This window comes from Ranitomeya imitator, chromosome 6, assembly GCF_032444005.1.
Source record: "Ranitomeya imitator isolate aRanImi1 chromosome 6, aRanImi1.pri, whole genome shotgun sequence".
NCBI lineage: Eukaryota > Metazoa > Chordata > Amphibia > Anura > Dendrobatidae > Ranitomeya > Ranitomeya imitator.
The window spans coordinates 190,047,577-190,335,934 of record NC_091287.1 but is presented as its reverse complement, the minus strand read 5'-3'; positions in this window follow the sequence as shown (position 1 = coordinate 190,335,934).

The window sequence follows — 288,358 nt, the reverse complement described above, 5'->3', positions numbered from 1 at the left end:
TGAGGCAACTTTTGCATGTGTTGCAAATTTTGTGCATGTAGCAATTTTTCCGCATGTGCAAGTTTTGCATGTGGCGAGTTTTCCATGAGGTGAGTTCTGCACTTGTGGCGAGTTTTGCGTGAGCCTATTTTTTGCATGTGGCGAGTTTTGCGCGTGGTGAGTTTTGAGCGGCGACTTTTGTGTTTCGACTTTTATGTGGCGAGGTTGGTGTATGTGTGGTGAAATGTGTGCTGAGGGTGGTATATGTGTTCAAGCTCGTGGTAGTGTGTGGCGCATTTTGTGTGTGTGTTCATATCCCCGTGTGTGGTGAGTATCCCATGTCGGGGTCCCCCCTTAGCAACTGTACGGTATATACTCTTTGGCGCCATCGCTCTCATTCTTTAAGTCCCCCTTGTTCACATCTGGCAGCTGTCAATTTGCCTCCAACACTTTTCCTTTCACTTTTCCCCATTATGTAGATAGGGGAAAAATAGTTTGGTGAATTGGAAAGCGCGGGGTTAAAATTTCACCTCACAACATAGCCTATGACGCTCTCAGGGTCCAGACGTGTGACTGTGCAAAATTTTGTTTCTGTACCTGCGACGCCTCCAACACTTTTCCTTTCACTTTTTTCCCCATTATGTAGATAGGGGCAAAATTGTTTGGTGAATTGGAAAGCGCGGGGTTAAAAATTCACCTCACAATATAGCCTATGACGCTCTCGGGGTCCAGACGTGTGACTGTGCAAAATTTTGTGGTTGTAGCTGCGACGGTGCAGATGCCAATCCCATTCATACACACATACACACACAAACACATTCAGCTTTATATAGTAGACTAGCTTAAGAGCCCGGCGTTGCCTGGGCATAGTAAATATCTGTGGTTAGTTATAGCACCTCACTTCTCTTATTTTCCCATCATGCCTCTCATTTTCCCAATCACATCTTTCATTTTCCCCCTCACATCTCTCATTTTCTCCCTCACACCTCTCATTTTCTCCCTCACTCCTCTCATTCCCCCCTAACACTTGTCATTTCAACCTCACATCTGTCATTTTCTGATCACTCCACTATTTTTCCTCACTTCTCTCATTTTGCACTCACACCTTTTCATTTTCACCTCACACTTCTCATTTTCACCTCATCACCTCAGTATATACATGTTTGTCATCTCCCTTATATATAGTATACATCTGTATGTCATCTCCTGTATATAGTATATACCTGTATGTCATCTCCCCTGTATATAGTATATACCTGCTGTGTGTCATCTCCCCTATATATAGTATATACCTGAATGTCATCTCCTTCTATATATAGTATATACCTGTATGTCATCTCCTCCTGTATATAGTATATACCTGTGTGTCATCTCCCCTGTATATAGTATATATCTGAGTGTCATCTCCTCCTGCATATAGTATATACCTACATGTCATCTTCTATATATAGCATATACCTGTATGTCATCTCCTCCTGTATATAGTATATACCTGTGTGTCATCTCCCCAGTATACAGTATATATCTGAGTGTTATCTCCTCCTGCATATAGTATATACCTGCATGTCATCTTCTATATATAGCATATACCTGTATGTCATCTCCTCCTGTATATAGTATATACCTGTATGTCATCTCCTCCTGTATATATATGTACCTATATGTCATCTCCTCCTCTATATAGTATATACCTGTGTGTCATCTCTCCTGTATATAGTATATATCTGTGTGTCATCTCCCCTGTATATAGTATATACCTGTGTGTCATCTCCTCCTGTATTAGACCTCGTTCACACGTTATTTGCTCAGTATTTTTACCTCAGTATTTGTAAGCTAAATTGGCAGCCTGATAAATCCCCAGCCAACAGGAAGCCCTCCCCCTGGCAGTATATATTAGCTTACACATACACATAATAGACAGGTCATGTGACTGACAGCTGCCTTATTTCCTATATGGTGCAATTGTTGTAGTTTGTCTGCTTATTAATCAGATTTTTATTTTTGAAGGATAATACCAGACTTGTGTGTGTTTTAGGGCGAGTTTCGTTTGTCAAGTTGTGTGTGTTGAGTTGCATGTGGCGACATGCATGTAGCGACTTTTGTGAGATGAGTTTTGTGTAGCAACATGCGTGTAGCAACTTTTTGTGTGTCGAGTTACATGTGACAGGTTAGTGTAGCAAGTTGTGTGCAGCAAGTTTTGCGCATGGCGAGTTTTGCACTTTGCGAGTATTATGTGTGGTGCCTTTTGAGTATGTGCAAGTTTTGTGTGAGGCAACTTTTGCATGTGTTGCAACTTTTGTGCATGTGGCAATTTTTCCGCGTGTGCAAGTTTTGCGTTTGGCGAGTTTTTCATGAGGAGAATTTTGCACTTGTGGCGAGTTTTGCAAGAGCCTAGTTTTTGCATGTGGCGAGTTCTGCGTGTGGCGAGTTTTGAGTGGCGACTTTTGTGTTTTGACTTTTATGTGGCGAGGTTGGTGTATTTGTGGTGAAATGTGTGCTGAGGGTAATATGTGTTCAAGCACGTGGTAGTGTGTGGCGCATTTTGTGTGTGTTCATATCCCCGTGTGTGGTGAGTATCCTATATCGAGGCCCCACCTTAGCAACTGTACGGTATATACTCTTTGGCGCCATCGCTCTCATTCTTTAAGTCCCCCTTGTTCACATCTGGCAGCTGTCAATTTGCCTCCTACACTTTTCCTTTCATTTTTCCCCATTATGTAGATTGGGGCAAAATTGTTTGGTGAATTGGAAAGCGCGGGGTTAAAATTTCACCTCACAACATAGCCTATGACGCTCTCGGGGTCCAGACGTGTGACTGTGCAAAATTTTGTTGCTGTAGCTGCGACGCTTCCAACACTTTTCCTTTCACTTTTTCCCCATTCTGTATATAGGGGCAAAATTGTTTGGTGAATTGGAACGCGCGGGTTTAAAATTTCACCTCACAACGAAGCCTATGACGCTCTCAGGGTCCCGACGTGTGACTGTGCAAAATTTTGTTTCTGTAGCTGCGACGCCTCCAACACTTTTCCTTTCACTTTTTTCCCCACTATGTAGATAGGGGCAAAATTGTTTGGTGAATTGGAAAGCGCGGGGTTAATATTTCACCTCACAACATAGCCTATGACGCTCTCGGGGTCCAGACGTGTGACTGTGCAAAATTTTGTTGCTGTAGCTGCGACGCTTCCAACACTTTTCCTTTCACTTTTTTCCCCATTATGTAGATAGGGGCAAAATTGTTTGGTGTACTGGAACGCGCGGGGTTAAAATTTTGCCTCACAATATAGCCTATGACGCTCTCGGGGTCCAGACGTGTGACTGTGCAAAATTTTGTGGCTGTAGCTGCGACTCCTCCAACACTTTTCCTTTCACTTTTTCCCCATTATGTAGATAGGGGCAAAATTGTTTGGCGAATTGGAACGCGCGGGGTTAAAATTTCACCTCACAACGTAGCCTATGACGCTCTCAGGGTCCCGACGTGTGACTGTGCAAAATTTTGTGGCTGTAGCTGCGACGGTGCAGATGCCAATCCCGGACATACACACATACACACACACACACACATTCAGCTTTATATAGTAGACTAGCTGAAGAGCCCGGCGTTGCCTGGGCATAGTAAATATCTGTGGTTAGTTATAGCACGTCACTTCTCTTATTTTCCCATCACGCCTTTCATTTTCCCAATCACATCTTTAATTTTCCCCCTCACATCTCTCATTTTCTCCCTCACATCTCTCATTTTCTCCCTAACTCCTCTCATTCCCCCCTAACACTTGTCATTTCGACCTCACATCTGTCATTTTCCGATCACTCCACTATTTTCCCTCACTCCTCTCATTTTGCACTCACACCTTTTCATTTTCACCTCACACCTCTCATTTTCACCTCAATATATACATGTTTGTCATCTCCCTTATATATAGTATACACCTGTATGTCATCTCCTGTATATACTATATACCTGTATGTCATCTCCCCTGTATATAGTATATACCTGCTGTGTCATCTCCCCTGTATATAGTATATACCTGTATGTCATCTCCTCCTTTATATAGTATATACCTGTATGTCATCTCCTTCTATATATAGTATATACCTGTAAGTCATCTCCTCCTGTATATAGTATATACCTGTGTGTCATCTCCCCTGTATATAGTATATATCTGTGTGTCATCTCCTCCTGTATATAGTATATACCTGTATGTCATCTTCTATATATAGCATATACCTGTATGTCATCTCTTCCTGTATATAGTATATACCTGTAGGTAATCTGCTCCTGTATATAGTATATACCTGTGTCATCTCCTCCTGTATATAGTATATACCTGTGTGTCATCTCCCCTGTATATAGTATATATCTGTGTGTCATCTCCTCCTGTATATAGTATATACCTGTATGTCATCTTCTATATATAGCATATACCTGTATGTCATCTCTTCCTGTATATAGTATATACCTGTAGGTAATCTGCTCCTGTATATAGTATATACCTGTGTCATCTCCTCCTGTATATAGTATATACCTGTATGTCATCTCCTCCTGTATATAGTATGCACCTGTATGTCATCTCCTCCTCTATATAGTATATACCTGTGTCATCTCTCCTGTATATAGTATATATCTGTAAGTCATCTCCCCTGTATATAGTATATACCTGTGTGATCTCCTGTATTAGACCTCGTTAACACGTTATTTGCTCAGTATTTTTACCTCAGTATTTGTAAGATAAATTGGCAGCCTGATAAATCCCCAGCCAACAGGAAGCCCTCCCCCTGGCAGTATATATTAGCTCACACATACACATAATAGACAGGTCATGTGACTGACTGCTGCTGTATTTCCTATATGGTACATTTGTTGCTCTTGTAGTTTGTCTGCTTATTAATCAGAATTTTATTTTTGAAGGCTAATACCAGACTTGTGTGTGTTTTAGGGCGAGTTTCGTTTGTCAAGTTGTGTGTGTTGAGTTGTGTGTGGCGACATGCATGTAGCGACTTTTGTGAGATGAGTTTTGTGTGGCAACATGCGTGTAGCAACTTTTTGTGTGTCGAGTTGCATGTGACAGGTTAGTGTAGCAAGTTGTGTGCAGCAAGTTTTGCGCATGGCGAGTTTTGCGCGTGGTGAGTTTTATGTCTGGTGCCTTTTGAGTATGTGCAAGTTTTGTGTGAGGCAACTTTTGCATGTGTTGCAAATTCTGTGCATGTGGCAATTTTTCCGCGTGTGCAAGTTTTGCGTGTGGCGAGTTTTCCATGAGGTGAGTTTTGCACTTGTGGCGAGTTTTGCGTGAGCCTAGTTTTTGCATGTGGCGAGTTTTGTGCGTGGCGAGTTTTTAGCGGCGACTTTTGTGTTTCGACTTTTTTGTGGCGAGGTTGGTGTGGTGAAATGTGTGCTGAGGGTGGTATATGTGTTCAAGCACGTGGTAGTGTGTGGCGCATTTTGTGTGTGTGTTCATATCTCCGTGTGTGGTGAGTATCCCATGTCGGGGCCCCACCTTAGCAACTGTCTGGTATATACTCTTTTGCGCCATCGCTCTCATTCTTTAAGTCCCCCTTGTTCACATCTGGCAGCTGTCAATTTGCCTCCAACACTTTTCCTTTCACTTTTCCCCATTATGTAGATAGGGGAAAAATAGTTTGGTGAATTGGAAAGCGCGGAGTTAAAATTTCACCTCACAACATAGCCTATGACGCTCTCAGTGTCCAGATGTGTGACTGTGCAAAATTTTGTGGCTGTAGCTGTGACGCCTCCAACACTTTTCCTTTCACTTTTTTCCCCATTATGTAGATAGGGGCAAAATTGTTTGGTGAATTGGAAAGCGCAGGGTTAAAATTTCACCTCACAACGTAGCCTATGACGCTCTCAGGGTCCAGACGTGTGACTGTGCAAAATTTTGTAGCTGTAGCTGCGACGCCTCCAACACTTTTCCTTTCACTTTTTTCCCCATTATGTAGATAGGGGCAAAATTGTTTGGTGAATTGGAAAGCGCGGGGTTAAAATTTCACCTCACAATGTAGCCTATGACGCTCTCAGGGTCCAGACGTGTGACTGTGCAATATTTTGTAGCTGTAGCTGCGACGCTTCCAACACTTTTCCTTTCACTTTTTTCCCCATTATGTAGATAGGGGCAAAATTGTTTGGTGAATTGGAACGCGCGGGGTTAAAATTTCGCCTCACAACATAGCCTATGACGCTCTCGGGGTCCAGACGTGTGACTGTGCAAAATTTTGTGGCTGTAGCTGCGACGGTGCAGATGCCAATCCCGGACATACACACATACACACATACACACATACACACATTCAGCTTTATATAGTAGATTTCACATATACAGATTCTATTTATTATTTTTTATTTTGTAATTTTTATTATTTATTACCTTATTTATTATTTATTATATTTTATTTATTTATTTTTATTATTTTTTAAATTATTTTCTTTATTATTTATTTTTTATCCTGCTTATCAACTTTTTATATCATGTTACCAATTATATGAATTATATAAAATCCATCAGCAGTGATCAAGTGTGTAGATCAATATAGGTATTGTTTTTTATTATCACATGAAATATCATTTATTTAATATTATTTATAATAATTTTATTGTATTTCATTGTGTGAGTATATATTTATTTTCCCCTTTTGTTTCAGCCGTATTATCATCTTTTTATTGATTATCAAGACTTCTTTTATGATTATGTATATTTAATTGATGTTTTATCTTATTTTTTACCAATCAGTCTCTGCGTGCCCTGGCCCGCTCACATACTTGTTGCATTTTTTAGTAATTTTTAAACATTGAGATACTGTTTTGTACAATAATAAAAAAGTGTTATTTGTTGTGTTATGTCCCTTTTTAATAAATAAAATTATTTGATCAAATTTTCATGATTGGTTTGTCAGTAAATATATTTTTTGGGTTATATACCTACCCTACTCTAACCTACTAAACATTTATTAAAATATGCAATACAATTTAGGTATATTTTTATTTATTTTTCAAATGACAAATACCACATACAGGGGACAAATACCACGGCACCATGACCAGATACCATATTACCACCACATTGTGACCAAGTAATAGCACATACAAGGGACAAATATCCCCACACCATGACCAAACCACATATTACCACCACATAGTGTTAGAGAAGGGATTTCCAACCTAATCAGGTGTTCTGTGTTTTAGGTACCTACGCAATGATGCAATAATCGGAGAGACACCCGCTCGTTGTCTGTCCAAATAGTCTCTGGTCTTTATTTTCAGGGCTGGGCTTTTAAAGGCCCAAGATCAAAAGGAAATGTAGAGTTACATAATAAATTGCCACATATACAGTGGGGCAAAAAAGTATTTAGTCAGTCAGCAATAGTGCAAGTTCCACCACTTAAAAATATGAGAGGCGTCTGTAATTTACATCATAGGTAGACCTCAACTATGGGAGACAAACTGAGAAAAAAAATCTAGAAAATCACATTGTCTGTTTTTTTAACATTTTATTTGCATATTATGGTGGAAAATAAGTATTTGGTCAGAAACTAAATTTCATCTCAATACTTTGTAATATATCCTTTGTTGGCAATGACAGAGGTCAAACATTTTCTGTAAGTCTTCACAAGGTAGTCACACACTGTTGTTGGTATGTTGGCCCATTCTTCCATGCAGATCTCCTCTAGAGCAGTGATGTTTTTGGCTTTTCGCTTGGCAACACGGACTTTCAACTCCCTCCAAAGGTTTTCTAAAGGGTTGAGATCTGGAGACTGGCTAGGCCACTCCAGGATCTTGAAATGCTTCTTACGAAGCCACTCCTTCGTTGCCCTGGCGGTGTGCTTTGGATCATTGTCATGTTGAAAGACCCAGCCACGTTTCATCTTCAATGCCCTTGCTGATGGAAGGAGGTTTGCACTCAAAATCTCACGATACATGGCCCCATTCATTCTTTCATGTACCCGGATCAGTCGTCCTGGCCCCTTTGCAGAGAAACAGCCCCAAAGCATGATGTTTCCACCATCATGCTTTACAGTAGGTATGGTGTTTGATGGATGCAACTCAGTATTCTTTTTCCTCCAAACACGACAAGTTGTGTTTCTACCAAACAGTTCCAGTTTGGTTTCATCAGACCATAGGACATTCTCCCAAAACTCCTCTGGATCATCCAAATGCTCTCTAGCAAACTTCAGACGGGCCCGGACATGTACTGGCTTAAGCAGTGGGACACGTCTGGCACTGCAGGATCTGAGTCCATGGTGGCGTAGTGTGTTACTTATGGTAGGCCTTGTTACATTGGTCCCAGCTCTCTGCAGTTCATTCACTAGGTCCCCCCGCGTGGTTCTGGGATTTTTGCTCACCGTTCTTGTGATCATTCTGACCCCACGGGGTGGGATTTTGCGTGGAGCCCCAGATAGAGGGAGATTATCAGTGGTCTTGTATGTCTTCCATTTTCTGATTATTGCTCCTACTGTTGATTTCTTCACTCCAAGCTGGTTGGCTATTGCAGATTCAGTCTTCCCAGCCTGGTGCAGGGCTACAATTTTGTTTCTGGTGTCCTTTGACAGCTCTTTGGTCTTCACCATAGTGGAGTTTGGAGTCAGACTGTTTGAGGGTGTGCACAGGTGTCTTTTTATACTGATAACAAGTTTAAACAGGTGCCATTACTACAGGTAATGAGTGGAGGAAAGAGGAGACTCTTAAAGAAGAAGTTACAGGTCTGTGAGAGCCAGAAATCTTGATTGTTTGTTTCTGATCAAATACTTATTTTCCACCATAATATGCAAAAAATATGATAAAAAAACAGACAATGTGATTTTCTGGATTTTTTTTTCTCAGTTTGTCTCCCATAGTTGAGGTCTACCTATGATGTAAATTACAGACGCCTCTCATCTTTTTAAGTGGTGGAACTTGCACTATTGCTGACTGACTAAATACTTTTTTGCCCCACTGTACATGGGTTACACAATGGGTTGTCATATACATTCTGGGATACAAGATAGATTAGGTGAAAGAATGCGGGGAGTCTTTGCACATGTCTGTGGTTTTATGAGATTCTGGCTGAACATTCAACATTTTTGGGTGTTTTCGGACAAAATAAAATCTGGACAAAAACAACCAGATGCCCTAGACACCTTCTGGGAATTATCGACCACTGCTATGAGACTCAGATGATAACATTGTGCAAGACTTGTTTTTCTGCTATTTTTCTGATATTTAAAAGATGAAGATTAACCATTTCTTTAACAATTCCCCTCTTTTTATCATCTGATCTACCTTGCCCTAGCTGATCCCTTCATGTTACTCAGGTCTGCAAGATAACTCTACTTCATGAAATACATGGCTTATCCGGTGTATATCATGGGATACCGACATGCTGTGTATCCATTCAAATTATACTTGTGGGCCAGACCTTCTGTTCCTTCTAACCCTATTTCTATCGAGGGATTATTATAAGGGGATGATATAGATACATTTTTATGACATAGAAATATAAACATTTATATTAATATATTAAAATATGTGTTAGAAAATAGAATATAGTTTTTGTTTGTTAGTATAATTCATAGAGTCCATATTGTCAATGAGTCTTTGTAAGTTCTCTATGGGCTCTTTGTCTTCTATCAGACCTTTGGTCTTCTGAAATACAATCCGCCAGGTCTACTGAAGTTTGCTTGTTGCAGAATATGCATTCAGGTTGGAGTGCAGTTATTGAGGTAGTCATCACTTGGGTTTACTTTATTATCAAGGTAGTCATCACTTGAGTTTGCCTTATCTCAGAGTCAGTATCGATTTTAGCTTTACGTTTACCTGGAAAACATTTGCAATTAGAACTAAGAATTTTCTTTATTGCATAACAAATAACTTTATCATCACTACAATGATTAGTATTGTCAAGGTAAAAATATACGTTTTTATACCCTTTTGTACTTTTATATATTCTTATGCTGTGAAACAATAAGTTTTTCCCCTTTGCTTGCTAAATGCAAATTTGACTGTATTTAAGATGGCTGCCAGTATTCACTTTTGCCTTAGTTTTTGTACTTGCCAAGAATCTACTTTCGTTTCTGAAGCTAAAGTATCGTTTCTGGAGAAATGGAAACTTAACAAGATGTGGACAAAGGAAGATTCATCAGATGATGTCATAGCCAATCAGAGGGACTGAATACTAGATACATTGCTTAAACCCCGCCTAACCCCGCCCTCTGCACACCTTCCCCCAATGGACTATATAATGTTATCTATATGAAATAAAGAGTTCAGTTGCTGTGACGTTACACACGAGCGTGCAATGAGTTTGAACCAGCATTGTGTCTGACTCATTCTTATCCGGTACCAACATGCTCCTAATCTGATTTGGAATGACTGGTGGATGAAGGGTATTGTCGTGACGACCCCGACAATTTGGCGCAACCAACGTGGGGCGTGGCCCGCGATCCGAGACCCCCTGGACCCATGCCTGGACGTCCGTGGACGACACCCGTAGTGGCTGACCTCGAGGACTGATCACCCTCCAAACACGGTAAGTGGAGATCACATACTATGTATGTGTCACACTTGCTAGTGTTTCAGCTGTTATTGGTTAGTCTGTGGTCTCCTTGGGTCTGGGGAGTGACTGGTCGAGTGGTGAGACCGAGCGCGATCCCATGCCACGCTTCGAACCAGCAACTGAGAGACGTCGCACTCTGCGCGTCCTCGTGTACACCACACCTCCTCCACCGGTCATTGTACTCCATTCAACCACCCTACCCGTGACTGTTGCCTAGTAGTGATAGAGTGAAAGATTGAGAAGTTTGTGGATTGGGATAGGAGACGTAGCCTCTGTGATATTGCACGCACATACATCGGTAATTAAGACGTCCCAAGAGGGGGACCACCAGAAACACTTGCACACACTTGCACATATCGGTAATTAAGACGTCCCAAGAGGGGGACCACCAGAAACACAGTGGAGGGGTCTCACTAGGAGACAGCCTCCCAACGTTTAGAATATCGTGACAGGGTAGACTGTTAATCACGGGTGTTCAGGTTAGGGACAGGATATCAAGCGCGAGGCTCTTTATTCATGACACGTCGAACGAGAAGCTCCGTGTTACGGACACACGTTTTGTTACCGCTGTCAGTGATCCTGGGCTGCAGCAGGGCATAGTATTCTGTGAGTCATGTTACGTCTCTTAAAGAAGAAGTCCGTGCCCCACGAGTTAGATGAGGATGCTGTGGAAGTCAAGACAATAGTAGAGTCATGGGAGGGCAAGAAGGCAGTCAAGTATGTTGAAAGATGAAGGACTGTTAGAACAAGTGCAAGCTCATCTGCGAGTTGCGCGAGGTTTAAAGAACGAGCAAAAAGGTTGATGGAGAGGAAAGATGAAAGGATGCAGAGCCCGTGTTTGGCTATAAAATACCTCAATTATTAGTTTTTCTAGGGTGTTCTGGCAAATGAGTTGTGTGAAGGTTTTGTAGAAATTAATTGAGTCTGAGAATTGCTGTATTCCATCACTGTGGTTTTCCAAAACACCCCATGGGAGGGGGGAGTCAAATAGCTGTGTTATTGTTTTCTTTTGTGTTAAGGAATGCTGTAAATTCTTGTCTGTGTGTCTGTGGCCGATGGGAGGGGTGAACCCCTGCGCGAATTGTTTTTTTTTTTTTTTTTTGACTTCTCCTCTTTGTGCTGCCGGCCAGAGAAAGGGGGGCCAAAGTTTCCAGAAGAACTTAACCCAGTCTGTATCAGCAGCTGCAGCGATCTTTACTCGCTCTCTAGTCCTCCCCCCCGCCGCAGCTTCAAGGACACGCAGCTCGCAGCTCGCTTCCTTATCAGTGGCCCAAGAAGCAGAAGACTTCAGCTCCAGCTCCCCCTCCCTTACACAAATCCAGTCTTACGCTCCAATATCCATTTTAACCCTGTGTCTGGAAATCTCTCTCGCCATGTTAATTCTCAGACCAAGATAGGACAGATGGATTTGTAAATATTGCGGTCAGACAAACCCAGACGGGAGAAATGCTTGTATAATCTGTGCTGCAACCTAAGTGAATTACACTGATTCCTGTCCAGATAAGATCACATGTAGTGATGTAGTGATATAAGAAGCTGACACAGGATTGTGGGTAGTGGGGACATTAATTTTGGGAGTAGGCTGACAGTAATCCTTTTGGGAAGGAGCTGTAGACCAGCATGTCATGTCACCCCCAACCGGTCATCTAGTCACCCCCACCACCAGAGAACCAACCACACCAGGTAGTGTAAGACAGATACAGGAGTATTATCCCTGGAAGCCCTCTGACTAGCTAGCTACGCTAAAATAATTGGCTGACCCTGAGAACAAACCTTTCCCATTATACAGACAAAGAGAATATGATGGACGTATAAGTGCACCTGAGCAGACCTAGAGAGTTGGTGAGCCAAGATGATGGTCAGATGGTATTTATGTTATATAACCCCTATGTAGATGAGTATAATGAGATGTATATCTTACATGCCCTTTCCACGGTTATGATGGCCCTGATAGGCCCAGATCCACCCTCAATAATGCCTGTAGAAAAAAAAAAAAAAAAATAGGGGGGATAGTGTTGTTAACCCTGGCAGTTAGAATATCCTTATGTTATGCTGCTTCAGTATGTGGGTAATTTTTTTGTTTTTTTGTTGTGTGCACAGACAGAGCAGGAAGCCATTGTTGCCACTGTTAGTTTTCGCAAGTATCTGGCAGATCTGAACTGTCGGGCTTCGGCCTCGAAACTTCGGTTCTGCCTTGGTCAAGTGATATTTTTGGGTCACTGTCTCCTTCAGGGTGCCAGACACCTCACAGAAGAAAGAAGAGAAATAGCCGTCAGCTACAAAGGATGAGACTGAACTCCAAAGTTTTCTTGGACTATGTATTTATTGTTGTCAGTGGATACCGGACGCATCCCGCATAATGCAGCCTCTCTACAAGGCCCTGAAAGACTGTTCAAGATATGCTGATGATTTTGGCAGACTCCACACAGGATACGCTGTTACTACGGAAGATACTGTAGTGCACGGAGCTGCACTCACTCCCTCCCTCCCTGTCAGCACAAGAAGCAGAATGTCAGGATCTGTCTACTGCATGTACTTTGGCCAAAGACAGGAGGGCTAATAAATACACGGACTCACAGTATGCATTTGGTATTGCTCATGATTTCGGAGCCTATGAACCAATCGAGGATTTGTTACTACCGCCGGGACTCAGTGAAGAATGCTGAAGCTGTTAAAGCCCTCATGGACTCAATCAAATTACCTACTCAGGTGGCCATTATCAAAGTTAAGGAGCATGGTACTATGGAATAGGCCACAGACTGTTGGTAATGCCTTTGCGGATATGCAAGCAAAAGCCGCTGCTCTTCTACCCGTTGAACAGACCATACCATCTATGGTGACCACACGCTCTCTGCGTAAACAGTTACAAGAAACACTGACTCTACAGGAACCTGATGATCTATGCCAGACTGAGGTTTTCTACCGGACCCCGCAAGACCACTTAATGACGATGCAGAGAATGTCTCCAAAGGAAGAAGTGAAGTAGTGGAAAGCTGATGGAGCACGTATGGACATGGTCGCTGGAAAAAGGACCAACTTGTGTGTCTCCCTAAGCAGATGTACCCTGCTATTGTCACGTGGGCGCATGGGCCCACACATCGAGGTATCTGTCAGACCTGCTAACCCGGTCAACTTCAACGTGTACCCCCGAAGCATCTTGCTAAGCCCGATTATCATTTCCAAAAGCTCCAGGTGGACGACAGGACCTCATCACGTTGCCGAAGTCTGGAAGGTATGAATATTGTCTGGTGGTTGTCGACATGTTCTCCAGTTGGCCAGAAGCATTCCCCGTTACCAACGTGACTGCAAAGATCACAGCAAAGAAACTGGTGATGGAAGTTATATGCAGATATGGTGTTCCAGAAGTTGCTGAAAGTGACCAAGGCCCGGCCTTTTCTTCTCATGTGTATCATGAGGTTCTGACAATGCTTGGATCCACTGTAGCCCTCCATACTCCATACCATCCACAATCTAGTGGGAAAGTTAAGAGGCTGAACGGCACACTGAAGGGACAATTGACCAAAATGATGCAGGAGACTACGGCTCCATGGCCAGGGCTCTTACACATTCGTACTACCCCTATTGCAAAATATGGCCTGTCCCCATGTGAGATATTGTTTGGTGCTAGGTTCTCAGTTGCAAATTTCCAGTCTCAGTAGTTGTCAGAGGAAACTGACCGTGCTGTTCAATATGTTATTCAGCTTAGTAAAAATGTTGCTAACACCCATGTTTTAGTTTCTTTTTCCCTTCCAGATTCAGCAGAAACCGATATTTGTCACAATTTGAAGCCTGGTGGTTTTATGGTCGTGAAAAGCTATGTCAGTAAAACTTGAAGGAAAGAGCACCTGGATCTACGCTTCACACTGCAAAAGAGACCGAACCAGCGTTTAGTCACAGTGGTGATCGAAGGAAAATGTTGCTGTTGTTTTTGGTCCTGAGGCTGGGGGCCATCCTCGCCCCTACCTCCTCGGCCCCTATTGTAAATAAGAATTCCGGTGCCACTATTCTCTGGGTAAACCTAACGGCCCCGGTAAATATCTGGTGATTTGATTTCTGCAATGTAGTCAAGTGCCCCGAGACTCAGCGGGTGGTAGAGGGAATCATTCAATATTATATATGTCTTACCAGAGATAACACTTGTGCTGGGAAGATATTTTCATAATGTGTTTAATAGTGGATACTATGGGAATTTAGGCCATATACAGCTCCAGGATATTAGCTTCAGACCAACCAAGGCCCCCGTTACCAGTACAGCTAAAACAGGCCCAGGTGAACGTTTGCAAAATATAGTTAATGAAGTAATCCCCATTCCAGGTCTTAGTTGGCAAGAAGTTTTCATGAAGCACCTAAATTAAAGGTCCCAGGAGGGATAACCGTATTAGCTGATAATTATACCTGCTATAATTCCCACGACACTACAGGTACACCAGTAGGGGTCTTCGAGACAGGGTTCTGCAAAGAGAACAGTTCTCTGGATACTGATTTGCTAGCTAATCATACACAGTATATGTACGATATTTATTGGTTATGTGGAGATGGTAAGCTCCATCCTAGGTTGCCTAATGCCTGGATAGGTCAATGTACCCTTGTTAAACTAGCTGTGCAGTTTAAGATTTCACTTTGGGATCCGGAGACACCTGATGAATATACCAGAAAGAGGAGAAGTCTCGATCAGCTCCACATGAGTTATGAAGAAGATCCATTGGTATATGTCGATGGCATTGGAGTGCCAAGGGGGGTGCCTGACCAATTTAAAGCCGAGAACCAGATCTATGTTGGCTTTGCTTCTTTAATCCACAGGTGCAGATTAATAAAAATGTTGATGGGATCAATTACACATATTACAGTGAACAAAGGTTTGTCAATTTTACCTGTGATGCTTTCCAGGGTATAGTTGAGGAATTGAGCCCTAACACTAGAATGACCCTCCAGAACCGACTAGCCCTTGATATGATCTTAGCTGAGAAAGGAGGAGTCTGTGGGATGGTGGGAGAGGAATGTTGTACCTATATCCCTCAGAACTCTGGGGTAAATGGAAAGACCATGATAGCCCTTAAAAAGTTAAATGGGTTAGCAGCAGAATTAAAAACTAATGCAGGAGTAGACACATCTTTCTTTTCCGGTTGGTTGGGTGAGCTCAAAGGATTCCTCCAACAAGGTTGTCTAGTACTGATTGCCCTTCTTGTAGTTAGATTGATAATCCTCTGTTGTGTTATTCCCCTGTATAAAAAGGTTATCACTGAGGCAACTCCGACTGGCACCTTCCTCAACCAAGAAGTAGACCCACTAGAGTACAATGGCACTGATCCAGGGGAAATCTCTAAGTACGTCCCCCTCAAGAAGATAGACAATACCCCTTACTCTCAGGTGCTAAGAGATCTAGTTTAGGGACAGCAGGAGAACTCCATGTGAAGCTAGTGAAGGGTTCAGCTGCCTGGAGGCCTCTCACAAGGGGAGAGCTTCTGAGGTGTCTGGATGAAGAAATCCACCTCCCCTTTCCCCATCACATGGACAGTCTCGAAGGATTTTTCTTTTTAGGGAAAAACTTAGTGTTTAGGGGGGATTGTCAAGGTAAAAATATACGTTTTTATACCCTTTTGTACTTTTATATATTCTTATGCTGTGAAACAATAAGTTTTTCCCCTTTGCTTGCTAAATGCAAATTTGACTGTATTTAAGATGGCTGCCAGTATTCACTTTTGCCTTAGTTTTTGTACTTGCCAAGAATCTACTTTCGTTTCTGAAGCTAAAGTATCGTTTCTGGAGAAATGGAAACTTAACAAGATGTGGACAAAGGAAGATTCATCAGATGATGTCATAGCCAATCAGAGGGACTGAATACTAGATACATTGCTTAAACCCCGCCTAACCCCGCCCTCTGCACACCTTCCCCCAATGGACTATATAATGTTATCTATATGAAATAAAGAGTTCAGTTGCTGTGACGTTACACACGAGCGTGCAATGAGTTTGAACCAGCATTGTGTCTGACTCATTCTTATCCGGTACCAACATGCTCCTAATCTGATTTGGAATGACTGGTGGATGAAGGGTATTGTCGTGACGACCCCGACAGTATCACTAAAACTGCTTGAATTAGGACATGAATTACACCCGATATCCATCCACCTATTCCTTTGAACAGATTCACAGGGTTTATCCATAAGAGCCATTCAGGGAGGGGTAAATCATCCAGTGAATTAGCTTTGTGCACCCCTTCCCTTTATCATTTCAAGTTTCTATTCTATATCAGGAGTAACTCTCATTAGTCCGGAAGGATTTATATAGCGGCAACAGGCAGGTCCTACCACCTGACAGAAGCCTCCTTGAGAGGCCGTGAGATAATTATGTACTATAGAATGATGATTAAGGGGACCAACAGTATCATTTTTTAGTTTCTTACTATTTGTGTAGGTAAAGAATATTTTGGGATTATTTTTACTCTCCCTGGCAATTAGTTTCTCTGTCTCAATCTTTGCTGCCTTGATTTGCTTTTTACAGAATTTATTTAATTTTCTGTATTTATTTAATACCTCATCACTACCTACTTGATTTAATTCTCTAAATTCTTAATTTTTGTCACTTATTGTGCCCCTTACGGCTCTATTTAGCCATAGAGGTTTCCTCTTATTTCTAGCATGTTTATTCCCTTAAGTTATAGATTTTGCATAGGTCCTATTCAGGATGCTAATAAACGTCTCCCATTTTCTTTGTGTATTTTTATGTCTCAGAATATTGTCCCAGTAAACTGCACCAAGATCATCTCCCATCTGTTGTAAATTTGCCTTCCTGAAGTTTAGTGTATTGTAACCTCTCTACTACACATAGTAGAACCCCCCCCACAATATTAGATAGTTTAGGTTCTGTCCCGATCAGGGGCACCTTGGCGATGGTGGGATGGCTTTTATGCTATTTTTGATCAAAAACAGTATTACTAAGAACCCTGAATTATTTAAATGCACTTGGGCTGAAAGGTGGCAAGATGAGGTTTAACAATGATAAATGTAAGGTTATACACATGGGAAGAAGGAATCAATATCACCATTACACACTGAACGGGAAACCACTGGGTAAATCTGACAGGGAGAAGGACTTGGGGATCCTAGTTAATGATAAACTTACCTGGAGCAGCCAGTGCCAGGCAGCAGCTGCCAAGGCAAACAGGATCATGGGGTGCATTAAAAGAGGTCTGGATACACATGATGAGAGCATTTTACTGCCTCTGTACAAATCCCTAGTTAGACCGCACATGGAGTACTGTGTCCAGTTTTGGGCACCGGTGCTCAGGAAGGATATAATGGAACTAAAGAGAGTACAAAGGAGGGCAACAAAATTAATAAAGGGGATGGGAGAACTACAATACCTAGATAGATTAGCGAAATTAGGATTATTTAATCTAGAAAAAAAGACGACTGAGGGGCGATCTCATAACCATGTATAAGTATATAAGGGGACAATACAAATATCTCGCTGAGGATTTGTTTATACCAAGGAAGGTGACGGGCACAAGGGGGCATTCTTTGCGTCTGGAGGAGAAAAAGGTTTTTCCACCAACATAGAAGAGGATTCTTTACTGTTAGGGCAGTGAGAATCTGGAATTGCTTGCCTGAGGAGGTGGTGATGGCGAACTCAGTTGAGGGGTTCAAGAGAGGCCTGGATGTCTTCCTGGAGCAGAACAATATTGTATCATACAATTATTAGGTTCTGTAGAAGGACGTAAATCTGGGGATCTATTATGATGGAATATAGGCTGAACTGGATGGACAAATGTCTTTTTTCGGCCTTACTAACTATGTTACTATGTTACTATGTATGTTACTTGCTTTTTATGTATTTAGTTACAGCAGGGTTTTTTGCTCATTTTGTTTCTTGCAGGTTTTGTGTGCTTTATGGCCAATGTGAACATGCGTTTATGTGCTCCATGTATACTAACTTAAGCCAAGCTCAATTTTCGTGTTTTATCTTTACACCCCCAAGTGAATTAATCTAGTGGTGTAGTCATCATTTTGACACCACATGTGCCTCACAGAATTTTATACCACTGAGCAGAGAAGAATGAGTAAATTACATTTTTACCACTAAAATGTTGTTTTAGCCCCAAGTTTTCAACTTTCTAAGGGCCAATAAGAATTTCTTTACATCAAACTGGGGTTCATTTTTTCCCGAGTGTGCTAATACCCTACGTGTAATCGAGAAATATTTTTTGGGCACAGTGCAAAGCTCAGTAGGCAAGGAGTGCCAGATTTTACTGTTCTAGTTTGCAGGTGCCATGACCCACTGGGAGAGCCCATGTGGTGCTAGAACAGCAGAACTTCCCATAAGTGACCCCATTTTACAAACTACACCTCTCATTTAATTCATCTAGGGGTACAGTGATCATATTGACACCAACTGAGTGTCACAGAATTTTATACTGTTGGGCACTGATGAAAAAAAAACCAAGAATTTTACCAGAAAAATTTTGTTTTAGCCCCAGATTTTACATTTTCACACAAGAAGTGGGTACAAATGGCACCAAAATTGATCCCACAATTTCTACTGAATGTGGTAATATCCCATATGTGGCTGTACAGTACTACTTAGCCATACGGAGAGACTCGGGAGGAATGGAGCTCTACTTGCTTCCTGGAGAGCAGATTTTCCTACAACAGTTCTTGGACTTACTGTAATTTACAGAGCCCCTAATTGCTAGAAGAGCAGAATCCCATGTGACCCCATTTTTGAAACTATATCCCTTGGGGAATTTATCTACAGATGTAGTGACGATTTTGACTCCATGGGTGTTAGGGTTGGTGGATCGTGCTAAATATAAATTATGATTAAGTGCAATCGCAACCCGGGGTCCACCGTGCATAGATGATAAACCGCAGCTAGTGAACAATGGCCGAGCGAGATAGCGAGCAAGCACCTTAAACACACTGAGTTAAACATCACTCAATGTGAAAGGTGCTCAAAGTAACTAGCTCTGTTACTTCACAGAGCAGTACTTACCAAACGGCTCTTAAAGCTGAGCTCTGTTACTCTACAGATCGGTACTGTACAAGGGAGCACTTAGAGCCATACCCTGTTAGATGACACAGGAGTAGAGCAACAATGGCGCTAGTTGGGGGCCCTATAATAACCCCCAAGAGATGTCTAGGCTGGTGATTCTGCTTGCTCTGAAACTCAGCTGTGCTAACCGCACACATGACCGGAGTCAGATGCTAAGCCAAGTTCCCACCCTACACTGCCTGCCTAGACACTCAATCACCATGCTAGAAGCGGCACACATGCACACAGAGTGGTAGCATATCCACTCACACATAACACAAATGATCTTAGCATGCCAACATGCGCTCCAGGAAACCTTTTATGCATTCCTATTCAAGTCCAGTCAGACAGGACCTTGCTCGCAGACCAATCTGGAACGGCCACATCACCTTGCCGCTGAAGACCGACACCCCTGTGTTGTGAGTTCTGTTTTTGGGCTCCCTCTGGTGGTTACTGATGGTACTGGGTGACTTGTGTTCTCTGCGGTCTCTGGTGTCCACCTGTTCCATCAGGTTATGGGAGTTTCCTATTTAACCTGGCTTTTTTGTCATTTCCTCGCCAGCTATCAATGTAATCAGCGTGTCTTTTTACCTCTGCTCCCTGCGTCTGTTATCTTCAGGACAAGCTAAGTTTTGATTTTCCTGTTCCATGTTTTGCTTTATTTTTGTCTTAGTCCAGCTTGCAGATATGTGATTCCTTGCTGCTGGTTGCTCTAGTGGGCTGAAATTACTCCTCATGTTCCATGAGTTGGCACATGAGTTCAAGTAATTTCAGGATGGTTTTTTGAAGGGTTTTTCGCTGACCACGCAGTTCACTTTTGTATCCTCTGCTATCTAGCTTTAGCGGGCCTCATTTTTGCTGATTCTATTTTCATAACTACGTATGTGCTTTCCTCTCATTTCACCGTTATTACATGTTGGGGGCTGCTATTTCTGTGGGGTGTTTCTCTGGAGGCAAGTGAGGTCTGTGTTTCTTCTGATAGGGGAAGTTAATCCTTCGGCTGGCGCGAGACGTCTAGGAATCATCGTAGGCACGTTCCCCGGCTACTGCTAGTTGTGTGTTTAGGTTCAGGATCACGGTCAGCTCAGGTTCCATCACCCTAGAGCCTGTTTTGTTTTTGTGCTTGTCCTTTTGTGATCCCCTGCCATTGAGATCATGACAGTATAGCCGGCCAGAAAAAATTGGTCATCGTTTTGGCTGAAGTAGGAGAAAAAGTAGTCTGAGGAAGTTTTTTTTTTTTTTTTTTTTTTTCCCCTCCTCAGTGTTTGCTGCCTAGCCTTAATTGCAGAGCTTGGCTGTTTTTTTCCTCCTCTTAATCCTTGAATGGCTCTGACCTCAGCTGTTTATCATGGACGTCCAGAGTTTGGCTTCCAGCCTGAATAATCTTGCTGCTAAGGTTCAAAATATACAAGATTTTGTTGTACATACGCCTATGTCTGAACCTAGAATTCCTATCCCAGAGTTTTTTTCTGGAGATAGATCTAGTTTTCTGAATTTTAGGAACAATTGCAAGTTGTTTCTTTCCTTGAAATCTCACTCCTCTGGAGACCCTGCTCAGCAGGTCAAGATTGTTATATCTTTCCTGCGGGGTGACCCTCAGAATTGGGCATTTGCATTGGCACCAGGGGATCCTGCGTTGCTCAATGTGGATGCGTTTTTTCTGGCATTGGGTTTGCTCTATGAGGAACCTAACCTAGAGATTCAGGCTGAAAAAGCTTTATTGGCTCTCTCTCAGGGGCAAGATGAAGCAGAAATATATTGTCAGAAATTTCGGAAATGGTCGGTGCTTACTCAGTGGAATGAGTGCGCTCTGGCTGCAAAATTCAGAGATGGCCTTTCTGAGGCCATTAAAGATGTTATGGTGGGGTTCCCGGCGCCTACAGGTCTGAATGAGTCCATGACTATGGCTATTCAGATTGATCGGCGTTTACGGGAGCGCAAACCTGTGCACCATTTGGCGGTGTCTTCTGAACAGGCACCTGAGATAATGCAATGTGATAGAATTCAGTCCAGAAGTGAACGACAAAATTATAGGCGGAAAAATGGATTGTGTTTTTATTGTGGTGATTCAGCTCATGTTATATCAGCATGCTCTAAACGCACAAAAAAGGTTGATAAGTCTGTTGCCATTGGTACTTTACAGTCTAAGTTTATTCTGTCTGTGACTCTGATTTGTTCATTATCATCCATTTCCGTCGATGCCTATGTGGATTCAGGCACTGCCCTGAGTCTTATGGATTGGTCATTTGCCAATCGCTGTGGGTTTAGTCTGGAACCTCTGGAAGTTCCTATTCCTTTGAAAGGAATTGACTCTACACCTTTGGCTATGAATAAACCTCAGTACTGGACACAAGTGACCATGCGTATGACTCCCGTTCATCAGGAGGTGATTCGCTTCCTGGTACTGTATAATTTACATGATGTCTTAGTGCTTGGTCTGCCATGGTTACAAACTCATAACCCAGTCCTGGACTGGAAAACAATGTCTGTGTTAAGCTGGGGATGTCAGGGGGTTCATGATGATGCATCTCCGATTTCTATCGCTTCATCTACTCCTTCTGAGGTTCCGGTATTTTTGTCTGATTATCGGGAGGTTTTTGAGGAGCCTAAGCTCAGTTCGCTTCCTCCTCACAGGGATTGCGATTGTGCTATAGATTTGATTCCTGGCAGTAAATTCCCTAAAGGTCGTTTGTTCAATCTGTCAGTGCCAGAGCATGCTGCTATGCGGAATTATGTTAAGGAGTCTTTGGAATAGGGACATATCCGTCCATCTTCGTCCCCTTTGGGAGCAGGTTTTTTTTTCGTGGCCAAAAAAGATGGTTCCTTGAGGCCTTGCATAGATTATCGTCTTTTGAATAAGATTACAGTCAAATATCAGTATCCTTTGCCATTGTTGACTGATTTGTTCGCTCGCATTAAGGGGGCTAAATGGTTCACTAAGATTGATCTTCGGGGTGCGTATAATCTTGTGCGGATAAGGCAGGGTGATGAGTGGAAAACCGCATTTAATACGCCTGAGGGCCATTTCGAGTATTTGGTGATGCCTTTTGGACTTTCTAATGCTCCTTCTGTCTTCCAGTCTTTTATGCACGATATTTTCCGTGAATATCTGGATAAATTTATTATCGTGTATTTGGATGATGTTTTGGTTTTTTCTGATGACTGGGAGTCTCATGTTCAGCAGGTCAGGAAGGTGTTTCAGGTCCTGCGGGCCAATTCTTTGTTTGTAAAGGGTTCTAAATGTCTCTTTGGAGTCCAGAAGATTTCTTTTTTGGGGTATATTTTTTCCCCTTCTACTATTGAGATGGATCCCGTCAAGGTTCAGGCTATTTGTGACTGGACGCAGCCTACATCTCTTAAGAGTCTACAGAAGTTCTTGGGCTTTGCTAATTTTTATCGTCGCTTCATAACTAATTTTTCTAGTGTTGTTAAGCCTTTGACGGATTTGACTAAGAAGGGTGCTGATGTTACTGATTGGTCTCCTGCGGCTGTGGAGGCCTTTCAGGAACTTAAGCGCCGGTTTTCTTCTGCTCCTGTGTTGCGTCAGCCAGATACATCGCTTCCTTTTCAGGTTGAGGTTGATGCTTCCGAGATCGGAGCGGGGGCGGTTTTGTCACAGAGAAGCTCCGATGGCTCAGTGATGAAGCCATGTGCGTTCTTTTCTAGAAAATTTTCGCCCGCTGAACGGAATTATGATGTTGGTAATCGGGAGCTTTTGGCCATGAAGTGGGCATTTGAGGAGTGGCGTCATTGGCTTGAGGGTGCTAGACATCGTGTGGTGGTCTTGACTGATCACAAAAATCTGATGTACCTTGAGTCTGCCAAGCGTCTGAATCCTAGACAGGCTCGTTGGTCACTGTTTTTCTCCCGTTTCAATTTTGTGGTTTCATACCTGCCAGGTTCAAAGAATGTGAAGGCGGATGCTCTTTCTAGGAGTTTTGTGCCTGACTCCCCTGGAAATTCTGAGCCCACTGGTATCCTTAGGGATGGGGTGATTTTGTCGGCTGTCTCCCCAGACTTGCGACGTGCTTTGCAGGAGTTTCAGGCGGATAAACCTGATCATTGTCCGCCGGAAAGACTGTTTGTTCCGGATAATTGGACCAGTAGTCATCTCCGAGGTCCATTCTTCTGTGTTGGCAGGTCATCCTGGAATATTTGGTACTAGAGACTTGGTGGCCAGGTCTTTTTGGTGGCCTTCCTTGTCGAGGGATGTGCGTTCTTTCGTGCAGTCTTGTGGAGTTTGCGCTCGGGCTAAGCCTTGCTGTTCTCGGGCCAGTGGATTGTTGTCACCTTTGCCTATCCCGAAGAGGCCTTGGACGCACATTTCCATGGACTTTATTTCGAATCTCCCTGTCTCTCAAAAAATGTCCGTCATATGGGTTGTGTGTGACCGCTTTTCTAAGATGGTTCATCTGGTACCCTTGCCTAAGTTACCTTCCTCCTCTGAGTTGGTCCCTCTGTTTTTTCAAAACGTGGTCCGTTTGCATGGCATTCCGGAGAACATCGTTTCTGACAGGGGATCCCAGTTTGTGTCTAGATTTTGACGGACGTTCTGTGCTAAGAACGTCCTTAATCTGGTAGACTGGGACAATATCCTCAGAAATAAGAATACAGATAATAAATGGGAAATGTTTAAGAACATCCTAAATAGGCAGTGTAAGCGGTTTATACCTTGTGGGAATAAAAGGACTAGAAATAGGAAAAACCCAATGTGGCTAAACAAAGAAGTAAGACAGGCAATTAACAGTAAAAAGAAAGCATTTGCACTACTAAGGCAGGATGGCACCATTGAAGCTCTAAAAAACTATAGGGAGAAAAATACTTTATCTAAAAAACTAATTAAAGCTGCCAAAAAGGAAACAGAGAAGCACATTGCTAAGGAGAGTAAAACTAATCCCAAACTGTTCTTCAACTATATCAATAGTAAAAGAATAAAAACTGAAAATGTAGGCCCCTTAAAAAATAGTGAGGAAAGAATGGTTGTAGATGACGAGGAAAAAGCTAACATATTAAACACCTTCTTCTCCACGGTATTCACGGTGGAAAATGAAATGCTAGGTGAAATCCCAAGAAACAATGAAAACCCTATATTAAGGGTCACCAATCTAACCCAAGAAGAGGTGCGAAACCGGCTAAATAAGATTAAAATAGATAAATCTCCGGGTCCGGATGGCATACACCCACGAGTACTAAGAGAACTAAGTAATGTAATAGATAAACCATTATTTCTTATTTTTAGGGACTCTATAGCGACAGGGTCTGTTCCGCAGGATTGGCGCATAGCAAATGTGGTGCCAATATTCAAAAAGGGCTCTAAAAGTGAACCTGGAAATTATAGGCCAGTAAGTCTAACCTCTATTGTTGGTAAAATATTTGAAGGGTTTCTGAGGGATGTTATTCTGGATTATCTCAATGAGAATAACTGTGTAACTCCATATCAGCATGGGTTTATGAGAAATCGCTCCTGTCAAACCAATCTAATCAGTTTTTATGAAGAGGTAAGCTATAGGCTGGACCACGGTGAGTCATTGGACGTGGTATATCTCGATTTTTCCAAAGCGTTTGATACCGTGCCGCACAAGAGGTTGGTACACAAAATGAGAATGCTTGGTCTGGGGGAAATTGTGTGTAAATGGGTTAGTAACTGGCTTAGTGATAGAAAGCAGAGGGTGGTTATAAATGGTATAGTCTCTAACTGGGTCGCTGTGACCAGTGGGGTACCGCAGGGGTCAGTATTGGGACCTGTTCTCTTCAACATATTCATTAATGATCTGGTAGAAGGTTTACACAGTAAAATATCGATATTTGCAGATGATACAAAACTATGTAAAGCAGTTAATACAAGAGAAGATAGTATTCTGCTACAGATGGATCTGGATAAGTTGGAAACTTGGGCTGTTACCTTGGTTTCTCCTTTCTTTTGTAATTCGGGGTTTCATCCTCGTTTTTCCTCTGGTCAGGTGGAGCCTTCTGATTGTCCTGGAGTGGACATGGTGGTGGATAGGTTGCATCAGATTTGGAGTCATGTGGTGGACAATTTGAAGTTGTCCCAGGAGAGGGCTCAGCAGTTTGCTAATCGCCGTCGCCGCGTGGGTCCTCGACTTCTTGTTGGGGACTTGGTGTGGTTGTCTTCTCGTTTTGTTCCTATGAAGGTCTCTTCTCCTAAGTTCAAGCCTCGGTTCATCGGTCCCTATAGGATCTTGGTAATTCTTAACCCTGTGTCGTTTCGTTTGGATCTCCCGGCATAGTTTGCTATTCATAATGTGTTCCATCGGTCGTTGTTGCGGAAGTATGAGGTACCTGTTGTTCCTCCGCTTGAGCCTCCTGCTCCGGTGCTGGTGGAGGGTGAATTGGAGTATGTTGTGGAGAAGATCTTGGATTCTCGTGTTTCCAGACGGAAACTCCAGTATTTGGTCAAGTGGAAGGGTTATGGTCAGGAGGATAATTCTTGGGTTATTGCCTCTGATGTTCATGCTGCCGATTTGGTCCGTGCTTTTCATAGGGCTCATCCTGGTCGCCCTGGTGGTTCTCGTGAGGGTTCGGTGACCCCTCCTCAAGGGGGGGTACTGTTGTGAGTTCTGTTTTTGGGCTCCCTCTGGTGGTTACTGATGGTACTGGGTGACTTGTGTTCTCTGCGGTCTCTGGTGTCCACCTGTTCCATCAGGTTATGGGAGTTTCCTATTTAACCAGGCTTTTTTGTCATTTCCTCGCCGGCTATCAATGTAATCAGCGTGTCTTTTTACCTCTGCTCCCTGCGTCTGTTATCTTCAGGACAAGCTAAGTTTTGATTTTCCTGTTCCATGTTTTGCTTTATTTTTGTCTTAGTCCAGCTTGCAGATATGTGATTCCTTGCTGCTGGTTGCTCTAGTGGGCTGAAATTACTCCTCATGTTCCATGAGTTGGCACATGAGTTCAAGTAATTTCAGGATGGTTTTTTGAAGGGTTTTTCGCTGACCGCGCAGTTCACTTTTGTATCCTCTGCTATCTAGCTTTAGCGGGCCTCATTTTTGCTGATTCTATTTTCATAACTACGTATGTGCTTTCCTCTCATTTCACCGTTATTACATGTGGGGGGCTGCTATTTCTGTGGGGTGTTTCTCTGGAGGCAAGTGAGGTCTGTGTTTCTTCTGATAGGGGAAGTTAATCCTTCGGCTGGCGCGAGACGTCTAGGAATCATCGTAGGCACGTTCCCCAGCTACTGCTAGTTGTGTGTTTAGGTTCAGGATCGCGGTCAGCTCAGGTTCCATCACCCTAGAGCTTGTTTTGTTTTTGTGCTTGTCCTTTTGTGATCCCCTGCCATTGGGATCATGACACCCCTGAGAGGTTGCTACCTCATGAGAATGCTCAGTAGGGTGATTTCTGGACTTAGCCTCTGGAATGCCTGCTCACCGTTGCCTATTGCTAGTTACTACAGCTTTGGCTGGAGAGTCTGCAGTAACCAAGTAAACAGCACGAGTCTGGGCAAGACGCTGGGCCTGACATCTTTGCTGAGCAGCTCTCACTGCGACTGAAACAGAATGGGAGACCACAGAGGCAGACAAGGTGTGAGATCTACCCTGTGCAGTGGGAGAATCCCGGCACCTAACATTACTCCCCCGCTAGGCCCCCCTCCCCGTCAATCTCGAATGCCGGAATGAGCTGAGTGTTAAGGACCGGCGGAACGCACCAAGTATAGATAATATGAAACTAGGTGCGTTCGCAGTCCGAGGTCCACCGTGCAGGTAAAAGACCCTGCTGCTAGTAAGACGGACTATATGGCGGTACTAAGTATACACACATGGGTTAACTTCACCCTGCGTGAAGGAAGCGATCCTGTTGCGTCACAGGACCGCAGTACCGCACATAGAGCACGAGCAAGAAGTCAGCGAACTCAACCCCTACACAGGATTGAAGTCCGATTAGACACTTGCTGGCACAACACCGCAACTGGGTGTGTAAGGAAACTTATAAAATAGAATCTATAGGCATGGGAGTGCGTGTGGTGCCGCACTGACGGACGCCACTAACCACCCAGGCTTGGGTAAGGAAAGCGCAGAGGAAGCGCACGGCGCCGTACTGGCGGGCACAGCAACAGGACGCTGTGATGTGTGTTACATGCAGATGGCTAGTCGGGCGCTAGATAGCTACCATCATCCGCGAGCTGTCAACAACTCTAGGGAGGGATACTTAGGAGCTTTCATCCATCGACATACATCCATCTACACACACACATAATATCAAGACAATACTAGCGCATGGCCGTGCGGTCATGCGCAGTTTATATAGCTGCAGCACAGGAAACAGCTACAGAAGTTTTGCCCTTTCAGGACCTGCCAAAAGGACCACTGGGATGTGCTGCAGTACCTGAGCATGTGACCCTCGATCTCCAACGGGAGATCTTGCCCTGGGCATGCTCAGTGTGTGCAAATAAGGACTTAGTCCCAGAGAAGCCCGCTCGCCGCAGATCAGTGCAGGGTACAACAGGAGAGCCAGAAAAGGCAGCAGTAACCCTTTGCACAGAATCAGTCCCAGCAAGACGCTGGGAGCGACGCCTCCGCTGAGCAGAGCCCACTGCGGCCGAAGCAGAATGGGAGACCGCAGCAGACACGGATCGAGATTCCCCCTGTGCAGCAGAGGAAACTCGACTCCTAACACTGAGGGGCTCAAATGTCCTATACTCTGGCCCATGACCCTTCCAGTCCACCATTTTTTTTGTCATGCACCACCTTGGACCCGACAATGGCATTGACCTCGAAATCATCCGAGGATGTATTTGAGCTCCTGACAGGAGTCCCAGACGATTGGGTCATGTATACGGATTTCAATAGGGAAAAATGGAAGGTGTTGGCGATGTTCAGATGTGGAAGAAGGCTGAGATGATATGCCACTGGGTTTACCTGTTCCAGCACCTTGAAAGGAATTAGATAGAGGGGAGCAAATTTAGTGTACTCTACATGCAGCCTGATGTTACGAGCAGAGAGCCACACTAAATTGCCGAGGGCAAAAACCGGAGTGGGAGGACGATGTGTATAGGCGGAGACCCTCATCCTCACCTTAGAAGCCTTAATGGCATCCTGCATGTGATCCCAGATGTCATGTGCCTCCACTTCCCTTTACACCACCATAGGATCAGAACACGAGATGGGCATGGGCACAGGTACACGTGGATGCTAACCGCAATTAAGGAGGAACGACGTCTGCCCAGTGGAGTCAGAGACGAAGTTATTTAATGCAGACTCTGCCCAGGGCAGCAAAGATGCCCAGTCATCATGCCTGGCAGAAACCAAATGCTGTTGATACATGATGAGTCTGGTTGGCCCTGTCCACTAGCCCATTCATCTCAGGATGGTACGCTGAAGAGAGTTTGAGCTATATGCTTAACAGACAACAAAGGTCCCTCCAGAACCGATATGCTAATTGGGGACACTGATTGCTGACAATCTTGTCAGGCTTTCCATGAAGTAAAAAGAGATTGTCACGCCGTAAGTGGCATTAAAGGGGCAGGATGGCGTACTGGGACCCGCACCTGTCCCTACCACTTTAATGGGGCCCTGGCTTTCCCTTATCTCAGGGGTACCTATGATGGTTAGGAGGCCCGAGCCGCCAGCGTATCCCTGTCTCCTGTGCAGGCCCTATCAGTGGCCCCCTCTCCCCCAAAGGAGGTGGACTGCACCAGTGTAATAATACAACAAATAACTGGGTATACAGACAAGGTAATTAAAAGTCTCAAACTCACCAAATGCTCACACAACCACAGAGGAAACACAGAGAAGGGAAGAGAAGGAATAAACTAGGAAGGAAAACAGGTTAAACATGCAACCAAAACCGCAGACACCAATCTCTGTAAACAAACCTCCAACACCAACACTACGCTCCTTCAACCTCCAAGCCAGGCAGTAGAACTGATCACTGACAATAGCGGAAGTCAGGACTGGGTCTATATAGAGGATCAAATTACAAAATCCACTTCAGCTGAGAGAGACCCAGCTCTCAGCAACTCAGCAATAAGGTTAACTTCTGCACTGCTGGCACAAAGCAGCCAGGTCAGAATATATTATTATTATTATTATTATTTATTATTATAGCGCCATTTATTCCATGGCGCTTTACATGTGAGGAGGGGTATACATAATGCAACAAGTACAATAATCTTGAACAATACAAGTCACAACTGGTACAGGAGGAGAGAGGACCCTGCCCGCGAGGGCTCACAATCTACAAGGGATGGGTGAGGATACAGTGGGTGAGGGTAGAGCTGGTCATGCAGTGGTTTGGTCGATCGGTGATTACTGCAGGTTGTAGGCTTGTTGGAAGAAGTGCGTCTTCAGGTTCTTTTTGAAGGTTTTGATGGTAGGCGAGAGTCTGATATGTTGTGGTAGAGAGTTTCAGGGAGGGGGGATGCACGAGAGAAATCTTGTATGTGATTGTGGGAAGAGGAGATAAGAGGGGAGTAAAGAAGGAGATCTTGTGAGGATCGGAGGTTGCGTGCAGGAAAATACCAGGAGACGAGGTCACAGATGTATGGAGGAGACAGGTTGTGGATGGCTTTGTATGTCATGGTTAGGCTTTTGTACTGGAGTCTCCGGGTGATGGGGAGCCAGTGCAAGGATTGACAGAGGGGAGAGGCCAGGGAATAGCGGGGGGACAGGTGGATTAGTCTTGCAGCAGAGTTTAGAGTAGATTGGAGGGGTGCAAGAGTGTTAGAGGGGAGGCCACAGAGCAGGAGGTTACAGTAGTCGAGGCGGGAGATGATGAGGGCATGGACTAGGGTTTTTGCGAATATAGTGAATATAGGTGAAGAGCTTCTGTTTACTGTGTGTGAATGAGGCCCAGAGTGCTGCGGTTCTCTGGAACCTCTCTGTCGCGGTAGCCCCGTGACAGAGATGTTGTACGAAGAGTACCACCAAGGCCCTTGTTGAAGGCACGCGTGGGAGAGGAACCAGATGGAACATTTTGGAGAAATGGAATGTGACTACCCAAATAACCCTGTTGTTACGAGACTTTGGCAAGTCCACAATAAAATCCATCCCGACCATCTCCCAGGGCCTATCTGCGACTGGCAAAGGATGTAACCAGCCCGCGGGTCTCTGCCAGGAAGACAAATTCCTGGCACATGAGCCACAAGCTTGAACATAATCTCTTATGTTCTGCACCAACCGAGCAGGGCCGGCGTCAGCACCCGGCATACCCGGGCAAGTGCCAGGGCCCTGGTGAAACAGGGGGGCCCATTCAGGGCCAGCCTTAGGGGCAGGCAGCTGCCAGTGCCTAGGGCCCCCGCTCCCCCAGGGGCCCTCAGCTAGCAGCAAATCACACAGCTGCTATGGGGCCCCTGTGAGGCCCCTGCCGCCGCTTTGAATTTTACCGGCGTCTGCTGGTAAAGTTCAAAGCAAATGATGGAGGAGAGAGTCACCTGATGCTCCCTCTCCCATCATTCCCCACTCTGTCACTGCCGCTGCGGGTGCACGATGATGTCATCATGCACTCGCTGTGTGTCAGGCAGTGCAGCCGCAGCTGCCGAGAACAGAGCAGGGAGAGAGCAGCGCGGCGTGGCGCGGGAACGTTGAGAGGTGAGGAGTGTTTTTTTTTCCCTGTAACTAACAGTGAGTACTGGACTATAGGGCCATTCTTGGGGGGTGGGGGACTGTGCTGTATACTACATGTTTGTGCTATATACTACATGGCTGTTCTATATACTACATGGCTGTTCTATATACTACGTGGGCCGTGTTATATACTACGTGGGCTGTTATATGCTACGTGGGCTGTGTTATATACTACATGGCTGTGTTTATATGCGATCATGAATCGTGGTATGTGTTAAAGGGGGGCCCACTGAGACTCTTTCGCCCGGGGCCCTCAAAAACCTGGAGCCAGCCCTGCAACCGAGGCTACCAATAAGTTCTCGCCACCAGCTCAGTGGACATTTTTATACCAAAATGCCCTCCTAACTTAGACGAGTGAGCCCAAGAGAGGACCTCCGGGCGCAGGTTAGGTGGTATATAGGATTTGCCAGGAGGCACCTGCTCCAGAGACACCAGAGCCACCGTTCGAAGACTCTCTGAAGGGACAAGCCATGGCTCGTCTCCTTCCTTGGATGAGACAACGGAATGAGATAGGGCAAATTGTTCTCCCAGAGAGAAAATGAAGAGTAAAGTTAAACCGGGAGAAGAATAAGGACCATCTGGCCTGGCGAGAATTCAGCCGCTGGGCCATCTGCAAGTAAAGCAGACCTGAAAAAGATATCGAGCTCCCTCTAGGACATGTCTCCACTCAGAGAAGGCTAGCTTCATGGTCAATAACCATGCTCCTCTCTGCCGGTGTGAAGGTCTTAGAAAAGAAGAAACATTGATGTTTCTGACCGTGAGCATCCTTCTGGTATAGGACTGCTCCTGCACCTATGGAAGAGGCATCCACCTTTAGAATGAAGGGCTTATCCACATCGGGCTGATGTAGTACAGGACCCCTAGCAAAATTGGATTTCACTGAAGCAAAAGCCTTGGAGACCTCCTCTGACCACTGTTTGGAATTATCTCCCTTTTGGTGAGGGCTACCAACGGAGCTACTAGGGTAGAGAAGTGAGGGATGAACTGGTGATTGTAATTGATAAATTCCAAAAAACCCTACACCCCCTTTAAGGGAATGCGGCTCTTGCCAGTTCATCACAGACTCCAGTTTGGCAGGATCCATAGCCAACCCTTTGGCTGAGATAATATACCCAAGGAAAGGCAAAGATTCCTGCTTAAACACACACTTCTCTAATTTAGCTTAAAGGGAATTAGTGCATAATAACTCAAATACTTTACAAACATCTCTTCGGTGAGTGTCCCTAACTGGAAAGTAAATAAGTATATCAGCCTGATATACTACTACCGAGGAGGATAATAACTCTCGAAAGATGTCATTAACAAAGTTTTGGAAGACGTGGGAGCCTTACAGAGACCGAACAGCATTACCAGATACTCAAAATGACCGTCCTGCGTATTGAACACAGTCTTCCATTCATCCCCTTCACGAATATAAATCAAATTATAGGCACCACGCAGATATAACTTGGAAAATACCCTTGCTCCACACAGTTGGTCAAAGAGCGCCGAGATGAGCCCCAAAGGGTATTTATTCTTGATGGTGATAGCATTCAACCTCCTACAATCAATACACGAACAAAGTTCCCCATTCTTCTTCTGAACAAAGAAGACCCAGCCCCAGCAGGAGACACAGACTTCCTTATGAAACCTCTATCCAAATTCTCCTTGATGTATTAAGACATAGCCTCTCTCTCCAGGAGAGACAAAGGGTAGACACGCCCAGATGGCTCTGAGCCCGGGATGAAGTCTATGGGACAGTCATAGGGTCAGTGGGGAGGAAGAGTCTCCGTGGCTTTTTTAGAAAAGATTTCGTCATATTGACAATATTGTTTAGGAATGGGGGTTAGATTAGTGGTGACTTCAGAGGATCCAACCTGAATTTGGGCCTTCAGACACCATCCCTCACAAGATCTACTACAACCCAGTATGTTCCCAGTGGCCCAGTCAATGTGAGGAGAATGATGATGCAACCAAGGTATACCTAACATTACCTCGTCTATACCCATAGGAATGACCAGCAAAGAAATACGTACAATGAATCTGGAGTGCCCCTTCAATAGCCACTTGAGACGGACGTTCTCCCTGATGACTGGGACACCTGTTGGTGAAATGCCCAGCCTGCCCACAGACAAGACAAGTTGGTGGGAGACATACAGGACAGGATTCAGCCTCTGCCTGATGACCTACCAGAGGCTTCCTTGTACATTAGTCTGAGTCGGAGATCCCAAAGGATTGGTAAAATTTGGTGCCAACCAAATCCTTTGCCTACACGGAGCTCGTTCCAACCTTCGTTTGGCATACTGAAGGCCAATACGAGTGGATGTGGATATTAAATCCTCCAGTGTAATGAGGATCTGCCTCGTGGCCAAAACATCCTTAACATGGTCTGCAAGGCCCCTCCAAAACACCTGCACAAAGACGTTATCTGGCCACTCCAGTTTGGAAGCTAATGTCCGAAACCAAATATCAAACTGGCTGGTCGAAAAAGAGCCCTGCATCAGGGCCAGGAGTTGGAGCGTGGGGTCTTGGGTAACCTGGGTCCTAGAAAGACCTGCTTCAGGGTTCTTAAAAAATGAGAGGCGCTCCGTACCACCAGGTTCTTATGTTCCCATAACAGCATTGCCCTCTCCAATGCCCTGTCCATCAAAAAGGACACCACAAATCTCACTTTGGCCCTTTTAGACGAGACACATGTAGCACTCAGTAGCTCCAGCTGGATCGAGCACTGGTTCACGAATCCCTTGCAAGTCTTGCTATCCCCAGAAAACTTATTGGGGAGCAGGAAGTGTGGAAAAAATGGAAGAGGAGTCACAGCTGAAAACTAGTAGTGGCTTCACGGGTTGCGTGCACCGCTACTGCGGATCGATCTACAGCTGAGGTTGCTCACTCTAACATGGACAATCTGCTCTCCAGCTGCTGGATATTCCGTGGAATCTGCTGCTCGTCCACCATTGCTAGCCAGACCCTGGCACTAATATACTGTTAGGGTTGGTGGATCACAGTAAATATAAATTATGATTATGATTAAGTGTATCGCAAACCGGGGTCCACTGTGGAGAGATGATAAACCGCAGCTAGTGAACAATAGCAGAGCGAGATAGCGAGCAAACACCTTAAAGACAATGAGTTAAACATCACTCAATGTGAACTGTGCGCAAAGTAACTAGCTTTGTTACTCCACAGAGCAGTACTGTACCAAAGGGCTCTTAAAGTTGAGCTCTCTTACTCCACAGAGCGGTACTGTCAAAGGGAGCACTTAGAGCTATACCCTGTTAGACAACACAGGAGTAGAGCAACAATGACTATAGTTGGGGGCCCTACAGTTACCACCCAGAGATGTCTAGGCTGGTGTTTGTGTTTGATCTGAAAATGACCTGTACTAACCACACACATGACCGGAGTCAGATGCTAAGCCAAGCAGGAGTTCCCACCCTATACTGCCTGCCTAGACAGTCAATCATCATGCTAGAAGAGGCACACGTGCACACAGAGTGGTAGTGTGTCCACTCACACACATATCACAAATGATATTAGCGCGCAATGCTCGCTCCAGGAAACCTTTTATACGTTCCTGTTCAAGTCCAGTCAGACAGGACCTTGCTCGTGGACCAATCTGGTACTGCCACGTCACCCGAGCAGCTGATGACTGACCACCAAAGAGAGGTCGCCACTAGGGTTGAGCGACTTTAGTTGTTTAGGGTCGAGTCGGGTTTCGCGAAACCCGACTATCTCAAAAGTCGAGTCGAGTGGAATCGGCCGATTATCGCGAAAAGTCGGGGATCGACCGAAACACGAAACCCAATGCAAGTCAATGGGGGAGCATAGTCGGCAGTGAGTGGAGGCCAGGAAAACACCTACAGTGCCCATTTTAATGGCAAAAACATCCATTCTTGGTACTGAAGCTTGTCAATCTTAATTTACCTTATAATAATAGTAAGGCATTGGAAATTGGGGGGTCATTTGGCTAAAGTTGTGGGGGGTAGGGCTGGTTCAAGTATTTAGTGGGCCCAGGAAATCTGGACCACGTCACGGCAGTGGAGCAGAGAGAGGTAAGTATTTCAACTTTGCAAGTGCTGTGATCCTGAGCAATCAGGGGGGGCCCACTCGTTGGAATTGACACTGGCACAGGACCCCTCAAAGTACGGCGGTGTGTTTGCATGGCGGGGGCGCCTCCCACCAGCAGCGACACTTTTGCATACTATGAGGGGCCCTGTGCCACTGACGTCGCCAACGAGTATTCCTCCCCCCACCTGATGAAGGAACCTGCACTTTCATCTACACCTTCCTCTTTGTCCCCATGTAGGGTGGTATGGTATGCGGGAAGGGGAACATGACTTTCAGCAGGGTCACAATCTTGCTGTGTAGCGTGCACGGGAAATGTTGCGTTATGGGTCAATGTACCAGCAGACTCATCTATCACTGGCTGGGCAATGGGCAGGATGAGGAGGAAACACAGATATAGGCCCAATTAATAAAGTGGGCTAAATGCAGTTCAAAATTGGTAACAGGACTAACCAGGGGGCATTGCTTTGTTCAGTGGAGGACAACTGTAATGAGAGGCTGACACAGTGAGTAGGCCCAAATCAGTAAGTAGGCTAAATGCAGTTCAAAATTGGTAACAGAAGAAACAGGCGGCACTGGTTTGTTCAGTGGAGGAGAACATCAAGGAGCGGCAGACACCGTTAGTAGGGCCAACAAAACAAGTAGGCCAAATGCAGTGTTATATTAAAAACAATTTAACGAGAGCCTGAAGATAGAAGCTAGGGAAAGGCAACCTGGAGAACACCTTGAAGCGGAAGACACCGTTTGTAGAACCCAGACTCAACTTGTAGGCCTAATGCAGTGCTGTTTCAACAACTACTTAACAAGAGCATGAAGATAGAAGCGAGGGAGAGGCACCCTGGAGAACACCTTGGAGCGGCAGACACCGTCTCTACAACCCAGACCCAAGTTGTAGGCCTAATGCAGTGTTGTTTCAACAACTACTTTACGAGAGCCTGAAAATGGAATTTCAGGACAGGAAACCTGGAGAAGAGCACGGAGCGGCATACACCGCTAGTACGCCCCAACCAAACTAGTAGCCCCACTGCAGTTGTTCGATTAAAAAACTATTTAACAAGAGCCTGAAGATTGAAGCTCAGGAAAGGCAACCAGGAGAACACCTTGGAGCGGCAGACACCGTCTCTACAACCCAGACCCAAATGTAGGCCTAATGCAGTGTTGTTTCAACAACTACATAACAAGAGCTTCAAGATAGAAGCGAGGGAGAGGCAACAGAGAGAACACCTTGGAGCGGAACACTCAGTTTGTAGACCACAACTGAAAATCAGCCTTTTTTTTTTTTTTAGAGGAGGACAGCTGTATTAAGTGGCGCAGACAGACACTGCTAGTAGGCCTTACACCACAAAGTAGGCTCACTGCAGGATGACAAAAAGTTACATGGGTTCGCGGTCGGCATTGGTGTGCTCAGCGGAGGACAAATGGAAGGAGGGACCGCAGACAGACTTATTAGGCCTAAAATAAAAAAAAATTAGGCTCAAAGCAGTTTGAATTATCTTGCAGGGGTACACAGGCAGCATTGGTGTGGTCAGCAGAGGATGATTGGAAGGAGTATCTGACACAGTTAGTACTCCCAAAAAATAAATAGATGTTTATGTCTCGCAAAACAACAAAACCAAAAAACAAAACGGTGGCATACTTAGGTACAGGGGTGGGCTCCTCTGCTGAGTTTCAGACCTAGTAATTTGGCGCTAAGTATTTACTGGTGTCAATATAGGACACTGACCCTGACTATTTTAACTAGCATCATACATGTCAACAAATTGGTATTGTCAGTGCCAGGCATTGAAGGATGTCAGCGCATAGGCTAAACATTGGTGGAGCTGTGAGAGATAATTTCGCAAGTGGTAGAACAGTGTTTGAGCTGGGGGGGGGAAACTCTCTTGTGGCGGCGATACAGGCCCAGGGCCCCTCATGTTACAATGGTGTGTCTGACGTTGGTTGCGTGCCACCACCGCCAGAGACACTTTATTGTACTATGAAGGACCCAGTGACAGTGCCGTCGACCAAAAACAGGCACACCTGTTGTGAATTCCGCTCTTGGGCTCCCTCCGGTGGTCGTAAGTGGCACTTTTGTGAGTTCTGCTCTTGGGCTCCCTCCGGTGGTTTTAAGTGGAATGGCTGCTCCTTGGATTTAGCAGTCTGCAGCTGCTTCCACTGATTGTCTTTCGGCTCAGCTTTTATACCTGGCTCTTCCCTTCAGCCAGTGCCACTTGTCTATGGTTCCTGGTTGGATTCACATCTCTGCTTGGATTTCCCTGATATCCTGACCAGTTCAGCAAAGATAAGTCCTTGCTTTGCTCTTTTCTGTCCACATGTTGTGGACTTAATTGTTCTGTGCATTCTATGTTTTGTCCAACTTGTCAGTATGGATTAATTCAGTTAGCTGGAAGCTCTGGGAAGCAGATTTACCCTCCACACCTTTAGTCAGGTGTGGAGATTTTTGTAAACTCTGCGTGGATTTTTTGTAGTTTTTAATACTGACCGCACAGTATCCTGTCCTGTCCTATCTATCTAGCTAGACTGGCCTCCTTTGCTGAATCCTGGTTTCATTCTATGTATGTATTTTTCCCTCTCCACTCACAGTCATTACTTGTGGGGGGCTATCTATCCTTTGGGGATTTTCTCTGAGGCAAGATAGCTTTCCTGTTTCTATCTTTAGGGGTAGTTAGTTCTCAGGCTGTGACGAGGTGTCTAGGGAGTGACAGGAACATCCCACGGCTACTTCTAGTGTTGTGTTGAGCTTAGGAACTGCGGTCAGTAGAGGTACCACCTCCTCCAGAGCTCGTCCCATGTTGCTCCTAAACCACCAGTTCATAGCAGTACAAGTGGCCAAAAATGAATTAAATGCATCTCAAAAGAAGGAAAAAAAAAATTCTGAACCATTTTTTTTCTGTGCTCTGTTTTGTCTTTTTTTCCTCTTGATCTCTGGGTGGTTCAGGATTTATGCTCTGGCATGGATGTTCAGGGTTTGTTTTCTCGTGTGGATCAACTTGCTGCAAGAGTACAGAGTATCCAAGATTATTTTGTCCAGACTCCGGCTTTAGAGCCTAGAATTCCTACTCCTGATTTGTGTTTTGGGGACAGATCCAAGTTTTTGAACTTTAAAAATAACTGTAAATTGTTTTTTGCTTTGAAACCCCGTTCTTCTGGTGATCCCATTCAGCAAGTTAAAATCATCATATCCTTGCTGCGTGGTGACCCTCAGGACTGGGCATTTTTCCTTGAATCAGGGGATCCGGCATTGCTGAATGTAGACGCATTTTTTCAAGCGCTCGGATTATTGTATGACAAACCTAATTCTGTGGATCATGCAGAAAAAACCATGTTGGCCCTGTGTCAAGGTCAGGAAGCGGCAGAATTATACTGCCAGAAATTTAGAAAATGGTCTGTGCTCACTAAATGGAATGAGGATGCTCTAGCTGCAATTTTCAGAAAAGGTCTTTCTGAAGCCCTTAAAGATGTTATGGTGGGCTTCCCTACGCCTGCTGGTTTGAGCGAATGTATGTCTCTAGCCATTCAGATTGATCGGCGTCTGCACGAGTGCAAAGCTGTGCACCATATGGCAGTGTCCTCTGAGCATAGTCCGGAGCCTATGCAATGTGATAGGATTTTGACTAGAGCAGAACGGCAGGAATTCAGACGTCAGAATAGGCTGTGTTTTTACTGTGGTGATTCTGCTCATGTTATTTCTGATTGCCCTAAGCGTACTAAGAGGGTCGCTAGGTCTGTTACCATCAGTACTGTACAGCCTAAATTTCTCTTGTCTGTGACACTGATTTGCTCATTATCGTCCTTTTCTGTCATGGCATTTGTGGATACAGGCGCTGGTAGGGCTAGCGGAACGCACCAAATAATAGGACAGATAGAGTATGGTGCGTTTGCAGCCCGGGGTCCACCGTGCAGAGATGGAACCTGCTGCCAAGTAATGACGGACTATATGGCGGTACTCATAAGTATACACACGTGGGTTAAACTTCACCCAGCGTGAAGGAAGCGATCCTGTTGCGTCACAGGATCACGGTACCGCACATAGAGCGCGAGCAAGTAGTCAGCGAACTCAACCCCAACTAGGATTGAAGTCCGATTAGACCCTTGCTGGCACAACACCGCAACTGGGTGTGTAAGGAAGCTAAATATTAGGGCACAAGAGTGCATGCGGTGCCGCACTGACGAACGCCACTAACCACCCAGGCTTGGGTAAGGAAAGCACAGAGGAAGTGCACGGCGCCGTACTGGCGGTCACAGCAACTGGACGCTGTACTGTGTGATTCGTGCTGTAGGATAAGTCGGGCGCTAGATAGCAACCATACACCTTCCGCGAACAGTCATTCAATAGGGAAGGGGTATCCAAGGACGACTTGCACTCACAACAAACACACGTAAGCAAATGTACACTAGCGCATGGCCGTGCGGTCATGCGCAGTTTATATAGTTGCAGCACAGGAAGTGGCCACAGAAACTTTGCCCTTCCAAGACCTGCCAAGAGGACCAATGGAATGTGCTGCAGGGCCTGAGCACATGACCCTCGATCTCCAACGGGAGATCTTGCCCTGGGCATGCTCAGTGTGTGCAGACAAGGACTTAGTCCCAGAGAAGTCCGCTCACTGCTGACCAGCACTGGCTTTAATGGCAGAAGCTGAAGAAGCAGCAGTAACTCTCTGTACAGAGTGAGACTGAGCAAGACGCTGGGACCGACGTCCCTGCTGAGCAGACTCCACTGCGGCTGGACAAGAATGGGAGACCGCAGCGGAGATGGCTCGAGATTCCCCCTGTGCAGAAGCGGGAACTCGAGACCTAACAGGCGCTGCCCTGAACTTAATGGACTTGGAATTCGCCAGGCACGGTGGTTTTTCCTTGCAGCCTTTGCAGAGCCCTATTCCTTTGAGGGGCATTGATGCTACACCATTGGCCAAGGATAAACCTCAGTACTGGACGCAGCTGACCATGTACATGGCTCCTGCAGATCAGGAAGATTGCCGTTTTCTGGTGTTGCATAACCTGAATGATGTTGTTGTACTGGGTTTTCCATGGTTACAGGAACATAATCCGGTGCTGGATTGGAAAGCTATGTCTGTAACTAGTTGGGGTTGTCAAGGGGAACATAGTGACGTTCCTTTGATGTCAATTTCCTCTTCCCCCTCTTCTGAGGTCCCTGAGTATTTGTCGGATTTCCAGGATGTATTTGATGAGCCCAAGTCCAGTTCCCTTCCACAGCACAGGGACTGTGATTGTGCTATTGACTTGATTCCTGGCTGCAAGTTCCCTAAGGGCCGACTTTTCAATCTGTCAGTGCCAGAGCATGCCGCCATGCGGAGTTATGTTAAGGAGTCTTTGGAGAAGGGGCATATTCAGCCATCTTCGTCACCATTGGGAGCGGGTTTCTTTTTTGTTGCTAAGAAGGATGGCTCCTTGAGACCCTGTATAGATTATCGTCTTCTTAATAAGATCACGGTCAAATTCCAATACCCCTTGCCTTTGCATTCTGATTTGTTTGCTCGGATTAAGGGGGCTAGTTGGTTTACTAAGATTGACCTTCGAGGGGCATATAATCTTGTTCGTATTAAACAGGGTGACGAATGGAAAACTGCATTTAATACGCCCGAAGGCCATTTTTAATACCTTGTGATGCCATTCGGACTCTCTAATGCTCCATCTGTGTTCCAATCTTTCATGCATGATATTTTCCGCAATTATCTTGATAAATTCATGGTTGTATATTTGGATGATATTTTGATTTTTTCCGAGGATTGGGAGCCTCATGTGAAGCAGGTCAGGATGGTATTCCAGATCCTTCGTGATAATGCTTTTTTTGTGAAGGGGTCTAAGTGCCTATTCGGAGTTCAAAAGGTCTCTTTTTTGGGTTTTATTTTTTCTCCCTCGTCTATGGAAATGGATCCTGTTAAGGTCCAAGCCATTCATGACTGGATTCAACCCACATCTGTGAAGAGCCTTCAGAAATTTTTGGGCTTTGCTAATATCTATCGCCGTTTCATTGCCAACTTTTCCAGTGTGGTTAAGCCCCTTACTGATTTGACGAAGAAAGGTGCTGATGTGACGAATTGGTCCTCTGCGGCTGTTGAGGCCTTTTGGGAGCTTAAACGCCGATTTACTTCTGCCCCTGTGTTGCATCAGCCGGATGTTTCTCTTCCTTTTCAGGTTGAGGTTGACGCTTCTGAGATTGGGGCAGGGGCCTTTTTGTCTCAGAGGAATTCTGATGGTTCTTTGATGAAACCGTGTGCTTTTTTTTCCAGAAAGTTTTCGCCTGCGGAGCGCAATTATGACGTCGGCAATCGTGAGTTGTTGGCTATGAAGTGGGCATTTGAGGAGTGGCGACATTGGCTTAAGGGAGCCAAGCACCGCGATGTGGTCTTGACTGATCATAAGAATCTGATTTACCTCGAGTCGGCCAAGCGGCTGAACCCTAGACAGGCTCGATGGTCCCTGTTTTTCTCCCGTTTTGATTTTGTGGTCTCGTATCTTCCGGGATCTAAGAATGTTAAGGCTGATGCCCTCTCTAGGAGTTTTTTGCCTGATTCTCCTGGAGTCCTTGAGCTGGTTGGCATTCTTAAGGAAGGGGTGATTCTTTCTGCCATCTCCCCTGATTTGCGGCGGGTGCTTCAGGAATTTCAGGCTGATAAACCTGACTGCTGTCCGGTGGGGAAGCTGTTTGTTCCTGATAGATGGACAAGTAGGGTAATTTCTGAGGTTCATTGTTCAGTGTTGGCCGGTCATCCTGGGATTTTTGGTACCAGAGATTTGGTTGCTAGGTCCTTTTGGTGGCCTTCCTTGTCGCGGGATGTGCGTGCTTTTGTGCAGTCCTGTGGGACTTGTGCCCGGGCCAAGCCTTGCTGTTCCCGCGCTAGTGGGTTGATTTTGACTTTACCGGTCCCTGAGAGGCCCTGGACGCATATTTCCATGGATTTTATTTCGGATCTTCCTGTTTCCCAGAAGATGTCTGTTATCTGGGTGGTTTGTGACCAGTTCTCTAAAATGGTCCATCTGGTACCTTTGCCTAAGTTGCCTTCCTCCTCAGATTTGGTTCCATTGTTTTTTCAGCATGTGGTTTGTTTGCATGGCATTCCTGAGAATATTGTGTCTGACAGAGGTTCTCAGTTTGTCTCTAGGTTTTGGCAGGCCTTTTGTGCTAGGATGGGCATTGATTTGTCTTTTTCTTCGGCGTTTCATCCTCAGACTAATGGCCAAACTGAGCGAACTAATCAGACCTTGGAAACCTATTTGAGATGCTTTGTGTCTGCTGATCAGGATGATTGGGTGGCTTTGTTGCCGTTGGCCGAGTTTGCCCTTAATAATAGGGCTAGTTCGGCTACTTTGGTTTCACCTTTCTTTTGTAATTTTGGTTTTCATCCTCGTTTTTCTTCGGGGCAGGTTGAGCCTTCTGATTGTCCTGGTGTGAATTCTGTGGTGGACAGGCTGCAGCAGATTTGGACTCATGTGTTGGACAATTTGACGTTGTCTCAGGAAAAGGCTCAACGTTTTGCTAACCGCCGTCAGTGTATTGGTCCCCGGCTTCGTGTCGGGGATTTGGTTTGGTTGTCTTCTCGTCATGTTCCTATGAAGGTTTCTTTCCCTAAGTTTAAGCCTCGGTTTATTGGTCCTTATAAGATTTCTGAAATTATCAATCCGGTGTCTTTTCGTTTGGCTCTTCCAGCCTCTTTTGCCATTCATAAAGTTTTCCATAGATCTTTGTTGCGGAGATATGTGGTGCCCGTTGTTCCCTCGGTTGATCCTCCTGCCCCGGTGTTGGTTGAGGGAGAGTTGGAATATGAGGTTGAGAAAATTTTGGATTCTCGTTTTTCGAGGCGGAGGCTTCAGTATCTTGTCAAGTGGAAGGGTTATGGCCAGGAGGATAATTCTTGGGTTGTTGCCTCCGATGTCCATGCCGCCGATTTGGTTCGTGCTTTTCATTTGGCTCGCCCTGTTCGGCCTGGGAGCTCTGGCGAGGCTTCGGTGACCCCTCCTCAAGGGTAGGTACTGTTGTGAATTCCGCTCTTGGGCTACCTCCGGTGGTCATAAGTGGCACTTTTGTGAGTTCTGCTCTTGGGCTCCCTCCGGTGGTTTTAAGTGGAATGGCTGCTCCTTGGATTTAGCAGTCTGCAGCTGCTTCCACTGATTGTCTTTCGGCTCGGCTTTTATGCCTGGCTCTTCCCTTCAGCCAGTGCCATTTGTCTATGGTTCCTGGTTGGATTCACATCTCTGCTTGGATTTCCCTGATATCCTGACCAGTTCAGCAAAGATAAGTCCTTGCTTTGCTCTTTTCTGTCCACATGTTGTGGACTTAATTGTTCTGTGCATTCTATGTTTTGTCCAGCTTGTCAGTATGGATTAATTCAGTTACCTGGAAGCTCTGGGAAGCAGATTTACCCTCCACACCTTTAGTCAGGTGTGGAGATTTTTGTAAACTCTGTGTGGATTTTTTGTAGTTTTTAATACTGACCGCACAGTATCCTGTCCTGTCCTATCTATCTAGCTAGACTGGCCTCCTTTGCTACATCCTGGTGTCATTCTATGTATGTCTTTTCCCTCTCCACTCACAGTCATTACTTGTGGGGGGCTATCTATCTTTTGGGGATTTTCTCTGAGGCAAGATAGCTTTCCTGTTTCTATCTTTAGGGGTAGTTAGTTCTCAGGCTGTGACGAGGTGTCTAGGGAGTGACAGGAACATCCCACGGCTACTTCTAGTGTTGTGTTGAGCTTAGGAACTGCGGTCAGTACAGGTACCACCTCCTTCAGAGCTCGTCCCATGTTGCTCCTAAACCACCAGTTCATAACACACACCCACCTCTTCAGACAAACGGGTGCTTGCACCAAGTGGCGAGACCACGGCCCCGTGGGGTGAGTTAGCCCCTTTAGGGAGGTGTAAACATGTTGTATGCTGGACAAACAGCTGCTGCAAATTAAGAGATTGGAACAGTCAGTAAGACCAGTCCACAAGCGACACCTTTTTATAGGAGAGCTAGGTGTCAGCCGGGAAAGGTGGGGCAAAATAATTCGAAATCCATGAGTGGTTCATTTTAATGAAGGTTAGATCATCAACATTTTGGGTAGCCAGACGAGTCCTTTTGTCGGTCAATATTGAACCAGCAGCACTGAATACTCTTTCTGATAGCACACTAGCTGCTGGGCAAGCAAGCTCCTGCAATGCATATTCTGCCAATTCTGGCCAGGTGTCTAATTTTGATGCCCAGTAATCAAATGGGAATGACGGTTGAGGGAGAACATCGATAAGGGATGAAAAAGTGTTAGTAACCATACTGGACAAATGTTGTCTCCTGTCACTTTGAATTGATGCTGCAGTACCTGTCCTGTCTGCGGTCATTGCGAAATCACTCCACAACCTGGTCAGAAAACCCCTCTGTCCAATGCCACTTCTGATTTGTGCAACTCTAACACCTCTGTCCTGTTGCCCCCTGCAGCTCGTGTGAGAACCATCACCAGTGCTGTGTGCTGGGAATGCCTGAATCAAACGGTCTACAAGAGTTGCTTGTTTGGTTGCTAATATTTGTTCGAGGTTCTCATGTGGCATGATATTTTGCAATTTGCCTTTATAGCGAGGATCAAGGAGGCAGGCCAACCAGTAATCGTCATCGGTCATCATTTTAATAATGCGTGGGTCCCTTTTGAGGATACGTAAGGCATAATCCGCCATGTGGGCCAAAGTTCCAGTTGTCAAATCTGCGGTTGTGCTGGGTTGAGGGGCAGTTTCAGGCAAATCTACATCACTTGTCTCCCTCAAAAAACCTGAGAGAAGCTTCGGAGAAGCTTCCTCATTCAAAAAATACTCATCCCCATCATCCTCCTCGTCCTCCTATTCTTCGCCCGCTACCTCGTTCTGTAGATTGCCCTGAACAGACAATGGCTGACTGTCATCAAGGCTATCCTCTTCCTCGACTGCAGACGCCTGCTCCTTTATGTGCTTCAAACTTTGCATCAGCAGACGCATTAGGGGAATGCTCTTGCTTATTATGGTGTTGTCTGCACTAACCAGCCGTGTGCATTCCTCAAAACACTGAAGGACTTGACACAGGTCTTGTAGCTTCGACCACTGCACACCTGACAACTCCATGTTTGCCATCCAACTGCCTGCCCGTGTATGTGTATCCTCCCACAAATACATAACAGCACGCCTCTGTTCGCACAGTCTCTGAAGCATGTGCAGTGTGGAGTTCCACCTTGTTGCAACGTCGATGATTAGGCGATGCTGGGGAACGTTCAAAGACCGCTGATGATTCTGCATACGGCTGGAGTGTACGGGCAAACGGCGGATATGCGTGCAATGTCTGCGCACTTTGATGAGCAGGTCGGGTAACCCCGGATAACTTTTCAAGAAGCAATGCACCACCAAGTTTAAGGTGTGAGCCAGGCAAGAAATGTGTTTCAGTTGGAAAAGGGCTATGGCAGCCATAAAATTCCTTCCATTATCACTCACTACCTTGCCTGCCTCAAGATGTACAGTGCCTAGCCATGACTGAGTTTCTTGCTGCAAGAACTCGGACAGAACTTCCGCGGTGTGTCTGTTATCGCCCAAACACCTCATTGCCAATACAGCCTGCTGACGCTTGCCACTAGCTGTCCCATAATGGGACACTTCGTGTGCAACAGTGGCAGCTGCGGATGGAGTGGTCGTGCGACTGCGGTCTGTGGACGAGCTCTCGCTTCTGCAGGAGGACGAGGAGGAGGGGGGGGGGTGAACGCCTACAGCCAACTGTTTCCTAGACCATGGGCTAGGCAGAACTGTCCCAATATTGCTGTCCCCTGTGGACCCTGCATCCACCACATTAACCCAATGTGCCATTCATTATGGACACGTAACGTCCCTGGCCATGCCTACTGGTCCATGCATCTGTTGTCAGGTGCACCTTTGTACTCACAGATTGCCTGAGTGCATGGACGATGCAGTCTTTTACATGCTGGTGGAGGGCTGGAATGGCTTTTCTCAAAAAGAAGTGTCGACTGGGTAGCTCGTAGCGTGGTTCAGCATAGTCCATCAGGGCTTTGAAAGCTTCACTTTCAACTAACCGGTAGGGCATCATCTCTAATGAGATTAGTCTAGCAATGTGGGCGTTCAAACCGAGTGTACGCGGATGCGATGATGAGTACTTCCTTTTCCTAACGAGAGTCTCGTGTAGGGTGAGCTGGACTGGAGAGCTGCAGATCGTGGAACTAGCGGGGGTGCCGGTGGACATGGCAGACTGAGAGAAGGTTGGAGATGGTATTCTTGCTGGTGCCCTACATGCAGTGTTTCCTACTTCGTAACTGGTGATTCCCTGACTGCTTTGGCCTGGCGATGAAACCTGCACATTTACTGCAGGTGGTGCGGGAAATGGTGGCCTTACAGTGAGGGAAGGGATGTAGCGTTGCTGACTAGCTTCATTGGCCGAGGGTGCTACAACCTTAAGGGACGTTTGGTAGTTAGTCCAGGCTTTCAAATGCACGGTGGTTAAATGTCTACGCATGCAACTTGTATTTAGACTTTTAAGATTCTGACCTCTGCTTAAGGTAGTTGAACATTTTTGACAGATGACTTTGCGCTGATCATTTGGATGTTGTTTAAAAAAATGCCAGACTGCACTCTTTCTACTATCGGATACCTTTTCAGGCATTGCAGACTGAGCTTCTTTAACCAGATGTCCACGCTGTCCTACAACTGGTTTTGGTTTTGCCACGCGTTTTTGGCCAGATACGGGCCTGGCAGATGGAACCTGTTGCGATGTTGATGCCTTCTGCGGCTCCTCCTCCTTCGCTTCAGAGCTACTGCCGCCTGCACCCTGTTCCCCCAATGGCTGCCAATCGGGGTCAACAACTGGGTCATCTATGACCTCCTCCTCTATCTCGTGTGCAACTTCGTCTGTGTCACCGTGTAAGCCGGTGGTATAGCGTTCGTGACGGGGCACCATAGTCTCATCAGGGTCTGATTCTGGATCAGTACACTGCGAGGGCAATGTTCTGGTCTGAGTCAAAGGAACAGCATAGTAATCTGGCTGTGGCTGTGCATCTGTGCACTCCATGTCCGATTCAACTTGTAATGAGCATGGCCTGTTAACTGTTTCACTTTCTAACCCAGGAACGGTATGTGTAAAGAGCTCCATGGAGTAACCCGTTGTGTCGCCTGACGCATCTTTCTCTGTTGTTCTTGGTGAAGAAGACAAGGAAGCGACTTGTCCCTGACCGTGAACATCCACTAATGACGCGCTGCTTTTACATTTAGCAGTTTCAGAAGAGGAGGCAAAAGAGCTAGAGGCTGAGTCAGCAAGGAAAGCCAAAACTTGTTCTTGCTGCTCCAGCTTTAAAAGCGGTTTTCCTACTCCCAGAAAAGGGAGCGTTCGAGGCCTTGTGTAGCCAGACGACGAACCTGGCTCAACAACTCGAGACTTAGGTGCTATATTGCTTTTCCCACGGCCACCTGATGCTCCACCACCACTACCATCATTACCACCTGGCAATGACCACGGCCACAACCTCTTCCACCAGACTTCCTCACTGTTTGAAAAACGTAACCAAACTAACGGTATTTGTTACTGTAAAACCAGTTACAAGGTGAACTCAAACTTCTGTTGGATTTATATATCCCTTTATAGGTGGGTGAGACTGCAGGTAAAATCAGGCCCAATGTATAACAGTATACAGCTTCAGTGGCAGACAGATATGCCACTAACAGGACTGACGCTGATGCAGACACTACCAATAAAAATCTCCCCCTTTTTATTTTTTCTGGGAGAATATTGAAGAAATGTGGCCCACTCTTATACAGTATATGTTCTGTGGCATAAAATGAAAGACAGATGCCACACACAGGACTGGCAATGAGGCAGAATTGCCAATCTTAATCTCCCACTATTTTTTTTTCTGAGATAATTTAAAAAAAAACTGGCCCAGTATTACACACTAGGTTTAATGTGGCCCAAAATTTGAGACAGGTGGCACACACAGGAGTGGCACTGAAGCAGAAATGCCAATCTTAACCCCTTAGTGACAGAGCCAATTTGGTACTTAATGACCGAGCCAATTTTTGCAATTCTGACCACTGTCACTTTATGAGGTTATAACTCTGGAACGCTTCAACGGATCCCGCTGATTCTGAGACTGTTTTTTCGTGACATATTGTACTTCATGTTAGTGGTAACATTTCTTCGATATTACTTGAGATTATTTATGAAAAAAACGGAAATATGGCGAAAATTTTTAAAATTTTGCAATTTTCAAACTTTGTATTTTTATGCCCTTAAATCAGAGAGATATGTCACGAAAAATAGTTAATAAATAACATTTCCCACGTGTCTACTTTACATCAGCACAATTTTGGAAACAAAATTTTTTTTTTTAGGGAGTTATAAGGGTTAAAAGTTGACCAGCAATTTCTTATTTTTACAACACCATTTTTTTTTAGGGACCACATCACATTTGAAGTCATTTTGAGGGGTCTATATGATAGAAAATAATGAAGTGTGACACCATTCTAAAAACTACACGCGTCAAGGTTCTCAAAACCACATTCAAGAAGTTTATTAACCCTTTACGTGCTTCACAGGAACTGAAACAATGTGGCAGGAAAAAATGAACATTTAACTTTTTTTTGCAAACATCTTAATTCAGAACAATTTTTTTTATTTTCACAAGTGTAAAAACAGAAATGTAACCATAAATTTTGTTATGCAATTTCTCCTGAGTACGCCAATACCCCATATGTGGGGTAAACCACTTTTTGGGCGCACCGCAGAACTTAGAAGTGAAGGAGCGCCGTTTGACTTTTTCAATGTAGAATTGGCTGGAATTGAGATCGGACGCCATGTCGCGTTTGGAGAGCCCCTGATGTGCCTAAACAGTAGAAACCCCCCACAAGTGACCCCATTTTGGAAACTAGACCCCTTAAGGAACTTATCTAGATGTGTGGTGAGCACTTTGAACCCCCATGTGCTTCACAGAAGTGTATAATGTAGAGCCGTGAAAAAAAAAAATCGCATTTTTTCTACAAAAATGATATTTTTGCCCACAAATTCTTATTTTCACAAGGGTAACAGGAGAAATTAGACCACAAAAGTTGTTGTGCAATTTCTCCTGAGTACGCTGATACCCAATATGTGGGGGTAAACCACTGTTAGGGCGCACCGCAGAGCTTGGAAGAGAAGGAGTGCCGTTTTACTTTTTCAATGTAGAATTGGCTGGAATTGAGATCGGACGCCATGTCGCGTTTGGAGAGCCCCTGATGTGCCTTAACAGTGGAAACCCCCCACAAGTGACACCATTTTGGAAACTAGACCCCCCATGGAACTTATCTAGATGTGTGGTGAGAACTTTGAATGCCCAAGTGCTTCACAGAAGTTTATAATGCAGAGTCGTGAAAATAAAAAATATTTTTTTTTTCCACAAAAAAGATTTTTTAGCCCCCAATTTTTTATTTTCACAAGGGTAACATGAGAAATTGGACCCCAAAAGTTGTTGTCCAATTTGTCCTGAGTATGCTGGTACCCCATATGTGGGGGTAAACCACTGTTTGGGCGCACGGCAGAGCTCGGAAAGAAGGAGCGCCGTTTTGGAATGCAGACTTTGATAGAATGGTCTGCGGGCATTATGTTGCGTTTGTAGAGCCCCTGATGTACCTAACCAGTAGAAACCCTCCACAAGTGACCCCATTTTGGAAAATAGACCCCCCAAGGAACTTATCTAGATGTGTGGTGAGAACTTTGAATGCCCAAGTGCTTCACAGAAGTTTAGAATGCAGAGTCGTGAAAATAAAAAATATTTTTTTTTACACAAAAAAAGATATTGTAGCCCCCAAGTTTTTATTTTCACAAGGGTAACAGGAGAAATTGGACTGCAATAGTTGTTGTCCAATTTATCCCGAGTACGCTGATGCGCCATATGTGGGGGTAAACCACTGTTTGGGTGCACGGCAGAGCTCGGAAGGGAAGGAGCGCCTTTTTGGAATGCAGACTTTGATAGAATGGTCTGTGGGCATTATGTTGCGATTGCAGAGCCCCTGATGTACCTAAACTGTAGTAACCCCCCACAAGTGACCCCATTTTGGAAACTAGACCCACCAAGGAACTTATCTAGATGTGTGGTGAGAACTTTGAATGCCCAAGTGCTTCACAGAAGTTTAGAATGCAGAGTCGTGAAAATAAAAAATATTTTTTTTTTCACAAAAAAGATATTGTAGCCCCCAAGTTTTTATTTTCACAAGGGTAACAGGAGAAATTGGACCACTAAAGTTGTTGTCCAATTTATCCTGAGTATGCTGATGAACCATATGTGGGGGTAAACCACTGTTTGGGCGCACGGTGTTGTGAATTCTGTGGTCAAGCTCCCTCCTGTGGTCATGAGTGGGGCTGTGGCTTCTGAGTTTCCTTCCTCAGGTGACGAGGTTAAGTCATTAGGTGCTGCTCTATTTAACTCCACCTAGTTCTTTGTTCCTGGCCTCCAGTCAATGTTCCAGTATTGGTCTTGCTCTCTCCTGGATTGTTCTTGTGGCCTGTCTGCCCTGCATAAGCTAAGTTTCGCTTGTGTTACTTTTGTTTGCTATATTTTCTGTCCAGCTTGCTATATTGGTTTTTCTTGCTTGCTGGAAGCTCTGAGACGCAGAGGAAGCACCTCCGTACCGTTAGTCGGTGCGGAGGGTCTTTTTGCGCCCTCTGCGTGGTTGTTTGTAGGTTTTTGTGCTGACCGCAAAGCTATCTTTCCTATCCTCGGTCTGTTCAGTAAGTCGGGCCTCACTTTGCTAAAATCTATTTCATCTCTGTGTTTGTATTTTCATCTTTACTCACAGTTATTATATGTGGGGGGCTGCCTTTTCCTTTGGGGAATTTCTCTGAGGCAAGGTAGGCTTATTTTTCTATCTTCAGGGCTAGCTAGTTTCTCAGGCTGTGCCCGAGGCGCCTAGGTCTGGTCAGGAGCGCTCCACGGCTACCTCTAGTGTGGTATGATAGGATTAGGGATTGCGGTCAGCAGAGTTCCCACGTCTCAGAGCTCGTCCTATGTTATTAGTAACTATCAGGTCACTTCGTGTGCTCTTAACCACTAGGTCCATTGTGGTTCTGAATCACCAGTTCATAACAGCACGGCAGAGCTCGGAAGGGAAGGAGCGCCGTTTTGGAATGCAGACTTTGATAGAATGGTCTGTGGGCATTATGTTGCGTTTGCAGAGCCCCTGATGTACCTAAACAGTAGTAACCCCCCACAAGTGACCCCGTTTTGGAAACTAAACCCCCCAAGGAACTTATATAGATGTGTGGTGAGAACTTTGAATGCCCAAGTGCTTCACAGAAGTTTATAATGCAGAGTCATAAAAAAAAATATATATATATTTTTACACAAAAAGGATTTTGTAGCCCCCAAGTTTTTATTTTCACAAGGGTAACAAGAGAAATTGGACCCCAGAAGTTGTTGTCCAATTTATCCCGAGTATGCTGATGCCCCATATGTGGGGGTAACCCACTGTTTGGGCGCACGGCAGAGCTCAGAAGGGAGGGAGCACCATTTGACTTTTTGAGCGCAAAATTGGCTGTCGTGTTTGGAGACCCCCTGATGTACCTAAACAGTGGAAACCCCCCAATTCTAGCTCCAACCATAACCCCAACACACCCCTAACCCTAATCCTAACCTGATCCATAATCCTAATCACTAACCCTAACCATAATCACAACCCTTACCCCAAAACAACCCTAATGCCAACCCTAACCATAACCCTAATCAAAACACTAAATCCAACACACCCCTAATCCTAATGTCAACCCTAACCTCAAACCTAACCCTAATCCCAATACACCCCTAATCACAACCCTAACCTTAACCCTAATCCCAAACCTAACCCTAATCCCAAGCGTAACCCTAATGCCAACCCTAACCCTAATACCAACCCTAATCCAAACGCTAACCCTAATCCCAACTCTAACCCTAACTTTAGCCCCAACCCTAGCCCTAACTTTAGCCCCAACCCTAACCCTAGCCCTAAGGCTACTTTCACACTTGCGTCGTTTGGCATCCGTCGCAATCCGTCGTTTTGGACAAGAAACGGATCCTGCAATTGTGCCCGCAGGATGCGTTTTTTGCCCATAGACTTGTATTGCCGACGGATCGTGACGGATGGCCACACGTCGCGTCCGTCGTGCACTGGATCAGTGTTTTGGCGGACCGTCAGCACAAAAAAAGTTCAATGTAACTTTTTTTGTACGTCGCATCCGCCATTTCTGACCGCGCATGCGTGGCCGTAACTCCGCCCCCTCCTCCCCAGGACATAGATTGGGCAGCGGATGCATTGAAAAACTACATCTGCTGCCCACATTGTGCACAATTTTCACAACGTGCGTCGGTATGTCAGGCCGATGCATTGCGACGGCCCCGTACCGACGTAAGTGTGAAAGAAGCCTAACCCTAAATTTAGCGCCAACCCTAACTCTAAATTTAGCCCCAACCCTAACCCTAAATTTAGCCCCAACCCTAACCCTAAATTTAGCCCTAACCCTAATCCTAGCCCTAACCCTACCCCTAGCCCTAACCCTAGCCCTAACACTAACCCTAGCCCTAACTGCGATCACATCAGAGGACAGAGAATTACACTTAGCTTTTTTTTTTTTGCGGTCGCCGGTAAACAGTTAATTACCGGCGATCGCAAAACAGGGGTTGCTAAAACCGACCCCGATCATGCTCTTTGGGGTCTCGGCTACCCCCGGCAGCTGAGACCCCAAAGATTCTCGCGGGGCCGGCGGGCGCACTGCGCATGCGCCCGCCATTTTGAAGATGGCGGCTCCCACCGGGAGCCACGAGGAGCATCGGGGGAGATAGGTAAGTATTGGGGGGCTACCTGGGACCCCTTTTCTCTGTCCTCCGATGTGCGATCACATCGGAGGACAGAAAAATTAAAAAGAAATCGCGTTTTTTTTTTTTTTTTTTGCGATCGCCGGTGAACGGTTAATTACCGGCGATCGCAAAAGCGGGGTGGGTAAAAAAAACCCAGAATCATGTTCTCTGGGGTCTCGGCTACCCCCGGCAGCCGAGACCCCGGAGAAAATCTGACTCTGGGGGGCGCTATTTACTTTTTCCACAGCGCCGTTAATTAACGGCGCTGTGGTTTAAGTACCCTTAGCTGCCGCCGTTAAAAGGCGTATCGGCAGTCGCTAAGGGGTTAATCTCCCACTATTTTTATTTTTTCAGGGAGAATTTAAAAGAAATCTGGCCCGGTATTACACACTAGGTTTAATGTGGCCCAAAATTTGAGACAGGTGGCACACACAGGAGTGGCACTGAAGCAGAAATGCCAATCTCAATCTCCCACTATTTTTTTTTTTCAGGGAGAATTTAAAAGAAATCTGGCCCAGTATTACACACTAGGTTTAATGTGGCCCAAAATTTGAGACAGGTGGCACACACAGGAGTGGCACTGACACAGAAATGCCAATCTTAACCCCTTCCCGACCTTTGACGCCACTTAGGCGTCATGAAAGTCGGTGCCAATCCGACCCATGACGCCTATGTGGTGTCATGGAAAGATCGCGTCCCTGCAGATCGGGTGAAAGGGTTAACTCCCATTTCACCCGATCTGCAGGGACAGGGGGAGTGCTAGTTTAGCCCAGGGGGGGTGGCTTCACCCCCCCCCCCGTGGCTACGATCGCTCTGATTGGCTGTTGAAAGTGAAACTGCCAATCAGAGCGATTTGTAATATTTCACCTATTATAACTTGTGAAATATTACAATCCAGCCATGGCCGATGCTGCAATATCATCGGCCATGGCTGGAAACACTAATGTGCCCCCACCTCACCGATCGCCCCCCAGCCCTCCGATCTGTCCGTTACACTGCTCCGGCTCCCCTCCGTCCTGTGCTCCGCTCCCCCCATGCTCCAATCACCCTCCCCGTGCTCCAATCACCCCCCCTGCACTCCGATCCACCCCCCCCCCTGGCTCCGTTACACCCACTGTGCTTCGTTCCACCCCCCCGTGCTCCGTTCCACCCCCCCGTGCTCCGTTCCACCCCTCCTGAGCTCCGATCCACCCCCCCATGCTCCGATCCCCCCCGTGCTCTCCCCAACCCCATCATACTTACCGATCCTGCCGGGGTCCGTCCGTCTTCTCCCCGGGCGCCGCCATCTTCCAAAATGGCAGGCGCATGCGCAGTGCGCCCGCCGAATCTGCCGGCCGGCAGATTCGTTCCAAAGTGCATTTTGATCACTGAGATAGATTATATCTCAGTGATCAAAATAAAAAAAAAATAAATGACCCCCCCCTTTGTCACCCCCTTAGGTAGGGACAATAAAAAATAAAGAATTTTTTTTCCACTAATGTTAGAATAGGGTTAGGGGTAGGGTTAGGGTTAGGGTTAGGGCTAGGGTTAGGGTTAGGGGTAGGGTTAGGGTTAGGGGTAGGGTTAGGGCTAGGGGTAGGGGTAGGGTTAGGGTTAGGGCTAGGGTTAGGGGTAGGGTTAGGTTTAGGGCTAGGGGTAGGGTTAGGGCTAGGGTTAGGGTTTCGGTATGTGCACATGTATTCTGGTCCTCTGCGGATTTTTCCGCTGCGGATTTGATAAATCCGCAGTGCTAAACCGCTGCGGATTTATGGCGGATTTACCGCGTTTTTTCTGTGCATTTCACTGCGGTTTTACAACTGCGATTTTCTATTTGAGCAGTTGTAAAACCGCTGCGGAATCCGCACAAAGAAGTGACATGCTGCGGAATGTAAACCGCTGTGTTTCCGTGCAGTTTTTCCGCAGCATGTGTACAGCGATTTTTGTTTCCCATAGGTTTACATTGAACTGTAAACTCATGGGAAACTGCTGCGTATCCGCAGCGTTTTCCGCAGCGTGTGCACATACCTTTAGAATTAGGCTATATGCACACGGTGCGGATTTGGCTGCGGATCCACAGCAGTGTTCCATCAGGTTTACAGTACCATGTAAACATATGGAAACCAAATCTGCTGTGCCCATGGTGCGGAAAATGCCACGCGGAAACGCTGCGTTGTATTTTCCGCAGCATGTCAATTCTTTGTGCGGATTCCGCAGCGTTTTACACCTGTTCCTTAATAGGAATCCGCAGGTGAAATCCGCACAAAAAACACTGGAAATCCGCGGAAAATCCGCAGGTAAAACGCAGTGCATCAAAAATGATGCTGAAAAATCTCACACGAATCCGCAACGTGGGCACATAGCCTTAGGGTTAGGGGTGGAATTAGGGTTGTGGTTAGGGGTGTGATTAGGGTTAGGGTTGTGGTTAGGGGTGTGTTGGGGTTAGGGTTGTGATTAGGGTTATGGCTACAGTTGGGATTAGAGTTAGGGGTGTGTTGGTGTTAGTGTTGGAGGTAGAATTGAGGGGTTACCACTGTTTAGGCACATCAGGGGTCTCCAAACGCAACATGGCGCCACCATTGATTCCAGCCAATCTCGTATTCAAAAAGTCAAATGGTGCTCCCTCACTTCTGAGCCCCGACGTGTGCCCAAACAGTGGTTTACCCCCACATATGGGGTACCAGCATACTCAGGATAAACTGCGCAACAATTACTGGGGTCCATTTCTCCTGTTACCCTTGTGAAAATAAAAAAATGCTTGCTAAAACATCATTTTTGAGGAAAGAAAAATGATTTTTTATTTTCACGGCTCTGCGTTGTAAACGTCTGTGAAGCACTTGGGGGTTCAAAGTGCTCACCACATATCTAGATAAGTTCCTTGGGGGGTCTAGTTTCTAAAATGGGGTCACTTGTGGGGGGTTTCTACTGTTTCGGCACACCAGGGGCTCTGCAAATGCAACGTGATGCCCGCAGACCATTCCATCAAAGTCTGCATTTCAAAAGTCACTACTTCGCTTCTGAGCCCCGACGTGTGCCCAAACAGTGGTTTACCTCCACACATGGGGTATCAGCGTACTCAGGAGAAACTGGACAACAAATATTGGGGTCAAATTTCTCCTGTTACCCTTGGGAAAATTAAAAAATTCTGGGCTAAATAATTATTTTTGAGGAAAGAAAACGTATTTATTATTTTCACTGCTCTGCATTATAAACTTCTGTGAAGCACTTGGGGGTTCAAAGTGCTCACCACACATCTAGATAAGTTCCTTTTGGGGTCTAGTTTCCAAATTGGGGTCACTTGTGGGGGGTTTCTACTGTTAAGCCACATCAGGGGCTCTGCAAACGCAACGTGACGCCCACAGAGCATTCCATCAAAGTCTGCATTTCAAAACGTCACTACTTCACTTCCGAGCCCTGGCATGTGCCCAAACAGTGGTTTACCCCCACATATGGGGTATCAGCGTACTCAGGAGAAAATGGACAACAACTTTTGGGGTCAAATTTCTCCTGTTACCCTTGGGAAAAAAAAAAATTGCAGGCTAAAAGATCATTTTTGAGAAAATAATTTTTTTTTTTTTATTTTCATGGCTCTGCGTTATAAACTTCTGTGAAGCACTTGGGGGTTCAAAGTCCTCACCACACATCTAGATTAGTTCCTTTGGTGGACTAGTTTCCAAAATGGGGTCATTTCTGGGGGATCTCCAATGTTTAGGCACACAGGGGCTCTCCAAACGTGACATGGTGTCCGCTAATGATTGGAGCTAATTTTCCATTTAAAAAGCCAAATGGCGTGCCTTCACTTCCGAGCCCTGCCGTGCGCCCAAACTGTGGTTTACCCCCACATATGGGGTATCAGCGTACTCAGGAGAAAATGGACAACAACTTTTGGGGTCAAATTTCTCCTGTTACCCTTGGGAAAATAAAAAATTGCAGGCTAAAAGATCATTTTTGAGAAAATAATTTTTTATTTTTATTTTCATGGCTCTGCGTTATAAACTTCTGTGAAGCACTTGGGGGTTCAAAGTCCTCACCACACATCTAGATTAGTTCCTTTGGTGGACTAGTTTCCAAAATGGGGTCATTTCTGGGGGATCTCCAATGTTTAGGCACACAGGGGCTCTCCAAACGTGACATGGTGTCCGCTAATGATTGGAGCTAATTTTCCATTTAAAAAGCCAAATGGCGTGCCTTCCCTTCCGAGCCCTGCCGTGCGCCCAAACAGTGGTTTACCCCCACTTATGGGGTATCAGCGTACTCAGGACAAACTGGACAACAACATTTGGGGTCCAATTTCTCCTATTACCCTTGGCAAAATAGGAAATTCCAGGCTAAAAAATCATTTTTGAGGAAAGAAAAATTATTTTTTATCTTCATGGCTCTGCGTTATAAACTTCTGTGAAGCACCTGGGGGTTTAAAGTGCTCAATATGCATCTAGATAAGTTCCTTGTGGGGTCTAGTTTCCAAAATGGGGTCACTTGTAGGGGAGCTCCAATGTTTAGGCACACAGGGGCTCTCCAAACGCGACATGGTGTCCGCTAACAATTGGAGCTAATTTTCCATTCAAAAAGTCAAATGGCACGCCTTCCCTTCCGAGCCCTGCCGAGTGCCCAAACAGTGGTTTACCCCCACATATGAGGTATCGGCGCACTCGGGAGAAATTGCCCAACAAATTTTATGATCCATTTTATCCTATTGCCCATGTGAAAATGAAAAAAAAATTTTTGTGAAAAAAAGTACTTTTTCATTTTTACAGATCAATTTGTGAAGCACCTGAGGGTTTAAAGTGCTCACTAGGCATCTAAATAAGTTCCTTGGGGGGTCTAGTTTCCAAAATGGGGTCACTTGTGGGGGAGCGCCAATGTTTAGGCACACAGGAGCTCTCCAAACGCGACATGGTGTCCGCTAACGATGGAGATACCGTATATACTCGAGTATAAGCCGAGATTTTCAGCCCATTTTTTTGGGCTGAAAGTCCCCCTCTCGGCTTATACTCGAGTCATATACCCGGGTGTCAGCAGGGGAGGGGGAGCGGGGGCTGTGTAATCATACTTACCTGCTCCCAGCGCGGTCCCTGCAGTCCCTGGCTTCTCCGGCGCTGCAGATTCTTCCTGCACTGAGCTGTCACATGGCACCGCTCATTACAGAAATGAATAGGCAGCTCCACCCCCATAGGGGAGGAGCCGCATATTTATTGCTGTAAATGATCGGTGCCATGTGATCGCTCAATTACAGGAAGAAGCTGCAGCGCCGGAGAAGCCAGGGACTGCAGGGACCGCGCCGCAGCAGGTAAGGGGAGCGCAGCGCTATAATTACCTGCTCCTCGCTCCAGCTCCGTCTGCAGCGTCCTCTAGCAATGACGCTCAGGTTAGAGGGCGCTGTGACGTAGTCAGTGCGCGCCCTCTGCTGAGCGTCAGTGCTGGAGACGGAGCCGCAGAGGAGCAGGTAATTATTGAAAGCGCCGGCGTCCTGAGAAGAGAGGTGAGAATGTGATTTTTTTTATTTTTTATGGCAGCACCAGCAGCATTCTAAGGAGCACCTATGGGGCCATAAAGGTGCAGAGCATATATGGGGCACAGCATTATAAGGAGCACCTATGGGGCCATAAAGGTGCAGAGCATATATGGGGCACAGCATTATAAGGAGCACCTATGGGGCCATAAAGGTGCAGAGCATATAAGGGGCACAGCATTATAAGGAGCATCTATGGGGCCATAAAGGTGCAGAGCATACATGGGGCACAGCATTATAAGGAGCACCTATGGGGCCATAAAGGTGCAGAGCATATAAGGGGCACAGCATTATAAGGAGCACCTATGGGGCCATAAAGGTGCAGAGCATATATGGGGCACAGCATTATAAGGAGCATCTATGGGGCCATAAAGGTGCAGAGCATATAAGGGGCACAGCATTATAAGGAGCACCTATGGGGCCATAAAGGTGCAGAGCATATAAGGGGCACAGCATTATAAGGAGCACCTATGGGGCCATAAAGGTGCAGAGCATAAATGGGGCACAGCATTATAAGGAGCACCTATGGGGCCATAAAGGTGCAGAGCATATATGGGGCACAGCATTATAAGGAGCATCTATGGGGCCATAAAGGTGCAGAGCATATATGGGGCACAGCATTATAAGGAGCACCTATGGGGCCATAAAGGTGCAGAGCATATAAGGGGCACAGCATTATAAGGAGCATCTATGGGGCCATAAAGGTGCAGAGCATATATGGGGCACAGCATTATAAGGAGCACCTATGGGGCCATAAAGGTGCAGAGCATATATGGGGCACAGCATTATAAGGAGCACCTACGGGGCCATAAAGGTGCAGAGCATATATGGGGCACAGCATTATAAGGAGCACCTATGGGGCCATAAAGGTGCAGAGCATAAATGGGGCACAGCATTATAAGGAGCACCTATGGGGCCATAAAGGTGCAGAGCATATATGGGGCACAGCATTATAAGGAGCACCTATGGGGCCATAATCAAAGGTGCAGAGCATATATGGCACAGCATTATAAGGAGCATCTATGGGGCCATAATCAACGGTGCAGAGCATTCTATATAGCACAGTTGTATATGGAGCATCTATGGGGCAATAATGAACGGTATGGAGCATCTATTTTTATTTTTGAAATTCACCGGTAAATGCTGCATTTTCTACCCTAGGCTTATACTCGAGTCAATAAGTTTTCCCAGTTTTTTGTGGCAAAATTAGGGGGGTCGGCTTATACTCGGGTCGGCTTATACTCGAGTATATACGGTAATTTTTCATTCAAAAAGTCAAATGGCGCTCCTTCCCTTCCGAGCCTTACCATGTGCCCAAACAGTGGTTTACCCCCACATATGAGGTATCAGTGTACTCAGGAGAAATTGCCCAACAAATTTTAGGATCCATTTTAACCTATTGCCCATGTGAAAATGAAAAAATTGAGGCTAAAAAATTTTTTTTGTGAAAAAAAAGTACTTTTTCATTTTTACGGATCAATTTGTGAAGCACCTGGGGATTCAAAGTGCTCACTATGCATCTAGATAAGTTCTTTGGGGCGTCTAGTTTCCAAAATGGGGTCACTTGTGGGGGAGCTCCAATTTTTAGGCACACGGGGGCTCTCCAAACGTGACATGGTGTCCGCTAAAGAGTGGAGCCAATTTTTGATTCAAAAAGTCAAATGGCGCTCCTTCCCTTCCAAGCCCTGCCGTGCGCCCAAACAGTGGTTTACCCCCACATATAAGGTATCAGCGTACTCAGGACAAATTGGACAACAACTTTCGTGGTTCAGTTTCTCCTTTTACCATTGGGAAAATAAAAAAATTGTTGCTAAAAAATAATTTTTGTGACTAAAAAGTTAAATGTTCATTTTTTCCTTCCATGTTGCTTCTGCTGCTGTGAAGCACCTGAAGGGTTAATAAACTTCTTGAATGTGGTTTTGAGTACCTTGAGGGGTGCAGTTTTTAGAATGGTGTCACTTTTGGGTATTTTCAGCCATATAGACCCCTCAAACTGACTTCAAATGTGAGGTGGTCCCTAAAAAAAATGGTTTTGTAAATGTCGTTGTAAAAATGAGAAATCGCTGGTCAAATTTTAACCCTTATAACTTCCTAGCAAAAAAAAATTTTGTTTCCAAAATTGTGCTGATGTAAAGTAATCATGTGGGTAATGTTATTTATTAACTATTTTGTGTCACATAACTCTCTGGTTTAACAGAATAAAAATTCAAAATGTGAAAATTGCGAAATTTTCAAAATTTTCGCCAAATTTCCGTTTTTATCACAAATAAACGCAGAATTTATTGACCTAAATTTACCACTATCATGAAGCCCAATATGTCACGAAAAAACAATCTCAGAACCGCTAGGATCCGTTGAAGCGTTCCTGAGTTATTACCTCATAAAGGGACACTGGTCAGAATTGCAAAAAACGGCAAGGTCTTTAAGGTCAAAATAGGCTGGGTCATGAAGGGGTTAATCTCCCACTATGTTTTTTTCAGGGAGAATTTAAAAGAAATCTGGCCCAGTATTACACACTAGGTTTAATGTGGCCCAAAATTTGAGACAGGTGGCACACACAGGAGTGGCACTGAAGCAGAAATGCCAATCTTAATCTCCCACTATTTTTATTTTTTCAGGGAGAATTTAAAAGAAATCTGGCCCAGTATTACACACTAGGTTTAATGTGGCCCAAAATTTGAGACAGGTGGCACACACAGGAGTGGCACTGAAGCAGAAATGCCAATCTTAATCTCCCACTATTTTTATTTTTTCAGGGAGAATTTAAAAGAAATCTGGCCCAGTATTACACACTAGGTTTAATGTGGCCCAAAATTTGAGACAGGTGGCACACACAGGAGTGTGTTGTGAAATCTGTTGTCAAGCTCCCTCCTGTGGTCATGAATGGTACTTCGGCTGGTTCTGTCAATGGGCTTCCTCTGTTGGTTGTGAGTGGGGCTGTGGCTTCTGAGTTTCCTTCCACAGGTGACGAGGTTAATTCGTTAGCTGGCTGCTCTATTTAACTCCACTTAGATCATTGCTCCATGCCACCTGTCAATGTTCCAGTATTGGTCTAGTTCTCTCCTGGATCGTTCTTGTGACCTGTCTTCCCAGCAGAAGCTAAGTTCCTGCTTGTTTTTCTTTAGTTTGCTATTTTTCTGTCCAGCTTGCTATTTTGATTTTTGTCTTGCTTGCTGGAAGCTCTGGGACGCAGAGGGAGCGCCTCCGCACCGTGAGTCGGTGCGGAGGGTCTTTTGCGCCCTCTGCGTGGTCTTTTTGTAGTTTTTTGTGCTGACCGCAAAGTTACCTTTCCTATCCTCAGTCTGTTCAGTAAGTCGGGCCTCACTTTGCTAAATCTATTTCATCTCTGTGTTTGTATTTTCATCTTTACTCACAGTCATTATATGTGGGGGGCTGCCTTTTCCTTTGGGGAATTTCTCTGAGGCAAGGTAGGCTTTATTTTTCTATCTTCAGGGCTAGCTAGTTCCTTAGGCTGTGTCGAGTTGCATAGGGAGCATTAGGAGCAATCCATGGCTATTTCTAGTGTGTGTGATAGGATTAGGGATTGCGGTCAGCAGAGTTCCCACGTCTCAGAGCTCATCCTATTTTATTTGTAACTATCAGCTCATTCCTTGTGCTCTTAACCACCAGGTCCATTATTGTCCTTACCACCAGGTCATAACACTACAGGTGGCCCAAAGTATTAATGCATCTCAATAGAGGGATAAGAGAAGTTCTGAGACCATTTTTTTTCTTTGCAGTGTGTTTTGTCTCTCTTTTCCCCTTTACCTCTGGGTGGTTCAGGATACAGGTGTAGATATGGACATTCAAGGTCTGTCCTCTTGTATGAATAATCTCACTGCAAGAGTACAAAACATTCAAGATTTTGTGGTTCAGAATCCGATGTTAGAGCCTATGATTCCAATTCCTGATTTGTTTTTTGGGAATAGATCTAAGTTTCTGAATTTCAAAAATAATTGTAAATTGTTTCTTGCTTTGAAACCTTGCTCCTCAGGTAACCCTGTTCAACAAGTGAAAATCATTATTTCTTTGTTACGTGGCGACCCTCAAGACTGGGCAATTTCCCTTGCGCCAGGAGATCCGGCATTGCGTGATGTTGATGCGTTTTTTCTGGCGCTCGGATTGCTTTATGATGAACCAAATTCAGTTGATCAGGCAGAGAAAATCTTGCTGGCTCTGTGTCAGGGTCAGGATGAAGCGGAGATATATTGTCAGAAGTTTAGAAAGTGGTCTGTGCTCACTCAGTGGAATGAATGTGCCCTGGCAGCAATTTTCAGAAAGGGTCTCTCTGAAGCCCTTAAGGATGTCATGGTGGGATTTCCCATGCCTGCTGGTCTGAATGAGTCTATGTCTTTGGCCATTCAGATCGATCGACGCTTGCGTGAGCGTAAAGCTGTGCACCATTTGGCGGTATTATCTGAGCATAGACCTGAGCCTATGCAATGTGATAGGACTTTGACCAGAGCTGAACGGCAAGAACACAGACGTCGGAATGGGCTGTGTTTTTACTGTGGTGATTCCACTCATGCTATCTCCGATTGTCCTAAGCGCGCTAAGCGTTTCGCTAGGTCTGCCACCATTGGTACGGTGCAGTCGAAATTTCTTTTGTCTGTTACTCTGATTTGCTCTTTGTCATCCTATTCTGTTATGGCATTTGTGGATTCAGGCGCTGCCCTGAATTTGATGGACTTGGAGTTTGCTAGGCGCTGTGGTTTTTTCTTGGAGCCCTTGCAGTATCCTATTCCATTGAGAGGAATTGATGCTACGCCTTTGGCCAAGAATAAGCCTCAGTACTGGACCCAATTGACCATGTGCATGGCTCCTGCACATCAGGAGGATATTCGCTTTTTGGTGTTGCATAATCTGCATGATGTGGTCGTTTTGGGGTTGCCATGGCTACAGGTCCATAATCCGGTATTGGATTGGAAATCAGTGTCTGTGTCCAGCTGGGGTTGTCAGGGGGTACATGGTGATGTTCCATTTTTGTCTATTTCGTCATCCACCCCTTCTGAAGTCCCGGAGTTTTTGTCGGATTACCGGGATGTATTGGATGAGCCCAAATCCAGTGCCCTACCTCCTCATAGGGATTGCGATTGTGCTATCGATTTGATTCCTGGTAGTAAGTTTCCTAAGGGCCGACTGTTCAATTTATCTGTGCCAGAGCACGCCGCTATGTGGAGTTATGTAAAGGAATCCTTGGAGAAGGGTCATATTCGCCCGTCGTCGTCACCATTGGGAGCAGAGTTCTTTTTTGTGGCCAAGAAGGATGGTTCTTTGAGACCTTGTATTGATTAACGCCTTCTTAATAAGATCACAGTCAAATTTCAGTATCCTTTGCAGCTGCTGTCTGATTTGTTTGCTCGGATTAAGGGGGCTTGTTGGTTCACCAAGATAGATCTTCGTGGTGCGTATAATCTTGTACATATTAAACAGGGCGATGAATGGAAAACAGCATTTAATACGCCCGAGGGCCATTTTGAGTACCTGGTTATGCCATTCGGGCTTTCCAATGCTCCATCAGTATTTCAGTCCTTTATGCATGACATCTTCCGAGAGTACCTGGATAAATTCCTGATTGTATATTTGGATGATATTTTGGTCTTTTCGGATGATTGGGAGTCTCACGTGAAGCAGGTCAGAATGGTGTTCCAGGTCCTTCGTGCGAATTCTTTGTTTGTGAAGGGGTCAAAGTGTCTCTTTGGAGTTCAGAAGGTTTCATTTTTGGGTTTCATTTTTTCCCCTTCTACTATCGAGATGGACCCTGTTAAAGTCCAGGCCATTTATGATTGGACTCAGCCGACATCTGTGAAGAGTCTGCAAAAGTTCCTGGGCTTTGCTAATTTTTATCGTCGCTTCATCAGTAATTTTTCTAGTGTTGCTAAACCGTTGACTGATTTGACCAAGAAGGGTGCTGATGTGGTCAATTGGTCTTTTGCGGCTGTGGAAGCTTTTCAGGAGTTAAAGCGTCATTTTTCTTCTGCCCCTGTGTTGTGCCAGCCAGATGTTTCGCTCCCGTTTCAGGTCGAGGTTGATGCTTCTGAGATTGGAGCAGGGGCTGTTATGTCGCAAAGAAGTTCTGATGGCTCGGTGATGAAACCATGTGCCTTCTTTTCTAGAAAGTTTTCGCCTGCTGAGCGCAATTATGATGTTGGCAATCGAGAGTTGTTGGCCATGAAGTGGGCATTCGAGGAGTGGCGTCATTGGCTTGAAGGAGCCAAGCATCGCGTGGTGGTCTTGACGGATCACAAGAATTTGACTTATCTCGAGTCTGCCAAACGGTTGAATCCTAGACAGGCTCGTTGGTCGCTATTTTATTCCCGCTTTGATTTTGTGGTTTCGTACCTTCCAGGCCCTAAGAATGTGAAGGCTGATGCCCTGTCAAGGAGTTTTGTGCCCGACTCTCCGGGTGTTCCTGAGCTGGCGGGTATTCTCAAAGATGGGGTAATTTTGTCTGCCATCTCCCCTGATTTGCGGCGGGTGCTGCAAAAATTTCAGGCTTATAGACCTGACCGTTGCCCAGTGGAGAAACTGTTTGTCCCTGATAAATGGACTAGTAGAGTTATCTCTGAGGTTCATTGTTCAGTGTTGACTGGTCATCCTGGAATCTTTGATACCAGAGATTTGGTGGCTAGATCATTTTGGTGGCCGTCTTTGTCGCGGGATGTGCGTTCTTTTGTGCAGTCCTGTGGGACTTGTGCTCGGGCTAAGCCCTGCTGTTCTCGTGCCAGTGGGTTGCTTTTGCCCTTGCCGGTCCCGAAGAGGCCCTGGACGCATATTTCTATGGATTTTATTTCGGATCTCCCTGTCTCTCATAAGATGTCGGTCATTTGGGTGGTTTGTGATCGCTTCTCTAAGATGGTCCATTTGGTACCCTTGTCTAAATTGCCTTCCTCCTCTGATTTGGTGCCATTGTTTTTCCAGCATGTGGTTCGTTTACATGGCTTTCCGGAGAACATCGTTTCGGACAGAGGTTCCCAGTTTGTTTCGAGGTTTTGGCGAGCCTTTTGTGCTAGGATGGGCATTGATTTGTCTTTTTCCTCGGCTTTCCATCCTCAGACAAATGGCCAAACCGAACGAACTAATCAGACTTTGGAAACATATCTGAGATGCTTTGTTTCTGCTGATCAGGATGATTGGGTGTCCTTTTTGCCTTTGGCTGTGTTCGCCCTTAATAATCGGGCCAGCTCGGCTACTTTGGTTTCGCCGTTTTTCTGCAATTCTGGATTCCATCCTCGTTTCTCTTCAGGGCAGGTTGAGTCTTCGGACTGTCCTGGTGTAGATACTGTGGTGGATAGGTTGCAGCAGATTTGGACTCATGTGGTGGACAATTTAACATTGTCCCAGGAGAAGGCTCAACGTTTTGCTAACCGCCGGCGCTGTGTGGGTCCCCGACTTCGTGTTGGGGATTTGGTTTGGTTGTCGTCTCGTTATGTTCCTATGAAGTTTTCGTTTCCTAAGTTTAAGCCTCGTTTCATTGGTCCGTATAAGATTTCTGAGGTTCTCAATCCTGTGTCGTTTCGTTTGACCCTTCCAGCTTCTTTTGCCATCCATAATGTATTCCATAGGTCGTTGTTGCGGAGATACGTGGCGCCTGTGGTTCCATCCGTTGATCCTCCTGCCCTGATGTTGGTTGAGGGGGAATTGGAGTATGTGGTGGAGAAGATTTTGGATTCTCGTATTTCGAGACGGAAACTCCAGTACCTGGTCAAGTGGAAGGGTTATGGTCAGGAAGATAATTCCTGGGTCTTTGCCTCCGATGTTCATGCTGCCGATCTGGTTCGTGCCTTTCATTTGGCTCGTCCTGGTCGGCCTGGGGGCTCTGGTGAGGGTTCGGTGACCCCTCCTCAAGGGGGGGTACTGTTGTGAATTCTGTTGTCAAGCTCCCTCCTGTGGTCATGAATGGTACTTCGGCTGGTTCTGTCCATGGGCTTCCTCTGTTGGTTGTGAGTGGGGCTGCGACTTCTGAGTTTCCTTCCACAGGTGACGAGGTTAATTCGTTAGCTGGCTGCTCTATTTAACTCCACTTAGATCATTGCTCCATGCCACTTGTCAATGTTCCAGTATTGGTCTAGTTCTCTCCTGGATCGTTCTTGTGACCTGTCTTCCCAGCAGAAGCTAAGTTCCTGCTTGTTTTTCTTTAGTTTGCTATTTTTCTGTCCAGCTTGCTATTTTGATTTTTGTCTTGCTTGCTGGAAGCTCTGGGACTCAGAGGGAGCGCCTCCGCACCGTGAGTTGGTGCGGAGGGTCTTTTGCGCCCTCTGCGTGGTCTTTTTGTAGTTTTTTGTGCTGACCGCAAAGTTACCTTTCCTATCCTCAGTCTGTTCAGTAAGTCGGGCCTCACTTTGCTAAATCTATTTCATCTCTGTGTTTGTATTTTCATCTTTACTCACAGTCATTATATGTGGGGGGCTGCCTTTTCCTTTGGGGAATTTCTCTGAGGCAAGGTAGGCTTTATTTTTCTATCTTCAGGGCTAGCTAGTTCCTTAGGCTGTGTTGAGTTGCATAGAGAGCGTTAGGAGCAATCCACGGCTATTTCTAGTGTGTGTGATAGGATTAGGGATTGCGGTCAGCAGAGTTCCCACGTCTCAGAGCTCGTCCTATATTATTTGTAACTATCAGGTCATTCCGTGTTCTCTTAACCACCAGGTCCATTATTGTCCTTACCACCAGGTCATAACAGGAGTGGCACGGAAGCAGAAATGCCAATCTTAATCTCCCACTATTTTTTTTTTCAGGGAGAATTTAAAAGAAATCTGGCCCAGTATTACACACTAGGTTTAATGTGGCCCAAAATTTGAGACAGGTGGCACTGAAGCAGAAATGCCAATCTTAATCTCCCACTATTTTTATTTTTATTTATGGGAGAATTGGCAAGAAATCAGACCCACTGTGTTAGGGGTCGAGTTCCCGCTTCTGCACAGGGGGAATCTCGGGCCGCTTCTGCTGCGGTCTCCCATTCTTCTCCTGCCGCAGGTAAACCTGCTCAGCGGAGACGTCGGTCCTTGCGTCTGGCTCAGTCTCACTCTGTGCTTAGGCTTGCTGTTGCTTCTCCAGCTTTTGCCATTAAAGCCAGTGCTGGGCAGCAGCGAGCGGACGCTTTTGGGACTAAGTCCTCCTTTTTCCCTTCTGAGCATGCCCAGGGTGAGATCTCCCGTTGGAGATCAAGTGTCACATGCTCAGATGCTGCAGTGGTTCCCATTGGTCCTCCTGGCAGGTCCTGAAAGGGCTAACTTCTGTGGCAGCTGCCCATTGGTCCTTTATTGGAAGGTCCTGAAAGTACTACAGCTATATAAGCTTCGCATGACCGCACGGCCATGCGCTAGTGTACAATTGTATACGTGTGTTTGTTGTGAGTGCAAGTCGTTCATTAAATACCCCTACCCTATTGTATGACTGTTTGCGTATGGAGTATGGCTGCTATCTAGCGCCCGACTAACCACTCAACGTGTCACACACGTATCAGCGTCTATTGCTGTGTCTGCCAGTGCGGCGCCACGCGCCAGTTGTGCGCTTCCTGACCCACGTCTGGGTGCTTAGTGGTATCTGCCAGCACGGCACAGTTCGCACTTCGGTGCTCTAATTATAATAGTTACCTAACACACCCAGTTGCGGTGTTGTGTCAGCAAGTGGTCTAATCGGACTTCAATCCTGAGTTTTGGGGTTGTGTTCGCTGACTCCTTGCTTGCACTCTTTAGTGCGGTATTGCGGACCTGTGGCTTTACCGGGTTCGCTTCCACCGCCATATTACGCTGCCATTTACTAGCAGCAGGTTTTCACCTGCACGGTGGACCCCGGACTGCGAACGCATCTATTACATCTTTCTTGGTGCGTTCCGCCAGTCCTAACACACTGTTAGACTGCATGTTTTCTGTGCCAGAAAATGAGACACAGATGCCACACACAGGACTGCCACTGATACAGATTTGCCAATTTTAATCTGCACCCTTTTTTTTTTCTTCAGGGAGACTAGTGAATAAATCTCGGCCACTGTATCAGAGTATATTTTCTGTGGCAGAAAGTGGCTTGAAGAGATATAACGAAACAAAAAAAAAAAAAAAAGGGACTGTCCTACAATTACTATCTCCCTGCACTAATCTCAGGAAAATATGGCAGGCAGTAATAACAAGGATTGGACTGCTGCACAAAAAAGTCAAAAGTGTGGACAAACAAGATAGCTGTGCAGAAAGGAAGGAGCAACAGGATTTGTGCTTTGAAAAAAGCAGTTGGTTTGCACAGCGTTATACAAACAGCAATGCAGCTATCAGGGAGCCTTCTAGGGCAGCCCAATGAGCTACAGCGCTGAGGAAAAAAAATGTAGCCTCCACTGTCCCTGCAAACAAAAGGTGGTGTTGGACAGTGGAAATCGCTACAGCACAAGCGGTTTGGGGGTTAATGTACCCTGCCTAACGCTATCCCTGCTTCTGATGAAGCGGCAGCAACCTCTCCCTAAGCTCAGATCAGCAGCAGTAAGATGGAGGTCTATGCAGCATCAATAGTAAAAAGCTATAATGTTAAAAATAATTTTAAAAAAATAAAAAATTTTGCTATTCTCACCTTCCGACATCCACTGATGCGCGTGATGCTGCCACCAGCTTCCGTTCCCAGTGATGCATTGCGAAATTACCCTGATGACTTAGCGGTCTTGCAAGATAATTTTGACTAATAATATCAATAATTTCAAAAAGTTTTTTTTGAGGAGGAACTGTGTTATGGAGTTGGTAACGTATCCACTTCAGCTTTTGTGGACTGTGGATCTTCCATGAACTTCATTGACTCTAGTCTGATGTCCAAGTTAAAGTAAGGGACAGTTAGGATAGAGACTCCCATCCATATCATTGCCATTGATGAGACACTCTTGGCTCAAAATGTTATTAAGTTTGAAATAGTAGACCAGGTTTTGAGTCCTGTCTTCCTTTTTCCCGGTCTGATCATGTCAGGGGTAACTTTTCTCAGTCTCAGTCTGGTCTTAGGTTTGCTATCTAGCCCCGCTGTTTCATACACATCTTGTCAGTTTTAGTTTCTGCCCTGTGCTGCTGTAGCTGACTGATTGCTCTGATTTGTCCTGCTGCATTTGCAGTCTGAACCTGTGTCTCTGTATTCCCCTATTCCTGTCTTGACTCAGTGTTTCCCTTTAGCGTGCAGACTCCCTGGTTTGACTTGGCGTGTATCCTGACCTGTTTCTGTCCTTTGTCTTTTGACTTCTCCGATCTTGACCGTTACTGACCCCTTGACTTGTCTCTGACCACGAGTTTGCATATTCCTTTGGTTCTGCGCTACAATCTAGGATTTGACCCGGCTTGTTTTGACTATTCTGCTGCCACCTGTGGTAGCCTCACTGTTGCACTGCAGGCTAGCTCTGTCTAGGTGCAGACCTGCTTCCTCTCTGCTGCCATCTAGTGAAGCCTGCACCTACCTGCATTGCAGCAGCATGACAGGTGTCCTTTTCAGAAGTGCACATAACTGTGGCCAGTGGCATTTTTATGGAAAACAAAAACGACAGACACCATCGGATCACAGTTCAGACGTCATGATAAATGTGCGCAAAGCCTTACTGTGATCTTTGGGATTCAGAATGAAAAAAAATCAATAGCAGGTGAAGAATAGTTTTTATTTATTTTTTATGCCATTCTCGTGCGGTATAAGTGATTAGGTGACTTTATTCTTCAGGTTGGTAATATTAGAGCGATACCAGAAATATATCAGGGTTTTATTTTTGGCTTCTGTCATGCACTAAAAATAGTTTTTGCATCACTATGTTTTGAAAGCTATAATTTCCCATATTTTGGTGCACAGAGTCATGTGAGAGCTTGTTTTTTGTTGGACGAGTTGGCATTTTTATTGTTACCATTTTCAGGCACATGACATTTTTTCATTGCTTTCTATTCTGATTTTTGGTAGGCAAAATTAACAAAAACCAGCAATTCAGGATTTTTTTTTTAGGAGTTTTAACTGTTCTATCTGTGGTAAAATTGATAAGGATGTTTTATTCTTCGGGTCACTACGATTACAGCAACAACTCATTTATATCTTTTTTGATGTTTTGGCAATTTTACACAATACAAACTATTTTATAGAAAAAAATAATTATTTTTTGTATGACTTTACTTTGACAGCTTTAACTCTTTTATTTTTTTGCTGATGGAAATGTGTGGTGGCTTGTTTATTGAGGGACAAGATGACATTTTCAGTGGTGCTATGTTTATTTATATTTGTATTTTTATCACATTTTATTCCACTTATTGCTCATGATATGATGATAAAGAATTGTTTTTTTGCCTTGTTTTTAATTTATTTTTTGTGGTGTTCACTAAAGGGGTTAACTAGTGGGACAGTTTTATAGGACGGGTTTTTGCCTACACTCTGTGTGTGTACTTTTATTGGTTATACTCGGGTGACCTCTGAGTATTTATGACTGCTCGGAGATTTAGTTTTCATTGCAGCAGCTGAATGATTTACAGCTGGTTGCTAGGGAATCCCCACATGTACTAAGCCTGGATAGTAGCTATAAATCATTCAGCTGCCGCAATGAAAACGAAATCTTTGAGCAGTCATAAATACTCGGAGACCCCCCCGAGCGTGCTCTGAAAAACCAGAGCAACAAGTGCACTTGCTCATCACTAATTTGGATACAAAATGATTTCCAAAACTTTAAACATTCCAAGGAGCACTGTGCAAGCGATCATATTGAAATGGATGGAGTATCATACCACTGCAAGTTTACCAAGACCCGGCCGTCCCTCTAAACTTTCATCTCAAACAAGGAGAAGACTGAGCAGAGATGCAGCCAGGAGGCCCATGATCACTCTGGATGAACTAGAGAGATCTAAAGCTGAGGTGGGACAGTCTGTCCATAGGACAACAATCAGTCACACACTGCACAAATCTGGCCTTTATGGAAGAGTGGCAAGAAGAAAGCCATTTTCTCAAAGATATCCATAAAAAGTGTTGTTTAAAGTTTGAAACAAGCCACCTGGGAGACACACCAAACATGTGGAAGAAGGTGCTCTGGTCAGATGAAACCAAAATCGAACTTTTTGGCAACAATGCCAAACGATATGTTTGGCGTAAAGGCAACACAGCTCATCACCCTGAACACACCATCTCCACTGTCAAACATGGTGGTGGCAGCATCATGGTTTGGGCCTGCTATTCTTCAAGCAGGGGCAGGGAAGATGGTAAAAATTTAAGAAGATGGATGGAGCCAAATACAGGACAATTCTTGAAGAAAATTTGTTGGAGTCTGCAAAAGACCTGAGACTGGGGCGAAGATTTGTCTTCCAGCAAGACAATGATCCCAAACATAAAGCAAAATCTACAATGGAATTGTCACGCCGAGTTCGGTGATAAAGGGGCAGGATGGCGTATTTGGAACCCGCACCTGTCCCTGCCACTATCGGAGCCCTGGCTAACCCTTATCTCGGGGGTACCTTTGAAGGTAGGGAGGCCCGAGCTGCCAGCGTATTCCTGTCTCCTATGCAGACCCTATAGTGACCCCCACTCCCACAAGGGTGGACTGCACCAGTGTATAACTATAACAACTAACAGATGAATACACATATATGTAGAACAATAACTGTATAGTGTGCATTTACCAAAATACCAAACCTATAACATAATGCACAACTCATAGAGACATCGTAAACGTAATTTTATTAATCATAAAAAAATCACATAACATAAATAAACGGGAAAAGCAAAACCAGGTGGAAAGAAGGTACGGGATACCACAGAGACCAAAGTAAAATAAAATAATATAACAAGCCACAAATAGTTCCAACATTAGTATCCACAGAATGTAAAAATACCAGTTTTGTCTGTAGCGGGATATCCAACTATCACATAAATAATTGTAGTGCCACAAGGTGTACTGTTCCAGAGAACTTTAAAAGTGCCAGAGTAATAATAAATATAGGAAGGGATATAAATAAGGCACCATATAAAATACATACGCTATGTGCACAAATTAATATAGCAAAATATAAATCATTTATATGACAACATAGCATAGATATTGCACATTAAGTCCGTCTGGCAGTAAAGGGAAACTCCTTGTATAGCAATATAATGCAGATCGTGGCACAATGTAATCGCTAATGCAGCAGCACAATGTGCTCTCAGTTCACCTAGACCCCATAAATCAGACAATAAAGTAGCTGCATAAATCAGTGGAATACTTAACTGTATGGGTGGTCCCGTGATGGCCCGCACCAGCCCGACGCGCGTTTCGCCTGAGCTTTGACGAGCTTTGCACATTGTGCTGCTGCATTAGCGATTACATTGTGCCACGATCTGCATTATATTGCTATACAAGGAGTTTCCCTTTACTGCCAGACGGACTTAATGTGCAATATCTATGCTATGTTGTCATATAAATGATTTATATTTTGCTATATTAATTTGTGCACATAGCGTATGTATTTTATATGGTGCCTTATTTATATCCCTTCCTATATTTATTATTACTCTGGCACTTTTAAAGTTCTCTGGAACAGTACACCTTGTGGCACTACAATTATTTATGTGATAGTTGGATATCCCGCTACAGACAAAACTGGTATTTTTACATTCTGTGGATACTAATGTTGGAACTATTTGTGGCTTGTTATATTATTTTATTTTACTTTGGTCTCTGTGGTATCCCGTACCTTCTTTCCACCTGGTTTTGCTTTTCCCGTTTATTTATGTTATGTGATTTTTTTTATGATTAATAAAATTACGTTTACTATGTCTCTATGAGTTGTGCATTATGTTATAGGTTTGGTATAACAACTAACAGGAAAACAAACAAAGAAAAGGAAACCCAAACTTAGCTTAATACTGCAAGAAACAGCACAACAGGGAGAAACACCAGATTAAACGGACACAGCAGAAGAACAGCAGATCCCAGCTAGATCCTACTCCTGGCTAGGAAGCTGAAGAAAGAACTAACACCGACAGTCAGCTGATGAACCAGGTGACCTTTTAAAGGATGGAGGGAGTGGTCATCACAAGCATCAGCTGAGCTAGAAGCAATGCAGTAACATCAGCGGCCACCGGGGGAAAGACACTGCATTAACCCCCGAAGACCAGAAAGGAAAAAAGGTTTTTAACTGAAGCAAACCAGATCTGCCACAGATACAAACATGGATCGTGACAGTACCCCCCTTTCAATGAGGGGCCTCTGGACCCTCAACACTGGACCTCTCCAGTAAACAACCTACAGTGAGAACGTCTCGATTCACCAGAGTTCACCTCCTCTGTCACCAGACCCTTAGGTTTACGGTGGACACAGCACATTGGAGATGACAACGTAGACGGCACAAATCTCCAGAGTGCCGACCTGTGGAATGAGTTGTGTATGGGCATTACAGAGGGTAACTCCAACTGGTAAGTCTTCAGACCGACAATGGCTGACACCCGGTATGGCCCGATTACCCTCAAACTCCAGATTCCAGTTCCACACTTCCACCTGATATTTTTGGTGGACACCCATACGTACTCATTCACACACAGGTCTGGACCTGAACGTTTATTTTCACGCATGCGTCTGCCACAAGATGGTGAACTCTTTATAGAACCAACAACAGAGACGTCCCCCTGTGTCACCAAACTCACACCCCCACAATGCACTGAGGGAACCACCACTGTCCTCCGACCCCTCCTCCTAAGAGGTCTCTGACATACCGGGTTAGAATGTAATGAGGGTAGAGTCTTGCCCCTACTCCCTTCAAACACCTCTACTGCCCCCACAGGAGAAGAAGGGGTAGGTTGTAGAAGGATGGCAGAGATCGTAGCTCCTGGACAGCAGTCCTTACACGACAGACCCCAGGTGACTACTTCTCTGGACCGCCAGTCTATGACCGGGTTGTGTTTACTCAACCAAGGGAGACCTAAGAAAATGGGAGTTGGTAAGTTCTCCAAGACGTAGCATGACAGGAACTCTTCATGACAAGCCCCTATACGCAAATGTATCTTGTCAACGACTTGGGTAATGCTCCCCTGGCTGAGCGGGACAGAGTCAATGGCCTGAACGCTTAGGGGTCTAGCTAGCGACCTACTCATCAGGCCATGGTTCTGGACAAAATGAGCATCCACCAAATTGACTCCTGCTCCACTGTTCCCAAGCACCGGAATATTCTCAGTTACCCCACCTACCACCACCTCAGCAGGTAAGGTACACTGAGATGAGAAAATGGAGGAAATATACACTCCCTGGTCGCTTCCTTCCACACAACCAGAGGGACGCGGCTTTTTAGATGGAACAGGTATCTTGGCGCGAGCTGGGCAGACATTGATAAAATGACCAGTCTGCCCACAGTAAAAACATGCCCCCACACCACGGCGAACCCCAGACAACCCCGTTTGGGAAGCAACTCCTCCCACCTGCATGGTCCACCTGGTCAGGTGTGTCCTCCTCCCTAGCAAGGACTACTGGGGGCACACTTGATGTATGCCTCTCCCTTAAAGTCTATCCACCCGGATGGCAAGGGACATGGCGGCCTCCAATGACTTGGGAGCGGCGTACTGTACCAGAGTATCTTGCAACCTAGGGGACAGACCCTGCACAAAATGACTCCTAAGGGCCGGGTCATTCCACTGTGTGTCAGTGGCCCACCTCCTGAACTCTGAACAGTAATCCTCCACCAGCCGAGCCCCCTGCTTGATCTTACGGAGACGGGATTCCGCCAAGGAGATGCCATCCGGGTCACCATACACCAGCGCCAGAGCCGCAGAAAACTCGTCCACTGACCATAGAGATGGAGAACCGGTCGGCAGGGAGAAGGCCCAGGATTGGGGATCACCCTTAAGAAGGGAAGCGATGATTCCCACCTGTTGTTCCTCACTCCCTGATGAACGAGGGGTGAGCCTGAAGTATAACTTACAGGCCTCCTTAAAAACCAAAAATGTATCTCTCCCACCAGAGAACCTGTCAGGAAGGGACAACTTGGGTTCAGGTTGAACATTTACCTGGGCCGAAGCCCAAAACCCCACCAACTGCTGCACCACCTCACCATGCAGCACCTTAAACTCGTTGGTGAGGATCTGAAGCAGTTGGGCAAAAGCCTGCATCTGAGCCATAGCTCACCAGACAAAATGTGCAGGTCGGTGTTAATGTCACGCCGAGTTTGGCGATAAAGGGGCAGGACGGCGTATTTGGAACCCGCACCTGTCCCTGCCACTAGCGGAGCCCTGGCTAACCCTTATCTCGGGGGTACCCTTGAAGGTAGGGAGGCCCGAGCCGCCAGCGTATCCCTGTCTCCTATGCAGACCCTATAGTGACCCCCACTCCCCCAAGGGTGGACTGCACCAGTGTATACCTATAACAACTAACAGGAAAACAAAGAAAAGGAAACCCAAACTTAGCTTAATACTGCAAGAAACAGCACAACAGGGAGAAACACCAGATTAAACGGACACAGCAGAACAGCAGATCCCAGCTAGATCCTAATCCTGGCTAGGTCGCTAAAGAAAGAACTAACACCGACAGTCAGCTGATGAACCAGGTGACCTTTTAAAGGATGGAGGGAGTGGTCATCACAAGCATCAGCTGAGCTAGAAGCAATGCAGTAACATCAGCGGCCACCGGGGGACAGAAACTGCATTAACCCCCGAAGACCAGAAAGGAAAAAAGGTTTTTAACTGAAGCAAACCAGATCTGCCACAGATCCAAACATGGATCGTGACAGGAATGGTGCACAAATAAACATATCCAGATGTTAGAATGGCGAAGTCAAAGTCCAGACCTCAATCCAATCAAGAATCTGTGGAAAGAGCTGAAAACTGCTGTTCACAAACGATCTCCATCAAACCTCACTGAGCTCGAGCTGTTTGCCAAGGAAGAATGTGCAAGAATTCCAGTCTCTCGATGTACAAAACTGATAGAGACATACCTCAAGTGACTTTCAGCTGTAATCACAGCAAAAGGTGGCGCAACAAAGTATTAAGTTAAAGGGGCTGAATAATATTGCACGCCTCACTTTCAGTTTTTGAATTTCCACAAAAATTTAAAAAAGGAATACATTTCGTTCACAATTGTGTTACACTTGTTGTTTATTCTTCACCAAAAATTTACATTTGGAATCTTTATGTTTGAAGCATGATATGTGGGAAAATGTTGAAAAGTTCCAGGGGGCTGAATACTGTGCATGATCAGCAAGTTTCCTAGTTCTCGTGAACTGGCTTGTCAGCCCTCTTCCGGTTCCTGGAATGCTGCATGTGCGGGGACGACCAAGCAGACGTAATAATTAGTTATGAGCGGGCATACTCGGTAATGCATGTTACTCGGCTAAACATTGCTGTACTTGCGGTGCTCAGCAAGCACCAAGCAATTCTGGGATTATTCGGTGTGAGTTCAGGTCCACACCCTGCATGTTTGGTGCTCTTTAGAGCACAAATTAATATGCAGGGACTGTCTGCCACGCACTGTAATGCCGCAGCCATGTTGGTTGTGGCATTACAGTGATTGGCACATCACCTCTGGAATCGGACAGTGTAGGGAGATTTCCTGGCGAGATCGGGTTAGCAGCGTTTCAACCACTACAAATGCATTCACTGGGAAATGTCATTGTAACATTTAACAACACTAGCTTGCCATGTGGTGTGTGACAAATAAGCAGACCCATCTTGTTTCATTTATGAAGGAGGGACTCTTAAAGTCACAGAGCCTATTTTTACTGGTGCATCAGGCGGTATTAATCTTCTTAAATAGCCATTATTAAACAGTGGGTCTCCTAAGCTGTTGCAGCCTATGCTGTGAGTGGATGGGCTGCCAAGAATTTTATAGCACCACAATACCCCTTTCTTAAGATGTCCAGGGGGGACTCCTGAAAAAGTGTTGCATTGAATTCAAGGCCTGCCCTGCTACCAATTCATATGCAACCCAATAAGCCTTTGAACCCACATACTGGATGGGCCCAGGAAAATCCACTTCACAATATGCATTTTGTACTCTGTACTAGGGTTGAGCGAAACGGATCGGTCAATTTCAGAAATCGCTGACTTTTGGCAAAGTCGGATTTCGTGAAACCCGACCCGATCCCACTGTGGGATCGGCCATGAGGTCGGCGATCTGCACGACAAAGTCGCGTTTCGTATGACTCTTTAAGCGCCATTTCTCAGCCAATGAAGGTGCACGCAGAGTGTGAGCAGCGTGATGATATAGGGCACGGTCCCCACCATCTTAGAGAAGGGCATTACAGTGATTGACTTGCTTTCTGCGGCATCACAGGGCAGGGGCTATAAAGGGGGGTGCATGCCGACCGCCATCTTACTTCTGCCGATCTGAGCATAGGGAGAGGTTGCTGCAGCTTCGTCAGAAGAAGGGATATAGTTAGGGAGGGAAGATTAACACCCAAACCGCTTGTGCTGTAACGATTTCCACTGTCCAACACCACCTTTTCATTGCAGGGACAGTGGATTTTTTTTTTTTGGTGCATCAGCTCTGTAGCTTCTTAGGCTGCATTCTAAGGCTCCCTGATAGCTGCATTGCTGTGTGCACGCCGCTGTCCAAACCAACTGATTTTTTCAAAGCAAAAATCCTGTTGCTTCTTTTTCCACAGTTCTCTTGTTTCTTTGTCCACACTCTTTTGTGTGCACTGTGCAGCAGTCCTTTTTTGCTGCGATACTTGTCCTTTGATCATTGTAGGGAGATTGAAATTCTACTACAGCCCTTGTATTTTTTTATATATCTGCCAGCCACGTTCTGCCTTGTCCATTGTGTGGTGTAATACACAGGGCCTGTTTTTTCCTGCAGTCTCCCCTCCCCCCCCCAAAAAAAAGGGAGCTTTAATTTGCCACTTAGTGGATCTACGTGAGTTCTGTTTGGCGTATATCTGCCAGCAACGTTCTGCCTTGTCCATTGTGTGGTGTAATACACAGGGCCTGTTTTTTCCTGCAGTATTCCCCCCCCCCAAAAAAAAAGGGAGCTTTAAATTGCCACTTAGTGGATCTACGTGAGTTCTGTTTGGCGTATATCTGCCAGCCACGTTCTGCCTTGTCCATTGTGTTTTGTAATACACAGGGACTGTTTTTTCCTGCAGTCTCCCCCCCAAAAAAAAGGGAGCTTTAAATTGCCACTAAGTGGATCTACGTGAGTTCTATTTGGCGTATATCTGCCAGCAACGTTCTGCCTTGTCCATTGTGTGGTGTAATACACAGGGCCTGTTTTTTCCTGCAGTATTCCCCCCCCCCAAAAAAAAAGGGAGCTTTAAATTGCCACTTAGTGGATCTACGTGAGTTCTGTTTGGCGTATATCTGCCAGCCACGTTCTGCCTTGTCCATTGTGTTTTGTAATACACAGGGACTGTTTTTTCCTGCAGTCTCCCCCCCAAAAAAAAGGGAGCTTTAAATTGCCACTAAGTGGATCTACGTGAGTTCTGTTTGGCATATATCTGCCAGCCACGTTCTGCCTTGTCCATTGTGTGGTGTAATACACAGGGCCTGCTTTGTCCTGCAGTCTCCCCCCCCCCCCAAAAAAAAAGGGAGCATTAAATTGCCACTAAGAGGATCTACGTGAGTTCTGTTTGGCGTATATCTGCCAGCCACGTTCTGCCTTGTCCATTGTGTTTTGTAATACACAGGGCCTGTTTTTTCCTGCAGTCTCCCCTCCCCCCCCCTCCCCCCAAAAAAAGGGAGATTTAAATTGCCACTTAGTGGATCTACGTCATTGTGTGGTGTAATACACAGGGCCTATTTTTCCTGCAGTCTCCCCCCCCAAAAAAAAAAAGGAGCTTCAAATTGCCACTTAGTGGATCTATGTGATTTCTGTTTGGCGTATATCTGCCAGCCACGTTCTGCCTGGTACATTGTGTTGTGTAATACACAGGGCCTGTTTTTTCCTGCAGTCATAGTAACATAGTAACATAGTAACATAGTTAGTAAGGCCGAAAAAAGACATTTGTCCATCCAGTTCAGCCTATATTCCATCATAATTAATCCCCAGATCTACGTCCTTCTACAGAACCTAATTGTATGATACAATATTGTTCTGCTCCAGGAAGACATCCAGGCCTCTCTTGAACCCCTCGACTGAGTTCACCATCACCACCTCCTCAGGCAAGCAATTCCAGATTCTCACTGCCCTAACAGTAAAGAATCCTCTTCTATGTTGGTGGAAAAGCCTTCTCTCCTCCAGACGCAAAGAATGCCCCCTTGTGCCCGTCACCTTCCTTGGTATAAACAGATCCTCAGCGAGATATTTGTATTGTCCCCTTATATACTTATACATGGTTATTAGATCGCCCCTCAGTCGTCTTTTTTCTAGACTAAATAATCCTAATTTCGCTAATCTATCTGGGTATTGTAGTTCTCCCATCCCCTTTATTAATTTTGTTGCCCTCCTTTGTACTCTCTCTAGTTCCATTATATCCTTCCTGAGCACCGGTGCCCAAAACTGGACACAGTACTCCATGTGCGGTCTAACTAGGGATTTGTACAGAGGCAGTATAATGCTCTCATCATGTGTATCCAGACCTCTCTTAATGCACCCCATGATCCTGTTTGCCTTGGCAGCTGCTGCCTGGCACTGGCTGCTCCAGGTAAGTTTATCATTAACTAGAATCCCCAAGTCCTTCTCCCTGTCAGATTTACCCAGTGATTTCCCATTCAGTGTGTAATGGTGATATTGATTCCTTCTTCCCATGTGTATAACCTTACATTTATCATTGTTAAACCTCATCTGCCACCTTTCAGCCCAAGTTTCCAACTTATCCAGATCCATCTGTAGCAGAATACTATCTTCTCTTGTATTAACTGCTTTACATAGTTTTGTATCATCTGCAAATATCGATATTTTACTGTGTAAACCTTCTACCAGATCATTAATAAATATGTTGAAGAGAACAGGTCCCAATACTGACCCCTGCGGTACCCCACTGGTCACAGCGACCCAGTTAGAGACTATACCATTTATAACCACCCTCTGCTTTCTATCACTAAGCCAGTTACTAACCCATTTACACACATTTTCCCCCAGACCAAGCATTCTCATTTCGTGTACCAACCTCTTGTGCGGCACGGCATTGGAAAAATCGAGATATACCACGTCCAATGACTCACCGTGGTCCAGCCTATAGCTTACCTCTTCATAAAAACTGATTAGATTGGTTTGACAGGAGCGATTTCTCATAAACCCATGCTGATATGGAGTTAAACAGTTATTCTCATTGAGATAATCCAGAATAACATCCCTCAGAAACCCTTCAAATATTTTACCAACAATAGAGGTTAGACTTACTGGCCTATAATTTCCAGGTTCACTTTTAGAGCCCTTTTTGAATATTGGCACCACATTTGCTATGCGCCAATCCTGCGGAACAGACCCTGTCGCTATAGAGTCCCTAAAAATAAGAAATAATGGTTTATCCATTACATTACTTAGTTCTCTTAGTACTCGTGGGTGTATGCCATCCGGACCCGGAGATTTATCTATTTTAATCTTATTTAGCCGGTTTCGCACCTCTTCTTGGGTTAGATTGGTGACCCTTAATATAGGGTTTTCATTGTTTCTTGGGATTTCACCTAGCATTTCATTTTCCACCGTGAATACCGTGGAGAAGAAGGTGTTTAATATGTTAGCTTTTTCCTCGTCATCTACAACCATTCTTTCCTCACTATTTTTTAAGCCAAAAAAAGGGAGATATAAATTCTCCAAAAGTTAATATGCACCTTCTACCTTGTTTAACAGTAGCATATAACGGTTGTTATTTTGGTAACATTTCCGCAAAAATGAGGAAGTCTGGTGGAAGAGGCCATGGGCGGTCGTTGCCAGCTGGTACTGATGGTGGTGGTGGTAGTGGAGCATCTGGTCGTACTGAGAAAAGCAAGATAGCACCAAAGGCTCGAGGTGTTGAGGCAGCGTCATTGTCTGGCTACACAAGGCCTCAAAGGCTCCCTTATCTCGGAGTAGGAAAACAGATTTTAAAGCCAGAGCAGCAGGAACAAGTTTTGGCTTTCCTTGCTGACTCAGTCTCTAGCTCTTTAACCTCCTCTTCAGAAGCTTCGAAATCTAAAACCAGCAGTGGCTACTCCAGATCTGGAAAAAGTTGCTTCCTTGTGTCCTTCACCCAAAACAAAAGTGAAGGATGTGGCAGGCAAAACTACACTTTACTCCATGGAGCTCTTTACACATACCGTGCCTTGGTTAGAGAGGGAAATTGTTAAAAGCCCATCACAGGAAGAATCGGACATGGAGTGCACAGACGCACAGCCACAGCTTGATTATTATGCTGTTCCATTGACTCAGATCACTTCTTTGCCCTTGCAGTGTACTGAGCCCGAATCTGACCCTGATGAGACTATGGTGCCCAGTCCCGAACGCTATAGCACTTTACACGGTGACACAGAGGATGGTGCACATGACATTGAAGAGGAGGTGATAGATGACCCAGTTGTTGACCCAGATTGGCAGCCATTGGGGGAAGAGGGTGCCGCTGCCTGTAGCTCAGAAGCGGAGGAGGATGATCTGCAGCAGCCATCTACATTGCAAAAGCTGTCATCTTGCAGGCCCGCATCAGGCCCAAAACGTGTGTCAAAAACCACAACAGGTTTAGGACAGCGTTGCAATCCAGTGACATTAGCATGGCGTGCAAAGCCTGAAAAGGTATTCCATAGTAGGACGAGTGCAGTGTGGAAATTTTTTAACCAAGATCCGAATCAGTCCAAAGTTATATGTAAGAAATGCTCCAAGACCTTTAGCAGAGGGAAGAATGTTCAAAATTTAAATTTAAATACAACGTGCATGCGTAGACATCTAACCAGCAGGCACTTGGAAGCATGGACTAACTACCAAACGTCCTGTACCATTGGTGCACCTGCTCATATTGAAGCTAGTCAGCAACGCAACATTGCTTCCCTCACTGGAAGCCCACCGGTTATGACACCACCAGTACCAAATGTGGAGGTATTGTCGCAAGTAGGGTTGAGCGAAACGGGTCGTTCATTTTCAAAAGTCGCCGACTTTTGGCAAAGTCGGGTTTCATGAAACCCGATCCGACCCCTGTGCGGGGTCGGCCATGCGGTACGCGACTTTCGCGCCAAAGTCGCGTTTCAATGACGCGAAAAGCGCCATTTCTCAGCCAATGAAGGTAAACGCAGAGTGTGGGCAGCGTGATGACATAGGTCCTGGTCCCCACCATCTTAGAGAAGGGCATTGCAGTGATTGGCTTGCTGTCTGCAGCGTCACAGGGGCTATAAAGGGGCGTTCCCGCCGACCGCCATGTTACTGCTGCTGATCTGAGCTTAGGGAGAGGTTGCTGCCGCTTCGTCAGAAGCAGGGATAGCGTTAGGCAGGGTCCATTAACCACCAAACCGCTTGTGCTGTAGCGATTTCCACTGCCCAACACCACCTTCGGTGTGCAGGGACAGTGGAAGCTACATTTTTTTTTTTTTTTTCCCTCAGCGCTGTAGCTCATTGGGCTGCCCTAGAAGGCTCCCTGATAGCTGCATTGCTGTGTGTACGCCGCTGTGCAAACCAACTGCTTTTTTCAAAGCACAAATCCTCTTGTTCCTTCCTTTCTGCACAGCTATCTTTTTGGTTTGTACACACTTTTTATTTAATTTGTGCATCAGTCCACTCCTTATTGCTGCCTGCCATACCTGGCTGAGATTACTGCAGGGAGATAGTAATTGAAGGACACTCCCTGTTTTTTTTTTTTTTTTTGTGGGAGATTAAGATTGACATTTCTGCTAGAGTGCCATCCCTGTCTGTGTCATCTCTCACTCAGTGGGCCATAGAAAGCCTATTTATTTTTTTGCTTGATTTGGGTTATAAAATCTACCTGAAAAAATCACTACATCAATCAGTGGGAGAAAAATATTGGCCTCGGGGCTTGTGTGCCACTCTTGACTCCTGTGTGCATCATCACTCACTCAGTGGGCCATAGAAAGCCTATATATTTTATTGCTTGATTTTGGTTCTAAAATCTACCTGAAAAAATCACTACATCAATCAGTGGGAGAAAAACATTGGCCTCAGGGCTTGTGTGCCACTCCTGACTCCTGTGTGCATCATCACTCACTCAGTGGGCCATAGAAAGCCCTTTTTTTTTTTTTTTTTGCTTTATTTGGGTTCTAAATTCTACCTGAAAAAATCAATAAATCAATCAGTGGGAGATTAATATTGGCCTTTGGGCTTGTGTGCCAGTCCTAAGCGTGCCATCTCTCTCTCTCAGATAGTGGGCCATAGAAAGCCTATTTATTTATTTATTTTTTTAATGGGTTTATAAATTTTCCCTGGAAAAAAAAAAAAAAAGTGGGAGATTAATATTGGCCTCTGGGCTTGTGTGCCAGTCCTGAGCGTGCCATCTCTCTCACAAATAGTGGGCCATAGAAAGCCTATTTATTTATTTTTTTTTGGTTTTATAAATTCTCCCTTAAAAAAAAAAGGGAGATTAATATTGGCCTTTGGGCTTGTGTGCCAGTCCTAAGCGTGCCATCTCTCTCTCTCAGATAGTGGGCCATAGAAAGCCTATTTATTTTTTATTTTTTTTAATGGGTTTATAAATTTTCCCTGGGAAAAAAAAAAAAAGTGGGAGATTAATATTGGCCTCTGGGCTTGTGTGCCAGTCCTGAGCGTGCCATCTCTCTCACAAATAGTGGGCCATAGAAAGCCTATTTATTTATTTTTTTTTGGTTTTATAAATTCTCCCTTAAAAAAAAAGGGAGATTAATATGGCCTTTGGGCTTGTGTGCCAGTCCTAAGCGTGCCATCTCTCTCTGTCTCTCAGATAGTGGGCCATAGAAAGCCTATTTATTATTTTTTTTATTGGGTTTATAAATTTTCCCTGGAACAAAAAAAAAAAGTGGGAGATAAATATTGGCCTCTGGGCTTGTGTGCCACTCCTGACTCCTGTGTGCGTCATCTCTCACTCAGTGGGCCATAGAAAGCCTTTTTTTGTTTTATTTGTTTTCTAAATTCTCCCTGAAAAAATCATTTTATTTTATTTGGTTTCTAAATTCTTCCTGAAAAAATCATTTTATTCTATTTTTTTTTCCTAAAGTCTCCCTGAAAAAAAAAAAAAAAAAACAAATCAGTGGGAGATTAATATTGCCCTTTCTGCTTGTGTGCCAGTCTTGACTCCTGGGTGTGCCATCTCTCTCTCTCTCTCCAATTGTGGGCCATAGAAAGCCTATTATTTTTTGTAGCTTGATTTGGGTTCCAAAATCTACCTGAAAAAATCACTACATCAATCAGTGGGAAATAAACATTGGCCTCTGGGCTTGTGTGCCACTCCTGACTCCTGTGTGCGTCATCTCTCACTCAGTGGGCCATAGAAAGCCTTTTTTTGTTTTATTTGTTTTCTAAATTCTCCCTGAAAAAATCATTTTATTTTATTTGGTTTCTAAATTCTTCCTCAAAAAATCATTTTATTCTATTTTTTTTTTTCCTAAAGTCTCCCTGAAAAAAAAAAAAAAAACAACAAATCAGTGGGAGATTAATATTGCCCTTTCTGCTTGTGTGCCAGTCTTGACTCCTGGGTGTGCCATCTCTCTCTCTCTCTCCAATTGTGGGCCATAGAAAGCCTATTATTTTTTTTAGCTTGATTTGGGTTCCAAAATCTACCTGAAAAAATCACTACATCAATCAGTGGGAGATAAATATTGGCCTCTGGGCTTGTGTGCCACTCCTGACTCCTGTGTGCGTCATCTCTCACTCAGTGGGCCATAGAAAGCCTTTTTTTGTTTTATTTGTTTTCTAAATTCTCCCTGAAAAAATCATTTTATTTTATTTGGTTTCTAAATTCTTCCTCAAAAAATCATTTTATTCTATTTTTTTTTTTCCTAAAGTCTCCCTGAAAAAAAAAACACAAATCAGTGGGAGATTAATATTGCCCTTTCTGCTTGTGTGCCAGTCTTGACTCCTGGGTGTGCCATCTCTCTCTCTCTCTCCAATTGTGGACCATAGAAAGCCTATTATTTTTTTTAGCTTGATTTGGGTTCCAAAATCTACCTGAAAAAATCACTACATCAATCAGTGGGAGATAAATATTGGCCTCTGGGCTTGTGTGCCACTCCTGACTCCTGTGTGCGTCATCTCTCACTCAGTGGGCCATAGAAAGCCTTTTTTTGTTTTATTTGTTTTCTAAATTCTCCCTGAAAAAATCATTTTATTTTATTTGGTTTCTAAATTCTTCCTCAAAAAATCATTTTATTCTATTTTTTTTTTCCTAAAGTCTCCCTGAAAAACAAAAAAAAAAAAAACAAATCAGTGGGAGATTAATATTGCCCTTTCTGCTTGTGTGCCAGTCTTGACTCCTGGGTGTGCCATCTCTCTCTCTCTCTCCAATTGTGGGCCATAGAAAGCCTATTATTTTTTTTAGCTTGATTTGGGTTCCAAAATCTACCTGAAAAAATCACTACATCAATCAGTGGGAGATAAATATTGGCCTCTGGGCTTGTGTGCCACTCCTGACTCCTGTGTGCGTCATCTCTCACTCAGTGGGCCATAGAAAGCCTTTTTTTGTTTTATTTGTTTTCTAAATTCTCCCTGAAAAAATCATTTTATTTTCTTTGGTTTCTAAATTCTTCCTGAAAAAATCATTTTATTCTATTATTTTTTTTTCCTAAAGTCTCCCTTAAAAAAAAAAAAAAATCAAATCAGTGGGAGATTAATATTTACATTTGTGCTTCAGTGACAGTCCTGCGTGTGTGGCATCTCTCTCATTTGTTGCCACCAACAACAGAGTGTGTAACATTGTGCCTGATTTTCGTTGTGGTCTCACTCACCTGTAAAGGGGTAGCTAAATCATACTGAAGTTATAGCTCACCGTGTAATTTGTGTGACAGCAACAAATACCGTTAGTTTGTTTACGTTTTTAAAACAATGAGGAAGTATGGTGGAAGAGGTCGTGGCCGGGGGCGTTCATTGTCAGCTGGTAATGAGGGTAGTGGTAGTGGTGGAGCATCAGCTGGTCGTGGGGAAAAAAATATTGCACCTAAGTCTGGAGCTGTGGAGCCAGGTTCGTCGTCTGGCTACACAAGGCCTCGAACGCTCCCTTTTCTGGGAGTAGGAAAACCGCTTTTAAAGCCGGAGCAGCAAGAGCAAGTTTTGGCTTATCTTGCTGACTCAGCCTCTAGCTCTTTTGCCTCCTCTCGTGAAACTGGTAAATGTCAAAGCAGCGCGTCGTTAGTGGATGTTCACGGTCAGGGACAAGTCGCTTCCTTGTCCTCTTCAGCAAAAACAACAACAGAGAAGAATGCAGCAGGCGACACAACGGGTTACTCCATGGAGCTCTTTACACATACCGTCCCTGGCTTAGAAAGTGAAGCAGTTAACAGTCCATGCCCATTACAAGTTGAATCTGACATGGAGTGCACTGATGCACAGCCACAGCCAGACTACTATGCTGGTCCTTTGACTCAGACCACAACATTGCCCTCGCAGGGTGCTGATCAAGAATCAGACCCTGATGAGACTATGTTGCCCCATCACGAACGCTATACCACCGACCGACACGGTGACACAGACGAAGTTGCACACGAGCTACAAGAAGAGGTAATAGATGACCCAGTTCTTGACCCCGATTGGCAGCCATTGGGGGAACAGGGTGCAGGCGGCAGCAGTTCTGAAGCGGAGGAGGAGGGGCCGCAGCAGGCATCAACATCGCAACAGGTTCCATCTGCCGGGCCCGTATCTTGCCCAAAACGCATGGCAAAGCCAAAACCTGTTGGAGGACAGCGTGGCCATCCGGTTAAAGCTCAGTCTGCAATGCCTGAAAAGGTATCCGATGCTAGAAAGAGTGCAGTCTGGCATTTTTTTAAACAACATCCAATTGATCAGCGCAAAGTCATCTGTCAAAAATGTTCAACTACCTTAAGCAGAGGACAGAATCTGAAAAGTCTCAATACAAGTTGCATGCATAGACATTTAACCACCATGCATTTGCAAGCCTGGACTAACTACCAAACGTCCCTTAAGGTTGTAGCACCCTCGGCCAATGAAGCTAGTCAGCAACGCAACATCCCTTCCGGCAGTGTAGGGCCACCATTTTCTGCACCACCTGCAGTATCTGTGCAGGTTTCTTTGCCAGGCCAAAGCAGTCAGGGTCAGGGAATCACCAGTTTCGTAGTAGGAAACACTGCATCTAGGGCACCGGTGGCAACAATACCATCTCCCACCGTCTCTCAGTCTGCCATGTCCACCGGCACCCCCGCTAGTTCCACGATCTCCAGCTCTCCAGTCCAGCTCACCCTACATGAGACTATGGTTAGAAAAAGGAAGTACTTAGCCTCGCATCCGCGTACACAGGGTTTGAACGCACACATAGCTAGACTAATCTCGTTAGAGATGATGCCCTACCGGTTAGTTGAAAGCGAAGCTTTCAAAGCCCTGATGGACTACGCTGTACCACGCTACGAGCTACCCAGTCGACACTTTTTTTCCAGAAAAGCCTTCCCAGCCCTCCACCAGCATGTTAAAGAGCGCATCGTCCATGCACTCAGGCAATCTGTGAGCACAAAGGTGCACCTGACAACAGATGCATGGACCAGTAGGCATGGCCAGGGACGTTACGTGTCCATCACGGCACACTGGGTAAATGTGGTGGATGCAGGGTCCACAGGGGACAGCAAGTTTGGGACAGTTCTGCCTAGCCCACGGTCTAGGAAACAATTGGCTGTAGCCGTTCGCACCCCCTCCTCCTCCTCTTCGTCCTCCTGCAGAAGCGAGAGCTCGTCCACAGACCGCAGTCGCACAACCACTCCATCCGCAGCTGCCACTGTTGCACACCAGGTCTCCCATTATGGGGCAGCTACTGGCAAACGTCAGCAGGCTGTATTGGCTATGAAGTGTTTGGGCGACAACAGACACACCGCGGAAGTTCTGTCCGAGTTCTTGCAGAAAGAAACGCAGTCGTGGCTGGGCACTGTAGATCTTGAGGCAGGCAAGGTAGTGAGTGATAACGGAAGGAATTTCATGGCTGCCATCTCCCTTTCCCAACTGAAACACATTCCTTGCCTGGCTCACACCTTAAACCTGGTGGTGCAGTGCTTCCTGAAAAGTTATCCGGGGTTATCCGACCTGCTCCTCAAAGTGCGTGGACTTTGCTCACATATCCGCCGTTCGCCCGTACACTCCAGCTGTATGCAGACCTATCAGCGTTCTTTGAACCTTCCCCAGCATCGCCTAATCATAGACGTTGCAACAAGGTGGAACTCAACACTGCACATGCTTCAGAGACTGTGTGAACAGAGGCGGGCTGTTATGTTTTTGTGGGAGGATACACATACACGGGCAGGCAGTAGGATGGCAGACATGGAGTTGTCAGGTGTGCAGTGGTCGAAGATTCAAGACATGTGCCAAGTCCTTCAGTGTTTTGAGGAATGCACACGGCTGGTTAGTGCAGACAACGCCATAATAAGCATGAGCATCCCCCTAATGCGTCTGCTGATGCAAAGTCTGACGCACATAAAGGATCAGGCGTCTGCAGCTGAGGAAGAGGAAAGCCTTGATGACAGTCAGCCATTGTCTGGCCAGGGCAGTGTACAGGACGAGGTAGCGGGTGAAGAGGAGGAGGAGGACGAGGAGGATGATGGGGATGATCATATTTTTAATGAGGAAGCTTTTCCGGGGCCACTGGAAATTGGTGGCGCGGCAAGGCCGGGTTCTGGTTTTTTGAGGGACACAAGTGACGTGGATTTGCCTGAAACTGCCCCTCAACCAAGCACAATCGCAGATTTGAGAACTGGAACTTTGGCCCACATGGCGGATTATGCCTTACGTATCCTCAAAAGGGACACACGCATAACTAAAATGATGAATGATGACGATTACTGGTTGGCCTGCCTCCTTGATCCTCGCTATAAAGGCAAATTGCAAAATATAATGCCACATGAGAACTTGGAACTAATATTAGCAACCAAACAATCAACTCTTGTTGACCGTTTGCTTCTGGCATTCCCTGCACACAGCGCCCGTGATCGTTCTCACACGAGCTGCAGGGGCCAGCAGACCAGAGGAGTTAGAGGGGCAGAAATCAGAAGTGGCGTTGGCCAGAGGGGTTTTCTGACCAGGTTGTGGAGTGATTTTGCTATGACCGCAGACAGGACAGGTACTGCAGCATCAATTCAAAGTGACAGGAGACAACATTTGTCCAGTATGGTTACAAACTATTTTTCATCCCTTATCGATGTTCTCCCTCAACCGTCATTCCCATTTGATTACTGGGCATCAAAATTAGACACCTGGCCAGAATTGGCAGAATATGCATTGCAGGAGCTTGCTTGCCCGGCAGCTAGTGTCCTATCAGAAAGAGTATTCAGTGCTGCAGGTTCAATACTAACAGAAAAAAGGACTCGTCTGGCTACCCAAAATGTAGATGATCTAACCTTCATTAAAATGAACCACAACTGGATTTCGAAATCTTTTGCCCCACCTTGCCCGGCTGACACCTAGCTTTCCTATGAAAAGGTCTTGCCTGTGGACTATTCTGAATGCCTTTTCCAATCTCGTAATTTTCTGCACCTGATTGTCCAGCATACGACATGTTTACACCTCACTAAATGGCCAAACTCCCCACACGGGGCCGTGGTATCGACACTTGGCGACAGCACCCGTGAGAGTGCAGTTTGTCTGAAGAGGTGGGTGAGCCCGCTTTTGGTCGACGGCACTGCCACTGGGTCCCTCCTAGTACAATAAAGTGTCTCTGGCGGTGGTGGTGCGCACCCAATGTCAGACACACCGTTGTAATATGAGGGGCCCTGGGCCTGTACCGCCGGCCACAAGACAGTTTCCCCCCACCCCAGCTCAAACAGTGCTCTACCACTTGCAAAATTATCTTACAGCTCCACCAATGTTTAGTCTATGCGCTGACATCCTTCAATGCCTGCCACTGACAATACCATTGTATTGACATTTTTGTTATGGTAGGCCTTCGATGCCTGTCTGTGGTCACTCCTTCCACTAGGCCTCCACTGACCACACCACTGCTGCCCGTGTACCCCTGTAACCAATTTAAAATTGCCTACAGCCATGTGTTATTATTTTAGGCCTTCGATGCCTGTCTGCGGTCACTCCTTCCACTAGGCCTCCACTGACCACACCACTGCTGCCCATGTACCCCTGGAACCAATTTAAAATTGCCTACAGCCATGTGTTATTATTTTAGGCCTTCGATGCCTGTCTGCGGTCACTCCTTCCACTAGGCCTCCACTGACCACACCACTGCTGCCCGTGTACCCCTGTAAGCAATTTAAAATTGCCTACAGCCATGTGTTATTATTTTAGGCCTTCGATGCCTGTCTGCGGTCACTCCTTCCACTAGGCCTCCACTGACCACACCACTGCTGCCGTGTACCCCTGGAACCAATTTAAAATTGCCTACAGCCATGTGTTATTATTTTAGGCCTTCGATGCCTGTCTGCGGTGACTCCTTCCACTAGGCCTCCACTGACCACACCACTGCTGCCCGTGTACCCCTGGAACCAATTTAAAATTGCCTACAGCCATGTGTTATTATTTTAGGCCTTCGATGCCTGTCTGCGGTCACTCCTTCCACTAGGCCTCCACTGACCACACCACTGCTGCCCGTGTACCCCTGTAACCAATTTAAAATTGCCTACAGCCATGTGTTATTATTTTAGGCCTTCGATGCCTGTCTGCGGTGACTCCTTCCACTAGGCCTCCACTGACCACACCACTGCTGCCCGTGTACCCCTGGAACCAATTTAAAATTGCCTACAGCCATGTGTTATTATTTTAGGCCTTCGATGCCTGTCTGCGGTCACTCCTTCCACTAGGCCTCCACTGACCACACCACTGCTGCCCGTGTACCCCTGGAACCAATTTAAAATTGCCTACAGCCATGTGTTATTATTTTAGGCCTTCGATGCCTGTCTGCGGTGACTCCTTCCACTAGGCCTCCACTGACCACACCACTGCTGCCCGTGTACCCCTGGAACCAATTTAAAATTGCCTACAGCCATGTGTTATTATTTTAGGCATTCGATGCCTGTCTGCGGTCACTCCTTCCACTAGGCCTCCACTGACCACACCACTGCTGCCCGTGTACCCCTGGAACCAATTTAAAATTGCCTACAGCCATGTGTTATTATTTTAGGCCTTCGATGCCTGTCTGCGGTCACTCCTTCCACTAGGCCTCCACTGACCACACCACTGCTGCCCGTGTACCCCTGGAACCAATTTAAAATTTCCTACAGTCATGTGTTATTATTTTAGGCCTTCGATGCCTGTCTGCGGTCACTCCTTCCACTAGGCCTCCACTGACCACACCACTGCTGCCCGTGTACCCCTGGAACCAATTTAAAATTGCCTACAGCCATGTGTTATTATTTTAGGCCTTCGATGCCTGTCTGCGGTGACTCCTTCCACTAGGCCTCCACTGACCACACCACTGCTGCCCGTGTACCCCTGGAACCAATTTAAAATTGCCTACAGCCATGTGTTATTATTTTAGGCCTTCGATGCCTGTCTGCGGTCACTCCTTCCACTAGGCCTCCACTGACCACACCACTGCTGCCCGTGTACCCTTGGAACCAACATCAGAAAATATAAAAATAAGTATTTTGCTTATAAAAAAGAAAATACTGGAGAGATATCAAATGCAGACATTTTAACATTAAAAACAAACACATACAACAAAAATCTGGTACAGTACTAAAAATGTCCACCAGCTACAATAACTTTCTCCTGCAAGTAGTTAACTGAAAGGTTTTTTCAATTTTAAACACAGATATGGCATCCACCGAGTGTTGTCCTGTCGCGTCTTCTTTATATTATTGCCAAGAAGATGCAAAACAATGAAAATAATAAAATCATTATTTACCAAAAAAATAGAGTAAGTCAAAACCACATTGCAAATAAACATTCATTACAAATAAAGAAGCAGGGCGCGTCCGAGGGTGAGTATATACCTAATAAGAATATAATCACCCTCGGACGCGCCCTGCTTCTTTCCGACAGCCTTCCTTCCTAAGAATCAGCCCTTCCGTGGTGTAGAGAGAGGGTTTGTTACACTCCAAGGTGTTCCCCAGGTTGCCTTTCCTGAGCTTCGATCTTCCGGCTCTCGTTTAGTAGTTGTTGGAAACTACGCTGCATTAGGCCTACAAATTGGGTATGGGGTGTAGAGAGATGGTGTGTTACACTCCAAGGTGTTCCCCAGGTTTCCTCTCCATTGCTTCGATCTTCCGGCTCTTGTTTAGTAGTTGTTGGAAACTACGCTGCATTAGGCCTACAAATTGGGTATGGGGTGTAGAGAGATGGTGTGTTACACTCCAAGGTGTTCCCCAGGTTTCCTCTCCATTGCTTCGATCTTCCGGCTCTCGTTTAGTAGTTGTTGGAAACTACGCTGCATTGGGCCTACAAATTGGGTATGGGGTGTAGAGAGATGGTGTGTTCCACTCCAAGGTGTTCTCCAGGTTGCCTTTCCTGAGCTTCGATCTTCCGGCTCTCGTTTAGTAGTTGTTGGAAACTACGCTGCATTAGGCCTACAAATTGGGTATGGGGTGTAGAGAGATGGTGTGTTCCACTGTAGAGAGATGGTGTGTTCCACTCCAAGGTGTTCCCCAGGTTTCCTCGCCAATGCTTCGATCATCATGCTCTCGTTTAGTAGTTGTTGGAAACTACGCTGCATTAGGCCTACAAATTGGGTATGGGGTGTAGAGAGATGGTGTGTTACACTCCAAGGTGTTCCCCAGGTTTCCTCTCCATTGCTTCGATCTTCCGGCTCTCGTTTAGTAGTTGTTGGAAACTACGCAGCATTAGGCCTACAAATTGTGTATGGGGTGTAGAGAGATGGTGTGTTACACTCCAAGGTGTTCCCCAGGTTTCCTCTCCATTGCTTCGATCTTCCGGCTCTCGTTTAGTAGTTGTTGGAAACTACGCTGCATTAGGCCTACAAATTGGGTATGGGGTGTAGAGAGATGGTGTGTTACACTCCAAGGTGTTCCCCAGGTTTCCTCTCCATTGCTTCGGTCTTCCGGCTCTCGTTTAGTAGTTGTTGGAAACTACGCTGCATTAGGCCTACAAATTGGGTATGGGGTGTAGAGAGATGGTGTGTTACACTCCAAGGTGTTCCCCAGGTTTCCTCTCCATTGCTTCGATCTTCCGGCTCTCGTTAAGTAGTTGTTGGAAACTACGCTGCATTAGGCCTACAAATTGGGAATGGGGTGTAGAGAGATGGTGTGTTCCACTGTAGAGAGATGGTGTGTTCCACTCCAAGGTGTTCCCCAGGTTTCCTCGCCAATGCTTCGATCATCATGCTCTCGTTTAGTAGTTGTTGGAAACTACGCTGCATTAGACCTACAAATTGGGTATGGGGTGTAGAGAGATGGTGTGTTCCACTCCAAGGTGTTCTCCAGGTTGCCTTTCCTGAACTTCTATCTTCAGGCTCTCATTAAATTCTGGTTAAACGGAACAACTGCATTTGGCGTACTAGTTGGTTTGGGGCCTACTATCGGTGTCTGCCGCTCCTTGCTGTTCTCTTGGTTTCCTGTCCTGAAATTCCGTTTTCAGGCGCTCGTTAAGTAGTTGTTAATGTTAGACTGCATTTGGCCTACTAGTTGGGTTGGGGCCTACTATCGGTGTCTGCCACTCCTTGCTGTTCTCCTCCACTGAACAAAGCTGTGCCGCCTGTTTACTACTGTTGCCAATTTTGAACTGCATTTCGACTACTTACTGATTTGGGCCTACTCTCTGTGTCAGCCTCTCATTCCAGTTGTCCTCCACTGCAATGCCCCCTAATTAGTCCTGTGTTACCAATTTTGAACTGCATTTAGCCCACTTTATTCTTTGGGACTATATCTGTGTTTCCTCCTCATCCTGCCCATTGCCCAGCCAGTGATAGATGAGTCTGCTGGTACATTGACCCATAACGCAACATTTCCCGTGCACGCTACACTGCAAGATTGTGACCCTGCTGAAAGTCAGGTCCCCCTTCCCGCATACCATACCACCTTACACGGGGACAAACAGGAAGGTGCAGATGAAAGTGCAGGTTCCTTCATCAGGTGGGGGGAGGAATACTAGTTGGCGACGTCACTGGCACAGGGCCTCTCATGGTACGCAAAAGTGTTGCTGCCGGTGGGAGGCGCCCCCGCCGTGCAAACACACCGCTGTACTTTGAGGGGCCCTGTGCCAGTGCCAGTGCCAACGAGTGGGCCCCCCCTGCTTGCTCAGGTTCACAGCACTTGCAAAGTTGAAATACTTACCTCTCCCTGCTCCACTGCCGTGACGTGGTCCAGATTTCCTGGGCCCACTAATTACTTGAACCAGCCCTACCCACCACAACTTTAGCCAAATGACCCCCAATTTCAAATGCCTTCCAATTATTATAAGGTAAATTACGCTTGACAAGCTTCATTAAGAAGAATGGATGGTTTTGACATTAAAATGGGCACTCTAGGTGTTTTCCTGGCCCCCACTCACTGCCGACTATGCTGCCCCATTGACTTCCATTGGGTTTCGTGTTTCGGTCGATCCCGACTTTACGTCATAATCGGCCGATTTCACTCGACCCGACTTTTGAGATAGTCGGGTTTCGCGAAACCCGGCTCGACTCTAAAAAGGTCAAGGTCGCTCAACTCTAGTCGCAAGGCCAAAGCAGTCAGGGAATCACAAGGTTCTTGGTTGGAAGCACTGTAGGTAGGCCCACGTCAAGAATACCATCACCAAGCCTCTCTCAATCTGCCATGTCCACCACCACCCCCGCTAGTTCCACCATATGCAGCTCTCCAGTCCAGCTCAGCCTAAAAGAGACTCTCGATAGGAAAAGAAAGTACTCTTCCTCTCATCCACGTACACAGGGTTTGAACAGCTACATTGCTCGACTAATCTCATTAGGGATGATGCCTTACCGTTTGGTTGAAAGCGAAGCTTTCAAAGCCCTGATGGCCTACGCAGTACCACGCTGTGACCTACCCAGTCGGCACTTCTTTGTGAGAAAAGCCATCCCAGTACTCCACCAACATGTCAAAGAACGCATTGTCCATGCATTCAGGCAATCGGTCAGTAGAAAGGCACACCTCACAACAGATGCATGGACCAGTAGGCATGGCCAGGGACGTTACCTGTCCATTATGGCACACTGGGTTAATGTGGTGGATGCAGGGTCCACAGGGGACAGCCATAGTGGCACAGTTCTGCCTAGCCCACGGTCTAGGAAACAGTTGGCTGTAGGCATTTGCCCCTTCTCCTCCTCCTCCAGAAGCGAAAGCTCATCCACAGAGCGCAGTCACACGACCACTCCATCCGCAGCTGCCAGTGTTGCACCCGAGGTGTCCCATTATGGAACAGCTAGTGGGAAGCGTCAGCAGGTTATGCTGCAAATGAAGTGTTTGGGCGACAACAGACACACCGCGGAAGTACTTGCAGCAAGAAACTCAGTCATGGCTGGGCAGTGTACATCTTGAGGCAGGCAAGGTAGACAGTGATAACGGAAGGAATTTTATGGCTGCCATAGCCCTTTCAGAACTGAAACACATACCTTGCCTGGCTCACACCTTGAACCTGGTGGTGCAATGCTTCCTCAAGAATTACCCTGATTTACCAGCCCTGCTCCTGAAGATGAGCAGACTTTGCTCGCACATCCGCCAGTCGCCCGTACACTCCAGCCGTATGCTTAACCATCAGCGATCACTGAATCTTCCCCAGCACTGCCTAATAATCGACGTTGCAACATGGTGGAACTCTACACTGCACATGCTTCAAACGCTGTGCGAACAGAGGCGTGCTGTCATGTATTTGTGGGAGGATACACAAACATGGGCAGGCAGTTGGATGGCAGACATGGAGTTGTCTGGTGTGCAGTGGTCGAAGCTCCAAGACCTCTGTCAAGTCCTTCAGTATTTTGAGGAATGCACACGGCTGGTCAGTGCTGACGACGCCATCATAAGCATGAGCATCCCACTAATGCGTCTGCTGATGCAAAGTTTGACGCACATCAAGGAGCTGGCATCTGCGGCCAAGGAGGAGGGAAGCCTTGATGACAGTCAGCCATTGTCTGCTCAGGGAACTTTCCTGGACGAGGTGGCGGACGAAGAGGAGGAGGAGGAGGAGGATGGGGCTGAATATTTATGGGAGGAGGATGCTTCTCAGGGGGCAATAGAAACTGGTGGCATTGCAAGGCCAGGTACAGGTTTTTTGGGGGCTAAAAGTGATGGAGATTTTCAAGAAAGTGCTCCTCAACCCAGCACAAGCAGTGAATTGACACCTGGAACTTTGGCCCACTTGGCAGAGTATGCCTTGCGTATCCTAAAACGGGACCCCTGCATTATAAAAATGATGACCGATGATGATTACTGGTTGGCCTGCCTCCTGGATCCACGATACAAAGGCAAATTACAAAGTATCACGCCACATGAGAACCTTGAGCAAATATTGGCTACCAAACAAGCAACTCTTGTAGACCATTTGGTTCAGGCATTCACAGCACACAGAGGCACTGATGGTTCTCACATGAGCTGTAAGGGGCAACATGGCAGAGGTGTTAGAGGTGCACAAAGCCGAAGTGGCGATGGACAGAGGGGATTTATGACCAGGTTGTGGAGTGATTTCGCAATGACCGCAGACATGACAGGTACTGCTGCATCGATTCAAAGTGACAGGAGACAGCATTTGTCCAGTATGGTTACCAACTATTTTTCCGCCATTATCGATGTTCTCCCTCAAGGGGCATTCCCCTTTGATTACTGGGCATCTAAACTAAACACCTGGGCCGAGTTCGCAGAATATGCATTACAGGAGCTCGCTTGCCCAGCTGCTAGTGTGCTCTCAGAAAGAGTCTTCAGTGCTGCTGGTTCAATCCTGACCGAAAAAAGGACACGTCTGGCTCCCCGAAATTTTGATGATCTAACCTTCATTACAATGAACCAATCATGGATTTCGAATTATTTTGCCCCACTTTCCCCTGCTGACACGTAGCTTGCCAGAAAAATGACTTGTATTTGGCCTCCTCTTACTGACTGCTCCAATTCCGCCATTTGCAGGTGCCGAATGTCCACCATAGGCCATTTGTATACCTCCCTAAATGGGTTGACTCCCCCCACAGGGCCGTGGTTATCACTTGGCGCAAGCACCCGTGCGAGTGCCGTTTGCCTGGACAGGTGGGTGTGCCCATTCTTGGGCGACGGCACTGGCACAGGGTCCCTCATAGTACAATGAAGTGTCTCTGATGGTGGTGGTGCACAACCAACGTCAGACACACCGTCGTAATATGAGGGGCCCTGTGCCAGTACTACCGCCCAGTAGAGAGTGTTCCCCCCCAGCTCGAACAGTGCTCTACCACTTGCAATACTTACCTCTCCCTGCTCCACCACTGTGTAGTCTGTGCTGTTAAATCCTTAAATGGCACTGCCATTACAAATTTGTTGCAATGATAGATGATAGTAAATATATACAGGGGCCCTGGCCTCCATTTAGACCCCTTAATACTTTGCGCCAAATACCACTGTCTGCAACTCTGCAGAGGAGCCCACCCCTGTACCTCGCTATGCCACCAGTTTATTTATGATCAATTCCTTGGCAGACATTTAGCCCAATTTAGTTTTTTGGCCTGCTAACTGTGTCAGCCACTTATAACAGTTGTCCTCCGCTGAACAAAGCTATGCCACCTGAGTAATCCTTTTAACAATTGTGAACTGCACTTACTTATTTGTGCCTAGTAACTGTGTCAGCCTCTCATAACAGTTATCCTTCCACGCAGAACCAAGCTAGGCCGCCTGGTTAGTCCTGGTAGCAGTTTTGAACTGCATGAAGCCACCTTTTTTTATTTTAGGCCTCTGTCTGTCTGTCTGTCTGCACCACACATGACAACTGTCCCCCCCCCCCGAAACAAGCTTGGCCGTCTGGTTAGTCCTGCTAGCAGTTTTGAACTGCATGAAGCCACCTTTTTTTAATTTAGGCCTCTTTCTGTCTGTCTGTCTGTCTGGCTGTGCCACACATTACAACTGTCCCCCCCTGAAACAAGCTAGGCCGCCTGGTTAGTCCTGCTAGCAGTTTTGAACTGCATGAAGCCACCTTTTTTAATTTTAGGCCTCTGTCTGTCTGTCTGCTCCACACATTACAACTGTCCCCCCCTGAAACAAGCTAGGCCGCCTAGTTAGTCCTGCTAGCAGTTTCAAACTGCATTTAGCCACCTTTTTTATGTTAGGCCTCTGTCTGTCTGTCTGTCTGCCTGCACCACACATTACAACTGTCCCCCCCTGAAACAAGCTAGGCCGCCTGGTTAGTCCTGGTAGCAGTTTTGAACTGCATGAAGCCACCTTTTTTAATTTTAGGCCTCTGTCTGTCTGTCTGTGCCACACATTACAACTGTCCCCCCCTGAAACAAGCTAGGCCGCCTGGTTAGTCCTGCTAGCAGTATTGAACTGCATTTAGCCACCTTTTTTTTATTTGAGGCCTCTGTCTGTCTGTCTGTCTGTCTGCCTGCACCACACATTACAACTATCCCCCCCTGAAACAAGCTAGGCCGCCTGGTTAGTCCTGGTAGCAGTTTTGAACTGCATGAAGCCACCTTTTTTAATTTTAGGCCTCTGTCTGTCTGTCTGTCTGCTCCACACATTACAACTGTCCCCCCCTGAAACAAGCTAGGCCACCTGGTTAGTCCTGCAAGCAGTTTTGAACTGCATTTAGCCACCTTTTTTTATTGTAGGCCTCTGTCTGTCTGTCTGTCTGCGCCACACATTACAACTGTCCCCCCTGAAACAAGCTAGGCCGCCTGTTTAGTCGTGGTAGCAGCTTTGAACTGCATGAAGCCACCTTTTTTATTTTAGGCCTCTGTCTGTCTGTCTGACTGTGCCACAGATTATAACTGTCCCCCCCTGAAGCAAGCTAGGTCGCCTGGTTAGTCCTGGTTGCAGTTTTGAACTGCATGAAGCCACCTTTTTTTATTTTAGGCCTCTGTCTGTCTGTCTGTCTGTCTGCGCCACACATTACAACTGTCCCCCCCTGAAACAAGCTAGGCCGCCTGGTTAGTCCTGGTAGCAGTTTTGAACTGCATGAAGCCACCTTTTTTAATTTTAGGCCTCTGTCTGTCTGTATATCTGTCTGTCTGTGCCACACATTACAACTGTCCACCGCTGAACAAAGCTATGCCGCCTGTGTACTACTCAAACAAATTTTGAACAGACATGAGCCTACTTTTTATATTTTAGGCCTACTCTGTCTGTCTGAGCCACTTATTACAGTTGTCCTCCGCTGAACCAAGCTATGCCGCCTGTGTACTCCTGTTACCAATTTGGAACTGCATTCAGCCAACTGTTTTATTTTAGGACTACTCAGTCTGCCTGAGCCACTTATTACAGTTGTCCTCCTCCGCTGAACCAAGCTATGCCGCTTGTGTACTCCTCTTACCAATTTAGAGCAGCATTTAGCCTACTTACTTATTTGGGCCTAGTAACTGTGTCAGACTCTCACAACAGTTGTCCTCCACCGCTGAACCCAGCAATGCCGCCTCTGTAGTCCTCTTACCAATTGTGAACAAAATATAGCCTTCTTTTTTATTTTAGGCCTACTCAGTGTGTCAGAGTCACTAATTACACTTGTCCTCCTCCGCTTAACCACCCTATGCCGCCTGTGTACTCCAACTTTGAACTGCAACTAGCCACGTTTTTTAATTGTGGGCATACTCTGTCTGTCTGAGCCACTTATTACAGTTGTCCTCCGCTGAACAAAACTATGCCGCCTGTGTACTCCACTTACCAATTTGGAACTGCATTTTGCCTACTTACTTATTAAGGCCTACTAACTGTGTCTGCCTCCCATTACAGTTGTCCTCCACTGAACAAAGCTGAGCCTCAATTTTCATCCGGTGTCAGATATTAAACTGCATTTGGCCTACTTCTTTGGTTGGGCCTACAAATGGTGTGTGCCGCAGCTTGGTGTTCTCCACTGAATAAAGCTGAGCTTAAATTTACAGGCTTTCGGCCTATATCAAATATTAAACTGCATTTGGCCTACTTGTTTGGTTGGGCCTACTAACGGTGTCTGCCACTGCTTGGTGTTCTCCACTGAACAAATCTGAGCTTCAATCTTCAGGCTTTCGGGCTATATCAGATATTAAACTGCATTAGAACTACTTGTCTGGCTGGCCCTAATAACGGTCTCTGCCGCTGCTTGGTGTTCTCCACTGAACAAATCTGAGCTTCAATCTTCAAGCTTTCGGGCTATAGCAGATATTAAACTGCATTTGGACTACTGGTTTGGTTGGGCGTCCTAACGGTGTCTGCCGCTGCTTGGTGTTCTCCTCCACTTTACAAAGCTGAGCTTCAATCTTCAGGCTTTCGGCCTATATCAGATACTACACTGCATTTGGGCTACTGGTTTGGTTGGGCGTACTAACGGTGTCTGCCGCTGCTTGGTGTTCTCCTCCACTTTACAAAGCTGAGCTTCAATCTTCAGGCTTTCGGTCTATATCAGATATTAAACTGCATTTGGGCTACTGGTTTGGTTGGGCGTACTAACGGTGTCTGCAGCTGCTTGCTTTTCTCAACTGTACAAAGTTGAGCTTCAATCTTCAGGCTTTCGGCCTATATAAGATACTAGCTGAAGAGCCCGGCGTTGCCTGGGCATAGTAAATATATGTGGTTAGTTATAGCACGTCACTTCTCTTATTTTCCCATCACGCCTCTCATTTTCCCAATCACATCTTTAATTTTCCCCCTCACATCTCTCATTTTCTCCCTCACACCTCTCATTTTCTCCCTCACTCCTCTCATTCCCGCCTAACACTTGTCATTTCGACCTCACATCTGTCATTTTCCGATCATTACACTATTTTCCCTCACTCCTCTCATTTTGCACTCACACCTTTTCATTTTCACCTCACACCTCTCATTTTCACCTCAGTATATACATGTTTGTCATCTCCCTTATATATAGTATACACCTGTATGTCATCTCCTGTATATAGTATATACCTGTATGTCATCTCCCCTGTATATAGTATTTACCTGCTGTGTGTCATTTCCCCTGTATATAGTATATACCTGTATGTCATCTCCTCCTATATATAGTATATACCTGTATGTCATCTCCTCCTATATATAGTATATACCTGTATGTCATCTCCTCCTATATATAGTATATACCTGTATGTCATCTCCTTCTATATATAGTATATACCTGTATGTCATCTCCTCCTGTATATAGTATATACCTGTGTGTCATCTCCCCTGTATATAGTATATATCTGTGTGTCATCTCCTCCTGTATATAGTATATACCTGTAGGTAATCTGCTCCTGTATATAGTATATACCTGTGTGTCATCTCCTCCTGTATATAGTATATACCTGTATGTCATCTCCTCCTGTATATAGTATGTACCTGTATGTCATCTCCTCCTTTATATAGTATATACCTGTGTGTCATCTCCCCTGTATATAGTATATACCTGTGTGATCTCCTGTATTAGACCTCGTTAACACGTTATTTGCTCAGTATTTTTACCTCAGTATTTGTAAGATAAATTGGCAGCCTGATAAATCCCCAGCCAACAGGAAGCCCTCCCCCTGGCAGTATATATTAGCTCACACATACACATAATAGACAGGTTATGTGACTGACAGCTGCCGTATTTCCTATATGGTACATTTGTTGCTCTTGTAGTTTGTCTGCTTATTAATCAGAATTTTATTTTTGAAGGCTAATACCAGACTTGTGTGTGTTTTAGGGCGAGTTTTGTTTGTCAAGTTGTGTGTGTTGAGTTGTGTGTGGCGACATGCATGTAGCGACTTTTGTGAGATGAGTTTTGTGTGGCAACATGCGTGTAACAACTTTTTATGTGTCGAGTTGCATGTGACAGGTTAGTGTAGCAAGTTGTGTGCAGCAAGTTTTGCGCATGGCGAGTTTTGCACGTGGTGAGTTTTATGTCTGGTGCCTTTTGAGTATGTGCAAGTTTTGTGTGAGGCAACTTTTGCATGTGTTGCAAATTTTGTGCATGTGGCAATTTTTCCGCATGTGCAAGTTTTGCGTGTGGCGAGTTTTCCATGAGGTGAGTTTTGCACTTGTGGCGAGTTTTGCGTGAGCCTTTTTTTTGCATGTGGCGAGTTTTGCGCGTGGTGAGTTTTGAGCGGCGACTTTTGTGTTTCGACTTTTATGTGGCGAGGTTGGTGTATGTGTGGTGAAATGTGTGCTGAGGGTGGTATATGTGTTCAAGCTCGTGGTAGTGTGTGGCGCATTTTGTGTGTGTGTTCATATCCCCGTGTGTGGTGAGTATCCCATGTCGGGGTCCCACCTTAGCAACTGTACGGTATATACTCTTTGGCGCCATCGCTCTCATTCTTTAAGTCCCCCTTGTTCACATCTGGCAGCTGTCAATTTGCCTCCAACACTTTTCCTTTCACTTTTCCCCATTATGTAGATAGGGGAAAAATAGTTTGGTGAATTGGAAAGCGCGGAGCTAAAATGTCACCTCACAACATAGCCTATGACGCTCTCAGGGTCCAGACGTGTGACTGTGCAAAATTTTGTTTCTGTACCTGTGATGCCTCCAACACTTTTCCTTTCACTTTTTTCCCCATTATGTAGATAGGGGCAAAATTGTTTGGTGAATTGGAAAGCGCGGGGTTAAAATTTCACCTCACAACGTAGCCTATGACGCTCTCAGGGTCCAGACGTGTGACTGTGCAAAATTTTGTTTCTGTACCTGCGACGCCTCCAACACTTTTCCTTTCACTTTTTTCCCCATTATGTAGATAGGGGCAAAATTGTTTGGTGAATTGGAAAGCGCGGGGTTAAAATTTCACCTCACAACGTAGCCTATGACGCTCTCAGGGTCCAGACGTGTGACTGTGCAAAATTTTGTTGCTGTACCTGCGACGCCTCCAACACTTTTCCTTTCACTTTTTTCCCCATTATGTAGATAGGGGCAAAATTGTTTGGTGAATTGGAATGCGCGGGGTTAAAATTTCACCTCACAATATAGCCTATGACGCTCTCGGGGTCCAGACGTGTGACTGTGCAAAATTTTGTGGCTGTAGCTGCGACGGTGCAGATGCCAATCCCGGACATCAACACATACACACACACACACACACACACACATTCAGCTTTATATAGTAGATTAAACTGCATTTGGCTTACTGGTTTGGTTGGACATACTAACGGTGTCTGCCGCTGCTTGGTGTTCTCCTTCAACTGTACAAAGCTGAGCTTCAATCTTCAGGCTTTCGGCCTATATCAGATATTACATTGCATTTGGGCTACTGGTTTGGTTGGGCGTACTAATGGTGTCTGAGGCTGCTTGTTTTTCTCAACTGTACAAAGCTAACCTTCAATCTTCAGGCTTTCGGCCTATATCAGATATTAAACTGCATTTGGCCTACTGGTTTTGTTGGGCGTACTAACGGTGTCTGCAGCTGCTTGCTTTTCTCAACTGTACAAAGCTGAGCTTCAATCTTCAGGCTTTCAGCCTATATCAGATATTAAACTGCCTTTGGGCTACTGGTTTTGTTGGGCGTACTAATGGTGTCTGCAGCTGCTTGGTGTTCTCCACTTTGCAAAGCTGAGCTTCAATCTTCAGCCTTTCAGCCTATATCAGATATTAAACTGCATTTGGGCTACTGGTTTGGTTGGGCCTACTAACGGTGTCTGCGGCTGCTTGGTGTTCTCCTCCACTTTACAAAGCTGAGCTTCAATCTTCAGGCTTTCGGCCTATATAAGATATTAAACTGCATTTGGCTTACTTGTTTGGTTGGGCCTAGTAACGGTGTCTGCCGCTGCTTGTTGTTCTCCTCCACTGAACAAAACAGTGCCGCCTGTTTACTCCTATTACCAATTTTGAACTTCATTTGGCCCACTTTATTACTTGGGCCTACTAACTGTGTCTGCCACTCATTATAGTTTTTCGCCACTGAACAAAGCTATGCCGCCTGTTTAGTCCTGTTACCAATTTTGAACTGCATTTAGCCTACTTTATTCTTTGGGACTATATCTGTGTTTCCTCCTCATCCTGCCTGTTATGATCTGGTGGTTTAGGAACAACATGGGACAAGCTCTGAAGGAGGTGGTATCTGTACTGACCGCAAACCCTGAACCTAGCAGCGCAACTAGAAATAGCCGTGGGGGGTACCTGACGCTCCCTAGACCCCTCGGCACAGCCTAAGATCTAACTTCCCCTAAAGATGGAAACAGGAAACCTATCTTGCCTCAGAGAAAATCCCCAAAGGAAAGATAGCCCCCACAAATATTGACGGTGAGAGCAGGGGAAAATAACATACGCAGAAATGAAATCAGATTTTAGCATAGGAGGCCAGTCTAGCTAGATAGATAGGACAGGAAAGGATACTGTGCGGTCAGTATAAAAACTACAAAACAATCCACACAGAGTTTACAAAAATCTCCACACCTGACTTCCCAGAGCTTCCGGCTAACAGAAATAATCCATACTGACAAGCTGGACAAAACATAGAATGCACAGAACAATAAGTCCACAACATGTGGACTGAAATGAGCAAAGCCAGAACTTATCTTTGCTGAACTGGTCAGGGGACCAGGGAAATCCAAGCAGAGATGTGAATCCAGCCAGGAAACATTGACAAGTGGAACTGGCTGAAGGGAAGAGCCAGGAATAAAAGCCGAGCAGAAAGACAATTAGTGGAAGCAGCTGCAGACTACTAAATCCAAGGAACAGCCATTCCACTTAAAACCACCGGAGGGAGCCCAAGAGCAGAACTCACAAAAGTGCAACTTACAACCATCGGAGGGAGCCCAAGAGCGGAATTCACAACAGTACCCTCCCTTGAGGAGGGGTCACCGAACCCTCACCAGAGCCCCCAGGCCGATCAGGACGAGCCAAATGGAAAGCACGAACCAAATCGGTGGCATGGACATCGGAGGCAACAACCCAAGAATTATCCTCCTGGCCATAACCCTTCCACTTGACAAGATACTGAAGCCTCCGCCTCGAAAAACAAGAATCCAAAATTTTCTCAACCTCATATTCCAACTCTCCCTCAACCAACACCGGGGCAGGAGGATCAACCGAGGGAACAACGGGCACCACATATCTCCGCAACAAAGATCTATGGAAAACATTATGAATGGCAAAAGAGGCTGGAAGAGCCAAACGAAAAGACACCGGATTGATAATTTCAGAAATCTTATAAGGACCAATAAACCGAGGCTTAAACTTAGGGGAAGAAACCTTCATAGGAACATGACGAGAAGACAACCATACCAAATCCCCCACACGAAGCCGGGGACCAACACACCGACGGCGGTTAGCAAAACGTTGAGCCTTTTCCTGAGACAAAGTCAAATTGCCCACCACATGAGTCCAAATCTGCTGCAGCCTGTCCACCACAGAATCCACACCAGGACAATCAGAAGGCTCAACCTGCCCCGAAGAAAAACGAGGATGAAAACCAAAATTACAAAAGAAAGGTGAAACCAAAGTAGCCGAACTAGCCCTATTATTAAGGGCAAACTCGGCCAACGGCAAGAAAGCCACCCAACCATCCTGATCAGCAGACACAAATCATCTCAAATAGGTTTCCAAGGTCTGATTAGTTCGCTCAGTTTGGCCATTAGTCTGAGGATGAAACGCCGAAGAAAAAGACAATCAATGCCCATCCTAGCACAAAAGGCCCGCCAAAACCTAGAGACAAACTGAGAAACTCTGTCAGACACAATATTCTCAGGAATGCCATGCAAACGAACCACATGCTGAAAAAACAATGGAACCAAATCTGAGGAGGAAGGCAACTTAGGCAAAGGACCATTTTAGAGAACCGGTCACAAACCACCCAGATAAAAGACATCTTCTGGGAAACAGGAAGATCCAAAATAAAATCCATGGAAATATGCGTCCAGGGCCTCTCAGGGATCGGCAAAGGCAAAAACAACCCACTAGCGCGGGAACAGCAAGGCTTGGCCCGGGCGCACGTCCCACAGGACTGCACAAAAGCATGCACATCCCGCGACAAGGAAGGCCACCAAAAGGACCTAGCAACCAAATCTCTGGTACCAAAAATCCCAGGATGACCAGCCAACACTGAACAATGAACCTCAGAAATTACCCTACTTGTCCATCTATCAGGAACAAACAGCTTCCCCACAGGACAGTGATCAGGTTTATCAGCCTGAAATTCCTGAAGCACCCGCCGCAAATCAGGGGAGATGGCAGAAAGAATCACCCCTTCCTTAAGAATGCCAACCGGCTCAAGGACTCCAGGAGAATCAGGCAAAAAACTCCTAGAGAGGGCATCAGCCTTAACATTCTTAGAACCCGAAAGATACGAGACCACAAAATCAAAACGGGAGAAAAACAGGGACCATCGAGCCTGTCTAGGGTTCAGCTGCTTGGCCGACTCGAGGTAAATCAGATTCTTATGATCGGTCAAGACCACGATGCGGTGTTTGGCTCCCTCAAGCCAATGTCGCCACTCCTCAAATGCCCACTTCATAGCCAACAACTCACGATTGCCGATGTCATAATTGCGCTCCGCAGGCGAAAACTTTCTGGAAAAAAAAGCACACGATTTCATCAAAGAACCATCAGAATTCCTCTGAGACAAAACGGCCCCTGCCCCAATCTCAGAAGCGTCAACCTCAACCTGAAAAGGAAGAGAAACATCCGGCTGATGCAACACAGGGGCAGAAGTAAATCAGCGTTTAAGCTCCCAAAAGGCCTCAACATCCGCAGAGGACCAATTCGTCACATCAGCGCCTTTTTTCGTCAAATCAGTAAGGGGCTTAACCACACTGGAAAAATTGGCAATGAAACGGCGATAGAATTTAGCAAAGCCCAAAAATTTCTGAAGGCTCTTCACAGATGTGGGTTGAGTCCAGTCATGAATGGCTTGGACCTTCACAGGATCCATTTCCATAGACGAGGGAGAAAAAATAAAACCCAAAAAAGAGACCTTCTGAACTCCGAATAGGCACTTAGACCCCTTCACAAATAAAGCATTATCACGAAGGATCTGGAATACCATCCTGACCTGCTTCACATGAGACTCCCAATCCTCGGAAAAAATCAAAATATCATCCAAATATACAACCATGAATTTATCAAGATAATTGCGGAAAATATCATGCATGAAAGATTGGAACACAGATGGAGCATTAGAGAGCCCGAATGGCATCACAAGGTATTCAAAATGGCATGCGGGCATATTAAATGCAGTTTTCCATTCGTCACCCTGTTTAATACGAACAAGATTATATGCCCCTCGAAGGTCAATCTTAGTAAACCAACTAGCCCCCTTAATCTGAGCAAACAAATCAGAAAGTAAAGGCAAGGGGTATTGGAATTTGACCGTGATCTTATTAAGAAGACGATAATCTATACAGGGTCTCAAGGAGCCATCCTTCTTAGCAACAAAAAAGAAACCCGCTCCCAATGGTGACGAAGAGGGCCGAATATGCCCCTTCTCCAAAGACTCCTTAACATAACTCTGCATGGCGGCATGCTCTGGCACAGACAGATTGAAAAGTCGGCCCTTAGGGAACTTGCAGCCAGGAATCAAGTTAATAGCACAATCACAGTCCCTGTGCGGTGGAAGGGAACTGGACTTGGGCTCATCAAATACATCCTGGAAATCCGACAAAAACTCAGGGACCTCAGAAGAGGGGGAAGAGGAAATTGACATCAAAGGAACGTCACTATGTACCCTTTGACAACCCCAACTAGTCACAGACGTAGTTTTCCAATCCAGCACCGGATTATGTTCCTGTAACCATGGAAAACCCAGTACAACAACATCATGCAGGTTATGCAACACCAGAAAACGGCAATCTTCCTGATGTGCTGGAGCCATGTACATAGTCATCTGCGTCCAGTACTGAGGTTTATCCTTGGCCAATGGTGTAGCATCAATACCCCTCAAAGGAATAGGGCTCTACAAAGGCTGCAAGGAAAAGCCAAGGCGCCTGGCGAATTCTAAGTCCATTAAGTTCAGGGCAGCGCCTGAATCCACAAATGCCATGACAGAAAAGGACGACAATGAGCAAATCAGGGTCACAGATAAGAGAAATTTAGGCTGTATAGTACTAATGGTAACAGACCTAGCGACTCTCTTAGTACGCTTAGGGCAATCAGAGATAACATGAGCAGGATCACCACAGTAAAAACACAGCCTATTCTGACGTCTGAATTCCTGCCGTTCTGTTCTAGTCAAAATCCTATCACACTGCATAGGCTCAGAACTCTGCTCAGAGGACACTGCCATATGGTGCACAGCTTTGCGCTCGCGCAGACGCTGATCAATCTGAATGGCTAGAGACATAGATTCGCTCAAACCGGCAGGCGTAGGGAAGCCCACCATAACATCTTTAAGGGCTTCAGAAAGACCTTTTCTAAAAATTGCAGCCAGAGCCTCCTCATTCCATTTAGTGAGCACAGACCATTTTCTAAATTTCTGGCAGTATAATTCTGCCACTTCCTGACCTTGACACAGGGCCAACAGGGTTTTTTCTGCATGATCCACAGAATTAGGTTCGTCATACAATAATCCGAGCGCTTGAAAAAATGCATCTACATTCAATAATGCCGGATCCCCTGATTCAAGAGAAAAAGCCCAGTCTTGAGGGTCACCACGCAGCAAGGATATGATGATTTTTACTTGCTGAATGGGATCACCAGAAGAACGGGGTTTCAAAGCAAAAAACAATTTGCAGTTATTTTTAAAGTTCAAAAACTTGGATCTGTCCCCAAAAAACAAATCAGGAGTAGGAATTCTAGGCTCTAAAGCCGGAGTCTGGACAACATAATCTTGGATACTCTGTACTCTTGCAGCAAGTTGATCCACACGAGAAAACAAACCCTGAACATCCATGCCAGAGCATATACCCTGAACCACCCAGAGATCAAGAGGAAAAATGAGACAGAACAGAGCACAGAAAAAAAAATGTTTCAGAACTTTCTTTTCCTTATTTTGAGATGCATTTAATTCATTTTTGGCCACTTGTACTGTTATGATCTGGTGGTTTAGGAACAACATGGGACAAGCTCTGAAGGAGGTGGTATCTGTACTGACCGCAAACCCTGAACCTAGCAGCGCAACTAGAAATAGCCGTGGGGGGTACCTGACGCTCCCTAGACCCCTCGGCACAACCTAAGATCTAACTTCACCTAAAGATGGAAACAGGAAACCTGTCTTGCCTCAGAGAAAATCCCCAAAGGAAAGATAGCCCCCCACAAATATTGACGGTGAGAGGAGGGGAAAATAACATACGCAAAAATGAAATCAGATTTTAGCATAGGAGGCAAGTCTAGCTAGATAGATAGGACAGGAAAGGATACTGTGCGGGCAGTATGAAAACTACAAAACAATCCACACTGAGTTTACAAAAATCTCCACACCTGACTAAAGGTGTGGAGGGTAAATCTGCTTCCCAGAGCTTCCAGCTAACAGAAATAATCCAGACTGACAAGCTGGACAAAACATAGAATGCACAGAACAATAAGTCCACAACATGTGGACTGAAATGAGCAAAGCCAGAACTTATCTTTGCTGAACTGGTCAGGAAACCAGGGAAATCCAAGCAGAGATGTGAATCCAGCCAGGAAACATTGACAAGTGGCACTGGCTGAAGGGAAGAGCCAGGAATAAAAGCCGAGCAGAAAGACAACTAGTGGAAACAGCTGCAGACTACTAAATCCAAGGAGCAGCCATTCCACTTAAAACCACCAGAGGGAGCCCAAGAGCAGAACTCACAAAAGTGCCACTTACAACCACCGGAGAGAGCCCAAGAGCGGAATTCACAACACCTGCCCATTGGCCAGCCACTGCTACATGAGTCTGCTGGTACATTGGCCCAGACCACTACATTCCCCTTGCACTCTACACAGCCAGAATCTGACCCTGTTGAAAGTCAGGTTCCCCTTCCCGCACACTATACCACCTTACACGGGGACAAAGAGGAAGGTGCAGATGAAAGTGCAGGTTCCTTCATCAGGTGGGGGGGCATACTCATTGGCAATGTCACTGGCACAGGGCCCCTCATAGTACGCAAAAGTGTCTCTGCCGGTGGGAGGCGCCCCCGCCGTCAAACACACCGCCGTACTTTGAGGGGCCCTGTGACAGTGCCAATGCAAACAAGTGGGCCTCACCTGCTTGCTCGGGATCACAGCACTTGCAAAGTTTTAATACTTACCTCTCCCTGCTCCACCGCCGTGACGTAGTCCGCGTTTCCTGGGCCCACGAAGAACTTGAACCAGCGCTACACCCCACAACTTTAGCCAAATGACCCCAATTTTCAATGCCTAACTATTATTATAAGGTAAATTAAGATTCACAAGCTTAAGTGACAAGAATTGATGTTTTTGACATTACAATGGGCACTGTAGGCGTTTTCCTGTCCTCCACTCACTGCCGACTTTGATTCCTTATTGACTTACTTTGGGTTTCGTGTTTCGGTCGAACCACGACTTTTCGCAATAATCGGCCGATTTCACCCGACCCGACCTTTGACAAAGTCGGGTTTCGCGAAACCCGACTCAATCCTAAAAAAGTAAAAGTCGCTCAACCCTACTCTGTACTCCTTTGTTTTACACATTGGCAGCAAGGCCAGCCTTGCTGAATAGTCAGTCAGTCGTATGCACCCCATTACGCCTTGGAACCCACAAACTGGATGGGCCCATGAAAATCCACTTCGCAAGATGCATTTTGTGCTCCGTACTCCTTTGTTTTACACATTGGCAGCAAGGCCAGCCCTGCTGCATAGTCAGTCATATGCACCCCATTACGCCTTGGAAGCCACATACTGAATGGGCACATAAGAAAACAAATCATATTTTTAATGGTATGATGGTTCCCTCTTTGCAGAATTATTTACAGGATAATTTGGCAATTGTGTTTGCAATGTTTTTAACACTAAGTTTCAGATATGGCTTTAAATAAGGCTAATACTTGCAAAACAACGCAATTTATTGCAAACTACAAAATTGAAGGAATAGTATGATTGCATAGTGTAAGTGCGTACACTTTTGTATATGTTAACATACAAAGTTTAATAAGTACATGTAAGGATTAAATACATATAGTGATTACGTATATATGAAGATTAACTACATACAGCAGGGGTGTCAAACTGCATTCCTCGAGGGCTGCAAACAGGTCACGTTTTCAGGATTTCCTTGTACTGCACAGGTGATAATTTAATCACCTACACACATATTGATGGCAGCACCTTGTGCAATGCTAAGGAAATCTTGAAAACACGCATGGTTTGCGGCCCTCGAGGAATGCAGTTTGACACCCCTGCCATACAGTATACTTACTACATCCACAAGAGGCTTTTAAACTTCATCTGTCTGGAATATTAGAGAAGCAACACCAATACAGAGAACCCCACAAGGATTTAGATCAAACCACCACCGGCATAGTTTCAGTAAACCTTAATGTTTTACAATGACAAACAGCAAACATATAGAGGCTTAGAACTGTTAGTTAAGTGAATAAACAAACATTTCTCAAGACTGTGTCACTATGAGCATTGTCTATCACATCTGTAAATGGTTTACAAGAAATGCAGCTGTGTGATTGTCTGAATGCATTTGGTATACAGTATTTTAATCTGGATTCCAAATCGCCATTTGCATATTCTCCATTTGAACATTTGAGGCAGCCAAAGTTATGGCTCTCAAGGAGAGAAACTAATATAGTCGACAAATATTTGTAATGAACTACTGAACCAAACTAAAAGCATTGCTTTATCAAATTTATATGAAGTGTATTGTGTCCAATGTGACCAACAGCCAACACTAAAAGGAGCTTTTCAAGTGAGCTCTTTAACCCCTTCATGACATGCGCTGTACTAGGATGGCGCATGTCGTGTCTCCCCCTTTGATATGGGCTCTTGTGCTGAGCCCACATCAAAGTCACGACATGTCAGCTGTTTTGTACAGCTGACATGTGCGTGCAATAGCAGCAGGTGTAATCGCAATCCACCTGCCGGTATTAACTAGTTAAATGCCACTGTCAATCACTGACAGCGGCATTTAACTACCACTTCCAGCCATCGGGCCGGAAATACACGCATCGCCGACCCTCGTCATGTGAATGAGGGGTCAGTGATGCGTCTGCATGACAACCTGAGGTCTCCTTGAGACCTCTATGATTGTTGATGCTGGTTTGCTGTGGGCGCCACCCTGTGGACGGCGCTCATAGCAAGTCTTTAATTCAACTGCATAGGAGCGATCTGATGATCGCTCCTATGTAGCAGAGCCAATCCAGTTGTGCCAGCTTCTAGCCTCCCATGGAGGCTATTGAAGCATGACAAAAGTTAGAAAAAAATGTTTTAAAAAATGTGAAAAAAAAAAATTATATAAAAGTTTAAATCACCCCCCTTTCGCCCCATTCAAAATAAAACAATAAAAAAAATCAAACATACACATATTTGGTGTCGCCGAGTTCAGAATCGCCCGATCTATCAATTAAAAAAAGGATTAACCAGATCGCTAAATGGCGTAGCCAGAAAAAATTTTAAAACGCCAGAATTACGTTTTTTTTGGTCGCCGCGACATTGCATTAAAATGCAATAATGGGCGATCAAAAGAACGTATCTGCAGAAAAGTGGTATTATTAACCCCTTCCCGACCCATGACGCCACGTAGGAATCATGAAAGTCGGTGCCAATCCGGCATCATGGAAAGATCGCGTCCCTGCAGATCGGGTGAAAGGGTTAACTCCAAATTCACCCGATCTGCAGGGACAGGGGGAGTGGTAGTTCAGCCCGGGGGGTGGCTTCACCCCCCCCCCGGTGGCTACGATCGCTCTGATTGGCTGGTGAAAGTGAAACTGCCAATCAGAGCGATTTGTAATATTTCACCTAAAAAACTGGTGAAATATTACAATCCAGCCATGGCCGATGCTGCAATATCATCGGCCATGGCTGGAAACGCTGATGTGCCCCCCATCCACCACCGATCACCCCCCCAGGCCACCGATCTGTGCTCCGCTCCCCTCCATCCTGTGCTCCGCTCCCCCGTCCTCCTGTCCACTCCCCCCGTGCTCCTATGCCATCCCCCCGTGCTCCAATGCCCCCCTGTGCCCCGATCTACCCCCCCTTATACTTACCGAGGTGTCGTCCGTCTTCTCCATGGGCGCCGCCATCCTCCAAAATGGCGGGCGCATGCACAGTGCGCCAGCCGAATCTGCCAGCCGGCAGATTCGTTCCATGTACATTTTGATCACTGTGATAAAACCTATCACAGTGATCAAAATAAAAAAAAAGTAAATGAACCCCCCCTTTATCACCCCCATAGGTAGGAACAATAATAAAATAAAGAATTTTTTTTTTCCACTACAGTTAGAACTAGGGTTAGGGTTAGGGAATGTGCACACATATTCCGGTCCTCTGCGGATTTTTCCGCAGCGGTTTTTATAAATCCGCAGTGCAAAACCACTGCGGATTTATCGCGGATTTACCGTGGTTTTTCTGCGGATTTCACTGCGGTTTTCAATTGGAGCAGTTGTAAAACCGCTGCGGAATCCGCAGAAAGAAGTTAAATGTGCGGAATGTAAACCGCTGCGTTTCCGCGCAGTTTTTTCCGCAGCATGTGCGCAGCGTTTTTTGTAAACTCATGGGAAACTGCTGCGGACCCGCAGCGGTGGAAACGCTGTGTATCCGCAGCGTTTTCCGCATCGTGTGCACATACCCTTAGAATTCGGCTATGTGCACACGGTGCAGATTTGGTTGCGGATCCGCAGCGGATTTGGCTGCGGATCCGCAGCGGATTGGTCCCTGCGGATTCGTAGCAGTTTTCCATCAGCTTTACAGTTCCATGTAAACCTATGGAAAACCAAATCCGCTGTGCCCATGGTGCGGAAAATACCGCGCGGGAACGCTGTGTTGTATTTTCCACAGCATGTCAATTCTTTGTGCGGATTCCGCAGCGTTTTACACCTGTTCCTCAATAGGAATCCACAAGTGAAATCTACACAAAGAACACTGGAAATCCACGGTAAATCCGCAGGTAAAACGCAGTGCCTTTTACCTGCGGATTTTTCAAAAATGGTGCGGACAAATCTCACACGAATCCACAACGTGGGCACATAGCCTTAGGTTTAGGGTTGGAATTAGAGTTAGGGTTGGAATTAGGGCAAGGGTTGGAAATAGGGTTAAGATTAGGCTTATGGTTAGGGTTATGGTTAGGGGTGTGTTTGGGTTAGGGTTGTGGTTAGGGGTGTGTTGGGGTTAGGGTTTGGATTAGGGTTAAGATTATGGTTAGGGTTGAGATTAGGTTTAGGGGTGTGTTGGGGTTAGGGCTGGGGTTAGGGGTGTGTTGGGGTTAGGGTTGTGATTAGTGTTATGGCTAGAGTTGAGATTAGGGTCAGGGGTGTGTTGGGGTTAGTGTTGGAGTTAGAATTGAGGGGTTTCCACTGTTTAGGCACATCAGGGGTCTCCAAACGCAACATGGCGCCACCATTGATTCCAGCCAATCTTGTGTTCAAAAAGTCAAATGGTGCTCCCTCCCTTCCGAGCCCCGACGTGTGCCCAATCAGTAGTTTACCCCTACATATGGGGTATCATCGTACTCAGGACAAACTGGGCAACAACTATTGGGGTCCAATTTCTCATGTTACCCTTGTGAAAATAAAAAATTGCTTGCTAATACATCATTTTGAGGAAAGAAAAATTATTTTTTTATTTTCACGGCTCTGCGTTGTAAACTTCTGTGAAGCACTTGGGGGTTCAAAGTGCTCACCACATATCTAGATAAGCTCCTTGGGGGGTCTAGTTTTCAAAGTGGGGTCACTTGTGGGGGGTTTCTACTGTTAGTGGCTCTGCAAATGTAACATGATGCCCGCAGACCATTCCATCAAAGTCTGTATTCCAAAACGTCACTACTTACCTTCTGAGCCCTGACGTGTGCCCAAACAGTGGTTCCCCCCACATATGGGGTATCAGCGTACTCAGGACAAACTGGACAACAACATTTGGGGTTCAATTTCTCCTGTTACTCTTGTAAAAATAAAAAATTGCGGGCTAAAAAATAATTTTTGAGGAAAGAAAAATGATTTTTTATTTTCACGACTCTGCGTTATAAACTTCTGTGAAGCACTTGGGGGTTTAAAGTGGTCACTGCACATCTAGGTTAGTTCCACGGGAGGTCTAGTTTCCAAAATGGGGTCACATGTGGGGGAGCTCAAATGTTTAGGCACACAGGGGCTCTCCAAATGCGACATGGTGTCCGCTAACGATTGGAGCTAATTTTTCATTCAAAAAGTCAAATGGCGCTCCTTCCCTTCCAAGCCCGGCCGTGTGCCCAAACAGTGGTTTACCCCCACATGTGAGGTATCACTATACTCAGGAGAAATTGCCCAACACATTTTAGGATCCATTTGATCCTGTTGCCCATGTGGAAATGAACAAAATGAGGCCAAAATAATTTTTTTGTGAAAAAAAAGTACTTTTTCATTGTTACGGATCAATTTGTGAAGCACCTGGGGGTTCAATGTGCTCACTATGCATCTAGATAAGTTCCGTGTGGGGTCTAGTTTCCAAAATGGGGTCACATGTGGGGGAGTTCCAATGTTTAGGCACACAGGGGCTCTCCAAACGCGACATGGTGTCCGCTAACGATTGGAGCTAATTTTTCATTCAAAAGTCAAATGGCGCTCCTTCCCTTCCGAGCCTTGCCGTGTGCACAAACAGTGGTTCCTGTTGTGAATTCTGTGGCTGAATTCACTCCTGTGGTCACAAGTGGTACTGCAGCTTCTGAGCTTCCTCCCTCAGGTGTTCTGGTGAGCTCGTTAACTGCTTCATTACTTAACTCCGCCTGATGCTGCTATCCTTGCTCCTTGTCAATGTTTCAGTGTTGGATCTGAGCTTCTCCTGATTGTTCCTGTGACCTGCTGCTCTGTATAGCTAAGTGCTTTTTGCTTTTTTGTTGCTTTTTTTCTGTCCAGCTTGTCTTTTGTTTTGCTGGAAGCTCTGAGACGCAAAGGGTGTACCGCCGTGCCGTTAGTTCGGCACGGTGGGTTTTTTTTGCCCCCTTTGCGTGGTTTTGCTTTAGGGTTTTTTGTAGACTGCAAAGTTCGCTTTACTGTCCTCGCTCTGTCCTAGAATATCGGGCCCCACTTTGCTGAATCTATTTCATCCCTACGTTTTGTCTTTTCATCTTACTCACAGTCATTATATGTGGGGGGCTGCCTTTTCCTTTGGGGAATTTCTCTGGGGCAAGTCAGGCCTATTTTTCTATCTTCAGGCTAGCTAGTTTCTTAGGCTGTGCCGAGTTGCCTAGGTAGTTGTTAGGCGCAATCCACAGCCGCTTTTAGTTGTGTTTAGGATAGGATCAGGTGTGCAGTCTACAGAGTTTCCACTTCTCAGAGCTCGTTCTTGTATTTTTGGGTATTTGTCAGATCACTGTGTGCGCTCTGATCGCTAAGCACACTGTGTTTCTGGATTGCCTTCATAACACCTGTCATTAGCAAACATAACAGTACAAGGAGCCTAACTAATGATTCTCAATAGAGGGAAAGAAAAAGTTCTGACATCATTTTTTTTTTTTTCTGCTCTGTGTTCACTTTTTTTTTTTCCCCTAGACATTTGGGTGATTCTGGACACAGGTGTGGACATGGATATTCAGGGTCTGTGCTCTTCAATGGATAATCTCGTTATAAATGTACAAAAAATTCAAGATACTATTGATCAGAAATCTATGTTAGAACCAAGAATTCCTATTCCTGATTTGTTTTTTGGAGATAGAACTAAGTTTCTAAGTTTCAAAAATAATTGTAAGCTATTTCTGGCCTTGAAACCTCATTCTTCTGGTAATCCTATTCAACAGGTTTTGATTATTATTTCTTTTTTGCGCGGCGACCCTCAAGACTGGACATTTTCTCTTGTGCCAGGAGACCCTGCATTGAGTAGTGTCGATGCGTTTTTCCTGGCGCTCGGATTGCTGTACGATGAGCCTAATTCAGTGGATCAGGCTGAGAAAAATTTGCTGGCTTTGTGCCAGGGTCAGGATGATATAGAAGTATATTGTCAGAAATTTAGGAAATGGTCAGTACTCACTCAGTGGAATGAATCTGCGCTGGCAGCTTTGTTCAGAAAGGGTCTCTCTGAGGCTCTTAAGGATGTCATGGTGGGATTTCCTATGCCTGCTGGTTTGAATGAGTCTTTGTCTTTGGCCATTCAGATCGGTCGACGCTTGCGCGAGCGTAAATCTGTGCACCATTTGGCGGTACTGCCTGAGGTTAAACCTGAGCCTATGCAGTGCGATAGGACTATGACTAGAGTTGAACGGCAGGAATACAGACGTCTGAATGGTCTGTGTTTCTACTGTGGTGATTCCACTCATGCTATTTCTGATTGTCCTAAGCGCACTAGGCGGTCCGCTAGGTCTGCCGTCATTGGTACTGTACAGTCCAAATTCCTTCTGTCCATTACCTTGATATGCTCTTTGTCGTCGTTTTCTGTCATGGCGTTTGTGGATTCGGGCGCTGCCCTGAATCTGATGGATTTGGATTATGCTAAACGTTGTGGGTTTTTCTTGGAGCCTTTGCGGTGTCCTATTCCATTGAGAGGAATTGATGCTACACCTTTGGCCAAGAATAAACCTCAATACTGGGCCCAGCTGACCATGTGCATGGCTCCTGCACATCAGGAAGTGATTCGCTTTCTGGTGTTGCATAATCTGCATGATGTGGTCGTGTTGGGGTTGCCATGGCTACAAACCCATAATCCAGTATTGGATTGGAATTCCATGTCGGTATCCAGCTGGGGTTGTCAGGGGGTACATGGTGATGTTCCATTTTTGTCAATTTCGTCATCCACCCCTTCTGAGGTCCCAGAGTTCTTGTCTGATTATCAGGATGTATTTGAAGAGCCCAAGTCCGATGCTCTACCTCCACATAGGGATTGTGATTGTGCTATCAATTTGATTCCTGGTAGTAAATTCCCTAAAGGTCGATTATTTAATTTATCCGTGCCCGAACACGCCGCTATGCGCAGTTATGTGAAGGAATCCCTGGAGAAGGGACATATTCGCCCATCGTCATCACCACTGGGAGCAGGGTTCTTCTTTGTAGCCAAGAAGGATGGTTCGCTGAGACCGTGTATTGATTACCGCCTTCTTAATAAGATCACTGTTAAATTTCAGTATCCCTTGCCATTGTTATCTGACTTGTTTGCTCGGATTAAGGGGGCTAGTTGGTTCACTAAGATAGATCTTCGTGGTGCGTATAATCTGGTGAGAATCAGGCAAGGAGATGAATGGAAAACTGCATTCAATACGCCCGAGGGTCATTTTGAGTATCTAGTGATGCCGTTCGGACTTGCCAATGCTCCATCTGTGTTTCAGTCTTTTATGCATGACATCTTCCGTGAGTATCTGGATAAATTCCTGATTGTTTACTTGGATGACATTTTGATCTTCTCAGATGATTGGGAGTCTCATGTGAAGCAGGTCAGAATGGTTTTTCAGGTCCTGCGTGCTAACTCTTTGTTTGTGAAGGGATCAAAGTGTCTCTTCGGTGTGCAGAAAGTTTCATTTTTGGGGTTCATCTTTACCCCTTCTACTATCGAGATGGATCCAGTTAAGGTGCAAAGCCATCCAGGATTGGATTCAGCCGACATCTCTGAAAAGTCTGCAAAAGTTCCTGGGCTTTGCTAATTTTTATCGTCGCTTCATCTGTAATTTTTCTAGCATTGCCAAACCATTGACCGATTTGATCAAGAAGGGTGCTGATTTGGTTAATTGGTCTTCTGCTGCTGTGGAAGCTTTTCAGGAGTTGAAGCGTCGTTTTTGTTCTGCCCCTGTGTTGTGTCAGCCAGATGTTTCTCTTCCGTTCCAGGTCGAGGTTGATGCTTCTGAGATTGGAGCAGGGGCGGTTTTGTCACAGAGAGGTTCTGATTGCTCAGTGATGAAACCATGTGCTTTCTTTTCCAGGAAGTTTTCGCCCGCTGAGCGTAATTATGATGTGGGCAATCGAGAGTTGCTGGCCATGAAGTGGGCATTCGAGGAGTGGCGTCATTGGCTTGAAGGAGCTAAGCATCGCGTGGTGGTATTGACTGATCATAAGAACTTGACTTATCTCGAGTCTGCCAAGCGCTTGAATCCTAGACAGGCCCGTTGGTCGTTATTTTTTGCCCGCTTCGACTTTGTGATTTCGTACCTTCCGGGCTCTAAAAATGTGAAGGCGGATGCTCTGTCTAGGAGTTTTGTGCCCGACTCTCCGGGTTTATCTGAGCCAGCGGGTATCCTCAAGGAAGGAGTCATTGTGTCTGCCATCTCCCCTGATTTGCGGCGGTGCTGCAAAAATTTCAGGCGAATAAACCTGATCGTTGTCCAGCAGAGAAACTGTTCGTCCCTGATAGGTGGACTAATAAACTTATCTCTGAACTTCATTGTTCGGTGTTGGCTGGTCATCCTGGAATCTTTGGTACCAGAGAGTTAGTGGCTAGATCCTTCTGGTGGCCATCTCTGTCACGGGATGTACGTACTTTTGTGCAGTCCTGTGGGATTTGTGCTAGGGCTAAGCCCTGCTGTTCTCGTGCCAGTGGGTTGCTTTTGCCCTTGCCGGTCCCAAAGAGGCCTTGGACACATATTTCGATGGATTTCATTTCTGACCTTCCCGTTTCTCAAAAGATGTCAGTCATTTGGGTGGTCTGTGATCGCTTTTCTAAAATGGTCCATCTGGTGCCCTTGGCTAAATTGCCTTCCTCCTCTGATTTGGTACCTTTGTTCTTTCAGCATGTGGTTCGGTTGCATGGCATTCCTGAGAATATTGTTTCTGACAGAGGTTCCCAGTTTGTTTCAAGGTTTTGGTGAACCTTTTGTGGTAGGATGGGCATTGACCTATCCTTTTCCTCGGCTTTCCATCCTCAGACTAATGGCCAGACCGAACGAACCAATCAGACCTTGGAAACATATCTGAGATGTTTTGTTTCTGCAGACCAGGATGATTGGGTGTCCTTTTTGCCGTTGGCTGAGTTCGCCCTTAATAATCGGGCCAGCTCGGCTACCTTGGTTTCTCCATTTTTTTGCAATTCTGGGTTCCATCCTCGTTTCTCTTCAGGACAGGTTGAGTCTTCGGACTGTCCTGGTGTGGATTCTGTGGTGGATAGGTTGCAGCAGATCTGGACTCAGGTAGTGGACAATTTGATCTTGTCCCAGGAGAAAGCTCAACTTTTCGCTAATCGCAGACGCCGTGTGGGTCCCCGACTTCGTGTTGGGGATCTGGTTTGGTTATCTTCTCGTCATATTCCTATGAAGGTTTCCTCTCCTAAATTTAAACCTCGTTTTATTGGTCCGTATAGGATATCTGAGGTTCTCAATCCTGTGTCTTTTCGTTTGACCCTCCCAGACTCCTTTTCCATACATAATGTATTCCATAGGTCGTTGTTGCGGAGATACGTGGCACCTATGGTTCCATCTGTTGAGCCTCCTGCCCCGGTTTTGGTGGAGGGGGAATTGGAGTATATTGTGGAGAAGATTTTGGATTCTCGTGTTTCTAGACGGAAACTCCAGTATCTGGTTAAATGGAAGGGTTATGCTCAGGAAGATAATTCCTGGGTTTTTGCCTCTGATGTTCATGCTTCCGATCTTGTTCGTGCCTTTCATGCGGCTCATCCTGGTCGGCCTGGGGGCTCTGGTGAGGGTTCGGTGACCCCTCCTCAAGGGGGGGGTACTGTTGTGAATTCTGTGGCTGAATTCACTCCTGTGGTCACAAGTGGTACTGCAGCTTCTGAGCTTCCTCCCTCAGGTGTTCTGGTGAGCTCGTTAACTGCTTCATTACTTAACTCCGCCTGATGCTGCTATCCTTGCTCCTTGTCAATGTTTCAGTGTTGGATCTGAGCTTCTCCTGATTGTTCCTGTGACCTGCTGCTCTGTATAGCTAAGTGCTTTTTGCTTTTTTGTTGCTTTTTTTCTGTCCAGCTTGTCTTTTGTTTTGCTGGAAGCTCTGAGACGCAAAGGGTGTACCGCCGTGCCGTTAGTTCGGCACGGTGGGTTTTTTTTGCCCCCTTTGCGTGGTTTTGCTTTAGGGTTTTTTGTAGACTGCAAAGTTCGCTTTACTGTCCTCGCTCTGTCCTAGAATATCGGGCCCCACTTTGCTGAATCTATTTCATCCCTACGTTTTGTCTTTTCATCTTACTCACAGTCATTATATGTGGGGGGCTGCCTTTTCCTTTGGGGAATTTCTCTGGGGCAAGTCAGGCCTATTTTTCTATCTTCAGGCTAGCTAGTTTCTTAGGCTGTGCCGAGTTGCCTAGGTAGTTGTTAGGCGCAATCCACAGCCGCTTTTAGTTGTGTTTAGGATAGGATCAGGTGTGCAGTCTACAGAGTTTCCACGTCTCAGAGCTCGTTCTTGTATTTTTGGGTATTTGTCAGATCACTGTGTGCGCTCTGATCGCTAAGCACACTGTGTTTCTGGATTGCCTTCATAACACCTGTCATTAGCAAACATAACAGGTTCCCCCCCACATATGGCATATCGGCGTACTCAGGACAAATTGTACAATAACTTTTGGTGTCCAGTTTCTCTTTTTACCCTTGGGAAAATAAAAAAAATGTTGCTAAAAGATCATTTTTGTGACTAAAAAGTGAAATGTTAATTTTTTTCTTCCATGGTGCTTCTGCTGCTGTGAAGCACCTGAAGGGTTAATAAACTTCTTGAATGTGGTTTTGAGCACCTTGAGGGGTGCAGTTTTTAGAATTGTGTAACTTTTTTGTATTTTCAGCCATATAGACCCCTCAAACTGACTTCAAATGTGAGGTGGTTCCTAAAAAAACATGGTTTTGTAAATTTTGCTGTAAAAATGAGAAATCGCTGGTCAAATTTTAACCCTTATAACGTCCTAGCAAAAAAAAAATGTTGTTTCCAAAATTGCGCTGATGTAAAGTAGACATGTGGGTAATGTTATTTATTAACTATTTTGTGTCACATATCTCTCTGGTTTAACAGAATAAAAATTCAAAATTTGAAAATTTCACAATTTTCAAAATTTTAGCCAAATTTCCATTTTTTTCAAAAATAAACACAAAAATTATTGACCTAAGTTTACCACTATCATGAAGCCCAATATGTCATGAAAAAACATTCTCAGAACCGCTAGGATTCGTTGAAGCGTTCCTGAGTTATTACCTCATAAAGGGACACTGGTCAGAATTGCAAAAAACGGCCAGGTCATTAAGGTCAAAATAGGCTGGGTCATGAAGGGGTTAAAAAAGTCAGCTTGGCCCTCAAACACATAAGCCCTCACCTGACCTGAGATCCCAAAAAATGGAAACACTATGGTTATCGGAAACTGGAGTAATTTTTTTGTTTTTAGCAAAGTTTGGAATTTTTTTCACCACTTACCGTATATACTTGAGTATAAGCCAAGATTTTCAGCCCATTTTTGGGGCTGAAAGCCCCCATCTCAGCTTCTACTCGAGTCATACCCAGGGGTCGGCAGGGGAGGGGGAGCGGGGGCTGTCTAGTTATACTTACCTGCTCCGGCGCGGCCCCTGCATACCCTGCTTCTTCCAGTGCTGCATCTTCTTCTTGTATTGAGCAGTCACATGGTACCGCTCATTACAGTCATGAATATGCGGCTCCACCTCCCATAGAGGTGGAGCCGCATATTCTTGACTGAAAATGAGCGGTAACTGTGACCGTTCAATACAGGAAGAAGATGCAGCGCCGGGAGAAGCAGGGACTGCAGGGACCGCGCCAGGAGCAGGTAAGTATATGGGGAGCGCAGCGCTGCGCGATATTTACCTGCTCCTCGCTCCGGTGCGGCTCCGTCTTCAGCGTCCTCTGGCAGTGACACTCAGGTTAGAGGGCACGGTGACATAGTCAGTGCGTGCCGTCTGCTGAGCGTCAGTGCTGAAGACGGAGCCGCACGAGGAGCAGGTAAATATTGAAAGCGCCGGCGTCCTGAGTGAAGAGAGGTGAGTATGTGATTTTTTTTTATTGCAGCAGCAGCATTCTATATGGCACAGCTTTATAAGGAGCATCTATGGGGCCATAATCAACGGTGCAGAGCAATATATATGGGGCACAGCTTTATAAGGAGCATCTATGGGGCTATAATCAACGATGCAGAGCAATATAAATGGGGCACAGCTTTATGTGGAGCATCTATGGGGCCATAATCAAAGGTGCAGAGCAATATATATGGCACAACTTTATGTGGAGCATCTATGGGGCCATAATGAACGGTGCAGAGCATTCCATGTGGCACAGCTTTATGTGGAGCATCTATGGGGCCATAATGAATGGTGCAGAGCATTCCATATGGCACAGCTTTATGTGGAGCATCTATGGGGCAATAATGAATGGTGCAGAGCATTATATATGGCACAGCTTCATTATGGCCCCATAGATGCTCCATATAAACGGTGCAGAGCATTCTATATGGCACAGTTTTATATGGAGCATCTATGGGGCCATAATGAACGGTGCAGAGCATTCTATATAGCACAGTTTTATATGGAGCATCTATGGGGCCATAATGAACGGTGCAGAGCATTATATGTGGCACAGTTTTATATGGAGCATCTATGGAGCCATAATGAACGGTGCAGAGCATTATATATGGCACAGCTTTCTATGGAGCATCTATGGGGCCATAATGAACGGTGCAGAGCATTCTATATGGCACAGCTTTATATGGAGCATCTATGGGGCCATAATGAACGGTGCAGAGCATTATATATGGCACAGCTTTATGTGGAGCATCTATGGGGCAATAATGAACAGTATGGAGCATTATATGTGGCACAGCTTTATATGGAGCATCTTATGGGGCAATAATGAACGGTATGGAGCATCTATTTTTATTTTTGAAATTCACCGGTAGCTGCTGCATTTTCCACCCTAGGCTTATACTCGAGTCAATAAGTTTTCCCAGTTTTTTGTGGCAAAATTAGGGGTGTCGGCTTATACTCGGGTCGGCTTATACTCGAGTATATACGGTAGATGAAAAATAACTTAGATATGTTTGGTGTCTATAAACTCGTAACGACCTGGAGAATCACACTGGTAGGTCAGTTTTAGTATTTAGTGAACCTAGCAAAAAAGCCAAACAAAAAACAAGTGTGGGAATGCACTTTTTTTGCAATTTCACCACACTTGAAATTTTTTTCCTGTTTTCTAGTACAAGACATGGTAAAACCAATAGTGTCGTTTAAACGTACAACTTGTCCCGCAAAAAATAAGCCCTCGAATGGCCAAATTGATGGAAAAATAAAAAAGTTATGGCTCTGGGATGGAGGGGAGCGAAAAACAAAAACGCAAAAACGAAAAAGGGCTGTGTCTTGAAGGGGTTAAGGTTCAAAAATGTTATGAAGTCTTTGCCAACAATTATGTGGCTATGGGAGGTACCTTTTTTAATAATATACTATTGCCATCACAGCCCCCCTTGCTCAAAATTTTGGGGCCAATAAAAGTACAGAACACGTTCACCCAGGTCATGTCGTCGGAGATAAGAAAGAGACATTGCAGGAAACAGAGTTAAGAAGTTGGCCCAATGTAGGGGTGGGGTTCTCTGAGACTTGTAATGGAGGGCATGAGCTGACAAACAATTCCCCAATGTGAGGTCCTTTTTTTACTAAATAAAAGAGTGCCATCACAGCCCCCTTGCCCAAAATGCACCGTACAGAACACGTTCACCCTGGTGATCTAGTCACAACTAAAGGACACATTGCAGGAGACAGAGTTGCGAAGTAGGTGCAATGTAATATCATGCCCAATTCCCCACTGTGGGGTCCTTTTTTTACTAAATAAAATAACGCCATCACAGCCCCCTTGCCCAAAATGCACCGTACAGAGCACGTTCACCTTGGTGATCTAGTGGCAGTTAAAGGACCCATTGCAGGAGGCAGAGTTACGAAATAGGCGCAATGTAAGGTCATGCTCAATTCCCCAATGTGGGGTCCTTTCTTTACCAAATAAAATAGTGCCATCACAGCCCCCTTGCCCAAAATTCACCGTACAGAGCATGTTGACCCTGGTGATCTAGTGGCAGGTAAAGGACACATTGCAGAAGACAGAGTTAAGAAGTAGGGCATTTGCTCATGGGGGGTACATTTTTAAAAAATATTTCATGTGGATCATAGACACCCTTTCCAAAAAATTGACTGTAGCAGCACAGAATACGTGAACTCTAGGGATCTAGTGGTGGAGAATGAGGAGAAATTGATGAAGGCCTCATTAATATCAAGGCCCAATGTAAAAGATTGTGTCTCCTACACTTGTAATGCCCATACAATAAGTTTATAGGCTGACAAACATTCCCCAAGGTGGGATACATTTATTTAAAAACATAGTATGGCTATCCAACACACCCTTGCCCAAAAACTGACTGTCTGTAGCAGCACGGAACACATGAACCCTGGTGATCTAGTGGTGGAAAATGATAAGAGGTGGAAGAAGGCCTCATTAAAAAGTAGGCCCAATGTCAATGAGCAGGTCTCCTTGACTTGTAATGCCCATACACTAAAAGCATGGGCTGTCAAATATTTCCCCAGTGTTTTTTTTTTTTTTTTTTTTAATTATTTATGGGCATCATAGACACCTTGCAAAATTGTAAAGTGGTTTCCTACACAGTTGCTGCTGGGAAGGCACTTTTTTTGGTTAAAAAAATGGCGGATGAATAGTTGGATGAAGTGATCAGGAAAAGGGGCATGGTGATAACAGGAATGGGAACGTACATGATTAATAACAGCGATGGCTATGGGAGGTATGAGATCCAGGATACAGCCTACAACGATTAGTCGTTTAGCCACCACCAATTACCAGAATGTGTTTCATGCCCATCAGAAGATCGGTGTAACAGATGTGCGTGTTTGACTCGGCCTAAAAATGCCTGTCATAAATATGTTGCCAAAGACGCATGTGTCTGTGTAAAGGGCAAAGTGCAACATGTTCATGAGATGCTGAATTAGAGAAAGTAGATCAGTGTTGGAGGAAAACCAAACAAATTGATGGATGCTTGTGAAAAAATAAGCTTAAGGAGGAGTGCACCGTCCGTAACTATAAACACGCCCGTGGCACAAGCTTCTTCATTTTCACCCATACATATTACCAATAATATCCAAATGTCAAAGTTGAAAATTATTTGTTATAGTGTAACGAACACTGTTAAAGGAATGCCACTAAACGTAGATAACCACGACCCTGGGAAACACCAGATTTCCTCTTTACAAAATATGGATGATGATGGTATTGAACTTTGAAATTTATATCCACACCAAGAAGATGAAGATCACAGCTTCAAAACATGTGCATAAAAGGTTGGGAATGTCTGGAAAATCATTTTCTCTTAAGCAAACTTTCCCACTTACTAAAGTGGTACAGAATGATGCATACACAGCTCTCATGTCTATTTAGCATGAGATGGTTGAAAGATGATGTATTCTGTTTTGTCTATGTCCACTTTTTAAAAGCAAGCAGAAAAGAAGGATGAAATAGTATGAAGATGTGTGATTTTGGTCACTAAGGAGGTGATGTCAGGTACAGATAGGTAAATCTGCGTGTCATCAGCGTACTGATGATATAGCAAACAGTGCCATTACAACAGCTGTCCCAGGCCAAGGTGTAGATGGAGAAGAGTAGGGGTCCTAGAACTGAGCCTTGGGGAACACCAAAAGACCGGGGCCAAAGTGAGGAGGTGGTGTGGGAGAGGGAAACACTGAGTGTCCCTGTAACAGCCTGGCGTTTTTTTAAAGACTGTGCTGATAAACCCAAAAAGGCCATTTGCACCACCGGCCATAGCTGCAGCAGCAGGGTAGCAAAAATCCCATCCTAACCACCACAAGCATGATCAGGCATATGACAGCAAAGCACCTGACTTTGTTGGTTGAACACAAGGCTCCATGAACAGTGTATGCAGGTGATACCACTGCTTCTTCCGATGTTGTGCGTGCAAGCCAATCCACTGTCCATGGTACATTTTAAGAAGCCTCATGCTCTGTATCTGCAGTTGCACCCAAACTGAAATAGCACCATCAACAAGCACGTCCACGACCTTGTCCCAGTGCAGCGTTCAATTGTCCATACCCCAGTTCTTGGAATGCAAGCTGAAATATGCAGCCAACGCCACATTACTAAATTCATACATTTGTCGTCTGCTTGCGCTGGAAATGTTGCATTTTAGACCTGTGGGAGACATAAGCTTTCCGCAACCTGCTGGCGCTGACCATCACAAAGTACGTCTGCCGTCACGACATCATACACGCAAGCATGTGTCCTACAACATTTCCCGTGCCCTCACAGTGCTGTTATTGAGAAAGTCCACCTATCCACAGACACGTGGACAAGTGCTTGTGGTCAAAGACTGTACATCTCACTAATGGCACACTGGATTAACATAATGGAAGCCGGGACCCAGTCCGACCTTAGGATGGTGCACGTCCTCCAAACCCCAAGTATTGCAGGCCCTACATCAATCTGGGTTGTCCCCACAGTCTACAGCTCCTGCACCTCCTTCTCCTTCATGTCCTCTTCAGCCTCCATCTCCGAAAGTAACACATCAGTCACAAGCTGGAAGAACTGGAGCATTGCCTCAGCCAAGCGGCAACAGGCTGTGCTGAAGGTAATATGCTGTGACAAGCCGCAAAATGATGAAGAGTTGTGGACAGCTCTGAAAGAGCAGGCAGATCTGTGGCTGACACCGCTCAACCTACAGCCAGGCATGGTTGTGTGTGACAATGGCTGGAACCTGGTGGCTGCTCTGTGTCGAGGCAAGCTCACAGATGTGCCTTGCCTGGCCTATGTGCTTAACCTCATTGTTGAACGTTTTCTGAAAAGTGACACAGAGGTGCCAGATCTGCTGGGGAAAGTTTGAGGCTCTGCGTACCCATTTTAGAAAGTCAGCTAGAGCTTCATCTGCCCTTGCCGTGATTCTGCAGCACTTGCAGCTTCTGGCTTACTGACTGATGTGTCATGTCCTCCCCATGCATTTGAACTCTACACTGCATATTTTGGAAAGGATTTGTGAGCAGAAGAAGGCATTTGTAGACTACCAGCATCACCAAGGCCGTTGGTATTCAGTTCTGACTTCACACATAAGATCTCAGGAGTGGACATGGATGTCAGACATATTTATAGTTATTTATGTAGTGTCAACATATTTACAGTTTCAAACAAAACAGTACTAAGTAACAACGATAACAATACAATAATTAAAAAGAAATCAAACTACCCTGCTTGTGACAGCTTGCAATCTACACTAAGTAACAATGATAACAATAATTAAATCCCCCCCCAAAAAAAAAACCTGCACGTGACAACTTACAATCTACAATGAGGTGGGGGAGAAAAAAAACTACAGGGGAATGTATTTACAGTGATGTATTTACAATGATATTACGGAGGTTTGTCAAAAGTCGTGGAGGCCTGAAGACAAGGAGGAGGAGGAGACCATGGTCAGTTGTACTCTTGGTGAGAACATGGAAGTATTGACTGTTAGCAGTCTTGAATGCATGACTGAGTTTATGTTACCTTTCCCGTCACCCTTGCATTCTCAAAATTTTAGGTGACAGGCAATACTAATTGTTGACAATTCTAGACCCACACTACAAGGAAAACTTTATATCTCGTATTCCAGAGTCAGACAGATGTACTACAATGTTGGAGGACCATAGGGCCCTTCTTGCTGAATTGTTAAAAAAATTCCCATCTGAAAACGCTGGCATAAGAGGTCACAGTTTGTTGGCCAAACAAGGAGTACAGGTGAGAGAGACACAACTCCAATCCAGCAGAGGCAGTGGAACACTGACAAAGTTCAGGGAGAGTTTTCTCAGACCCTCCTATCGCCCTGGCCCTGAGGCATGGGGTACTATCACAAGAAGTGCTTTGTTAGGGAAAATGCTGAGGGAGTACCTTGCTGACTGTACCAACATCCTCTGTCGTCCCTCTGTGCCCTTTCATTATTGTTTTGCAAAGCTGAACACGGAGCATGAACTGTCTCTCTCTACTGCGAACGTGAGCTGTACTCACGGTCATGGAGCGCACGGTGCCTCGCTCTCTGGTGGTCACTGTGAACATGGCTTCTCGCTTTCTGGCAGTATCACTTTTATTGGTGGGAGAAAATACCTTTGTAATACAGAGACAGAATACAACACCCCTAAACGTTCACACTCTGCTCCTCAGACTTTCTAGGTGCGCAGTGACTGCCTCTTGGCAGTAGATGATGATGGTGGTAGTAGTAGTCAGAGCATATAACACAGTCATGAAGCTGCCATAACAACTTGAAATAGAAGTATTTTGAACGAGATACCACACTGTTCGATAGGTGGGCTGTATTTTTTTTATTTTTTTAAACTAAAATAGTGTACCGAAATAGGGTAACAGACAGCAAATAAAGATGAAAGTAGGCCTGAATTTCCTCAGTTTGTAGGCAACAAATACATCAGATGTCTGACAGCGATAACACACTGCCAAATATGTTACCTGTATTTTTAAAATGCAAAAGAATGCTGTATATAAGTAGAGTAAGAGACAGCAAAAAAAGTGGTCCACCGGCCTACAATGCCCAAACTTGGAACACACAGATATATGAAGGCTGTTATGGAAATACCACACTGGCAAATATGTGTCCTTTTTATATTTTTCTATGCTAAATAGTGCTGTATATAATTACAGTAAAAGACAGCAAAAAAAGTGGTCCACCTGTCTACAATGCCCAAACTTGGAGCACGCAGATATATGAGGGCTGTCATTTAAATACCACACTGGCAAATATGTGGCCTTTTTATATTTTTTATGCTAAATAGTGCTGCATATAATTTGAGTAACAGACAGCAAAAAAGTGGTAGTGGTACAGGGGTCTACAATGACCAAATCTGGAGCATGCAGATATATGAGGGCTGTCATGGAAATACCACACTGGCAAATATGTGGCCTTTTTATATTTTTTTATGCTAAATAGTGCTGTTTACAATTTGAGTAACAGACAGCAAAAAGTGGTACACCAGCCTACAATGCCCAAACTTGGAACACGCAGATATATGAGGGCTCTCACGGAAATACCACACTGCAAATATGTGGCATTTTAAATCTTTTTAAGCTAAATAGTTCTGTATATAATAAGATTATCAGATAGCAAAAAAAGGGTTACACCAGCCTACAATGACCAAACTTGGAGCACGCAGATATATGAGGGCTGTCACGAAAGTACCACACTGGCAAATATGTGGCCTTTTTATATTTTTTATGATAAATAGTGCTGTATATAATTAGAGTAACAGACAGCAAAAAAGTGGTCCTCCGGCCTACAATGACCAAACTTGGAGCACGCAGATCTATGAGGGCTGTCACGGAAATACCACACTGGCAAATATGTGGCCTGTTTTTTTTTAATGCCAAATAGTGCTGTATGTAATTAGAGTAACAGACAGCAAAAACAGTGGCAAAACGGCCTAAAATGCCAAAAGTTGGAGGACGCAGATATATGAGGCCTTTTTTGGTGAATTTTAAACACAAAAAAACACAAAAAGTGGCACAAGGCAGCACACACAACTATGCTACGTATGCCTGACAAACTATGATTTTTAAACATGCCTCAGTCTGACAGAACACACTGTATATTTTTTTTTGGGGGGTGAATTTTTGGAAAAAAAACAGGAACTAGATATATAGTAAAGAAGCTGATATAGTAAAGAAGCTGCAGCAGAAGCAGCAGCAGACAGTTATGGATCTTTGGGAGGGATGCAGTGAGAGCAATGGACGCACATACAGTGTCTGCAGGCCTTGCACTGATGTGGATATGCTACCTAGCGCTGCAATTTTGGGACCCACGAATTAGCCCTAAAAAGGGCTGTTGGTATCTCAGGAGTTGTGGATTTAAGAGTTACAGACCTACACTAACTATAAAAACCAAGATTCTGACCCTATCTCAGCAGCAGCTCTCCCTACCCACCAGGTACCACCAAATAATCCTGGAAATGCTCGCCGAGTACACTGAGTATAGTGATACTCGGGCGAGTAACGAGCAGTGGTGGGCACGTTCGCTCATCACTACTTGCAACGTCTTCCGTCTCACTCTATTACAGAAACAGCTCCCACTTCCATGGGTTCAATAGATGAAGAAGATTCAGCTTTAGTTGGAAATAAAGTTGCCTCCCATTCCACCACTCCCCTCTATCGAAGTCTGCGATCCATGCGGACAGCCTGTGCCATGGCCTCCTACAGAGAGTCAGGCGGTGGATTCCAGTGTGTCCTTTAAATGTTCGGATAACCCTCTGTGGAACAACCCTCTGTGAGCCGAGTCGTTCCAAGACACCTCCGAGGCCAAAAACCTATATTCAGAACAATACCACTCAGCTGAGTGCTTTCCCTGAGAGAGACTCATAACCGTGTCCTCAGCCAATCTCACAAGATCAGGTACATCATAGTTCTGCCCTAGGGCCTCGAAAAACCAATCCACAGACATTCTATCATGGGCGGTGGGAGAAAGAGAAAAAGCCGAAGCCTGCAGACCCTCCCTTAAGAGACATAATAATGCCCACCCTTTGACCCTCGTCGCCCGAAGATCGAGGTCGCAGGGAAAACAACAATTTACACCCTTCTTTAACCCCTTAGCGACCGCCGATACGCCTTTTAACGGCGGCCGCTAAGGGTACTTAAACCACAGCGCCGTTAATTAACGGCGCTGTGGAAAAAGTGTATAGCGCCCCCCACAGGCCGATTTTCTCCAGGGTCTCGGCTGCCGAGGGTAGCTGAGACCCCAGAGAACATGATTCGGGGGGTTTTTAACCCTCCCCGCATTTGCGATCGCCGGTAATTAACCGTTTACCGGCGATCGCAAAAAAAAAAAAAAGCGATCTCTTTTTAATTTCTCTGTCCTCCGATGTGATCGCACATCGGAGGACAGAGAAAAGGGGTCCCAGGTGGCCCCCCAATACTCACCTAGCTCCCCCGATGCTCCTCGTGTCTCCCGGTGGGCGCCGCCATCTTCAAAATGGCGGGCGCATGCGCAGTGCGCCCGCCGGCCGGCACCGGGAGAATCTTTGGGGTCTCGGCTGCCTGGGGTAGCCGAGACCCCAAAGAGCATGATCGGGGGTCGGTTTTAGCGACCCCTGTTTTGCGATCGCCGGTAATTAACTGTTTACCGGCGACCGCAAAAAAAAAAAAAAAAAAAAAAAAGTAAAGTGTAATTCTCTGTCCTCTGATGTGATCGCACATCAGAGGACAGAGAAATAGGGGGATTCGGGGACCCTAGCATACTCACCTAGGTCCCTGGATCCTCTTGCTGCTCCTCCTGGCCGCCGGCAGAAGAACATGGCGGACGCATGCCCAGTGCGCCCGCCATCTGTCTCCACCTGCCGGCCGGCAGGAGAACAGCAGTTAGGGCTAAAATTAGGGTTAGGGTTAGGGTTAGGGGTAGGGTTAGGGTTAGGGTTAGGGGTAGGGTTAGGGTTAGGGTTAGGTTAGGGGTAGGGTTAGGGGTAGGGTTAGGGTTAGGGGTAGGGTTAGGGGTAGGGTTAGGGGTAGGGTTAGGTTAGGGGTAGGGTTAGGGTTAGGTTAGGGGTAGGGTTAGGGGTAGGGTTAGGGGTAGGGTTAGGGTTAGGGTTAGGTTAGGGGTAGGGGTAGGGTTAGGGTTAGGGTAGGGTTAGGGCTAGGGTTAGGTTAGGGGTAGGGTTACGGCTAGGGTTAGGTTAGGGGTAGGGTTAGGTTAGGGTTAGGGGTAGGGTTACGGCTAGGGTTAGGTTAGGGGTAGGGTTAGGGGTAGGGTTGGGGCTAAATTTAGGGTTAGGGTTGGGGCTAAATTTAGGGTTAGGGTTGGGGCTAAATTTAGGGTTAGGCTTCTTTCACACTTACGTCGGTACGGGGCCGTCGCAATGCGTCGGCCCGACATACCGACGCACGTTGTGAAAATTGTGCACAACGTGGGCAGCAGCTGTAGTTTTTCAACGCATCCGCTGCCCAATCTATGTCCTGGGGAGGAGGGGGCGGAGTTACGGCCACGCATGCGCGGTCAGAAATGGCGGATGCGACGTAAAAAAAAGCGTTTCATTGAACGTTTTTTTGTGCCGACGCTCCGCCAAAACACAACTGATCCAGTGCACGACGGACGCGACGTGTGGCCATCCGTCACGATCCGTCGGCAATACTATGGGCAAAAAACGCATCCTGCGGGCACATTTGCAGGATCCGTTTCTTGTCCAAAACGACGGATTGCGACGGAATGCCAAACAACGCAAGTGTGAAAGTAGCCTTAGGGTTAGGGTTGGGGCTAAAGTTAGGGCTAGGGTTGGGGCTAAAGTTAGGGTTAGAGCTGGGATTAGGTTTAGGGTTTGGATTAGGGTTGGTATTAGGGTTAGGGTTGGCATTAGGGTTACGCTTGGGATTAGGGTTAGGTTTGGGATTAGGGTTAAGGTTAGGGTTGTGATTAGGGGTGTATTGGGATTAGGGTTAGGGTTGAGATTAGGATTAGGGGTGTGTTGGATTTAGGGTTTTGATTAGGGTTATGGTTAGGGTTGACATTAGGGTTGTTTTGGGGTAAGGGTTGTGATTATGGTTAGGGTTAGTGATTAGGATTATGGATCAGGTTGGGATTAGGGTTAGGGGTTGGAGCTAGAATTGGGGGGTTTCCACTGTTTAGGTACATCAGGGGGTCTCCAAACACGACAGCCAATTTTGCGCTCAAAACGTCAAATGGTGCTCCCTCCCTTCTGAGCTCTGCCGTGCGCCCAAACAGTGGGTTACCCCCACATATGGGGCATCAGCGTACTCGGGATAAATTGGACAACAACTTCTGGGGTCCAATTTCTCTTGTTACCCTTGTGAAAATAAAAACTTGGGGGCTACAAAATCTTTTTTGTGAAAAAAAAAAATATTTTTTATTTTCACGACTCTGCATTCTAAACTTCTGTGAAGCACTTGGGCATTCAAAGTTCTCACCACACATCTAGATAAGTTCCTTGGGGGGTCTAGTTTCCAAAATGGGGTCACTTGTGGGGGGTTACTACAGTTTAGGTATATCAGGGGCTCTGCAATCGCAACATAATGCCCACAGACCATTCTATCAAAGTCTGCATTCCAAAAAGGCGTTCCTTCCCTTCCGAGCTCTGCCGTGCGCCCAAACAGTGGTTTACCCCCACATATGGCACATCAGCGTACTCGGGATAAATTGGACAACAACTATTGCAGTCCAATTTCTCCTGTTACCCTTGTGAAAATAAAAACTTGGGGGCTACAAAATCTTTTTTGTGAAAAAAAAAATATTTTTTATTTTCACGACTCTGCATTCTAAACTTCTGTGAAGCACTTGGGCATTCAAAGTTCTCACCACACATCTAGATAAGTTCCTTGGGGGGTCTAGTTTCCAAAATGGGGTCACTTGTGGAGGGTTTCTACTGGTTAGGTACATCAGGGGCTCTGCAAATGCAACATAATACCCGCAGACCATTCTATCAAAGTCTGCATTCCAAAACGGCGCTCCTTCCTTCCGAGCTCTGCCGTGCGCCCAAACAGTGGTTTACCCCCACATATGGGGTACCAGCATACTCAAGACAAATTGGACAACAACTTTTGGGGTACAATTTCTCTTGTTACCCTTGTAAAAATAAAAACTTGGGGGCTACAATATCTTTTTTGTGGAAAAAAAAAATATTTTTTATTTTCACGGCTCTGCATTATAAACTTCTGTGAAGCACTTGGGCATTCAAGGTTCTCATCACACATCTAGATAAGTTCCATGGGGGGTCTAGTTTCCAAAATGGGGTCACTTGTGGGGGATTTCTACTGTTTAGGCACATCAGGGGCTCTCCAAACGCGACATGGCGTCCGATCTCAATTCCAGCCAATTCTACATTGAAAAAGTAAAACGGCACTCCTTCTCTTCCAAGCTCTGCGGTGCGCCCTAGCAGTGGTTTACCCCCACATATTGGGTATCAGCGTACTCAGGAGAAATTGCACAACAACTTTTGTGGTCTAATTTCTCCTGTTACCCTTGTGAAAATAAAAATTTGTGGGCAAAAAGATCATTTTTGTAGAAAAAATGCGATTTTTTTTTTTTTCACGGCTCTACGTTATAAACTTCTGTGAAGCACATGGGGGTTCAAAGTGCTCGCCACACATCTAGATAAGTTCCTTAAGGGGTCTAGTTTCCAAAATGGTGTCACTTGTGGGGGGTTTCCACTGTTTAGGCACATCAGGGGCTCTCTAAACGTGACATGGCGTCCGATCTCAATTCCAGCCAATTCTGCATTGAAAAAGTCAAACGGCGCTCCTTCACTTCTAAGTTCTGCGGTGCGCCCTAACAGTGGTTTACCCCCACATATGGGGTATTGGCGTATTCAGGAGAAATTGCATAACAAAATTTATGGTTACATTTCTGTTTTTACACTTGTGAAAATAAAAAAAATGGTTCTGAATTAAGATGTTTGCAAAAAAAAGTTAAATGTTCATTTTTTCCTTCCACATTGTTTCAGTTCCTGTGAAGCACGTAAAGGGTTAATAAACTTTTTGAATGTGGTTTTGAGAACCTTGAGGGGTGTAGTTTTTAGAATGGTGTCACACTTCATTATTTTCTATCATATAGACCCCTCAAAATGACTTCAAATGTGATGTGGTCCCTAAAAAAAAATGGTGTTGTAAAAATGAGAAATTGCTGGTCAACTTTTAACCCTTATAACTCCCTAACAAAAAAAAATTTTGTTTCCAAAATTGTGCTGATGTAAAGTAGACATGTGGGAAATGTTATTTATTAACTATTTTTCGTGACATATCTCTCTGATTTAAGGGCATAAAAATACAAAGTTTGAAAATTGCAAAATTTTAAAAATTTTCGCCATATTTCCGTTTTTTTCATAAATAATCGCAAGTAATATCGAAGAAATGTTACCACTAACATGAAGTACAATATGTCACGAAAAAACAGTCTCAGAATCAGCGGGATCCGTTGAAGCGTTCCAGAGTTATAACCTCATAAAGTGACAGTGGTCAGAATTGCAAAAATTGGCTCGGTCATTAAGTACCAAATTGGCTCTGTCACTAAGGGGTTAAATACCCCAAATTTATGTTTTTCCCAAGAGAAAGTATCCGGAAGTTTAATAGAGGGTTCAAGGAAGCATTCCGGATGGTTTCAACCATATCTGCCATTTCTCTCTGTACCTGTTGATGGGATTGAACCAGAGCCCTCTGCTCCACCGATAAGTTTTACATCATCTGGGTTAAACTAGAAACTTGCTTAGACAAAGCACGGGGAGGGTCCATATTATACCAGAAAAAGAGTGCCCCCACAGAGTTAAATAATAGGTCAGTGATAATGTAAAGACACACTTAGCTGTGTCTCCAGAGGGAAGGCCTTGGGGGCACTGCACGAGGAACATAGTCCAGTCAGGAGGCACCCGGACACCACAACATGCGATGTGCACTGGAGCAGAAGCTGGCGGGGCACGTGACTGCCGAGGAAGCAGCTGGGGGGTGGAGCCAATCCTCGCGAGCGGACAGCAGATGGCTGTCAAAACACAAAGTCAGGAGAGCCGAGGTCAGATAACTAAGAAACGTGTAAGAGAAGGATGGGACAGGAGAACGGTGGGATGAGCCAAGGTCCGAAGCCAGATGGAAACTTGGGATCCAGAGGGTAAGACAGGGGGAGATCAGAGACAAAGCCAAGGATCATGATCAGAGAGTTCAGAGTAGTACTGAGACAGAAGGCAGAAGCAGAATCAGGGACTAGTGAAGTCATACACGGGTAAACACACACACAGAGGAACAATGATATCAAACAGAGAAACCTGTTTCAGCTGCTCAAGTCGAGTAATGGAAGTATCACTGACTCAGAGCCTGGCAAGCAGCAGGTCTAAATAGCCCTCCTAAAACCAAAGAGAGGCCACACAAAGTTAACCCCAGCCAAACCAGGACAGGAGGAAACCCCCCCGTCCTGAATCATGACAACTAACTTGCGTATGTACCTGATCCAAATTGGCTGTAAAAAGCAAACAAAAAAAATACAAATTATTCAGCTTTGAAGAAAAAAAAAAACTAAGAAGAAAGATGGTACAGTTTAATATTTCTGATAGAGGGTTCAGGGAAAGACAGGGAGATGTCCAACACTTCACTATCCTTAATGCCAGAAAGAGAAGCATTCCTGACGGTTTCAACCGTATCTGCCATTTCTCTCTGCACCTGTTGATGGGATTGAACCAGAGCCCTCTGCTCCACCGATAAGTTTTGCATCATCTGGGTTAAACTAGAAACTTGCTAAGACAAAGCACGGGGAGGGTCCATATTATACCAAAAAAAGGAGTGCCCCCACAGAGTTAAATAATAGGTCAGTGATAATGTAAAGACACACTTAGCTGTGTCTCCAGAGGGAAAAGGCCTTGGGGGCACTGCACGAGGAACGTAGTCCAGCCAGGAGGTGCGCAGACACCACAACATGCGATGTGCACTGGAGCAGGACCTGGCGGGACACTTGACTGCCGAAGAAGCAGCTGGGGGGTGGAGCCAATCCACGTGAGTGGACAGGAGATGGCTGTCAAAAGACGAAGTCAGGAGAGCCGAGGTCAGAAGCCGGAGAAACGTGTAAGAGAAGGACGGGACAGGAGAACGGAGGGGGATGAGCCAAGGTCCGAAGCCAGATGGAAACTTGGGATCCAGAGGGTAAGACAGGGGGATCCAGAGGGTAAGACAGAGACAAAGCCAAGGATCAGGATCAGACAGTTTAGAGTAGTACCGAGACAGAAGGCAGAAGCAGAATCAGGGACTAGCGAAGTCATACACGGGTAAACACACACACACAGAAACAACAATATCAAACAGAGAAACCTGTTTCAGCTGCTCAAGTTGAGTAATGGAAGTATCACTGACTCAGAGCCTGGCAAGCAGAAGGTCTAAATAGCCCTCCTAGAACCAAAGAGAGGCCATACAAAGCTAACCCCAGCCAAACCAGGACGGGAGGAAAACCCCCCCTTTCTGAATCATGACAACTAACTTGCGTATGTACCTGATCCAAATTGGCTGTAAAAAGCAAACAAAAAATAATACAAATTATTCAGCTTTGAAGGAAAAAAAATTAAGCAGAAAGATGGTACAGTTTAATATTTCACCTTTAATACACCATTAACACACAGCACGGTTAAGCTGTACATTTTATGTAATATAACGTCTGCTAAAACCATGTTAAAAGGATTCCTTGCCAGTGCAGTGTTATGACAAAGAAAACTATTTTTTTCTGGTTAATTAGACTGCAGAGAACTTTTTTAAGAGCCACAAAGGAGATTGTTTCAGCAATAACTCTTGAATTATATTAAGTTTTAAGATTTGAAGATTATTCAAGCATGTTGTGTGTTAACACTTTTGGCAGAAAGCTGCATAAAGAACATACGTCTAGCCTTCATTGTGAATTTTTGCTATATTAAAGGTTATAATATGCAAAGTACAGGATTTAGAGTTTATATTCTGTACCACTGTTATAGACAGTTTTAATAGTTATGTTTCACCATCTGCATATTCTTGTTTCTTAAGGTTTACTCAGAAAATATAATGAAATGAAAAAACAATTCCAGTAAATGTAGAGGATCAAAAGATACAGCACAATATTCACTTTATGTCTTTAGATCTCACATTGTAAGAGCATAACAAGCAATATTCACATACAAATATGTAAATATGGAAAGACGTATGTATAAGAAAAATGCATGGGATTAACCAAAAGCCATGTAAAATGCTGAAATCTCAATTAACCCCTTAACGACCGCCGATTCGCCTTTTAACGGCGGTCGTTAAGGGTACTTAAACCACATCGGCGTTAATTAACGGCGCTGTGGAAAAAATGTAAAGCGCCCATGCCCCCCCCACCCCCCAGAGTCGGATTTTGTCCTGGGTCTTGGCTGCCGGGGGTATCCGAAACCCCAGAGAACATGATTTGGGTCTGTTTTAACCAACCCCGGTTTTGTGATTGCCGGTATTAACTGTTTACCGGCGACCGCAAAAAAAAAGTCCAAAGTGTCATTTAATTTCTCTCTCCTCTGATGTGATCGCACTACAGAGGAGAGAGAAATAGGGTCCCTGATCCCCCCACGGTACCTCCTGGTGCTCCTCGGCCCTCCTACACCCCTATGGACACTGCCATCTTTTCCAAGAAAAAAAATGGCGGGCGCATGAATAGTGCGCCCGCCGAGTTCTGCAAGCTGGTACTCGGCAGATCTCAGGGTCTTGGCTGCCGAGGGCTAGCTGAGACCCCAGAGAACATAATTCAGGTCTGTTTCTACTGACCCGGTTTTGCAATCGCTGCTATTAACTGTGTAGCGGAGGCCGCAAAAAAAAAGTCTGATGTGCCAGTTAATTTCTCTATCCTCTGATGTGATCGCACATCAGGGGAGAGAGAAATAGGGTCCCGGATCCCCTCCCCATAGTGTCTCCCGGTGCTCCTCGACCCTCCTGCTTCCTCCGGTGGGCATCGCCATCTTGATCAGGGTAAAAAATGGCGGGTGCATGCTCAGTGCCCCGCCGAGACCTGCCGGCCAGCACCCGGCAACAATAGGAAGATTTTTCCTATTGGTTCCTTTTGGTCACTGTGATAAACCCTATCACAGTGATCAAAATAAAAAAAAAAATAGTAAATGACCCCCCTTTTGTCACCCCCTTTGTATTTATTTCCATTTTCCTATTAGGGTTAGAGTTGGGCTAAAATTAGGGTTAGGGTTGGGGCTAAAATTAGAGTTAGGGTTCTTATACACCTACATGGTTTTGCATCCCGTTTTTGCGGTCCCAATACATTTCTATGGGGCACAAAAATGGGCAGCAATAATTCCACAGAGCGCCGTACGCTGTATGGCCGTGAGGGCCTTATTTACGGCTGTGAAAAAATATTGAGCCTGTTCGATATTTTTCACGGTTTACATATATGGCCCCCGTGAATTCCATTTTTGCCGACCGACGTTTTTTCCCCAATACTTTTGCCATAGTATTGCAAACTCGATAAATGGTGAGCTGCAAGTTTTTTGCGACCCGTTATTGCGGCAGACCGTGAAAATTTCAGCAATAACGGGCTGCAAAAAACCTGTTAAGTGTAAAGGAAGCCTTAGGTTTGATATTAGGATTAGGTTTGGGATTAGGGTTATTGTTAGGGATGGGGTTAGGATTAGGGTTGGGATTAGGGTTAGGTTTGGGATTAGGGTTAGGTTTGGGATTAGGGTTATGGTTAGGGTTGGGATTAGGGTTATGGGTGTGTTGGGATTAGGGTTAGGTTTGTGGTTAGGGTTGGGAAAAGGGTTAGGGGTGTGTTGGGGTTAGGGTTGTGATTAGGGTTATTGTTTGGACTAGGATTAGGGGTGTGTTGGGGTTAGGGTTGGGATTAGAGTTATGGTTACGGTTGGGATTAGGGTTAGGGTTCTGATTAGGATTATGGTTATGGTTGGGATTAGGGTTAGGGTGTGTTGGGGTTAGGGTTGGAGTTAGAATTGCGAGTTTCCACTGTTTAGGTACATCAGGGGGTATCAAAACACGACATGGCTCCACCATTCCAACTAATTTTGCATTGAAAAAGTCAAATGGTGCTCCCTCCATTCTGAGCTCTGCCGTGCAATTAAACAGTGGTTTACCCCCACATATGGGGCTTCAGTGCACTCAGGACAAATTGGACAACAAATTTTGGAGTCCAGTTTCTCCTGCTACCCTTGGGAAAATAAAAAAAAATTTGGACTAAAAAATCACGGCTCTGCATTACAAACTTCTGTGAAGCACTTGGGCATTCAAAGTTCTCACCACACATCTAGATAAGCTACTTGGGGGTCTAGTTTCCAAAATGGGGTCACTTGTGGGGCATTTCTACTGTTTAGGCACATCAAGGGCTCTGCAAACACAACATGACGCCCGCAGACAATTCCATCAAAGTCTGCATTCCAAAACATCACTACTTCCCTTCCGAGCTCTGCCATTTGCCCAAACAGTGGTCCCCCCTCATATGGGGTATCAACGTACTCAAGACAAATTGCAAAACACCTTTCATGGTCCAATTTCTCCTATTACCCTTGTCAAAGTAAAAATTTTGGGGTGGAAAGATCATTTTTGTGGAAAAAATATGATTTTTTATTTTCACGGCTCTACGTTATAAACTTCTGTGAAGCACTTGGGGTTCATAGTGCTTACCACACATCTAGATTAGTTCCTTGGGGGGTTTAGTTTCCAAAATGGGGTCACTTGTGGGGGTATTCTACTGTTTAGGCACATCAAGGGCTCTGCAAACACAACACGACGCCCCCAGACCATTCCATCAAAGTCTGCATTCCAAAACACCACTACTTCCCTTCCGAGCTATGCCATGTGCCCAAACAGTGATCCCCCCACATGTGGGGTATCAACGTACTCAAGACAAATTGCACAACAACTTTCATGGTTTAATTTCTCCTGTTACACTTGTGAAAGTAAAAATTTGGGGTGAATAGATCATTTTTGTGGAAAAAATGTGATTTTTTATTTTCATGGCTCTATATTATAAACTTCTGTGAAGCCCTTGGGGGTTCATAGTGCTCACCACACATCTAGATAAGGTCCTTGGGTTGTCTAGTTTCCAAAATGGGGTCACTTGTGGGGGGTTTCTACTGTTTAGGCACATCAAGGGCTCTGCAAACGCAACATGATTCCCGCAGACCATTCCTTCAAAGTCTGCATTTTAAAACATCACTACTTCCCTTCCGAGCCCCTCGGTGTGCTCAAACATTGGTTCCACCCACATATGGGGTATCAGCTTACTCAGGACAAACAGTACAACAAAATTTGGGGTACAATTTCTCCTGTTACCCTTATGAAAGTAAAAAATTGCAGGCTAAAATATAATTTTTGGAAAAAAAAAAGATTTTTTATTTTTACGGCTCTATCTTGTAAACGTCTGTGAAGCACTTGGGGTTCAAAGTGCACACCACACATCTAGATCAGTTCCATAAGGGGTCTAGCTTCCAAAATGGTGTCACATGTGGGGGTTTCCACTATTTAGGCACATCAGAGGCTCTCCAAATGCAACATGGTGTCAGATCTCAATTCCAGCCAATTCTGTCTTCCGAGCTCTACCTTGCGCCCAAGCAGTGGTTTACTCCCACACATAAGGTATCAGCGTACTCAGGACAAACTGCACAGCAGCTTTTGGGGTCTAATTTTGCCTGTTACCTTTGTAAAAATAAAAATTTGTAATTTTTGTGGAAAAAAATTTGATTTATTTTAACGGCTCTACGTTATAAACTTCTGTGAATTTATAAATATTCTGAAAAGTTCCCAGGCTCGAGTTCATATGAGGACATCCAGCAGAGGGCGCATCACCACAACTACAGGTCATTCACCTACATTCCATTCATTCGTCGGGTTTTACAAGCAGGGGTGGCTGCATTAGCAGGCTTCTGCTTGAAAAATTAGTTAACCCTTTCAGATGGATTTACAGCGTGGGACGTGACTGATCGTCGGAAGGTATGGAATATTGTTGGTTTTTTTTTACATTTGTTCCAGGTGACAAGGGTCTTCAGGTGGATTACCAGTATAATAAAATATTACAACAACCTGTGTATTTATTTTATTAAAATACTTTGCAATAATGTGTGTGTGTTTTTTTAACCATTTCATACTATTGGATTAATAATGGATAGTTGTCATAATTGATGCCTCTCCATTATTAATCTGGCTTAATGTCACCTTACAGTAGCAAGGTGACCTTAACCCTTCATTACCCCATATCCCACCGCTACACGGGAATGGGAAGAGAGTGGCCAAGTGCCAGAATAGGCGCATCTTCCAGATGTGCCTTTTCTGGGGTGGCTGGGGGCAGATGTTTTTAGCCAGGGGGGGGGGGGGGCAATAGCCATGGACCCTCTCCAGGCTATTAATATCTGCCCTCAGTCACTGGCTTTACCATTCTGGCACGGAAAATTGCGCGGGAGCCCACGCCAAATTTTTCCGCGATTTAACCCTTTAATTTAATAGCTAGAGCGCCCAAATTTTGCACATGCACACTACTAACATTAGTAGTGTGGAATATGCAAAAAAAAATGGATATGAGATGGTTTACTGCATGTAAACCATGTCTCATATCATGTCGGGTTTGAGAAGGAGATAGGAAAAGCCGGCAATTGAATTACCGGCTTTTAAGCTATCTAGCGCTGTATGAAATATTAATATATATACATATGTGTCTCACTGACATATATATATATATATATATATATATATACCCCTATACTATGTGTAGACATTTATCTTAGCTATTCTATTCTATCCTGTCAGTGTGATTTTACTGTACACCGCACTGAATTGCCGGCTTTTCTATAGAACACTGCTGCGTATTTCTCGCAAGTCACACTGTTGGTCCGTGTGTAATTCATATTTTTCTCACCCCCATAGACTTTCATTGGCGTATTTTTTGCGCAATACGGTGACAATTTTCTATGGCCGTAGAAGACCGTATAATACGGATCAGTACAATACGGCAGATAGGACCTGGGCCATAGAGAATCATTGTACCGTATGCAATCTGTATTTTCTGCACCTCTCATACGTCCGTAAAACTCACTAGTGTGAGGCCGGTCTCATACTATCTATACTGTGGTGAAATTTATGCCACTTTTGTGGTAGCTTTCAGTAATTTTTGGAAATGTGAACACTCCTTGTTGGGTGTCCATTAGTGATGAGTGAGCCTGCTCGCCACTACTCGGTGCTGGCCCGAGCATCGCAGTGCTTGTGATGCTCGGAGCTCACCGAGTATTTCCGGCTGTGCTCGGCGGGAGTTCGGGTCACCGCCCTGCATGTTTGGTGCTCTTTAGAGCACCAATCAACATGCAGGGATTGTCTGCCACACTGTAATGCCGCAGCCATGTGTTTTGTGGCTTTACAGTGATTGGTTGGCCTCAGAGCATCATCTAGTTTATATCAGACCTGGCGTCGCCTTGCTCATCACAGTCAGCTCTGGAATAACGCAGTGTAGGAACAGTTGCTGCTGAGATAGGGACAGATTTCAATTTTATTAGATAGTGTGGGTATACCATATGTAATACACAAATCCATCTCAATCAACAATCCTTCTCAGGACTAATCAAGGTGTAAATAGATATCAGTGCTAGGCAGGCTGTGTATGTGGCAGTCTTCAGTGCATATAGCAAGAGGGTCCATTCCAGTTCTGTCTGCTGCTGCCCATTACAGATATTTATATATATAGTCCCAGGTATCAGGGGCCAGCAATAATTGAAGTTCATTCTCTGTCCTCCGTAGTACATGCCTGCACAAGGTAATCTTGCCTTGTGCAGGCGTGTACTATGGAGGACAGAGAATGAACTTCAATCCAATATTGCAGCCAGCATGCAGCCAGCAGGTAAGGAAAGGGTGAATCAAACACCCGAAAACCCCGCCCCTATGGCTGAAAATTCTTCCCTCCAAATTCAGGTGACAGAGTCCCTTTAATCCTGATTATTTTCTGTAAAAGCAATCCAGAGCACATTGTTTTTCTGCTCCATTTTCTTGTTGGCACTGCAGAATATAGCCAGATCCTTTCTATATTACAGAGTAAAAATCCAGCTACTTTCAACAGGGGTTTGGCTGTCACATGGATCACATCTCAGTGCGTTAAAAATTCTGCCATTCATGGCCTACTGTTAAATTTTGTTGCAGTGTCTTAGATAATACACCACTTTGCTGAAATTAAAAATAGTTACCTACACGACAGCTATTTTAAACAGGGGTTAGTCCGTCACACAGTTTGCCTATCAGTGCGGTCAAAATTGTGCCATTTCAGGCCTCAATGTAAATTTTGTTGCAGTGTCTTAGGCAAGTTATTAGACGGGTAGTGTAGCGAGCACTCTTGCTGAGATCCGAAGTGCTGGTGAAGTGGGATGGCAATCCCCATAATAGAGTAATGTTCAATCACTGCACACTCTTGATAGATGGTTGTGAAGACTTTATTATACAGATGAAAGGCAGCGATAGCACAATTAATGAATAAGGAATTGGTGCAGGGATAGAAAAAATAGTGAGGCGACAAGTACATAACGTTTCAACCTTCATAGGGTCTTATTCATATAGTCGCTGTGGAAGAAAAAACAAGGTATGGGAGATCAATTCTATAATACAATTACAAACAAAAAAACAAATAAATAGAATACATGTACTATATATAATAGAGAAATAAAGGTATTAGATAGCAACATTACGATAGTCTATATGAATATAAATATATATGTTGCCGTATGGTGGATATATTCATAACCCAGTCGTATCCAACTAAATAGGAAGGGAGTGCGGAGACCACAAGAAAAACAACCGCTATTGGGTAATTTACACATAGAAATCTTTATTCACAAAAATGTTACAATCATAAAAAACCTTAGTAGACTTAGGACAACAAAGGTACAAGGTGAAACAATGGTGGCGATTGCCCCAACCAGTCGCCACTATACAAAAATGACGTGCGGACCGGAAGACACAGGCTACCACAAAGGACGTTAGTAGAAATGTGACCTATGCTTGAATACACTGGTACATTAGATCTCTGGAAAAAACAAAATCCAGCTCACCATACCGACATTCCCAAGAGCTCGGAGCACGGAACCGCTGTGTCAGGGCGTAGACAAACAGGAAAGAGAAGGAGATCCAGCTCAACGAAATAGTGAAAAATCCATAATTTATTTCACTTAAAATATAGTGAAAGGACAAAACATCAGCATACAAAAAAATATTTTAAAACAAAGGTCAACGCGTTTCCGGTGACTAAGCACCCTTAATCATGATACCTGGTACAAGACATGTCTATACTTTTATACTAGTATCCGGTTATCGCTCCGGTGCTGCAATTGGTGGAATTGTCTAATCAAGCAAAAATAGACACACATGATAATGGAAGCAAGACAAGCTTGATAGAAGCACAAAAACAAATGTTTAAGTTAAACAAAAAAGCAGAGAAAACAGAAATAGCATAAGATACAAAAACTATATACAAAATGAAAAATGAAATAACATTACCATAATCATTGAATAAATCCAAAAATATAATGGTAAAATAATATGTACAGTGTCATATGTTGTGAACCCACATAACAATATAAAGCTTGAGTTGCTAGATATTATTTGTAAACCCTCGGAATACTAATAAAATGCCCTAGTACCTTTATACATAGCGGGTTCACAAACAACTATGAAAACAGCCAAAATAGGTTGGAGCAAGTAGGTAAAAGCACAGCTGCAGACGCCGTGACAATGTAACAGCAGTCGGCAAACAGGGGGAAACAAAAGGGCAGATTGATAACTATTAGCCTCACAAAAGAGTCGATAATTATGCGGGAAATATAAACTACAAATTTAGTAACTAGATGTCAAAAAAGCGACTTCATTGTTTGCAAACCCTCGGAATACTAATAAAATTCCCTGATACCTTTGAAAGTAGCAAGCTCACAGACAACCATGGATGGAAAAACAAAACAATCAATGGCAGAGATCTCCCAAACAGGGAGTTGAAACAGCCGAAATAGGTAGGAGCAAATAGGTAAAAACACAGCTGAAGACGCCGTAACAATGTAACAGCGGCCGGCAAACAGGAGGGAACAGAAGGGAAAATAGATAGCTATTAGCCTCACAAAAAAGTTATTGATTATACAGAAAGTATAAACTACAAATTTGGTTACTAGATGTTAGAAAAACAACATCCTTATTTGTGAACCCTCAGAATACTAATAAAATTCCTTAATATCTTTGAAAGTAGCGGGCTCACAAGCAGCTATGGATGAAAAAGCAAAACAATCTATGGCAGAAATCTCTCAAACAGAGAGCTGAAACAGCCAAAGTAGGTTGGAGCAAAATGGGTAGAAGCACAGCTGAAGACGCCGTGACAATGTAACAGCGGCCTGCAAACAAGGAAAAAAAAAAAAAAATAAGGGTGAGTAGATAGCTATTAGCCTCAAAAAAGAGTCATTTATTATACGGGAAATATAAACTACAAATTTAATTATTAGATGTCAGAATAGTAACTTCATTGTTTGTGAACCCTCAGAAAACTAATAAAAGAGCATGAGATCTTTCCTTTTATTTAGACCATGTGGAATTCTTGTACCAAGTTTAAAGATCCACCATGATTCCCTGTTTCTCAGGGTCACCTCAATGTCTCCTCCTCTAAATGGTTTATGAATTTTTTCTATCGCATAAATTTTAAGTGACTCAAGGTTAGAGTGATGATGATTAATAAAGTGTTGTGAAACTTGTGAGGTGTTCCTATTAGCACTAATATTTTCAACATCATAAATATGTTCACGAATACGTGTTTTTAAAGACCGTATGGTACTCCCCACGTATTTAAGATGACATGCCATGCACTCCATGATGTATACCACATTTTTGGTGTTACAGTTCATGAAAGTCTTAATGGGATAAACATTTTGATTACTGGCATCAGTGAAATTATGGCATTTACCCGAAAATTTGCAAGTTTTACATGCCATCGCACCACATTTAAAAAAGCCTTTCGTGCTGAGCCAATGAGAGGGTTGCGCAGAGTGGGCATCACGAGAACTCGGAGATAGACTAGAGCCTAAAGAGGGGGCTCTTCTGGACACAATTCTGTATCCATTACTCAAAATTTGAGCTATATCAGCATCCTCCTTCAGAATAGTCAGATTATTAGTCAAAATTTTCCTGATTGTATTAAATTGATTACTATACTGGAAGACCACAGTGATTGGATTTTGAGGAGATAAACTTTGGTTTTGTTTACTATGGAAACGAGGTCGTCGAGCGACAATTTTTTCTGCTCTTTTTAGATGCCAGTCACTGTAGCCTCTCTGCACAAGTCTATCCTTTATACCCTCAATCTCCTGGGAGTAATCTTCCAGTGTGCTACAATTACGTTTTGCTCTTACCATCTCCCCTATAGGAATACTTTTGATAGTATGTTTGGGATGGTGACTGTTTGCACGCAATATTGTATTCCCTGCTGTAATTTTCCGGAAAGTAGAAGTAACAATTGGGGTATTAGGTATCCCCTTTAGTTTTAAATCTAGAAACTCTATACATGTGTGGTCTTGGCGTGAAATAAATTTAAGATTGAATGGATTGTAATTTAGATAGTTTGTTAAATCCTGTACGGTAGATACATCAGAACTCCAGATAAATATCAGGTCATCAATGTATCTACCGTACCAACGTATACAGTCTTTAAATGGATTCTCATCATTATATATGTAAGATTCTTCCCACCAACTCATAACCAAATTGGCAATGGAAGGAGAGTATTTGGCACCCATTGAGACACCACTGGTTTGCATGAAATATATTTGGTTAAAGCAAAAGAAGTTTGTAGTCATGAGAAAAGAAGTGACCTCTATGACATAAGACTGTAAATCTACGGAAAAATCACTGTACTTTTGCATGTGAAATTTAAGAGCAAATATAGCCACTTCATGTGGTATAGAGGTATATAACGAGGTGACATCTGAAGTGATCCAAGAAAAATTAGACTGCCATATAAACCCCTCCATGAAATTCAGGACATCGGCACTATCCCTAAGGTGCCCAGGTGTTCTCTGAACGAGAGGCTGGAGGAGCAGATCTAGCCACTCTCCCAGCCTCTTACCCAGAGACCCAATACCCGACACAATCGGCCTCATGGGAGGTGGGTACAAGTTTTTATGGGTCTTAGGCAAGGCATACAGAATTGGAGTTACTGGGTTAGCCACCCTGAGATAGTCATTTTCTTTTTTGTTGAAAAAACCCATACTGAACCCTTCATCTATAAGATTGAAAATTCTATTCTGTATTAGTGCAGTGGGGTTAGTGGACAAGCGCTTATACACAGTAGGATCTGTAAGCATATCATTGACCCAGGTGATGTAATTAGCCTTATCCATCACAACAACTGACCCACCCTTGTCAGAATTTTTTATGACAAGGTCATCATTATTTTGTAGTTCCTGTAATGCCTTCTGTAGCCTAGGTTTGAGATTACTACTGTGCAAGCGTTTATTCCGCACACTTTCAGAAAGGCTCCTCAACTGAGACTCTATCACATTTTGGAATCTGTCCATGGCAGGTTTACGTGCCTGAACAGGATAATAATTAGGATTAGGCACTTTAATTATATTTTTAGGAATGAATGAATCTGCATTAGCCTCTAAACTTTCATCCTGTAAATCTGATAGACACATGAGTGACAGTTGATCTGAAAAATCGAGAGACCTGAAATCATTACTTTGGGGGTTGATGTTACATTTTTTCTCTGTTGTATCATCCTTAAAATGCAATTTGAGAGCAATATTTCTCATAAATCTATTCACATCACAAATTGTGGAAAAAAGATCAAAATTGCAGCTTGGTACAAAATTAAGACCATGTGATAAGAGTTCTAATTGGTCATCTGTAAGGGAAAAGGAAGACATGTTAACAACATTAAAATGTCCTAACGTTGACGTCTGAGAAGATATCTCGAAGGATTTCTGTTTACTTCGATGTTTCCTTCCTTTTCTTCGATAGACCTTCTTCTGTTGATAAATGGGGGTTTGCTTTTCTTGAAATAGGAGTTTTTTGCACTCTGTGCAGGTTCAGAATCTGAGTCTTCTGTGACTCCAGTTGAAGTGTCCAGATCAGACGAACTAAAGGTGACCTGTCTCCGCATGCGATTTCTGTAGGTGCGGTTTCTGTGGGGTTTTAAAATAGATAGATTTATACGGTTGATTCGTTTTATCCCACCTCCCCCACTCATAAACCTGATCATTGGCATAGTCATAAAAGTCCCGATCCAGCTTGCGTTTCTTCATATCCATGATGGTTTCTTCTGCTTTGGAAATTTTAGAGTTGCTGGTGTTAATGAACTCGTCAAATTGTGCCGATGTCATTTTATCCTTTGCCTCCTTGGTCATAGTTTCAATATCTTGTTGCAGTTGGATCAGAGAAATTTCCTCATATTGCACTATCAGGGCAATTAATTTCAATGAACAATCAGATAGAATTGTATTCCACTCTTGAACAAAGGTATTAGAAAACACAGTATTAGGAATTTTCTTCACAAAGCTGTGCTTTTACCTACTTACTCCAACCTATTTTGGCTGTTTTCATAGTTGTTTGTGAACCCGCTATGTATAAAGGTACTAGGGCATTTTATTAGTATTCCGAGGGTTTACAAACAATATCTAGCAACTCAAGCTTTATATTGTTATGTGGGTTCACAACATATGACACTGTACATATTATTTTACCATTGTATTTTTGGATTTATTCAATGATTATGGTAATGTTATTTCATTTTTCATTTTGTATATAGTTTTTGTATCTTATGCTATTTCTGTTTTCTCTGCTTTTTTGTTTAACTTAAACATTTGTTTTTGTGCTTCTATCAAGCTTGTCTTGCTTCCATTATCATGTGTGTCTATTTTTGCTTGATTAGACAATTCCACCAATTGCAGCACCGGAGCGATAACCGGATACTAGTATAAAAGTATAGACATGTCTTGTACCAGGTATCATGATTAAGGGTGCTTAGTCACCGGAAACGCGTTGACCTTGGTTTTAAAATATTTTTTTGTATGCTGATGTTTTGTCCTTTCACTATATTTTAAGTGAAATAAACTATGGATTTTTCACTATTTTGTTGAGCTGGATCTCCTTTTCTTTCCTCTACATTAGATCTCTACATACACTATAGGATGTCGATGTTCATATTAACAAAAATATATACCACAGTGGGGTACTAACATCAGGCATTACAACAGGCTGTCACATATATGTGTCCCTCCCCCATGGTCACATGAGACCGTACGACCCCCAATAAGACTGCCCGGTAAATACCAGGGCTGGCCGCCGCAAGTGCGGCTAAGTGTGACCTGTCACAGGGGGGCACTAGGAGATAGCCAGGTCCGGTCCTGCACGTGCGCCCAAACCGGGGTTTAAATACAAGCGTGCAGTTGATTGCCGGGACGATACCCGGAAGTGACGCAGGCGTCGCCATGACACCCTTATCATGATTAAGGGTGCTTTGTCACCAGAAACGCATTGATATCACTTTTTATCCTTTGTATTGCTGATGTTTTTATCCTCCACTGAATATATTTCCAAGTGAATAAAGAAAGAAGTTTTTTTTCACTACCTCGTTGAGCTGGATTCGTCATTTCTTCTTTGATTGTCTACGCCCTGACACAGCGGCTCCGTGCTCCGAGTCTCCAAGGATGTCGATCATGGTGAGCTGGACTTTGTTCGAAGAGATCTTATGTACCAGTGTATTCAAGCATAGGTCACATTTCTACTAACGTCCTTTGTGGTAGCCTGTGTCTTCCAGTCCGCACGTCATTTTTGCATAGTGGCGACTGGTTGGGGCAATCGCCACCATTGTTTCACCTTGTACCTTTGTTGTCCTAAGTCTACTAAGGTTTTTTATGATTGTAACATTTTTCTGAATAAAGATTTCTATGTGTAAATTACCCAATATCGGTCATTTTTCTTGTTGTCTCCACACTCCCTTCCTATGTACTATATATAGTAAATACAATAAGCTTACAAGACAATGAGAAGCAAATTGATGATTCAAAGCATAATTGCAGTCATGTATAGATCTGGATAGAGTCATATATAGGTTTGGAATAAGCCATAGAAGCCAGCAAATAACATCCCAGGGCACAAAATGGCAATCCTTTAGAGGGAAAAGAGGTACAAGAGACAATATCTGTTAGGGCTGGTGGAACGCACCAAATAATTATAAAGATGGAATAAGGTGCGTTCGCCGCCCGAGGTTCACCGCGCAGAGATGATACCTGCTGCTAGGTAATGGCGGACAGTAAATGGCAGTATAATGAAAACACACACGGGTTAGCTACACCCGGTATGAAGAAAGCGAGCCCTGTTGCGTCACAGGGCTGCAATACTGCAGAGGAAACGCAAGTATAGAGTCACAGAACTCTGCCCTAGACGCCGGGTTAGAGTCACTCTAGACCACTTGCGTTCGGCCCCGGAACTGCGGTGCCAGGGAAAAATAGATTTAAAAATAGTCCAAGCAAAAAGAGAAAAATATGCGGCACTCACCCGTCTTTGTGCTGAGCATTCGTGTTCTTTATTGGAATAAAGTAGTAGAATGGTTTTATGATCACCTGGACCCGTTGAAGCACTCAGTGTGCGAAACGGCCGTCGTCCTTTCTCCAATACCGCACCCTCGCATGTACCTGATGTTTTAATGGATGTATAACCATTCTACTACTTTATTCCAATAAAGAACACGAATGCTCAGCACAAAGACGGGTGAGTGCCGCATATTTTTCTTTTTTTGCTTGGACTTATATTCAGCTTATATGCTTGGTATGCAGAGCACCTTATACCCATCAGCTTTGTGACACCTGCAGTTCGGCTGTTCATCAGAGTCTTATTCCATTAGAACTAGTTTGCCTCTAGTGCCGTTCATTTCATTCTCAGATTTAAAAATAGATTTAGTGCACTGGGTGCGCGCAGTGCCGCTCTGGTGGACAACACTAACCTCCCTAAATAGGGACAGGTAAGCGCACTGGTTGTACACGGTGCCGCACTGGCTAACGCTGTTGACAGACACTATTAGATTGGGCCTGGTGCTGGATGGCACTAACTGGCGCTAGACAGCTCCAACATTCGTGAGCATTCATCAACACTAGGGATGGGTATGATTCGGAGCTTTCACCAGAACAGGCATACATCCACACACACAATAAGTGATTTATACTAGCGCACGGCAGTGCAGTCATGCAAACCTTTTATAGCGGAAGTTCTCCAGGACCTTCCTAGTGGTCCAATAGGAGCTGGTTCAGGACCTGAGCATGTGACCCCCGACCTCCAATGAAAGATTATCCCTTGGGCATGGTCAGAAGAAGAAAAGCAGGACTTAGTCCCAGGAGCGCCTGCTCACCGCTGATCAGTACTGGTTACGATGGCTGAGCCTGGAAGGACAGCAGTAACCTGCAGCACAGTATCCGCTTGAGCCAGATGCTGGGGCCGACGTCTCTGTTGAGCAGGCTCCACTGCGGCTGGAGGAGAATTGGAAACCGCAGCTGAGATGGTTCGAGATTCCCCCTGTGCAGCGGCGGGACACCTACCTATATCAGGATAAATATGACTGGATATCTACTATATAATTGTCTATGGGTCACTTCTGTCTTTCTGTCTGTCCTTCTGTCTGTCACGGATATTCATTGGTCGCGGCCTCTGTCTGTCATGGAATCCAAGTCGCTGATTGGTCGTGGCAAAACACCAACGACCATTGCCACGATTAATCAGCGACGGGCGCAGTCTGGCGGCAACATGGTCGCTCTTTCCTTCCGGCAATCAGTGCCCGCTTCTTACTCCCCTCCAGTCAGCGCTCACACAGGGTTAATGGCAGTGCTAATGGACCGCATTATGCCACGGTGTTAAGTAAATAAGGCAGCACACTGCAGCGCTAAAACATGCAAACTTGAAAACACGAAATTTGAACTGCATTACTGCACTAGAAATATGAAAAATGAGAGCTTTTAGCGCATAAAAATGGCCAATTTTATGTGTACCTGGTAGCCCCTTTACGGCATCTCTCTTATACCAGGTCCTACGCTTGCCTTACCTCGCTGAGAATAAACGTCTCCATCTGAATGGGTACATGTGAAACCTCTTCTTAGACTAAAATTCTCTCTCTCTGTGGAGGGGTATTGGACCTGCTGTAATTAAAACACCTGAAGCTAGGAGGCGGAGTGCACGATCAGAAGGCTAGAGAATACATTTCAAAAACCTGACCTGCACATCCAAACATAGACTCAGTGTGAACAGGTGCTGAACCTAGAGTCGCCAACTCGTATATAGTTAAGTAAATAAGGCAGCACACTGCAGCGCTAAAACATGCAAACTTGAAAACATGAAATTTGAACTGCATTACTGCACTAGAAATATGAAAAATGAGAGCTTTTAGCGCATAAAAATGGCCAATTTTATGTGTACCTGGTAGCCCCTTTATGGCATCTCTCTTATACCAGGTCCTACGCTTGCCTTACCTCGCTGAGAATAAACGTCTCCATCTGAATGGGTACATGTGAAACCTCTTCTTAGACTAAAATTCTCTCTCTCTGTGGAGGGGTATTGGACCTGCTGTAATTAAAACACCTGAAGCTAGGAGGCGGAGTGCACGATCAGAAGGCTAGAGAATACATTTCAAAAACCTGACCTGCACATCCAAACATAGACTCAGTGTGAACAGGTGCTGAACCTAGAGTCGCCAACTCGTATATAGTTAAGTAAATAAGGCAGCACACTGCAGCGCTAAAACATGCAAACTTGAAAACACGAAATTTGAACTGCATTACTGCACTAGAAATATGAAAAATGAGAGCTTTTAGCGCATAAAAATGGCCAATTTTATGTGTACCTGGTAGCCCCTTTATGGCATCTCTCTTATACCAGGTCCTACGCTTGCCTTACCTCGCTGAGAATAAACGTCTCCATCTGAATGGGTACATGTGAAACCTCTTCTTAGACTAAAATTCTCTCTCTCTGTGGAGGGGTATTGGACCTGCTGTAATTAAAACACCTGAAGCTAGGAGGCGGAGTGCACGATCAGAAGGCTAGAGAATACATTTCAAAAACCTGACCTGCACATCCAAACATAGACTCAGTGTGAACAGGTGCTGAACCTAGAGTCGCCAACTCGTATATAGTTAAGTAAATAAGGCAGCACACTGCAGCGCTAAAACATGCAAACTTGAAAACACGAAATTTGAACTGCATTACTGCACTAGAAGTATGAAAAATGAGAGCTTTTAGCGCATAAAAATGGCCAATTTTATGTGTACCTGGTAGCCCCTTTACGGCATCTCTCTTATACCAGGTCGTACGCTTGCCTTACCTCGCTGAGAATAAACGTCTCCATCTGAATGGGTACATGTGAAACCTCTTCTTAGACTAAAATTCTCTCTCTCTGTGGAGGGGTATTGGACCTGCTGTAATTAAAACACCTGAAGCTAGGAGGCGGAGTGCACGATCAGAAGGCTAGAGAATACATTTCAAAATCCTGACCTGCACATCCAAACATAGACTAAGTGTGAACAGGTGCTGAACCTAGAGTCGCCAACTCGTATATAGTTAAGTAAATGAGGCAGCACACTGCAGCGCTAAAACATGCAAACTTGAAAACACGAAATTTGAACTGCATTACTGCACTAGAAATATGAAAAATGAGAGCTTTTAACGCATAAAAATGGCCAATTTTATGTGTACCTGGTAGCCCCTTTACGGCATCTCTCTTATACCAGGTCCTACGCTTGCCTTACCTCGCTGAGAATAAACGTCTCCATCTGAATGGGTACATGTGAAACCTCTTCTTAGACTAAAATTCTCTCTCTCTGTGGAGGGGTATTGGACCTGCTGTAATTAAAACACCTGAAGCTAGGAGGCGGAGTGCACGATCAGAAGGCTAGAGAATACATTTCAAAAACCTGACCTGCACATCCAAACATAGACTCAGTGTGAACAGGTGCTGAACCTAGAGTCGCCAACTCGTATATAGTTAAGTAAATAAGGCAGCACACTGCAGCGCTAAAACATGCAAACTTGAAAACACGAAATTTGAACTGCATTACTGCACTAGAAATATGAAAAATGAGAGCTTTTAGCGCATAAAAATGGCCAATTTTATGTGTACCTGGTAGCCCCTTTATGGCATCTCTCTTATACCAGGTCCTACGCTTGCCTTACCTCGCTGAGAATAAACGTCTCCATCTGAATGGGTACATGTGAAACCTCTTCTTAGACTAAAATTCTCTCTCTCTGTGGAGGGGTATTGGACCTGCTGTAATTAAAACACCTGAAGCTAGGAGGCGGAGTGCACGATCAGAAGGCTAGAGAATACATTTCAAAAACCTGACCTGCACATCCAAACATAGACTCAGTGTGAACAGGTGCTGAACCTAGAGTCGCCAACTCGTATATAGTTAAGTAAATAAGGCAGCACACTGCAGCGCTAAAACATGCAAACTTGAAAACACGAAATTTGAACTGCATTACTGCACTAGAAATATGAAAAATGAGAGCTTTTAACGCATAAAAATGGCCAATTTTATGTGTACCTGGTAGCCCCTTTACGGCATCTCTCTTATACCAGGTCCTACGCTTGCCTTACCTCGCTGAGAATAAACGTCTCCATCTGAATGGGTACATGTGAAACCTCTTCTTAGACTAAAATTCTCTCTCTCTGTGGAGGGGTATTGGACCTGCTGTAATTAAAACACCTGAAGCTAGGAGGCGGAGTGCACGATCAGAAGGCTAGAGAATACATTTCAAAAACCTGACCTGCACATCCAAACATAGACTCAGTGTGAACAGGTGCTGAACCTAGAGTCGCCAACTCGTATAGAGTTAAGTAAATAAGGCAGCACACTGCAGCGCTAAAACATGCAAACTTGAAAACACGAAATTTGAACTGCATTACTGCACTAGAAATATGAAAAATGAGAGCTTTTAGCGCATAAAAATGGCCAATTTTATGTGTACCTGGTAGCCCCTTTACGGCATCTCTCTTATACCAGGTCCTACGCTTGCCTTACCTCGCTGAGAATAAACGTCTCCATCTGAATGGGTACATGTGAAACCTCTTCTTAGACTAAAATTCTCTCTCTCTGTGGAGGGGTGTTGTGAATTCTGTGGCTGAATTCACTCCTGTGGTCACAAGTGGTATTGCAGCCTCTGGGCTTCCTCCCTCAGGTGTTTTGGTGAGCTCGTTGGCTGCCTTGCTATTTAACTCCACCTGAGTCTGTCTTCCTTGCTCCTTGTCAATGTTCCAGTGTTGGATCTGACCTACTGCATCTTTCCTGTGGCCTGCTGCTCTGCTAGATAAGTGTTACTTTGTTTTTGTTTCCGTTTTTTCTGTCCAGCTGTGCTATTCTCTTTTGCTGGAAGCTCTGAGACGCAAAGGGTGCACCGCCGTGCCGTTAGTTCGGCACGGTGGTTCTTTTTGCCCCCCTTTGCGTGGTTCTGCTTTAGGGTTTTTTCTAGACTGCATAGTTCTCTTTGCTATCCTCGCTCTGTCTAGAATATCGGGCCTCACTTTGCTGAATCTATTTCATTCCTACGTTTTGTCTTTTCATCTTGCTAACAGTCATTATATGTGGGGGGCTGCCTATTCCTTTGGGGTATTTCTCTGAGGCAAGTCAGGCTTGTATTTCTATCTTCAGGCTAGTCAGCTCCTCAGGCAGTGCCGAGTTGCATAGGTAGTGTTAGGCGCAATCCACTGCTGCTTTTAGTTGTGTGAGGATAGGTTCAGGTATTGCAGTCTGCAGAGATTCCACGTCTCAGAGCTTGTTCTATTGTTATTGGGTTATTGCCATATCACTGTATGTGCGCTGATTACTGCACACTGTGTTGCCTGATAGCACTGCATAACAGTACAAGGAGCCCAAACCAATGATTCTCAATAGAGGGAAAAAAGAAGTCCTGACATCATTTTTTTTTCCTCAGCTCTGTCTTCAGTTTTTTTTTTTTTTTCCCCCCTAGACATTAGAGTGCTTCAGGACACAGCTGTGGACATGGATATTCAGGCTCTGTGCTCCTCAATGGATAATCTCGTTATAAATGTACAAAAGATTCAAGATACAATTGATCAGAATTCTATGCTAGAACCAAGAATTCCTATTCCTGATTTGTTTTTTGGTGACAGAACTAAGTTCCTGAGCTTCAAAAATAATTGTAAGCTATTTCTGGCCTTGAAACCTCATTCTTCTGGTAATCCTATTCAACAGGTTTTGATTATTATTTCTTTTTTGCGCGGCGACCCACAGGACTGGGCGTTTTCTCTTGCGCCAGGAGACCCTGCATTGAGTAATGTTGATGCGTTTTTCCAGGCGCTTGGATTGCTTTACGATGAGCCTAATTCAGTGGATCAGGCTGAGAAAAATTTGCTGGCTTTATGCCAGGGTCAGGATGATGTAGAAGTATATTGTCAGAAATTTAGGAAGTGGTCAGTACTCACTCTGTGGAATGAATCTGCACTGGCGGCTTGGTTCAGAAAGGGTCTCTCTGAAGCTCTTAAGGATGTCATGGTGGGATTTCCTATGCCTGCTGGTTTGAATGAGTCTATGTCCTTGGCCATTCAGATCGGTCGTCGCTTGCGCGAGCGTAAATCTGTGCACCATCTGGCGGTATTGTCTGAGAGTAAACCTGAGCCTATGCAGTGCGACAGGACTATGACTAAAGTTGAACGGCAAGAACACAGACGTCTGAACAGGCTGTGTTTCTACTGTGGTGATTCCACTCATGCTATTTCTAATTGTCCTAAGCGCACTAGGCGGTTCGATAGCTCTGCCGTCATTGGTACTGTACAGTCCAAATTCCTTCTGTCCATTACCTTGATATGCTCTTTGTCATCGTATTCTGTCATGGCGTTTGTGGATTCAGGCGCTGCCCTGAATCTGATGGATTTGGATTATGCTAAACGTTGTGGATTTTTCTTGGAGCCTTTGCGGTGTCCTATTCCGTTGAGAGGAATTGATGCTACACCTTTGGCCAAGAATAAGCCTCAGTACTGGGCCCAGCTGACCATGTGCATGGCTCCTGCACATCAGGAAGTTATTCGCTTTCTGGTACTGCATAATCTGCATGATGTGGTCGTGTTGGGGTTGCCATGGCTACAAACCCAAAATCCAGTATTAGATTGGAACTCTATGTCGGTAACCAGCTGGGGTTGTCAGGGAGTACATGGTGATGTTCCATTTTTGTCTATTTCGTCATCCATTCCTTCTGACATCCCAGAGTTCTTGTCTGACTTTCAGGATGTATTTGAAGAGCCCAAGTCTGATGCCCTACCTCCGCATAGGAATTGTGATTGTGCTATCAATTTGATTCCTGGTAGTAAATTCCCTAAGGGTCGTTTATTTAATTTGTCCGTGCCTGAACACACCGCTATGCGCAGTTATGTGAAAGAATCCCTGGAGAAGGGACATATTCGCCCATCGTCATCACCATTGGGAGCAGGGTTCTATTTTGTAGCCAAAAAGGATGGTTCGCTAAGACCGTGTATTGATTACCGCCTTCTTAATAAGATCACTGTTAAGTTTCAGTATCCCTTGCCATTGATATCTGACTTGTTTGCTCGGATTAAGGGGGCTAGTTGGTTTACTAAGATTGATCTTCGTGGTGCGTATAATCTGGTGAGAATCAGGCAGGGAGATGAATGGAAAACGGCATTTAATACGCCCGAGGGTCATTTTGAGTATCTGGTGATGCCGTTCGGACTTGCCAATGCTCCATCTGTTTTTCAGTCTTTTATGCATGACATTTTCCGTGAGTATCTGGATAAATTCCTGATTGTTTACTTGGATGACATTTTGATCTTCTCTGATGATTGGGAGTCTCATGTGAAGCAAGTCAGAATGGTTTTCCAGGTACTGCGTGCTAATTCCTTGTTCGTGAAGGGATCAAAGTGTCTCTTCGGTGTGCAGAAAGTTTCATTTTTGGGGTTCATCTTTTCCCCTTCTACTATCGAGATGGATCCGGTTAAGGTCCAGGCCATCCAGGATTGGACTCAGCCGACATCTCTGAAAAGTCTGCAGAAATTCCTGGGCTTTGCTAATTTTTATCGTCGCTTCATCTGTAATTTTTCTAGCATTGCCAGACCATTGACCGATTTGACCAAGAAGGGTGCTGATTTGGTTAATTGGTCTTCTGCTGCCGTGGAAGCTTTTCAGGAGTTGAAGCGTCGTTTTTGCTGTGCCCCTGTGTTGTGTCAACCAGATGTTTCTCTTCCGTTCCAGGTCGAGGTTGATGCTTCTGAGATTGGAGCAGGGGCGGTTTTGTCACAGAGAGGTTCTGGTTGCTCAGTGTTGAAACCATGTGCTTTCTTTTCCAGGAAATTTTCTGCTGCTGAGCGTAATTATGATGTGGGCAACCGAGAGTTGCTGGCCATGAAGTGGGCATTCGAGGAATGGCGTCATTGGCTTGAGGGAGCTAAGCATCGCGTGGTGGTATTGACTGATCATAAGAATCTTACTTATCTCGAGTCTGCCAAGCGCTTGAATCCTAGACAGGCCCGTTGGTCGTTATTTTTTGCTCGTTTTGATTTTGTGATTTCGTACCTTCCGGGCTCTAAAAATGTGAAGGCGGATGCTCTGTCTAGGAGTTTTGTGCCCGACTCTCCGGGGTTATCTGAGCCGGCGAGTATCCTCAAGGAAGGAGTCATTGTGTCTGCCATCTCTCCTGATTTGCGGAGAGTGTTGCAGAAATTTCAGGCTAATAAACCTGATCGTTGTCCGGCCGAGAAACTGTTCGTCCCTGATAGGTGGACTAGTAAAGTTATCTCTGAACTTCATTGTTCGGTGCTGGCTGGTCATCCAGGAATCTTTGGTACCAGAGAGTTAGTGGCTAGATCCTTCTGGTGGCCATCTCTGTCACGGGATGTGCGTGCTTTTGTGCAGTCCTGTGGGATTTGTGCTAGGGCTAAGCCCTGCTGTTCACGTGCCAGTGGGTTGCTTTTGCCCTTGCCGGTCCCGAAGAGGCCTTGGACACATATTTCGATGGATTTCATTTCTGACCTTCCCGTTTCTCAAAAGATGTCAGTCATTTGGGTGGTCTGTGATCGCTTTTCTAAAATGGTCCATCTGGTGCCCTTGGTTAAATTGCCTTCCTCCTCTGATTTGGTGCCTTTGTTCTTCCAGCATGTGGTTCGTTTGCATGGCATTCCTGAGAATATTGTTTCTGACAGAGGTTCCCAGTTTGTCTCGAGGTTCTGGCGAGCCTTTTGTGGTAGGATGGGCATTGACCTATCTTTTTCCTCGGCCTTCCATCCTCAGACTAATGGCCAGACCGAACGAACCAATCAGACCTTGGAAACATATCTGAGATGTTTTGTTTCTGCTGACCAGGATGATTGGGTGTCATTTTTGCCGTTGGCTGAGTTCGCCCTTAATAATCGGGCCAGCTCGGCTACCTTGGTCTCTCCATTTTTCTGCAATTCTAGGTTCCATCCTCGTTTCTCTTCAGGACAGGTTGAGTCTTCGGACTGTCCTGGTGTGGATTCTGTGGTGGACAGGTTGCAGCAGATCTGGACTCAGGTAGTGGACAATTTGACCTTGTCCCAGGAGAAGGCTCAGCTTTTCGCTAATCGTAGACGCCGTGTGGGTCCCCGACTTCGTATTGGGGATCTGGTTTGGTTATCTTCTCGTCATATTCCTATGAAGGTTTCCTCTCCTAAGTTTAAACCTCGTTTTATTGGTCCGTATAGGATTTCTGAGATTCTCAATCCGGTGTCTTTTCGTCTGACCCTCCCAGACTCCTTTTCCATACATAATGTATTCCATAGGTCGTTGTTGAGAAGATACGTGGCACCTATGGTTCCATCTGTGGAGCCTCCTGCCCCTGTTTTGGTGGAGGGGGAATTGGAGTATATTGTGGAGAAAATTTTGGATTCTCGTGTCTGTAGACGGAAACTCCAGTATCTGGTCAAATGGAAGGGTTATGCTCAGGAGGATAATTCCTGGGTTTTTGCCTCTGATGTCCATGCCCCAGATCTTGTTCGTGCCTTTCATGTGGCTCATCCTGGTCGGCCTGGGGGTTCTGGTGAGGGTTCGGTGACCCCTCCTCAAGGGGGGGGTACTGTTGTGAATTCTGTGGCTGAATTCACTCCTGTGGTCACAAGTGGTATTGCAGCCTCTGGGCTTCCTCCCTCAGGTGTTTTGGTGAGCTCGTTGGCTGCCTTGCTATTTAACTCCACCTGAGTCTGTCTTCCTTGCTCCTTGTCAATGTTCCAGTGTTGGATCTGAGCTACTGCATCTTTCCTGTGGCCTGCTGCTCTGCTAGATAAGTGTTACTTTGTTTTTGTTTCCGTTTTTTCTGTCCAGCTGTGCTATTCTCTTTTGCTGGAAGCTCTGAGACGCAAAGGGTGCACCGCCGTGCCGTTAGTTCGGCACGGTGGGTCTTTTTGCCCCCCTTTGCGTGGTTCTGCTTTAGCGTTTTTTGTAGACTGCATAGTTCTCTTTGCTATCCTCGCTCTGTCTAGAATATCGGGCCTCACTTTGCTGAATCTATTTCATTCCTACGTTTTGTCTTTTCATCTTGCTAACAGTCATTATATGTGGGGGGCTGCCTATTCCTTTGGGGTATTTCTCTGAGGCAAGTCAGGCTTGTATTTCTATCTTCAGGCTAGTCAGCTCCTCAGGCAGTGCCGAGTTGCATAGGTAGTGTTAGGCGCAATCCACTGCTGCTTTTAGTTGTGTGAGGATATGTTCAGGTATTGCAGTCTGCAGAGATTCCACGTCTCAGAGCTTGTTCTATTGTTTTTGGGTTATTGCCATATCACTGTATGTGCGCTGATTACTGCACACTGTGTTGCCTGATAGCACAGCATAACAGAGGGGTATTGGACCTGCTGTAATTAAAACACCTGAAGCTAGGAGGCGGAGTGCACGATCAGAAGGCTAGACAATACATTTCAAAAACCTGACCTGCACATCCAAACATAGACTCAGTGTGAACAGGTGCTGAACCTAGAGTCGCCAACTCGTATATAGTTAAGTAAATAAGGCAGCACACTGCAGCGCTAAAACATGCAAACTTGAAAACACGAAATTTGAACTGCATTACTGCACTAGAAATATGAAAAATGAGAGCTTTTAGCGCATAAAAATGGCCAATTTTAAGTGTACCTGGTAGCCCCTTTACGGCATCTCTCTTATACCAGGTCCTACGCTTGCCTTACCTCGCTGAGAATAAACGTCTCCATCTGAATGGGTACATGTGAAACCTCTTCTTAGACTAAAATTCTCTCTCTCTGTGGAGGAGTATTGGACCTGCTGTAATTAAAACACCTGAAGCTAGGAGGCGGAGTGCACGATCAGAAGGCTAGAGAATACATTTCAAAAACCTGACCTGCACATCCAAACATAGACTCAGTGTGAACAGGTGCTGAACCTAGAGTCGCCAACTCGTATATAGTTAAGTAAATAAGGCAGCACACTGCAGCGCTAAAACATGCAAACTTGAAAACACGAAATTTGAACTGCATTACTGCACTAGAAATATGAAAAATGAGAGCTTTTAGCGCATAAAAATGGCCAATTTTATGTGTACCTGGTAGCCCCTTTATGGCATCTCTCTTATACCAGGTGCTACGCTTGCCTTACCTCGCTGAGAATAAACGTCTCCATCTGAATGGGTACATGTGAAACCTCTTCTTAGACTAAAATTCTCTCTCTCTGTGGAGCGGTATTGGACCTGCTGTAATTTAAACACCTGAAGCTAGGAGGCGGAGTGCACGATCAGAAGGCTAGAGAATACATTTCAAAAACCTGACCTGCACATTTTAGTCTAAGAAGAGGTTTCACATGTACCCATTCAGATGGAGACGTTTATTCTCAGCGAGGTAAGGCAAGCGTAGGACCTGGTATAAGAGAGATGCCGTAAAGAGGCTACCAGGTACACATAAAATTGGCCATTTTTATGCGCTAAAAGCTCTCATTTTTCATATTTCTAGTTCAGTAATGCAGTTCAAATTTCGTGTTTTCAAGTTTGCATGTTTTAGCGCTGCAGTGTGCTGCCTTATTTACTTAACTATATACGAGTTGGCGACTCTAGGTTCAGCACCTGTTCACACTGAGTCTATGTTTGGATGTGCAGGTCAGGTTTTTGAAATGTATTCTCTAGCCTTCTGATTGTGCACTCCGCCTCCTAGCTTCAGGTGTTTTAATTACAGCAGGTCCAATACCCCTCCACAGAGAGAGAGAATTTTAGTCTAAGAAGAGGTTTCACATGTACCCATTCAGATGGAGACGTTTATTCTCAGCGAGGTAAGGCAAGCATAGGACCTGGTATAAGAGAGATGCCGTAAAGAGGCTACCAGGTACACATAAAATTGGCCATTTTTATGCGCTAAAAGCTCTCATTTTTCATATTTCTAGTTCAGTAATGCAGTTCAAATTTTGTGTTTTCAAGTTTGCATGTTTTAGCGCTGCAGTGTGCTGCCTTATTTACTTAACTATATACGAGTTGGCGACTCTAGGTTCAGCACCTGTTCACACTGAGTCTATGTTTGGATGTGCAGGTCAGGTTTTTGAAATGTTATGCCACGGTGTAACGCACTCCATTAACGCTGCTATTAACCCTGTGCGACCAACTTTTTTACTATTGCTGCTGCCTATGCAGCCTCAATAGTAAAAAGATCTAATGTTAAAAATAATTAAAAAAATAAAAAATCATCATATACTCACATTCCGTCACCTTTCACGCTCCTCACGACGCTCCGGTGACCACTCCATGCAAGCGGCAGGTTCCAGTGGCAAGGATGATATGCGACAAGGGCCTGCCATGACGTCATGGTCATGTGACCGTGACGTCTGTTATGACCTGGTGGTTAGGAGCACCCGACCTGACAGTTCAACTCATACAGGACGAGCTCTGGGATGTGGGAGCTCTGCTGACCGCAAGCCCTAATCCTATCGCACACACTAAAAATAGCCGTGGAGCGCTCCTGACGCTCCCTAGGCGCCTCGTCACAGCCTCAGAGCTAGCCAGCCCTAGAGATAGAAAATAAAGCCTACCTTGCCTCAGAGAAATTCCCCAAAGGAATAGGCAGCCCCCCACATATAATGACTGTGAGTAAAGATGAAAGTCACAAACGCAGAAATGAAATAGGTCTCAGCAAAGGGAGGCCAGACTTACTAAATAGACAGAGGATAGGAAAGGAATCTTTGCGGTCAGCACAAAAACCTACAAAAGACCATGCAGAGTGTGCAAAAGGGTCCTCCGCACCGACTCACGGTGCGGGGTGCCACTCTGCATCCCAGAGCTTCCAGCTAGCAAGACAAAATCAGGATAATCAGCTGGACAAAGAAACAATGAGCAAAAATAACAATAAGGAACTTAGCTTCTGCAGGAGAAGACAGGTCACCAGGCAGATTCAGGAGCGAACTGAACCAATGCTAAAACATTGACAGCTGGCATGGAGTAACGATCTGAGTGGAGTTAAATAGAGAAGCCAACCAAAGGATAAACCACGTCACCTGTGTAAGGAACCTCAGAAGCAGCAGCTTCACTCATAGCCACCAGAGGGAGCTCATAGACAGAACTCGTCGAAGTACCATTCATGACCATAGGAGGGAGTTCGACAACAGAATTCACAACAGTACCCCCTCCTCCCCGTTGAGGAGGGGTCACCGAACCCTCACCAGAGTCCCCAGGCCAATCAGGATGAGCCAAATGAAAGGCACGAACAAGATCGGCAGCATGAACATCAGAGGCAAAAACCCAGGAATTATCTTCTTGACCATAACCCTTCCACTTGACCAGGTACTGGAGTTTCCATCTCGAAACACGAGAATCCAAAATCTTCTCCACCACATACTCCAACTCCCCCTCGACCAACACCGGGGCAGGAGGATCAACGGAGGGAACCACAGGCGCCACGTATCTCCGCAACAACGACCTATGGAACACATTATGGATGGCAAAAGAAGCTGGAAGGTCCAAACGAAATGACACAGGATTAAGAACCTCAGAAATCCTATATGGTCCAATGAAACGAGGCTTAAACTTAGGAGAGGAAACCTTCATAGGAACGTGACGAGATGACAACCAAACCAAATCCCCAACACGAAGTCGGGGACCAACACAACGCCGGCGGTTAGCGAAACGTTGAGCCTTCTCCTGGGACAATGTCAAATTCTGCACCACATGAGTCCAAATCTGCTGCAACCTGTCCACCACCGCATCCACACCAGGACAGTCCGAAGGCTCAACCTGCCCTGAAGAGAAACGAGGATGGAAACCAGAATTGCAGAAAAAAGGAGAAACTAAAGTAGCCGAGCTGGCCCGATTATTAAGGGCGAACTCAGCCAAAGGCAAGAAGGACACCCAATCATCCTGATCAGCAGAAACAAAGCATCTCAGATATGTCTCCAAAGTCTGATTAGTTCGTTCGGTTTGGCCATTAGTCTGAGGATGGAAAGCCGAAGAAAAAGACAAATCAATGCCCATCTTAGCGCAAAAGGACCGCCAAAACCTCGAAACAAACTGGGAACCTCTGTCCGAGACGATGTTCTCCGGAATGCCATGCAAACGAACCACATGCTGGAAAAACAATGGCACCAAATCAGAGGAGGAAGGCAGTTTAGATAAGGGTACCAAATGGACCATCTTAGAGAAGCGATCACGAACCACCCAAATGACCGACATCTTTTGAGAAACAGGGAGATCAGAAATAAAATCCATGGAAATATGCGTCCAGGGCCTCTTCGGAATCGGCAAGGGCAAAAGCAACCCACTGGCACGAGAACAGCAGGGCTTAGCCCGAGCACAAATCCCACAGGACTGCACAAAAGAACGCACATCCCGTGACAAAGAAGGCCACCAAAAAGATCTAGCCACCAAATCTCTGGTACCAAAGATTCCAGGATGACCAGCCAATACTGAACAATGAATCTCCGAGATAACTCTACCAGTCCATCTATCAGGGACAAACAGTTTCTCCGTAGGACAACGGTCAGGTCTATCAGCCTGAAACTTTTGCAGCACACGCCGCAAATCAGGGGAAATGGCAGACAAAATTACCCTTTCTTTAAGAATACCCGCCGGCTCCAGAACACCCGGAGAGGCAGGCACAAAACTCCTTGACAGGGCATCAGCCTTCACATTTTTAGATCCCGGAAGGCATGAAACCACAAAATCAAAACGGGAGAAAAAGAGCGACCATCGAGCCTGTCTAGGATTCAACCGTTTGGCAGACTCGAGATAAGTCAAATTCTTGTGATCCGTCAAGACCACCACGCGATGTTTAGCTCCTTCAAGCCAATGTCGCCACTCCTCGAATGCCCACTTCATGGCCAACAACTCCCGATTGCCCACATCATAATTGCGCTCAGCAGGCGAGAATTTTCTAGAAAAGAAGGCACAGGGTTTCATCACCGAGCCATCAGAACTTCTTTGCGACAAAACAGCCCCTGCTCCAATTTCAGAAGCATCAAACTCCACCTGAAAAGGGAGCGAAACATCTGGCTGGCACAACACAGGGGCAGAAGCAAAACGACGCTTCAACTCCTGAAAAGCCGCTACAGCCGCAGAGGACCAGTTGACCACATCAGCACCTTTCTTGGTCAAATCAGTCAACGGTTTAGCAATACTGGAAAAGTTAGCGATGAAGCGACGATAAAAATTAGCAAAGCCCAGGAACTTCTGCAAGCTCTTCACAGATGTCGGCTGAGTCCAATCGTAAATGGCCTGAACTTTAACAGGGTCCATCTCGATAGTAGAAGGGGAAAAAATGAAACCCAAAAATGAAACCTTCTGAACTCCAAAGAGACCCTTTGACCCCTTCACAAACAAGGAATTCGCACGAAGGACCTGGAACACCATTCTGACCTGCTTCACATGAGACTCCCAATCATCCGAAAAGACCAAAATGTCATCCAAATATACAATCATAAATCTATCCAGGTACTCTCGGAAGATGTCATGCATAAAGGACTGAAACACAGATGGAGCATTAGAAAGCCCGAATGGCATAACCAGGTACTCAAAATGGCCCTCGGGCGTATTAAATGCTGTTTTCCATTCATCGCCCTGTTTAATTCGCACAAGATTATACGCCCCTCGAAGATCTATCTTGGTGAACCAACTAGCCCCCTTAATCCGAGCAAATAAATCAGACAGCAGCGACAAAGGATACTGAAATTTGACTGTGATCTTATTAAGAAGGCGGTAATCAATACAAGGTCTCAAAGAACCATCCTTCTTGGCCACAAAAAAGAACCCTGCTCCCAATGGTGACGACGACGGGCGAATATGACCCTTCTCCAAGGATTCCTTTATATAACTCCGCATAGCGGCATGCTCTGGCACAGATAAATTAAACAGACGGCCTTTAGGAAAATTACTACCAGGAATCAAATTAATAGCACAATCGCAATCCCTATGAGGAGGTAGGGCACCAGATTTGGGCTCTTCAAATACATCCCGGTAATCTGATAAAAACTCAGGGACTTCAGAAGGAGTGGAAGGCGAAATTGACAGCAATGGAACATCACCATGCATCCCCTGACAACCCCAGCTGGACACAGACATAGATTTCCAATCCAACACTGGATTATGGACCTGTAGCCATGGCAACCCCAAAACGACCACATCATGCAGATTATGCAACACCAAAAAGCGAATATCCTCCTGATGTGCAGGAGCCATGCACATGGTCAATTGAGTCCAGTACTGAGGCTTATTCTTGGCCAAAGGCGTAGCATCAATTCCTCTCAATGGAATAGGATACTGCAAGGGCTCCAAGAAAAAACCACAGCGCCTGGCAAACTCCAAGTCCATCAAATTCAGGGCAGCGCCTGAATCCACAAATGCCATTACAGAATAGGACGACAGAGAGCAAATCAGAGTAACGGACAAAAGAAATTTAGACTGTACAGTACCAATGGTGGCAGACCTAGCGAACCGCTTAGTGCGGTTAGGACAATCGGAGATAGCATGAGTGGATTCACCACAGTAAAAACACAGCCCATTCCGACGTCTGTGTTCTTGCCGTTCAGCTCTAGTCAAAGTCCTATCACATTGCATAGGCTCAGGCCTATGCTCAGAGAATATCGCCAGATGGTGCACAGCTTTGCGCTCACGCATGCGCCGATCGATCTGAATGGCCAAGGACGTAGACTCATTCAGACCAGCAGGCGTGGGAAATCCCACCATGACATCCTTAAGGGCTTCCGAAAGACCCTTTCTGAAAATTGCCGCCAGGGCACATTCATTCTACTGAGTAAGCACAGACCACTTTCTAAACTTCTGACAGTACACCTCCGCTTCATCCTGACCCTGACACAAAGCCAGCAAGATTTTCTCTGCCTGATCCACTGAATTTGGTTCATCATAAAGCAATCCAAGCGCCAGAAAAAACGCATCTACATCTCGCAATGCAGGATCTCCTGGCGCAAAGGAAAATGCCCAGTCTTGAGGGTCACCACGCAACAAAGAAATTATGATCTTTACTTGTTGAACGGGGTCACCAGAGGAGCGGGGTTTCAAAGCTAGAAACAGTTTACAATTATTTTTGAAATTCAAGAATCTAGATCTATCCCCAGAAAATAAATCAGGAATAGGAATTCTAGGCTCTAACATAGGATTCTGAACCACAAAATCTTGAATGTTTTGTACCCTTGCAGTGAGATGATCCACACAAGAGGACAGACCTTAAATGTCCATAGCTACACCTGTGTCCTGAACGACCCAGAGGTATAGGGGAAAAGAAAGACAAAACACAGTGCAAAGAAAAAAAAATGGTCTCAGAAGTCCTCTTATCCCTCTATTGAAATGCATTTATACTTTGGGCCAGCTGTACTGTTATGACCTGGTGGTTAGGAGCACCCAACCTGATAGTTAAACTCATACAGGATGAGCTCTGGGATGTGGGAGCTCTGCTGACCGCAAGCCCTAATCCTATCGCACACACTAAAAATAGCCGTGGAGCGCTCCTGACGCTCCCTAGGCGCCTCGTCACAGCCTCAGAGCTAGCTAGCCCTAGAGATAGAAAATAAAGCCTACCTTGCCTCAGAGAAATTCCCCAAAGGAATAGGCAGCCCCCCACATATAATGACTGTGAGTAAAGATGAAAGTCACAAACGCAGAAATGAAATAGGTTTCAGCAAAGGGAGGCCAGACTTACTAAATAGACAGAGGATAGGAAAGGAATCTTTGCGGTCAGCAGAAAAACCTACAAAAGACCACGCAGAGTGTGCAAAAGGGTCCTCCGCACCGACTCACGGTGCGGGGTGCCACTCTGCATCCCAGAGCTTCCAGCTAGCAAGACCAAATCAGGATAACCAGCTGGATAAAGAAACAATGAGCAAAAATAACAATAAGGAACTTAGCTTCTGCAGGAGAAGACAGGTCACCAGGCAGATCCAGGAGCGAATTGAACCAATGCTAAAACATTGACAGCTGGCATGGAGTAACGATCTGAGTGGAGTTAAATAGAGAAGCCAACCAAAGGATAAACCACGTCACCTGTGTAAGGAACCTCAGAAGTAGCAGCTTCACTCATAGCCACCAGAGGGAGCTCATAGACAGAACTCGCCGAAGTACCATTCACGACCACAGGAGGGAGTTCGACAACAGAATTCACAACAGACGTCATCACAGGTCCTGCGCCCAAACCAACCCAGGGATCGGAAGCTGCCACGTGCACCGCACACAGGGCCAGGACTTCCACGGAGGGTGAGTGTTGTGAATTCTGTTATCGAACTCCCTCCTGTGGTCATGAATGGTACTTCGGTGAGTTCTGTCCATGGACTCCCTCTGGTGGCTGTGAGTGGAGCTGCTGCTTCTGAGGTTCCTTCCACAGGTGACTTACCGTATATACTCGAGTATAAGCCGAGATTTTCAGCCCAAATTTTAGGGCTGAAAGTGCCCCCCTCGGCTTATACTCGAGTCACGGTAGCGGTGGGGTCGGCGGGTGAGGGGGTGAGGGCGCTGAGGCATACTTACCTAGTCCCAGCGATCCTCGCGCTGTCCCTGCCGTCCCACGGGCTTCGGCGCTGCAGCTTCTTCCTCTCTTCAGCGGTCACGTGGGACCGCTCATTACAGAAATGAATAAGCGGCTCCACCTCCCATAGGGGCGGAGCCGCTTATTCATTTCTCTAATCAGTGGTGCCGGTGACCGCTGATAGAGAAAGAAGCTGCAGCGCCGAAGACAGGAGGGGACAGCGCGAGGATCGCCAGGACTAGGTGAGTATGTTATATTCACCTGTCCACGTTCCAGCCGCCGGGCGCCGATCCATCTTCCCGGCCGGCGCCTCCATCTTCCCGGCGTCTGCGCTCTCTGACTGATCAGGCAGAGGGCGCGATGACGCATATAGTGTGCGCGGCGCCCTCTGCCTGATCAGTCAGAGCAGAGACGCCGGGAAGATGGAGGCGCCAGAACGAGACGCTGGGAGCTGCAATCAAGGGAGGTGAGTATGTGTTTTTTTTTTTTATTGCAGCAGTAGCAGCGGCAGCACAGATTAATGTGGAGCATCTATGGGGCACAGTGAACGGTGCAGAGCACCGTATAAGGCACAGCTAGGGGGCACAATGAACGGTGCAGAGCACCATATAAGGCACAGCTAGGGGGCACAATGAACGGTGCAGAGCACCGTATAAGGCACAGCTAGGGGGCACAATGAACGGTGCAGAGCACCGTATAAGGCACAGCTAGGGGGCACAGTGAACGGTGCAGAGCACCGTATAAGGCACAGCTAGGGGGCACAGTGAACGGTGCAGAGCACCGTATAAGGCACAGCTAGGGGGCACAGTGAACGGTGCAGAGCACCGTATAAGGCACAGCTAGGGGGCACATTGAACGGTGCAGAGCACCGTATAAGGCACAGCTAGGGGGCACAATGAACGGTGCAGAGCACCGTATAAGGCACAGCTAGGGGGCACAATGAACGGTGCAGAGCACCGTATAAGGCACAGCTAGGGGGCACAGTGAACGGTGCAGAGCACCGTATATGGCACAGCTAGGGGGCACAATGAACGGTGCAGAGCACCGTATATGGCACAGCTATGGGGCACAGTGAACGGTGCAGAGCACTGTATATGGCACAGCTAGGGGGCACAGTGAACGGTGCAGAGCACTATATGGGGCACAGCTATGGGGAAATATGAATGGTGTAGAGCACTATATGGCACAGCTATGGGGAAATAATGATCTATTTTTATTTTTGAAATTCACCGGTAAATGCTGCATTTCCACCCTAGGCTTATACTCGAGTCAATAAGTTTTCCCAGTTTTTTGTGGCAAAATTAGGGGGGTCGGCTTATACTCGGGTCGGCTTATACTCGAGTATATACGGTAGTTTATTCTTTGGCTGGCTGCTCTATTTAACTCCACTCAGATCGTTACTCCATGCCAGCTGTCAATGTTCTTGTACTGGTTCAGTTCGCTCTTGGATCTTTCTGGTGACCTGTCTACTCCAGCAGAAGCTAAGTCCCTGCTAGTTATTTATTTGTTCATTGTTTTCTTGTCCAGCTTGCTATCATGATTTTGCCTTGCTAGCTGGAAGCTCTGGGATGCAGAGTGGCGCCTCCGCACCGTGAGTCGGCGCGGAGGTCTTTTTGCACACTCTGCGTGGTCTTTTTGTAGTTTTTTGTGCTGACTGCAAAGATCCCTTTCCTATCCTCAGTCTGTTTAGTAAGTCTGGCCTCCTTTGCTGAAACCTGTTTCATTTCTGTGTTTGTGACTTTCATCTTAACTCACAGTCAATATATGTGGGGGGCTGCCTTTTTCTTTGGGGAATTTCTCTGAGGCAAGGTAGGCTTTATTTTCTATCTCTAGGGCTAGTTAGCTCTTAGGCTGTGAAGAGGCGTCTAGGCAGAGTTAGGTACGCTCCACGGCTATTTTTAGTGTGTGTGATAGGATTAGGGGTTGCGGTCAGCAGAGCTCCCACTTCCCACAGCTTGTCCTTTGTTAGTTTAACCATCAGGTCGTTTCGGGTGCTCCTAACCACCAGGTCCATAACAGTATAGCTGGCCCAAAGTGTTAATGCATCTCAATAGAGGGAAGTTCTGAGACCATTTTTTTTCTCTGCAGTGTGTTTTATCTTTCTTTTCCCCTATACCTCTGGGTGGTTCAGGACACAGGTTTAGCTATGGACATTCAAGGTCTGTCCTCTTGTGTGGATCATCTCACTGCAAGGGTACAAAACATTCAAGATTTTGTGGTTCAGAATCCTATGTTAGAGCCTAGAATTCTAATTCCTGATTTGTTTTCTGGGGATAGATCTAAGTTCCTGAATTTCAAAAATAATTGAAAACTGTTTCTTGCTTTGAAACCCCGCTCCTCTGGTGACCCCGTTCAACAAGTAAAAATCATTATTTCTTTGTTGCGTGGTGACCCTCAAGACTGGGCATTTTCCCTTGCGCCAGGAGATCCTGCATTGTGTGATGTAGATGCGTTTTTTCAGGCGCTTGGATTGCTTTATGATGAACCAAATTCAGTGGATCAGGCAGAGAAAATCTTGCTGGCTTTGTGTCAGGGTCAGGATGAAGCGGAGGTATATTGTCAGAAGTTTAGAAAGTGGTCTGCGCTTACTCAGTGGAATGAGTGTGCCCTGGCGGCAATTTTTTTGAAAAGGTCTTTCTGAAGCCCTTAAGGATGTCATGGTGGGATTTCCCACGCCTGCTGGTCTGAATGAGTCTATGTCCTTGGCCATTCAGATCGATCGGCACTTGCGTGAGCGCAAAGCTGTGCACCATTTGGCGTTATTCTCTGAGCATAGTGAAGTATATCGTGGCACAACTGTGTCGGTGCTCAAGAGAGGTTTCCCACACCAGTATATATAGTAGATAAATAACTTGGCACTCAACTTAGTGGGTAGTGATAATAAACAAAAATATTTTTTATTACTTGAATTGCAGCCCAGCATAAACGTTTCGGTTTTTACATTTAAACCTTCTTCAGTAAACCAACTGCTGGCGTAATGGTGAATGTGGGGCACTGATGTATGTAGAGAGGGTCCTATGATGTAGTAATTTGTTGGACCTCAATAGTATAGGCAAGTATCCAGATAAATGAGATACGTATGTATATATTCGTCCAGAATGGGCTGGTAGAGTAACTAGCTAGTACGAATAACTGGTGCTGGAATAATGCCAAAACTCAAGATAAAGAGTGGTATCCAGATAGATAGCTTGGAATAATGTATTCTGGCCGAAGTAGAAATATATAGCACCGGAGGAACGGATAGTAATCTAATTCACAGAATTGAATGGAGAAGAATCCATAGTTGAGGTGTAAGGAGGTGTAGTTGAATCTAGCGGCGGACACCACGTTGATGCACACCTCCTGCCCACTATACTCCGGAGTATACTTGCCTTACACCTCAACTATGGATTCTTCTCCATTCAATTCTGTTAATTAGATTACTATCCGTTCCTCCGGTGCTATATATTTCTACTTCGGCCAGAATACATTATTCCAAGCTATCTATCTGGATACCACTCTTTATCTTGAGTTTTGGCATTATTCCAGCACCAGTTATTCGTACTAGCTAGTTACTTCACCAGCCCATTCTGGACGAATATATACATACGTATCTCATTTATCTGGATACTTGCCTATACTATTGAGGTCCAACAAATTACTACATCATAGGACCCTCTCTACATACATCAGTGCCCCACATTCACTATTACGCCAGCAGTCGGTTTACTGAAGAAGGTTTAAATGTAAAAACCGAAACGTTTATGCTGGGCTGCAATTCAAGTAATAAAAAATATTTTTGTTTATTATTACTACCCACTAAGTTGAGTGCCAAGTTATTTATCTACTATTCTCTGAGCATAGGCCTGAGCCTATGCAATGTGATAGGACTTTGACCAGAGCTGAACGGCAAGAACACAGACGTTGGAATGGGCTGTGTTTTTACTGTGGTGATTCCACTCATGCTATCTCCGATTGTCCTAAGCGCACTAAGTGGTTCGCTAGGTCTGCCACTATTGGTACGGTACAGTCTAAATTTCTTTTGTCCGTTACTCTGATTTGCTCTTTGTTGTCCTATTCTGTTATGGCATTTGTGGATTCAGGCGCTGCCCAGAATTTGGTGGACTTGGAGTTTGCCAGGCGCTGTGGTTTTTTCTTGGAGCCCTTGCAGTATCCTATTCCATTGAGAGGAATTGATGCTACGCCTTTGGCCAAGAATAAGCCTCAGTACTGGACTCAATTGACCATATGCATGGCTCCTGCACATCAGGAGGATATTCGTTTTTTGGTGTTGCATAATCTGCATGATGTGGTCATTTTGGGGTTGCCATGGCCACAGGTCCATAATCCAGTATTGGATTGGAAATCTATGTCTGTGTCCAGCTGGGGTTGTCAAGGGGTACATGGTGATGTTCCATTGCTGTCAATTTCGCCTTCCACTCCTTCTGAAGTCCCTGAGTTTTTGTCGGATTACCGGGATGTATTTGATGAGCCCAAATACAGTGCCCTACCTCCTCATAGGGATTGCGATTGTGCTATTAATTTGATTCCTGGTAGTAAGTTTCCTAAGGGCCGACTGTTCAATTTATCTGTGCCAGAGCACGCCGCTATGCGGAGTTATATAAAGGAATCCTTGGAGAAAGGTCATATTCGCCCGTCGTCATCACCGTTGGGAGCTGGGTTCTTTTTTGTGGCCAAGAAGGATGGTTCTTTGAGACCTTGTATTGATTACCGCCTTCTTAATAAGATCACAGTCAAATTTCAGTACCCTTTGCCGCTCCTGTCTGATATGTTTGCTCGGATTAAGGGGGCTAGTTGGTTCACCAAGATAGATCTTCGAGGGGCGTATAATCTTGTGCGTATTAAACAGGGCGATGAATGGAAAACAGCATTTAATACGCCCGAGGGCCATTTTGAGTACCTGGTTATGACATTCGGGCTTTCTAATGCTCCATCTGTGTTTCAGTCCTTTATGCATGACATCTTCTGAAAGTACCTGGATAGATTCATGATTGTATATTTGGATGATATTTTGGTCTTTTTGGATGATTGGGAGTCTCATGTGAAGCAGGTCAGAATGGTGTTCCAGGTCCTTCGCGCGAATTCCTTGTTTGTGAAGGGGTCAAAATGTCTCTTTGGAGTTCAGAAGGTTTTGTTTTTGGGTTTCATTTTTTCCCCTTCTACTATCGAGATGGACCCTGTTAAAGTTCAGGCCATTTATTTATGATTGGACTCAGCCGACATCTGTGAAGAGCTTGCAGAAGTTCCTGGGCTTTGCTAATTTTTACCGTCGCTACATCGCTAATTTTTCTAGTGTTGCTAAACCGTTGACTGATTTGACCAAGAAAGGTGCTGATGTGGTCAATTGGTCCTCTGCGGCTGTAGAGGCTTTTCAGGAGTTGAAGCGTCGTTTTTCTTCTGCCCCTATGTTGTGCCAGCCAGATGTTTCGCTCCCGTTTCAGGTCGAGGTTGATGCTTCTGAGATTGGAGCAGGGGCTGCTTTGTCGCAAAGAAGTTCTGATGGTTCGGTGATGAAACCATGTGCCTTCTTTTCTAGAAAGTTCTCGCCTGCTGAGCACAATTATAATGTTGGCAATCGAGAGTTGTTGGCCATGAAGTGGGCATTCGAGGAGTGGCGACATTGGCTTGAAGGAGCCAAGCATCGCGTTGTGGTCTTGACGGATCACAAGAATTTGACTTATCTCGAGTCTGCCAAACAGTTGAATCCTAGACAGGCTCGATGGTCGCTGTTTTTCTCCCGTTTTGATTTTGTGGTTTCGTACCTTCCGGGCTCTAAGAATGTGAAGGCTGATGCCCTGTCAAGGAGTTTTGTGCCTGACTCACCGGGTGTTCCTGAGCCGGCGGGTATTCTCAAAGAGTGGGTAATTTTGTCTGCCATCTCCCCTGATTTGCGGCGGGTGTTGCAGAAGTTTCAGGCTGATAGACCTGACCGTTGTCCAGCGGAGAAACTGTTTGTCCCTGATAGATGGACTAGTAGAGTTATCTCTGAGGTTCATTGTTAGGTGTTGGCTGGTCATCCTGGAATCTTTGGTACCAGAGATTTGGTGGCTAGATCCTTTTGGTGGCCTTCTTTGTCACGGGATGTGCGTTCTTTTGTGCAGTCCTGTGGGACTTGTGCTCGGGCTAAGCCCTGCTGTTCTCGTGCCAGTGGGTTGCTTTTGCCCTTGCCGGTCCCGAAGAGGCCCTGGACGCATATTTCCATGGATTTTATTTCAGATCTCCCTGTCTCTCAAAGGATGCCGGTCATTTGGGTGGTTTGTGATCGCTTCTCTAAGATGGTCCATTTGGTACCCTTGTCTAAATTGCCTTCCTCCTCTGATTTGGTGCCATTGTTTTTCCAGCATGTGGTTCGTTTGCATGGCATTCCGGAGAACATCGTCTCGGACAGAGGTTCCCAGTTTGTTTTGAGGTTTTGGCGGTCCTTTTGTGCTAAGATGGGCATTGATTTGTCTTTTTCTTCAGCTTTCCATCCTCAGACTAATGGCCAAACCGACGAACTAATGAGACTTTGGAAACATATCTGAGATGCTTTGTTTCTGCTGATCAGGATGATTGGGTGTCCTTCTTGCCTTTGGCTGAGTTCGCCCTTAACCCCTTTCTGCCATCTGACGTACTATTGCGTCCATGTGGGGTGGGCCCTACTTCCCAAGGACGCAATAGTACGTCATGCCCTTTAATGCGACACTGCGACTTAAGTCGCAGTGATCGCATTAAAATTCCGACGCCATCTTACCTGCAGGAAGATGGTGTCGGCATCCTAGGGCCTGTCGCCGCCCCCCCGGCCTCCCGATCGCTGTGATTGGCTGCTCAATTCTGAGCAGCCAATCGCAGCCTTTCTCATTGTTTCAGCCAATCAATTTGGCTGAAACAGTGAGGTCCCAGCCTAGGATCGAGTACCGATGTACTCGATCCTAGACCAGTGCCTGGCAATGCCAGGCATGTGCCCAAACCCCCCCGGGATTGGCGCGATCGCGATAGATCGATCGCGCCAATCGCAGGGCACAGCGGCGGTGTTACCGCTCTGTGCCCTGCCCCTATCTGCGCACTCTGCAGCCCCGGGCCATGGCTCCGGATCTCCTGCCATGGCTCCGGAGCATTCAACTCTGATTGGCGCGATCGACGATCACATCGATCGCGCCAATCGCAGGACACAGCGACGGTGTTACCGCCGCTGCTGTGTCCTGCCTACCTGCGCGCTCTGCAGCCCCGTGTTCCCAGTCTGATTGGCGCGATCGATGTGATCGTCGATCGCGCCAATCACAGGGCACAGCAGCGGTGTGACCGCGCTGTGCCCTGCCGGTGCCCTGCCGGTGACCTGCCGGTCACCTGCCTGTCACCTGCCTGTCACCTGCTGGTGACCTGCCGGTGACCTGCCTATGATCGGAGCTGTGAGCTCCGATCATAGGCTGGTGCATAGCAACACCAGCGTCACCAGGGCCTTCTTTGATTGGTGGGATCGATGTGATCATCGATCCCACCAATCACAGGTCACAGCAGCGGTGTGACCGCTCTGTGACCTGTCTCACCTGCCCCTGACCTGTGTAACTGCTCTGAAGGAATCCTCACACTTGGTGAGGATTCCTTCAGAGCGGTCACGCTTTGAGATCCCCTCCTGTGCTGAGACTTGTGGTGCCACAGTAGCCTGTGACACCACAATTCTAGCTAAAGAAAGAAGAGAGAAGAAAGAAGAGAGACTACAAACCGTAAGTGTTGATACCCCGATCCCGGCCCGATCTCTATTCATCCCCCCTTCTCCCGTCCCCCCTTCTTCCATCCCCCCTTCTTCCATCCCCCCTTCTCCCATCCCCCCTTCTCCAATCCCCCCTCCTTGCGCCGTATCCGTGCCCAAATTTAGCAGCCGCCGAGCGTTGATTGGTGACGCAGTTCACCTATCAACACTCGTGCTCGCTTTTTTTTTCCCCATCCCCGTGCGCTCCCCCAGCCGCCGCGTCTAATCTGTGCCTTCCCTTTTCTTTTTTTTTTTCTTTCCCCATCTCCGTGCGCTCCTCCAGCCGCTGCGTCTAATCCGTGCCTTTTCTTTTTTTTTTCCCCCATCCCCTTGCGCTCCCCCAGCTGCCGCGTCTAATCTGTGCCTTCCCTTTTCTTTTTTTTTTCTTTCCCCATCTCCGTGCGCTCCTCCAGCCGCTGCGTCTAATCCGTGCCTTTTCTTTTTTTTTTCCCCCATCCCCTTGCGCTCCCCCAGCCGCCGCGTCTAATCTGTGCCTTCCCTTTTCTTTTTTTTTTCTTTCCCCATCTCCGTGCGCTCCTCCAGCCTCTGCGTCTAATCCGTGCCTTTACTTTTTTTTTTCCCCCATCCCCTTGCGCTCCCCCAGCCGCCGCATCTAATCTGTGCCTTCCCTTTTCTTTTTTTCTCTTTCCCCATCTCCGTGCGCTCCTCCAGCCGCTGCGTCTAATCCGTGCCTTTTCTTTCTTTTTTTTCCCCCATCCCCTTGCGCTCCCCCAGCCGCCGCATCTAATCTGTGCCTTCCCTTTTCTTTTTTTTTCTTTCCCCATCTCCGTGCGCTCCTCCAGCCGCTGCGTCTAATCCGTGCCTTTTCTTTTTTTTTCCCCCATCCCCTTGCGCTCCCCCAGCCGCCGCATCTAATCTGTGCCTTCCCTTTTCTTTTTTTTTTCTTTCCCCATCTCCGTGCGCTCCTCCAGCCGCTGCGTCTAATCCGTGCCTTTTCTTTTTTTTTTCCCCCATCCCCTTGCGCTCCCCCAGCCGCCGCGTCTAATCTGTGCCTTCCCTTTTCTTTTTTTTTTCTTTCCCCATCTCCGTGCGCTCCTCCAGCCTCTGCGTCTAATCCGTGCCTTTTCTTTTTTTTTTCCCCCATCCCCTTGCGCTCCCCCAGCCGCCGCATCTAATCTGTGCCTTCCCTTTTCTTTTTTTCTCTTTCCCCATCTCCGTGCGCTCCTCCAGCCGCTGCGTCTAATCCGTGCCTTTTCTTTCTTTTTTTTCCCCCATCCCCTTGCGCTCCCCCAGCCGCCGCATCTAATCTGTGCCTTCCCTTTTCTTTTTTTTTCTTTCCCCATCTCCGTGCGCTCCTCCAGCCGCTGCGTCTAATCCGTGCCTTTTCTTTTTTTTTCCCCCATCCCCTTGCGCTCCCCCAGCCGCCGCGTCTAATCTGTGCCTTCCCTTTTCTTTTTTTTTCTTTCCCCATCTCCGTGCGCTCCTCCAGCCGCTGCGTCTAATCCGTGCTTTTTCTTTTTTTTTTTCCCCCATCCCTTTGCGCTCCCCCAGCCGCCGCGTCTAATCTGTGCCTTCCCTTTTCACATCCCCGTTCGCACACCCAGCAGCCACCGAACTCTGATAAGTGAACCGTGTCACTTAGAGCTCTCGTGCCTGGCGTTTTTTCCACATCCCCGTTCGTACACCCAGCAGGCGCCGAAATTTGACGCGGTTCACTTATCAGAGCTAGGGCCTGCTGTTTTAGACTTTTCCTTTCACAGGTATTTTTTTCTCCCCTTTACTTTTTCTTTCCCTTTAGCTTTTTCTTTTAAGAATAGTTTGCACCAAACACTATCCCCCCACACGTACACATAGTTCCCAATAAATTACACCCAAGCACCATACTCATAAAAAAAATGTCCCGCTCGTCCCGTTCGTCCCAACAGCGCTATTCAGCGGAGGAGGCATATGCTTTCCTTGCCTCCGACACTGATAGCGAGGGAGAGGATCCCACTTTTCATTATTTTTCTGATTCTTCCTCATCCTCTTCCTCCTCCTCATCTTCCTCCTCCGGCCCTGCGGAACCGCCACGCAGACGCCGCAGGACAGAAGTGCCCATCATTCATGAAGATGAAGATGAGGCAGGGCCCACTCCTGAAGATGAACCAGCGCGCCCCTCTTCGGACCCCGTATGGACCTCGCCCCCCGAAAATTACGAGCCACTGATTCCTGATTTTGTGGCAGAATCAGGAATCAGTTTTGACACCACCGGCCTCACAGAAATAGACTTTTTCAAAGTCTTTTTCTCTGAGGATTTTGTTAACCTCATGGTGGAGCAAACTAATTTGTATGCTCGTCAATTTTTGGAGCAAAACACCAGTTCATCATATTCTAACTGGTCTCCTGTAGACGCAGTTGAAATGATGCAGTTTTGGGGCCTGATGCTTCATATGGGGCTCCTGAAGAAGCCAGAAGTTCGGCAATATTGGAGTGTTGATATTTTATTCAACACTCCAGTGTTCCGAATGGTCATGGTCCGAACGCGTTTTGAGGCCATCCATAAATTCCTGCATTATTCCGATAATGCACAGTGTCCCGCACGAGATGACCCCAACTTTGACCGTCTGTTCAAAGTTCGGCCTGTCATCGAACACTTCAACAAAAAGTTCGGTGAAGTGTACGTGCCCAAAAGGGACATCTGCGTGGATGAGTCCTTGGTTCATTTTAAGGGGCGGCTCAGATTCCGTCAATACCTGCCCAGCAAGAGGGCCAGGTACGGAATCAAACTCTACAAGCTGTGTGAGAGTACCTCAGGGTACACCTACAGCTTTAGAGTCTACGAGGGGAAGGACAGCAGGATTGAACCGCCTGAGTGTCCCCCTGTCCTGGGAGTGAGTGGGAAAATAGTGTGGGATTTGGTGCACCCACTGCTGGATAAAGGTTATCACCTCTATACTGATAACTTTTATACCAGCATCCCACTCTACAAATCCCTCTCTGCGCGAGGTACCGCAGCCTGCGGTACTGTCCGCAAAAATCAGAGAGGCCTCCCAAAGACGCTACTTGGGCAGATGCTCAGAAAAGGTGAGAGCAGAGCCCAATGTAGCGACCACCTGCTGGTGGTCAAGTACAAGGACAAGAGGGATGTCCTTCTCTTGACCACCATACACGGTGATGGCAGTGCCCTCAGCACTGTACGGGGTACCTCTACACAGGTCTGCAAACCGGACTGTGTACTGGGGTACAACAAAAGCATGGGGGGCGTTGATCTCTCCGATCAGCTCCTCCAACCGTACAGTGCTTTGAGGAAGGCCAAGGTGTGGTACAAAAAGCTGTCCGTGTACATCGTACAAATGGCAATGCTCAACGCTTTCCTGCTGTCACAATGTGCACGCCACAGCGATACGTCGTACCTTCAGTTCCAGGAGGTAGTGGTTAAGGCCCTGTTATTTGGCACGAGGGAAGGAGCGGGCCCCAGTACTTCCGGAACTGAAGGTGCTCGTATCGTACCAGGTCAGCATTTCCCGGGGGAGGTCCCGCAAACTGCAAAAAGAGGTAGGTCGCAAAAAAGGTGCCGAGTGTGTTACAAAAGGGGAATACGCAAGGACACCACTTATCAATGCGACACCTGCCCCGAAAAACCTGGCCTGTGTATGAAGGATTGCTTCAGATTGTACCACACCTCCATGCACTACTAATTTACTTTACAGGAAACAGTAGATTAGTTCCAAAAAGGGGGCACATCTATGTAAGTTCATTGGGGGTCTAGTTTACAAAATGTCACTTGTGGTTTTTTTTTTTACTGTTTGGGCACATCAGGGGCTGTGCAAACGGAACATGATGTCCGCGTACCATTCCATCAAAGTCTGCTTTTCAAAGCGTCATTACTTCCCTTCCGAGCCCCGAAGTGTACCCAAACAGTAGTTTTCTCCCACATGTGGGGTATCAGCATACTCAGGACAAATTGGACAACAACTTTTGGGGTCCAATTTCTCCTGTTACACTTGGGAAAATTAAAAATTGGGGACTAAATGATCATTTTTGTAGGAAAAAATAGGATATTTTATTTTCACGCCCGGGCGTTATAAATTTAAGTGAAACACTTGGGGGTTCAAAATTCTCACCACACACCTAGATAAGTTCCCAGTTAGGTCTAGTTTCCAAAATGGGGTCACTTGTGGGGGATTTCTACTGTTCAGGCACATCAGGGGCTCTGCAAACGGAACATGATGTCCGCGTACCATTCCATCAAAGTCTGCTTTTCAAAGCGTCACTACTTCCCTTCCGAACCCCGAAGTGTACCCAAACAGTAGTTTTCTCCCACATGTGGGGTATCAGCGTACTCAGGACAAATTGGACAACAACTTTTGGGGTCCAATTTCTCCTGTTACACTTGGGAAAATTAAAAATTGGGGACTAAATGATCATTTTTGTAGGAAAAAATAGGATATTTTATTTTCACGCCCGGGCGTTATAAATTTAAGTGAAACACTTGGGGGTTCAAAATTCTCACCACACACCTAGATAAGTTCCCAGTTAGGTCTAGTTTCCAAAATGGGGTCACTTGTGGGGGATTTCTACTGTTCAGGCACATCAGGGGCTCTGCAAACGGAACATGATGTCCGCGTACCATTCCATCAAAGTCTGCTTTTCAAAGCGTCACTACTTCCCTTCCGAACCCCGAAGTGTACCCAAACAGTAGTTTTCTCCCACATGTGGGGTATCAGCGTACTCAGGACAAATTGGACAACAATATTTGGGGTCCAACTTCTCCTGTTACACTTGGGAAAATTAAAAATTGGGGACTAAATGATCATTTTTGTGGGAAAAAATAGGGTTGTTTTTTTTCACGCCCAGGCGTTATAAACTTTCGTGAAGCACTTGGGGGATAAAAGTGCTCACGACACATCTAGATAAGTTCCTTAGGGGGTCTAGTTTCCAAAATGGGGTCACTTGTGGGGGTTTTCCACTGTTTAGGCACATCAGGGGCTCGCCAAACGTGACATGGCGTCCGATCTCAATTCCAGCCAATTTTAGATTGAAAATGTCAAACGGTACTCCTTTCCTTCTGAGCCCTGCCATGCGCCCAAACAGTGGTTCCCCCCCAAATATGGGGTATCAGCGTACTCAGGACAAATTGGACAACAACTTTTGGGGTCCAATTTCTCCTTTTACCCTTGAGAAAATAAAAAATTGGGGACTAAACGATCATGTTTGTGGAAAAAATAGGATTTTTTATTTTCACGCCCAGGCATTATAAACTTTCGTGAAGCACTTGGGGGATAAAAGTGCTCACGACATATCTAGATAAGTTCCTTAGGGGGTCTAGTTTCCAAAATGGGGTCACTTGTGGGGGTTTTCCACTGTTTAGGCACATCAGGGGCTCGCCAAACGTGACATGGCGTCCGATCTCAATTCCAGCCAATTTTAGATTGAAAATGTCAAACGGTACTCCTTTCCTTCTGAGCCCTGCCATGCGCCCAAACAGTGGTTCCCCCCCAAATATGGGGTATCAGCGTACTCAGGACAAATTGGACAACAACTTTTGGGGTCCAATTTCTCCTTTTACCCTTGAGAAAATAAAAAATTGGGGACTAAACGATCATGTTTGTGGAAAAAATAGGATTTTTTATTTTCACGCCCAGGCATTATAAACTTTCGTGAAGCACTTGGGGGATAAAAGTGCTCACGACATATCTAGATAAGTTCCTTAGGGGGTCTAGTTTCCAAAATGGGGTCACTTGTGGGGGTTTTCCACTGTTTAGGCACATCAGGGGCTCGCCAAACGTGACATGGCGTCCGATCTCAATTCCAGCCAATTTTAGATTGAAAATGTCAAACGGCGCTCCTTTCCTTCTGAGCCCTGCCATGCGCCCAAACAGTGGTTCCCCCCCACATATGGGGTATCAGCGTACTCAGGACAAATTGGACATCAACTTTTGGGGTCCAATTTCTCCTTTTACCCTTGAGAAAATAAAAAATTGGGGACTAAACGATCACATTTGTGGAAAAAATAGGATTTTTTATTTTCACGCCCAGGCATTATAAACTTTCGTGAAGCACTTGGGGGATAAAAGTGCTCACGACACATCTAGATAAGTTCCTTAGGGGGTCTAGTTTCCAAAATGGGGTCACTTGTGGGGGTTTTCCACTGTTTAGGCACATCAGGGGCTCGCCAAACGTGACATGGCGTCCGATCTCAATTCCAGCCAATTTTAGATTGAAAATGTCAAACGGCGCTCCTTTCCTTCTGAGCCCTGCCATGCGCCCAAACAGTGGTTCCCCCCCACATATGGAGTATCAGCGTACTCAGGACAAATTGGACAACAACTTTTGGGGTCCAATTTCTCCTTTTACCCTTGAGAAAATAAAAAATTGGGGACTAAACGATCACGTTTGTGGAAAAAATAGGATTTTTTATTTTCATGCCCAGGCATTATAAACTTTCGTGAAGCACTTGGGGGATAAAAGTGCTCACGACACATCTAGATAAGTTCCTTAGGGGGTCTAGTTTCCAAAATGGGGTCACTTGTGGGGGTTTTCCACTGTTTAGGCACATCAGGGGCTCACCAAACGTGACATGGCGTCCGATCTCAATTCCAGCCAATTTTAGATTGAAAATGTCAAACGGCGCTCCTTTCCTTCTGAGCCCTGCCATGCGCCCAAACAGTGGTTCCCCCCCACATATGGGGTATCAGCGTACTCAGGACAAATTGGACAACAACTTTTGGTGTCCAATTTCTCCTTTTACCCTTGAGAAAATAAAAAATTGGGGACTAAACGATCACGTTTGTGGAAAAAAATAGGATTTTTTATTTTCACGCCCAGGCATTATAAACTTTCGTGAAGCACTTGGGGGATAAAAGTGCTCACGACACATCTAGATAAGTTCCTTAGGGGGTCTAGTTTCCAAAATGGGGTCACTTGTGGGGGTTTTCCACTGTTTAGGCACATCAGGGGCTCGCCAAACGTGACATGGCGTCCGATCTCAATTCCAGCCAATTTTAGATTGAAAATGTCAAACGGTACTCCTTTCCTTCTGAGCCCTGCCATGCGCCCAAACAGTGGTTCCCCCCCACATATGGGGTATCAGCGTACTCAGGACAAATTGGACAACAACTTTTGGGGTCCAATTTCTCCTTTTACCCTTGAGAAAATAAAAAATTGGGGACTAAACGATCATGTTTGTGGAAAAAATTGGATTTTTTATTTTCACGCCCGAGCATTATAAACTTTCGTGAAGCACTTGGGGGATAAAAGTGCTCATGACACATCTAGATAAGTTCCTTAGGGGGTCTAGTTTCCAAAATGGGGTCACTTGTGGGGGTTTTCCACTGTTTAGGCACATCAGGGGCTCGCCAAACGTGACATGGCGTCCGATCTCAATTCCAGCCAATTTTAGATTGAAAATGTCAAACGGCGCTCCTTTCCTTCTGAGCCCTGCCATGCGCCCAAACAGTGGTTCCCCCCCAAATATGGGGTATCAGCGTACTCAGGACAAATTGGACAACAACTTTTGGGGTCCAATTTCTCCTGTTACCCTTGAGAAAATAAAAAATTGGGGACTAAACGATCATGTTTGTGGAAAAAATAGGATTTTTTATTTTCATGCCCAGGCATTATAAACTTTCGTGAAGCACTTGGGGGATAAAAGTGCTCATGACACATCTAGATAAGTTCCTTAGGGGGTCTAGTTTCCAAAATGGGGTCACTTGTGGGGGGTTTCCACTGTTTAGGCACATCAGGGGCTCGCCAAACGCGACATGGCGTCCGATCTCAATTCCAGCCAATTTTAGATTGAAAATGTCAAACGGCGCTCCTTTTCTTCTGAGCCCTGCCGTGCGCCCAAAAAGTGGTTCCCCCTCACATGTGGGGTATCAGCGTACTCATGACAAATTGGACAACAACTTTTGAGGTCCATTTCATCTTTTTACCCTTGGGAAATTAAAAAAATTATTGCTGAAAGATCATTTTTGTGACTAAAAAGTAAAATGTTAATTTTTTCCTTCCATGTTGCTTCTGCTGCTGTGAAACACCTGAAGGGTTAATCAACTTCTTGAATTTGGTTTTGCGCACCTTGAGGGGTGCAGTTTTTAGAATGGTGTCACTTTTGGGTATTTTCTGCCATATAGACCCCTCAAAATGACTTCAAATGTGAGGTGGTCCCTAAAAAAAATGGTTTTCTAAATTTTGTTGTAAAAATGAGAAATTGCTGGTCAAATTTTAACCCTTATAACTTTGTAGAAAAAAAAAATGTTGTCTCCAAAATTGTGCTGATGTAAAGTAGACATGTGGGAAATGTTATTCATTAACTATATTGTGTCACATATCTCTCTGGCTTAACAGAATAAAAATTCAAAGTTGGAAAATTGCGAAATTTTCAAAATTTTCGCCAAATTTCCATTTTTTTCACAAATAAACGCAAGTTATATCGAAGAAATTTTACCACTATCATGAAGTACAATATGTTACAAGAAAACAATGTCAGAATCACCGGGATCCGTTGAAGCGTTCCAGAGTTATAACCTCATAAAGGGACAGTGGTCAGAATTGTAAAAATTGGCCCGGTCCATAACGTGCAAACCACCCTTGGGGGTAAAGGGGTTAATAATCCGGCCAGCTAGGCTACTTTGGTTTCGCCTTTTTTCTGTAATTCTGGTTTCCATCCTCGTTTCTTTTCAGGGCAGGTTGAGCCTTCGGACTGTCCTGGTGTGGATACTGTGGTGGACAGGTTGCAGCAGATTTGGACTCATGTGGTGGACAATTTGACATTGTCCCAGGAGAAGGCTCAACGTTTCGCTAACCGCCGGCACTGTGTTGGTCCCCGACTTCGTTTTGGGGATTTGGTTTGGTTGTCGTCTCGTTATGTTCCTATGAAGGTTTCCTCTCCTAAGTTTAAGCCTCGTTTCATTGGTCCGTATAAGATTTCTGAAGTTCTCAATCCTGTGTCATTTCGTTTGGCCCTTCCAGCTTCTTTTGCTATCCATAATGTGTTCCATAGGTCGTTATTGCGGAGATACGTGGCGCCTATGGCTCCCCCCGTTGATCCTCCTGCCCCGGTGTTGGTCGAGGGGGATTTGGAGTATGTGGTGGAGAAGATTTTGGATTCTCGTATTTCGAGACGGAAACTCCAGTACCTGGTCAAGTGGAAGGGTTATGGTCAGGAAGATAATTCCTGGGTTTTTGCCTCTGATGTTCATGCTGCCGATCTAGTTTGTGCCTTTCATTTGGCTCGTCCTGATCGGCCTGGGGGCTCTGGTGAGGGTTCGGTGACCCCTCCTCAAGGGGGGGTACTGTTGTGAATTCTGTTATCGAACTCCCTCCTGTGGTCATGAATGGTACTTCGGCGAGTTCTGTCCATGGACTCTCTCTGGTGGCTGTGAGTGGAGCTGCTGCTTCTGAGGTTCCTTCCACAGGTGACTTAGTTTATTCTTTGGCTGGCTGCTCTATTTAACTCCACTCAGATCGTTACTCCATGCCAGCTGTCAATGTTCTTGTACTGGTTCAGTTCGTCTTGGATCTTTCTGGTGACCTGTCTACTCCAGCAGAAGCTAAGTCCCTGCTAGTTATTTATTTGTTCATTGTTTTCTTGTCCAGCTTGCTATCATGATTTTGCCTTGCTAGCTGGAAGCTCTGGGATTCAGAGTGGCACCTCCTCACCGTGAGTCGGTGCAGAGGTCTTTTTGCACACTCTGCGTGGTCTTTTTGTAGTTTTTTGTGCTGACTGCAAAGATACCTTTCCTATCCTCAGTCTGTTTAGTAAGTCTGGCCTCCTTTGCTGAAACCTGTTTCATTTCTGTGTTTGTGACTTTCATCTTAACTCACAGTCAATATATGTGGGGGGCTGCCTTTTTCTTTGGGGAATTTCTCTGAGGCAAGGTAGGCTTTATTTTCTATCTCTAGGGCTAGTTAGCTCTTAGGCTGTGAAGAGGCGTCTAGGCAGAGTTAGGTACGCTCCACGGCTATTTCTAGTGTGTGTGATAGGATTAGGGGTTGCGGTCAGCAGAGCTCCCACTTCCCAGAGCTTGTCCTTTGTTAGTTTAACCATCAGGTCGTTTCGGGTGCTCCTAACCACCAGGTCCATAACAGGTGAGTATATGTTTATTTTTTATTTTAAGTCTGTATACTACATGGCTCTGTGCTGTATACTCCGTCACTGTGCAAAATACTACGTGGCTGGGCAATATACTACGTGGCTGGGCAATATACTACGTGGCTAGGCAATATACTACGTGACTGGGCAATATACTACGTGGCTGGGCAATATACTATGTGGCTGGGCAATATACTACGTGGCTAAGCAATATACTACGTGGCTGGGCAATATACTATGTGGACATGCATATTCTAGAATACCCGATGCATTAGAATCAGGCCACCATCTAGTGTTTGAATAAAGGGGAATTAACCCCAATTGATAGTGCCATAAATATATGGTAGGGTGTATACCATTATGCTAAGATGTACCCATTAAATGTGAAATTGATGCTGAGTAGGAAATCTTATAGCCCATATTACCTGTTGGCAATTTTCACTGAACGGTGTAAAGGATATCCTGCTTGCAAAAGTACACCTGTTGTAGGAAAGGGGATTTAGTACTAATTGGGCAAATAAACAGAGTAACAAGTGTCAAAGGTCATGGGGCCATGGATTACCTGGGTCCTTGGTAGGTGAGGCACACCTGTGCCTTAAAATGTATGGAGGCATTGGTGGCTATAATTAGTCTGCTGAAGCGGCCACCTGACAAGCAATGTGCTGGTGAGTTCACGCCCCTGGAAATGATGTTGCTGCTGATCGTTTTAATGACCAAAATGAGTCTTGCAACACAATGGCCAGAATGAGGCTTGGAACACAATGGGAATGAGTTATTGCCCCCGGAAATGGCATCGACGCTGGACGGTGTAATGACCAAAATGAAGCTTGGAATACAATGACCAGAAAGAGCCATTGAACACAATGGGAAAATGCAGCATATGAACAGTGAAATAACAGTGGTATAACCACTAAAGTATAATGCAGGGATACTATTGTCCAGGTGCAGTTGTTTTGGTAAATAGAGGTGGTTAGGGTAACCAGTCAGATAAAATAGGGGCATCAAATGCCCATGTTGTTGGTAATTATATAAAGATATAAAGATATGAAGTTGCAAGTATGTGTGAAGTGTGATGTGGTGATATGAGGTAGAAACAGGGGGACCAGGGAAAGGGGTAGAGACACAACAAGGGGAGAAGGGAGGGGAAAAGAGGGGAAAGGGAAAACGGGAAAGGGGAACTCACCTGAATGGAGGGGTGCAAAGTAATATAGGTAAATGCTCGCTACTTTGTGAAGAGAGGAGAAATTAGATCAACAAATTAAGTTCGCAGATCAGACCCTTGGGGGAAAGTGTCTGTAGGGTATGTATCCAAAAGGACTCTCTTTGTTGAAGGAGTTTGATATAGTTCCCACCACGTCTTGGCATTGGTACCTGTTCAACAATTTGAAATCTGAGTTGTGAGATAGTATGTCTGGTATTTGAGAAATGGAATGGTAAAGGAAGCCATGTCTTACCACATCTGATTGTGGATCTGTGGCTTGAGATTCTATCTCTGATGTGTTGTGTTGTCTCCCCTACATATAATAGACCACATGGACATTTCACCACATAAACCACAAAATTGGACTTGCATGTGTAATAGCTAGTGATGAGCGAAAGTGCTCACAACTACTCGTTACTCGCCCGAGTATCACTATGCTGGGTGTACTCGGTGAGCACCGAGCATTTCCAGGATTATTCGGTGGTAACTGGTGTCTCCACCCAGCATTTTTGGTGGACATTAGAGACCCAATCACGATGCAGGGATTGTCTGCCAGACCATGAAACGCCGCACCCATCTTTGTTGTGGTCGTGCAGTGATTGGCTGGCCCGTACAGCATCATCCCGAGTATAAGAGACCTGGCGCCGCCCTGCTCACAGCATTTGTTCCTGATTCAGCAAGAGTAGGGAGAGCTAGTGCCATGATAGGGCCAGAATCATGGTTTTTAGAGTTAGTTTAGGTCTGCAACTCTTAAATCCACAAGTCTTCAGAAACCAAAAGACCTTTTTAGGGCTAATTCGTGGGTCCCGATATTGCAGCCCTAAGTAGGCAAGGCACAGCATATGCACATCAGTGCAAGGCCTGCAGGCACTGTATGTGCGTCTATTGCTCCCACTTCATCCCTCCCAAAGCTCCATTACTGTCTGCTGCTGCTGCAGCTTCTTTACTGTATACCTAGTTGGATTTTTTTCCCCACAAATTCACCCAAAAAAGTCAAAAAAATATACAGTCTGTTCTGACAGACTGAGGCCTGTTGAAAAATCATATTTTGTCAGGCATATGTAGCATAGTTGTGTGTGCTAGCCTTGTGCCGCTTTTTTTGTGTGTGTTTTAAATTCACTGAAAAAGGCCTCATATATCTCCGTGCTCCAACTTTGGGTATTGTAGGCCAGTGGACCACTTTTTTTGCCGTCTGAGACTCTAATTCTCTACAGCACTATTTAGCTTCCAAAATTACAAGGCCGCATATTTGCTAGTGTGGTAATTCCATGACAGCCCTCATATATCTGCGTGCTCCAAGTTTGGTCATTGTAGGCCGGTATACCCCATTTTTTGCTGTCTGATGCTCTAATTATATACAGCACTATTTGGCATTTTTAAAAAAAACAGGCCACATATTTGCCAGTGTGGTATTTTTGTGATAGCCCTCGTATATTTGCTTACTCCAAGTTTGGTCATTGTAGGCCGGTGTACCACTTTTTTTGCTGTCTGATACTCTATTTATATACGGCACTATTTAGCATAAAAAATTATAACCAGGCCACATATTTGCCAGTGTGGTATTTCCGTAACAACCCTCATATATCTGCGTGCTCCAAGTTTGGTCATTGTAGGCCGGTGTAACACTTTTTTTGCTGTCTGATACTCTATTTATATACAGCACTATTTAGCATAAAAAATTATAAACAGGCCACATATTTGCCAGTGTGGTATTTCCAGGACAGCCCTCATATATCTGCGTGCTCCAAGTTTGGTCATTGTAGGCCGGTGTAACACTTTTTTTGATGTCTGATACTCTAATTATATACAGCACTCTTTAGCATAAAAAATTATAAAAAGGCCACATATTTGCCAGTGTGGTATTTCAGTGACAGCTCTCATATATCTGCGTGCTCCAAGTTGGGGCATCGTAGGCCTTTTTGCCACTGTTTTTGCTGTCTATTACTCTAATTATATACAGCACTATTTGGCATTTTTTTAAAAAACAGACCACATATTTGCCAGTGTGATATTTTTGTGATAGCCCTCGTATATTTGCTTGCTCCAAGTTTGGTCATTGTAGGCCGGTGTACCACTTTTTTTGCTGTCTGATACTCTAATTATATACAGCACTATTTAGCATAAAAAATAAAAAAAGGCCACATATTTGCCAGTGTGGCATTTCCGGGTCAGCCCTCATATATCTGCGTGCTCCAAATTTGGGCACTGTAGGCCGATGTACCCCTTTTTTTGCTGTCTATTACTCTAATTATATACAGCACTATTTGGCATTTTTTTAAAAAACAGGCCACATATTTGCCAGTGTGATATTTTTGTGATAGCCCTCTTATATTTGCTTGCTCCAGGTTTGGTCATTGTAGGCCGGTGTACCACTTTTTTTGCTGTCTGATACGCTAATTATATACAGCACTATTCAGCATAAAAAATATAAAAAGGCCACATATTTGCTAGTGTGGTATTTCCGTGACAGCCCTCATATATCTGCGTGCTCCAAGTTTGGTCATTGTAGGCCGGTGTACCACTTTTTTTGCTGTCTGATACTCTAATTATATACAGCACTATTTAGCATAAAAAATTCTAAAAAGGCCACATATTTGCTACTGTGGTATTTCAGTGACAGCTCTCATATATCTGCGTGCTCCAAGTTTGGGCATCGTAGGCCTTTCTGCCAATGTTTTTGCTGTCTATTACTCTAATTATATACAGCACTATTTGACATTTTTTTTTTTTAAAAAGGCCACATATTTGCCAGTGTGGTATTTTTGTGATAACCCTCGTATATTTGCTTGCTCCAAGTTTGGTCATTGTAGGCCGTGTACCACTTTTTTGGCTATCTGATACTCTAATTATATACAGCACTATTTAGCATAACAAATAAAAAAGGCCAAATATTTGCCAGTGTGGCATTTCCGGGTCAGCCCTTATATATCTCCGTGCACCAAATTTGGGCACTGTAGGGCGATGCACCCCTTTTATTGCTGTCTGTACTTATATACAGCACTAATTTGCATAAATTAACTTCCCAAAAAGCCCCCAAAAATTGAATACAGTCTGTTATGTCAGGCTGAGGCCTGCCTGGTGTTTAGGTTTGAAAAATCGTAGATGTGCAGGCATACCTATCAGATATTATTTCACTACTAATAAATATATTTGTGTTTAGCAATTGAAATGCAGTAGTCCATTTAATATGGCAAGGCAAGGGGCAAGGGATGGGGAAGTGGACGTGATGATGATGGTGCATGTAGAGGACGAGGCCGTGGCCAAGGTGAAAGTGGGCAACAACAAAAACCCACATCTTCTCGCTTGACCTTCCTTTCCCAGTTTTTAGGGGACCACAGCACACCACTATTGAAGCCAGAGCAGAGTGAGATGGTTGTTGGTTGGATAGCGGATAATGCTTCCATTCACTTAGCCACCACCACCATGTCTTCCACATTATCAAGTCTGAGTAGCCGTGAGTGTGGCCCGGATATTCCTCACCCTCTTCCCATCATGCCGAGCGCCCCGAGACAGCTAATCCCACACTTGGACACTCTGAAGCACCCGATTTTGTGGGCTGAACCCCAGGCTCCAGGACCACTGCCTGCAGGTCACACCACTGCTTCTTCCACTGTTTTGCTTAGAAGCCAATCCCCAGTAAACCGTGCATGTGAAGATTCCTCTAGCCCTGCACCTGTTGTGGCCCACAGTCAAGCAGCACCATCATCAAGCCCGTCCACGTCCTTGTCCCAGCACAGCCTTCAGTTGTCTATAACTCAGTCTTTGGAACACAAGCTGGAAAAACACAGCCAACACCCCACAGGACACAGTCCTAAATTCTAATATTTCTCTTCTGCTTGCACTAGAAATGCTGCCTTTTAGGCTCATTGAAACAGAAGCTTTCCGCAACCTGATGGCGGCGGCCGTCCCAAGGTACTCGGTCCCTAGTCGCCATTATTTCTCCCGGTGTACCCTACCGGCATTGCACCAGCATGTGTCCCACAACATGACCCGTGCCCTCAACAATGCTAACACAGGGAAAGACCACCTAACCATGAACACGTGGACAAGTGCTTGTAGGCAGTGATGGTACATCTCACTGATGGCACACTGGGTTAACATAGTGGAAGCTGGAACCCAGTCGAACCTTGGGATGGAACATATCCTTCCAACGCTAAGGATTGTTGGCCCTACGTCAATCAAGGTTGCCCCCACAGTCTACAGATCCTGCACTTCCTCCCCCTCTTCATCCTCCATCTCTGAAATCAACACATCTGCCAGAAGCTGGAAGCACTGCAGCACTGCCTCAACCAAGTGGCAACAAGCTGTGCTGAAGCTCATCTGCATAGGTTACAAACTACACAATGCAGAAGAGTTGTGGACAGCACTGAAAGAGCAGTTAGATGTTTGGATGACACTGCTGAACCTACATCCAGGCATGATCGTGTGTGACAATGGCCGTAACCTGGTGACGGCTCTGAGGCAAGATGAGTTTACACATGTACCTTGTTTTGCCCATGTGCTTAACCTCGTGGTTCAACGTTTTCTGAAAAGCTACCCAAAGCTGCCAGATCTGCTAGTGAAAGTACGCCATCTGTCTGCCCATTTTAGAAAGTCAGTTAAGGTTTTAGCCACCCTTGCCTTGCTTCAGGAGTGTTTGCAGCTCCCAGCTCACCGGCTGGTGTGTGATGTCCCCACGCACTGAAACTCTACGCTGCATATGTTAGAAAGGATTTGAGCAGAAAAGGCCAGTTGTTGACTACCAACATCAACAAGGACGTTGATATTCAGTTCAGACTCCACACATAAGACCTCAGGAGTGGACATGGATGTCCGACATATGTACCATCCTCCAAAACTTTGAGGACTACACCAAGATGGTGAGCGGTGATGACACCATAATTAGCGTCGCCATCCCACATTCTGAAAACCTCTCTGCTCACAATTAAAGAGGATGCATTGCAGTCAGGGCATGAGAACATGGAGCAAGGAACCGTACAGGGGGATTACACTCAGCCCAGCCTCATGTCTTCTCAACGTGGATTGGTTGTCAATGAGGAGGAGGAGGAAGAAAAGGTGCTACTTTCATGCGCTGTAGATGGTGCTACAAGCACAGCTGTCATACCGTCTGTTCAGCGGGGATAGCCTGAGGACAGGGAGGAAGAGGATGAGGAGGAGGAGGACAACATGGTCAGTCTTCCTGTTGCTGGAGACAAGGAAGTCTTACCTGTTAGCAGTCTGGCATGCGTGGCTGACTGTATGTTGCGCTGCATTTCACATGACCCTCGCATTATAAAAATTTTGGATGACACTCATTACAGGTTGGTGACACTTCTCGACACATGCTACAAGGAGAACTTTCAATCTCTGCTACAAGAGGCAGAGAGGTGTACTAAAATGTTTCAGTACCAGAGGGCCCTTGTAGTGTTATAGCTGTTTGCGCTCTGACCCAATGTCAGACATGCCAGATCACCAGTGAGGCCAAATCAGGAGGTTACGCCTGTCATTTTACAAGTGCGCTTGGAGACAAAGGACACTGCACACATATTCTGTGAGCAAGTCACTTTTATCTGATGTAATGGAGCAAGAGGCAATATTTTATACCATTTGCAACAAATGTAACTCTCAGTGTAATTCATGTAGCCCTCCCCCGTTACCCTGGGGTCATACTGACCTTTATTTCTCACGTACCCAGAGCATGTTGTATCTGACTATTGAGAACATACATGATAAGAAGTATAGTCTCCTTGAAAAGGAGACTAGCAGACTGCTGTAACAACAGATTCTAGTAATTCTAGCAATTAAAGGCAAAAGGCACTTAAAGGCAAACTATTAACCCTTTCTATATCAGTTACATAAAAATGAAATATAAAGTAGTTGGCTGAGCTGTCGGGCAGGGAAATAAATTTTAACCTCTGAATTTAAAGTTGAACAGAAATCCCTCATTTACAGTGGCATATGAAAATATTCATCACCCTTGGCATTTTTCATGGTTTGCTACTTGGAATTTCACTGTTTTTTGAAGGTTTGCATCAGTTCATATAAAGAACGTCCCTACAACTGAAAACATTTGGTTTTCTTTTTAATGTGAAGCCAGGAACAAATAGTACAAAAGAACTGAAAACGTGACTGTGCACAACAATTCACTCCCCTAATTTCAGAACTCATTTTTCACCAATTACAGCTTCAAGATGCTTTGGATCAGTCTCCATGAGCTTTCCAAACCTTGCCACTGATATTTTTGCCCATTCTTCAAGCCAAAACTGCCCCAGCTCCTTCAAGTTTGATCGTTTCTACTGGTGAATAGGGTTGAGCGAAACAGGTCGGTCATTTTCATAAGTTGCCGACTTTTGGCAAAGTCGGGTTTCATGAAACCCGACCTGATCCCTGTGTGGGGTCGGCCATGCGGTACGCAACTTTCGCGCCAAAGTTGCGTTTCAATGACGTGAAAAGCACCATTTCTCTGCCAATGAAGGTGGACGCAGAGTGTGGGCAGCGTGATGACATAGGTCTCAGTCCCCACCATCTTAGAGAAGGGCATGGCAGTGATTGGCTTGCTTTCTGCGGCGTCATAGGGGCTATAAAGGGGCGTTCCCGCCGACCGCCATCTTACTGCTGCTGATCTGAGCATAGGGAGAGGTTGCTGCCGCTTCGTCAGAAGCAGGGATAGCGTTAGGCAGGGTACATTAACCCCCAAACCGCTTGTGCTGTAGCGATTTCCACTGTCCAACACCACCTTTTCTTAGCAGAAACAGTGGAGGCTACTTTTTTTTTTTCCTCAGCGCTGTAGCTCATTGGGCTGCCCTAGAAGGCTCCCAGATAGCTGCATTGCTGTTTGTACACCGCTGTGCAAACCAACTGCTTTTTTCAAAGCACAAATCCTGTTGCTCCTTCCATTCTGCACAGCTTTCTTGTTTGTTTGTACACACTGTTGACTTTTTTAGTGCAGCAGTTCACTCCTTGTTATTGCTGCCTGCCATACATTGCTGAGATTACTGCAGGGAGATAGTAATTGTAGTACAGTCCCTTTTTTTTTGTTTCGTTATATCTCTTCAAGCCACTTTCTGCCACAGAAAATATACTCTAATACAGTGGCCCAGATTTATTCACTAGTCTCCCTGAAGAAGAAAAGGGTGCAGAACAAAATTGGCAAATCTGTATCAGTGGCAGTACTGCGTGTGGCATCTGTGTCTCATTTTCTGGCACAGAAAACATACAGTCTAACAGTGGGCCTGATTTCTTGCCAATTCTCCCATAAATAAAAAAAAAAAAAAATTCTGCTTCAGTGCCACTCCTGTGTGTGCCACCTGTCTCAAATTGTGTGCCACATTAAACTTAGTGTGCAATACTGGGCCAGATTTCTTTTAAATTCTCCCTGAAAAAAAATAGTGGGAGATTAAGATTGGCATTTCTGCTTCAGTGCCACTCCTGTGTGTGCCACCTGTCTCAAATTGTGTGCCACATTAAACCTAGTGTGTAATACTGGGTCAGATTTCTTTTAAATTCTCCCTGAAAAAAAAAATAGTGGGAGATTAAGATTGGTATTTCTGCTTCAGTGCCACTCCTGTGTGTGCCACCTGTCTCAAATTGTGTGCCACATTAAACCTAGTGTGTAATACTGGGCCAGATTTCTTTTAAATTCTCCCTGAAAAAAAAATTGTGGGAGATTAAGATTGGCATTTCTGCTTCAGTGTCACTCCTGTGTGTGCCACCTGTTGTGAATTCCACTCTTGGGCTCCCTCCAGTGGTTGTAAGTGGCACTTTTGTGAGTTCTGCTCTTGGGCTCCCTCCGGTGGTTTTAAGTGGTATGGCTGCTCCTTTGATTTAGCAGTCAGCAGCTGCTTCCACTAATTGTCTATTCTGCTCGGCTATTTAGCCTGGCTCTTGTGCCGCTTGTCAATGGTTCCTGGTTGGATTCACATCTCTGCTTGGATTTCCCTGATATCCTGACCAGTTCAGCAAAGATAAGTCCTTGCTTTGCTCTTTTCTGTCCACATGTTGTGGACTTCATTGTTCGGTACATTCTATGTTTTTGTGCAGCTTGTCAGTATGGATTAATTCAGTTAAGCTGGAAGCTCTGGGAAGCAAATTTACCCTCCACACGTTTAGTCAGGTGTGGAGATTTTTGTAAACTCTGTGGTGGATTTTTCTATCTTTTAATACTGACCGCACAGTATTCCGTCCTGTCCTATCTATCTAGCTAGACTGGCCTCCTGTGCTACATCCTGGTTTCATTCTACGTATGTCTTTTCCCTCTCCACTCACAGTCATTATTTGTGGGGGGCTATCTAATCTTTGGGGATTTTCTCTGAGGCAAGATAGCTTTCCTGTTTCTATTTTTCGGGGTAGTTAATTCACAGGCTGTGACGGGGTGTCTAGGGAGTGACAGGAACATCCCACGGCTGCTTCTAGTGTGGTGTTGAGCTTAGGAACTGCGGTCACTACAGGTACCACCTCCTTCAGAGCTTGTCCCATGTTGCTCCTAAACCACCAGTTCATAACAGTACAAGTGGCCAAAAATGAATTAAATGAATTTTTTCCTCTTGACTTCTGCGTGGTTCAGGATTTTGGCGCTGGCATGGATGTTCAGGGTTTGTTTTCTCGTGTGGATCAATTTGCTGCAAGAGTACAGAGTATCAAAGATTATGTTGTCCAGACTCCGGCTTTGGAGCCTAGAATTCCTACTCCTGATTTGTTTTTTGGGGACAGATCCAAGTTTTTGAACTTTAAAATTAACTGCAAATTGTTTTTTGCTTTGAAACCCCGTTCTTCTGGTGATCCCATTCAGCAAGTTAAAATCATCATATCCTTGCTGGTGACCCTCAGGACTGGGCATTTTCCCTTGAATCAGGGGATCCGGCAATGCTGAATGTAGACACATTTTTTCAAGCGCTCGGATTATTGTATGACGAACCTAATTCTGTGGATCATGCAGAAAAAACCCTGTTGGCCCTGTGTCAAGGTCAGGAAGCGGCAGAATTATACTGCCAGAAATTTAGAAAATGGTCTGTGCTCACTAAATGGAATGAGGATGCTCTGGCTGCAATTTTCAGAAAAGGTCTTTCTGAAGCCCTTAAAGATGTTATGGTGGGCTTCCCTACGCCTGCTGGTTTGAGCGAATCTATGTCTCCAGCCATTCAGATTGATCGGCGTCTGCGCGAGCGCAAAGCTGTGCACCATATGGCAGTGTCCTCTGAGCAGAGTCCTGAGCCTATGCAATGTGATAGGATTTTGACGAGAACTGAACGGCAGGAATTCAGACGTCAGAATAGGCTGTGTTTTTACTGTGGTGATTCTGCTCATATTATTTCTGATTGCCCTAAGCGTACTAAGAGGGTCGCTAGGTCTGTTACCATCAGTACTGTTCAGCCTAAATTTGTCTTGTCTGTGACCCTGATTTGCTCATTGTCGTCCTTTTCTGTCATGGCATTTGTGGATTCAGGTGATGCCCTGAACTTAATGGACTTAGAATTCGCCAGACGTTGTGGCTGTTCCTTGCAGCCTTTGCAGAGCCCTATTCCTTAGAGGGGCATTGATGCTACACCATTGGCCAAGGATAAACCTGGACGCAGATGACCATGTACATGGCTCCAGCACATCAGGAAGATTGCCGTTTTCTGGTGTTGCATAACCTGCATGATGTTGTTGTACTGGGTTTTCCATGGTTACAGGAACATAATCCGGTGCTGGATTGGAAAACTATGTCTGTGACTAGTTGGGGTTGTCAAGGGGTGCATAGTGACGTTCCTTTGATGTCAATTTCCTCTTCCCCCTCTTCTGAGGTCCCTGAGTTTTTGTCGGATTTCCAGGATGTATTTGATGAGCCCAAGTCCAGTTCCCTTCCACCGCACAGGGACTGTGATTGTGCTATTGACTTGATTCCTGGCTGCAAGTTCCCTAAGGGCCGACTTTTCAATCTGTCTGTGCCAGAGCATGCCGCCATGCGGAGTTATGTTAAAGAGTCTTTGGAGAAGGGGCATATTCGGCCGTCTTCGTCACCATTGGGAGCGGGTTTCCTTTTTGTTGCTAAGAAGGATGGCTCCTTGAGACCCTGTATAGATTATCGTCTTCTTAATAAGATCATGGTCAAATTCCAATACCCCTTGCCTTTGCTTTCTGATTTGTTTGCTCGGATTAAGGGGGCTAGTTGGTTTACTAAAATTGACCTTCGAGGAGCATATAATCTTGTTCATATTAAACAGGGTGATGAATGGAAGACTGCATTTAATATGCCCGAAGGTCATTTTGAATACCTTGTGATGCCATTCGGGCTCTCTAATGCTCCATCTGTGTTCCAATCCTTCATGCATGATATTTTCCGCAATTATCTTGATAAATTCATGGTTGTATATTTGGATGATATTTTGATTTTTTCCGAGGATTGGGAGTCTCATGTGAAGCAGGTCAGGATGGTATTCCAGATCCTTCGTGATAATGCTTTGTTTGTGAAGGGGTCTAAGTGCCTATTCGGAGTTCAGAGGGTCTCTTTTTTGGGTTTTATTTTTTCCCCCTCGTCTATGAAAATGGATCCTGTTAAGGTCCAAGCCATTCATGATTGGATTCAACCCATATCTGTGAAGAGCCTTCAGAAATTTTTGGGCTTTGCTAATTTCTATCGCCAATTCATTGCCAACTTTTCCAGTGTGGTTAAGGCCTTTACTGATTTGACGAAGAAAGGCGCTGATGTGACGAATTGGTCCTCGGCGGCTGTTGAGGCCTTTCAGGAGCTTTACTTCTGCCCCTGTGTTGCGTCAGCCAGATGTTTCTCTTCCTTTTCAGGTTGAGGTTGACGCTTCTGAGATTGGGGCAGGGGCCGTTTTGTCTCAGAGGAATTCTGATGGTTCTTTGATGAAACCATGTGCTTTTTTTTCCAGAAAGTTTTCGCCTGCGGAGCGCATTTATGACGTCGGCAATCGTGAGTTGTTGGCTATGAAGTGGGCATTTGAGGAGTGGCGACATTGGCTTGAGGGAGCCAAGCACCGCGTTGTGGTCTTGACTGATCATAAGAATCTGATTTACCTCGAGTCGGCCAAGCGGCTGAACCCTTCACAGGCTCGATGGTCCCTGTTTTTCTCCCGTTTTGATTTTGTGGTCTCGTATCTTCCGGGATCTAAGAATGTTAAGGCTAATGCCCTCTCTAGGAGATTTTTGCCTGACTCTCCTGGAGTCCTTGAGCAGGTTTGCATTCTTAAAGAAGGGGTGAGTCTTTCTGCCATCTCCCCTGATTTGCGGCGGGTGCTTCAGGAATTTCAGGCTGATAAACATGACCGCTGTCCTGTGGGGAAGCTGTTTGTTCCTGATAGATGGACAAGTAAGGTAATTTCTGAGGTTCATTGTTCAGTGTTGGCCGGTCATCCTGGGATTTTTGGTACCAGAGATTTGGTTGCTAGGTCCTTTTGGTGGCCTTCCTTGTCGCGGGATGTGCGTACTTTTGTGCAGTGCTGTGGGACTTGCGCCCGGGCCAAGCCTTGCTGTTCCCGCGCTAGTGGGTTGCTTTTGCCTTTACCGGTCCCTGAGAGGCCCTGGACACATATTTCCATGGATTTTATTTAGGATCTTCCTGTTTCCCAGAAGATGTCTGTTATCTGGGTGGTTTGTGACCGGTTCTCTAAAATGGTCCATCTGGTACCTTTGCCCAAGTTGCCTTCCTCCTCAGATTTGGTTCCATTGTTTTTTCAGCATGTGGTTCGTTTGCATGGCATTCCGGAGAATATTGTGTCTGACAGAGGTTCTCAGTTTGTTTCTAGGTTTTGGTGGGCCTTTTGTGCTAGGATGGGCATTGATTTGTCTTTTTCTTCGGGGGTTTCATCCTCAGACTAATGGCCAAACTGAGCGAACTAATCAGACCTTGGAAACCTATTTGAGATGCTTTGTGTCTGCTGATCAGGATGATTGGGTGGCTTTTTTGCCGTTGGCCGAGTTTGCCCTTAATAATAGGGCTAGTTCGGCTACTTTGGTTTCACCTTTCTTTTGTAATTTTGGTTTTCATCCTCGTTTTTATTCGGGGCAGGTTGAGCCTTCTGATTGTCCTGGTGTGGATTCTGTGGTTGACAGGCTGCAGCAGATTTGGACTCATGTGGTGGACAATTTGACGTTGTCTCAGGAAAAGGCTCAACGTTTTGCTAACCGCCGTCGGTGTGTTGGTCCCCGGCATCGTGTGGGGGATTTGGTTTGGTTGTCTTCTCGTCATGTTCCTATGTGAAGGTTTCTTCCCCTAAGTTTAAGCCTCGGTTTATTGGTCCTTATAAGATTTCTGAAATTATCAATCCGGTGTCTTTTCGTTTGGCTCTTCCAGCCTCTTTTGCCATTCATAATGTTTTCCATAGATCTTTGTTACGGAGATATGTGGTGCCCGTTGTTCCCTCGGTTGATCCTCCTGCCCCGGTGTTGGTTGAGGGAGAGTTGGAATATGAGGTTGAGAAAATTTTGGATTCTCGTTTTTCGAGGCGGAGGCTTCAGTATCTTGTCAAGTGGAAGGGTTATAGCCAGGAGGATAATTCTTGGGTTGTTGCCTCCAATGTCCATGCCGCTGATTTGGTTCGTGCTTTTCACTTGGCTCATCCTGATCGGCCTGGGGGCTTTGGTGAGGGTTCGGTGACCCCTCCTCAAGGGGGGTACTGTTGTCAATTCCGCTCTTGGGCTCCCTCCGGTGGTTGTAAGTGGCACTTTTGTGAGTTCTGCTCTTGAGCTCTTTTATGGACCTGGTGGTTAGGAGCACCAGGAACGACCTGATGGTTAAACTCACACAAGACAAGCTCTGGGAAGTGGGAACTCTGCTGACCACAACCCCTAATCCTATCACACAACTAGAAATAGCCGTGGAGCGTACCTAACACGGCCTAGACGCCTCTTCACAGCCTAAGAGATAACTAGCCCTAGAAATAGAAAATAAAGCCTACCTTGCCTCAGAGAAATTCCCCAATGGAAAAGGCAGCCCCCCACATATATTGACTGTGAGTAAAGATGAAGTCACAAACGCAGAAATTAAACAGGTTTCAGCAAAGGGAGGCCAGACTTACTAAACAGACTGAGGATAGGAAAGGTATCTTTGCGGTCAGCACAAAAAACTACAAAAAGACCACGCAGATTGTGCAAAAAGACCTCCGCACCGACTCACGGTGCGGAGGTGCCTTTCTGCATCCCAGAGCTTCCAGCTAGCAAAACAAAATCATGATAGCAAGCTGGACCAGAAAACAATGAACAAATAATAACTAGCAGGGACTTAGCTTCTGCTGGAGTAGACAGGTAACCAGAAAGATCCAAGAGCGAACTGAACCAGTACAAGAACATTGACAGCTGGCATGGAGTAACGATCTGAGTGGAGTTAAATAGAGCAGCCAGCCAACGAATAAGCTCCGTCACCTGTGGAAGGAACCTCAGAAGCAGCAGCACCACTCACAGCCACCAGAGGGAGTCCATGGACAGAACTCGCCGAAGTACCATCCATGACCACAGGAGGGAGTTCGATAACAGAATTCACAACAGGGCTCCCTCTGGTGGTTTTAAGTGGAATGGCTGCTCCTTGGATTTAGCAGTCAGCAGCTGCTTACACTAATTGTCTATTCTGCTCGGCTATTTAGCCTGGCTCTTCTCTTCAGCTTGTGCCACTTGTCAATGGTTCCTGGTTGGATTCACATCTCTGCTTGGATTTCCCGGATATCCTGACCAGTTCTGCAAAGATAAGTCCTTGCTTTGCTCTTTTCTGTCCACATGTTGTGGACTTCATTGTTCGGTACATTCTATGGTTTTGTCCAGCTTGTCAGTATGGATTAATTCAGTTAAGCTGGAAGCTCTGGGAAGCAGATTTACCCTCCACACCTTTAGTCAGGTGTGGAGATTTTTGTAAACTCTGTGGTGGATTTTTGTAGTGTTTAATACTGACCGCACAGTATTCCGTCCTGTCCTATCTATTAAGCTAGACTGGCCTCCTGTGCTACATCCTGGTTTCATTCTATGTATGTTTTTTCCCTCTCCACTCACAGTCATTATTTGTGGGGGGCTATCTATTCTTTGGGGATTTTCTCTGAGGCAAGATAGCTTTCCTGTTTCTATATTTAGGGGTAGTTAACTCTCAGGCTGTGTCGAGGTGTCTAGGGAGTGACAGGAACATCCCACGGCTGCTTCTAGTGTGGTGTTGAGCTTAGGAACTGCGGTCAGTGCAGGTACCACCTCCTTCAGAGCTTGTCCCATGTTGCTCCTAAACCTCCAGTTCATAACAGCCACCTGTCTCAAATTGTGTGCCACATTAAACCTAGTGTGTAATACTGGGTCAGATTTCTTTTAAATTCTCCCTGAAAAAAAAAATAGTGGGAGATTAAGATTGGCATTTCTGCTTCAGTGCCACTCCTGTGTGTGCCACCTGTCTCAAATTGTGTGCCACATTAAACCTAGTGTTTAATACTGGGTCAGATTTCTTTTAAATTCTCCCTGAAAAAAAAATAGTGGGAGATTAAGATTGGCATTTCTGCTTCAGTGCCACTCCTGTGTGCGCCACCTGTCTCAAATTGTGTGCCACATTAAACCTAGTGTGTAATACTTGGTCAAATTTCTTTTAAATTCTCCCTGAAAAAAAATTGTGGGAGATTAAGATTGGCATTTCTGCTTCAGTGCCCCTCCTGTGTGTGCCACCTGTCTCAAATTGTGTGCCACATTAAACCTAGTGTGTAATACTGGGCCAGATTTCTTTTAAATTCTCCCTGGAAAAAAAAATTGTGGGAGATTAAAATTGGCATGTCTGCTTCAGTGCCACTCCTGTGTGTGCCACCTGTCTCAAATTTTGTGCCACATTCAACCTAGTGTGTAATACTGGGCCAGATTTCTTTTAAATTCTCCCTGAAAAAAAAATAGTGGGAGATTAAGATTGGCATTTCTGCTTCAGTGCCACTCCTGTGTGTGCCACCTGTCTCAAATTGTGTGCCACATTAAACCTAGTGTGTAATACTGGGTCAGATTTCTTTTAAATTCTCCCTGAAAAAAAAAAAATATTGGGAGATTAAGATTGGCATTTCTGCTTCAGTGCCACTCCTGTGTGTGCCACCTGTCTCAAATTTTGTGCCACAGAACATATACTGTATGAGAGTGGGCCACATTTCTTCAATATTCTCCCAGAAAAAATAAAAAGGAGGAGATTTGAATTGTTAGTGTCTGCATCAGCGTCAGTCCTGTTAGTGGCATATCTGTCTGCCACTGAAGCTGTATACTGTTATACATTGGGCCTGATTTTCCCTGCAGTCTGACCCACCTATAAAGGGATATATACATCCAACAGAAGTTTGAGTTCACCTTGTAACTGGTTTTAAAGTAACAAATACCGTTAGTTTGGTTACGTTTTTCAAACAATGAGGAAGTCTGGTGGAAGTGGTCGTGGCCGTGGGCGGTCATTGCCAGCTGGTAACGATGGTAGTGGTGGTGGAGCATCAGGTGATCGTGGGAAAAGCAATATAGCACCTAAGTCTCGAGATGTTGAGCCAGGTTCGTCGTCTGGCTACACAAGGCCTCGAACGCTCCCTTTTCTGGGAGTAGGAAAACCGCTTTTAAAGCCTGAGCAGCAAGAACAAGTTTTGGCTTTCCTTGCTGACTCAGCCTCTAGCTCTTTCGCCTCCTCTTCTGAAACTGCTAAATGTAAAAGCAGCGCGTCGTTAGTGGATGTTCACGGTCAGGGACAAGTCGCTTCCTTGTCTTCTTCACCAAGAACAACAGAGAAGGATGCGTCAGGTGACACAACGGGTTACTCCATGGAGCTCTTTACACATACCGTTCCTGGGTTAGAAAGTGAAACAGTTAACAGGCCATGCCCATTACAAGTTGAATCTGACATGGAGTGCACAGATGCACAGCCACAGCCAGATTACTATGCTGTTACTTTGACTCAGACCACAACATTGCCCTCGCAGTGTACTGATCCAGAAGCAGACCCTGATGAGACTATGGTGCCCCGTCACGAATGCTATACCACCGGCTTACACGGTGACACAGACGAAGTTGCACACGAGATAGAAGAGGAGGTCATAGATGACCCAGTTGTTGACCCCGATTGGCAGCCATTGGGGGAACAGGGTGCAGGCGGCAGTAGCTCTGAAGTGGAGGAGGAGGAGCCGCAGAAGGCATCAACATCGCAACAAGTTCCATCTGCCAGGCCCGTATCTGGCCAAAAACGCGTGGCAAAACCAGTTGTAGGACAGCGTGGACATCCGGTTAAAGAAGCTCAGTCTGCAATGCCTGAAAAGGTATCCGATAGTAGAAAGAGTGCAGTCTGGCATTTTTTTAAACAACATCCAAATGATCAGCGCAAAGTCATCTGTCAAAAATGTTCAACTACCTTAAGCAGAGGTCAGAATCTTAAAAGTCTAAATACAAGTTGCATGCGTAGACATTTAACCACCATGCATTTTCAAGCCTGGACTCACTACCAAACGTCCCTTAAGGTTGTAGCACCCTCGGCCAATGAAGCTAGTCAGCAACGCTACATCCCTTCCCTCACTGTAAGCCCACCATTTCCCGCACCACCTGCAGCAAATGTGCAGATTTTGTCGCCAGGCCAAAGCAGTCAGGGAATCACCAGTTTCGTAGTAGGAAACACTGCATGTAGGGCACCAGCAAGAATACCATCTCCAACCCTCTCTCAGTCTGCCATGTCCACCGGCACCCCCGCTAGTTCCACGATCTGCAGCTCTCCAGTCCAGCTCACCCTACATGAGACTCTCTTTTGGAAAAGGAAGTACTCATCCTCGCATCCGCGTACACAGGGTTTGAACGCCCAGATTGCTAGACTAATCTCATTAGAGATGTTGCCCTACCGGTTAGTTGAAAGCGAAGCTTTCAAAGCCCTGATGGACTACGCAGAACCACGCTACGAGCTACCCAGTCGACACTTCTTTTCGAGAAAAGCCATCCCAGCCCTCCACCAGCATGTAAAAGACCGCATCGTCCATGCACTCAGGCAATCTGTGAGTACAAAGGTGCACCTGACAACAGATGCATGGACCAGTAGGCATGGCCAGGGATGTTACGTGTCCATCACGGCTCACTGGGTTAATGTGGTGGATGCAGGGTCCACAGGGGACAGCAATATTGAGACAGTTCTGCCTAGCCCACGGTCTAGGAAACAGTTGGCTGTAGGCGTTCGCCCCCCTCCTCCTCGTCCTCCTGCAGAAGCGAGAGCTCGTCCACAGACCGCAGTCGCACAAGCACTCCATCCGCAGCTGCCACTGTTGCACACGAGGTGTCCCATTATGGGACACCTAGTGGCAAGCGTCAGCAGGCTGTATTGGCAATGAAGTGTTTGGGCGACAACAGACACACCGCGGAAGTTCTGTCCGAGTTCTTGCAGAAAGAAACTCAGTCAGGGCTGGGCACTGTACATTTTGAGGCAGGCAAGGTAGTGAGTGATAACGGAAGGAATTTTATGGCTGCCATAGCCCTTTCACAACTGAAACACATTCCTTGCCTGGCTCACACCTTAAACCTGGTGGTGCAGTGCTTCCTGAAAAGTTATCCGGGGTTACCTGACCTGCTCCTCCAAGTGCGCAGACTTTGCTCGCATATCCGCCGTTCGCCCGTGCACTCCAGCCGTATGCAGAACCATCAGCGGTCTTTGAACGTTCCCCAGAATCGCCTAATCATTGACGTTGCAACAAGGTGGAACTCCACACTGCACATGCTTCAGGGACTGTGCGAACAGAGGCGTGCTGTTATGTATTTGTGGGAGGATACACATACACGGGCAGGCAGTTAGATGGCAGACATGGAGTTGTCAGGTGTGCAGTGGTCGAAGGTGTAAGACCTGTGTCAAGTCCTTCAGTGTTTTGAGGAATGCACACAGCTGGTTAGTGCAGACAACGCCATAATAAGCATGAGCATCCCCCTAATGCGTCTGCTGATGCAAAGTTTGACGCACATAAAGGAGCAGGCGTCTGCAGCTGAGGAAGAGGGAAGCCTTGATGACAGTCAGCCATTGTCTGGTCAAGGCAGTCTACAGGATGAGGTAGCGGGCGAAGAGGAGGAGGACGAGGGGGATGATGGGGATGAGTATTTTTTGAATGAGGAAGCTTCTCCGGGGCCAATAGCGTTGCAAGGCCGGGTTCAGGTTTTTTTAGGGAGACAAGTGACGTAGATTTGCCTGAAACTGCCCCTCAACCCAGCACAACCGCAGATTTGACAACTGGAACTTTGGCCCACATGGCGAATTATGCCTTACGTATCATCAAAAGGGACCCACACATTATTAAAATGATGACCGATGACGATTACTGATTGGCCTGCCTCCTTGATCCTCGCTATAAAGGCAAATTGCAAAATATCATGCCACATGAGAACCTCGAACAAATATTAGCAACCAAACAAGCAAATCTTGTAGACCGTTTGATTCAGGCATTCCCAGCACACAGCGCCGATGATGGTTCTCACACGAGCTGCAAGGGGCAACAGGGCAGAGGTGTTAGAGTTGCACAAATCAGAAATGGCGTTGGACAGAGGGGTTTTCTGACCAGGTTGTGGAGTGATTTCGCAATGACCGCAGACAGGACAGGTACTGCAGCATCAATTCAGAGTGACAGGAGACAACATTTGTCCAGTATGGTTACTAACTATTTTTCATCCCTTATCGATGTTCTCCCTCAACCGTCATTCCCATTTGATTACTGGGCATCCAAAATAGACACCTGGCCTGAATTGGCAGAATATGCATTGCAGGAGCTTGCTTGCCCAGCAGCTAGTGTGCTATCAGAAAGAGTATTCAGTGCTGCTGGTTCAATATTGACCGAAAAAAGGACTCATCTGGCTACCAAAAATGTTGATGATCTAACCTTTATAAAAATTAACCACTCATGGATTTCGATTTATTTTGCCCCACCTTTCCCGGCTGACACCTAGCTTTCCTATAAAAATGTCTTGCTTGTGGACTCATCTTACTGACTGTTCCAATCTCTTAATTTGCAGCAGCTGTTTGTCCAGCATACAACATGTTTACACCTCCCTAAATGGGCTAACTCCCCCCACGGGGCCGTGGTCGCGCCACTTGGCGCAAGCTCCCGTGAGAGTGCCGTTTGTCTGAAGAGGTAGGTGTGCCCGCTTTTGGTCGATGGCACTGTACCTAGGTCCCTCATAGTACAATAAAGTGTCTCTGGTGGTGGTGGTGCACACCCAACGTCAGACACACCGTTGTAACATGAGGGGCCCTGGGCCTGTACCGCCAGCCACAAGAGAGTTCCCCCCAGCTCAAGCAGTGCTCTACCACTTGCAAAATTATCTCTCACAGCTCCACCAATGTTTAGTCTATGCGCTGACATCCTTCAATGCCTGGCACGGACAATACCAATTTGTTGACATGTATGATGCTAGTTAAAATAGTCAGGGTCAGTGTCCTATATTGACACCAGTAAATAGTTAGCGCCAAATTACTATGTTTGAAACTCAGCAGAGGAGCCCACCCCTGTACCTAAGTATGCCACCCTTTTGTTTTTTGGTTTTGTCGTTTTGAGATAAATTAACATCTATTTATTTTTTGGGAGTCAGACACTCCTTCCAATCGTCCTCCGCTGACCACACCAATGCTGCCTGTGTACCTCTGCAAGATAATTCAAACTTCTTTGAGCCTAATTTTTTTATTTTAGGCCTACTAAGTCTGTCTGCGGTCCCTCCTTCCAATTGTCCTCCGCTGAACATAACAATGCTGGCTGTGTACCCCTGCAAGATAATTGAAACTGCTTTGAGCCGAATTTTTTTATTTTAGGCCTACTAAGTCTGTCTGCGGTCCCTCCTTCCATTTGTCCTCCGCTGAGCACACCAATGCCGACTGTGTACCCATGTAATTTTTTGTCATCCTGCAGTGAGCCTACTTTGTGGTGTAAGACCTACTAGCAGTGTCTGTCTGCGCCACTTAATACAGCTGTCCTCCTCTAAAAAAAAAAAAAAAAAAAAAGGCGGATTTTCAGTTTGTCAGAATTATAAAACTGCACTGGGGCCACAAGTTTCGTTGTGGTCTACAAACTGAGTCTTCCGCTCCAAGGTGTTCTCTCTGTTGCCTCTCCCTCACATCTATCTTGAAGCTCTTGTTAAGTAGTTGTTGAAACAACACTGCATTAGGCCTACAAGTTGGGTCTGGGTTGTAGAGACGGTGTCTGCCACTCCAAGGTGTTCTCCTGGTTGCCTTTCCTGAGCTTCAATCTTCAGGCTCGTGTTAAATAGTTTTTTAATCGAACAACTGCAGTGGGGCTACTAGTTTGGTTGGGGCCTACTAACATTGTCTGTCGCTCCAAGGTGTTCTCCTGGTTTACTTTCCTGAGCTTCAATCTTCAGGCTCGTGTTAAATAGTTTTTTAATCGAACAACTGCAGTGGGGCTACTAGTTTGGTTGGGGCCTACTAACAGTGTCTGCCGCTCCAAGGTGTTCTCCTGGTTGCCTTTCCTGAGCTTCAATCTTCAGGCTCGTGTTAAATAGTTTTTTAATCGAACAACTGCAGTGGGGCTACTAGTTTGGTTGGGGCCTACTAACATTGTTTGTCGCTCCAAGGTGTTTTCCTGGTTTACTTTCCTGAGCTTCAATCTTCAGGCTCGTGTTAAATAGTTTTTTAATCGAACAACTGCAGTGGGGCTACTAGTTTCGTTGGGGCCTACTAACAGTGTCTGCCGCTCCAAGGTGATCTCCTGGTTGCCTTTCCTGAGCTTCAATCTTCAGGCTCGTGTTTAATAGTTTTTAATCGAACAACTGCAGTGGGGCTACTAGTTTGGTTGGGGCCTACTAACATTGTCTGTCGCTCCAAGGTGTTCTCCTGGTTTACTTTCCTGAGCTTCAATCTTCAGGCTCGTGTTAAATAGTTTTTTAATCGAACAACTGCAGTGGGGCTACTAGTTTGGTTGGGGCCTATTAACATTGTCTGCTGCTCCAAGGTGTTCTCCTGGTTGCCTTTCCTGAGCTTCAATCTTCAGGCTCGTGTTCGTTTTTTAATCGAACAACTGCAGTGGGGCTACTAGTTTGGTTGGGGCCTACTAACATTGTCTGTCGCTCCAAGGTGTTCTCCTGGTTTACTTTCCTGAGCTTCAATCTTCAGGCTCGTGTTAGATAGTTTTTTAATCGAACAACTGCAGTGGGGCTACTAGTTTGGTTGGGGCCTACTAACAGTGTCTGCTGCTCCAAGGTGTTCTCCTGGTTGCCTTTCCTGAGCTTCAGTCTTCAGGCTCGTGTTAACTAGTTGTTGAAACAACACTGCATTAGGCCTACAAGTTGGGTCTGGGTTGTAGAGACGGTGTCTGCCACTCCAAGGTGTTCTCCTGGTTGCCTCTCCCTAGCTTCAATCTTCATGCTCTTGTTAAGTAGTTGTTGAAACAACACTGCATTAGGCCTACAAGTTGGGTCTGGGTTGTAGAGACGGTGTCTCCCGCTCCAAGGTGTTCTCCAGGTTGCCTCTCCATAGCTTCAATCTTCATGCTCTTGTTAAGTAGTTGTTGAAACAATACTGCATTAGGCCTACAAGTTGGGTCTGGGTTGTAGAGACGGTGTCTCCCGCTCCAAGGTGTTCTCCAGGTTGCCTCTCCATAGCTTCAATCTTCATGCTCTTGTTAAGTAGTTGTTGAAACAACACTGCATTAGGCCTACAAGTTGGGTCTGGGTTGTAGAGACGGTGTCTCCCGCTCCAAGGTGTTCTCCAGGTTGCCTCTCCCTTGCTTCAATCTTCATGCTCTTGTTAAGTAGTTGTTGAAACAACACTGCATTAGGCCTACAAGTTGGGTCTGGGTTGTAGAGACGGTGTCTGCCGCTCCAAGGTGTTCTCCAGGGTGCCTCTCCCTAGCTTCTATCTTCAAGCTCTTGTTAAGTAGTTGTTGAAACAACACTGCATTTGGCCTACAAGTTGGGTCTGAGTTGTAGGGACGGTGTCTGCCGCTCAAAGGTGTTCTCCAGGTTGCCTCTCCCTAGCTTCTATCCTTGAAGCTCTCGTTAAGTAGTTGTTGAAACAACACGACACTAGGCCTATAAGTTGGGTCTGGGTTCTACAAACGGTGTCTTCTGCTCCAAGGTGTTCTCCAGGTTGCCTTTCCCTAGCTTCTATCTTCAGGCTCTCGTTAAATTGTTTTTAATATAACACTGCATTTGGCCTACTTGTTTTGTTGGCCCTACAAATGGTGTCTGCCGCTCCTTGATGTTCACCTCCACTGAACAAACCAGTGCCGCCTGTTTACTTCTGTTACCAATTTTGAACTGCATTTAGCCTACTTACTGATTTGGGCCTACTCACTGTGTCAGCCTCTCATTACAGTTGTCCTCCACTGAACAAAGCAATGCCCCCTGGTTAGTCCTGTTACCAATTTTGAACTGCATTTAGCCCACTTTATTCTTTGGGCCTATATCTGTGTTTCCTCCTCATCCTGCCCATTGCACAGCCAGTGATAGATGAGTCTGCTGGTACATTGACCCATAACGCAACATTCCCTGTGCACGCTACACAGCAAGATTGTGACCCTGCTGAAAGTCAGGTTCCCCTTCCCGCATACCATACCACCTTACACGGGGACAAAGAGGAAGGTGCAGATGACAGTGCAGGTTCCTTCATCAGGTGGGGGGAGGAATACTCGTTGGCGATGTCACTGGCACAGGGCCCCTCATAGTACGCAAAAGTGTCGCTGCCGGTGGGAGGCGCCCCCGCCGTGCAAACACACCGCCGTACTTTGAGGGGCCCTGTGCCAATGCAAATGCCAACGAGTGGGCCCCCCCTGCTTGCTCAGGATCACAGCACTTGCAAAGTTGAAATACTTACCTCTCCCTGCTCCACTGCCGTGACGTGGACCAGATTTTTTTCATTCGGTCAGATTTGGTTCTCTTTGATTACTTGAGCCTAGCTTTTTTCTGCCAGATTTCCTGGGCCCACTAAATACTTGAACCAGCCCTACCCCCCACAACTTTAGCCAAATAACCCCCAATTTCCATTGTCTTACTATTATTATAAGGTAAATTAAGATTGACAAGCTTCAGTAACAAGAATGTATGTTTTTGCCATTAAAATTGTCACTGTACATGTTTTTCTGGCCTCCACTCACTGCCGACTATGCTCCCCCATTGACTTGCATTGGGTTTCGTGTTTCAGTCGATCCCCGACTTTTCGCGACAATCGGCCGATTCCACTCGACTCGACTTTTGAGATAGTCGGGTTTCGCGAAACCCGACTCGACCCTAAAAAACTAAAAGTCGCTCAACCCTACTGGTGAACAGTAGTCTCCAAGCCTGTCCACATATTCCCAATTGGATTAAGGTTTGACTAGGCCACTCCAAAACATTTACATGTTTCCCCTTAAAACACTCGAGTGTTGCTTTAGGAGTGTGCTTTGGGTCGTTGTCTTGTTGGAAGGTGAACCTCCATCCCAGTCTCATATCATTGACAGATTGAAACAGGTTTGTTCAAGAATATCACTGTATTTCGCACTGTCCATCTTCCCCTCAACAAGGACCATTTTGCCTGTTCGTGCTTCCAAAAAACTTACCCACAGTATGATGCTGCCAGCACTATGTTTTACTATGAGAATGGTGTTCTTGGATTGATGAGCTGTGTTGGTTTGAGATCAGACATAGCGTTTAGCTTGATGGACAAAAAGTTCAATTTTGGTCTCATTTTCCCTCAGCACCTTCCTCCCTATATTTTGGGAGTCTCTCACATGTCTTTTGACAAACTGAAAATGAGCCTTACAATTTTTGTTAGTAACTAAAGGCTTTTTTTCTGCCCACTCTTCCATAAAGGCTACCTCTATGGAGTATATGGCTTATTGTGGTCGTATGAACAGATACTCCTTTCTCTGCCTGGGAATTATGCAGCTCCTTTAGGGTTACCTTTGGTCTTTGTGGTGCCTCTCTGATTAATGCCTTTCTTGCCCTGCCTGAGAGTATTGATGGGCGAGCCTCTATTGACAGGTTTGTTCTGGTACCATGTACTTCCGATTTAATGATAATTAAGGGGATGGGAGAACTACAATACCCAGATAGATTAGCGAAATTAGGATTATTTAGTCTAGAAAAAAGACGACTGAGGGGCGATCTAATAACCATGTATAAGTATATAAGGGGACAATACAAATATCTCGCTGAGGATCTGTTTATACCAAGGAAGGTGACGGGCACAAGGGGGCATTCTTTGCGTCTGGAGGAGAGAAGGTTTTTCCACCAACATAGAAGAGGATTCTTTACTGTTAGGGCAGTGAGAATCTGGAATTGCTTGCCTGAGGAGGTGGTGATGGTGAACTCAGTCGAGGGGTTCAAGAGAGGCCTGGATGTCTTCCTGGAGCAGAACAATATTGTATCATACAATTATTAGGTTCTGTAGAAGGACGTAGATCTGGGTATTTATTATAATGGAATATAGGCTGAACTGGATGGACAAATGTCTTTTTTCGGCCTTACTAACTATGTTACTATGTTACTATGTTACTATGTAATTTGATGGTGCTCTGGGGGATCTTCAGATGTTATGAATATTTTAATAACCCCACCCTGATTTTTACGTCTCAACAATTTTATCCCTGACTTGTTTGGAGACCTCCATGGTATTCATGGTGATGTTTGGATAGTGTTGCCTCTTGCTTAATGGTGTTTCGACCTCTGTGGCCTTTCAGAAAAGGTGTGTATATACAGTGGATATGGAAAGTATTCAGACCCCTTTAAATTTTTCACTCTTTGTTTCATTGCAGCCATTTGGTAAATTCAAAAAAGTTCACTTTTCTTCACATTAATGTACATTCTGCAATCCATCTCGACTGAAAAAAAGCAGAAATGTAAAAAATTTTGCAAATGTAATACAAAAGAAAAACTGAAATATCACATGGTCATAAGTGTTAGGAATCGAGTTTCCGCAGCTGCACAGGGGAAATCTCGAGCCATGTCTGCTTCTACCGCAGTGGAGCCTCCTCAGCAGAGACATTGGTACCAGTGTCTCGCTCAGCCTGATACTGTGCAAAAGGTTACTGATGCCTTTCCAGGTTCTGCCTTTGTAGCCAGCACTGGTCAGCGGCGTGCAGGCTTTTCTGGGACTAAGTCCTGCTTTGCACACACTGAGAATGCCCAAGGGAGGACCTCTCATTGGAGGTTGGGGGTCACACGCTCAGGCCCTGTAGCAGCTCCTATTGGACCACTTGGAAGGCCCTGTCTGCTACAGCTATAAAAGGTTTGCATGGCCACATGGCCATGTGCTAGTATCAAACCAAAGTCTATAAGCTCAACGCCAGTGTGGTCATGTCTGGATGTGGTTAGGGTTTGGCTGAAACAAGCCCTTAGAATACCGTCACCTTCGGTGAGGAGTTTGTATGTGTATATTCAGGGCCTTGGCTGAAATAAGCCGCTAGAATACCGGCACCTCTGGTGAGGAGTTATTTGCCTGTTTCTCTCACTGCATGACCACAGTTTTGCTCTGTTTGGTAGCTGTGTACCTCTGTGAGGTTAACAGGGCACAGCATCTTGTTTCTTGCAAATCTGTGGAGTTAACAGTGTTCGCTTATAGTGCCGCCATTTGCCAGCAGCAGGTTCCTCTCCTGCATGGTGGACCCTGGGTTGTGGACGCACCTATTAATACATATATATTTATACTATGGTGCGTTCCACCAACCCTGTCCTAATACCAGCACCAGGGTCTGGCTAGTAAATGGCGGACAAACAGCAATCCTTGCGGTACATCTAGCAGGTGGCTCTCAAGCGCACAACCTCAACTGTGGAAGTTACCACAGTAGCTGTTCAGGCTGCTAGCGTGGCTGCAGCAACCTTGTCCAAGGCCACCCTTGTTCCAACTCTATCTCGCCTCCCGCTGCCAGAAAAATTTTCTGGTGATAGTAAATCTTGTAAGGGTTTCGTGAGCCAGTGCTCTATACATATCGAGCTCCTAGTAGCATGTTTGCCAACAGAAGGGGCAAAGGTGAGATTTATTGTGTCTCTGCTGTCGGACAGGGCGTTGGAGTGGGCTACGCTGCTGTGGGAGTGTGGCCATCATGTGGTGCAGCGTGCTCTGCTGTTCCTGAGCACTCTGAAATAGGCCTTTTTAGGGCCTCGAGTCACCCATGATACAGCGCTCCAATTATTGGCATTGACTCAGGGCTCGTCCTTGGTCAGCCATTTTGCCTTCCACTTCCGTACCCTAGCATCTGAGCTGGAGAGGTCGGATAATGCCCTTATCTCTATATTTTGGAGGGGGCTGGCTGATCACGTGAAGGACGCACTGGCCTGAAGGGAGATTCCCGCCACACTGGAGGAGTTAATAGCTATGTCTACCAATATTGACCTCCGTTTCACGAGCGGAGGTTAGAGCGGGCCCAGTGTAGGCAGAGGTTTCGGCTGGCTCCCACCTTTGCCAAACCTTTGGAATCTCCGGTCCTGGTCCCTGAGTCACATGAGGCCATAGAAGTGTTACGAGCGGGATCTAAGTCCCGGACTGCTCGTGCACTACGTCGTGAGATGGAGGCAATGCCACAGTATATCCGTATATGTCCAGTATTTCCACATCAATCGTAGTTTATCTGGATGATATTCTCATCTACTCTCTAGATATTGACTCCCACCGGAGAGATGTTTGCAAGGTCTTCTACCTCATAGACGCTAACTCCCTCTATGCCAAGTTGGAGAAGTGCATGTTTGAGCAGGAGTCCTTGCCTTTCCTTGGCTATATCATCTCTGCCTTGGGATTGGATATGGATCCTGCCAAGCTACAGGCTGTGATGGACTGGCACAAAACCCATTCTCTCAAAGCAGTGCAGTGCTTTATGGGGTTCATTAATTAAGTTGGCTTTCTCAGAGTGGAGACACCTCCTAGAGGGAGCTCTCTTTCCCTTCCAGGTGTTCACAGATCACAAGAACTTGGTGTATTTACAGACTGCCCAGCAGCTAAATTCTCACCAGGCTAGATGGTCCCTGTTCTTCTCCCGGTTCCATTTCACCCTCAATTTTCTTTCCGGGGATAAGAACGTTCATGCCGATGCTCTCTCTCGCTCTGTAGTGTCATCAGAGGAGGAGGAGCCTCGGCTTATTGTCCCTTCAGAGAGTCTGAGAACTGTGGCTCCTGTTCCACTAGAGTCTGTGCCCTCAGGCAAGACTTTCATTCCATCTAATTTGCGACCAGAGGTTCTCTCTTGGGCTCACTCGTCCAGGGTGGGTGGACATTTTGGGACCAAGAGGACATCTGAGCTCTGGGCGAGGATGTACTGGTGGCCGCATATGGCCCGTGACGTCGGGGACTATATTCGGGAATGTGTCTCCTGCGCCAAGAATCGGTCTTCTCGGCAACGGCCTGCTGGGTAACTTTACCCAGTGTCAGTGGCAGACAGGCCCTGGGAGATGGTCGGGATGGACTTCGTGGTAGGCTTACCCAAGTCTCGTAGCTGTACAGTTATCTGGATAGTCACCGACCATTTTTCTAAGATGATGCACTTGGTTCCACTTCCACGGTTACCTTCTGCACGGCTTTAGCGGCATTGTTCATCAAACATGTTTTCCGTTTACATGGCATGCCTGACAAAATTGTTAGTGTCCGGGGTCCTCAGTTTGTGGCTTGGTTCTGGAGAGAACTCTGTTGTTTACTCAGCATTGAGCTGAATATCTCTTCTGCATACAAACCTAATGAGTTGGTAGAGAGGGCCAACCAGAATCCTGTCACATACTTACGACATTTTGTCTCCGCAAGGCAGTATGACTGGGCATCTTTGCTACCTTTGGTGTAATTTGCTTTGAACAACTCGGTAGATGACTCTACCATGCAGACTTTTTTTCTCCTTAATTACAGCCAGCATCTGTGTGTTCCTGTGCCCATGTCCGTGTCATCCACCGATTCTAGGGTGGCAGAATGGGCGGTGGAGGCACGTGTCATTTGGGACCGCATATAGGATGCTATTCGGGCCTCCAAGGAGAGAATGAGGGTTTCTGCTGATGCACACCAGCTCCCCGCTCCGACCTTTGCTCCTGGAGACTTAGTGTGGCTCTCCGCCCGTAACATCAGGCTGCGAGTTGAGTCTGTAAAGGTTTGCACCTCACTACATAGGCCCTTTCAAGGTTCTGCAACAGGTCAACCCTGTCGTATACCATTTGGCTATTCCTCCGTGCCTTGGTATCACGGACACCTTTCACGTTTCCTTTTTAAAGCCCATCTATTTGTCCCGGTTTTCCGAATCATCTGCCTGGACATCCGGTTCGTCCATGGATGAGTTTGAGGTGAACTCTATCATGGAGTGCAAGGTGGTACGTGGCAAGAAATATTATCTGGTGGACTGGAAGGGTCACGGCCCAGAGGACAGAACCTGGGAACCTGTGGAGCACATTCGGGCTCCGCTGCTCATTGCAGCCTTTGAGCGTAGCGAGGCCCAAGAAGGGGGGCCCTAGGAGGGGGCATGATGAAGAGGATGATGCATAGTCACAAGCCATCAACCAAAGAAGAACTGCTTAAATTTTTGCGGCAGAAGCAGTGTGAAAGACTGGTGGAAAGCATGCCAAGACGCATGAAAATATTTATTTCTGAACTCTTCCTGAGTTAAAACATTAGTATTGTTGTTTCCAAGAGATTATGAACTTGTTTTCTTTGCATTATTTGAGGTCTGAAAGCACTATTTTTTGTGCTTTTTTTTTTTTTAATTTTGACTACTCCTTTTCAGAAAAAAATACAAAATGTATTGCTTTGAAATTCGTAGACATGTTGACAGTAGTTTATAAAATAAAAGAGCAATTTACATTTTACTCAAAAATATACCTATAAAGAGAAAAATCAGACAAACTGAATGTTTTGCAGTGGTCTCTTAATTTTTGCCTGAGCTGTATTTTGGTCCAAAAATGTGCATTTTAATAGTTTTCATAATAATGGCAATGTTCAAAAAGTTTTATTAACCTTTTATTTCAGTTTGTATATTATAATGGAAATACAGCAATCTGCAGTATGTAAAAAGGGATAACTAAATTAAAAATATATTGCATCACTGTTTGAAACAGATTATTCTCTAGGCGAAGCTGTCTTTTGTGTCTTTATAAATGCTGGTCTGAGTTTAGTGACTTGGTAAAGCAATGTATCTGCTTTTACAAGATGATTTTTACATGTGTTCCTTTGTTATTTGCAATAATGCATCTCTCTTTCAGACACAATAATTTGCAATGAGTGGCACAAGTGGGCTTTCAAACTAATGTATTTATTCAGATACTGCTGCTATTAATTGATTTTACACTGTTCACTCTTTTATCCTGGTAACTGACACTCATACACTGACATTCTAGTGTATATTGATCTGCACTTTTAATATGTCTCATAAAAGCTAAGACTTTTACAAAGAAAAGTTATTTTATGTGCAATACGCATCAGAAAATTTCAATATTATCTTTCCTAAAAAAAGAAGCCTTTGAGACAAAGTTTTGCTTTGTAAAAACCATGTATAAAGTATATAAAGACAGCGCTCTTCAAGGAGATTGAAAAATGCAAACATATGTACCGTGTATACTCGAGTATAAGCCGAGATTTTCAGCGCACTTTTTTGGGCTGAAAGTCCCCCTCTCGGCTTATACTCGAGTCATACGCAGGAGTCGGCAGGTGAGGGGGAGCGGGGGCTGTCTAATTATACTTACCTACTCCTGGTGCGGTCCCTGCAGGTCCCTGGCTTCCCCGGCGCCGGCATCAGCAGATTCTTCCTGTACTGAGCGGTCACATGGTACCGCTCATTACAGTAATGAATAGGGTTGAGCGAAACGGGTCGTTCATTTTCAAAAGTCGCCGACTTTTGGCAAAGTCGGGTTTCATGAAACCCGATCCGACCCCTGTGCGGGGTCGGCCATGCGGTACGCGACTTTCACGCCAAAGTCGCGTTTCAATGACGCGAAAAGCGCCATTTCTCAGCCAATGAAGGTAAACGCAGAGTGTGGGCAGCATGATGACATAGGTCCTGGTCCCCACCATCTTACAGAAGGGCATTGCAGTGATTGGCTTGCTGTCTGCGGCGTCACAGGGGCTATAAAGGGGCGTTCCCGCCGAACGCCATGTTACTGCTGCTGATCTGAGCTTAGGGAGAGGTTGCTGCAGCTTCGTCAGAAGCAGGGATAGCGTTAAGCAGGGTCCATTAACCACCAAACCGCTTGTGCTGTAGCGATTTCCACTGCCCAACACCACCTTTGGTGTGCAGGGACAGTGGAAGCTACATTTTTTTTTTCCCTCAGCGCTGTAGCTCATTGGGCTGCCCTAGAAGGCTCCCTGATAGCTGCATTGCTGTGTGTACGCCGCTGTGCAAACCAACTGCTTTTTTCAAAGCACAAATCCTCTTGTTCCTTCCTTTCTGCACAGCTATCTTTTTTGTTTGTCCACACTTTTTATTTAATTTGTGCATCAGTCCACTCCTTATTGCTGCCTGCCATACCTGGCTGAGATTACTGCAGGGAGATAGTAATTGTTGGACACTCCCTGTTTTTTTTTTTTTGTGGGAGATTAAGATTGACATTTCTGCTAGAGTGCCATCCCTGTGTGTGCCATCCCTCACTCAGTGGGCCATAGAAAGCCTATTTATTTTTTTGCTTGATTTGGGTTCTAAAATCTACCTGAAAAAATCACTACATCAATCAGTGGGAGAAAAATATTGGCCTCAGGGCTTGTGTGCCACTCCTGACTCCTGTGTGTGCCATCTCTCAGTCAGTGTGCCATAGAAAGCTTATTTATTTTTTTGCTTGATTTGGGTTCCAAAATCTACCTGAAAAAATCACTACATCAATCAGTGGGAGATAAATATTGGCCTCTGGGCTTGTGTGCCACTCCTGACTCCTGTGTGCGTCATCTCTCACTCAGTGGGCCATAGAAAGCCTTTTTTTGTTTTATTTGTTTTCTAAATTCTCCCTGAAAAAATCATTTTATTTTATTTGGTTTCTAAATTCTTCCTGAAAAAATCATTTTATTCTATTATTTTTTTTTTCCTAAAGTCTCCCTGAAAAAAAAAAAAACAAATCAGTGGGAGATTAATATTGCCCTTTCTGCTTGTGTGCCAGTCTTGACTCCTGGGTGTGCCATCTCTCTCTCTCTCTCCAATTGTGGGCCATAGAAAGACTATTATTTTTTAGCTTGATTTGGGTTCCAAAATCTACCTGAAAAAATCACTACATCAATCAGTGGGAGATAAATATTGGCCTCTGGGCTTGTGTGCCACTCCTGACTCCTGTGTGCGTCATCTCTCACTCAGTGGGCCATAGAAAGCCTTTTTTTGTTTTATTTGTTTTCTAAATTCTCCCTGAAAAAATCATTTTATTTTATTTGGTTTCTAAATTCTTCCTGAAAAAATCATTTTATTCTATTATTTTTTTTTTCCTAAAGTCTCCCTGAAAAAAAAAAAAAAACAAATCAGTGGGAGATTAATATTGCCCTTTCTGCTTGTGTGCCAGTCTTGACTCCTGGGTGTGCCATCTCTCTCTCTCTCTCCAATTGTGGGCCATAGAAAGCCTATTTTTTTTTAGCTTGATTTGGGTTCCAAAATCTACCTGAAAAAATCACTACATCAATCAGTGGGAGATAAATATTGGCCTCTGGGCTTGTGTGCCACTCCTGACTCCTGTGTGCGTCATCTCTCACTCAGTGGGCCATAGAAAGCCTTTTTTTGTTTTATTTGTTTTCTAAATTCTCCCTGAAAAAATCATTTTATTTTATTTGGTTTCTAAATTCTTCCTGAAAAAATCATTATATTCTATTATTTTTTTTTCCTAAAGTCTCCCTGAAAAAAAAAAAAAATCAAATCAGTGGGAGATTAATATTTACATTTGTGCTTCAGTGACAGTCCTGCGTGTGTGGCATCTCTCTCATTTGTTGCCACCAACAACAGAGTGTGTAACATTGTGCCTGATTTTCGTTGTGGTCTCACTCACCTGTAAAGGGGTAGCTAAATCATACTGAAGTTATAGCTCACCGTGTAAGTTGTGTGACAGCAACAAATACCGTTAGTTTGTTTACGTTTTTAAAACAATGAGGAAGTCTGGTGGAAGAGGTCGTGGCCGGGGGCGTTCATTGTCAGCTGGTAATGAGGGTAGTGGTAGTGGTGGAGCATCAGCTGGTCGTGGGAAAAAAAATATTGCACCTAAGTCTGGAGCTGTGGAGCCAGGTTCGTCGTCTGGCTACACAAGGCCTCGAACGCTCCCTTTTCTGGGAGTAGGAAAACCGCTTTTAAAGCCGGAGCAGCAAGAGCAAGTTTTGGCTTATCTTGCTGACTCAGCCTCTAGCTCTTTTGCCTCCTCTCGTGAAACTGGTAAATGTCAAAGCAGCGCGTCGTTAGTGAATGTTCACGGTCAGGGACAAGTCGCTTCCTTGTCCTCTTCAGCAAAAACAACAACAGAGAAGAATGCAGCAGGCGACACAACGGGTTACTCCATGGAGCTCTTTACACATACCGTCCCTGGCTTAGAAAGTGAAGCAGTTAACAGTCCATGCCCATTACAAGTTGAATCTGACATGGAGTGCACTGATGCACAGCCACAGCCAGACTACTATGCTGGTCCTTTGACTCAGACCACAACATTGCCCTCGCAGGGTAATGATCAAGAATCAGACCCTGATGAGACTATGTTGCCCCATCACGAACGCTATACCACCGACCGACACGGTGACACAGACGAAGTTGCACACGAGCTACAAGAAGAGGTAATAGATGACCCAGTTCTTGACCCCGATTGGCAGCCATTGGGGGAACAGGGTGCAGGCGGCAGCAGTTCTGAAGCGGAGGAGGAGGGGCCGCAGCAGGCATCAACATCGCAACAGGTTCCATCTGCCGGGCCCGTATCTTGCCCAAAACGCGTGGCAAAGCCAAAACCTGTTGGAGGACAGCGTGGCCATCCGGTTAAAGCTCAGTCTGCAATGCCTGAAAAGGTATCCGATGCTAGAAAGAGTGCAGTCTGGCATTTTTTTAAACAACATCCAATTGATCAGCGCAAATTCATCTGTCAAAAGTGTTCAACTACCTTAAGCAGAGGACAGAATCTGAAAAGTCTCAATACAAGTTGCAGGCATAGACATTTAACCACCATGCATTTGCAAGCCTGGACTAACTACCAAACGTCCCTTAAAGGGAACCTGTCACCCCGTTTTTTGAGATTGAGCTATAAATACTGTTAAATAGGGCCTGCGCTGTGTGTTCCTATAGTGTATGTAGTGTACCCCGATTCCCCATGTATGCTGAGAAATAACTTACCAAAGTCGCCGTTTTCGCCTGTCAATCAGGCTGGTCAGGTCGGGAGGGCGTGGTGACATCGGTGGTTCTTCCTCAGCTTTACGTTGGTGGCGTAGTGGCGTAGTGGTGAAGACACAGCGCGCGATCTGCGCTGTAATCCCTTGCATCGGTGGGGGCGGCCATCTTCCTGGGGCCGCGCGTGCGTAGATCGAGTGCTCTGCTGCACGGGGCTTCAGGAAAATGGCCGCGGGATGCCGCGCGTGCGCATTAGAGATCGCGGCGGCCATTTTCCCAAAGCCGAGTTTGCATCTCGGCTTTGGGAAAATGGCCGCCGCGATCTCTAATGCGCACGCGCGGCATCCCGCGGCCATTTTCCTGAAGCCCCGTGCAGCAGAGCACTCGATCTGCGCACGCGCGGCCCCAGGAAGATGGCCGCCCCCACCGATGCAAGGGATTACAGCGCAGATCGCGCGCTGTGTCTTCACCACTACGCCACTACGCCACCAACGTAAAGCTGAGGAAGAACCACCGATGTCACCACGCCCTCCCGACCTGACCAGCCTGATTGACAGGCGAAAACGGCGACTTTGGTAAGTTATTTCTCAGCATACATGGGGAATCAGGGTACACTACATACACTATAGGAACACACAGCGCAGGCCCTATTTAACAGTATTTATAGCTCAATCTCAAAAAACGGGGTGACAGGTTCCCTTTAAGGTTGTAGCACCCTCGGCCAATGAAGCTAGTCAGCAACGCAACATCCCTTCCGGCAGTGTAGGGCCACCATTTTCCGCACCACCTGCAGTATCTGTGCAGGTTTCTTTGCCAGGCCAAAGCAGTCAGGGTCAGGGAATCACCAGTTTCGTAGTAGGAAACACTGCATCTAGGGCACCGGCGGCAACAATACCATCTCCCACCGTCTCTCAGTCTGCCATGTCCACCGGCACCCCCGCTAGTTCCACGATCTCCAGCTCTCCAGTCCAGCTCACCCTACATGAGACTATGGTTAGAAAAAGGAAGTACTTAGCCTCGCATCCGCGTACACAGGGTTTGAACGCCCACATAGCTAGACTAATCTCGTTAGAGATGATGCCCTACCGGTTAGTTGAAAGCGAAGCTTTCAAAGCCCTGATGGACTACGCTGTACCACGCTACGAGCTACCCAGTCGACACTTTTTTTCCAGAAAAGCCATCCCAGCCCTCCACCAGCATGTTAAAGAGCGCATCGTCCATGCACTCAGGCAATCTGTGAGCACAAAGGTGCACCTGACAACAGATGCATGGACCAGTAGGCATGGCCAGGGACGTTACGTGTCCATCACGGCACACTGGGTGAATGTTGTGGATGCAGGGTCCACAGGGGACAGCAAGTTTGGGACAGTTCTGCCTAGCCCACGGTCTAGGAAACAGTTGGCTGTAGCCGTTCGCACCCCCTCCTCCTCCTCTTCGTCCTCCTGCAGAAGCGAGAGCTCGTCCACAGACCGCAGTCGCACAACCACTCCATCCGCAGCTGCCACTGTTGCACACCAGGTCTCCCATTATGGGGCAGCTACTGGCAAACGTCAGCAGGCTGTATTGGCTATGAAGTGTTTGGGCGACAACAGACACACCGCGGAAGTTCTGTCCGAGTTCTTGCAGAAAGAAACGCAGTTGTGGCTGGGCACTGTAGATCTTGAGGCAGGCAAGGTAGTGAGTGATAACGGAAGGAATTTCATGGCTGCCATCTCCCTTTCCCAACTGAAACACATTCCTTGCCTGGCTCACACCTTAAACCTGGTGGTGCAGTGCTTCCTGAAAAGTTATCCGGGGTTATCCGACCTGCTCCTCAAAGTGCGTGGACTTTGCTCACATATCCGCCGTTCGCCCGTACACTCCAGCCGTATGCAGACCTATCAGCGTTCTTTGAACCTTCCCCAGCATCGCCTAATCATAGACGTTGCAACAAGGTGGAACTCAACACTGCACATGCTTCAGAGACTGTGCGAACAGAGGCGGGCTGTTATGTTTTTGTGGGAGGATACACATACACGGGCAGGCAGTAGGATGGCAGACATGGAGTTGTCAGGTGTGCAGTGGGCGAAGATTCAAGACATGTGTCAAGTCCTTCAGTGTTTTGAGGAATGCACACGGCTGGTTAGTGCAGACAACGCCATAATAAGCATGAGCATCCCCCTAATGCGTCTGCTGATGCAAAGTTTGACGCACATAAAGGATCAGGCGTCTGCAGCTGAGGAAGAGGAAAGCCTTGATGACAGTCAGCCATTGTCTGGCCAGGGCAGTGTACAGGACGAGGAGGATGATGGGGATGATTATATTTTTAATGAGGAAGCTTTTCCGGGGCCACTGGAAATTGGTGGCGCAGCAAGGCCGGGTTCTGGTTTTTGGAGGGACACAAGTGACGTGGATTTGCCTGAAGCTGCCCCTCAACCAAGCACAACCGCAGATTTGAGAACTGGAACTTTGGCCCACATGGCGGATTATGCCTTACGTATCCTCAAAAGGGACACACGCATAACTAAAATGATGAACGATGACGATTACTGGTTGGCCTGCCTCCTTGATCCTCGCTATAAAGGCAAATTGCAAAATATTATGCCACATGAGAACTTGGAACTAATATTAGCAACCAATCAATCAACTCTTGTTGACCGTTTGCCTCTGGCATTCCCTGCACACAGCGCCCGTGATCGTTCTCACACGAGCTGCAGAGGCCAGCAGACCAGAGGAGTTAGAGGGGCAGAAATCAGAAGTGGCGTTGGCCAGAGGGGTTTTCTGACCAGGTTGTGGAGTGATTTTGCTATGACCGCAGACAGGACAGGTACTGCAGCATCAATTCAAAGTGACAGGAGACAACATTTGTCCAGTATGGTTACAAACTATTTTTCATCCCTTATCGATGTTCTCCCTCAACCGTCATTCCCATTTGATTACTGGGCATCAAATTTAGACACCTGGCCAGAATTGGCAGAATATGCATTGCAGGAGCTTGCTTGCCCGGCAGCTAGTGTCCTATCAGAAAGAGTATTCAGTGCTGCAGGTTCAATACTAACAGAAAAAAGGACTCGTCTGGCTACCCAAAATGTAGATGATCTAACCTTCATTAAAATGAACCACAACTGGATTTCGAAATCTTTTGCCCCACCTTGCCCGGCTGACACCTAGCTTTCCTATGAAAAGGTCTTGCCTGTGGACTATTCTGAATGCCTTTTCCAATCTCGTAATTTTCTGCACCTGATTGTCCAGCATACGACATGTTTACACCTCACTAAATGGCCAAACTCCCCACACGGGGCCGTGGTATTGACACTTGGCGACAGCACCCGTGAGAGTGCTGTTTGTCTGAAGAGGTGGGTGTGCCCGCTTTTGGTTGACGGCACTGCCACTGGGTCCCTCCTAGTACAATAAAGTGTCTCTGGCGGTGGTGGTGCGCACCCAACGTCAGACACACCGTTGTAATATGAGGGGCCCTGGGCCTGTACCGCCGGCCACAAGACAGTTCCCCCCCCAGCTCAAACAGTGCTCTACCACTTGCAAAATTATCTCACAGCTCCACCAATGTTTAGTCTATGCGCTGACATCCTTCAATGCCTGCCACTGACAATACCATTGTATTGACATTTTTGTTATGTTAGGCCTTCGAAGCCTGTTTGCGGTCACTCCTTCCACTATGCCTCCACTGACCACACCACTGCTGCCCGTGTACCCCTGGAACCAATTTAAAATTGCCTACAGCCATGTGTTATTATTTTAGGCCTTCGATGCCTGTCTGCGGTCACTCCTTACAATATGCCTTCACTGACCACACCACTGCTGCCCGTGTACCCCTGGAACCAATTTAAAATTGCCTACAGCCAGCCCAATTTTTTTGTTTTAGGCCTTCGATGCCTGTCTGCGGTCCGTTCTTTCTACTACTACTACACTGACCAGGCCACTGCTGCCCGTGTACCCCTGGAACCAATTTAAAATTGCCTACAGCCATGTGTTATTATTTTAGGCCTTCGATGCCTGTCTGCAGTCACTCCTTCCACTAGGCCTCCACTGACCACACCACTGCTGCCCGTGTACCCCTGGAACCAATTTAAAATTGCCTACAGCCAGCCCAATTTTTTTATTTTAGGCCTTCGATGCCTGTCTGCGGTCCGTTCTTTCTTCTACTACTACACTGACCAGGCCACTGCTGCCCGTGTACCCCTGGAACCAATTTAAAATTGCCTACAGCCATGTGTTATTATTTTAGGCCTTCGATGCCTGTCTGCGGTCACTCCTTCCATTAGGCCTCCACTGACCACACCACTGCTGCCCGTATACCCCTGGAACCAATTTAAAATTGCCTACAGCCAGCCCAATTTTTTTATTTTAGGCCTTCGATGCCTGTCTGCGGTCCGTTCTTTCTACTACTACTACACTGACCAGGCCACTGCTGCCCGTGTTCCCCTGGAACCAATTTAAAATTGCCAACAGCAATGTGTTATTATGTTAAGCCTTCGATGCCTGTTTGCGGTCACTCCTTCCAATAGTTCTCCACTGACCAGACCAATGCTGGCCGTGTACCCCTGGAACCCAGCTGAAAGTGCATGTAGCCTCCTTTTTTTCTTTGTTTTATATTTAGAAAGCCCAGATGAACTACGCTGTGCAACGGTTCAAGCTACCCAGTCGACATTTCTTTTGCGAGAAAAGCCATCCCAGCCCTCCACCGGCATGAAAAAGTCTGCATTGTCATAGCACTCAGGCAATCAAACAGTAGAAAGGTGCACCTGACAAGAGACGCATGGACCAGTAGGCATGTCCACAAAAAGTTACGTGTCCATTACGGCGCACTGGGTTAATGTGTTGGATGCATGGTCCACAGGGGACAGCCTACAAAGTCTGTCTGCAGTCCTTAATTCCAATTTTCCTCCGCTGACCACACCACTGCTGCCCGTGTACCCCTGGAACCAATTTTACAGTGTCTACAGCCTAATTTTGTTATGTTAGGCCTACTACGCCTGTCTGCGGTCCCTCCTTCCAATACTCGTCCACTGACCACACCACTGCTGCCCGTGGACCCCTGGAACCTATTTTTAATTGCATAGAGCATCCTTTTTTTAATAGTAGGCGTACAAAGTCTGTCTGCGGTCCACTATTGAAATTGTCCTCCACTGCCCAGAGCACTGCTGCTTGTGTACCCCTGTAACTTTTTTAAGCTGCAGTGAGCCACATTTTTGGGTTAAGTCCTACTACCTGTGTCTGTCTGCGCCACTCAATTCAGCTGTGTTCCTTTGAAAAAAGCTGATCGTCAATAGTCTTGTTTTCAGCCTCTAGGAATTTTAAAACTGCATTGGGTGTACAACTTTGGTAGGGCCTACTAACGGTGTCTGCCTCCCCAAGGTGTGCCCCAGGTTTCCTCGCCATTGCTTCGATCTTAATGCTCTCGTTTAGTAGTTGTTGGAAACTACACTGCATTAGGTGTTATGTTTGCTAATGACAGGTGTTATGAAGGCAATCCAGAAACACAGTGAGGTTAGCGATCAGAGCGCACACAGTGATCTGACAAATACCCAAAAATACAAGAACGAGCTCTGAGACGTAGAAACTCTGTAGACTGCACACCTGATCCTATCCTAAACACAACTAAAAGCGGCTGTGGATTGCGCCTAACAACTACCTAGGCAACTCTGCACAGCCTAAGAAACTAGCTAGCCTGAAGATAGAAAATAGGCCTGACTTGCCCCAGAGAAATTCCCCAAAGGAAAAGGCAGCCCCCCACATATAATGACTGTGAGTAAGATGAAAAGACAAAACGTAGGGATGAAATAGATTCAGCAAAGTGGGGCCCGATATTCTAGGACAGAGCGAGGACAGTAAAGCGAACTTTGCAGTCTACAAAAAACCCTAAAGCAAAACCACGCAAAGGGGGCAAAAAAAAAAAACCCACCGTGCCGAACTAACGGCACGGCGGTACACCCTTTGCGTCTCAGAGCTTCCAGCAAAACAAAAGACAAGCTGGACAGAAAAAAAGCAACAAAAAAGCAAAAAGCACTTAGCTATACAGAGCAGCAGGTCACAGGAACAATCAGGAGAAGCTCAGATCCAACACTGGAACATTGACAAGGAGCAAGGATAGCAGCATCAGGCGGAGTTAAGTAATGAAGCAGTCAACGAGATCACCAGAACACCTGAGGGAGGAAGCTCAGAAGCTGCAGCACCACTTGTGACCACAGGAGTGAATTCAGCCACAGAATTCACAACAGTTAGGCCTACAAATTGGGTATGGGGTGTAGAGAGATGGTGTGTTCCACTCCAAGGTGTTCTCCAGGTTACCTTTCCTGAGCTCCGATCTTCCGGCTCTCGTTTAGTAGTTCTTGGAAACTACACTGCATTAGGCCTACAAATTGGGTATGGGGTGTAGAGAGATGGTGTGTTCCACTCCAAGGTGTTCTCCAGGTTGCCTTTCCTGAGCTTCGATCTTCCGGCTCTCGTTTAGTAGTTCTTGGAAACTACACTGCATTAGGCCTACAAATTGGGTATGGGGTGTAGAGAGATGGTGTGTTCCACTCCAAGGTGTTCTCCAGGTTGCCTTTCCTGAGCTTCGATCTTCCGGCTCTCGTTTAGTAGTTCTTGGAAACTACACTGCATTAGGCCTACAAATTGGGTATGGGGTGTAGAGAGATGGTGTGTTCCACTCCAAGGTGTTCTCCAGGTTGCCTTTCCTGAGCTTCGATCTTCCGGCTCTCGTTTAGTAGTTGTTGGAAACTACGCTGCATTAGGCCTACAAATTGGGTATGGGGTGTAGAGAGATGGTGTGTTCCACTCCAAGGTGTTCTCCAGGTTACCTTTCCTGAGCTCCGATCTTCCGGCTCTCATTTAGTAGTTCTTGGAAACTACACTGCATTAGGCCTACAAATTGGGTATGGGGTGTAGAGAGATGGTGTGTTACACTCCAAGGTGTTCCCCAGGTTTCCTCGCCAATGCTTCGATCTTCATGCTCTCGTTTAGTAGTTGTTGGAAACTACACTGCATTAGGCCTACAAATTGGGTATGGGGTGTAGAGAGATGGTGTGTTCCACTCCAAGGTGTTCTCCAGGTTGCCTTTCCTGAGCTTCGATCTTCCGGCTCTCGTTTAGTAGTTGTTGGAAACTACGCTGCATTAGGCCTACAAATTGGGTATGGGGTGTAGAGAGATGGTGTGTTACACTCCAAGGTGTTCTCCAGGTTGCCTTTCCTGAACTTCTATCTTCAGGCTCTCATTAAATTGTGGTTAAACGGAACAACTGCATTTGGCGTACTAGTTGGTTTGGGGCCTACTATCGGTGTCTGCCACTCCTTGCTGTTCTCCTGGTTTCCTGTCCTGAAATTCCATTTTCAGGCTCTCGTTAAGTAGTTGTTAATGTTAGACTGCATTTGGCCTACTAGTTGGGTTGGGGCCTACTATCGGTGTCTGCCACTCCTTGCTGTTCTCCTCCACTGAACAAAGCTGTGCCGCCTGTTTACTACGGTTGCCAATTTTGAACTGCATTTCGACTACTTACTGATTTGGGCCTACTCTCTGTGTCAGCCTCTCATTCCAGTTGTCCTCCACTGCAATGCCCCCTGGTTAGTCCTGTGTTACCAATTTTGAACTGCATTTAGCCAACTTTATTCTTTGGGCCTATATCTGTGTTTCCTCCTCATCCTGCCCATTGCCCAGCCAGTGATAGATGAGTCTGCTGGTACATTGACCCATAACGTAAAATTCCCCGTGCACGCTACACAGCAAGATTGTGACCCTGCTGAAAGTCAGGTTCCTCTTCCCGCATACCATACCACCTTACACGGGGACAAAGAGGAAGGTGCAGATGAAAGTGCAGGTTCCTTCATCAGGTGGGGGGAGGAATACTAGTTGGCGACGTCACTGGCACAGGGCCTCTCATAGTACGCAAAAGTGTTGCTGCCGGTGGGAGGCGCCCCCGCCATGCAAACACACCGCTGTACTTTGAGGGGCCCTGTGCCAGTGCCAATGCCAACGAGTGGGCCCCCCCTGCTTGCTCAGGATCACAGCACTTGCAAAGTTGAAATACTTACCTCTCCCTGCTCCACTGCCGTGACGTGGTCCAGATTTACTGGGCCCACTAATTACTTGAACCAGCCCTACCCCCCACAACTTTAGCCAAATGACCCCCAATTTCAAATGCCTTCCAATTATTATAAGGTAAATTACGATTGACAAGCTTCTTTAACAAGAATGGATGTTTTTGCCATTAAAATGGGCAGTGTAGGTGTTTTCCTGGCCTCCACTCACTGCCGACTATGCTCCCCCATTGACTTGCATTGGGTTTCGTGTTTCGGGCGATACCCGACTTTTCACGATAATCGGCCGATTCCACTCGACTCGACTTCTAAGATAGTCGGGTTTCGCGAAACACGGCTCGACTCTAAAAAGGTCAAGGTCGCTCAACCCTAGTAATGAATATGCGGCTCCACCTCCCAAGTCTTGACCGATCATAAGAATCTGATTTACCTCGAGCCAAACGGCTGAATCCTAGACAGGCTCGATGGTCCCTGTTTTTCTCCCGTTTTGATTTTGTGGTCTCGTATCTTCCGGGTTCTAAGAATGTTAAGGCTGATACCCTCTCTAGAAGTTTTTTGCCTGATTCTCCTGGGGTCCTTGAACCAGTCGGCATTCTGAAGGATGGGGTGATTCTTTCTGCCATCTCCCCTGATTTACGACGGGTTCTTCAGGAATTTCAGGCTAATAAACTTGACCGCTGTCCAGTGGGGAAACTGTTTGTTCCTGATAGATGGACTAGTATAGTGATTTCTGAGGTTCATTGTTCTGTGTTGGCTGGCCATCCTGGGATTTTTGGTACCAGAGATTTGGTTGGTAGGTCCTTTTGGTGGCCTTCTTTGTCACGGGATGTGCGTTCTTTTGTGCAGTCCTGTGGGACTTGTGCGCGGGCCAAGCCTTGCTGTTCCCGCGCTAGTGGGTTGCTTCTGCCTTTGCCGGTCCCTGAGAGGCCTTGGACGAATATTTCTATGGATTTTATTTCAGATCTTCCGGTTTCCCAGAGGATGTCTGTTATCTGGGTGGTTTGTGACCGGTTTTCTAAGATGGTTCATTTGGTACCTTTGCCTAAATTACGATACGATACGATACACTTTATTGATCTTGTGGGAAATTATGGTATCACAGCAGCACAACTTAAATCATAAAAATCATAAAGGAATTACATAGTTGACATGACAGTTTGTTGACAGAAGAACATTATACATTAGAATAGGACATACACAACGAGTGAACTGAAATGTAGAGAAATAAGTAGAAATTCACCTTGGTGGTTTAACATTAATGTTATTGTTGTACATCCCCATGGCAGTTGGCACAAACGATTTCCTATATTTTTCCTTCTTACACCTCAGAAGTATTAGCCGGTTGCTGAAGGTGCTCTTCTGTCTCATGAATAGCTCATATAGTGGATGTGCATTATTGTTCATAATTGCCATACACTTTTTCAGAGTTCTTTTCTCCGCTACCTCCCCAAAAGAGTCCATGTTCTGTCCTCACTAGCTGAGGCAGGCTCATACGTAGCTATACAGTCAGCTAAACCGCTATACCGGGGTCCAATAAGGAGACTGTGGTTGAGTCTGTGCTTTATTAAACGTAGTTGTATATTGATGCGGTGAAACTGTGAACAATGATATACATAGAATCAGTGCATGGCATAGAACAGATACATAATACACATGATATACATTATGCATAACATTTAGAAAGCTAGTGACTAAACTGGGAGTACAACTGGTTAAACTAAGCTAATAGAGAGCAGGAATATCTATATGAAGCATAAAGACATACCGGCAATGCAATCGCAAGGGGGATGAAGTGAAGCGTCTTTCCTTGAAGGCAAACTGAAGAAAGTGAAAGGAAAAATGGAGGGAAATGGAGGCTGAGCTACCATAATGCATTGCAAAGGAGGAGGAGAATCAGACATGGATAATACAAAAACAAGATTGAACTGCCAACATAACTCTGACCGCTAGAGGGAGCCAAAGCATCACAGATGAATAAAGGCATGAATATATCAATACTGTATACTGAGGAAACTGCAATTATGCAAGCAAATAATCAGGGTAACAATATTAGATGGCGGAGACAGAACACTCCCCATCTGGCATCAACGGATGTCACTACTCCTTTCTTCCGAAGGCAACAATAGGACCAGTTCAGATACCGGTCTGGAAAATGTCTTAGGTTCATTCCCTTTGGTCATCCTTAGCTCAACTTTGCGGACGTTGCCGTCCTTGCTCGGGAACGTTGCGGTAACTAGACCAAGTGGCCACTGGTTCCGGTGAATCTGACAGTCTTTCACAAGAACAAGGTCACCTATGTTCAGATTAGGTTTAGTAGATTGCCACTTCGTCCGTGGCTGCAGGGTAGACAAATATTGTTTGCGCCACCTGTCCCAGAAAGTATTTGCAAGACTTTGTACCTGTCTCCATTGGTGCTTGTAGAGGTCATTCGCGTCGAATCCTCCTGGAGGGGCACTGGACAGTCCTGTTTTCTGGGTAAGTAAAGTAGCTGGAGTCAATAACAAGGGCTCCTCAGGGTCGTTAGGAACTGGAACCAGGGGTCTTGCATTGATTATAGCTGCAGCTTCAGCCATGAAGGTGATTAGGCTTTCGTGGGTGAACCTCGCTGCTCCTTTACATTTTTCCATGTCACGAGTTCTGGTGGTCCTGAATGAGCGAGCTATATGAGTCAGGCAGGTAATGGCTTGAGTAAGTGACTTCCAACTCGAGAATCTGTCGAACCTGCAAGATCCAAGCTGGATAACAGAGGTCATTGTATGTAGTGTAGACACCTGAGGGCGGATTTCAGCATCTGAGTCCTCTCCTACTAGTTCAAAGGTGTCTGGAAAACATTCCTCAATGTACAATAGTTTTGGTCCAGAGAGCCACGTTGTGCTTCCTAGTCGACTTGCGTCAACTGCTCTAGTTGCATGATCTGCGGGATTCTGGTCTGTGGGTATGTAATGCCACTGCTGTGGGTGAACTGATCTCCTGATTCGTAGCACTCTGTTATTGACATAAACGTAGAATCGCCTGGTTTCGTTGTGGATATATCCCAGGACTACTTTGCTGTCTGAGTAGAACTTGGCTTGTGTCAGGTCGATATCCATTTCGGATGCGATGAACTCCGCTAACTCAACGGCTAAGACTGCGGCACAAAGCTCTAACCTGGGTATAGTGGGCTCTGGTTGTGGTGCGAGTTTGGCCTTTCCCATGACGAAACCAATGTGGCACTGACATTTGGAGTCTACAGTTTTGAGGTAGGCAACAGCGGCAATTGCTTTGACAGAAGCATCTGCAAATACGTACAGTCTTTGGCTCTGTATCTCAGTAGATGGCACAGGGGTGTATGGTCTTGGCACATGCAGGTTGGAGAGTGCCGCTAACGAGTTCTTCCACTCTTCCCACTGGATCCTCTTATCAGGTGGCAGAGGTGCATCCCAGTCAGATGTTTCCCTAGTTAAGTCTCTTAGTAGGGCCTTGCCTTGTATAGTAACAGGAGCTGCGAAACCCAAGGGGTCGTACAGACTGTTGATGGTAGACAGGACGCTTCTACGTGTGAAAGGCCTTTCTTCCTGGCTGACCTGAAAGGTGAAAGTGTCTGATTGTAGATTCCAGAGAAGCCCGAGGCTGCGTTGCATTGGTGCGGGGTCTGACCCCAGGTCCAGGTCTCTGAGACCATTACATAGGTCATGAGAAGGGAACGCTTCCATGAGTTCTTGGCTGTTTGAGGCTATTTTATGAAGCCTCAGGTTCGAGCAGGCAAGCATGTCCTGAGCTCTCCTGAGAAGACTGATGGCAGTCTCATTTGAAGGCATGGATTTTAGACAGTCGTCGACATAAAAGTCCTTTTCTATGAATTGTCTGACATCTGCTCCGTATTCTGGTTCTCCTTCCTGAGCTGACCTTTTGAGTCTGTAAATGGCGACTGCAGGTGAAGGACTGTTGCCAAAGATGTGCACTCTCATGCGATACTCTGTCACTTCTTTAGTAGGATCATTGTCTCTGTACCAGAAGAATCTTAGGAAGTTCCTGTCTCTCTCTCTCACAAGGAAACAATGGAACATTTGCTGGATGTCAGCGATGAAGGCAATGGAATCCTTACGGAAGCGCATAAGTACACCCAGTAGTTTGTTATTGAGGTCTGGTCCTGTCAGCAGAACATCATTCAGGGAGACATCATTAAACTTAGCACTGGAATCAAACACGACTCTGATCTGGCCTGGTTTCTTAGGGTGGTATACTCCGAACATGGGTAGGAACCAGCATTCTTCAGAGTCTTTGAGAGTGGGAGCTAGTTCTGCGTGACAGTTTTCAAAAATCTTTGACATGAAGGAGAAAAAGTGATCTTTCATCTCTGGTTTCTTTTGCAGATTACGAATGAGAGAGAAGAAACGTTGTAATGCTTGATTTCTGTTGTTCGGTAGACGTGGTCTGTGGGTTTTGAAGGGAAGAGGTGCGACCCAGCTGTTGGTCTCATCTTTAACGAGTCCCTTGTCCATTACCTCTAAGAACAACTTGTCCTCTACCGACATTGCCACTTGGTTGTCCTGCGTAGTTCTCTGGAAGACTGTGCACCCTAACTGATCCTCATAGCTTCCTGACACTATATTGCTGTCGTGAGTAAAGTCTATTAGATGATCAGGTAGTTGGATGCTGTGTGGCAGTTCCCTGACATGGAACTCATTGTTACAAGGTTGAAACAGAGATGGACGTCCTTTCTTTAATGTATTTGTCAGCATGCTTGTCACAGAAGATGGGGCGTGCATGCGTCCCAAGCATACGTTGCCAATTATGACCCATCCTAGGTCTAGCCTTTGGGCATAGGGAGCATTGTGAAGTCCATTGATATGACGTCTCACTTTATGAACCTGTAGGATATCTCTCCCCAACAGCAGAATTATCTGGGCCTGATGGTCGAGTTCCGGTATAAGGTGTGCTATTCGTTTTAAGTGAGCGTGATGGATTGCTACATCTGGTGTAGGGATTTCAGATCTGTTGTCTGGGATCTGGTTACATTCGATGATCGTAGGTAGCGGTAGGCAGAACTGTCTGTCTAAAGACTCGATCTGGTAGTCAGTAGCTTTCCTGCCTGCTGTTGTCACAGTACCTGCACACGTCTTTAAGGAGTAGGGAGTGCTTGGCCCTTTGATGTTGAATAGGTCAAAGAACGTTGATCTAGCCAAGGATCGATTACTTTGATCATCCAAGATAGCATACAGTCTTACAGCTTGGTCTCTATGGCCCTTCGGGTATACTTTGACGAGGCATATTTTTGAACAGGACCTACTGTCTATTGTCCCTTTGCAGACCTCGGTACATTGTGAATTGATCTCTGGCGTAGCTGTATCAGTGTTCCTTTCCTCCCCGCCATGCTCACTGTCAGCTGGCGTGTTTTGTGTACTCCATGGAGCTGGGCCAGGGTGTAGAGCGGTGTTATGATCTGTGGTGCCACATTCTGTGCATTTTACACTGACCTTGCAATCCTTGGCGAGATGAGCTGTGGATGAGCAGCACTTGTAGCAGATACCGTTTTCTTTCAGGAAGCTTCTGCGATCTGGCATAGATTTTCCTCTGAAGGCTCTGCATTTCAGGAGAGGATGAGGCTTCTGATGAAGTGGGCACTGCTTGTCAGGGTCCTGCACCTTTGTCTCTGATTGGGAGCAGCCAGCAGACCTGTAATTAGAACCTGGAGAAGAAACATAAGTCTTGTGTACTTCCACAGATGTTCTGCGTGGATTTGCAGGTGGTGACGGTGTGGCATATAGTATTGCAAAGTCAAAGCTGGGATCGTTTCTAATTCTTGCTTGTTGGTGTATGAAGTCAACAAAAACGGAGAAGGGAGGGAATGGAACGCTGTGTTTGTATTTGTACGTGGAACCATGTGTGAGCCACCTCTCCTGTAGATTGTAGGGCAACTTCTGGACTATAGGGTTAACACCTCTGGCTGTGTCGAGAAATGCAAGTCCCTGTAGGTCGTCCTAGTATTTGGCAACTTGGACTTCCTTTAGCAAGTCGCTTAGCTCTCTAAGTTTCTGGAGACCTTTGTTAGATATTTTAGGAAAGTCATCGATTCTTTTGAACAAGGCTCTTTCTATTACTTCTGCTGAGCCGTAACACTCATCCAGCCTTTTCCAGATCTCTTTGAGGCCAGTCTCAGGGCGGTTTATATTAATGTCTCTGATCCTTACTGCGTGTTTGACTGACTCTTCTCCCAGGTATTTGACTAACAGGTCTATCTCTTCCCTGTGTTGTAGCCCCAAGTCTCTAATGACATTTTGGAAGGAAGCTTTCCAAGCTCTGTAACCTTCAGCTCGGTCAGTGAATTTCATGAGTCCCTTGGCAACCAGTTCACGTCGTGTGAAGAACTTGGCAAATTCTGTCGTGAACCGGTTGTCAGCAGAGTATACTGGTGATGGGTCGCCCTGATAGTGATGTGAGGTGCGTTCGTACCTGTTAGTGTCCTCATGGTGGCGCCAGCCGGTGTCGTATTGCTTCGGCCTGATGTACGGTGTGTCAGCAGGGTGAATCACGTTGGTTACCTGATAAAGGGCAAGGTAGTCATTAGCAGAGTTGTTTTGCCTCACATTTTCGAGTTTGTTTCTGTCCTGAGCCTCGTGACGACTCTCGCTCACTTCGCTGGAGGTGTCGTATTCTGGTTTTGGTACTGGTTCAGGGTTATAGTTTGGATCAGGAAGGTCATTAACATACTGAGATGTGCGTTGTGGTGAGTCTTGCAGTGGAAACTCCAGACTCGACGTACTGCTTTGGCTATGCAGCTTGGGATTTTGCGCGGCTTCTAGCGATTCTGCTTCGGCGAGGGCTGCGGCAGCTTCCCTTTTTGCTGCTAGGCTTTCTAAGGCGGCATCCACACGTGCCTTCTCTAACTGCGTTCTTCTCTCTTGGTCGGCTCTCTCTAAGCGTGACCTTCTCTCTTGCTCGTCTCTCTCTAAGAGTGACCTTCTCTCTTCGTCATCTAGGCGTGCTTTTTCTAATTTAAGTTGCATCTCTTGGTCAGCAAAGCTCGCTCATATTTTGGCGGCTTCAGCATTTGCGCGGGCAATGGCAACCGCGCTGCTGATGGATGTTGTCTTTGAGGAGACGGAAGTAACAGATCTTGTCCTATGTGATTTGTGAGACATGGTGTCTTGGGAGAGTGCTTGGCTGTGCAGAGATTGCTGCAGCTGTATTCAGTCTCTGTGTAGCCGGTGACTTGAATCCCACTAGTTGGATGGTTGCCGTTTCACTGTTCTGTCCTCACTAGCTGAGGCAGGCTCATACGTAGCTATACAGTCAGCTAAACCGCTATACCGGGGTCCAATAAGGAGACTGTGGTTGAGTCTGTGCTTTATTAAACGTAGTGGTATATTGATGCGGTGAAACTGTGAACAATGATATACATAGAATCAGTGCATGGCATAGAACAGATACATAATACACATGATATACATTATGCATAACATTTAGAAAGCTAGTGACTAAACTGGGAGTACAACTGGTTAAACTAAGCTAATATAGAGCAGGAATATCTATATGAAGCATAAAGACATACCGGCAATGCAATCGCAAGGGGGATGAAGTGAAGCGTCTTTCCTTGAAGGCAAACTGAAGAAAGTGAAAGGAAAAATGGAGGGAAATGGAGGCTGAGCTACCATAATGCATTGCAAAGGAGGAGGAGAATCAGACATGGATAATACAAAAACAAGATTGAACTGCCAACATAACTCTGACCGCTAGAGGGAGCCAAAGCATCACAGATGAATAAAGGCATGAATATATCAATACTGTATACTGAGGAAACTGCAATTATGCAAGCAAATAATCAGGGTAACAATATTAGATGGTGGAGACAGAACAGTCCAGATTACAGCCCACAGCAGAACTTGCCTTCTTAATAATCTTATTCAGCTTATTAGCATCAGAGGCCCGCACACTACTACCCCAGCACGTGATTGCAAAAAAGATGGCACTTGCCACTACAGATTGGTAGAACATTTCTAACATTTTGCTACACACATTAAAAGACCTCAGTTTCCTTACGAAATACAATCTGCTCATCCCCTTCTTGTAGACAAACTCTGAGTGGCATCTCCAGTCCAGTTTGCTATCCAAATGGACCCCCAAATATTTGTAACTCTCCACCTGCTCTACCTCCTGACCAGCAATAGTGATCGGTAAGCATTCCAAATTAATCCTGCTATAGTTGGCCACCAACTCCTTAGTTTTCTTAACATTTAGTTGTAGATAGTTACCATTGCACCAATCCACGAAATTCGACACCACCCTTCTGTATTCCTCATCCCCCTGATCTCCCCTAATGCATCCCACAACCACGGAGTCATCCGAAAATTTTTGAAGGTGGCAAAGTTCAGATTTATACTGAAAGTCTGAAGTATACAGTGTGAATAGAAAGGGCGCAAGCACCGTTCCCTGGGGGGCACCTACACTGCTCAATAATCTGCTTGACACCACTGCTCCCATCTGTACAAACTGTGGCCGATCTGATAGGTAGTCAGTTATCCAATTTCTCATCCCCTCCTCCACCTTCATATCAGTCATCTTTTTGTGTAGTAAAAGTGGCTGCAGGGAGTTAAATGCACTCGAGAAATCGAAGAACATCGCTCGCACCGTGGTTCCGTCCATCTCCAGAAATGAATGTACCCTATGTAACAGAGAAAGAATAGCATCATCCACCCCCAATCTATGTCGGTAAGCAAACTGAAGGGGATCGATAAAAGCATTGACCCTTGGTCTTAAGTGAGCAAGCACTAATCTTTCCAAGGCCTTCATAGCGTGAGATGTTAAGGCTACAGGACGATAGTCATTTAGGGTTGCAGGAGAAGAAGTCTTGGGTACCGGCACCAGACAGGAAGTTTTCCATAACACAGGTACCCTCTGTGTTTGTATACTTCCATTAAATAGGCGCGTAAAGACAGTACACAGCTGGTCTGCACACACTTTAAGGACACGTGAGCTGAGTCCATCAGGTCCTGCTGCTTTACCAATGCTAAGTGACTTAAACTGCCTCCTCACATCATTTTTGGATACTCTAAAATTAGTCTGCTCATCCTCCAATATCGATGTTGCAGAATTTGCACCCAATTCCCATCCACTATCAGTTGGCAGTACACATGTACTGCTAAATCTATTGAAATACTCATTCATCTCATTAGCCTTGTCCATTGTTCCTGGATCATTTTCAGGCCTCAGCTTAAGCCCAGTCAGTAATTTCATTCCTGACCAAACCTCCCTGGTATTATTGTGGGACAGTTTCTTTTCAAGTTTAATTCTGAAGGCTTCCTGGGCCTCCTTAATTTTATGCTTCAATTCATGCTGTATCATTTTAATTTCCTCTTTGTCACCTAGTTTAAATGCCTTTTTTTTTCCTGTTTAGCAAATGCTTCAATTCCTTTGTTATCCATGGCATGACCAACATATCAGTGCAGAAGTTAATGTAGTCAGTCACTCTACCAAGCACTTCATTAACATTTGTATACTCGTCCATTGTCCCAAGCAACACATCCCAGTCTGTAAGATGAAAGCAATCCTGCAAAGCCTGTTCATTTGTTGGACTCCACATTCTAACTGATTTAATCATAGCAGGCTGTTTTCTAACAACAGGTTGGTAGACTGGTGACAAATTGCCTTCCTCTTCTGATTTGGTTCCGTTGTTTTTCAGCATGTGGTTCGTTTGCATGGCATTCCGGAGAATATTGTGTCCGATAGAGGTTCCCAGTTTGTTTCTAGGTTTTGGCGGGCCTTTTGTGCTAGGCTGGGAATTGATTTGTCTTTTGCTTCCGCATTTCATCCTCAGACAAATGGCCAAACTGAGCGAACTAATCAGACTTTGGAATCTTATTTGAGATGCTTTGTGTCTGCTGATCAGGATGATTGGGTAGCTTTCTTGCCATTGGCCGAGTTTGCCCTTAATAATCGGGCTAGTTCTGCTACCTTGGTTTCGCGTTTTTTTTGCAATTTTGGTTTTCATCCTCGTTTTTCTTCAGGGCAGGTTGAGCCTTCTGATTGTCCTGGTGTGGATTCTGTGGTTGACAGGTTGCAGCAAATTTGGGCTCATGTTGTGGACAATTTGGTGTTGTCTCAGGAGGAGGCTCAGCGTTTTGCTAACCATCGTCGGTGTGTTGGTTCCCGGCTTCGGGTTGGGGATTTGGTCTGGTTGTCTTCCCGTCATGTTCCTATGAAGGTTTCTTCCCCTAAGTTCAAGCCTCGGTTTATTGGTCCTTATAGGATTTCTGAGATTATCAATCCAGTGTCTTTTCGTTTGGCCCTTCCAGCCTCTTTTTCCATCCATAATGTTTTCCATAGATCTTTGTTGCGGAAACATGTGGTGCCTGTTGTTCCCTCTGTTGATCCTCCTGCCCCGGTGTTGATTGATGGGGAGTTGGAGTATGTGGTTGAGAAGATTTTGGATTCTCGTATTTTGAGGCAGAAGCTTCAGTATCTTGTCAAATGGAAGGGTTATGGCCAGGAGGATAATTCTTGGGTTGTTGCCTCCGATGTTCATGCTGACGATTTGGTTCGTGCCTTTCATTTGGCTCGTCCTGATCGGCCTGGGGGCTCTGGTGAGGGTTCGGTGACCCCTCCTCAAGGGGGGGGGGTACTGTTGTGAATTCTGCTCTTGGGCTCCCTCCGGTGGTTATGAGTGGTAGTGCTGCTGTCTTTGGATCACAGCATTCATCAGGTGTGTCCACTTTTTGCAATTAGGACTGGGCTATTTAGTCTTGCTTGATTCTTTAGTCAGTGCCAGTTGTCCATTGTTTTTGGAGGATTCACATCCCTGCCTGGTCTGTTGTGAATTCTGTGGCAGAGTTCACTCCTGTGGTCACAAGTGGTACTTCGGCTGATTCTCTCTGGGAGCTTCCGTTTGTGGAGGAAAGTGGTACTGCAGCTTCTGAGTTTCCTCCCTCAGGTGATCTGGTGAGGTCGTTAGCTGCTTCTCTACTTAACTCCACCTGATGCTTTGATCCATGCTTCCTGTCAATGTTCCAGTGTTGGACTTGTGTTTCTCTGGATCATTCCTGTGGCCTGCTGCTCTGCATAGCTAAGTGCTTCTTTGCTATTTGTTGCTATTTTTTCTGTCCAGCTTGTCTATTTGTTTTGCTGGAAGCTCTGGGACGCAAAGGGTGTACCTCCGTGCCGTTAGTTCGGTACGGAGGGTGTTTTTGCCCCCTTTGCGTGGTTTTCTTTAGGGTTTTGTGTAGACCGCAAAGTTATCTTTCCTATCCTCGTTCTGTCTAGAATATCGGGCCTCACTTTGCTGAATCTATTTCATCCCTACGTTTGTCTTTTCATCTTACTCACAGTCATTATATGTGGGGGGCTGCCTTTTCCTTTGGGGTATTTCTCTGAGGCAAGGTAGGCTTATTTTTCTATCTTCAGGCTAGTTAGTTTCTCAGGCTGTGCCGAGTTGCATAGGGAGCGTTAGGCGCAATCCACAGCTGCCTCTAGTTGTGTTTGGAGAGGATCAGGAATTGCGGTCTACAGAGTTTCCATGTCTCAGAGCTCGTTCTATTATTTTGGGTTATTGTCAGATCACTGTATGTGCTCTGATCGCTATGTACATTGTGTTACTGAATTGCCTATCATAACACTGGTCTCTCCTGTTTTGCTGTTCTTTTCATCAAAGATAAGTTCTGGTTTTGTTTTTGCAGTCCACATGCTGTGGGCCTTATTGTTCAATGCATTTCCATGTTTTGTCTTGTCCAGCTTTGTCTGTGTAAGGATTTTTTCAGCCAAGCTGGTATCTCTGGAGATGCAGATATACCCTCCATGTCTTTAGTCAGATGTGGAGATTTTGTATTTTCTGTGGTGGATATTTTCTAGTGTTTTAATACTGACCGCATAGTACTCTGTTCTATCATTTCTTTTTAGCTACAATGGCCTCCTTTGCTAAATCCTGATTTCAGTCTGCGTATGTCATTTCCCTCTCCTCTCACAGTCAATATTTGTGGGGGGCTGTCTATCCTTTGGGGATTTTCTCTGAGGCAAGATAGTTTTCCTGTTTCTATCTCTAGGGGTATTTAGTCCTCCGGCTGTGTCGAGGTGTCTAGGGAGTGCTAGGTACATCCCACGGCTACTTCTAGTTGCGGTGTTAGGTTCAGGGTCTGCGGTCAGTACAGGTACCACCTTCTCCAGAGTACGTCTCATGCTGCTCCTAGGCCACCAGATCATAACAGTGAGAATACAGTAGGTGAGGGTAGAGCTGGTCATGCAGCGTTTTGGTCGATCGGTGGTTACTGCAGGTTTTAGGCTTGTCGGAAGAGGTGGGTCTTCAGGTTCTTTTTGAAGGTTTCGATGGTAGGCGAGAGTCTGATGTGTTGTGGTAGAGGGTTCCAGAGTAGGGGCAATATGGGGCCATATGGGGCCATAACATTTGTGCAGCACTATATGAGGCCATAACATTTGTGCAGCACTATATGGGGCAATAACGTTTGTGCAGCACTATTTGGGGCCATAACGTTTGTGCAGCACTATATGGGGCCATAACATTTGTGCAGCACTATATGGGGCCATAATGTTTGTGCAGCACTATACGGGGCCATAACGTTTGTGCAGCACTATATGGGGCCATAACGTTTGTGCAGCACTATATGGGGCCATAACGTTTGTGCAGCACTATATGGGGCCATAACGTTTGTGCAGCACTATATGGGGCAAGTGTCTGTATGGGGCCATAATTAACGTTTGTGGAGCATTACGGTATATGGAACAAGTGTCTATATGGAGCATCTTATGGGGCCATAATCAGCATTTGTGCAGCATTATATTGGACAAATGTGTCTATGGAGCATCTAATGGGGCCATTATTAACCTTTATGCAGGATTATATGGGGCATATTTTAATATGGAGCATCTTATGGGGCCCATCATAAACTGTATGGAGCATTATATGGGGCTCCTGATTCAATATGGATGTTCAAAAACACTTAACCTACTGATGTCTCAATTAATTTTACTTTTATTGGTATCTATTTTTACTTTTGACATTTACCGGTAGCTGCTGCATTTTCCATCCTAGGCTTATACTCGAGTCATTAAGTTTTCCCAGTTTTTTGTTGCAAAATTAGGGGGATCTGTTATGAAGGCGATCCAGTAACACAGTGTGCCAGTAATCAGAGCACATACAGTGATCTGACAATAACCCAAAAACAATAGAACGAGCTCTGAGACGTGGAATCTCTGTAGACCGCAATACCTGAACCTATCCTAAACACAACTAAAGGCAGCTGTGGATTGCGCCTGACACTACCTATGCAACTCGGCACAGCCTGAGGAACTGACTAGCCTGAAGATAGAAATACAAGCCTGACTTGCCTCAGAGAAATACCCCAATGGAAAAGGCAGCCCCCCACATATAATGACTGTTAGCAAGATGAAAAGACAAAACGTAGGGATGAAATAGATTCAGCAAAGTGAGGCCCGATATTCTAGATAGAGCGAGGATAGCAAAGAGAACTTTGCAGTCTACAAAAAACCCTAAAGCAAAAACCACGCAAAGGGGGCAAAAAGACCCACCTTGCCGAACTAACGGCACGGCGGTACACCCTTTGCGTCTCAGAGCTTCCAGCAAAAACGAATAGACAAGCTGGACAGAAAAAAACAGCAACAAAAGCAAAGAAGCACTTATCTAAGCAGAGCAGCAGGCCCCAGGAAAGATCCAGAAGCTCAGATCCAACACTGGAACATTGACAAGGAGCAAGGAAGACAGAATCAGGTGGAGTTAAATAACAAGGCAGCCAACGAGCTCACCAGAACACCTGAGGGAGGAAGCCCAGAAGCTGCAGTACCACTTGTGACCACAGGAGTGAATTCAGCCACATAATTCACAACAGTACCCCCCCCTTGAGGAGGAGTCACCGACCAGGATGAGCCACATGAAAGGCACGAACAAGATCTGGAGCATGGACATCAGAGGCAAAAACCCAGGAATTATCTTCCTGAGCATAACCCTTCCATTTAACCAGATACTGGAGTTTCCGTCTAGAGACACGAGAATCCAAAATTTTCTCCACAATATACTCCAATTCCCCCTCCACCAAAACAGGGGCAGGAGGCTCAACAGATGGAACCATAGGTGCCACGTATCTCCGCAACAACGACCTATGGAATACATTATGTATGGAAAAGGAGTCCGGGAGGGTCAGATGAAAGGACACAGGATTGAGAATCTCAGAAATCCTATACGGACCAATAAAACGAGGTTTAAATTTAGGAGAGGAAACCTTCATAGGAATATGACGAGAAGATAACCAAACCAGATCCCCAACACGAAGTCGGGGACCCACACGGCGTCTGCGATTAGCGAAAAGTTGAGCCTTCTCCTGGGACAAGGTCAAATTGTCCACTACCTGAGTCCAGATCTGCTGCAACCTGTCCACCACAGAATCCACACCAGGACAGTCCGAAGACTCAACCTGTCCTGAAGAGAAACGAGGATGGAACCCAGAATTGCAGAAAAATGGAGAGACCAAGGTAGCCGAGCTGGCCCGATTATTAAGGGCGAACTCAGCCAACGGCAAAAAGGACACCCAATCATCCTGGTCAGCAGAAACAAAACATCTCAGATATGTTTCCAAGGTCTGATTGGTTCGTTCGGTCTGGCCATTAGTCTGAGGATGGAAAGCCGAGGAAAAAGATAGGTCAATGCCCATCCTACCACAAAAGGCTCGCCAGAACCTTGAAACAAACTGGGAACCTCTGTCAGAAACAATATTCTCAGGAATGCCATGCAAACAAACCACATGCTGGAAGAACAAAGGCACCAAATCAGAAGAGGAAGGCAATTTAACCAAGGGCACCAGATGGACCATCTTAGAAAAGCGATCACAGACCACCCAAATGACTGACATCTTTTGAGAAACGGGAAGGTCAGAAATGAAATCCATCGAAATATGTGTCCAAGGCCTCTTCGGGACCGGCAAGGGCAAAAGCAACCCACTGGCACGTGAACAGCAGGGCTTAGCCCTAGCACAAATCCCACAGGACTGCACAAAAGTACGTACATCCCGTGACAGAGATGGCCACCAGAAGGATCTAGCCACTAACTCTCTGGTACCAAAGATTCCTGGATGACCAGCCAACACCGAACAATGAAGTTCAGAGATAACTTTACTAGTCCACCTATCAGGGACGAACAGTTTCTCGGCCGGACAACGATCAGGTTTATTAGCCTGAAATTTTTGCAACACTCGCCGCAAATCAGGGGAGATGGCAGACACAATGACTCCTTCCTTGAGGATACTCGCCGGCTCAGATAAACCCGGAGAGTCGGGCACAAAACTCCTAGACAGAGCATCCGCCTTCACATTTTTAGAGCCCGGAAGGTACGAAATCACAAAATCGAATCGAGCAAAAAATAACGACCAACGGGCCTGTCTAGGATTCAAGCGCTTGGCAGACTCAAGATAAGTAAGGTTTTTATGATCAGTCAATACCACCACGCGATGCTTAGCTCCTTCAAGCCAATGACGCCACTCCTCGAATGCCCACTTCATGGCCAGCAACTCTCGGTTGCCCACATCATAATTACGCTCAGCAGCAGAAAACTTCCTGGAAAAGAAAGCACATGGTTTCAACACTGAGCAACCAGAACCTCTCTGTGACAAAACCGCCCCTGCTCCAATCTCAGAAGCATCAACCTCGACCGTTCCAGGAAGAGAAACATCTGGTTGACACAACACAGGGGCAGAACAAAAACGACGCTTCAACTCCTGAAAAGCTTCCACGGCAGCAGAAGACCAATTAACCAAATCAGCACCCTTCTTGGTCAAATCGGTCAATGGTTTGGCAATGCTAGAAAAATTACAGATGAAGCGACGATAAAAATTAGCAAAGCCCAGGAACTTTTGCAGACTTTTCAGAGATGTCGGCTGAGTCCAATCCTGGATGGCTTGGACCTTAACCGGATCCATCTCGATAGTAGAAGGGGAAAAGATGAACCCCAAAAATGAAACTTTCTGCACACCGAAGAGACACTTTGATCCCTTCACGAACAAAGAATTAGCACGCAGGACCTGGAAAACCATTCTGACCTGCTTCACATGAGACTCCCAATCATCTGAGAAGATCAAAATGTCATCCAAGTAAACAATCAGGAATTTATCCAGATACTCACGGAAGATGTCATGCATAAAAGACTGAAAAACAGATGGAGCATTGGCAAGTCCGAACGGCATCACTAGATACTCAAAATGACCCTCGGGCGTATTAAATGCCGTTTTCCATTCATCTCCTTGCCTGATTCTCACCAGATTATACGCACCACGAAGATCTATCTTAGTGAACCAACTAGCCCCCTTAATCCGAGCAAACAAGTCAGATAACAATGGCAAGGGATACTGAAACTTAACAGTGATCTTATTAAGAAGGCGGTAATCAATACACGGTCTCAGCGAACCATCCTTCTTGGCTACAAAAACGAACCCTGCTCCCAGTGGTGATGACGATGGGCGAATATGTCCCTTCTCCAGGGATTCCTTCACATAACTGCGCATAGCGGTGTGTTCAGGCACGGATAAATTAAATAAACGACCTTTAGGGAATTTACTACCAGGAATCAAATTGATAGCACAATCACAATCCCTATGCGGAGGCAGGGCATCGGACCTGGGCTCTTCAAATACATCCTGATAATCAGACAAGAACTCTGGGACCTCAGAAGGAGTGGATGACGAAATAGACAAAAATGGAACATCACCATGTACCCCCTGACAACCCCAGCTGGATACCGACATAGAGTTCCAATCCAATACTGGATTATGGGTTTGTAGCCATGGCAACCCCAACACGACCACATCATGCAGATTATGTAGCACCAGAAAGCGAATAACTTCCTGATGTGCCGGAGCCATGCACATGGTCAGCTGGGCCCAGTACTGAGGTTTATTCTTGGCCAAAGGTGTAGCATCAATTCCTCTCAACGGAATAGGACACCGCAAAGGCTCCAAGAAAAACCCACAAAGTTTAGCATAATCCAAATCCATCAGATTCAGGGCAGCGCCCGAATCCACAAACGCCATGACAGAATACGATGACAAAGAGCATATCAAGGTAATGGACAGAAGGAATTTGGACTGTACAGTACCAATGACGGCAGACCTATCGAACCGCTTAGTGCGCTTAGGACAATCAGAAATAGCATGAGTGGAATCACCACAGTAGAAACACAGCCCATTCAGACGTCTGTGTTCTTGCCGTTCAACTCTGGTCATAGTCCTATCGCACTGCATAGGCTCAGGTTTAATCTCAGACAATACCGCCAGATGGTGCACAGATTTACGCTCGCGCAAGCGTCGACCGATCTGAATGGCCAAAGACATAGACTCATTCAAACCAGTAGGCATAGGAAAACCCACCATGACATCCTTAAGAGCCTCAGAGAGACCCTTTCTGAACAAAGCTGCCAGCGCAGATTCATTCCACAGAGTGAGTACTGACCACTTCCTAAATTTCTGACAATATACTTCTATATCATCCTGACCCTGGCACAAAGCCAGCAAATTTTTCTCAGCCTGATCCACTGAATTAGGCTCATCGTACAGCAATCCGAGCGCCAGGAAAAACGCATCGACACCACTCAATGCAGGGTCTCCTGGCGCAAGAGAAAATGCCCAGTCCTGAGGGTCGCCGCGCAAAAAAGAAATAATAATCAAAACCTGTTGAACTGAATTACCAGAAGAATGAGGTTTCAAGGCCAGAAATAGCTTACAATTATTTTTGAAGCTCAGAAACTTAGTTCTATCACCAAAAAACAAATCAGGAATAGGAATTCTTGGTTCTAGCATAGATTTCTGATCAATTGTATCTTGAATCTTTTGTACATTTATAACGAGATTATCCATTGAAGAGCACAGAGCCTGAATATCCATGTCCACAGCTGTGTCCTGAAGCACCCTAATGTCTAGGGGAAAAAAAAGACTGAACACAGAGCTGAGAAAAAAAAATGATGTCAGAACTTCTTTTTTCCCTCTATTGAGAATCATTAGTTTGGCTCCTTGTACTGTTATGAAGGCGATCCAGTAACACAGTGTGCCAGTAATCAGAGCACATACAGTGATCTGACAATAACCCAAAAACAATAGAACGAGCTCTGAGACGTGGAATCTCTGTAGACCGCAATACCTGAACCTATCCTAAACACAACTAAAGGCAGCTGTGGATTGCGCCTGACACTACCTATGCAACTCGGCACAGCCTGAGGAACTGACTAGCCTGAAGATAGAAATACAAGCCTGACTTGCCTCAGAGAAATACCCCAATGGAAAAGGCAGCCCCCCACATATAATGACTGTTAGCAAGATGAAAAGACAAAACGTAGGGATGAAATAGATTCAGCAAAGTGAGGCCCGATATTCTAGATAGAGCGAGGATAGCAAAGAGAACTTTGCAGTCTACAAAAAACCCTAAAGCAAAAACCACGCAAAGGGGGCAAAAAGACCCACCTTGCCGAACTAACGGCACGGCGGTACACCCTTTGCGTCTCAGAGCTTCCAGCAAAAACGAATAGACAAGCTGGACAGAAAAAAACAGCAACAAAAGCAAAGAAGCACTTATCTAAGCAGAGCAGCAGGCCCCAGGAAAGATACAGAAGCTCAGATCCAACACTGGAACATTGACAAGGAGCAAGGAAGACAGAATCAGGTGGATTTAAATAACAAGGCAGCCAACGAGCTCACCAGAACACCTGAGGGAGGAAGCCCAGAAGCTGCAGTACCACTTGTGACCACAGGAGTGAATTCAGCCACAGAATTCACAACAGGGATCGGCTTATACTCGGGTCGGCTTATACTCGAGTATATATGGCATATTGTTTCATACAAGAAAAATTCCAAAAGTGATATTTCAACTTGTCCAGTCTTTATCAAGCTTATACAACATAGTACACTGACATTTGAAGACACAAAAAGAGCACAGCGAGGTCAAAAATACTCTGTTGTAAAGAAGTAACAGCAAATAAGCAAGTGCTAGTCAAACAATGAAAAAAATATAGGGTATTTAGTTAATACTTTTTTCTGCAAAAAAATGTATATTAAGCTGCTCCACCAATCGTCAAGGTATACCCATAATAGAGCAGTCCTATCTAATGTATATAATCCCTATCTGATGTATTTAAAAACCTGATCATCTGTATAGTACCTGTATAAGCAGGCTTCAGAGAGAAAATATCCATGCGGACATGCAGGATGGAACAGCTTTAGTGTAAATGGCCCACAGAGGAGTGGTGGACTCCCCAGTCTTGTAGAAACAAGAGAACAATTATAGAACCAAAAACACATGGGCTACTTGCACAGTGAACAAGTCTGTAGAAACCTGTTCACACCACCAAGAAACTTGAAGACACAAAAAGAGCACAGCGAGGTCAAAAATACTCTGTTGTAAAGAAGTAACAGTAAATAAGCAAGTGCTAATCAAAAAATGAAAAAAATACAGGGTATTTAGTTAATACATTTCTTTTGCAAAAAAAGTATATTAACCCCTTTACCCCCAAGGGTGGTTTGCACGTTAATGACCGGGCCAATTTTTACAATTCTGACCACTGTCCCTTTATGAGGTTATAACTCTGGAAAGCTTCAACGGATCCCAGTGAATCTGACATTGTTTTCTCGTGACATATTGTACTTCATGACAATGGTAAAAATTCTTTGATAGTACCTGCGATTATTTGTGAAAAAAATGGAAATTTGGCGAAAATTATGAAAATTTCGCAATTTTTCAACTTTGAATTTTTATGCAATTAAATCACAGAGATATGTCACACAAAATACTTAATAAGTAACATTTCCCACATGTCTACTTTACATCAGCACAATTTTGGAACCCAAATTTTTTTTTGTTAGGGAGTTATAAGGGTGAAAATTTGACCAGCAATTTCTCATTTCTACAACACCATTTTTTTTTTAGGGACCACATCTCATTTGAAGTCATTTTGAGGGGTCTATATGATAGAAAATACCCAAGTGTGACACCATTCTAAAAACTACACCCCTCAAGGTGCTCAAAACCACATTCAAGAAGTTTATTAACCCTTCTGGTGCTTCACAGGAATTTTTTGAATGTTTAAATAAAAATGAACATTTAACTTTTTTTCACAAAAAATTTAATTCAGCTCCAATTTGTTTTATTTTACCAAGGGTAACAGGAGAAAATGGACCCCAAACATTGTTGTACAATTTGTCCTGAGTACGCCAATACCCCACATGTGGGGGTAAACCACTGTTTGGGCGCATGGCACAGCTCGGAAGCGAAGGAGCGCCATTTGACTTTTTAATGCAAAATTGACTGGAATTGAGATGGGACGCCATGTTTCGTTTGGAGAGCCCCTGATGTGCCTAAACATTGAAACCCCCCACAAGTGACACCATTTTGGAAAGTAGACCCGCTAAGTAACTTATCTAGAGGTGTGGTGAGCACTTTGACCCACCCAGTGCTTCACAGAAGTTTATAATGCAGAACCGTAAAAATAAAAAATCATATTTTTTCACAAAAATTATCTTTTCGCCCCCAATTTTTTATTTTTCTAAGGGTAAGAGAAGAAATTGGACCCCAAAAGTTGTTGAACAATTTGTCCTGAGTACGCTGATACCCCATATGTGGGGGTAAACCACTGTTTGGGCGGATGGGAGAGCTCGGAAAGGAAGGAGCGCCGTTTGACTTTTCAATGCAAAATTGACAGGAATTGAGATGAGACGCCATGTTGCGTTTGCAGAGCCCCTAATGTACCTAAATAGTAGAAACCCCCCACAAGTGACACCATTTTGGAAAGTAGACTCCCTAAGGAACTTATCTAGATGTGTGGTGAGCGCTTTGACCCACCAAGGGCTTCACAGAAGTTTATAATGGAGAGCCGTAAAAATAAAACAAAAATTTGTTCCCGCAAAAATTATTTTTAGCCCCCAGTTTTGTATTTTCCCGAGGGTAACAGGAGAAATTGGACTCCAAAATTTGTTGTCCAATTTGTCCTGAGTGCGCTGATACTCCATATGTGGGGGGGAACCACTGCTTGGGCGCATGGGAGGGCTCGGAAGGGAAGGAGCTCCATTTGGATTGCAGACTTAGATGGAATGGTCTGCAGGTGTCACATTGCATTTGCAGAGCCCCTAATGTACCTAAACAGTAGAAACCCCCCACAAGTGACACCATTTTGGATAACTAGACCCCCTAGGGAACTCATCTAGATGTGTTGTGAGAACTTTGAACCCCCAAGTGTTTCACTACAGTTTGTAACGCAGAGCCGTGAAAATTAAAAAAAATAATCTTTCCCCCCAAAATTATTTTTTAGCCCCCAGTTTTGTATTTTCCCGAGGGTAAGAGGAGAAATTCGACCCCAAAAGTTGTTGTCCAATTTGTCCTGAGTACGCTGATACCCCATATGTTGGGGGGAACCACCGTTTGGGCGCATGGGAGGGCTCGGAAGGGAAGGAGTGCCATTTGGAATGCAGACTTAGATGGAATGGTCTGCAGGCGTCACATTGCGTTTGCAGAATCCCTAATGTACCTAAACAGTAGAAACCCCCCACAAGTGACCCCATATTGGAAACTAGACCCCCCAGGGAACTTATCTAGATGTGTTGTGAGAACTTTGAACCCCCAAGTGTTTCACTACAGTTTATAACGCAGAGCCGTAAAAATAAAAAATCTTTTTTTTCCCACAAAAATTATTTTTTAGCCCCCAGTTTTGTATTTTCCCAAGGGTAACAGGAGAAATTGGACCCCAACAGTTGTTTTCCTATTTGTCCTGAGTACGCTGATACCCCATATGTTGGGGTAAACCCCTGTTTGGGCATACGGGCGAGCTCGGAAGGGAAGACGCACTGTTTTACTTTTTCAACGCAGAATTGGCTGGAATTGAGATCGGACGCCATGTCGCTTTTGGAGAGCCCCTGATGTGCCTAAACAGTGGAAACCCCCCAATTATAACTGAAACCCTAATCCAAACACTCCCCTAACCCTAATTCCAACGGTAACCCTAACCACACCTCTAACCCTGACACACCCCTAACCCTAATCCCAACCCTATTCCCAACTGTAAATGTAATCTAAACCCTAACTGTAACTTTAGCCCCAACCCAAACTATAGCCCTAGCCCTAACCCTAGCCCTAACCCTAGCCCTAACCCTAACCCTAGCCCTAACCCTAGCCCTAGCCCTAACCCTAACCCTAGCCCTAACCCTAGCCCTAACCCTAACCCTAGCCCTAACCCTAGCCCTAACCCTAGCCCTAACCCTAGCCCTAGCCCTAGCCCTAACCCTAACCCTAGCCCTAACCCTAGCCCTAACCCTAGCCCTAACCCTAGCCCTAGCCCTAATGGGAAAATGGAAATAAATACATTTTTTTAATTTTTCCCTAACTAAGGGGGTGATGAAGGGGGGTTTGATTTACTTTTATAGTGGGTTTTTTAGCGGATTTTTATGATTGGCAGCCGTCACACACTGAAAGACGCTTTTTATTGCAAAAAATATTTTTTGCGTTACCACAATTTGAGAGCTATAATTTTTCCATATTTTGGTCCACAGAGTCATGTGAGGTCTTGTTTTTTGCGGGACGAGTTGACGTTTTTATTGGTAACATTTTCGGGCACGTGACATTTTTTGATCGCTTTTTATTCCGATTTTTGTGAGACAGAATGACCAAAAACCAGCTATTCATGAATTTCTTTTGGGGGAGGCGTTTATACCGTTCCGCGTTTGGTAAAATTGATAAAGCAGTTTTATTCTTCGGGTCAGTATGATTACAGCGACACCTCATTTATATCATTTTTTTATGTTTTGGCGCTTTTATACGATAAAAACTATTTTATAGAAAAAATAATTATTTTGGCATCGCTTTATTCTCAGGACTATAACTATTTTATTTTTTTGCTGATGATGCTGTATGGCGGCTAGTTTTTGCGGGACAAGATGATGATTTCAGCGGTACCATGTTTATTTATATCTGTCCTTTTGATCGCGTGTTATTCCACTTTTTGTTCGGCGATATGATAATAAAGCGTCGTTTTTTGCCTCGTTTTTTTTTTTTTACGGTGTTTACTGAAGGGGTTAACTAGTGGGCCAGTTTTAAAGGTTGGGCCGTTATGGACGCGGCGATACTAAATATATGTACTTTTATTGTTTTTTTTTTATTTATTTAGATAAAGAAATGTATTTATGGGAAAAATATATATATTTTTTTTTTCATTATTTAGGACTATTTTTTTTTTTTTTTAACACATTTGGAAATTTTTTTTTTTACCTTTTTACTTTGTCCCGGGGGGGACATCACAGATCGATGATCTGACAGTTTGCACAGCACTATGGCAGATCACTGATCTGATAGCAGTGCAGGCTGCTTCACAGTGCCTGCTCTGAGCAAGCTCTGTGAAGCCACCTCCCTCCCTGCAGGACCCGGATCCGCGGCCATCTTGGATCCGGGCCTGGAGCAAGCAGGGAAGGAGGTAAGACCCTCGCAGCAACGCGATCACATCGCGTTGCTGCGGGGGGCTCAGGGAAGCCCGCAGGGAGCCCCCTCCCTGCGCGATGCTTCCCTGCACCGCCGGCACATCGCGATCATCTTTGATCGCGGTGTGCCAGGGGTTAATGTGCCGGATGTCAGCTGCGATAGGCAGCTGACACCCGGCCGCGATCGGCCGCGCTCCCCCCGTGAGCGCCGCCGATCGCGCTGGACGTACTATCCCGTCCGTGGTCATGGGGGCCCACCCCACCTCGACGGGATAGTACGTCCGATGTCAGAAAGGGGTTAAGCTGCTCCACCAATCGTCAAGGTTTACCCATAATAGAGCAGTCCTATTTAATGTATATAATACCTATCTGATATATTTAAAAACCTGATCATCTTTATAGTGCCTGTATAAGCAGGGTTCAGAGAGAAAATATCCATGTGGACATGCAGGACGGAACAGCTTTAGTGCAAATAGCCCACAGAGGAATGGTGGACTCCCCAGTATTGTAGAAACAAGAGAACAATTATAGAACCAAAAACACATGGGCTACTTGCACAGTGAACAAGTCTGTAGAAACCTGTTCACACCACAAAGAAACTTGAAGACACAAAAAGAACACAACGAGGTCAAAAATACTCTGTTATAAAGAAGTAACAGTAAATAAGCAAAAGCTAGTCAAAAAATGAAAAAAATACAGGGTATTTAGATAATACGTTTTTTTGCAAAAAAATGTATATTAAGCTGCTCCACCAATCGTCGAGGTGGGTATACCTTGACGATTGGTGGAGCAGCTTAATATACATTTTTTTGCAAAAAAACATCAACTAAATACCCTGTATTTTTTCATTTTTTTGACTAGCACTTGCTTATTTACTGTTACTTCTTTACAACAGAGTATTTTTGACATCGCTGTGCTCTTTTTGTGTCTTCAAGTTTCTTGGTGGTGTGAACAGTTTTCTACAGACTTGTTCACTGTGCAAGTAGCCCATGTGTTTTTGGTTCAATAATTGTTCTCTTGTTTCTACAAGACTGGGGAGTCCACCACTTGTTAGGGCTAGTGGAACGCACCAAATAATAAGAAAGATAGAATCAGGTGCGTTCGCAGCCCGGGGTCCACCGTGCAGAGATGGAACCTGCTGCCAAGTAATGACGGACTATATGGCGGTACAATGTGAATACACACACGGGTTAACTTCACCCTGTGTGAAGGAAGCGAACCCTGTAAAGTCACAGGGCCGCGGTACCGCACACCAGAGTGCAAGCAAGGGGTCACCGAGCTCAGTCCCAAGACTTGGCATCCGAGTTTGTCTAGACTTCTTGCAGTCGACACCGCTAATGGGGTGTCCACGTAACCAAAATAATCATTAAAGCTGCACGAGAGTGCATGCGGTGCCGTACTGGCGGACGCCACTAACCACCCAAGCTTGGGTCAGGAAAGCGCTGTGAAGGCGCACGCCGCCGCACTGGCGGTCACGGCAATTAGACACTGTATGGTGTGTTATGTGCTGATGGCTTAGTCGGGCGCTAGATAGCAATCAGCTAGATAGCAATTATCCACCTTCCGCGAGCAGTCATACAATAGGGAAGGGATTTAAAGAACGACTTTCACTAACAACACACACATGTTTACAAATGTACACTAACGCATGGCCGTGCGGTCATGCGAACCTTACATAGCTGCAGCATGTACATGACCTTCCCAGAAAGACCAATGGGAGGCTGCGAAAGAAGTTGAGCACCTTCAGGAAGTTCTTGGAGGACCAATGGGATCTGCTGCAGTATCTGAGCATGTGACCCTCAATCTCCAACGGGAGATCTTGCCCTGGGCATGCTCAGAAGGGGAAAAGCAGGACTTAGTCCCGAAAGCGTCTGCTCGCCGCTGCCCAGCACTGGCTTCATGGGCAGAAGCTGGAAAAGCAGCAGTAACCCTATGCACCCTATGCACAGAGTGAGACTGAGCAAGACGCTGGGACAGACGTCTCCGCTGAGCAAACTCCACTGCGGCTGGAGAAGAATGGGAGACCGCAGCAGAGATGGTTCGAGATTCCCCCTGTGCAGAGGTGGGAACTCGACACCTAACATTACCCCCCCCTAGGGCCTCCCCTCCTTGGACCTCCTAACGCTCGAAGGCAGCAATGAGCTGTGGAGCTCAAATGTGTTCAGCAGGCTCCCAGGACCTGTCCTCTGGGCCATAACCCTTGCAATCCACCAAATAGAATTTTTTGCCACGTACCACCTTGCACCCCAACATAGCATTCACCTTGTAATCGTCTGTAGATGAACCCGATGTCCCGGCATATGCCTCAGAAAACTGGGACATGTATACGGGTTTCAAGAGGGACACATGAAAGGTGTCGGTGATACCCAAGCATGGAGGAAGGGCCAGACGGTAGACCACAGGGTTAATCTGTTTGAAGACCTTGAAGGGACCCAAGTAGCATGGTGCAAACTTAGTGGACTCAACACGCAGCCTGATGTTACGGGCGGAGAGCCACACTAAGTTGCCAGGAGCAAAGGTCGGAGCGGGGCGCCGATGAGCATAGGCAGAGGACCTCATTCTCTCCTTGGAGGCCCGAATGGCATCCTGAGTACGGTCCCAAATGTCCCGTGCCTCCACAGCCCAGTCTGCCACCCTGGAGTCGGCGGAATACACAGGCATGGGCACAGGGACACGCGGATGCTGGCCATAATTTAGGAGGAATGGAGTCTGACCGGTGGAGTCGGCTATGGCGTTGTTAAGTGCAAACTCTGCCCACGGTAGCAAGGATGCCCAGTCATCCTGCCTGGCAAAAACAAAATGTCGTAAATATGTGACCAGGGTCTGGTTGGCCCTCTCTACCAACCCATTCGTCTCGGGATGATATGCCGAAGAGAGATTCAACTCAATACTGAGTAGACGACAAAGCTCTCTCCAGAATCGAGACGCAAACTGGGGACCCCGGTCACTAACAATTTTGTCTGGCATACCATGTAGGCGAAAGATATGTTTGATGAACAACACAGCCAGAGCCCGTGCAGAAGGTAGCCGTGGAAGAGGTACCAAGTGCACCAATTTGGAAAAATGGTCGGTGATCACCCAGATAATGGTGCAGTTACGAGACTTGGGTAAGCCCACCACAAAATCCATCCCGACCATCTCCCAGGGCCTGTCCGCCACCGGCATGGGGTAAAGCAACCAAGCTGGCTGTTGCCGAGGAGACTTGTTCTTGGTGCAGGAGACACATGCCTGAACATAGTCTGCGATGTCACGAGCCATATGCGGCCACCAGTACGTCCTCGCCAAGAGCTCAGATGTCCTCTTGGTCCCAAAGTGTCCACTCACCATGGATGAGTGAGCCCAAGAGAGAACCTCCGGTCGCAAGTTAGATGGAACGAAAGTCTTGCCTGGGGGCACAGACTCTAGCGATACTGGTCGGTGCCACCGTTCTCAGGCTCTCTGAAGGGACAATAAGCCGAGGCTCCTCCTCTGATGATGATGATGATACTAGAGAGCGAGATAGAGCGTCGGCATGAACGTTCTTCTCCCTGGAAAGAAAATGGAGGGTGAAATGGAACCGGGAGTAGAACAGGGACCATCTAGCCTGACGAAAATTTAGCCGCTGGGCTGTCTGTAAATACAACAAGTTCTTGTGGTCTGTGAACACCTGGAAGGGAAAGTGAGCTCCCTCCAGAAGATGTCTCCACTCTGAGAAATCCAACTTCATAGCTAGCAACTCCCTGTCCCCGATGGAATAATTCCTCTCCACTGGTTTAAAGGTCTTACAGAAGAAGAAGCAAGGATGCTTCTGACCTTGAGCATCCTTTTGGAAGAAGACTGCTCCAGCACCAACAGATGAGGCATCCACCTCCATAATAAATGGCCTATCTACATCGGGGCGATGCAGGATGGGAGCGCTAGCAAAGTGTGACTTAATCAAGAGAAAGGCCTTGGAGACCTCCTCCGACCACAACTTGGGATTTGCCCCCTTCTTGGTGAGGGCAGCCAAGGGAGCTACCAAAGTTGAGAAGTGGGGAATGAACTGGCGATAGTAATTAACCCCTTCATGACCCAGCCTATTTTGACCTTAAAGACCTTGCCGTTTTTTGCAATTCTGACCAGTGTCCCTTTATGAGGTAATAACTCAGGAACGCTTCAACGGATCCTAGCGGTTCTGAGATTGTTTTTTCGTGACATATTGGGCTTCATGTTAGTGGTAAATTTAGGTCAATAAATTCTGCGTTTATTTGTGATAAAAACGGAAATTTGGCGAAAATTTTGAAAATTTCGCAATTTTCACATTTTGAATTTTTATTCTGTTAAACCAGAGAGATATGTGACACAAAATAGTTAATAAATAACATTTCCCACATGTTTACTTTACATCAGCACAATTTTGGAAACAAATTTTTTTTTTGTTAGGAAGTTATAAGGGTTAAAATTTGACCAGCGATTTGTCATTTTTACAACGAAATTTACAAAACCATTTTTTTTAGGGACCACCTCACATTTGAAGTCAGTTTGAGGGGTCTATATGGCTGAAAATACCCAAAAGTGACACCATTCTAAAAACTGCTCCCCTCAAGGTACTCAAAACCACATTCAAGAAGTTTATTAACCCTTCAGGTGCTTCACAGCAGCAGAAGCAACATGGAAGGAAAAAATGAACATTTAACTTTTTAGTCACAAAAATTATCTTTTAGCAACAATTTTTTTATTTTCCCAATGGTAAAAGGAGAAACTGAACCACGAAAGTTGTTGTCCAATTTGTCCTGAGTACGCTGATACCTCATATGTGGGGGTAAACCACTGTTTGGGCGCACGGCAGGGCTTGGAAGGGAAGGAGCGCCATTTGACTTTTTGAATCAAAAATTGGCTCCACTCTTTAGCGGACACCATGTCACGTTTGGAGAGCCCCCGTGTGCCTAAAAATTGGAGCTCCCCCACAAGTGACCCCATTTTGGAAACTAGACGCCCCAAGGAACTTATCTAGATGCATATTGAGCACTTTGAACCCCCAGGTGCTTCACAAATTAATCCGTAAAAATGAAAAAGTACTTTTTTTTCACAAAAAAATTCTTTTAGCCTCAATTTTTTCATTTTCACATGGGCAACAGGATAAAATGGATCCTAAAATGTGTTGGGCAATTTCTCCTGAGTACACCAATACCTCACATGTGGGGGTAAACCACTGTTTGGGCACATGGTAAGGCTCGGAAGGGAAGGAGCGCCATTTGACTTTTTGAATGAAAAATTATTTCCATCGTTAGCGGACACCATGTCGCGTTTGGAGAGCTCCTGTGTGCCTAAACATTGGCGCTCCCCCACAAGTGACCCCATTTTGGAAACTAGACCCCCCAAGGAACTTATTTAGATGCCTAGTGAGCACTTTAAACCCTCAGGTGCTTCACAAATTGATCTGTAAAAATGAAAAAGTACTTTTTTTTCACAAAAAAATTATTTTCGCCTCAATTTTTTCATTTTCACATCGGCAGTAGGGTAAAATGGATCATAAAATTTGTTGGGCAATTTCTCCCGAGTACGTCGATACCTCATATGTGGGGGTAAACCACTGTTTGGGCACTCGGCAGGGCTCGGAAGGGAAGGCGCGCCATTTGACTTTTTGAATGGAAAATTAGCTCCAATTGTTAGCGGACACCATGTCGCGTTTGGAGAGCCCCTGTGTGCCTAAACATTGGAGCTCCCCCACAAGTGACCCCATTTTGGAAACTAGACCCCCCAAGGAACTTATCTAGATGCATATTGAGCACTTTAAACCCCCAGGTGCTTCACAGAAGTTTATAACGCAGAGCCATGAAAATAAAAAATAATTTTTCTTTCCTCAAAAATGATTTTTTAGCCTGGAATTTCCTATTTTGCCAAGGATAATAGGAGAAATTGGACCCCAAATATTGTTGTCCTGTTTGTCCTGAGTACGCAGATACCCAATATGTGGGGGTAAACCACTGTTTGGGCGCACGGCAGGGCTCGGAAGGGATGGCACGCCATTTGGCTTTTTAAATGGAAAATTAGCTCCAATCATTAGCGGACACCATGTCACGTTTGGAGAGCCCCTGTGTGCCTAAACATTGGAGATCCCCCAGAAATGACACCATTTTGGAAACTAGACCCCCAAAGGAACTAATCTAGATGTGTGGTGAGGACTTTGAACCCCCAAGTGCTTCACAGAAGTTTATAACGCAGAGCCATGAAAAAAAAAAATATATTTTCTCAAAAATGATCTTTTAGCCTGCAATTTTTTATTTTCCCAAGGGTAACAGGAGAAATTTGACCCCAAAAGTTGTTGTCCAGTTTCTCCTGAGTACGATGATACCCCATATGTGGGGGTAAATCACTGTTTGGGCACATGCCGGGGCTCGGAAGTGAAGTAGTGACGTTTTGAAATGCAGACTTTGATGGAATGCTCTGTGGGCATCACGTTGCGTTTGCAGAGCCCCTGATGTGGCTTAACAGTAGAAACCCCCCACAAGTGACCCCATTTTGGAAACTAGACCCCCAAAGGAACTTATCTAGATGTGTGGTGAGCACTTTGAACCCCCAAGTGCTTCATAGAAGTTTATAATGCAGAGCCGTGAAAATAATAAATACGTTTTCTTTCCTCAAAAATAATTATTTAGCCCAGAATTTTTTATTTTCCCAAGGGTTACAGAAGAAATTGGACCCCAAAAGTTGTTGTCCAGTTTCTCCTGAGTACGATGATACCCCATATGTGGGGGTAAACCACTGTTTGGGCACATGCCGAGGGTCGGAAGTGAAGTAGTGACGTTTTGAAATGCAGACTTTGATGGAATGCTCTGTGGGCGTCACGTTGCGTTTGCAGAGCCCCTGATGTGGCTTAACAGTAGAAACCCCCCACAAGTGACCGCATTTTGGAAACTAGACCCCGAAAGGAACTTATCTAGATGTGTGGTGAGCACTTTGAACCCCCAAGCGCTTCATAGAAGTTTATAATGCAGAGCCGTGAAAATAATAAATACGTTTTCTTTCCTCAAAAATAATTATTTAGCCCAGAATTTTTTAATTTTCCCAAGGGTAACAGGAAAAATTTGACCCCAATATTTGTTGTCCAGTTTCTCCTGAGTACGGTGATACCCCATATGTGGGGGTAAACTACTGTTTGGGCACATTCCGGGGCTTGGAATTGAAGTAGTGACGTTTTGAAATGCAGACTTTGATGGAATGCTCTGCGGGCGTCACGTTGCGTTTGCAGAGCCCCTGATGTGCCTAAACAGTAGAAACCCCCCACAAGTGACCCCATTTTGGAAACTAGACCCCGAAAGGAACTTATCTAGATGTGTGGTGAGCACTTTGAACCCCCAAGTGCTTCATAGAAGTTTATAATGCAGAGCCGTGAAAATAATTAATACGTTTTCTTTCCTCAAAAATAATTATTTAGCCCAGAATTTTTTATTTTCCCAAGGGTTACAGGAGAAATTGGACCCCAAAAGTTGTTGTCCAGTTTCTCCTGAGTACGCTGATACCCCATGAGTGGGGGTAAACCACTGTTTGGGCACACGTCGGGGCTCAGAAGGGAAGTAGTGACTTTTGAAATGCAGACTTTGATGGAATGGTCTGCGGGTGTCACGTTGCGTTTGCAGAGCCCCTGGTGTGCCTAAACAGTAGAAACCCCCACAAGTGACCCCATTTTAGAAATTAGACCCCCCAAGGAACTTATCTAGATATGTGGTGAGCACTTTGAACCCCCAAGTGCTTCACAGACGTTTACAACGCAGAGCCGTGAAAATAAAAAATCATTTTTCTTTCCTCAAAAATTATGTTTTAGCAAGCATTTTTTTTGATTCACAAGGGTAACAGGAGAAATTGGACCCCAGTAATTGTTGCGCAGTTTGTCCTGAGTATGCTGGTACCCCATATGTGGGGGTAAACCACTGTTTGGGCACACGTCAGGGCTCGGAAGTGAGGGAGCACCATTTGACTTTTTGAATACGAGATTGGCTGGAATCAATGGTGGCGCCATGTTGCGTTTGGAGACCCCTGATGTGCCTAAACAGTGGTAACCCCTCAATTCTACCTCCAACACTAACCCCAACACACCCCTAACCCTAATCCCAACTGTAGCCATAACCCTAAACACAACCCTAACCGCAACACACCCCTAACCCCAACACACCCCTAACCATAACCACAACCCTAATTCCAACCCTAACCCGTGTGAGATATTTTCGCACCATTTTTGAAAAATCCGCGGGTAAAAGGCACTGCGTTTTACCTGCGGATTTTCCGCGGATTTCCAGTGTTTTTTGTGCGGATTTCACCTGCGGATTCCTATTGAGGAACAGGTGTAAAACGCTGCGGAATCCGCACAAAGAATTGACATGCTGCGGAAAATACAACGCAGCGTTTCCGCGCGGTATTTTCCGCACCATGGGCACAGCGGATTTGATTTTTCATATGTTTACATGGTACTGTAAACCTGATGGAACACTGCTGCGGATCCGCAGCCAAATCCGCACCGTGTGCACATGGCCTAATTCTAAAGGTATGTGCACACGCTGCGGAAAACGCTGCGGATCCGCAGCAGTTTCCCATGAGTTTACAGTTCAACGTAAACCTACGGGAAACAAAAATCGCTGTGCCCATGCTGCGGAAAAACTGCACGGAAACGCAGCGGTTTACATTCCGCAGCATGTCACTTCTTTGTGCGGATTCCGCAGCGGTTTTACAACTGCTCAAATAGAAAATCGCAGTTGTAAAACCGCAGTGAAATGCGCAGAAAAACCGCGGTAAATCCGCCATAAATCCGCAGCGGTTTAGCACTGCGGATTTATCAAATCCGCAGCGGAAAAATCCGCAGAGGACCAGAATACGTGTGCACATACCGAAACCCTAACCCTTACCCTAGCCCTAACCCTACCCCTAACCCTAACCCTAACCCTACCCCTAACCCTAACCCTACCCCTACCCCTAGCCCTAACCCTAACCCTAACCCTACCCCTAACCCTAACGATATTCTAACATTAGTGGAAAAAAAAAATTTCTTTATTTTTTTATTGTCCCTACCTATGGGGGTCACAAAGGGGGGGGGGTCATTTATTATTTTTTTTATTTTGATCACTGAGATATAATCTATCTCAGTGATCAAAATGCACTTTGGAACGAATCTGCCGGCCGGCAGATTCGGCGGGCGCACTGCGCATGCGCCCGCCATTTTGGAAGATGGCGGCGCCCGGGGAGAAGACGGACGGGACCCCGGCTGGATCGGTAAGTATGATGGGGTGGGGTGGGACCACGGGGGGGGGGGGATCGGAGCACGGGGGGGGAATCGGAGCGCGGGACGGGTGGAACGGAGCACGGGGGGCGTGGAACGGAGCACGGGGGGGCTGGAATGGAGCACGGGGGGGTGGAACGGAGCACCGGGGGGGGTGGATCGGAGTGCAGGGGGGGTGATTGGAGCACGGGGGGGTGATTGGAGCACGGGGGGAGCGGACAAGAGCACGGGGGGGAGCGGAGCACTGGACGGAGGGGAGCCGGAGCAGTGTACCGGCCAGATCGGAGGGCTGGGGGGGCGATCGGTGGGGTGGGGTGGGGGCACACTAGTATTTCCAGCCATGGCCGATGATATTGCAGCATCGGCCATGGCTGGATTGTAATATTTCACCCGTTATAATAGGTGAAATATTACAAATCGCTCTGATTGGCAGTTTCACTTTCAACAGCCAATCAGAGCGATCGTAGCCACGAGGGGGTGAAGCCACCCCCCCTGGGCTAAACTACCACTCCCCCTGTCCCTGCAGATCGGGTGAAATGGGAGTTAACCCTTTCACCCGATCTGCAGGGACGCGATCTTTCCATGACGCCGCATAGGCGTCATGGGTCGGAATGGCACCGACTTTCATGACGCCTACGTGGCGTCATGGGTCGGGAAGGGGTTAATGAACCCCATAAAGCGCTGCACCGCTTTAAGAGAATGGGGTTCCTGCCAGTCCATCACAGCCTGTAGCTTGGCAGGATCCATAGCCAATCCCTGGGCAGAGATGATATAGCCAAGGAAAGGCAAGGACTCCTGCTCAAACACACACTTCTCCAACTTGGCGTAGAGGCAGTTAGCCCGTAGGAGGTCGAAGACCTTGCAAACATCTCTCCGGTGGGAGTCTATATCTGGAGAGTAGATGAGATTATCATCCAGATAAACTACGACTGAGGTGGAAAGCATATCCCGGAAGATGTCGTTTATAGTGTTGAGCATTCCGATACCGCAAGTATCGGGTATCGGCCGATACTTGCGGTATCGGAATTCCGATACTGAGTTCCGATACTTTTGTGGTATCGGGAATCGGTATCGGATCCATATTAATGTGTAAAATAAAGAATTAAAATAAAAAATATTGATATGCTCACCTCTCCGGAGGCCCCTGGACATCACCGCTGGTAACCGGCAGCCTTCTTTGTTTAAAATGAGCGCGTTTAGGGACTTCCATGACGTCATGGCTTCTGATTGGTCGCGTGCCGCTCATGTGACCGCCACGCGACCAATCAGAAGCCGCGACGTCATTCTCAGGTCCTAAACTCCTCATTCTAGGAATTTAGGACCTGAGAATGACGTCGCGGCTTCTGATTGGTCGCGTGCCGGTCACATGAGCGGCACACGACCAATCAGAAGCCGCGACGTCATTTTCAGGTCCTAAACGCGCTCATTTTAAGCAAAGAAGGCTGCCGGTTACCAGCGGTGATGTCCAGGGGCCTCCGGAGAGGTAATTATATCAATATTTTTTATTTTAATTCTTTATTTTACACATTAATATGGATCCCAGGGCCTGAAGGAGAGTTTCCTCTCCTTCAGACCCTGGGAACCATCAGGATACCTTCCGATACTTGGTGTCCCATTGACTTGTATTGGTATCGGGTATCGGTATCGGCGATATCCGATACTTTTCGGGTATCGGCGATACTATCCGATACCGATACTTTCAAGTATCAGACGGTATCGCTCAACACTAGTCGTTTACAAAGTCTTGGAAAACGGCTGGGGCATTACAGAGCCAGAAGGGCATCACCAGATACTCATAGTGCCCATCCCTGGTGTTAAAAGCCGTCTTCCATTCGTCCCCCTCACTAATGCGAATAAGGTTGTAAGCACCCCGCAGATCTAATTTAGTAAATACCCTTGCTCCCCGTAGCCTATCAAAAAGCTCAGATATCAGGGGCAAAGGATACTTATTCTTAACGGTGATGGCGTTAAGACCCCTATAATCTATGCATGGACGTAGTTCCCCATTCTTCTTCTGCACGAAAAAGAACCCTGCCCCAGCAGGTGACGCTGACTTCCTGATGAACACTCTTGCCAGATTCTCTTGAATGTACTGAGACATTGCCTCCGTCTCCGGGAGAGATAACGGATAGACTCGACCCCGGGGAGGCTTAACACCAGGCAAGAGATTATTAGGACAGTCATAGGGGCGATAGGGTGGAAGGGTCTCCGCCGCCTTTTTGGAGAACACGTCCACATAGGACCAATATTGCTTGGGGAGAGAGGATAGATCTGCGGGAACCTCTGTAGTAGCAACTTGAACGCACTCCCTCTGACACCTACCCCCACAAGATTCACCCCATCCCAGAATTCTGCCTGAGGACCACTCGATATGAGGAGAGTGGTACCGTAGCCAAGGTATCCCCAACAGGACCTCATCAATTCCCTCAGGAATGATGAGCAGAGATATAATCTCCTGATGGGATGGTGACATGGACAGAGTAAAAGGGATGGTCTGGTGTGTTATCTGTGAGGGCAGTGTCGACCCATTCACCACTCGTACCGTTACTGGTTGAGCTAGCATAACCAGGGGTATTGTGTGACGTTGGGCGAAGGCAGACGACATAAAATTGCCCTCTGCCCCAGAATCCACGCAGAGCTCTACCGAGTGAGTGAAAGAGCCTATTGTTATTGTCCCCTTAAAGGACAATTTGGAGGTAAACGTTGCCGTGTCTAGTGTACCTCCACCTACTACCACTAGACGCTGACGTTTCCTCGACCGCTGGGGACATCTGGTGGCAAGATGTCCTGACTGCTGGCAAACATGACAAACCTGGAGTGCACGAGCGGTCCGGGACTTAGATCCCGCTCGTGACACTTCCATGGCCTCATGTGACTCAGGGGCCTGGACTGGAGATTCCAAAGGTTTGGCGAAGGTGGGAGCCAGCCGAAACCTCTGCCTACACTGGGGTCGCTCTAACCTCCGCTCAGGAAAACGGAGGTCAATACGAGTGGACACTGCTATTAACTACTCCAGTGTGGCGGGAATCTCCCTAGTGGCCAGGGTGTCCTTCACGTGGTCAGCTAGCCCCCTCCAAAATATCGGAATTAGGGCTTTATCCGACCACTCCAGCTCAGATGCTAGGGTGCGGAAGTGGACGGCAAAATGGCTGACCAAGGACGAGCCCTGAGTCAATGCCAACAGTTGGAGTGGCAGGGTCGGACTGGGGTGTCTGGGGCCCACTAGAGGAATGAACTCTAGGGGCCCACCCTACAGCTATATGCAAATATCTGTCATTATAGTGGAGCATCGGCTGTAAAACACCGGCGGCTGCTGCACATCTACCGTGTGCCCCAATAACTGGGATGTACAATTACGGTAGTTTACATTAATGGGGTTCTTGGTTAAAACAAGTTATCACTAGTTAAATAACAAAAGATGCAGCACTCACCAGATTCTTGCTGAAGATAGTGTCCTTTATTCGCTTAGGAGACCTTCTCCTCTCCCCCGCACCCAATCCTCTTTCCTGCCGCCTCTCCGCATAATGTCTCACATCGCTTTAAGCGAATAAAGGACACTATCTTCAGCAAGAATCTGGTGAGTGCTGCATCTTTTGTTATTTAACAAGTTGGAAAATCTGTCTGCTTTATATGCTAAGCACCACCCGACATCTGCAAACACATAGACTTGTGGCTTGAAGTTTATGCCGAGACTTCTCCTACACTGTTACTGCCTGTGAAGATTAACACATCGAGTGCTGCTCAGTTCCTTTTCTGCAAGTTATCACTAGGGTTGAGCGAAACGGATCGTTCATTTTTAAAAGTCGCCGACTTTTGGCAAAGTCGGGTTTCATGAAACCCGATCCGACCCTTGTGTGGGGTCGGCCATGTGGTACGCGACTTTCGCGCCATAGTCGCGTTTCAATGACGCGAAAAGCGCCATTTCTCAGCCAATGAAGGTGGACGCAGAGTGTGGGCAGCGTGATGACATAGGTCCTGGTCCCCACCATCTTAGAGAAGGGCATTGCAGTGATTGGCTTGCTGTCTGCGGCGTCACAGGGGCTATAAAGGGGCGTTCCCGCCGACCGCCATCTTACTGCTGCTGATCTGAGCCTAGGGAGAGGTTGCTGCCGCTTCGTCAGAAGCAGGGATAGCGTTAGGCAGGGTCCATTAACCACCAAACCGCTTGTGCTGTAGCGATTTCCACTGTCCAACATCACCTTTTGTTTGCAGGGACAGTGGAAGCTACATTTTATTTTCCTCAGCTCTGTAGCTCATTGGGCTGCCCTAGAAGGCTCCCTGATAGCTGCATTGCTGTGTGTACGCCGCTGTGCAAACCAACTGCTTTTTTCAAAGCACAAATCCTGTTGTTCCTTCATTTCTGCACAGATATCTTGTTTGTTTGTCCACACTTTTTATTTAATTTGTGCATCAGTCCACTCCTTATTGCTGCCTGCCATACCTGGCTGAGATTACTGCAGGGAGATAGTAATTGTAGGACAGTCCCTGTTTTTTTTTTTTTTTTGTGGGAGATTAAGATTGGCATTTCTGCTACAGTGCCATCCCTGTGTGTGCCATCTCTCTCACATAGTGGGCCATAGAAAGCCTTTTCATTTTTCTGTTGTTTTTTTTGTGGGGTTTATAAATTCTCCCTGATAAAAAAAAAAAACAGTGGGAGATTAATATTGGCCTTTGGGCTTCTGTGCCAGTCCTGAGTGTGCCATCTCTCTCTCAAATAGTGGGCCATAGAAAGCCTATCAATTTTTTTTTATTGGGTTTCTAAATACTCCCTGAAAAAATCAAAAAGAAATCAGTGGGAGATTAATATTGCCCTTTCTGCTTGTGTGCCACTCCTGACTCCTGGGTGTGCCATCTCTCTCTCTCAAATAGTGGGCCATAGAAAGCCTATTTTTTTTTTTTATTGTGTTTCTAAATTCTCCCTGAATAAATAAAAAAAAAATCAGTGGGAGATTAATATTGCCCTTTCTGCTTGTGTGCCACTCCTGACTCCTGGGTGTGCCATCTCTCTCTCTCTCAAATAGTGGGCCATAGAAAGCCTATTTTTTTTTTTTATTGTGTTTCTAAATTCTCCCTGAAAAAATCAAAAATAAATCAGTGGGAGATTAATATTGCCCTTTCTGCTTGTGTGCCACTCCTGACTCCTGGGTGTGCCATCTCTCTCTCTCAAATAGTGGGCCATAGAAAGCCTATTCTTTTTATTGTGTTTCTAAATTCTCCCTGAAAAAAAAAAAATCAGTGGGAGATTAATATTGCCCTTTCTGCTTGTGTGCCAGTCTTGACTCCTGGGTGTGCCATCTCTCTCTCTCAAATAGTGGGCACTGGGCCATAGAAAGGCTATTTTTTTTAATTTGGTTTCTAAATTCTCCCTGAAAAAATCATTTTATTTTATTTGGTTTCTAAATTCTTCCTGAAAAAATCATTTTATTTTATTTTGTTTCTAAAGTCTCCCTGAAAAAAAAAAAAAAATCAGTGGGAGATTAATATTGCCCTTTCTGCTTGTGTGCCAGTCTTGACTCCTGGGTGTGCCATCTCTCTCTCTCAAATAGTGGGCACTGGGCCATAGAAAGGCTATTTTTTTTTATTTGGTTTCTAAATTCTCCCTGAAAAAATCATTTTATTTTATTTGGTTTCTAAATTCTTCCTGAAAAAATCATTTTATTTTATTTTGTTTGTAAAGTCTCCCTGAAAAAAAAAACCGGTGCGAGATTTATATTGCTCTTTCTGCTTGTGTGCCAGTCTTGACTCCTGGGTGTGCCATCTCTCTCTCTCAAATAGTGGGCACTGGGCCATAGAAAGGCTATTTTTTTTTTATTTGGTTTCTAAATTCTCCCTGAAAAAATCATTTTATTTTATTTGGTTTCTAAATTCTTCCTGAAAAAATCATTTTATTTTATTTTGTCTCTAAAGTCTCCCTGAAAAAAAAAAAAAAATCAGTGGGAGATTAATATTGCCCTTTCTGCTTGTGTGCCAGTCTTGACTCCTGGGTGTGCCATCTCTCTCTCTCAAATAGTGGGCCATAGAAAGCCTATTTTTTTTTTTATTTGGTTTCTAAATTCTCCCTGAACAAATAAAAAAAAAAAGTGGGAGAACAATATTGACATTTCTGCTTGAGTGACCTTCCTGCGTGTGTGGCATCTCTCTCATTTGGTGCCACCGAAAACAGAGTGTGTAACATTGTGCCTGATTTTCCTTGCGGTCTCACCCACCTGTAAAGGGATATCTAAATCATACTGAAGTTATAGCTCACCGTGTAAGTTGTTTGACAGCAACAAATACCGTTACTTTGGTTAAGTTTTTAAAGCAATGAGGAAGTCTGGTGGAAGAGGTCGTGGCCGTGGGCGTTCATTGTCAGCTGGTAATGATGGTAGTGGTAGTGGAGCATCAGGTGGTCGTGGGAAAAAAAATATTGCACCTAAGTCTGGAGCAGTGGAGCCAGGTTCGTCGTCTGGCTACAGAAGGCCTCGAACGCTCCCTTTTCTGGGAGTAGGAAAACCGCTTTTAAAGCCGGAGCAGCAAGAGCAAGTTTTGGCTTACCTTGCTGACTCAGCCTCTAGCTCTTTTGCCTCCTCTTTTGAAACTGGTAAATGTAAAAGCAGCGCGTCGTTAGTGAATGTTCACGGTCAGGGACAAGTCGCTTCCTTGTCCTCTTCAGCAAAAACAACAACAGAGAAGGATGCAGCAGGCGACACAACGGGTTACTCAATGGAGCTCTTTACACATACCGTCCCTGGCTTAGAAAGTGAAGCAGTTAACAGGCCATGCCCATTACAAGTTGAATCTGACATGGAGTGCACTGATGCACAGCCACAGCCAGACTACTATGCTGGTCCTTTGACTCAGACCACAACATTGCCCTCGCAGGGTACTGATCCAGAATCAGACCCTGATGAGACTATGTTGCCCCGTCACGAACGCTCTACCACCGACTTACACGGTGACACAGACGAAGTTGCGCACGAGATAGAAGAGGAGGTTATAGATGACCCAGTTGTTGACCCCGATTGGCAGCCATTGGGGGAACAGGGTGCAGGCGGCAGTAGTTCTGAAGCGGAGGAGGAGGGGCCGCAGCAGGCATCAACATCGCAACAGGTTCCATCTGCCGGGCCCGTATCTGGCCCAAATCGCGTGGCAAAGCCAAAAACTGTTGGAGGACAGCGTGTCCATCCGGATAAAGCTCAGTCTGCAATGCCTGAAAAGGTATCCGATGGTAGAAAGAGTGCAGTCTGGCATTTTTTTAAACAACATCCAATTGATCCGCACAAAGTCATCTGTCAAAAATGTTCAACTACCTTAAGCAGTGGTCAGAATCTGAAAAGTCTGAATTCAAGTTGCATGCATAGACATTTAACCACCATGCATTTGCAAGCCTGAACTAACTACCAAACGTCCCTTAAGGTTGTAGCACCCTCGGCCAATGAAGCTACTCACCAATGCAACATCCCTGCCGTCACTGTAAGGCCACCATTTTCCGCACCACCTGCAGTATCTGTGCAGGTTTCTTTGCCAGGCCAAAGCAGTCAGAGTCAGGGAATCACCAGTTTCGTAGTAGGAAACACTGCATCTAGGGCACAGGCGGAAACAATACCGTCTCCAACCGTCTCTCAGTCTGCCATGTCCACCGGCACACCCGCTAGTTCCACGATCTCCAGCTCTCCAGTCCAGCTCACCCTACATGAGACTCTGGTTAGAAAAAGGAAGTACTTATCCTCGCATCCGCGTACACAGGGTTTGAACGCCCACATAGCTAGACTAATCTCATTAGAGATGATGCCCTACCGGTTAGTTGAAAGTGAAGCTTTCAAAGCCCTGATGGACAACGCTGTACCACGCTACGAGCTACCCAGTCGACACTTCTTTTCGAGAAAAGCCATCCCAGCCCTCCACCAGCATGTTAAAGAGCGCATCGTCCATGCACTCAGGCAATCTGTGAGTACAAAGGTGCACCTGACAACAGATGCATGGACCAGTAGGTATAGCCAGGGACGTTACGTGTCCATCACGGCACACTGGGTGAATGTGGTGGATGCAGGGTCCACAGGGGACAGCAATTTCGGGACAGTTCTGCCTAGCCCACGGTCTAGGAAACAGTTGGCTGTAGGCGTTCGCACCCCCTCCTCCTCCTCCTCGTCCTCCTGCAGAAGCGAGAGCTCGTACACAGATCGCAGTCGCCCAATCACTCCATCCGCAGCTGCCACTGTTGCACACCAGTTGTCCCATTATGGGGCAGCTACTGGCAAGTGTCAGCAGGCTGTATTGGCTATGAAGTGTTGGGCGACAACAGACACACCGCGGAAGTTCTGTCCGAGTTCTTGCAGAAAGAAACGCAGTCGTGGCTGGGCACAGTAGATCTTGAGGCAGGCAAGGTAGTGAGTGATAACGGAAGGAATTTCATGGCTGCCATCTCCCTTTCCCAACTGAAACACATTCCTTGCCTGGCTCACACCTTAAACCTGGTGGTGCAGTGCTTCCTGAAAACTTATCCGGGGTTATCCGACCTGCTCCTTAAAGTGCGCGGACTTTGCTCACATATCCGCCGTTCACCCGTACACTCCAGTCGTATGCAGACCTATCAGCGTTCTTTGAACCTTCCCCAGCATCGCCTAATCATAGACGTTGCAACAAGGTGGAACTCAACACTGCACATGCTTCAGAGACTGTGCGAACAGAGGCGGGCTGTAATGTTTTTGTGGGAGGATACGCATACACGGGCAGGCAGTAGGATGGCAGACATGGAGTTGTCAGGTGTGCAGTGGTCGAAGATACAAGACATGTGTCAAGTCCTTCAGTGTTTTGAGGAATGCACACGGCTGGTTAGTGCAGACAATGCCATAATAAGCATGAGCATCCCCCTAATGCGTCTGCTGATGCAAAGTTTGACGCACATAAAAAATCAGGCGTCTGCAGCAGAGGAAGAGGAAAGCCTTGATGACAGTCAGCCATTGTCTGGTCAGGGCAGTGTACAGGACGAGGTAGCGGGCGAAGAGGAGGAGGACGAGGAGGATGATGGGGATGAGTATATTTTTAATGAGGAAGCTTTTCCGGGGCCACTGGAAATTGGTGGCGTGGCAAGGCCGGTTTCTGGTTTTTTGAGGGACACAAGTGACGTAGATTTGCCTGAAACTGCCCCTCAACCAAGCACAACCGCTGATTTGACAACTGGAAGTTTGGCCCACATGGCAGATTATGCCTTACGTATCCTCACAAGGGACACACGCATTACTATAATGATGAACGATGACGATTACTGGTTGGCCTGCCTCCTTGATCCTCGCTATAAAGGCAAATTGCAAAATATTATGCCACATGAGAACTTGGAACTAATATTAGCAACCAAACAATCAACTCTTGTTGATCATTTGCTTCAGGCATTCCCAGCACACAGCGCCCGTGATCGTTCTCACACGAGCAGCAGGGGGCAGCAGAACAGAAGTGTTAGAGGTGCAGAAATCCGAAGTGGCGTTGGACAGAGGGGTTTTCTGACCAGGTTGTGGAGTGATTTTGCTATGACCGCAGACAGGACAGGTACTGCTGCATCAATTCAAAGTGACAGGAGACAACATTTGTCCAGTATGGTTACTAACTATTTTTCATCACTTATCGATGTTCTACCTCAACCGTCATTCCCATTTGATTACTGGGTATCCAAATTAGACACCTGGCCAGAATTGGCAGAATATGCATTGCAGGAGCTTGCTTGCCCGGCAGCTAGTGTCCTATCAGAAAGAGTATTCAGTGCTGCAGGTTCAATATTGACCGAAAAAAAGACTCGTCTGGCCACCCAAAATGTTGATGATCTAACCTTCATTAAAATGAACCACAACTGGATATCGAATTCTTTTGCCCCACCTTGCCCGGCCGACACCTAGCTTTCCTATGAAAAAGTATTGCCTGTGGACTACTCTGAATTACTTTACCAATCTCGTAATTTGCAGCAGCTGATTGTCCAGCATACGACATGTTTACACCTCCCTAAATGGCCAAACTCCCCACACGGGGCCGTGGTATCGCCACTTGGCGCAAGCACCCGTGAGAGTGCTGTTTGTCTGAGGAGGTGGGTGTGCCCGCTTTTGGTCTACGGCACTGCCACTGGGTCCCTCATAGTACAATAAAGTGTCTCTGGCGGTGGTGGTGCGCACCCAACGTCAGACACAATGTTGTAACATGAGGGGCCCTGGGCATGTACCGCCGGCCACAAGAGAGTTCACCCCCCCAGCTCAAACATTGGTCTACCACTTGCACAATTATCTCACAGTTACACCTATGTTTAGTTCATGCGCTGACATCCGTAAATTACTGCCACTGACAATACCATTGTGTTGACATGTATGATGGTACTTAACATAGTCAGGGGCAGTGTCCTATATTTACCCAAGTAAATACTTTGGGCAAAATTACTAGGTCTGAAACTACGCAGAGGAGCCCAACCCTGTACCTAATGATTGCACCCTTTTGGTTTTTCTTTTTGTTGTAATGCGAGACATTAACATGTATTGATTTTTTGGGACTACTAACTGGCAGACACTCATTACAATCGGCCGCCGCTGACAACACCAATGGTGCACACTGCCTGTGTACCCCTGCAAGAGAATTCAAAGTGCCTACAGCCCTAATTTATTATGTTAGGCCTTCGAAGCCTGTCTGCGGACCCTCCTTCCACTAGGCCTCCACTGACCAGACCACTGCTGCCCGTGTTCCCCTGGAACCAATGTTAAAGTGCCTACTGCCCTAATTTATTATGTTAGGCCTTCAAAGCCTGTCTGCGGTCCCTCCTTCCACTAAGACTCCACTGACCAGACCACTGCTGCCCGTGTACCCCTGGAACCTAATTAAAAGTGCCTACAGCCCAATTTTTTTATGTTAGGCCTTCGAAGCCTGTCTGCGGTCCGTTCTTTCTACTACTCCTCCACTGACCAGACCACTGCTGCCCGTGCACCCCTGGAACCAATTCTAAAGTGCCTACAGACATATTTTATTATGTTAGGCCTTCGAAGCCTGTCTGCGGTCCGTTCTTTCTACTACTCCTCCACTGACCAGACCACTGCTGCCCGTGCACCCCTGGAACCAATTCTAAAGTGCCTGCAGCCATATTTTATTATGTTAGGCCTTCGAAGCCTGTCTGCGGTCCGTTCTTTCTACTACTCCTCCACTGACCAGACCACTGCTGCCCGTGTACCCCTGGAACCTAATTAAAAGTGCCTACAGCCCAATTTTTTTATGTTAGGCCTTCGAAGCCTGTCTGCGGTCCGTTCTTTCTACTACTCCTCCACTGACCAGACTGTTATGATAAGGTAATTCAGTACCACAATGGACATAGAGGTCAGAGCACATACAGTGACCTGACAATAACCCAAAAACATAGAACGAGCTCTGAGACGTGGAAACTCTGCTGACCGCAATCCCTAATCCTCTCCAACCACACTAGAGGCAGCCATGGAATGCGCCTAACGCTCCCTATGCAACTCGGCACAGCCTGAGAAACTAGCTAGCCTGAAGATGGAAAATAAGCCTACCTTGCCTCAGAGAAATACCCCAAAGAAAAAGGCAGCCCCCACATATAATGACTGTGAGTTAAGATGAAAAGACAAACGTAGAGATGAAATAGATTTAGCAAAGTGAGGCCCGACTTTCTGAACAGAGCGAGGATAGGAAAGGTAACTTTGCGGTCAACACAAAACCCTACAAAAACCACGCAAAGGGGGCAAAAAGACCCTCCGTACCGAACTAACGGCACGGAGGTACACCCTCTGCGTCCCAGAGCTTCCAGCAAGAAGGAAAAAACAAATAGACAAGCTGGACAGAAAAAAACAGCAAACAAAATAGCAAAGCAGAACTTAGCTATGCAGAGCAGCAGGCCACAGGAACGATCCAGGAGGAAACAGGTCCAATACAAGAACATTGACTGGAGGCCAGGATCAAAGCACAAGGTGGAGTTAAATAGAGCAGCACCTAACGACTTCACCACATCCCCTGAGGAAGGAAACTCAGAAGCCGCAGTACCACTTTCCTCCACCAACGGAAGCTCACAGAGAGAATCAGCCGAAGTACCACTTGTGACCACAGGAGGGAGCTCTGCCACAGAATTCACAACACCAGACCACTGCTGCCCGTGTTCCCCTGGAACCAATTATAAAGTGCCTACAGCCCAATTTTATTATGTTAGGCCTTCGAAGCCTGTCTGCGGTCCGTTCTTTCTACTACTCCTCCACTGACCAGACCACTGCTGCCCGTGTACCCCTGGAACCAATTATAAAGTGCCTACAGCCCAATTTTATTATGTTAGGCCTTCGAAGCCTGTCTGCGGTCCGTTCTTTCTACTACTCCTCCACTCACCAGACCACTGCTGCCCGAGTACCCCTGGAACCAATCATAAAGTGCCTACAGCCCAATTTTATTATGTTAGGCCTTCGAAGCCTGTCTGCGGTCTGTTCTTTCTACTACTCCTCCACTGACCAGACCACTGCTGCCCGTGTACCCCTGGAACCAATTATAAAGTGCCTACATCCCAATTTTATTATGTTAGGCCTTCGAAGCCTGTCTGCGGTCCGTTCTTTCTACTACTCCTCCACTGACCAGACCACTGCTGCCCGTGCACCCATGGAACCAATTCTAAAGTGCCTACAGCCTTATTTTATTATGTTAGGCCTTCGAAGCCTGTCTGCGGTCCGTTCTTTCTACTACTCCTCCACTGACCAGACCACTGCTGCCCGTGTACCCGTGGAACCAATTATAAAGTGCCTACAGCCCAATTTTATTATGTTAGGCCTTCGAAGCCTGTCGGCGATCCATTTTTTCTACTACTCCTCCACTGACCAGACCACTGCTCCCCGTGTACCCCTGGAACCAATTATAAAGTGCCTACAGCCCAATTTTATTATGTTAGGCCTTCGAAGCCTGTCTGCGGTCCGTTCTTTCTACTACTCCTCCACTGACCAGACCACTGCTGCCCGTGTACCCCTGGAACCAATTATAAAGTGCCTACAGCCCAATTTTTTTATGTTAGGCCTTCGAAGCCTGTCTGCGGTCCCTTCTTTCTACTACTCCTCCACTGACCAAACCACTGCTGCCCGTGTACCCCTGGAACCTATTTAAAAGTGCCTACAGCCCAATTTTTTTATGTTAGGACATCGAAGCCTGTCTGCGGTCCGTTCTTTCTACTACTCCTCCACTGACCAGACCACTGCTGCCCGTGCACCCCTGGAGCCAATTCTAAAGTGCCTACAGCCATATTTTATTATGTTAGGCCTTTGAAGCCTGTCTGCGGTCCGTTCTTTCTACTACTCCTCCACTGACCAGACCACTGCTGCCCGTGTACCCCTGGAACCTATTTAAAAGTGCCTACAACCCAATTTTATTATGTTAGGCCTTCGAAGCCTGTCTGCGGTCCGTTCTTTCTACTACTCCTCCACTGACCAGACCACTGCTGCCCATGTACCCCTTGAACCTATTTAAAAGTGCCTACAGCCCAATTTTTTTATGTTAGGCCTTCGAAGCCTGTCTGCGGTCCCTTCTTTCTACTACTCCTCCACTGACCAGACCACTGCTGCCCATGTACCCCTTGAACCTATTTAAAAGTGCCTACAGCCCAATGTTTTTATGTTAGGCCTTCGAAGCCTGTCTGCGGTCCCTCCTTCCACTAGGCCTCCACTGACCTGTCTACTGCTGCCCGTGTTCCCCTGGAACCAATGTTAAAGTGCCTACAGCCCTAATTTATTATGTTAGGCCTTCGAAGCCTGTCTGCGGTCCCTCCTTCCACTAGGCCTCCACTGACCTGTCTACTGCTGCCCATGTACCCCTGGAACCAATGTTAAAGTGCCTACAGCCCTAATTTATTATGTTAGGCCTTCGAAGCCTGTCTGCGGTCCTTCCTTCCAATAGTTCTCCACTGACCAGACCAATGCTGGCCGTGTACCCCTGGAACCCAGCTGAAAGTGCATGGAGCCTCCTTTTTTTCTTTGTTTTATATTTAGAAAGCCCTGATGAACTACGCTGTACCACGGTTCAAGCTACCCAGTCGACATTTCTTTTGCGAGAAAAGCCATCCCAGCCCTCCACCGGCATGAAAAAGTCTGCATTGTCATAGCACTCAGGCAATCAAACAGTAGAAAGGTGCACCTGACAAGAGACGCATGGACCAGTAGGCATGTCCACAAAAAGATACGTGTCCATTACGGCACACTGGGTTAATGTGTTGGATGCATGGTCCACAGGGGACAGCCTACAAAGTCTGTCTGCAGTCCCTAATTCAAATTGTCCTCCGCTGACCACACCACTGCTGCACGTGTACCCCTGGAACCAATTTTAAAGTGCCTACAACCTAATTTTGTTATGTTAGGCCTACTACGCCTGTCTGCGATCCCTCCTTCCAATACTCGTCCACTGACCACACCACTGCTGCCCGTGGACCCCTGGAACCTATTTTTAATTGCATAGAGCATACTTTTTTAATAGTAGGCGTACAAAGTCTGTCTGCGGTCCACTATTGAAATTGTCCTCCACTGCCCAGAGCAATGCTGCCTGTGTACCCCTGTAACCTTTTTTAAACTGCAGTGAGCCACATTTTTGGTTTAAGGCCTACTACCTGTGTCTGTCTGCGCCACTCAATACAGCTGTCCTCCTTTGAAAAAAGCAGAGCGTCAATAGTCTTGTTTTCAGCCTCTAGGAATTTTAAAACTGCATTGGGGCTACTACTTTGGTAGGGCCTACTAACGGTGTCTGCCGCCCCAAGGTGTGCCCCAGGTTTCCTCTCCATTGCTTCGATCTTCCTACTCTCGTTTAGTAGTTTGCACCAATAAAGAACTATGAAGACTCTGGATCACAGCAATAATATTAAAACCACAACTTTATTAGAAAAAATCTAAAAATACATATAGATCATATATATAATATAATATAACACACTGGTGAGACGTTAAAATAAACGGATATAGGATCAGAACAGAAGCTCCAAACTAGTATAACCCTCTAACATATATCACATAACAGGTCAAAAAAGTGACCATAATCAGCTAATAAATCCCTCAATGGTACCAGAAAAATAATGATCCCACAGGACTAGATGCTATTCCTACACTCCAATGTAACAGTATCAACATAGACGTATGAGTCACCAAAAGAATAGGGAAAGGCTAGCAGCTAGAAGTAATATCTACCTGTGGTCATCCTGGCACCAAGGAGGGAGGGGTCGTACTGGCTGAGCACACCTCGACGCGCGTTTCACTGCAACGGCAGCTTCGTCAGGAGGTGATATGTACTTGTTGTTGCCGCCCTTATATACTGGACACTGATCCCCAGATGTCCAGCACCTGCATAGCGGCGCACCGGCGCCATGTTGCGGCGTCACCAGAGGGGACCGCGCTCGATGTGCACGTCATACGGTCACGTGCGCCGGTCATGTGACCGCACACGTAACCAAGACGACGGAGCACATAAAAAGAGCGCTTCCCCACGGCGGCCCCACAGCGCATGCGCGCCGTGCGCACACAGGTATAACAAGGAGATGCTGTCACACAGACAAAAAGTGAAACTAAAAACCGGACATCCACCTTCCCCACAATAAAGACTACAGCCCCCTAGTAAGTAGCCCACCTACATGCGCCATATGGGACCAATATCACCACTCCGAGATGGTGAATATGTATGGGAAATAACATACAGAAAAAACAACGGAGCTAGGACATACTCCACTGCAACTAATGTAAATCACCCCGATACTAACTAAATGGCTACCACAGGAGCACGCATAATATAACAAATAGTCCGAAAAAAGATGCTTTGACCATACATAAATAGTTTCTTCATTGTATCTTGAGCATATCTCTGTTGTCCAACGGTAGTGCTTGCATTACCATACATGCGAGATGATCCTTAGTATGGTCAGGCTTGGCCAAAAGTCACCAAACAGTGTAAAAACGACACTATGGATAAAGTAAGGACAGAAATCATAATTATGCACATAAAATATACAGATACTGCCGCTCCACATGGTATACCCATGCGTGGCCCGAGACTGCAAAGCCATAGGGGAAAGAGGAAAAAGGGAAAAGATAAGAAAAAGAGGGGAAACACAAAAAATAAATAGAATAAAAACTAGAACATAAGATAGAGTCAAATAAACAACAACAACAAAAATAAAATTCGCGCTAGCCTAGGAAAGGTTTGAAGCTGATGTACTCATTTAACCCTTTAGGGGCCAAAGTGTCCAGATCTACTGTCCATCTAGTCTCTTTTTTCAATAGTTCCTTCTTATAGTTCCCACCTCTAATACCCAACTGCACCCGGTCAATCCCCCTCACTCTGAAAGTTTTAGGATTGCTATTGTGATACTTTCTGAAGTGCTTGGGTATGGTTTTTAAAGCCTCTATATCCAATGCCATGGCTCCATTTTTTATGTCCCGTACATGCTCTAAGATGCGTACACGTAATTCACGTGTCGTCATGCCTATGTATATTAGGTCACACGCACATCTGGCAAAATAGATCACGTTGTCTGTCCTGCAATTAATAAAGTGGGTAATGGAAAATACTCTATCCCCACTACTATTGCCAAATGTGGTGGTTCTCTCCATGAATTGGCATGCAGAGCAATTTCCACATTGGAATGATCCCCATCTAGGGCCAGTCCTCTCAGAGAAAAACGTTTTTTGAGGTGCCACATAATGACTGTTTGTTAGCATGTCTTTCAGATTCTTGGACCTGCGCCAAGTGACAGACGGATAATCCAAGATGTGTGTAGCCACATCATCGTCTGCCAGTAGCACAGGCCAGTGTTTCCTCAAGACATCCGATATTACCCTCCATTCGGAATTAAACGAGGTTATAAAACGGACAGGTACGTTCTCCTGGTGTCTACTAGAGGACTTATGTCCAGTTTGGGCCAACAGCATGTCACGTGATGCAAACTTGGCCCTTCTGTAGCCTGCCCGAATAACTTTATGATTGTATCCTCGTTGTTGGAGATTACTCTTGAGGATCATAGCTTGCTGTTCAAAACTATGGTCATCAGAACAGATACGCCTAATGCGCAAAAATTGGCTAATAGGCACTGATTTGAATGTCTGGGGGTGGTGCGATGATGTCGCATGCAGCAAAGCATTAGTAGCGGTGGACTTACGGAATACATTCGTGGAGATAAATCCTTCACCATCCTTCACAAGAGCCACATCCAGAAATTCCACTTTATCTCTACTGTACTTCCATGTAAGGTTGATGTTCAGATGGTTATTATTCAACCTATTAAGGAAGGAATTCAGAGAGGCCTCAGAACCTTGCCAAATGAATAATACATCATCTATATAGCGAGACCATGAGACCACGGCGTCGATACCCTCAGTGTTGTGGACAACCTCACGTTCCCACAGCCCCAGGAAAAGGTTGGCGTATGAGGGCGCACAAGTCGCCCCCATCGCCGTTCCCTGGAGCTGTAGGAAGTAGCGGTCCTTAAAAACAAAAAAATTATGTGTGAGGGAAAAATATAACAAGTCCAGAATAAAACAACAGAGGCGCTCATCAGTATGAGCCATGCCAAGAAAAAATCTGGACGCCGCGATCCCATGGTCATGCCATATAGACGTGTAGAGCGACTCAACGTCACATGTCACTAGGTACATATTTTCTTCAAGTTGTATGCCATTCAGGCGGTTGAGGATGTCTGTCGTGTCTCTTATGAAGGATGGCAGGGTCTCCACACACTGCTGAAGATAAAAGTCAATGTATCTACAGATTTTTTCCGTAAGACTCCCTATGCCTGACACTATGGGCCGGCCAGGCGGGTTGGTTATGTCTTTATGCACTTTCGGTGTTAGATAAAATGTAGGGACTATGGGAAATTCCACCATAAGTCCCTCCATCATCTTGGTAGTGATGATACCATCCTCTTTAGCCAACTTGAGTATCTGATCCAGTTCCATTTTGTAGTTCTCAAGTGGATTCACTGTTAGCCGCCTATAGCAGTGTGCCATATTCAACTGTTTGAATGCTTCACGTTCGTACATATCTGCTGGCCAAACCACAACATTTCCCCCCTTATCAGCAGGCTTTATCACTATGTCCTTCATTTTCTTAAGTTCATTGATGGCTCTATTTTGAGCTGCTGATAGATTATACTGTGTAGGTTTTTTAGAGATATGGAGAATATCTCTCTTAACCAATTTAACAAAAATGTCAACATTGGGACATATCCCGTTAGGGGGGAAATGTTGTGATTGGCCATGCAGATGCGTAGGAACCCCCACCTGACCATGTGTCTCCTGTTCAATAAGGAGATCCTCAAGATCAGACAGAGTACGGGCTTCAATATCAGAGGGAGAGATGTTCTTAGTCTGGTTAGCAAAGTACTTTTTAAAGTTCAGTTTTCTGGCAAAAAGTTCTAGATCTTTGATCATGGTGAAGGAGTTGAACGAAGCCACTGGGGCAAACGTCAACCCCTTCTCCAGCACTTGTGTTTGTGTTGGCGTGAGTACTCTATCTGAGAGATTAATTACCTTTAGTACCGCTGCTGTCGTCTCTCTCTCCTTGTTGAGTTCCTTGTGCGCATAGGGAGAAATGGGGTGGCGGTTTTTTGGGGTGGTTGTTCTGCCCGTCGTCCTTCTCCTACCCCACCCCGTTTGTCTAAAAAAGATTCTCCACATAATTCTTCAGATAGTGTCGACACAATTGACGAGGATCTTGAGTGTTGTCTACGATCAGATTTTTTGTTATTGGCAAAATGCCACCTATATACTCTCTTCTGCTCGTAGTCTTGCTGGTCTCTATGAAACTTCTTTATCTTTTGGCCCTGAATATCCTGTTCCCATTTGTTTAATTCAGCCTCAATCTCTTTATCAAATTTATTACATTCATCAACCGTCAGAATGGCCTGTATTTTTGTTCTCAGTATATCTATTTCGCTTTCCACACTTTCTAGTTTCTTTTTGTCAGACCCAATCAATAACTCCAACAGTGTGCGTGAACATTTAGACAACGTATCTTCCCACTTATTAGCAAATGCTACATCACAATCCGATGTGGGATAGATCTGGACTCTTAGCCCCCTAGGGATAATTTCTTTATGGAGATAGTTCTCGAGTGACACCTTATTCCACCACACCTTAGTGCGTTTGTGGAGTAGGTTTTTGATGTTAGCTTTCAAATCCTTCACATCGCCGGCTTCCGAATCTGACCCTTGCTTCTCACCAAACAGGACCCCTAACTGGTTAATCCAGGCTTTATCACGTTTGCGGAAGTCCATATATTCAGAACTAGAGGTATCTGTAAACACAGATCAACATAAATAGTATAAGGCAACACACCCTCATACCCAGTGACAAGATCCCTTCATAAACAAACACTATGCACCAATAAAGAACTATGAAGACTCTGGATCACAGCAATAATATTAAAACCACAACTTTATTAGAAAAAATCTAAAAATACATATAGATCATATATATAATATAATATAACACACTGGTGAGACGTTAAAATAAACGGATATAGGATCAGAACAGAAGCTCCAAACTAGTATAACCCTCTAACATATATCACATAACAGGTCAAAAAAGTGACCATAATCAGCTAATAAATCCCTCAATGGTACCAGAAAAATAATGATCCCACAGGACTAGATGCTATTCCTACACTCCAATGTAACAGTATCAACATAGACGTATGAGTCACCAAAAGAATAGGGAAAGGCTAGCAGCTAGAAGTAATATCTACCTGTGGTCATCCTGGCACCAAGGAGGGAGGGGTCGTACTGGCTGAGCACACCTCGACGCGCGTTTCACTGCAACGGCAGCTTCGTCAGGAGGTGATATGTACTTGTTGTTGCCGCCCTTATATACTGGACACTGATCCCCAGATGTCCAGCACCTGCATAGCGGCGCACCGGCGCCATGTTGCGGCGTCACCAGAGGGGACCGCGCTCGATGTGCACGTCATACGGTCACGTGCGCCGGTCATGTGACCGCACACGTAACCAAGACGACGGAGCACATAAAAAGAGCGCTTCCCCACGGCGGCCCCACAGCGCATGCGCGCCGTGCGCACACAGGTATAACAAGGAGATGCTGTCACACAGACAAAAAGTGAAACTAAAAACCGGACATCCACCTTCCCCACAATAAAGACTACAGCCCCCTAGTAAGTAGCCCACCTACATGCGCCATATGGGACCAATATCACCACTCCGAGATGGTGAATATGTAGTTTAGTAGTTGTTGCAAACTACACTGCATTAGGCCTACAAATTGGGTATGGGGTGTAGAGAGACGGTGTGTTACACTCCACGGTGTTCCCCAGGTTTCCTCGCCATTGCTTCGGTCTTCTGACTCTCGTTTAGTAGTTGTTGCAAACTACACTGTATTAGGCCTACAAATTGGGTATGGGGTGTAGAGGTGTAGAGACGGTGTGCCCCACTCCAAGGTGTTCCCCAGGTTTCCTCGCCATTGCTTCGGTCTTCCTACTCTCGTTTAGTAGTTGTTGAAAACTACACTGCATTAGGCCTACAAATTGGGTATGGGGTGTAGAGACGGTGTGTCCCACTCCAAGGTGTTCCCCAGGTTGCCTTTCCTGAACTTCGATCTTCCGGCTCTCGTTTAGTAGTTGTTGGAAACTACGCTGCATTAGGCCTACAAATTGGGTATGGGGTGTAGAGAGAGGGTGTGTTACACTCCAAGGTGTTCCCCAGGTTTCGTCCACATTGCTTCGATCTTCCTACTCTCGTTAAATAGTTGTTGAAAACTACACTGCATTAGGCCTACAAATTGGGTATGGGGAGTAGAGACGGTGTGTTCCACTCCAAGGTGTTCCCCAGGTTTCCTCGCCATTGCTTCGGTCTTCTAGCTCTCGTTAAGTAGTTGTTGAAACAACACTGCATTACGCCTACAAGTTGGGTCTGGGTTGTAGAGACGGTGTCTTCCGCTCCAAGGTGTTCTCCAGGTTGCCTTTCCTGAGCTTCTATCTTCAGGCTCTTGTTAAATAGTTGTTAAATGGAACAACTGCATTTGGTGTACTAGTTGGTTTGGGGCCTACTAACAGTGTCTGCCGCTCCTTGCTGTTCTCCTGGTTTCCTGTCCTGAAATTCCATTTTCAGGCTCTCGTTAAGTAGTTGTTAATGTTAGACTGCATTTGGCCTACTAGTTGGGTTGGGGCCTACTATCGGTGTCTGCCACTCCTTGCTGTTCTCCTCCACTGAACAAAGCTGTGCCGCCTATTTACTACTGTTGCCAATTTTGAACTGCATTTCGACTACTTACTGATTTGGGCCTACTCTCTGTGTCAGCCTCTCATTCCAGTTGTCCTCCACTGAACAAAGCAATACCCCTTGGTTAGTCCTGTTACCAATTTTGAACTGTATTTAGCCCACTTTATTCTTTGGGCCCATATCTGTTTCCCCCTCATCCTGCCCATTGCCCAGCCAGTGATAGATGAGTCTGCTGGTACATTGACCTATAACGCAACATTCCCCGTGCACGCTACACTGCAAGATTGTGACTCTGCTGAAAGTCAGGCCCCCCTTCCCGCATACCATACCACCTTACATGGGGACAAAGAGGAAGGTGCAGATGAAAGTGCAGGTTCCTTCATCAGGTGGGGGGAGGAATACTAGTTGGCGACGTCACTGGCACAGGGCCTCTCATAGTACGCAAAAGTGTTGCTGCCGGTGGGAGGCGCCCCCGCCGTGCAAACACACCGCTGTTCTTTGAGGGGCCCTGTGCCAGTGCCAATGCCAACGAGTGGGCCCCCCCTGCTTGCTCAGGATCACAGCACTTGCAAAGTTGAAATACTTACCTCTCCCTGCTCCACTGCCGTGACGTGGTCCAGATTTACTGGGCCCACTAATTACTTGAACCAGCCCTACCCCCCACAACTTTAGCCAAATGATCCCCAATTTCAAATGCCTTCCAATTATTATAAGCTAAATTACAATTGACAAGCTTCTGTAACAAGAATGGATGTTTTTGCCATTAAAATGGGCAGTGTAGGTGTTTTCCTGGCCTCCACTCACTGCCGACTATGCTCCCCCATTGACTTGCATTGGGTTTCGTGTTTCGATCGATACCCGACTTTTCGCGATAATCGGCCGATTCCACTCGACTCGACTTTTAAGATAGTCGGGTTTCGCCAACACGGCTCGACTCTAAAAAGGTCAAGGTCGCTCAACCCTAGTTATCACCAATCCATGGGCTCCACAGGATAGGTGATCACTTAGATTCGACCATTAGAAACTGCACCGATCGGAAGAATGGGGAAGTTTTATCCCTGACAGGATACTTTTATCACTAATTTAAAATGCAGCGGCAGGTAGGATATCTGACCGCAGCTCCATTCATTCTCTTTGGGGCTTCCAGAAAAAACAAGTGCAGCCACTGAGGGAATGAATGGATCAGTGATCTAGTCGGACATGCCACTCCAGTCTAATGGGGATAAAAAGTTCCACATTTTGCTGAATGGGTCCAAGCAGTCAGACCCCCACCAATCAATACGTTATCACTTATCCTGTGGAGAGGTGATTACTTTTTTCCACAGTAAACCCCCTGTAAGTGCCTCTCCGCCGCTGTGTACAAAGCATTAAAACTCTAATGGAAATAAAGAATCTTCTCCTAATTAATATCAGAGAGAACAAATGACCGCCATTCACAACACAATCCACTATACCAAGACCAATAATATCACATACAGGAAGAAATAACACCACACCATGACCAGATCACATAGTGACCGAATAATACTACATACAAGGGACAAATACCACCGAACCATGTCAAGACCACATATTAACACCACTTGGTGACCAAATAGCACATACAGGGGACAAATACCACAACACCATTTCCAGACCACATATTACCACCACATAGTGACTGAATACTACAATACTGATCAGTAATAAAAAATAACAAAAACACAATACTATCACCATAAGTGCCAGTATTCACAGGAGATCTGTACTTAGTATGCAGTGTCTGTGTAGAGGTAATATAGAGATCACTGGTGGTATTATACACAGGAGCTCTGTATATAATGTATAGGTAATACAGTGATCACTGGTGACATTGTACACAGGACCTCTGTATATAGTATACAGTGTATAGTGTCAGTGTATAGGTAACACTGACTCACCAGTGATGTCTCTAGGTGAAGTCCTTCGTCTTTCATCCAGCACAGACCGCCATCATTTCTTTCAGCCAGGACTCGTCTCTGCAGGAAATAACACAGTTATCTCGAGCTCCGCTTGCAGAACACATTACTTAAATTTTCACAACTTCTACATTACACCACATGAAGAAAAAAGGCGATATAGTGTCACTCTGCACACTAACAGGACCACCCCCCATTTAAAACAGTATACTCAAAAAATAAAATAAATACATCACTGGAGTAATAATATCCCTTAATTAGCCCCTATGGTAATAATATTCCCCATCCTGGCCCCGTTTATCTCATTCCTGGCTCCAGCCATATGTTCTCGCATCCTGCCCTCATGAGTATCCAATCTACCCCATATGATCTCCCTATCCTGCCCCATCTGTCTCCATCGTATCCATCCTGCCCCATGATCCAATCCTGCCCCATGTCTTTCATTCTGCCCCGTGTCTCCAATCATGCCCCGTATCTACATTCTGCCCATGCCTCCTGTCCTGCCCCCAGTGTGTCCAGCAATCTGCCCCAGTGTGTCTAGCATATTACCCCTAGTGTGTCCAGCATATGTGTCCAGCAACCTGCCCCAGTATGTCCAGCATATTGCCCCAGTGTCCAGCAATCTGCCCCAGTATGTCAAGCATATTGCCCAAGTGTGTCTAGTATTGCCCCCGGACAGTGTGTCCAGCAATCTGCCCCAGGTTTTCCGGCAATATGCCCCAGTGTGTCCAGCAATCTGCCCCAGTGTGTCCCGCATATTACTCCCAGTGTGTCCAGCATATTACCCCCAGTGTGTCCAGCAATCTACCCCAGTGTGTCCAGCATATTGCCCCAGTGTGTCCAGCATTTCCCCCAGACAGTGTGTCCAGCAATCTTCCCCAGTATGTCAAGCATATTGCCCCAGTGTGTCCTGCATTTCCCCCAGACAGTGTGTCCAGCAATCTGCCCCATTGTGTCCAGCATATTACCCCCAGGTTGTCCAGCAATCTGCCCCAGTGTGTCCAGCATATTACCCCCAGTGTATCCAGCAATCTGCCCCAGTATGTCTAGCACTGCCCCCAGTGTGTCCAGCAATCTGCCCCAGTGTCCAGCATTGCCCCAGTGTGTCCAGCAATCTGCCCCAAGGTCTCCAGCATTGCCCCAGTGTGTCCAGCATTGCCCCCAGTGTGTCCAGCAATCTGCCCCAGTGTCCAGCATTGCCCCAGTGTGTCCAGCAATCTGCCCCAGGGTCTCCAGCATTGCCCCAGTGTGTCCAGCATTGCCCCAGTGTGTCCAGCAATCTGCCCAAGGGTCTCCAGCATTGCCCCAGTGTGTCCAGCATTGCCCCAGTGTGTCCAGCAATCTGCCCCAGGGTCTCCAGCATTGCCCCAGTGTGTCCAGCATTGCCCCCTGTGTGTCCAGTAATCTGCCCCATGGTCTCCAGCATTGCCCCAGTGTGTCCAGTAATCTGCCCCTGGGTCTCCAGCATTGCCCCAGTGTGTCCAGCATTGCCCCCAGACAGACAGAGTCAGACATAAAAAAAAAAAAAAGGAAAATCCTCACCTCTCCGGTTCCCAGCGCAGGTCCGGTGCACTCCGCGTCTCTTCGGCTCTGCAACACTCAGGACAGAGAGGCTGAGTGCGCAGTGATGACGTCATCGCGCCCTCTGCCCTGAGACGTCGCAGAGTCAGAGAGCGCTGAAGACGCTGCAGCAGCCGCCGCAGGAACCAGGAGAGGTGAGTATCAGAAGGGGCCGGGGGGCCCGATGCCAGCGCTGGCGGGGGGGTTCCCTGGTCGTGGCGACGGTCGGCGCCGCCTGGCGCCTCC